Raw genomic sequence first — 243793 nt, 5'->3', positions numbered from 1 at the left:
CCTCAGTGAAAAAGGTGACAGATTCTTATACAAGCATGAGCACAATAAGGGCAATGGTTTGTCCTAAAAGGTAGCTAAAACTTCAGTAAGTTCACTAGTTGGGGCTTTAGAGTTCCATAATTCTTTAGGGTGTGTGTATTTTCCCCTTGATGTTAGTAGTGTGGCAGGTGCACTGAGAAATAGACCTTTTTTAATTCACATACACATTTATTCAAGTATTTATTACACTGCTCCTTTGAGGCAAGTATGGCAATAGGGGTGGGAGCAAGACATGATCCCTCTCCTCAAAGAATTCGTGATTTAAATGAGCGACCGTCTCACATCAAAATGGGCGGAGGAAGATTCTAAAGGCAAAATATTGTCAGAGACTGTGTTCGCGGCGTATCTTCATGTTTTGTCCCAGAGCATTTGAGCTGGCAAGTCTCCGTGAGACTGTACAGAGAAGATGTTAGCTGTGTATGTGTCCCGGGCTCTATGAATCCTGACTGCTGTGCTTATCAACTGATCCCACCTCAGAAATACCTTATAACCATCCATTCCCCCTGTGCCATGACACTGTGTGGTCCAGACACTCATGTCTCATGTTGAGCAGTCCAGTAGTCTCCTAACTAGTTGCCTTGTTTATACTTGAATATCTTCCCTTTATTCCCCCTAAATCCATTCTCTAGCACCCCTGTAATGATCTTTGTAAAACACGAATCTGATAGCCACATTTCTCCCACCAAATGCTTCACATTTTCCCATGTTTGCCAAGATAACATCCAGTCGTGCTCTTGAGCACCGCAGTGATCTGATTGCAGCAGACTTTTCAAATTCCTTCCCATGGCTCCTGCATCTACCACTTTTTGTGGATACTGCCATTGTCACCTGATTTGCTATACCCAGCCCTGTGCTGCTTCATGCCTTAATGCCGCCATGCTTTCATGCACAGTCTCAGACAGCCTGGGCCGCTCTTCCCCTTCCCTGCCTAGGTCAAGCTCCATTTCTCCCCATCTCTGCCTGCACCTCACAATCATCTCTTCCCTGGACAATTGCAATAACTTCCTAAACAAGTCTCCACCTTGCACCCACTCTTGCCCTCTTTCAGTCTGTTCCAGACTGCCAGGATGAAGGCGAAGCACCCTCCATTCCCTCTCTACCCACTTCCTATCACCTTTTAAGATAAAGAACCAAATCTTTACTAGGTCCTGTCTAGGAGACCCCACCAGGCCCGGGTCGTCTCTCTGGCCTGATCTCCCCCATATGCATCTTGCTCCAACCACAGCAAGCTTGTTGCCTGTTCTTTAACGCCCTTGATGTCATGTTTACTCTTGCTATGGGCTCTGCACATGCTGATCCCTCTTCTTAGACAGCTTGCTCACCTTTCCTACCCATTCTACACATCTCAGCTCAAGAATTGCTCTCAGAAGGAAGGCTTCCCTGATCTCTGGCCTAGGTCAAGTTTCTTTATTCTGCTTTTTCATAAAAGAATGTTCCTTTTCTTCATAGCATCTACTTCAGTTTGCAGATGATTGCGATTAATGTCTGTCTCTGTCCCAAAAGCAAGTTTCATGAGAGATGGGCACCATCTGTTTCTGTCCATCATGAATTCCTGGTCTGACACAGTATCCCGTACAAAAAGAAAGGGCACTCAGAAAAATAGTGATCAATCAGTTCTCCAAGGCTCTATTGCTTCATTTGGAAAGCCCTGTCATCATTAGTGCTATCATCACAGGTGGGATTGGTCCCCTGTCTGACTGTATATATCTTCATTCAGTATTTGTTTACTTGTCAGTCCCTTGAAGACCTCAGAATTCAGAAAGAGAAACAATATATTAATCAACCATACATCCACTATGCCTGACACATAGTGAACAATGCATGCATCGGTGAATTTTAATTGAGGTAAAATTCACATTACATTGAATGCACCATTTTAACCATTGTAAAGTATGTAATTCAATGGTATTTATTATATTTACGGTGCTGTGCAATCAACATTACAATCTAGTTCCAGAACATTTTCATCATCCCAAGAAGAAACCCCACCCCCATTAAGCAGTCACTCTGCACTCTCTCCTCTCTCTAGCCCCTGTGAATCATTAATGTGCTCTCTGTCTGTATACATTTTCCCATACTGGACAGTTCATATAAATGAAACATACAATATGTGACCTTTTGTATTGGCTTCTTTCACTTAGTGTAATGATTTCAAGGTTTATCCATGGGATAACATGTATCAGTATTTCATTTTTATGGCTGAATAATACTCCATTGTATAGATACTCCTCATTTTGGTTATCTGTTTAGCTATTGATGGGCATTTGGGTTCCTTCCACCTTTTGGCTACTGTGAAAAGCACTGCTGTACTGCTGTAACTTTCATGAACAAGTTTTTCTTAGCATGCCTGCTTTCAGTTGTTTGGGGTATATAACCGGGACTAGGATTGTTGTTGGGTCATATGATAACTAGGTGCTTCACTAATGAATGAACCACTAAGCTGTTTACACAGAGGTTGAACCACTTTAGATTTCACCAGCAGTGAGCGAGGGTTCCAATTATTTCTCCACATCCTCACAAATACTTGTTATTTTCTGTTCTTTTTTTTTTCCAGTTATTATTATTGTAGCCATTCTAGTCACTGTGAAGTGATAGCTCATTGTTTGGTTTGCATTTCCCTAATGGCTAATGGTGCTGATCAGCTTTTCATGTGCTTGTTGGCCATTTACATATCTTCTTTGCAGGAACATCTATTCAGTTCCTTTGCCCATTTTTTGACTGTTTTTTTGGTTTCATTGTTGTTGAGTTATAAGAGTTCTTTATATAATTCTGGAAACTAGACCCTTATCAGATATATGATTTGCAAACATTTTCTCACATTCTGAGGACTGTCTTTTCAGTTCTTGATAGTGTCCTTTGAAGCACAAAGTTTTACATTTTGATGAAGTTCAACTTACTATGTCTTGCTTTTGTTGCTTGTGCTTTTGGTGTCACATCTAAAAAAACATTGCCAAATCCAAGGTCATAAATATTTAGCCCTATGTTTTCTTTTCATAAGGTTCTTTTGAGTTTTAAAATTCTACAATTTCAAATATTTTGGGCACCTATTAGAGACAAGGAACTGTTGGGATTTCTGGAGAAACTAGACATTGCAGGCACAATAGAATGGACTTTACTTAAAGAAATCATTTTCATGTTAGAATTAGATCTCCAGACTGAAGCTTCAAAAGTGCCAAGATGGAATTTAGTTGTAAATAGACTGAGAGATTTAAAATAGAGGTCCTTTCAGGGTAACTGAAAGGACCTCTAATTAAAATAGTTAAAACAAAATTGCAAAATACATAAAGGCTGATAATATGCTCTCAGGAAAGCTGGGGGGGAATCTGGCAGATGCCAAGCAGTGCTGGACTGAAGAACACAATGTTAGCTGTGTGGAGGAGGAATGTTAACAAATGCTGCATATAGTTGTAAACTGAATATAAGAAAAGCCATCCTAGATAATAAGACAAGAAAAATCTTGGTTTCTAGTTGAACTCTGTGAAATATATGATGAAGACTTTCCCTATATACGGTAAAGGCTCTGAGTAAGGAGTTTGTTGGATACAAAATGAAATTCCTAGAAGAACAAATGAAAACTCTGTACAGAGTAAGTGATCAAGAATGTGTTTGTTGAATGAAAAATAAAATTCCTAAGAAAAAAGTGAATTTAATGTGGCCAATATAAAAATACCTTCATTGAAAAATGAAATTTCCAAATAGATTATTGATCAGGAAGAAGTAAGAAACCACATTTCAGAAAGTAGCCTCTCTGAGAAGAAAGAAAAAGAAAAAGGAAAGAAAAGTAAGGAAGTGGGCAGGCAAGTTAACCTATTTACAAGTCTATAGGCACAATATAGGGAGAAAAACTTTAATGAAAGATAATTATTCACTTCACAGAGATCCAGCCATTTAATACAGGTGGAGGAGAAATTAGCAATCATATGATAATAGTCTAGTACTATTCTTATTTAAATATTTTAATTTATTTTTTATTTTTTATAAAGTATAGTTGATATACAATATTATATTCATTTCAAGTATACAACATAGTGGCTCAACAGTTATATACATTATTAAACCCTCACCCCAACTAGTGTAGTTACTATCTGTCAACATAGGAAGATATTACAGTCACTGGCTATATTCTCTATGCTGCACTTCTATTCCCAGCACCAACTTATATAATGAGTGAGATTTCTGTGCACCTTTATCTCCCTTCCCACCCATACAACCAACCCCTTCCCAATGTTAACCACCAGTCCCTTTCAGTGTCTTTGAATCTACTGCTGTTTTGTTCCTTCTGTTTTGCTTTGTTTTTAAATTCCACATGTAAGTGAAATCTTATGTATTTGTCTTTCTCTGCCTGGCTTATTTCATTGAGCATAATACCCTCTAGGTTTATCCATATTGTCCCAAATGGCAGGATTTTTCCTTTTTATGGCTGAATAATATTCCACTGTGTATATGCACCACATCTTTATCCATTCATCTGTTGATGGACACTGGTTGGTTTCTTATCTTGGCTGCTGTAAATAATGCAGCAATAAACATCAGTGTGCATACATCTTTTTGAATCAAGGATTTTGTTTTCTTTGGGAAAATTCCTAGAAGTGCAATTACTGGGTCATATGGTACTTCCATTTTCAGTATTTTGAGGAACCTCCACACTGCTTTCCATAGCGGCTGCACTAATTTACATTACCACCAACAACGTAAGAGGGTCCCCTTTTCTCCATACCCTCACCAACACCTGTTATTTCTGGTCTTTTGGATAGTGGTCATTTTAACTGGCATGAGGTGAGAAACATACTCTTTTCTTTCTCTTTCTTGCCTTTTTTGTCTTCTCCTTTCCTCTTCTCACTTTTCCTATCTCTTTTTTGTATTCTAAAGAATCTTTTAGCAGCAATAAGAAAGGCCAAGAAGACAAAGATTGTAAGCAAGAATACAGATATGGGAATGACATTGTTCATTATCAATAGAGCTAACAGTAGTATATACACACTACTGTTTTCTGTTTTATTTACTAAAGATAGGGAAGTCAAACAGAAACCCTTAAAATGCTCTATATGATGTTTGTGGTTGTGGTTTCAATACTGTCAAAACTCATTGAACTTTACACGTAAGTATAAATTATACCTTAATAAAGCTGACAAAAAGGAAACAGAAATGTCAGCCATAAGCAGGTTAATTGTAGTTCAGGAAGAAGAGGCTACTGATCTCCAGCTAGAGAGAGATGTTTACAAAACTGGAAGGTCCTCCAAGATGGTTTTCACTGTGGAAAAAGTAGAGAGAAAGAAACCTATTAACAAGCATGTTACAGAATTCAAGTCAATTCTGAAGTCTCTGGTCTCATCCTGGAAACAAAGTCCTATATCTCAGCACAAAAATGAGAGGAACAGCAACAAGCAGAAGTCAAGAGATTTTGAAAACTGTGAGCATGGGATCAAGGTAGTGTAACAGAAATTTGATGTTCTTAGCTTTTTTTAAAAATAATATACAAGTTTTTATTGAAGATTAGTAATAAGAAATGATAGGTAATGCCACCTCACATCCATTATGATAACTACTATTAAAAAATAAAAACCCAGAAAGTAACAAGTGCCCGTGAGGATGTGGAGAAACTGGAATCCTTTTGCACTGCTGGTGGGAATATAAAATTGTATACAAAGAAAAACATACTTTTATGGAAAACAGTATGGTGGTTCCAAAATATTAAAAATAAAATTGTCATATGATCCAACAATTCTGGTTATACACCCAAAAGAATTGAAAGCAGGGACTGGAACAGACATTTGCACACCCATGTTCATAGCAAAATTATTTGCAATAGCCAATAAGTGGAAGCAACCCAAGTGTGCATAATGGATGAATGGATAAACAAAATGTAGTATAGTATATACATACAATGGAATATTATCCAGCTTTGAAGAGGAAGGAAATCCTATCACATCCCACAACATGGATAAAGCCTGAAGACATTATGCCAAGTAAAATAAGCCATGCATAAAAAGACAAATGTATGATTCCACTTATAGGAGTAGTCAAATTCATGAAGACAGAAAGTAAAAGGGTAGTTTGTAGGGTCTGAAGGGGAGGAGGGAGAAGTGGTAAGCAAAATGTTGGGACAGACTTCCATGTTCTCAAAATGGTGTTTGGCTGGGACTGTAGCCTCAGTGTTTCACTGTTTCCTGTGTTCCTCCAACTGTGAACGGAAGCTCCTCATAATCTGAAGATGCCCTAACAGTTGAAGATGGCTTTAGGCATGGCATTCAGGAAAGAAGTAACAAATTAATAGCAACAGGAAGGAAGGAAAAATGTAGGAAATGGCTGAGAAGAAAGTAAAATTCACAAAAGTAAAATTAGAAACCATCTCATGAGTGGGAGAAGCAAATAAGTTCAGAATTTGTCAAAGAGAGGGGTGATGGCGCAGCTGAGCCAGAAAGGAAGACATTCTAGAGAAAGGAGCGAGGGTCTGGTGGCTCCAGCTGATGAACAGAGCTGTGGGCTGATCAACTTTTGATATAAGGATAAAAGAGCACCTTGCTTTCTATAGATAAACAAGTACTTACTGTCTGACTGTCAGTTATGATGTTACACCCAGCAAATTGCAGTTTCTAAGCAGGTATTTCATAAGTGGAAGGCATGGAAATATCCACAGAAATTAAAAAGCAGAAAGTCGCACTGTTCAGTCATATATTTTGGGATTTTTTTTAATAATAAGCATCAGGAAGAACACCAGGGAATAAAATTATTTTTAAAAGAAGCTACGTGAAGTATAATTCACATTGCTCCCCCCACCAAAAAAAATAAACAACAAAAAATAACTGGGCATTAAGTAATTGTATCTGAATAAACTTTCATATGTGGTTTTCAATTAAGTACTTAAAATGATTATTTCTTGAAATGATTATTCAGGGAATATTTTGCAGTTGGGATCATTTATTTTTTATAACCCTTTCTTTCGTGATATGTGGGTTTTTGGTCAGTCCACTTATTCTTAGAATGCTCAAAAAAATGGTGAATGAAGAAAAGGAAAGGAGATTCAAAGACGCCAATGTGGCTGCTGGGCAGTAGTAAACATAACGAGTGAATTAGAAAAAGGTTGAAATGAACTAAAATCATGGCAACTGCTTTTTTCAATAGTATTTGCTATTGCCATTCTCCATTTCCACAGAAGAAGGCAAACCCAAATAGTATAATAAAAATAGCTAATTTTCATCCAACTCAGCATATGATATGCCAGGGCCAGTTCTAAGTGCTTTGCGCATATTAACTCACTTCATCTTCACAACAGCCCCGTAAGGAAGGTATCCTGTAAGAGTTCATTGTTAAGTTTTCAGAAACTTTGTGAGTCTGTTGGTAGCTTGAAATCAGCCATTGCAGGAGAATTTGTTTACACCATGGAAACAGACATATCTACAAACCAGGGCTGTCAGGGGGAGAGCTGGTTGTTAAACACTTTCTAGAACACCATTGTTATTGTCCTTCTTTCACAGATTGGGGAAACAGGGACACCAAAACATTAGGTCAATTTTCCATGATCCTGCAACTAGTAGCTGGTAAAGTTAAGATTATATACGATGCAGCATTACATAAGAGACCAAGCTTCCAACCAACACACTATATGCAAATAATATGACTGAAATGCATTGGCTGTGTTCACAAAGCCTAGAGCTCTAATTTGGACTCCTTTACTATCTACTGTTTAAACTGTCTTGGTCTCAAGACATTTTATAAGAGAGATGTTTACACTAAGAATGGTCCACACTTATCTCTGCTATATCATACGTGAAATAGATAGGGTGAAAACCCAAAATAATCCTTGATTATTGTTTCCCTCCCTCCTTCCTTCCAAACTTTATGCCTTTGCTATTGGAGTAGAATGTATGTAAAACTCTTAGGGTTTGGGCAGCATTTAAGGAGGACTACAGTGAATTACCTCCCTGATGCTCCCACACTGCTTTCCTCATTATCATAGAAAGCGGAACAGCTGTGCTGACAGTGGGTGTCATCGTCATCATTAATAAATATTTATTGAACATGCCCTTTGTGCTGAGCTCTGAGGACACAGAGAGGTAAAAGATATGGTCCTAGACTTGTCCAACAAGTGGCTCAGGGAACAAGTAAAAATTGCTAAAAAGAGAGAGCAACCACAATGATTGGGGCAGCTGAGGAAGCCTTTCTGGGGGAGAAAATAGCACCTAAGATAAAGGAAGGGTCAAAGGAAAGTGGGCATTATAGGCAGGCAGAATGGTGGGAAGGAATGCACTGGGCAATTATCATTTTTGTGTGCAGGATATAAGTTGTGCAGTTTGGCCTAAGAAAATGTTCCATAATAGGAGGTGAGGCTGGAAAGGCCTCTGAGAAGGGCCTCTGAGACTGACCAAGGAGCCTGGATGTCAGGTTTTAAACAATAAGGAATCACTCAACGTTCTTGAACACACACAAGATGTGTAAAGCAATGCTATGAAAAATATTAAAGTTAGCCAGGTGTGTACTACTATGAACTGGGGGACAGTTACTGGAAATAGAGATCACAGTAAAACAATAATCTATTATGAAAGCTTTTTCAACATGGAAAATCCTATGGAATAATTAGAATTGAAGCAAGATACAATTAGAATTGCAGGCTGTGGTTACAATGGTTCAAAAACATATGCTGTGGGAAAAGCTAGGGGAACTATAACTGAATTATCACGGTGATTGAGTTTCATTGGTGGAATTACGGGTGATTTTTTTTTCAATCAAATTTTTGGTAATGTGGTCATAGTTTGTCATTACAAAAATATTCATATGAATAATTTAAAAATTCTTGACAGAAAAAGATGCTTGAAGAGGACACTAATTTTAGATAAAATGATGAATTATGCTTTAGACACAGTAAGATAAAGGAAAACCATTCAAATATGAATGGCTTTGGGATAGCTGGAGATACAGGACTGAAATTTTGGAGGTTGGTCAACTTTTGATACCGTGTTTTGAGCCATAGGAGTGACTGAGAATTTGGAAAGAGAATTCAAAGAAAGAAGACTTTAACCTTGGGGGTTTGCTCAAGAAGGTACAGAAGAGGAAGTGTAAGTTAAGTCCAGAGACAGGATTGAGAAGGAGGAGTTAAGACCTTTTAGGACTTAGAGATCAATGCAAGTTAGTAGTTTATAAAGTAGTTGACCTCTTCTGAGAATTAGATCAGAATGAAGACTGAGAAAAGTTGCTTGTTCTAACTTCTAACTTCTTGGAACTATGAAAAATAATAGTAGATGTATTTATTGTTTTCCTCTAGGTCAGCTCCATGTTATATACATTACATCTATTGTCTTTTATAATTCTCATAGAATGTCTTGTGTTGGGTGCCATTATTACATCATCCCCATTTTGCAGATGAAGAAACTAAGACACAGAGATTTTAAGATGAAAGGAATCTTAGAGATTATTTGGCACAAATACCTCCATTTTATATGTGAAGTTAAAAGGGCTCACAAATCAAGGTCATATGACTTTTCAGGGTAGAACTTCATTTGAAGAAGAGCTTGTGCTGGAAAGAGGTTATGCACCCAAACTCCCTTCAGTGGTGGCCGACCTAGCTCCCAGGGTTGCTGAGCTCTCCCATAATTGGCTAGGGATTTTCAAAGTTGATACTGAAAGGACTTAGTCATATTTTCTCATACTTACTTTCCACATTTTCTTAATATGTAAATTGTACAAATTTTGATGCTCATGTCAAGTAATGTTTGGCTGCTCCAAGTAGCTTTCTTATTTCATTATTAGTAGCATTATATTATGTATTACATATGCAAATGCTTTTAATTAAAGCCTGATAATAAATCCATCAAAAGCAGGAATTTTGCCCTGGAGCAGGGGCAGGGTGGATATTCAGCAGAGAAGAAAAGTTGTGATCATTCAGCAGAACACTGTTCTACGTTGATGTTATACATTGATGATTCGATCCTATGAAAGAAAGTGTTTAGGTTATAAGTTGCCTACCTGATCTTCTCTTTCAGTGTTTGGCCTAATAGAGTCTTTGATGGAGATAGTTTCTAAATAGTCATGATCATGAGACCTGTGTTTTAATAACCAGACCTAAAAAGAGAACACTTAGGTGAGGGCAAAAACTTTTCGAAATATGTGTCCCCTGTTGGTCCAAAGGGCATTTTTCAAGTTATTGTGAATTAGGAGCCATAGTGGGGCATTTGCAACATAAAAGAAATAGAATAGAAAGTATTAGCTTCAGAGGGCATTGCTCTTAGTAAGGGTGAGCACTGTTTGAAGAAGCTGTTTTAGTTACTGTGTCTGTTGGTCCATTCCTCACTTCTTTGCTCAGCTTTGGAAGGCCAGTGTAGGCCAACCTTTGGGAGCACTTCCCACGCTTCTCGGCCAGCTGCAATCAGCCCGTGGAAGGCATTGGCTAGAGTCAGAACTGCTGGAGGACAGGAGGGAAGGCGAAGACATGGTGGTCCCCCCTTCTCCTTCTGCCTCTAGCAACAGCTGTATGTCCAACTGTGAACCATCACGGTCTCAGATTTCACTAGGAGACCCTGATCACAGGCTCTGTGAATTCTGCCTCATCCCTTGGTTCCTTCAGCTTAGGGGTTATAGTGACTTCTTACTCTTGCTACTCTCAGTTCCCTATTTGACCTCTCAGCTCTTCCATCACCTGCGAAACCAATTTCCTTAAGTACATGCCTGTTTTCCTTTTTGGACTCTTGAGTGATACAATTCACTAAGCACCTAAACTAAGCATATGTATATTGGGTCATGATATAAAACATTTTGTACTGAGAGAAGCTGTTGAAACAGTTTGAAAGCCACAGTCTATGAAAATGAATTTGACAGCATGCAGTGGGTGGTGCTGGGCCTGTTTCTTCAGTTGGGCATTGATGGCTATTCCTGAGCTGAAGAACACAAACTTGGAGACTTTGTTTTTCTTTTTTGAAAAGGGAAACTGGTGTGGTACAGGTGTGGGAGTACAAGGCAACTGGGAGACCAAGATTCTAATCCTGGTGGCCTTGGACCATCCATTCAATCATGTGTCCTAGTACCTTGTGCTTACTTTGTGCATGGCACCAGAGGTTCTGAGATTGGTATGCATTTTTAAACCAGAAACTGCTAGAAGAAGTTACAGTGTCACCATTCGGAGTAAGACCTTGATACATACTCTGTGACAGCTCAAAGACCAGTTATATTATCATTCGTAGGCTGTTTAAAAGAATAATCACTTACCTAAATCATTAAATTATGCTTTTACTATTTAATTATTTTCCTCAACTGGTAAGTAGTTATTTAGTATGTTAGCATTAGAAATAATAGCTCAGCATTCTGGTTTTAAGTTCTTAGGAAAAAATAAACATGGTATGGATCATGGGACCTGTGGAATACCAGGTAATGGTGCTTTCATGTCAGTCATTCATGTCAATAAATATCACACCGTAAAGTGAGGTGTCACAAAAAGATAAGTGCCCCTGATAGGTGGCTATATTCTTTAAGTAGTTCAGAAAAATATAAAGTGAACCTTTTTAGGATTCAGACACACCCCCAAACCCTAAGTCTGAAGTATTAAACAAACAAAAAATGTTGTATGATGATGTTCTTCACCTTTTCAGCAAACCCCTGATTTCCCCCCATATTTAAGGAAAATCTATTACCAAAAGGCCCCACATAGTTTTCAAAATAGTAAAATTCCAACAGATATCCCAATGTCTCTGGTAAGATCAGCAATTGAATACGCACAATTCCAGGCCAAATGTGAGCTTTTCCTTTATGACCAACTCTCATTGAACTCAGTGGCTGTTCAGCTGAGTTTATCTGAAGGGGAGATAAAAACTTCCTGCCCAGCATTAAACCTTGCCCCATACAGAATCCAGACATTTGCAACCCTTTACTTAAACTTTATATACTTGTTTTATACACTCATCACTTACAGTAACACCACTGCAAAACAAAATAAAGTCACATTGTTATGGAATGTATTTTATCCTTACCTGTTGGAGAGACTGACTTTTTCACCTTGGCAAAGAAGATTATTTATCTCAATTTCTTTAAAGACCCATCTAATGTAATTCAGTGGTTATTTCTATTTTTAGATTTTCCTGGCTTATTTTCTACTCTTTCCTTGAATTTACATAGAACTTCAGGCATAGAGAATTGAGTGAAATAAGACAACAGCAGATTGCACTATTGTATTTTGAACTCGAAGTTAGAATCTGGTTGACGACATAAGGCAAATCAGGCTGGAAAGCGGTTGTATACGAATAAAAGGCAATGAATGGTAGCTGAAAAGAGAAATCCAGTAAAGCTGAAGGTGGTCTAAAAGTATAATGCTGCAATAAAATAAAATTAAATAGCATATTCTACTAGGGCATTTGGTTGAGGGCCTGGAGGTGAGTGTCACATTCATACAGAAGCATACAATCATTCAGAAAAATACCATTCAAATCAAAGCACAGTGGGTACAACAGCCTGCCAAATAAAAGTTAAAATATTTGAACAATTTATGACAATTAAAAAATTTTAGAGTCTGAATGCATATTCTAATTACTAATATACAACTTCCCAAGGTTGTGTCAAAACTTCAAAAATATGTTGATGACATTTATCTATAATATCTCTTCTTGTCTAGCCAACAATATACAATGGAGTATTATTGAGAAAATCCTTCAGGATGAAATTATCCTCAGAAAGCCTATCTCCAGAGACAAATGAAGCCTTCCTTTGGGCATTTAGCATGTTTTTGAATTATCTAGAGAACTATTGAGTTCTATAGGGTGTTTCTAAGGGTAGGCATGTTTGGACATATAAAATGGGCACCTTTGGCTTTATAAAAGTTGCAGAAAAGACTAATTTCTTATCAGAAAAGTATCCTAGGTCATTAATGCTGCTGAAACCCCTCTATCAGTAATTCTTATCCTCTTTGAGGAAGATCCCATTGAGAATCTGATGAAACGTACAGAATCTTACTGCAGAAAGTGCACACTAACATGATTGTGGAATTTTGAATACAGTCTCAAGGGTTTCTTAAATTCTCCAAAGATCATTTATATCCCACATTCCCCCTGTCCCATAAAGAACCCTGTATCAGTGACAAATTATTGGGCAGTTTTCACATGAGCAACACAGATCTCTCTGAGTCTGGAGTTTTATCAAACTGGGTTAAAAATTCTGACTTCATCATTTAGTCATTTCCAAGTTATTTGATCACATTTCCCTTGCAGTTAAAAGGTGGGGGGTGGGGGGAGGGAGGAAAGTATAAACAGAGCATGATTTATATATATTTATTTGTAATATATATATTCATTATTAATACATTAAGTACATTATAGAACATACACAAAAATAGAATTTATAAAAGAATGAGATGAAGATAGAACATTTTAAAATATCTTATTAAACATGATATGATGCTGTCAATATCTAATATCTCAAGGTAAAATATATGCTTAGGTCAGAATGCATCATTTATGATAGTTAATATAAATGTAAAGTCTTGGATAGTTGTGCATGTTTTTTATTTGTTTCTTGTCAGATCTAATTAGACTGTCATTATTTTCACTGCTCAATATTGTTGGCAAAGAACTCTTAGAAGTTAAGTGGCAGATTTGATTTTGATTTTCTACTGTTTGCATTATTAGATTTATTTCAATCTTTGATTTCTTTGAAGGATCTTTTTAAGCCACTTGTTTTCCAAATAAGAGGTTTGATTGGTTAAAACCAGATAATATAATGAGTGGACACAGTAAACTTCAAGGTCAATACCCTGAAAGTGGAAGAACTAGACGGGGCGCCACTGTCATCCCCTGCCAGGTGCCTCTGAAAGTATTCCTCAGTTATAGTACTTGGGGCCATGTAAAGGTCATAGGGAACATGACTTTATTAACATTTATAAGGCTCTTTTTTTTGGTCATTACAGTTTTTATTAACCATTTAGGGAAAAATGAAATAGAATTTCTAACATTCCTCCTTAACACACTGAATTGCCTCGCTCGCTCCACTCAGGAGATCCCTGCCTTAGGCAGATTACTGCCTCTCAGTTTCTCCATCTGTAAAATGGACATAGCACATATTTCATAGGGTTAAATGGATTAAATGTGGCATATTTAAAGGCTCTACACAAACACTGGCATGGTACTTAAAGGAGAAATAAAAGGGAGTTGCTATTATAATTATTACTACTCTATTACACAATTGCCATGTATGCAGTCATATTACTCCTAGTCTAATTTAAAAACCAAACAAAACTTCTTCTCAATGCTCTTTATATGACTGCAAGAGTTGTAGCTTCTCCTTACTTCTCATCTTCCCCCAATCCTAAATAAAGCAAAACCAAAAACCCAAAACATATCAGCCTTCTTATCTTGGAAAATAACAAAGATTCTGAACACTTAGTATTCGTTTTCATTACCGTGATGATTACTAATAGCAAAGACCTGCTAAATTCTCTCTGTCAGATAGCTTTAATATATTCTCTCTCATCTTTTCATTCAATAACTTTTGTTTTGTTTTTAAAAACAGCATACAATGTGCTAGACATCCAGCTAATTGCTGAGGCTTCAAAGATGAATTGAACTTGCTCTACACCCCCCAGGCACTGCTAACTGGCTAGTGGAGGTTACCAAACAAATAATCGCATCAAAGTGGTAAGTGTGATAATGGAGGTACACTGGTTGCTATGGGAGCAGAGTAGTAAAAGCCGCTTCCTTTGCCTGGGGAGTACAAGAAGGGCCACTAGGAGGATGCTGGACCATAGCTGAGCTTTGCAGAATGTGGACCGGGAACATGCATTTCGGTGAGAGGGAAGAATATCCAGGATGGCTCCTTAGGAACCAGCTGATAGACCAGGTTTCATGGCTCCAGCATTTGGGGGAGGCCAACAAGGCTGGCAGAGATCTGTCCATGCACAGCCTTGGAGGTCATGCCAAAGATCCTGATATTTATCATAGCATGGATGGGTAATAGACAATGGCTTTTAAACTAGAGAGTGATATGATCACAAAGAGAATTGGGGTACTAATTTGGAGGAATGAGTGTGGAGAAACAAAATCTATTGGGACTGTTGACTGGAAAAAAGGGAGAGGGGTGTGTAATAAGTGTACTTGCAGATTCTAAACTCTTCACTAAATTAAACGTAGGCTGACTCACTTTGTCAAAGGTTAGGTTACATTACTGTAGATAAAGTACTCATTCCCTAATGGTAGCATTACTTGCTCGCGTTTGAACAGCTAGGCATCATTTCAGCCAACAGTTCGCCTGCTGGGACTAGAAGCTTCCTAATTTTGTGCAGGGAATTTGTCCTTACGTGCGTGCTGTAACTAGATATCCATTTTCAAGCCCAACATCTACTGTGTACAGAACTTCAACCACAGTTGACTTACCTAACAGGTGAATGTGGCCATCCAGACAGGAAAAAGAGACTTCTATCTCTTGATGCCAAACTAGAAAGAGAAAAGCATGTCAGAGGGCACATTTTGACTCATCAAAGTCCAAAAGGAAAAGCTTTGAATGTGTGTAGCATTATGGGCAGCTCTTGGAGTCCTTTTAGCCTCCAACCATATTTGCTTCTGTGTGATTTTCTGCAAAACAAAAGAAACTTATCATCTTCCTCCTCACGTGAATTGTTAAATATTGCTTTACCTTAGAGATGAAGTTCATGCTATGTGTTCTACAGTCTTTTTTTCATACTCAGTGAATGGTGCTGCCTTTTCATTTCTCCAGAGGATAGGCCTTATTTTATAAAATTCCTACTTGCTGCAGTGTAAGCTACAAACACGATTCTTCAGAGGAAAGATCTGAAGGGAGAAGGTGGTGCTTTCCTGGACCAGTATGAGGGGAAAAGGGGAGGTGGTATCTATATTTAATCTCTACTCCCAGTGATAGATTTTATTTTTCAATTCCCATAGTTGAGAATATAATACATGGACACCAATCTCTCCAAGTGTGGCACCAAAATTTTATATGGGCTGAATAATATACACATATAACCAAGGGAGTGTTTTGTTCTTTACTTCCCCTCTGACAAAATGCCAGAAGCAGCAGCCAGTGTCCTCCTTCAGCATCTGACTAAGATGATTGTTCTCTTAGAAATTTGTTGTGGCAGTTGAAGGTGGACTGTTACAGGGATACAGAACACTTATTCACAGGGGATTAAAGGTGAGGCCATCAATTTCTGACAATTGGCATGTGAGGTTGGCATGCAAGGGAAAGAAATTAGGTCCCCCAAAATTAAAACCTAATATTACCTAATGTAATAAGTAAGCCTTGTCATTAAGTTAAAGCCCTCTTATAGACAACTGGGTTGTCTGGCTATGTTATTAGTGGCAACTTATTAGGCAGTTATACTTTTACTACATTGTTCATTTTGCTTGGGCTTTCTTACTGGGGTTTTTTCCCAGCTGAAAGTTACACTGCAAAGCCTCAGGCAGAGAATAAGTTCTTACCCTAGATTCTTCAGGGTACACTATATCTATTTCTCTTAAATGTATTATGCTTTGTTGTGTTAAGGTTCATTTGAGGCTAGAAAATGATGAAGCTGAAGTTAACAAGCAAGTAACAAGGCCTTAGCAAACTACAGGGTGGGTGATGGAATGGATACTCATTGCCACCTGCAAATGGTGCCCTCTCCAACTACTTCCATCAGCAGTGGACCAGCAATGCAAACAATTCTTGCCAGTTAATGACCACATGTAGTATTTGGTATTCCTTCCATTGTTTCGTGTCTTCAGCTTATCCAATGGATAGTTTTCAGCATCCTAAAACTGCATTTCAGGCCTTGTTGCTCAAAGAGTCAATTTTGCAGCAGTAAAATGGTCTTAAAATAGGATTTAACTCTTGGGGGAAAAAATTCTCAACCAGTCACAGTGCAATTTGAATGACTAATTTAAGCCATTATATTACAAAATAAGGGATAAATCATAGTTTTCATAACACTACCTTATAGGAACAGTTTTAATTTTAAGAGTCAAGCACCTACATTAATCTGAGTCTAAAATAATAGGTCCCTGATCTAAAATCTCCTAACGTTCTTTCACACTTCATAAAACTAAAAATAAAATTATCTCAGCAAACACTGACCTATTCGTCCAGCCGAAGTACTGTATTTCAAGGAAAATCGGAACAAGAGATCCCCAAATTGCAAAGAGCCCGCAGTTTACTATCTGCAGCTTTAACTGGTCTTAAATGTGAGGTGGGAGTGAAGAGACTACGGACTGTGGAGAATAAGAGATTTATTTCCCTCGGTAAATCAAAAGCAGATTCCATGCTTCAGCTGTCCCCTAACCCGCCCGCCCCGCCCCCACGGGATTGCTTTTCTATATTTTGTATGTGTTTTATATGAAGATGACAGGTGAGGGAAGGTTGAAGAGCTTTGTCTGGTCCACAAAGTAAACAGAGGGGTTAGGGCGGGTTTATTTATTTACAAGACGTTCAGCCTCTCAGCTGTTTTTCCCTCATTGGCATTTGGAAGCTTGCCGTCCTTTAGAAAAGAGACAGATTTTGGCAGGAATGTGCTTTGTGCCCGCCTGCCTTTTTTTCTGGGGGAGAATGGGGACAGATTTATAATTACAGCCTTGGGAGGGGGACAGGGAGGGAGGGAGAAAAAGTTTCAGCCGGCACGACAATGCCTGTTTTTTTTTAAGGGTCAGCACTGCCACAAACAGCTTTGGTGCCACTCGGTGCCCTCCCCCGGCTCCTCCCTTTCCCTCTGCAGGATCGCTCTGGCCGGCGGAGGCACAGTTAAATTCCAGCACCTTCCCCATATACCGCACCCCCCCACCCCCCACGCCGCCAAACTACTACGCGCTATTACTACGGCTCCTCTCCCTTTCGCTTCGCCGCCTCCGTTTCCCCAGCCCCCGCGGGGGAGCGCCGCAGAGCCCATGGAAGACTGCCGGGAGAGGGATACCGAGCGCCTAACTCCAGCAGGGCCTGGGGCTTTCTGCGTCCTGCGCAGTTTCTCTGCTCCAGGCACAAACACGGCCCGAGAGCCGGCGCCTTGCAGACACACACGGATCCACGCATACAGTAGAGCTGTCTCGATCCACATTCTTGCACACCGCCCCCTGCTCCCCCCCGAGCTCCCGGAGTCGCCGAGCGGGGCGAGTGACAGGCGCGTCCCGCCAACCCGCGCCCGGGCGGGCAGGGAGGAGCGGCGCGCGGGGCCAACTGCGGCGCGTCTTCCGGCGCCCGTGGAGGCGGCGAGGGTGGGACGCGGGGCGGAGCCCAAGTTTAGGAAGAGGAGGGGATGGCTGTCATCAATGAAGTCATATTCATAATCTAGTCCGCTCTCTCTCTCTTTCTGTACTCTGGCTGACTCACAGAGGGAAGAGATTCAGCCAGCACACTTCTCGCGAGCAAGGTAAATATAACTTACAACTCCTTTCTTCTCTTTCCCCTCCCTCCGGCCTCCCGGCTGCAGCCGCAGCGCAAACCCCTCCAGCACCGCGCCGCCTTCGCCGGGGATTATTCGTTATTATCCTAATTATTATTTATTGGGCATGCACGGAGACCAAAACAAACAGGCGGGCCAACCGCCACAACCAAAAAAACGCCCGCCTCCTCCCCGCGGGCCTCAGGTGGAATGTTCTAACGACAGACAGCTCTGGGGCGGCGGTGGAAGAAACGGGAAAGTTTCAGCCGAACCTTGCTGTTCTAATAATAACAGTAATAATTACTACTTCTAGGAGACAAGGCGGGGAAAACCCCAACAAACCATAGCTTTGACCCCAGGTAGGCAGTCAGCGATGCTTTGCCAACTCAAGGTTGCAACACACACACTCGGTAAGGTTACCTTCCGACCCCCATCCCGCCCCACTCGCTTAAAAACTGCTGAAGGGGGTAAGGAAGGGGAAGGCAGGAGGACAGGGGAGGAGGATGGAAAACGCGACAGTTCGCCCCGAGGAGTCCTCCCCGGAAGAGTCGGAAGGGGAGCGGGAGAGGCGGGCGAGGAGCCCGGGCTAGCGGCTGGGAGCCAACGAACGCTGCTGCCACCCGCTTCCAGGGGACTTGTTTAAAGGGTTCCGGCTGCAGAGACGCGAGCGGTTCGCGGCGGGAGAAGCCGGAACGGGAACGCCGAGGTGGCGGCAGGCACCGCCGCGGGGCCGGTGCGTGCCGGATCGGAGGTGTCACCTCTACTTTGCGCGTTCCCTTAGGCGGGGATGGGGACGCTGACCGGTAGGCAGGCCTTTAGGCAAAGGGGTTGCTGGGGGATGCGCCCAGGGCTCTGCGGACGTCCCTGCCCTTGGTACCTGGCGGCCGCGCGGCTCGGGTGTTGAAGTTCGGTGTGTCCGGCCCGGGCCGCACTGATAGGAGGGAGGGAGGAGGCCCCAAAAAAGGAGGTCGGAGGTGCCCGCCGGGCTCAGTCACCCTGCCCTTCCCCTTCCCCGGGTTTGTTTTCTTTTGCTTTGCGGCTTCCCTTGGCTTGAGTCGCGGGAACCGCAGGCGTGGGTCCCCCGCGATTGTCCGGGTGGTGGGGGCGCTCTGGAGCTCGGGGGAGCCATAGGGGCTGCGGGCCGGGGAGGCCATGATCCGGATAATCCTCTGCCTTACTGTCACAAACAGGACTCGCGCGCACCCGGGCAGCGGCGGTGGCGTTCGCCAGAGAAGGGGAAGGTCTGCGGAGGGGAGGGAGTGGGGGGGTGGCGAGGGCGGGAGGCGGGGAGACCGGGTGGGAGCCTCCTCCCAACGATGACACGCACCCCTTTTTTTCTCGTTCCCTGCTTTCGAGTTTGCTTTATTCCCATCCCACCCTGGTTTGCCCCTTCCTCTGCTCTCCCCCTCCATCCGGCCGTCTTCCCTTCTCCCGCGTGCGTTGCAAAACACGGCCATGCCATCTGCAAAGGTGTCGCGATGCACTTCCCCAAATAACCGGTCCGGCGTGCCAGCCCCTAGGCGCCCTCCTGCTGCGGGCGCACACCTAGCCCGTTGCCCCGCACCAGGCCTCGCAGCCTGGGCCAGGTGCACTGCCCGGGGCCGGACGCAGCAGTGCGGGCTCCAGGGTACACCCGCACCCTGATCCGGGCCCTCGGGCTGGTTTCCGGTACACGCGGGGAAATCGCCTCCTGCCAGTGTCCGCGCGCTCGTCTCTGTCTCCGCCGCCTCGACTGCGTTATTTTATCCGGGTTGCAGTATGCGGCCGATTCTGGTGAGCGCCGGGCTGGCCGGACTGCGGGGGATCGGGGTGAGGGGGTGGAGGGAAGTTGGACGAGGATCAGGCAGGAAAAAAAAAGTTTGGCAGGGCGGCTAAGCAGGGAGGCGGATGGGAGGGGGCGGCGAGCTCCCGCGGCTCGCGTCTCCGCGCCCTCTGGGCCGGCGTGAATGTGTCTGCGCGTGAGTGTGAGTGTGTGTTGTGCGCGCCGGGCCAGCGCGTCGCGAGCAGCGGCGCCGGCAGCCACTGCTGCCCGCGCCCTCCCGGGAGGCTCGGGAGGACCAGGCGAGATTTAGTGGCGGGGGCTGGTGGGGGTGGCGTGTGCGTGTGGCAGTGAGTGTGAGTGTGAGTGTGCGCGCGCGAGCAGCAGAGAATCAGGAAGTCACAGCAGCGAAGCGCACAGACATGTTTGATCGCCGTGACATGACGCGCGCGAGAGAGGAAGCGGCGGCGGCGGGGGCCGGGCCGCGGGCTCCGGCGCGGGCCTAGGGCTCCGGCGGGGACACCCGCTCCCGGCCGCCGACCGCGCCGCCACCGCAGTCTCGGCGAGCCTCGCGCCTCTTTTTGTTCCGCGTCCCCCAGGTAAGGAGCCTGCGCCGCCGCCACCGCCTCCCGCTGAGTGCGGAGCTTTCCAGCCGTTTCCCGGCCGGCCCCCTTCGGTCTCCCTGCTCGCCTTCCCTGCAAAGTCAGGCAGGCGGGGGAAACAGGCTCCCTGCCCGCCGATCGATCGCGTGGAAAACTTTACAGCGGGAAGCGCCGTGTGGGGGAAGGAGAAGGCCTTGTGCTGGCTGCTGTCGCTTGTCAGTTTTCTTCTCCGGGTCCGGAGAGAGGAGACTCTGTGCCCTGGGGCTGTTACACATTCAAACTTAGGGCCTAAACATGCCTCCAACTCTCGCACTATTTACTCCAGCCATAAAATAAATATTCAAAGTCGTCCACCTGGTCTTGTCGGGCATTTGGGTCTTTTGAGAGAAAAAACAAGCTTGGGAATCGAGGGAAGTGGGGGTGTTGTGCAGAATCCATTCCTTTAATGTCTGCATCGGGTGTTACATAATTTTAGTAGCACATGGGTGCAAAACCCTTACTGGGCTTCTTCCCTCCTTTGTTTATGTAACTTTTGGGAGAGTTTTGCAAGGTTGTCCCTTTTTTTTGCTTCCTCCCTAACCTGAAGAAGGGAGGTCGGTGCTTTTGAAACAGTAAAGCCAGTGGGTTAATATTTTAAGGAGAGGTGTCATTGTGCCTTGGTGGTTATGCAGGCTGTATTCCCAAATGTGTGTAATGTTAGAGCTTAAGGTAGACATTAAAGATACAAGTTTGTGCACTGCATGACTGTTTATTTTTATCTATGTGTTACCAACAGCAGAGTTAAATTTTAAACTTCATTTCAAAGGACTCTTTTTTTTTTTTATTTACACCTTGTTGTCTCCTGCTGGTAGCAACAGATTGTATGAACAGAAAAATTGTTCCTTGCAGTGGAACAGAAGATTTCTAACCATTTAAGACTCAGAAACCCCTGAGAGCTGTACTAAAAAGCTATACCCAATGTTATGTGTGTGTGTATGTACTTCAGTACACATTCAAATACTTCAGTAATATTTTCCACCAGTTATTTTGGGGACCACTACCTCAGGCTTGTTTGCCAACACCAGACTTGGTAGGCTTCCAGCCTACTTCCAGCACACTGGGGAAGTGTTAAGAGGTGTGGCAGGTTTGAATCCAAGTTGGTGCATTGTTATGCAAATTGAGACACAATTTTACTGTTAGGAATCTAATTCCCCTTTTATTTTCCTGGACCTTTTTTTTTAAGCTCCCTGACAACTCAAAATTTTTGCTACTGGAAAGAGGGGGTCTCAGGTACAAAAGAGGTTTATTGAAGTGGACAAGAAAAAAAGACCAAACCTGTAGACCCAGTTGCATCTACTTTGTTGGGGGCATTAAAAAGCAGTGCCATATTGGTAAAGAACATTGTAAAATAAAGGAGGAGTTTGGGGAATGAGAACCCTTGAAGAAGCCTTCCATGCAGCCTTTCTCTTCGGAGTGACATCACTTACATCCCAGACTGGGAACTAGCTGCACCGAGGTGTTTCGCAGAACATACTCACTGAAAGAGTGTTCAAAGCAGCCTCAGATCTTTTCTTTTGTTTGTTTTTAAAGTGGTTTTGAGCATTTCTCATAAAGTTTCTTGAAAAGTGCTTTGACCAACACACCTGAGGCATGGAATTGACAAAAAAAAGAAAAAGTTCCTCTGCCTGTATTATACTGTTAATGCCTGAATTTTGTTTAAAATATTTCTGGCAGTGTAACTACAAAATCACACGTTGATAAATAATTGAAAACTTGTTCTCTTTGATTAAGTTTAAGTTAAATCATTTTATAGACCAGTATAAAAGCACATCCCATGCTTTTTTAGGAAATAATTATGATAGCCTTTATGTTACTGTAATGTTTTGACATTTCAGTTTAAAGGCTTATTATATACTGCAATAAGACCATAAAAGAAAAAACTTTCATAAATTATAGAAGTGATGCTGTCTTCCAGTGTTTTTATGGTTCCCCCCCAACCCCCTTAGAAGTCTTCCTTTGTAAACAAGGTCTTTGTCAAACTCTCCTAGGTCAGCAGCTTTCTGATACTCCAGAGAAATAATAAATCATGATTTATGACATCTTGACATGATCCCATGAGCGCAACCTGAATTATCACAAATATAAAGCTATGGAGTGTTTCTCAGCACTGACATACTGAGGGGGTGTAGTTAGGACCAGAAGTTTTGATTCTCACTGGTCAAGGTGATTTTAAGGGAAGTCATGGACGATTTGTTGCTTAATATGAGCAGACTTTGAAAACTTTCTGTAAATGAGTCACATTTCTGTCATATTTCTGGTGAACAGATGAGAAAATTAACCTAATGTGAAAAGCCACGTATGGGAGCTGCTTCTGATTTTTTCCTTGTCATTTGTTTCTGTGAAAGAATTATCTTCTAAATTGCTCCTTTCCTTAAATGTGTTCTGCAGGTTGTTTTTGACCAATTGAGGATGCTGAATTTTCTGTCCTCTTTGGAAGAGTTCACATTACACACCTTTATAATCTCTAGTCCATTAATAAAGTCATGGATCATTCTATAAATAGTTGAGAACAGAAAATACAGATGGTGGTAGTAAGCTATTTGGAAGAGTATTTAGGAAGGCCTGGGCTGTTTGTTTTTTCTACATAGAAAGTCATGATTACATATTTGCCATGGAATAGGAGTCTAAAACTTAGTTTTGCTGGGGTCACTATGAAAGATTGCATATTTATTTACCTAAGATATCTATCACCAAGTTAAATGGGATCTTGCAATACAGGGTTTGGAAAAGCTTATATCTTTATTATTGTTTATTATGATTTTTTTTTCTCATATAAATATAGCACTTTTTCTTGGAAGTGTAGGATAGAGTGAGATTTTAAGTGATACAATTTGTAAAGATACAGTGAAAGATCCTTGAATAATTATACTTTAGCAAAACATACAATGGAGCTGATGAAATTCAGGAGCTAAATAGGTCTTTTGAATTTTGGATGTAAACATTTAATTTTAATTGTGAGTAACTCATTCATTCACTGATTTGGAATGATATTTTGTGGAATACAGGATTTTGACTGAAATATTAATGAAACTAATGCCCATCTGGACTTCTGGATTTATAATTCATTATGTAACTTAAGACTGCTATAAATTGTGATGTTTTATTAGATATTATAAGACTTTCAGAACATTCAAACAGTTATAATCAGGCTATAAGCCTGTATGATTTAAAACTTTTAAAAATATTGTCATAGTCTATTGTACTTTTAGGAACAGCAACTTTATAAGCTGCAACTTATGTGTCAGTTTTATACCAATATATCATCTACCTCCATGCAAGCATTAGTGTTTTAGAAACTTTTTAGAAACCAATATGATTTGAACATGGGCTGACCGATTTGTAAATCAATGAATCCATAGAAATTGAAGTAAATGTGAAGTTTAAAAAAAAATTATTATTGAGTTATAATTACTTACAAATAGAAAGAAAAGAAAAAAAAGAGAAAATCTCTGACCAAAAAGGGTTTGTTGGTTTACAGGTAGTCCAAGGGCAATTCTCTATTAGCTTATGTTTAGATTATGTGTTTCTTGTTTAGAATGATCATACATTATTTACCTACTTGATATTGTGTATTCTGGTTTTTACCATCCCCCTGGGACATAAGTTACTGAACTTGGAAATTAAGTATCTGTGAGGAAAGCCCTCTCCCATCTTTCCCCTGTACTTTTGAACCTAGCATGTAATAGCTTTGTAAATATTTGCAACCCTTTTGTAGTTGGCTGTTGTGCTGTATTCCTGCATACACTAAAATGCTATTAAGCAAAGTCCATAATTCCTAACAAATAAATGATCTGCAATTGAGAATTTGTGTGTTTTGAAGACTGCACCTGAACACGTAGAAAACATGCGAATAGCAAAGGGTAAACTGCAAAGGCCATGTGACACAGGGAGAGATCAGGGTGAGCTCTCTTGGGTCCCTGGAGGAGATAAAGCTTTGAGACAGGTTAAGGTTGCACTCAGAGGGGGGCAGGGATGGGGGTGGGAGTGGTGGGGTGCTGATCTCCCAGTATCAGAAAAAAGCGCTGAGATAGCAGGAACAAACCCGAAGTGCCTGTGAGAAGACTGTGTGCCGGTTTTGACCTGGTTGCCCAGGGCAAGAGGTTCCAGTTGGGGAGAATATTTCAGAAGATAAAGTTGGAGATGGTAGACTTTGATCTCCAGGCTAAAACATGAATATTTTACCCAGTGTCTTTCAGAAGTTTTAAACAAGAGAATTCATGAAGAAAATACATTTTAGATTAATTTGGCAAATTGTGGATTCAAGTCCAGGGTGGGAAATGAAGCCATACAGGAATCCTCATGGTAATATCCATTTTTATATTGTGGATCACACGGTGTCTTCATATGTGATGCTTTATTTGATTCAGATCAAAATTGAGGTTGTAGCTGGCTACTATTATGCCTATTTTGTAGATGAGGAACTTGGAACTTAGAGGCCATGTGACCTGTGTGGGTGATTTCTTTTAAGGGCATAACAACATCATAAATAGCCATTATCCATTTTAATTGCAGTGGGCATGGAGGGTTCCTTGAATTTTTGTTGCTCCTGTGAAATTTGGGGCATGTGGGCATATCAAAGCCAGATCATCCCATACCTGGGTTCACTGAGCGTTTAATGGTCGAGTTTTACTGCTATGTCCAAGTGTGCCATTGCAGCCAGAAGGGTTTTTGAAGTAGGTTTTTCAGACTCTTATATGTTTAGTGTATAAATACCATTATCATAGCAGAAAAGGAAGTGGCTCTCCTGGATTCTTATCAGCATGCCAGAAGAGGTTGCCTTGCAAAGGGGCCTAATGGAATGTAAGGAGGTCCCGTGTCTGCTGTATGTGTAAGTAACAAACAAAGTGTTTAATTTTGGAGGGTCCTGCTTTGAAATTAGCTTTTGTGGTTTTGGTTTGGGTTGGTTTGACTTGGACCAACTGCCTAGCAGTTTGGGTTCAGCTGAACTTTAGAAGTGATAGTTATCCTTGATTACCTTAATAACTACCAGTGGGCATGAGTCCTGGACTAGTGGGGCATTCTGCTGAAATGCTTTTTTTGTTGACGGGCTTTTAGTACTTTGCGTTTTTGCGTTTTTGCGTTAAATACCCTTTTTCAAAGACTTTTTCCTTTGTGGAAGTAGTGTTGTCCTCATTGAGAAGGTCCTTGAGTTTCATCGCAGGTAGAGTCTTCTAAGACGGCAACCTCTGGTACCTACAGAGCAGTGTGTGAAGAGCAGGTTCCCCTTGGGGGTGTGCCGGGGGACCATGGGCAGTAATTAGGCACAGAGTTTGCTATCTTTTGTGTCACACAGAGCTGCCTCAGAGCCTTTGCCGGGCCTGACTCTGGGCAAGGACTGGTCCCAAGGCAGTTTATTTAAAGTGAGGCAGCAGCTCACATCCTGATTTGTTTCCTGGACTAAATGAAGAATTTCCAGAGGCCCAACAAGCAGAGCACAATTTTAATCCAACCACTTTTTAAAGCATATTTGACTTTGAATGGTAAACTGACAGAAATACCTATGAGAAAAGTGTCTTCCACACTCTTTCCAGAGTTTGGGTCCGGTAACATACAATGTTAACTTTAAGCCCCGTGTGGTTTTTATCCATGGTACACATCAGATGGGGTCCCGTTTCAACTTGCACATCTCAGATCAACAAGCACAAGGACATCAGTAGTGTTGAATCACTTATCCAGACAACCTTGGCCTCTAAAAAAGAAACGTCCTGATTTTCCTTGCTGTTCTTATCCACCCTCCCCTCCCCAATGAAGAAGAGTAGGGCTAGTGTTCCTGTTCTGGAGATGTTGCTACTTCTTGTGGAGAAATTATCAATTCCTTTATAGAGAAAGCTACACAGAAAACAAGAAGCCCCTTCAGGTCAGGAGAGAGGTTCTGAATCAGCAAACAGATATAAAAAGAGCTCTTACCTTAACTGTCTCCTGAGCCTTATTGTTCTCCCCTAACAGCCAGAAAACTTTAGAAAGACAGATACTCTTAGGGATGTGAACTGGGTTTAATATCAGACCTTTGGCCTGTACCCACAAAGTCGTTTTATACATCAGAAATGGTGAAAGATTGTTGGAGATCCAAGATTTCTCCACCCTTCCTTACTACATTTGGGGAAGAGCTGTTTAAAAGGTGTTCTCTAATCAAGATGGTTTACTTTCCCAAACTCTTATTGTGACTAGAAAACAGTTTCTAGGAAATACTCATTCGTTCATTCATTCATACTTAAAGGCCACACTAAAATGCCACCTTCTCCAACAAGCCCTCCAGATTCCTTTTCCTTCCTCCACCCTCCAAGCTGCAAGCAGCCTCTCCCACCCCGTGACTGCATTGGACACTTTAGCTATACCCCTTCTTGCTTGGCAGGAGCTTCCTTTTTTTCTTTTTTTTTCTTCTCACTGCTATTTATGGATAAGTCCTGTTTCCCTATCAGACTTGCAGAGCCTTGGGGTAAGCCCTCTGGTCATTTTTATACATCCTACAGGCCTTGTGCCCAGTGGAGATTCAGTACGGTTGGAAGTAGATATGTAAACGGGCTCTCTGGATGTTTGATTAAACATCACTGCCCTTTTAGTTCATGATGTTGTCACCACCTCATATTCTCGCTAGGGCTTCTCTTTACTTCTCTGTCATAAATGAATCTGTTTTCACAGCCAAACCCCAATCCTTCCAACATACCTCTGCCCTTGTTTCCATCTTTGTTTCCCAGTCCTCTGCATGCCACTCCTGTGCATTGTTCCCATCCAGGTGGAAACTTGCCCCGCTGGTGGCCGGCCTCGCACTTGCTGGGTGGGTACAGTTAGTCCTGGGCTGGCAGTGAGGAGAGAAGGTACACTTACAGGTATGACTTTCTGCAAACCTTACGTGGTCTCCTCCCAACTTCCTGCCTGCATATTTTAAATGGGGATATGACAAAATGTACCCTCAATCAGGCCGCTAGAATTACTATGAACTACGCCTGTGAGTGTATTTAAATATCACTCCAGGTGTGGGGGCTTTGGTGTTTCAGCTGACCGCAGTAAGATACCAAGGTATCTGTCGCCGTGGTTGGACTGTGACCTGAAAATTCCACGAAGTGGAAGGACTCTTTTCATATGGTGCTGGGTGTGCAGGGTGTTCAGCAGAGAGGGTGGGGGGAGGAGGGAGGCTGGGGCCGAGGGGGATGTCTGTGGTGGTTGGAGTTGTGGGAAGTTCTGGCAACTTTTGTTTTTAAGAACATACGTTCCCCAGTTATTAAGGCAGGGTCAGGACGAAAAAAGACAGGGTGTACTGCTGAAAAATTCTCTGCCCAAAACACAGTGGCCTGGTCCTTAGGGAGTGCTGGTGAGGTAGAAGGAAGCATTGCAGGGGAGGAGGGGCACTAGCCCTGCCTCTGTGTTTTACCTGCCCCGCATCCCACCCTGACACATTTTCTGAATTGTGTTAGCCACGTAATTGTGAAACAGTTTGTGCTTTTCTATGACATTGTAAAATATTACCCCTTCCTCTCAACACAAGATAAAAAAATAGATTTTGAGTGTCATCTTGTGGAGAGACCTACCATTACTCCCCTATCAAGGACAGATCCTGTTCCCCGTCTCCGCTGTGCCCACCATCACCACTACCAGCACATCTGCATCATATCATTAGCGCTTTAAAGAAGAAAGAATAGGGTGTGGATTACTTGGGAGACCTGTAGGGTTGGTGAGCGAGAGGCTGAGTTGGCCAGTACTGGGCTTAAGCCTTGACCACAGTAACTGTGATAAGCTGTGCCTCATCTTGGCACTTGCACCTCTTTGTGATCTAAACCCCCAAGTTGCTTTATGCCATGGGAAAGTGTGTACTTGAGCTGCACGATAAAGTTGCCACCAGAAATGGAGAGGAAGGAGTAAGTGGCCAGGAGCACTGGCTTATTTTTAAGAGTATTAACCTTAGAAATAAAATAACCAGTTATTTTTTCCCCCAAACTGTGTATATTCGGAAATAGCAGATAATTACAATTTGGGACATGCAAGCTATGGCAAAAACATAGGGAAGTCCAGGGCAACAATGCAGAGGGCTGGTATTTTATGGAGAAGGAGGAAGTGGGGAGGAGTTGTTTTGAAGAAAAGTCTGGTGGAGGAAAGCAAGCATTCAGGGTGATCAACATTTCCAATAGGCTGAGTTGCAAAGATAGCAGATTTCTTCTGGAAGATTGAATGTACCTGGTTTTTCCCTGTTGGGGCCTGTAATTGATGCTTCCTGTTGAATATTCTTTTTCTGGGGTCTTTAATTAACAGCTCTTCCTGTATTGGCAAGGAGTGGTACTAGCTTCCCCTTACAAACTGGGGACTCACATTAGTGAGGTTTCCCCTTATTAATTTGCATAAGAAGCTCCCCCATCCAGTACAGTTGGGTGGTGGTGTCAAGGCACAGACCTGGGGCCCCCCAGCTTCTACCATGGAGGTTCACGGATGAACAGCACCACACGGCAGGATGGGGGACACCTGCGAGGTGCTCAGTGGCAGGCAGACGGATGGATGGAGGGAGCCTTGCTAAGATCCTCCTCCCAAGCCCAGGGGAAGCCAGGAGAACCTGAGGAAGAGCTCTTTGCCCAGGGCTCCAGGGTTGGTCATGGTCTTGCGGTGAAAAGAGGAAAACCCAGGTCTCTGGACTCTGAGTGAGAAGCCAGAGGACCCCATTCCAGCTGTGTGATGATCCCCACCACTCATCAGCTTTGTTCCATGCTCCCCCTTTGTTAAACTGTGCTGTTGCTCTGAGCCCGTTTCTCATTTGTTAACCTGTGCTATTTCATGGACACGCTAAGTCCATGCCTCTGAAGGTTTTCTTATTAAAAACCTTCCGATGTGACATGTTCCTGTATTAACATTCCACTTACATGCCCATACTTTTCCATTTCCCTCCTCACGTATTCTTCCCTTTAAGAAGTTTTTAGTAGTTTACTAAAAAAAAAAAAAAAAAAAACGGTGGCAGGGGGCAGGTAATACAAGGATTCTATGAAATTCCCAGTTGAAAGTGATCATATATGCAGAAAGTAGTATTGTGGGCTAATATATATTAAAATGTAAGACATAGAAAGTAGGACCACCAGGCCAAATAAGTATTTGGAACTTCATTGTTCAAACTTGTGGTATTTTACTGAAATGGCTATTGAAAGCCCATTCCAAGGTAACCCATAACAGGAAGTAAGCAATTTCCTTTTATTCACTAAAAAATAAAGGAGTGTATCAGTGTGCTGATACACATGAAAGAACATTATAATTCGTAGTACCTCTGAATTGACGTCGGCTTCCTAAATTTAAAATGCTGACTGAACATGTGTGTGTGCATGTGAGGGGGTGGAAGAGCAAAAAAATAGTTACTTCCACCTGCTTTGGTAATCACAAAGGATAAATAATAACATTTGGCTCTCTAGTGAATTCAAGGCTATAATTCACCCTTAAAGCTTCCCTGTTGTAGAAGCACTTGAACTGGGTTCTCTGAATCCCATCTTGTATCAGTGAAAACAGTTTGAATGATTCCCTGCTTAAAGTCGCTGCCAAAGTAGCCTTTCATCACGTCCTGTTTTAACCCTAACTCATTGATTAGAATGACCTGAATTCTTGCCTACACTTTAAAGATTTTTTTTATATGAACACAACTCTAGCACTGATTACTCGCTAATTTTATATTTATAAAATACCTGACTGTGATTTGCCCTCGACCTTTGTCTGCAGTTCATTCAGATCCTCTTTGAGCCCTTACTGCATGCTGGTTGGAGGTGTTGGGGATACAGGAGTGAAGAGGAATAAGACCTTGTCCTCATGTCACTCACGTGATAGAGAGTCAGTAAGAGGTGACAGTAGGTAGCTAAGAATGGAATTAATGTAGACATTTTGCATTTCTCCTCTAACTTTTCATTTCACATGGAAAGAGCCCTGCTCTGGGTAAGTGGGCCCCTTGGTCTAATTCTATCCCTACCACTAAGCAGTGGGTAGGCAAACCACTTAGGGTGGCTCATTCTGTGTTTTGTGAGGTTGACAGCAGAAATGTTTTTGTGTGTACAGGTGTGCCCCAAGGTAGCATACAACCATTATTATTACTAGTGGTATTCAGCTATGTTGTTAGCATCATTGTTCTCCAGCAGTATTGGGAGAACAGCTCATTTACAAGTTTCGGCTCCCCTCCAAGGTCATACCCACCCCAAGAGGCAGTTCTCCCAGGGAGCGGCCAAGAAGTGTTGGAGTGTGGGTGATGGACTATTACTTGGCTGAAATTGGAGAACCAGATTTTCCACACCTAGTCTGCGGTGGGCCCCAATCCAGCAGTCATGGGTGACATCTCTCAGGAATCTTGAACCACTCAGAGAGGCTTAGGAGGATTCCCTGGCCTCAACTGTCCAAGGGGTCTCCAATTAATTAGCTGGCAGAAGGACCACATCTTGAACTGTTCCTTCTGATCACTTTTGGTACCATGGAGAGGATGGGAAAAATAATGTGAAGTATGAGTGGCTGCTGATTATGTGAGGCACAGGGATGAGTTTTGACATGGACCGTGGCATGTGTCAGCTGGGGATTGTGTGTGTGCGTATTTGAACCATGTGTGTGACTCCTATAACCTCTGCTCTTCCCATGTTGGGAATCTCTTTGATTCTCAGTTTATGAAGTTGTACTTTCTCCTCCTTTTACCTGTCTGTGAAGTTTCGGATGCCCATTTACTTATGAAAACAGGTCCTGCTTGGATATTTTTTTTAGAGGGTTGATATTTATTTTCTATTTATGTATAATGGCTTTGGGGTGGGGGCGGTTAGTGATTTGTAAGGTGCCCAAGCAGTTAGTAATGCAGAGCATCTGTTGACTTCAGTAATAAATTTCAAGCTTGTTTAGAATTCTGCTTATGTGTTAAATTTGAGTTTCTCCAGTGAGTCTTTTTTGTATCTTAGATGATTTATATCATTCTGGGGGAATCATTTAGAGTGTTTTTTTTCTTCTTTTAAACAAGTGGTCTTCATAAAGACTAGGGCAGATGGATCTGTATCACACTCACTCAAACATCTGGACCAGACAGGGCGGTTCTCTTTGATGTTTGCTACAGAAATGGCACCGTCAAATACTAACAACTGTTTTATTCTGATCTTAACATGGTTGAAACATTCTGCTTTCTCCTTTCCAACCTAGTATCCCTCTCCTGACTGGCAGAGGCAGGCGGAGTAGATGTCCACGCCCACAGACCCTGGCGCGATGCCCCACCCAGGGCCTTCACCAGGGCCCGGACCCTCCCCTGGACCAATTCTTGGACCGAGTCCAGGACCTGGCCCATCCCCAGGTTCCGTCCACAGCATGATGGGGCCGAGTCCTGGGCCTCCGAGTGTTTCTCACCCTCTGCCAACGATGGGGTCTGCCGACTTCCCGCAGGAAGGCCTGCATCAGGTGCACAAGGTAAGGGCTTATCCTCTGCTCAGGCTCATCGTCCCAAGTCACAGGAGGTCATACAACCCTTCTCTTTTCTTGTTATATTGTTACCAAGAGAATCAAGCTAGTTTTTTCTTATCTTGTATATTATTAAAAACTTACGTTCTGAGGCTCTTTTATTGTTACAGATGTTGTACCTGTCGGGAAGATCAGATCATGGCGTTTTTGAAAGTAGTAGGTAGAATACAGAGCTCTGACATTCTGTGATGTCTGTGTTGTAGGCATCTTGGCATGGTGAATAAGTGTATTAGTGAGTACATCTTGATTTTGTGCTGACTAGTATGTTAAGTAACTTATATCACCCACGAATGAACAGATCGAAAATTATTCTTCCCTAAGAATGGTGATATTTATTTAAAAGTCAGATCCCAAAGAGTAAACAGAAAATAAGTCCTTTCTTAAAGGATTTGTTTTTTTTAAAGGCTTCCTGATAATAAAATAGTTTCTAGAGAGTTCCTGAAATGCACTTGGCTATCTCACTGTGAAATGGCTTTATTCTGGTTTGGAAGCAGCCCTGATTTTGCAGAGCTCAGGCCCAGTTGTTTGTTTCTGGAGTCAGGTTATAATGATCTTCTGTTTATGGGACTTGGATTGTTGCTTTGGGGATGATTGTATTGGTATAATTTTGGCATTAATGCCTTCACATGAGATGCAAAGAAGAGAGAACAGTCTTTTGAGAAAGCGAACAAGATCCTTTGTGAAAACTGGCTTTGAAATTTAGAAGTGGCCAAAGAAAATCTAGGAGGCCATTGCATATTATCTGCAGATGGTGCCTGGTGAGACAAGTAGAGGTTTTATGTCACTTTTAGACCACATCCCAGATGGATAGGGTGACAGGGAGGCTAAGTAGGCAAGCTATGGAAGATACTGGCTTAAATCAGAAAAATTATTCCAGGAAAGAGCAAGTCTTTCCTCTGATCATGTGGGAACATAGGTCAGTTTTAAGGTAAGAAGACATCACAGCCTAAAAGAGAAGATGCATTTTTTACAAATTTCGTTACCTGATGGTTTTCAGATCAGGAAAATAATGTATGCTTCCTTTGAAAAGTAAAACCATACCGAGATAGTTGAACAGTTAATCCTGGCTTCAGCTTAGGTAACAGCTTATTGTATGTACTTTTCACACCTCTTCTCCATGTTCATTAAAAATACTGTGTCAGCACAGGTATGCATATATAGGTGTGATTTTTTTTTTTTTTTTTACCAAAATAGAAGCATGTCTCCACTATTAATTCCTCTGAAGCTTCCTCTTTTCATTAAACAGTATATTGTGGGTCTCCTCCAAATTCCCTTAGTTCTTGCCCCCCTTTTTTGTTTATGTAAACATATTTTTAGCTTGTCAGGTATCTAAAGAAATAAAGCTCCTTATTTTCCATAACACATTCTTCAGAAGATATATTTGACATAGTAGACATACTGAAGTCATTAAACTGTCCTGTGTTCATATTAAATTAATTTGGGAGCCATGTTATAGATCTGATCTGTCACTTGTAAACCTTAGTCCAAGGAGGTTAAATAATTTCATAATGGATTGAGGATGTCTCACCTCCCAAACAGAGTTAACATTTAAAGGACACATTTACCTAATGTCTGTTGTTATGTAATTAAGCATTAAAAAGTTTAAATGTATGAGTGAGTGTTGGGTCTGTGACATGTTTTCACACCAGATTGTTTTTATTATATTACCATTAGCCCTTCTGATCCTTTCTGTTTTGTTGTCTTGCATCTTTGATAGTTTTTCTCATGTTCTCTACCCCCATGATGCTCTTTTTTCATTTGGTTTGGTTTGCACTCATTCTGCAATTTCTGCGTTTTTTGCCATCCTTCTGTCCTCAACTCCCATCCCTCAGATAATTCCCTGAGCGAGGACATGGTTAAGTGCTGAGAGTTCGCACCTGCTGACCAGATGCCTTTGCTTTCTTAGATTCTTTTCATAGGGAGCTTTATTTCTTGTCTTTCTCCCCGTTCTCTCTCTGAGCTTCAGCTTTTTGCTTTTCAACATTACTGGAAATAAATAAACAAGTGGCCTAAATACATCTGCTGCGTTGTTTTGATTTCCTCCCTATTATTACTACTTTACAGACTCAGAGCCACTCTTTATACCAAATTCTGCCCATTTTTCTTCTGAACATCTTCTTTATGGCAAATTTTTCCTCTTTTCAAGTGCAGGCTTTTGACTCTGCAGAAATTAACTTTCCTTTCTCTAAAACTGCAAACACTCATACTTTCTTGCCTGAAGTCATTTGGTTTCTATAAACTTCTGGAATATTTCTTTCAGGCTGTTTTGAGAATAGCTATTCCAGTTTGGGGAGGAATAGACTTTTCTTTTTTCAAACACATGCCCCATTGCCCAATTCTGGATTGGATTAACGTCAACTCCATAGCTGTTTATTGTTTGTCTGCCATGTACGAGGCCCAGAGTCCTGTTTCCAGCCCCTGTGTTCTCTGTTGTTTTCCAAACTCTGCCTTTACCCTTTTTCAGTTTTCTTCCGTCTGTGGGGTAGCGTCCTCTGCTTCACCTACCTTGCCTTGCCCATCATTCCCTGCTCTTACCCGCCTGTTCCTTTCTTCCCAACTGCCATGGAACTTTCTGGTTTTGACTTTTAAACTTTCTGTAGTTCCTTCCGCTCTGATGAAGAAGAAAATTACCAAAAAGTAGATCGTCATAGACATTTCAAATAGGCTTCCTTCAGACTTCGGACTCATTTCAATATGCAACAGGTTTCAGGACTTACTGAAAAGGGTGTGTAAGGACAGCTTATATTTGTCTACCTTGAGAACAGGATCTCATTTTTATTGATAGGTTTTGATGTTACAAAAAAAAAACAATTTCAGCTGTCTAAAGCCTTACCTTTTGACTTGTAGTGTTGCTTATCTTGTTGGTATAGTCTTTTTTTTTTGACCCCACCTATAAAATATATGTAGTACATCATAATATATGTAATGTAAATATAAAAATCTGACTAGAGTATGGGTAATAAAATTGTGCCACAATTTTGAAGACTTTAGGGAGAAGTCTTAAAACTCCAGATGGAAAAATACTCTACCTTAAAGAGACGTCTAACTGGTGTCCTTTAAATGTTTCAGCCCATAGATGGTATGCACGACAAGGGGATTGTGGAAGATATCCACTGTGGGTCCATGAAGGGCACCAGCATGCGGCCCCCACACCCTGGAATGGGTCCTCCCCAGAGTCCAATGGACCAGCACAGCCAAGGTTTGTGTCTGCTCTGTGCCTGAATTTGGTTTCCATACCATAGTCTTTGATCCTTCCTATTGGTTATTTTAATTACAATTTCCAGAGAACATGTCTAAGGCAGATTGAAGCCAGCAGTTATTTTTTCCCTGTAGAAATTTCCCCTTACCCTCTCCAACACAACTTTATGATTTATATGGGCAATTTTATTTCCAAAATTCTAGTAATTTTACTAACCGCCATGTGTCCAAGTACTCTGCAAAGTGCTCTATGTACTTTATGCAGAATCTATGTTATGCTCTTATAAGACAAGGTATGTTACCCCAGTTTGATAGATGGGGAATCTAAAGGTCAGAGAATTTTACTTCATTTACCTAAGTTTCCTAAGTTTCCACATCCAATAAGTGACAGGGCCAGGAGAATTCAGATCTGCCTCTCAATGACAGCATAGATATCATGGTAAGGTTCACATTTTATCTGTGTCCCTTGAGTTCCATGCTTATACATGGTCTGTAAGGTGGCTGTATTAGTCACATAGGGCTGCTGTAACAAATTACCACAAACTGGGTGACTTAAAACAATAGACATTTATTCTCTTGCCATTCTGGAGGCGAGAAGTCTGAAATCAAGGTACCAGCAGGGCTATGCTCTCTCCAAAGGCTTCAGTGAAGAATCCTGGGCCTCCTAGCTTCTGGCAGTTGCCAGAAATCCTTGGCACTCCTTGGCCTGTAGATCTGTCACTCCAATCTCTGGCTTGGTCTCCACATGACATTTTTCCTTTGCTCCTGTTTCTATGTCCAGATTTCCCTTTTCTTACAGGAATACCTGTCATTGGATTAGGACCTGCCCTAATCCAGTGTGGCCTTATTTTAACCTGATTACATCTGCAAAGATCCTATTTCTAAATAAGGTCACATTCACAGGTCCTAAGGTTGGAGCTTCAGCCTGTCTTTGTAGAGTACACAGTTCAAACCACAACAGTGGTCAGTCAGTGAATGTGCAGTATATTTCTTTTCTCCTTGGTGTCTTTTTCCCTCACTGTTGAAGGTATATTAAAGAAACCCTCAAGGTCTTTTGAATACAATGTAACCTGTTTCCATTATCATTGTATAGGCACGTCAGCATGCAAGGAGTGTGGGTTAATCTAGCACTAATTAACCCTAGTATGTTGTTATTCCAATTCAAAGTTTATGGTTTATGTGTTGCTGTGCATACTTCATTGTAATTTAATGTACCTGAATTTTTTCCTCTGTCCATGATCAGACAATCCATCCACCTGAGGGAGGGTTTTTGACTGTAAAGGTTTAGAGAAATGTATTCAGTTTTTAAAAAATTTGTAAAGCAAGTCATGGGAGTGTGTCTTCACTAATATTTAAACAGATTTTTTAAAAATCCCGGACTCTGATTTGAATTTTGTTGGCAGGTAGGTGTACATATTGCATATGACTCATAAAATCTTGGACCATGTCAGAATAGCAGCCTGAATCACTGGGACTTGTTGCAATATAGGAAGAAAAAAATTGACCCATTCAGTGTCAATAAGAATGGATTAAGACAACACTTCCAGATTTATCATTTAAATTCTAAAGAGCCAGCTGTTTTCACAGAGCTAATGTAGATCTCCTTTTTAATACCTGGGAGGTGTACATGATTGTATTCAGTGATTCTCAAGGCCAGGTGCTTGTTCTGTCTGCTCCTGGCTTTGCAATACCTCTAGTAGGATTTCTCTGAGTGGAGTTTTACTTCTCACCAATTGATAAAACAAAACCTACCTTTGCAATACCTAGGAAACCTCCAAACAAACTGCTTTATAATGCATAAATTATAACTGAGCATTTTTACTTTTATGTACTGCAAAGTTTTCTCTCATTGCTTGGTTCCTTTCATCATTCTTGGTATCTCCAACAGCTGGTGCAGTGTCTAGTACATAACTGGATAGATACTTAGTAAATTTTATTCAATTAGGTAGAGAAATGAACCTGTACATTCAAAAGTCAACAATTTAAATAGAGCTTAATGTTAATATAGTTTCAGTAAGTTATAATTACTTTGAAATGCAGAGGTTTACATTAAATGAAGTTGGAATTAGCATGTAATGTTTTCCTCTAAAATAGTAAAGTGCATTGTAGGCTGGGGAATGAGTTATTTAAAAGCATATTTTTGAATAAATAATATTGGTATAATGTGGTCTTATTCTGTATAATAATCTAAAAAGGATTTAGACTCTGTAATAGCATGTATCTATAAAAAACCCATTGTAGAAAGCCATATATAAACACACAGGTACAGAGAGGCGTAGTATTGATCGGAAAGCTGCCAGCTTTTTAACTACCTAGCAACCTATTAGGTTATTTTAAGGTATTGGTTGAGAAGCAAAACCATTTCCTTCAATAAATACTGAATTGTGTACCTTCTGGTTCCAATGATAACATCATTTATTTTTAATATATTGGAGAGAACAAGCCTTCAAAGGCAAGTATATAATATTTAACGCTGTGTGTGTGTATATGTGTATATGTGTGTGTGAAGAGAACATTCATATAAAATTGGCACTTACAAATTTAGGATTATTAAAAGGAGAGAGGTGAATGCTTCTTTCTGAGGCAAGGTGAAACTGGGGAGATAATGGCCCTTGAAGACTAGGGAAGTAAAACTGACTGCTTTTGAATAAGAAAATCAAACCAGAGTTCAGTAAGAGCAGATTCTGCATCAACCCTGTCATCCTGCAGACAAATGTATATTCACTCTCAGGCAATTTCCTCACTGTTTTCTCAACTAAAGATAATTACCAAAATACGTTATGTTGTTTCATCATTTAGATTCTTTTCCCCCCCAAAGTTTTATGGAATGCTCGTCATGTAGGAAAAAAAAAATCTCTTTTTAGCTGAAACATTGTCACATTTTTAATGCCATATGGTGATAGAATGATTCTATTAACATCCCTACAAATTTTGAGAAACAATTCTAACCACCCCCAGTTTCTTCTTACCACATTTGAGGTAAAATGTCGCATTGGTTAAATTTGCAAAATGACTTTTATGCCAATTCTTGGTTTCTTTTAGCAAATTTGAGGCAAAAGTGCTTAATGAAATTGTGCCTAATGAAACCGCCTCACCTTTGTAATTTGGCCTTGCCCATAGTTCATAGTTTAAAAGAGCAATTTGATTTAAACTGTGGAGCTTAGGCTGAATTGGCTACTGTTTTGGTCCACTGTATTAGGCATTCTTTGATTCATCGTAGGTGAGTTGTAGTTGACAACCTTAGGAAACAGGGGGGACCAGAAGGAGACACAAGACCCATTTTAATGCCTGGTAGTAGTATCCCTTCTACTATGAAAATGTCAGAAGCTTTGGTTGGAAGTTTTTCCCTCTGTGGTAGATAACAGAGTTGGACAAAAAGATGTCAGCAAGGTATTTTGACAGTGAACATACTACCATTTTGTACCAGCATTACTATGAAGGGGCAAATGTAAGCCTCATTAAGAAGGAGGATTGTTAATGACCAAGTGTATGTTACAGATAATCTCTAAATATTTAGTGTTATAAATAACCACATGCTGGAAATTAAATTTCTCCTAGTCTTGTAGGTGGATTTCAGGGACATTTTCTTGGCTAACTTACGCTGGGATCCTAATAGCTGCATGGTTTTTTGTCTCCCCTTATGGAGTAGGGATTTGGGGCATGAGAGTTGATAGTTCTTCCATTTCTATTCTGGGCAGGATTTCTCGGAGTGGAGTTTTGCTTCTCACCAATTGATAAAACAATACCTACTCTTGTCTTCGGGATCAGACTAAATTTGTTTCCCTTTTCAAATGGCAATTTGAGATAAAAGTAACTGTATCCTTTATTTTCTCTAGTCACGTGAAAGGTGATAGTGAGTCCCCAGCCAGTATGGGTCATGTATTCTTGGGCCTCTTTGATTCCGCAAAGATGCGCGGAGCTGCTTCAGCTAAAAGTTGACAGAGGTTCACACACACAGAAGATGTCTAATAAAAACATATGTGATAACTTTTATGATAACTGTGATGTAAATACATCTCTTAAAGGGAAAAGACCTTTAATATTTTATATTGTGTCTTAGGACACCTTGGACTTGGTTGATTAGCACTTAGCTTGAATTCAGGGCAACCTTTTGGATTGCAGTAAGCCACTTTGTTCTCTCCTTTATCTTGGGTCCTCTTCCAGCAACACTCAGCCACATGCTTTTCTAGGAATTCTTTGGCCAGGCTATACAGTTCATCTCCTGAAGTCAGTTCCTTGAAACTTTCGTGCATTTTAACTTTTCTTCCCAGGAAAAGTATTCCTGAATTTCCCATTTAGATCTCTTACAACCCAAACAGATTACTCTCATTTTTATGTTACATTGTAAGTGGTTCTAGATTTTTTAAACTTTGAGGTTTTTAACTTACATTTATAAAACCAAGTTAATGTTAGGCCATGGAAAGAGCAAATACACTGGAGCCAAACAGGTTCGAATCTTGGAGCTGCCGAGATGCAGTTTTGTGACCTTGGATGACTTGCCTACTCCCTGAGCCTCAGTTTCCTCATGTTAAAAAATGAGGTGACAATACATATCTTCTGTTGTGAGGATTGAAGATGTGTGTGCTCCACTCACACCCATTTAATTCTCTCTACCATCTCTTTGCTTCTGCCAGCCTGAGAAGCCAGCCACATCACCGTCTCAGCTTCAGTCTACACCAGTCTACCTTACCCGCACATGGCAAAGTCACTGGGGTTAATGACCCCTGGGTCATAACCAGTGACATAATCAATGACTGGTGATCCTAAAAGTATAAAATACCCCAGCTTCTTCACTCCTCCCCTGGCATAATATAGAAGCAAGTTCCTTGGCTTATGTTCCAGAACTTCTGCATGAGATTAATCTTCAGTCACCCAGTACAGCAGCAGCTTAATAATACACACCTTATTGGCTGCTTTCTCTTCCTTATATTATCTTTCCATGAACCTTGCCAGTGTTCCTGCACCTTCCCAATAAATCACCTGCACTCCATCCTCCCATCAGGTTCTGTTTCCAGGGAGAACTCAACCAAGATAGTATGTATACTACTTTGTGTAGTGCCTACAACAGTGGAGGCCCTCAGTCATTGTGAACTTTGCATAACATGCATAAGAATAAACCAAGGAAATAGTTGCTGTTCCCAGAAGAGACTCTGCCTTCTCCATTGCAATATAGTAGACACCGTCAGGTTTTGTTCTCTTGGTTGGATCTTCTTTTAATGTATAATATTATCCTCTGGTACCTTTCTTTTAGGTGTACAATAGCCCCTAACCATTTACCCTCTACGATACATATGGCCATTGATCACTTGAAATGTGGCTTGTCCTAACTGAGATGCACTATAACTTAGTATGGAAAAAAAGAATTTAAAGTAATCTCTTTAGTGACCTATATGTTTTGAAGTGATTATTTGGAATGGAGTATGTTGAATTAAATATACTAAAATTTTGTCCTTTTTTTAAATGTGACGACTAGAAAATTTTATGTGTATTTGATATATATGTTTTAAATTATATAATTATGTAATTATTATATATACTTAGAATTCTGTCAGACAGTGCTGTCCTAGAAAATTATCAAAATATTCAGGAATGCCTCTCTTTGAGGGTCTTTACCTGGGGGCAGCCTGTGATCTACTTTTGTATTTTGTTCTAGGTTACATGTCGCCACACCCATCCCCTTTAGGAGCCCCAGAGCACGTCTCCAGCCCTATGTCCGGAGGTGGCCCCACCCCACCCCAGATGCCGCCAAGCCAGCCAGGGCCCCTCATCCCAGGTGATCCGCAGGCCATGAGCCAGCCCAACAGAGGGCCCTCGCCTTTCAGTGCCGTCCAGCTGCATCAGCTGCGAGCTCAGATTTTAGCTTACAAAATGTTGGCCCGGGGCCAGCCCCTCCCCGAAACACTGCAGCTGGCAGTCCAGGGGAAAAGGACGTTGCCTGGCATGCAGCAGCAGCCGCCGCCGCCGCCACAGCCACAGCCACAGCCGCCGCCGCAGCAGCAGGCCCTTGTTAACTACAGCAGACCATCTGGTAGGTTCATATGCAACCAAATGAATAATGTGACGGTCCACCTCAGATAAGAAAGACTGCTAACTGCACAGAACCGCTGGGCTGCTGTAAGCCCAGGGCTGACTTAGCCTTCTGTTGTATCTCCCTGGCTCCTTTGTCTTGCTTCACTTAGTTGACCAAGATTCTGGGTCTCCTCTGCTGTAGAGTCCTAAGAACAGTGCTTCCTAACCTTTGGAGACTCTAGTGCAAGCTGTGGACCTAGTAAAAAAGCATTATCCTCTATGATTTTGCATTCTCTTTCGAGAGGTTTGAGGTTTGTTGGAAGCCCATGCACACACCCAGCTTAAGAACCCTGCCTCTGTTGCATTCCGTCGCCGAAGCGTGCTGCAGGAATTAGCCCTCTTTGAGCCATTTTGCTTGTTCATTTATTTATGTCTACCCCTTTTTGTTGTGAAAAGCATTTGGGGAGGTTTTCAAGATGCATAACTGCAGTAGAATGATTATCAAGTAGAAGAATCTGAAAGGAAGGGAAATAGAAATTGAGGTCAGGGAGGGCAGGAATTGGGGGGCCACAGGCCCCATGGTTGCTGCCTCTGAGTGTCCAGGCTGACTCGAGCAGTGTTTAGGAAGGGAGATGGGGTCAGGTACCTAATTCTCACTGTTCAGAAGGAAGTTGCTGACCAGTTTCTGAGGACACAGGGCTTTTTCCTAACATGAGAGTATAAAGTAGATTTCCCAGGTAGGATTGTTAAAGTTATTGCTATTATTATTGCAAGAGGCACTGCATGATAACAGTTTTGGTAACATTTGTTCATAATAAATAGAGTAACAGAATCCACATGGCCTATTTCTTATATACTCTGGTATCAAATCTGTAGCTGTTACAATTAGGTAATGGGTCAAGATGAGATAGTCCTCTGTGTGGCTTTCTGGTGGTCTGGCATGATACCTATAAAACAATTCAGAGGTGCAACTGGGTGTATAGAATAACCTTTCATTAATGTTATTTTCTCTGGCAAGTTTTTTGTTAACAAATGAATAAGCAGAGAGTTTATGGTTTCTGTTCTAACTAGAGCTTTGAATGCCAGTGTGCTTTTTTGACTTTGACACCATCTCTTGTGAATGGTTCCCTCTCATTTGGGCAAATCCTGACCCACTGATCATTGCAAACAATTAGTCTGGGGTTTGGTAGTCTCCCTAGGTTTTGGGGCAATGGGAGAGTTCAGCCTCTTCTTATTTGTTTAATACTCTACATTTGGACTTGTATGTATTTCTTTTCTGATAGAGGAGACTCTAAGAGTGGCCCTCCCTGAAGGATGAACTCACCCTGTTAATTGTAGATGTAGCCTTAGGAATGGGTTTTTAAAGATCAAGAATATAGTCATGTCATCTCCAGGTCTCTGTGTGACACCAGCATGATCTGGTAGGTGGAGGACCATATGAACCAAACACTAGGGACTGAAAAGGTTATATAAGAAAACTGTGCAGAAAATGGTGATTTGAACACTCAGTGTATTTAGAGGTTTTAAAACTGCAGAACTCCAGCTTTAGGAATGCAGCCAGACAGAAGGAAAAAAAATGTTTGTCTTGGTATGTGTGTAGCTTGTATGTAGTGAGGGCCTACTAGTTTACTGTAGGCACTGGGCTCAGCAAAGAAGTACCAGGCACATGTGATAGATCTGGAGTATTCTAGAATAGGGAGAGTCAGGATTCAGATGCCACAGTGTGACTTGGGACCCATGTCCTTACCTACTTTCCTGCACTGGCTCCTTGATCACAAAACAGTTCATGGTAAGGGAAAGAATCTGTCTCAGAGTCTGTGTACCAAATGCCAGCATTTTCCTCCAGTGTGTAAAAAAAGTAGTTGTCTCAGCTCCTTACTTAGAACCTCATTACTTGTATTCCAAACACAATGTCAGCAAAATTGGTAATCTCGATATCCCCATCTCAGTTCAGTTCATGAGGAGTATGAACAAAAAGAGTCCCCAGCAGAGGTGGAATGGTAGCCATTGGTAGTTTAAGGAGGCAGGAGCAAAACCTGTGTCTCTGAAAAGGTAGTCGTGTGGGACCTTGTCATACAGGCAAACTTTATTGCACGTGGAAAGTTGTCCTGGGGCATCATCTCATCGCAGACCTCCATGAGCCTTGGTATTCTAAAAAATGACCTAGATTCAGCAGGAAGAGATTCCAAAGTATTGTTTAAGAAGACAGGAAGCTGAATGATTCAATTGAAACCCTTTTATTACCCAAAGTCAAAATAATGAGACCAGATAAAGTAGTAAAACTTAAAGGATGAAGTTTCACTTATCTGGACACTTGTAATAAATACTTCACATCCTGATAAACACAATCCTGACTGTGTTTTCTGGCTCATTTCCAGAAGAGAGAGCTGCATTTTTTAACCCAGCTGCAGTGCCTACCTTTTCACACACCAGACCCCAGTCATTAGAGGGAATTCATTGTATTACCCACTGCTCGTGTCTTTTGTATTTCCAGCAGTCAGGCTTCATTAGCAAGGAAAATATTTGGGCAAATAGTGTTTTATGCCAGAGTGGGAAAGGAGGCCAGAGATAAGAGAGGAAAGGAGATGCCTTCAAACAGAGCAGACCCATTCCTATTACTGGGAAGGAGCTTGAATCTGACAGCATCACTAAACTTATCCCCAAATCTCAGATTTCATAGGGAGATGATAACCTTACTTGGCAGGGTTTTTTCTTGATTGGCATTTAGGATAAGAACAAAATTTTCTTAAAGTTAACATTTTATTAATTGCTGTTAACTTTTTGTTTCCATCCCTTTTTTACATACAAAAGTATAATGGCATATAAATGCCTCTACTAATACTTCTACTAATGCCTCTACTAATATAGGAAACAATAAGTTTAAATATATCCACTTTTCTTGAGGTAGCTGTGATTCCATTTTTCTTTTGTCCCATTTACGAGTGTTACTCATGTGTGAAGAGAATCTTTTTGGCTGGGGTGGTGTGTCTCAAACCTACTCCAAAGTTGTGATTCCCCAGAAGTGACATAGACACCACCAGAGAGGTACACCAAACAGATGACTCTTCCGTCCTCGCCTGCTATGGGCTCCACGCAAATCTAAGCCATCATTTTTCTTTTCATTTTGATTCATTTTTCCTTTTAGAGACTAACACACAATTAAAAACAGGAACTGAAAAGGTTTTGGGTAGTTTTGGCGGGGAGGAGGAGGAAAGGACCTTATGGTAGAAAGTAAAAGTTGGATTTTTAATTTTTTTCAGTGCTTGTCCCTTTCCCACTTCTTAAAATTTTGTAAAATGTCTTCATATGCTCCATTTAAATACACTTCATTAAATTTATTTTTCAACCTGTGGAAACCACTTAAACTTTATTTAATGCAGAGAACTGTTTGCATAAGTACCCTTGTGTGCCAGAAGGCACAGTGGGGGCTCTGAATGCACAGAAATTCTGTACATGTGAGACTTAGACATTTTAATACGTTTCCCTGTTCCTTAGGGAATAGGGATGCATCCATCAAAGACTCCCCGTTCCCTTTAGCTGCACTGGGATACCCCTCAGGAGTGTCAGGGCGTACATCTACCTTGACTTTGAAGTTTAAAGGTGAGGATTGAAGGGAAAATAGATGTATTTTGTGCCTCTGACAATTAATCCTAAATTGTTTATGTTGGAAAGGGAGTAGGAGATAAGCTGAAGAATGTAATTTGTCTTTCATTTGAAGATATCAGGGAGACATCTTATCATTTAGCAGACCCCGAGTGTCTGTTGTAGAGATAACTTCTGTTGATAGCAAATCCAGTCAGGCAACTCAACTCAGTAACCACCTGAGGGGCAGGCATAAAGCCTACTGAAGAGGGAGTTACATTCTGGACATGTCAAATTGTGGCAGTCTACGTTCAGTTCCCTAGCCTCTGTAAATAGAAGTTTTTATATAATCTGTTGGAGGGAGGAGAAGGCAGACCCATACAGTAAATAAATCGTGGTGTTTAGTTAGGAGAAGAGTTTGCTTGTAAGTGATTGTGGTAGCAGACAGACAGGGAGCACAAGGCAGGGCTGACTTATCTGGGCCTTTGCGTTGAGTTGCATCAAACTACAGAAACATTTTGAAGTTTACTATAGAAAAGCATGCTGCCGAAGTTGTTTTTGCCACAGGGTTTTTCTGTAAAGTAATTAAATTAGATTCTGTGCCTTCGTGTCCCTGGTGGCAATAAAATGACAAGGACTAAGGGTTGACTGTGGAGCCACATTGTTTCACTGAATTCTCCTTACTGATGTGAAGTGGCTACTGTCATTAGTCCAGGTCTACAGGTGAGGAGAGTGGGGCACAAGGAGTGAAGTAACTTGCTCAGGCTCAGACAACCACTAGTTGAGAGAGCTGAGGTGAGGCTTACTAGTTCTTTTGGGAAAATACAGGGTGCTTTAAAATTCATCCATAGTAAGTTATAGTATTTATTAAGTTGGAGATTTGAATATACAAGTCCATGTTTGGATCTGTCTCTGCTTCTCAATTTTAAGGGTCAGTTAACAAGATAAGAAAGTCTCTGTATTTATTGATTAAAGGAGACCAGCCATATCTGTATGAGATCTAGCTCAGAGTCATAGGCAAAAACAGCTAGATTTGGAACCAGGGATATCAGATATTCTCTGGGCACATTCCTTTGCTTAAATGTGGTTTCAAAAACAGTGACTTGAATATACCTCAAGGAGTCCTCATAGGCTTCTGCATAGGTATTTACAGGCCATAATGCTAAGGAAGAAAGCACTTGGAATAAGTGCAATTCACCTATTGCACCATTATAGCACTGTTATAGGTTTTGTTGATGAATTACTTAATCTTTGAAAGGAGGCAAAACACTTTGAGAATTGAATTTGAAGTAATTATTATGATGCTATCTTACCGGTAAGACCCCAGTTTTTTTAAGGTTGTTTTTTTTTAGGGCTTAAATTATTGAATTCATTATTTAATATGTTTATACCACGTCATCAAATATATTTAATTCTACCAGTTTCTTGAGCTTATTAAGGAGATTTATAGAATCACAGAGAATTCAAATGAAAGTTAAAAATATCTCCTGTCTTTTGACTGGATCATACCTATAGCAATCTAAATGAAAAAAATCTACCCTGTTTTAAAGACCTCTAGGAAAAAATATTCTAAAATGTCCCCCCATAGCTTATTCTAATATTCTAATGCTCAATAACTCACTAAGAAATTGGTTTATAATTCTGAGTAAGAAATATGGATAATAGAAACTCTAAATATAAAATATTATGAAAAACTATGCATTCTGTAAAAGACCTCCCATTCAGAAAAATGTCAGTAAGTACTTAGCTGAAAATAATCCCTTATAATGACAGTTACCTCTACTATGCCCACAGCAAAAAATGAAAAGAAATGCATTTTTCCCCCAAGAATTTTTCATCACCCCCTAGAACCAGGGCTATACATTACCTCAAGAATCCTAATCTTAAAGATAAGCTAGTTATGTCTTTTGGAAAGTTCTGCCTAATTTCAGAAGGAGGGGAAAAAAAGAACAGTGACACCACACACACCACAGACACACACACACACACATGCATGCACGCACGCACACACACATTTCCAAAGTAATTTGAATTCTTCACATTCTCCTGTCACAATGTTTGCTTATAGGCATTCTTGCATTGTCATTTAAACCCTTTTCTCAATGGTGTTTGCTAGAAATTGAATAAATGTTTCCAATTTTTCATAAGTATTGTCTCTGTATGGTTAATTATTAAGTTGCTTTCAAGTACATAGACTATTATTACTTGTTACTATTTAATAATTTTAATTTTTCTTTGAAAATATACAGAAAATAGTTGGAAGAATGCCTATTGGAGGTTTTAATGTCTGCTTATTGAGATTTTTTTTTAAATTTATTAACTCATCTGGTAGCATCACTAATCTTACTCATAATTTTGAAGTAGGTAAAAATTCACCTAGGATGGAGAAATGGAGTACTTTTTATTTCAGGTCCATACCTTGCAATCAATTTAAACTTCTGAAGTTTAATGTGGAAATTTGCTTTAAATTAACTTATTAAGTGTATTTTGATAAGCTTGATGATTGCATATCCCTTTATTCTGGTAACATGAGAAAAATACTCTCTTGAACCTTAATATTTGTGACTTTTTATTACAGGGGCATGAGCAGAATTTTTTCCCCCTATTAGAATTTAGAAATTTCTAAGTCTCTAAAGTTCCCTGATATTAGAAATATTTCTAATAAGAGAACTTAAAAAAAGTATTTAAGGTCTTCAGATGCACTGATTAAGCCTGAAATAGGCTGTAAGGGCTTTTAACGAAAAATGAATAACCTTTCTGTTCACATCGGAGCCCTTATTAGCTTAATAAGTTAATAAGCCGCTGACTGTATCTGCTCTTCCAGCAGCACGGTTATTCCAGATCAGGATGAAGGTCTGTCGAGAGGGGCTTGTTTTGTACTTTGCCAGATGTGATTTTAGGGCCACACCCAAATTACAAGTTAGGGGACTCCCTTTTTTGAACTCTGAATGCACCTGTAATTCTTTTTAAAAACCTACTGTAGACCTCCATTGAGAGCTGGCTGTCCATTCCTTAATTCATTACTGAAGAGTCATTTTTTGTGTCATTTCACACAGTTCATTAATGGATACCATTTCCCTCTGGGGACAGATGCCGGCTTCTTGTCCATTTTCCTCTCTTGCCCCTTCTCGCCTCACCCCACCTGCCCTCCTCATCTTACTGCATTCCCTGCTTGTTTCTTCCCTTGAGACATTCAGTTCCCCGTCACTGGGCCGCGGGGGGCAGTGGGCAGGGCGTCGTGCCGCCAGCTGCCATGTCGTTCTCGTCCCGCAGGACCCGGGCCAGAGCTGAGCGGCCCGAGCCCCCCGCAGAAGCTGCCGGTGCCTGCGCCAAGTGGCCGGCCCTCACCCGCGCCCCCCGCAGCAGCGCCGCCGCCCGCGGCCGCCGTGCCCGGGCCCTCCGTGCAGCCACCCGCCCCGGGGCAGCCGTCACCCATCCTTCAGCTGCAGCAGAAGCAGAGCCGGATCAGCCCCATCCAGAAACCCCAAGGCCTGGACCCCGTGGAGATTCTGCAGGAGCGGGAATATAGGTAATGACCCCACCTCAGAAGGGGTTCAACTTCTGTGTGGCGGCAAGTACTCGAAGCCCGGGGGTGTGCTGTCTCCTAGGGCTGTGGGCATTCTTAGCTCTGGGACAGCTGAAGGGAAACTGCAGAGGCCGGGAACTCGTGCCATGGGGATGGTATCAGAACCATGTGGCAGAGAGCAAGTTTGTCCACCCTGAGGGTGGCAGGGTGGGGGTCCCTGATGGCTCCAGGTTGGTGGGACGGCAATTTCCTCCTCACTGAGGTAGAACACCCGCTGTGGCATGCCAAGCTCTGTATTGGGTTCTAGGGATGCCAAGACCCAACGCCCAGCCGTGAGCTTCTTTGAGTCCCAGAAAACAGTCATTTCACACCAGGATTGTGCAGGGCTTTGCTCTGGTATTAGTTTGTCCTTGAATGATGACTGTGAGCTGCTCGGGTGTTGAGTGTGTGTGCTAGTCTGACCTTCAGGTTAATGACACATCTCATGACACTAAAGCATACTTCAGGAGCTCGGTGTAATAACCTTCTTTGTTTTAATTCATGCATTTGTTAGTCCATGACTTGGTCCAATTTTAGAGGTAAGCGCTATGTAAGTGTCTTCATTTGCAGTCTTTATTTAAACTCTTATTCCAGGATATTAATTTTCACTTGATTTGGCACATTTATCTAAAGCAGGAGTTAGCGAGCCTTTTCTGTAAAGGGCCAGGTAGTGACCCTTACCCTTGTGGGGCCGTGATGTATCTGTCACAGCTACTCAGCTCTGCCCTTGTAGTGTGAGCAGCCGTAGATAATAATAGGCTGGCCATGTTCCAAAAAATTTATTTACAAAAAACAGGCTGTGGGCAGGTTTTGGCCCACAGGCTGGGGTTGGCAGACTCCTAATGTTAATGGTTAACGACAACCAAAAAGAGTCCAGGAAGTGTTGAGTCAAGATAAAAGAAAGCTAAGATAGTTTCTGGAGTTAGCTGTGTTACTGTTGACAAATTACGTTTCTTTTCTGTGACTCAGTTTCCTCATATATTAAAAGAGGGAAGTATAGCCCCTCTTGTAGGGGGAAGATAAAATGATAAAAAGGCTTTGAATACAGATCAGCTCTTACTAGTAGTTCCCAAATATGATTTAAGGAAAATTAGAGTTTAAAAATCACAGAGAATGTTATGTTAGTAAATAATGTGTAGGCTCCCTGTAAAAACACTATCTTAATCTTTATTAAAAACACATAATTTATTATTAGATTACAGTACTACATTATCAGCTTTGAAAACTACTCTGAAAGAAGTTACTAACTTGCTATTAAATGTGTGTAGCTTTTTGGGTGAAAAGTATAACTTCACTGTCATTACTACTACTAATCCTCAATTAAGACCTTTTATGATGCTGTTGCCTGCATTTCTTATATCCCTAGAGAGCTAGATAATCATCATCAATTGATATTTCAATGTTGATAGGCAGATTCTGGTGGATCAATAATTGCTGTGTGGTTTAAAGTCAGATACGAAGTACTCATTTGGGGCAGAAAAACTATATTCAAATATAGTCCTTTATGTTGCTATTGAATAAGAAAAGTCAAAAGTATTTTTTAGAAGACTATAGATGGGATAGATGGGTACTGTTTAGTTATTCCAAAGTTCTCACTTCCTAAATGCTAACATTTTTTTTTTAGACCTTGAAGGTACAAAGCTACCAGTACTTTCTTCATTAGATGATGCCGACTATGCTCATAATACTGGCTTTGTACTTAGAAATACCTTCCTTCCTTATTCAGCCTATGTTGTGTTGTGTGTATATTTTACTAATTCCTAAATTTCATTTGTCATTTTTGCCAGAGTTTTATTGGCAGGGATTTCTTGTAATGAGCTCATTTTAGCACCTTTTTTTGGAAGTGATTATTAATGGATAGTCTCCCAAGTATACAGTATAAAGTAGTACTATTTAGCCTATTCCAGTAGGTGAAAAGCTTTTGTTCTTCTGTGCCAATGAAGAAATAATCTATTAGTATCTTTTAAATATTACACATGACAGAATGTGGTAGAATGGCTGTTTTTCAAATTATTACTTGATAAATCTTTCCTCTTTTGTAAAGCTACATGGCTTTCAAAATGATTGATGTGAGTGACATCCCTGGGTCCAAAAAGCTGGTGGGACTGTTGGCTTGAATTTTCCCATGGCCATCTTGAGAAGAAGCCTAGGTTGGCACCAGCAGTGTTTGTGAAGACATCTTTCCTCTTCTTTACTTATGAAACAATAGCTGGCTTCTGCCCAGATGAAGATACTTTATCCAAGTGCAGAGATTAGCTAAACAGTTCCCTTAAAAAGGGTTAGATTAAGTCCTGTTGGCCCTGGTAAAAGGCAGCTAAGAAACACTTTTCCTTTTGCCCCTCTTTGAGGGGATGGCTCACTAGTCTTTAGCACTGATAACTGGAAGGGTCCAATGTATCTTTAATCTTCTGATTGAGGATTTAAGCAAGGGCTAAATAACAATCTCTTCTGTAATTTTGGAAACTTAGTTTGAGCAAAAATCATCTGTCAGAAATTCTTTAACAGAGATTCATTTCTTTGACCGTTGAGATATCACTTACCTTGTCAGTGAAAATTGTCTGTCAGAATCATAAATTTTTTTTAACCTAAGTCATTTGGCTGTGTTTCCTTGTTCGTCATGAAATCAGAATTTTGACAAATTGACCTTCTTTATTCAGTAATAGCATAAATAAGTTTTTGCATATGAACGCTTCACCTCAGATCTGTACAAGCTTTCCAGTTAGAACATTCTGTTCCCCTTTAACTTGGACTTTTTTGACCATCTTTCTCTTAGAATAGAACTCACTGCTTTTCTCAGTAGCAAGTGTAGCAGAGGGATACACCCCTTGCCTTTGGCCTTTCTGGCACACTTTCATTACAACTATCCGTATGCTTAAGTTAAGCACTTCCATTTAGAGTTTGATGTTTGGGCAGAAATGCCCAGGAATTGTTGTGTTAGCATGTAAACGAATTCTACAAATGTTGGCACGGAAGATGTATTTCACATTCAAGGAAGGTTACCTGAGAAGAGCATCTTTGAGTTTTGTCAGCCCTCGTTGTTATCAGGTTGGCACTTCGCAAGGAAACGGTAGGACATCTACCTTGCCTCAGAGTGCAGGAGGGCTGGAGGTTTCTGCCCTGCCTCATCCGCACTGCAGCCCTGAGAATGCCTCCTCGAGAATCACAAAGGGCTGCTTCCTCAGCAGAGTTACAAAAAGTCAGTCTTCCTCTCTCTTTTTTTAAAAGTGTCACTCAGGTCCTTGAAGGAACAAAATGTACCAGTGTCATTTTCTGTTCAAATAACTCTCCTCTAGGAATCATAAACTTCTCCTCTGGACCTGAACAAATATCTGTTACCTTTAATGGAACTCTTTTTCTTGCCAGAACAGTAACCTCTCTTGATTTACTGTTCAAGCTGTATGAAAAACCTGAGTGACCTAATTCTGCTTCAATTTTCTGTACTCATGAGGACTCAAAATGAGTCTCCTGCAGTTATGCAGTATTACATCTGTTGTTGTTTCGGTAAGTTTAGAATCCTGAATCTCTTTACAGGACTACCTGCTGAATCCCATTGATGGGAAGATGAAATTGTCTGGAGAAGAGCATTATTTAAAATGAAGTTTTCTATTAACAACAAGCAAAAACAACCATTACAAAAAGATAAAATTTGCTACGTTATGGAAGCCCCTCCTGTACCTTTGCTGTGTACCCGCCGTGTGCTGAATCGAGTGCATATAATTTTACTATGGAATCTCCCTTTCCTCTTGCACGTTTACACTTTGTACTTCCTGCCTCCCTTTCATAAAAGAAAGATTCTTTTGTGCTGGGGAATCTGAGATTTACTGAGAAATTACAAGGCCCTTTGGAGAAACAGTTATTTTAGGAAGAACTGGCTCCCCCACCCCCATCCCTGCCCCACCAATTCCTGCTGCCACCCAGGGCTCCATCTTCCTCCTTCCCACCTCCCTGCTTCCCTCCTCAACTCCATCCTCCCAGGTCAATGTGGTTTAATCTCACACCTCAGCTCAGTTGTCCCAAGATTGATTATTTGGTCCCAGCTCCAGGGTCCTGTAGCAGATTAGGAAAAAAGCAGCTGTTCCTCTAATTGAGTTCCTGGCCCTCTTTGTCAGGGAGTAAACCAGAATACCAGCGAATGGTTTTTGAGTTCTGGGGGAGTCAAATGAAAATGGTCTGCAGTGAGTCTAGAACCGAGGAGCAAGATAACCCCATCAGCGGCCCTCATTTCTTAGTGCCATATATAATTTTCCTTTAGCATGTGCCTTAATTCTACAGAAGTAAAATCATTGTAGTTTAATTTCTTTTCCCTTTCAATGATATATTTGAAGAAAATGTGTAATAGATTTTTCTCTTAATACCCCAGCTGTTAAGATGTATCATCTGTGGCTGTACCTGGAGATTTCTGGCTCCATGAATATTTAAGAAATTGAATTGGATAAATGACGTAAATGTTTGTTTCATACAGTGAAAATAAGAAAATACCATGATAATAATCCTGTGACTATCACTAGTACAAGGAATGTGGAAGAAAGTTGGGAGAGTTGAACAATGTGACCAAAAGAGTAAAATAATCAAAGTTTATTTCTGTTGTTTGAATTAACACATTTTTAGTGTGTTGCTTGGGTAAGCCATTTAAAAGTACTGTTTATCTTGGTTTGTGTAGTGGAAATAACAGCATGACTAAGAGTGATAATACTCGTAAAAACACATCATGCTGTTAAATCATTTATTAAGCCAGAATTAATAATATGTATATACCACATAAAATAGTACATATTTTCAGTGAAATCAATAAATAGTGATGCATTCCCCTTACTGTTGTTTTTAAATGTTTGAAAAAGATTGCATTTGATTTCTCTACCCAAGCAAACAACTAAGTTTTTGTGAAAGCACTCAGTTTGATATTTGAGCAGTGTGATGTATTAAGGCATCTTGCAGCCTGTAAGTCACAAAAGGTTTTACTTGTTCATATTAATATACAGTATCATAAAGGTTGACAAACCCATAATATTATTTTTTAATAGAATCTTTAATTATCAGCTTTTATAGTTGAGGTCAGGAAACTGACAGAAAGTGTGTTTTAGTTACGTACAATGACCCTGCAGTGGCTTCCGGGTCAGGTGGAGGAGGGTTCTGGCCTTGCTCTGTCCTTTACTTATTCTGTGACATCGGCATGTTTCTTGTTATCTCCAGACTTAAGTTTTCTAATCAGTGAAATGGAACGATTATAGCATTTACCTTGGGTGTGTGTGAGTTTGAGAGAGTGGTAGAATTAACTAAAATTGTGTAATAAGTGAACCTTAGTGCTGTTGATTTTAACAAGTTACTTTTTGCTAATTTTTCTTTGTTGAAATCTCTTCTAAGACAGTTTGCCCACAAATAGATTTAAATGGCATATAATTATTTGTAAGAATAGGTCCAGGTGACCTCTAAAACCAGTTTATACTTAGTATAAACTAACTAACAACTAGTAAACTATAAGCTAGCAGTACTGGTATCCCAAATGAATAAGGAAAATGTGATGTCTTTGCTTTTTTATGAGAAAGCACCTGCCGATGTATTTTTTATGATGTCTATAACAAGCATCTCCAGCAATCCTTTTCTAGAAACGCCTACCCTTTAAATACTGTTTTCTTTACTATTTACTGCTGCCCCAAACCTGATTTCTTAAAATGCCAGATTTGCCTTTTCTTTTCTCCAGCAGGCACTGCTCGCAGAGGAAGTGGCTGTGGTTGCCAGGGCTCCCTCTGAATGTCTTGGGTTGGCTGATTTCTGTGGTCTCAGCACCTATAACTGCTGTTGTTCACTCAGCCTTAATGGCCATTGTCATCAGCATCTTGACAAGGAGGGCAAATGGCCCTGTTGCCTAGTACAGAACCAGAAACTGGAAAGAAAACTGAGTTGTCTGAGCTCAGCACTCTGGCTGGCTGGGCATTTGGGAGCTGTCGTATTTTCCTGTCTCTCATGTTCTCTGTCTGTTCAGAGCAGGAGATGGCATTTGACTTTTCTCCTTAGATGTATTGTGAGCCTTCTTTTCTGGGTGTGGAGAGGGGTTATGGAGAAGGCCAGTGTTATGCAACGTGTGACACTTGTCTGCCTTAATGCAAAGGTAGCTTTTCTCCTGACACCAGAAAATCTCTTTGGGTGTCAGAAATTGGCTGTCAGTATCTGGAATATGTTTTGCCATGAACTTAAAACGAGGGTGGTTTATCATTAAAGACTAATTGTAATGTATATGTCCACCTCTGCCCTCCCCCATTTCATTATCTCCTTTAGACTTCAGGCTCGCATAGCTCATAGAATACAAGAACTGGAAAATCTGCCTGGCTCTTTGCCACCAGATTTACGAACCAAAGCAACCGTGGAACTGAAAGCACTTCGGTTACTCAATTTCCAACGTCAGGTAATACCTTTTCCCCAGAGAATCTGAGCTGTAGGAAATAAACGTAATTGTAGGAGAGTGTGATCTGTGTGTTTCCTTAAGTCTGTTCAATATTGTTATAAAGATACAAACATAGTAAGTAGTGTATCTTTTAAACCATTTAAAAGTTTTTTAAACCTCATTTTAAACCTCATTTAAAAGTAATGAGGATGAATTGCTTATTATTCTGTTTTTCTCTTCTGTATATCAGAGGCTTTTCTTTTTCCTCCTGTATTCTGGTTTCCAAAGCCAGGGTTACGGCATTTTGTTACCGTGGATGAAAGCTTTAGAACACACAGGATAGCTCCTGTTTGCCTTTATGACTCCAAAGAAACACGAGAAGGTAGTAGGTCAAAGCTTCTTGGTAAACATAAATGTAAAATCCTAGCCACAACTATGAAAATAATTTTAATAAATAGAATAGCCACTCCACTGAATTAATAGTTCATCATTTATAGAAATACATAAAGTTATGTTTTGTAACTATTGGTTATTCATCAAAACCTAAGTTTGGAGCATTTGATCACATCAGACCCCCATATTGACTACCCAGCAAATTGTTATCCATTGTTCTTGCTGTGGTTCTTAGTAGTCACTGACTAATAAAAATTAGTATAATGATCTATTTTATAATTGCTGCATCAGTAGGAGACTAGTAGAATGAGGCAGAGGTAATTTTCACTCTGGTGAGTGTGATCTCCTGGTCTGCACACTGCTTCTTTTAGCCAAAGGGGAAAAGGAACGCTTCCTTACCAGTCAGCTGGGTTGGTTTGCTGGTGGTCTTGGGCATGCAAAATGAATTATTAATAAATGACAGTAGTTTGGAAGTATTGAATTACATGACTTGGTCTGTTGGAGGCTGTGACTAAAATCACAAGGCCACCCACTTGTTATTGTCATGTGAACTTGGGAGTAGTTTACTTTATTGGTTATACTATCATAGGAGGGCAGCAGGGTGCTGCTTGGCCATAGCTTTCTGAGAATAGTTTTCAGCCTAAATTCAGAGAGAAAGAAAGAAAAAGCCTCCAAGTCCATTTACTTCTGTGCTGCAGGTAACTTCAGAAAATGCAGTCATAAAGTGTTTGATAAAATATGTTACATGATTATTAACCAAGCATATTTTCAGGAATAAAGTGATAGATATTCAGATTAGCTTCACAGTGCTGGTCTCTTACTGGTCTCTGATTTTTGCTTGATATTGTTGAAAAATCTGTTATCTATAAAGTTTCCCAATGAAATTAGTTGCAGTTGATGCTGATTTCAGATTCAGAATGATTACTTTAATGTACATTCCCATTCCCCCATGTCCCACCACCATATAACATACAATATGGGTAAGATATTATATTTATGATAACTTAAAAGTTAAGTCCAAGATACAGTATAAAACTGAAATACTTTACAAAGAATATCATTGTTGGGAGTAGAAGGAAGCCAAAACTAAGTATTTCCCATCTTTTATATGAGAGTATGAATTAGCATTGTGTTGAGTACCTGCTACTATTGTATATGCACAAGAAGTAATTCTATTCTTTTTGCAGAGCATTATTAAAGTTAATCTTTAAACACAAAGAGAATGTTAGTATGACACTTAAGAGAAAGTAAAAAAATTGAAAAAGCTTATTAACTAATTAATATCATTAATTTGTTCTGAATTAATTTATTTAAAAGCCAAGACAGTATCTCAGTATCTAATTTCTTTAGTGTTATAGTGCTATTATCGCTTTGTATCTGAATTATTTGGAAAGAAAACTTAAACCAACTTGAAAATATTATATAAATTTGGCATGATTTAGTCCTTCATTTACTGAAGGGCCAACTGTGATTGAAAAACTCATAGCAACCCCATTCTGTCCCCCCAAATGGAAGGAAGAGAAGGGCTGAGTTCAGGAGTCTGGCCTCCATTTGGGGCAGGTCTCTAAGTGCTCCCTTCTTGACAGCTAAGACAGGAGGTAGTGGCCTGCATGCGACGGGACACAACCCTGGAGACGGCTCTGAACTCCAAAGCCTACAAACGGAGCAAGCGCCAGACTCTGAGGGAAGCACGCATGACGGAGAAACTGGAGAAGCAGCAGAAGATTGAGCAGGAGAGGAAGCGCAGGCAGAAGCACCAGGTAGGCAGGCCGGGGTTTGGGGGGGCGCCATTCTGTTGGAGGGATGTCCTGCTAGAACTGGATGGAGTCTGGATGACTGAAAAATGTGCCTTGCTGGTGGGAGGGACATCACAGAACAGAAAGGTTCCTTGGAGCTTACACAGTCTGACCACGGGATGGCCTAAATGGAAACTTAGGCCAAGCCAGCTGAGGGGGGAGACCTGCTAAGGGCTGTAGTGGGATGAGGCGAGGAGCCTGGCTTCTTAATTCCAGCCAGGCACCATCTTCATGATCATGTGGGAAGCTGCTGGCTGGTGGGCACAGGTGGATTTCCTAGGGCAAAATCCTGGGGAGAGGGAACTTGGAAACGGAAAGAAAAGAGCAAACAGTTATTTTTAAAACAAATATAAATATAGTCTCCTGGGCTTTTCAAGGGCCCAGTTCGAGGTTTCACAGGGGCAAATATTTTACAACATTCCTTTCTAGGAGTTTGGAAATATTTTGATGTAGGATTTGATTTTGTGTCATAATCCTATAAATTGTGTTTGTTTTCCTGTGCTTAATTTGGTGCCTAGCTTCATTTTGTTTTGAAAAATGTTGGATTTCAATGTAAATAAGGGTGCACATTTTCCCTGCTTTATTTAAAAAGTGGGTACAAATTATGTATGGCAGTTTTGGCTTCCTATAAACTTAATTCAAGTTATAATCCTAAGGTATTTAAGCTAAAGCAGAAAGAACATCACTTTTATAAATGGTACCCCCTGGAAATTGCTGTCTCCCTCAGGTTTATTTGGGAGTGATTTGCTTTTCATTTATCATCGCTGTTCCACTGGTCTCTCTTGATCTCTGATCTTTCCATTTCATTGTGGCCATACCCCCAAGGCCATGGAGGCTTCTCTTCCACAGGCTGGCACCAAAGCAAACTTTGAGAGGCCATGACCCCACCAGTCCCGTGGCCCACTCCTCAGCTACGGGGACACCAGGGTACCTGTCCCACACTAGATTCTAGTCTTTTGCTGTTGTTAAATACACACTGAGAGTCTTCTGGACTATGCTGAAACCTCACATGACATTGGGAAATGGATTGTAAGTATCGCTTTCTCCCTCCTTTGGATCCTGTAGGAATACCTGAACAGTATTTTACAACATGCAAAAGATTTTAAGGAGTACCATCGGTCTGTGGCCGGGAAGATCCAGAAGCTCTCCAAAGCCGTGGCAACTTGGCACGCTAACACTGAAAGGGAGCAGAAGAAGGAGACAGAGCGGATCGAGAAGGAGAGAATGCGGCGCCTGATGGTAAGGGGCCCGCCTCCAGGAACCTGGGAAGATGCTGCCCTCGCATCCGTCTGCACGGAGTGCATTACATATGCCGTAGGAGCAGGAGAGAGTAAGAACTGCTCATCAAGTATATAAACATGTTCCCTTGAACTTCAGAAGGGATGTAGTGAAAACATCTCTTCCCTAGACAATGCATGCCACAAATCTGGGGCTACAAATGATAAGTATGGTATTTCCATGTCTGGGGTAGCATTGCTGTTTGGATTAGAACTCACATAAAGGCAGGTACTATATTTTGCAGGAATTTTAATAACCAGATCTGGAAGGTCTGGATATGTCAATTCTTTTTGAAATATTACCTCTTTGAGATAGATGACACACGTTGTTTTGAATAAATCTCACTAGGTTGTGTCTTAGAATCCAAGAAGGTCTTTTTGTTTAAGCTTCTGGTGCTTATCTTTATCTTTTTTTTTAATGACAGAGTTTTTTCTCTAACATTATAAGTGATTTTTAAGTTAATTTTGAAATGTTGTTGCTTTTTTTGGTTATAGCCATGTTATTGTCAAAGGCTATTCATGGATCATTACATTTGCATGATCATTTTTTAATGGATATATATAAATACAGAAGGGATTGGTTTATATCATTAGCCTGCATATTTGGTCTTATTGACCACTTATTTTTGGAATTAGACCTCAGAGAACACCATGGATTTTAGGAAAGTGTGTGTGATCTATAACAGTAAGAGACCTACAGATTCTATCTGGGATATATGCTGAAGGACTCGATGAAGATAACAAAATCATTAGCCTCAGTCCACAATGGTATCCCTGGAAAATTCCAAGTGACACTGTCTTCCTTGATGGTATTGTGGCTTGCATTTTGTTTTCATTAATTTTTTTGGATTCCAGAGAGAAAACATTTAAAAGGCTCTGTGTCCAGGTGCTACTAAATCTTAGCATCTTTTCCTACCACCTCCTTCTCTGGGTGGGGAGGAGAACTGTCCAAGATTTCTGACTAGTTAGGGAGACCATTTTATAGTAATTTGAGCAGTAAGTGGTCAAATTTGTCTGATTCATCTGGAGTGAAACTATATTAGAACCTCAGTAACAGATTGGTTTGACACTAATGATTAGGCGTTTGCAAATCATTAATTTTTGCAATTAAATGATGGAATATACAGATAACAGAGAAACTGAAGTTTTTTATCATTCTTTCTTCAAGTGAGATCAACCATAACCAAAAGCAATTAGAGTTATAATAGCATTTGAAGTTCATGCTCATCCATGGGGCAGACAGCAGCCTGAGTGATGGGATTCCTGTCACTCGGGCAGTGCTGGAGTGACATCCCTGGACTGAAGGTCCTAAGCTCTTCTCTGATGTAGTTGCCTCTTGATAATTTTGTGGCATGTTCTATTTATCCAACATCACATGAGAGCAGCATTTTTGAGATGTCCTTTTATTGGGATGTATAAAAAATATTTCTCTTGAAATGGCTCAGAGTTCATCATGGTTTTTATTCCATTTAGGCTCATAAGGTTGCTTAATGGGAGGTGGAGGTGGAAATCACTGTATCTGTTTTATTGCTCAGCAGTATCAGACTACAGGTGGCAAATGACTTGTCTGCCATCACCTTGGCCCATACTTCAGTGCCAGTCTGTGAAAAAAATCCCCCAAATTTGACTTTTCCTATCAAACACCATGTTTGTAATACTTTTAAGTATGAAAGTTCAAGCCCATTGGATTCCTTGCCTTTAGAAGTACTTACTGAAATACTTATGAATGAAAGGATATGTTATGTCTGGAATTTGCCCAAAACAAGCCAGTTTGGAATTAGGAAGGAGGAGTTGGAAGAAGGGTGGCACTGAAACGGGTGTCCCATTTTTGTTCATTTTTGTTGCCTGGTATTGGTTTTATGAGAGACTAGACCGTTCTTGCCCTTTTTGATTGTATCTGCCAGTTTCCAAAATACAAAGTTAAGAATAAACTTCACATAGTGAGTCATCATATTTTAACATTTCTGTGCGCCATGAAAGAAACACAGCGGAGCCAAGAGCCGACTCAGAGCGCCTGATCACACCGCACAGCAGCGTGGCCATGTGGCCTGCGCCTGCCACTGGCCCCGTGCCCTGGGACGCGGCGGGCAAGGCCCTTCCACAGGCGCCTGCCCTGCCTGGCTCGCTGCCATTGCCACAGTCACAGGGGGCACACTGTCGGGGAGGGGACACCCTGCCACTGTTTGTCAGGTCCTGATCACGCCCTTCTCTCCTTCCTAGGCTGAAGACGAAGAGGGCTACCGGAAACTGATTGATCAAAAGAAGGACAGGCGTTTAGCTTACCTTCTGCAGCAGACCGATGAGTACGTGGCCAACCTCACCAGCCTGGTGTGGGAGCACAAGCAGGCCCAGGCGGCCAAAGAGAAGAAGAAGCGGAGGAGGAGGAGGAAGGTGAGCCCCAGCCCAAGGCGTGCTCGCCCTCTCGCGCCAGCTCCCTACTGCACCGGCGGGGGTTCGAGTCACTGGGGCACAGACAGGCCTCACGTCAATGGGCGCGGCGCGAAAGAGCTGGCCAGGCGTGCTAGGCACCACATTGGAGATGAGGGCGTGCTGGCAGGATGCACTGAACCGAAACAGTTGAGCCCGTTTTCCCTTTGTTTCACACGGTATTTAAAAATGAAGTGAACACAGTCAAAAGGAAAAGCCGTGGGCACAGGTAAGCACTTCGGTTTAACGCCAATGTGGCAGGGGGCACCTGAGGTAAACTTGAATGAAAAGAAGCATATTTGGAGTACAGATCGAAAGACACCTGAGGAAGATGTGAGAGAGAGCTTTGGGATACTTGGGGAACCTATTTCAGCCTGTTTATTCCGACTGACAATAATGGCAAAGTTGTTCATTCAGTTCAGCTGTCCTGGTGTCCCACGAAGGTAAGTGCGCAGGTCAGGGTTTTAGGGGATTACAGAAAACAGTACAGAGGCCTATGTAAAATATAGCCTAATTACCACGAGAAATGGACACAGATAAGATTCAAGCGTAATCTGCTCGTGCTGCCCTGTTCACCCCGATCCTCTGAAGCTTAAATGGTTTGGTAATTTAGTTCTCCTTTAATATTTTGTTTTCATGGTAAATTCTGATTGGCCCGGGCACAGACATCAACAGAAGGTCATAAAATTTGTGAAGATTGAGGACTGGTAGCATTTCATCATTTATTCTCTGCACTACATAATTGAGCAAAATGTTTCTCAAAAAGTAATTAATTTCATGGCTCCTGAATTCTCATACCTGTTTCGTAATTAAGGAGGAGGAATAAATGATTGAGAAGGTGCCTTCTTGCACCTGATTTCTTTAGTATAAGTTAGCTTCCCTTATTGTGAAGATGAATGTGGTATGACTCAGGGCTTGGATTTAGACATTTCGTTGGTGAAGAATACCTCATTTTCTTGTCAAGGTAGCATTATAGACTTTGCAAAACCCCAGCTCCCAATTTCTGACTTAAAAATATGTTTTCAGAATTAGTGAAGAGTGCATAGGCAAAGAGATACAATTCTATAATATTCCATAAGTACACCCCACAGAGTGGCAATTTTAGTCTTCTCTAATCCAGAGGTGTATTTTGCAGAGGCTGCCACTAAAAGGTCACCCTGTTAGTGTTTTTAGCACTAAAATTCATATTCCACATTTCTTTATGATTAAAAACTAATGGCCCAAATTTGAGCTTCTGACTTATACTTAATAGATTGCTGCCATAGTATTAGATCATTATGTCACCATAGGCGAAGAAAGATACGTAATTGAGTGATAATGATTATCCCTTTATTTTTGTGTTCAGAGCAGGGACCTGTCACAATATTTTTTTTGGTGCTGACAACTCCACACAATCTATAGTTTGGCTTTCTACTTCCAAACTCTTGCCTTTAAGTTTGCTAGTGGCATTCATTCTTTCTATTTTGTGCATTCTGTGAACAAATATTAACTCAACACTTACTATGAGCTAAGCAGCGTGCTAGATGTTGGGGGAGAGCATGTGCAATGGTGAGGAAAAGCACACGTGCCTTCTCTCTCAGTTTCATCAGAGAGACAGACAGACTGGTGTGCATTAATCAAGTATGTACCGAAATGTATAAACCGTGAAGAATGCTGTGAAGGAAGCCCGGAGTACAGCTGGGGATGGGGCTGCTTTCCTGGCAGACAAGCAATAGCTATCAAGACTCTCCAGGCTGCCGGGTGGGTATGTCGGGGTGCCTCCTGTTGATCATCTCAGATGACTGAATGTGCAGGGGCATTACTTTATTATCGGCCCTCTACCTCCTCCCTAGTGTGCTCTGAGGATGCCTAGCATTTGAACACTCCTGGCACTCAGTGGAACTAAGGAGGACAGGCTGTCTGTCCTTCCTGGGCTGTCTTGCTGGGAGAAATGGGATAATGAAGGAAAAGAAGGAACTCGGCCCCTTCCTAGTCCTTCCTGAAAACCGTGTCTTTCAGGAGCTTTGAGACTTTAGTTTAGAATGACTCACGCAATTCCAGATGCACCTTTATTCAAGTGCAAAGAAAATGGATGCTTTCAAAAGCTGATTATTTGACAGTTTGGATTATCTATGGTTCTTCTTCCCTCCATTAGAGTGAATGATTGAGAGCGTCTTCTTCCAGCTCCTCTGTCAGAGGAAAACTGTGTCCAGAAACTTAAAAATTTTGTGCTGCCCCTTTCAGCATTTTCCCACAGAATTGAGTATTATGCTGTACCTATCTGCAGCTTTTTTTTTTAATTTAGTAAGGCATCAATAAGCCTTTGTTTTGGAAAACCTAACAGCACTGAACTGGTAGCAACACTTGTAGGATGGTTAAGATACAGACATCTCTAAGAACTGTGCTGTTAAAGATGAGTAATTTAATTGGAATTTAATTTTAATGTAATTGGAAAAGGACTACTTTTTACTTTGGTGTTAAACTAGTGTATAATTTTTAAAAAATTTCTCCAGTGCAGCAGAGCAGGCTTTTTTGTGCTCACCTGTTAGTGTTAGTAGAGTGGGCTCCTTAACCTGTCATGCCCTTGTTTGGTTTCCTCTTCTCACCATTAGAGTCTCTTCTGTGACATGTACATTTATAAATCCTTCTGGAATGTCTCAAATGCAGCCCGATCTTCCATTACTGCCCTTGAAATGGAAGAAAAAGAAGTTAACTATACTGCTTAAGTATTAGGAGGGACACTGAGCTACTTAATTGTGTGAAGCCAGATTCTGCCATGTGAAATGCTGAGTGCATGATTATGTAGATTATGCATGACCTTGAGGTTTCCATTCTCTGCCATGATTGTCTCTAATATCTACTATGTGACTACAGATTAAGAAAAGGGTATGGGGCTCCATAAAGCCACCACAGTGTGTACAAATAGTATTGGACATGCTAAGTTAGGACATTGGACCACTGTTTGAATCATGTTAGGAAGAAGTCTTGAATTCATCACTGCATAAGGAAACATATCATGCTTTACTGTTGTATGGGAGTTCCTTAAAGGGGCTGTCACCTAGTTCTTTAGTCTCTTGATCTGTAGGGTGATAGGAACAGTACCTACACCATAGATTTGTTGTGAGGATTACATGAGTTTATCTAAAGCATTTTGAATGCTCCCTGGACATAGTAAGTGCTCAGTTAAGTATTACTTTACTTTTATCAAGCAATTCTGTGGTATAAATGTAGAATCATGATTGTTGAAGCATGGTGATAGTGGCTTTTTTTTTTTTTAAATAAAATCATTTTTTCCCTTTGTGTATTCTCTGTGGTATTGAGAAAATAAATGGCCAGTGCTTCCTTCTAGTTGTGAATCGATTGGATTATAGTAGGTAAGGTATCTTTGGGACAGTGCCCATGTCTTTGGCTACTGAGGCATGTGGGAATTGGTGAGAAGGTTTGTCATTTTGCGGGAGGTCTGTGCTTACCCCTCCCTCCCCGGGTCCTGCAAAGAGAATCCTCTTATTCTGTGGCCTCTAACTTGGAGTGGTTCCCAGTGCCAATAAAGTATTTCTTGCAGGGCTTTAGAGTGCATTTCTCCTTGAGCCGTGGTAGGAGCCCATGTCAGCCTCCTTCCCCCTCTCCCCAGCCTACTGCTTGGAAGTTGAGTCATTTCAGGAGTTCAGCTTCCCAAGCTGTTGACTTCAGATCAAAATTAAGTATTTATTTCTTCTTCTCAATCTTTCAGTGGTGTCTATAGCAGCACAACTATGCCCTTGTTATTTATTTGTGACATTTCTTGGAAACCCATGAGGTTAAAGGGAACATACTCAGAGCCCAGGGAGGAACATTGTGCTGAATACCCTTTACATCGTGGTGTTTGATTTTCTTTCTGAAAAATCTCCTCTTCCTTTCCTCAAACACTGTCACTGTCATAAGTGAATCTCAGGACTTTTAGAGGGGAATCTTTCTGGCATAGTATAACGATCAATATACTGACAGGAAATGTGTTTTTATCCTTTTTAGATCATCAAAAAATCAGGAAAACCTATTGGTACAGTTTTCAGTGAAAAGAATATCAAATGCAAAAGTAGTAATGTTGTTGAGACACATGTTTAAATTCAAGTCATTCTCATTCTTTTATTTATTAATGCTGTCTCCAGAGGTGATTATCCTCGACAAGGAGGTTTTCATAGGTGAAAGAAAGGCTCTTGGGTATTCTGGGCATTTGAGTGTAGTGACTGTTGTAATGGTATATGAACACAATGCCACCATGATTTATTTGATTAGTCCAGTGTCTAAATGGGTGAAACCAGAAGTTTGGATCAAAGTCCTGCTTAACTGGATTGACCAGTCACTTGAGTCAAAATGTTGGAATTAGTTTTCTCTGCAAGGCACAACCAAAGTAATGTGCATTGCCTGTTCATTTGATATTCTTAGGTATTTTTTATTGCCTGCCCACCTATCTTAATACTCAGAAGTCCACTTAAAGGACAGTAAAAGCAGCCCAAGTAGTTTCTGAAAGCTTAGGTTACTGTCGAGGCAGAATGAGCCTTTAAAATGCCATCACATTTGAATGTTGCTTCAGCATATTATAACACCTGCTGGGTGATAAAATGCATTTGCTTTATAATATAGATTGTAAAATTTTTGGTGTAAAACTGTTTCTTTACAAAATGAGGCTGTTTGTGGTCTGTGTTGTGGTAATCTAAATAAAATGCTCCATTGAAATCTCTTTTCTTGAGTTCAGCTTACACGGGATTTTCCTGTTTAGAGCTCCCCTCCCTCCTCACGCCTGTCGTTGTTTTCTTTACATAGCTTCTGCAAGGAAGATGGGTAACCGTGCACATAGCTTTGTTTGTGATCATTCCTAAATGGAAGGTGTGAATTGCCATTGGCCTTGGAAATTGGGAAGCCAGATTGTCCTTAGTTATGAGTAATCTGTTTCATATCCCCGTCCACGACTAGGTTAATCACCCTCCTCCTTCCTTCCCCGCTGAGCATAATTAGTTCCCAATTTTTTGCAGGTAGGAAGAAGCCAGTACCAAGTTCCTTTAGTTCTAGTCAGTGGAGGGACTGCAGTGTTCTTTGTTTTGTTCTTGTTTTTGTTTTATTCAATGGAAGTAAGCTCAGGCGTCAGCTGTTAGTATTGACAGGATGTGTTTGCCACCACATGATACAGATAACCGTATGTTGGTGGGAGACAGTGGCAGCTGCCACATTAGCACCAGGTCATTTCAGCAGGTGCTCAGAGTCTGTCCGAGATTAGCTCAAACAGTAGCACCGACCGTAATCTGTTTGGAGTTTACCTTGAACCAAAGAGTCTCAGGTTTTGGGGTGGTGGGGGAATAAAGCAGCAGTTTGATGTGAGAGTGTGGATATTATGAAGGCACACCAACCAGTCATCACCAAACTGACCGAACTCAAAGCATGATGGGAGAAGTTGACATCTCTTGCCAGAGAGTAGACTGCCACCTGGCTGCCACCTCATATAATAACGGTAGAATCGTGTGTAAGTACAGGGTGTGCAAGAGAAGGCTCATAGAGTGCCGGCTAAGTGAGGGCTCGTGTATGTGTCCTGAACTATTTTATGACTTGCAAACATATTAGCACCCAGTTACAGCAATAGAGTCCATTGAGTGTACACTAAGTAGAAATCATTGTTCTTGGTGCTCTCGTTCATTTATTCATCAAGTATTTGTTTGGTACCTTATAAGTGCCAGGACCCTGTATAGGTGTGGGGGGAGGACATGAGTGAACAAAACAGAGACCCCTGACCTCATCATCTTATGAAGCAGTTTTCAGACGGTGCTATGGCCAGTCTTACAGGGATGTAAGAGATAAGCGCTCGGATGATCATTCTTTTAATAGTGGGGATTGATGCTCACAGCACTTAGTACGTGTACATTGGATTGTACATACTGAAACAGGGTTCCATGCCTACAGCAGCCCTGGGAGGTAGGGGCTGTTCCTGTCCCTGTTTTACAGAAGACGGAATCAAGACACAGAAATTTGTCCAAAATCACACAGCTAAAGCCTCTTGCACTGAGTGATGGAGCTGGGATTCAAATGCAGGTCATCTTACTGCAGAACCACGTTTCTTAAATCTAATATTACACTACTGTCAAATTGATGCAGAATGGAATTTTTGAAATTAGTTTAGGGGGTTTTAAGTAATGCAAGGGCCTGATGATTGAGGCCGTTTTTAGATAATGCTCTAGCTAGTCTATAGCATATTCGTAGAAGAGCAGTATCCTTTAGAACAGCTTTAATTCTATTATTTGTAGTCCTTCAAGCTTCTTAATGTACTTTTCATTGAAATGGTGATCCAGTTCCCCTAGCTAGATATTGGAAATTGGTTTATTCATTGTCTCATTTGATTTCCTTTGTTGGCCACATTTGTAGCTTATTTCTGATTTGTATGAAAAGAATGGTGGGATTAATTGACTTTCTACCATTAATTAAAAACAGTCGCCTGAGTATAGTGCCTGAGAATTTCAAAAGTGGAGCCCTCAGTGGTGAGCAGCAGGATGGTCTCGCTTGTGACCTTCCCTGCCATTGTTCTGTCTTTCCCCAGCTAGACATAGGGCCCAGCGCTTTTTCATTCTGATAATTCTTTCGGAGCTTGTAAACATTTTCGCTTTGGGGTGGCATAAATAGAAAATCACATTCTTGGGAAATCATACCCAAAGGGAGCATTTCATTTCCTACTATTTGGTAGAAGCACTACATTTTCTATTTTTCTGTGCCTGTGCTTTGGCATACCTGCATACATGTATTCTGGGGTGGTTTTTTTTCTTTTTTTTGGTAAGAAAGTTTTTAAAGAACTGAACATTTCAAACACTTACCAAACTACTTTTCTTCAGTATAGACACAAAAGTGGATTTTTAAACATTAAACATTTTCTATAAAAGCTGTTTTGTGAAGAGACGGTTATTTTCATGGAAAGCAAAAAAGGTATTATACAATCAATGCCTTAAGTAAACAAAGTGGAGTTAATATTGATTCTGTATCATTATATATTTTTTTAATTTACTAAAGGGCCCAGGGGAGGAAAGTTCATTTTCCTAAGTGTCTTGATAAAGGAAATGACTAAAGGTTATTATGTTGTTGTTTTTTTCCTCATTGTATCACCTATAGATAGAGTAGCTTTCCAGCGATGATGTTCAAATAAGGATTCTGTAAAGATGATGTTAAAGATTTCACTTGTCAAAGAGGTTGTTATAAATGTAAGAAATTTTAGACTATTTTGTGTTTATTGCAGATGAGACTCTCTCGGGTATGTACAAAATGTGACATAATCTTAGCTTTTCATTTAGGCTGCCTTTGAAGCACCTAGAGGTTAATGGACTAAGATACTGGAATATTTAAGAAATGGAAGATGATAGAATTTTTCATGAGATCACAGTATCTCCATATACCCACTGTGGAAATGCTATATATTATGAAAGCCAATTAGGTAGAATGAAAAATGTTCAGAGAACTCAATAGAATTTTGTATGATTTTATATTTTTATGACCCCAGAGCAATTCGGAGTTTTTTCTTGATAGACATTTCTAGAATTGCTGAGAGGATAGGAAAGTTGAGCCCATAATATCAGGATTTGTCTTCATAGCATCAAACATGAGAAGAGCATTTCAGATTCTGACCTCTGTCTTGATATTGCCCTGTCTGAAGCTATTTGGGTCCCAGAAGAGACAATCCACAAATCTCCACAGTGTGCCAGTCTTGAATCATACCTGGCTTTCAATTATAGTCTGTGAGTTACCAATAAAATACATGCTTTGTCTCCAGTTGTGAAGAGAAATGCAAATAAAGGCTTTAATATTTGAGATTTGTTAGGAGATGATGATGTGAAGTGATGAGATGCTGTTTCGCACCCAGTTATCATGATGTCCCTCTTGTGCCCATCATTTTGGTTCACATGTAATTCGATATTGTTTTGCAGAAGGCTGAAGAGAATGCAGAGGGAGGAGAGCTGGCCCTGGGACCAGATGGAGAGGTGAGGGGCCTTCACCCGTTTCCATTGCATTCTGTTGGCCAAATCCCTGCCATACCTTGCAGCTCCATTTTCTGTGTGTACAAATTTTATTTTTACTCAGCAATCCATTTTTAAGTAAAAATAGTACATTAGCATTGTAAAAAATTAGAATAATGTAGTCAATTGGTATTTTGTAGAATTTTCTGTGAACATATAAGCATATGTTTATGAATTCATAGTGTAAAAAATCTTCAGTGATTCTATAATTACATTTTCCCAGTAAATGATACAGAAGCATAAAATATGACCCAGTTTCCTTAGTTTATTATTGATTTTAAATTATAAAACTCCGTAAGCCAAATATTACATATTTGGTTAACTTACTTCTGGACATTGTTCTACAGGCTTACAGTATAGCTTCTATTTGTAGATGTGTCAACATATTCTTAAGTTTTATTTCCTAATATTTCTAATATTCTCCTGAATCATGAGAATACAATTATTTATTGGATTTTTCTTCCTAAAGTTCTCTTCCCATGACTCACATGAGGAGACCTTCCCCCAGAACAGGATGGGGAGGGGGTTTATTTCAGACTGCCCTCTCCTGTCACAGATTCTGATAAACCTGCTTGGAGGATTGGGACAGGTGGAGGGTTGCCTCTTCCCATTCTAGGTCACTGTGCATGGGAGACGTATGGTGTATGTGAACAGCCTAGATGCAGAAAAATGGTTGAAACCACTATTCTATTCAGAAACATCTTGAACAATAAATGTTGCTTAACCACTGTAATCCATCACAAGGAAAGAAAAGATCGGAATAAACGTCTAATGTGTAAGACACTCTCAGTGGGCCATTATGGGGGAAGAATACTATATATTAGAGCACTTAGAAACAATTCTAATTTGTAAAAGCCCCCAGCCTTACCTCCATGTGCTGCACTCGGGTCTGTAATTAACAAGCACACAGGGAGAGATTTAATTTGTTAGTGTGATAGCACTCTTACCTCTTATTATCTCTTGGGAGAATTAGCTGCTGATCTTGGACTTGTGACATACACGTTTTTTTCCCCCTTTAATCTTAACACATGTGTGGTCGGTTTACTGAAGTTGGCAAAGTGGACATCTTGCTCAGTGTATTTTAAAATATTGTTCTTATTACACTCTGCTGTGCTCATTCAGTGCTTCTGCCAAAGTTCTAATTCCAGCTACAGTGATTGCCAGTTTTCTTTGAAGCATGACATGAGCAATAAAACAAGCTATATTATAATAGTTTAAGATAATGGGATATGTTTTTTTTCTAAGGGAGATGATAGCAAATGGTGGATTTCCTCCTTTATCATGTGGGTGTATAGATGACCTTTCACTGTAATGAGGAGCGTCGTCTTGGCATGCAAAGTAATGGGGTTCACAACCACTGCTTTGGCACACGTTAAAAGAAAAAAAAAGACAGTCTGGAGTAGGCCTTTTCTTTTTAAAAGGTTATTTTTGTGGATAATCACTAATATGTTGTTTCTTAGTCAGACAGTTCTTTGTTGAAGGAGAGGGGGGAAGAATGATTTTGGGAGGTGAGTCATTTCCTATAAGATAAAGAAAATAACCTACAATATACTGTTTTCCTATCAATTTTATTTGACTCCAATTAAGAGCAATATAGGAAAAAAATTCTTTGCAATTAGTGAATTGTCTAAACATTGAATTTCGTTACTTTTAACAAGTTAGATAACTTGGACTACTAGCAAATCAAGTATTTCCAAACAAACAGCTTGCCTGGGGGTCTGCTGCTGGACGTGTAGCTACCCTGTAATCAGTAGCATTCATTTGCATAGGATTACTCCATTTTTAGGCCTTTTAAAACAATTTGTTCTCTGAAGTAGGTTAAACATGGCCTCTGCTATTTCAGTTATTCTCTTAATTTTCTGAGCAAGCCACTTTTCATTAAGAGTCTAATAATGAACTTCTGTCCACTTCTGGTCAGTTCACTAAGTTTCAAATGAGCTGAGCCTGTTGCTTTATCACACTGACAGGTACCAATGGTTGGACTAGATACCTAGTGGTTTGGTTTTGCCGAAGCCAAACTGGCCACGAGTGAGATGATATAAGTCACAATACCTTTTCCTTTCCCCATTCTCTCTGAAACCATGACTTTTCAATAGTTGTCAGGGAGGTGTGGGAGGGGGTAATATTACTGCGTTTTGAGGAGTATCAGTTGCAAATGACAGAAATTAGCTCTGCCTGATTTAAGTAAGAAGGATACCAGGCAATTCATCAGCTCTTCAGGATGACTGGAGACCCTGACAGCAGGCCACACCCTCTGTTATATTGTACAATTGGTCAGCAAGGCTCTGCTGACAACAGGGAGCAGGCAGGTATTGGCACATCCAGTGCCACCATGCCAGCATGTGGTCTCCCTCCTGCCTGCCTGTTGGTTCCTGCTTCCTTGGACTTCAAGCTCCAAATTCAGAGCCTTGGTGAATGTCCAGCTGTTGGAGTTAAAGGCTTGTACCAGCGCCTTAGCTGCAAGAGAGGCTGGTGTTTTCTTTCTTTAGTAGGAGGTGGCTTCCCACTTCCATAAATAAAAAGATGCTGGGTAGCAAAAGGCTAAGAAACATGCAGTGTGGAATGGGGAGAACATCTTAATACCAAGCATTGATGTGTTTGTTTCCTCCTTTCTAGCCAATAGATGAGAGCAGTCAGATGAGTGACCTGCCAGTCAAAGTGACTCACACAGAAACTGGCAAGGTCCTTTTCGGACCAGAAGCACCCAAAGCGAGTCAGCTGGATGCCTGGCTGGAAATGAATCCCGGGTATGGCCTGAAATTCAAATTATTGGTGTTCTTTGGCTTTTTAGGTTTTTGTGGTCCTTGTAAAGTCTTGGAACTAAAACAACACGACCTTTGCTAAAATGGTTAAAGTTAATACCTGCATCTGTCATTAGCACATACAATATGCTGGTTAAGTCATGTGTGTATATATTGTTTTATAATTTAAAGGACTAACTAAGACCCCTCTTGTTCTCCGCTCTTTTCCTGTAGTTATGAAGTTGCCCCTAGATCTGACAGTGAAGAGAGTGATTCTGATTATGAGGAGGAGGTATGTGTGTATCTCTGTTTGGAGTTTATTCATTGGGAAGCACCTGTGTCCTTCTAGACCTCATCCTCTGGTGTTGGCCATCAGGCAACGACAGGGCAGAGAGTTTGCCAAAGCTTTGACGTGCATGCCGTGTGGTAGTGACCTCTGGGGGAGGCTCTTGGCCAATGGGGAACCTTGGTGGAGTCTAAATTTATTTGGAACCAAGCAAAGAGAAGCTGTATTAAATTGGAGATGGTGGAAAGATCTTTTGGGGAGACTTGAAGATGGATTACTTTGGGCAGGGCCATGCTGAGTCTCCAAGTGGTTCACACTTAGGGTTGGCAGCCCACAACTTTCTTAAGTCCTGTAAGGCCGTAGAGTTTGAAGTTGTTTAAATCTGGAAACTTAGATGCAAAGGGGCAACATGGGCTTGGTTTAATGAGTTTATTACTGATCCTCTTGGTTTCTCTTTAAATGTGATTCTTTTTGAATTCTTTAATATACTTGTTACCCAAACAGAAGCACATTTCTCAGGCTCTTGGAAGGAATAATCCGTATATCCAGAATGTAAAACAGTGATCTTGGATACATTTAATGGAAATTAAGACATAATAAAGGTATTTTTTTAGATCAACTATGAAATGCTTAATAATTACAAATGGAAGGATTAAAAGATTTTTACCTCTTTTATTGGAGCCTTGTTACTGTGTGGTCACTAAATATGTTTACCAGTGTAGAGGGATCTTGGTTCAAAGAGTGCTGTGGCACAGATGCCATAAACCTGGTAAAGCAGCCTTACCAATAATCACCCACCAGGATTTTAAGACAATTGTTATTTTCCTCTCTTTTGTGGATCTGTGTTTTCTAAAATTAATCTAACATGAACACTTAAGACTTTTGCAAGGAGGAAATATAATAAAAGTTATGTTTTTAAGAAAGCATGCCATTAAAAAGCAACTACTTTTGGGAGCATGTGATTTATTTTTTCACAAGGTACTTTTTCTGAGATATTTGAAGCTTACAAAATAAATTTAATAAATGTTTCTCATTTCCTTGGATGAATGGGCCCATAAATGATCCTTTGGAAGAATCTTCCCATTGAGTAAGAGAGCCAGGGAGGGACAAAGATGAGACAAAGTAGGCTGCTTAAAGCCGCGGATGCCAGCCTGAGACTGACACACGTGGATAGCGCTAGGTAGCCTGGGACAGAGTGAACTCTGACCTAGGGTTCCTGAGGCCCTGGTGCGGTGAGTCACATTCCTTCCCAGTGCTTCATCCCATGAAGGAGCTGTGCGGATTTCCTTAGCTTACCCCTGGCAGCTCAATGATCTGTTATCATAGGTTTGAGTTTTAGCATTAATACCATGTCAGTTTGTATTTTTTCACACAGAAGCTATGGGAAAGCATTCTTCTTTTTAAATCTACTTTTAAAGGAAATTCTACTGAATTACCTGAAAAGATTTAGCCTTTAACGTCAGTGGTCAGCAGTAGACATAATTGATATTTAGCGAAGCTTTCAAACAGGCCAACAGAATGTAGTACACAGTGCAGAGGTAGGAGGTAATGAATCTTTGCCACGTTATTGACAGTTTTCATCTAAATATTCTGAAATGTGTGATGTAAAGTAGCCACAGAAAGCAGTGTGAGAAAAAAAAAGTGACAAGCCGCAGTCCCTCTACTGTGAATGCATGGGGGACCATCAAAGTCCCACTGGCATTATCAGAGAGAGCATTTTTATGAGAAGGATAATCCTAAGATCTTTAAAGTCTGTCTTTGGAGAGAAGGATATCGAGTGTTGCTAAGTTAAGTGAGAGCAGAGAAGGTCTACAGGACTCTGAGAACCAAGCAGTAATATATATACATCCTTCTGGCATGACTTTTGCATATTTATTCTTGGTAGCAAGGGTTCCAGGGGATCTTCAGAGGGTTCCTTTTGTCCTGTCACTCAGTGATTTAAAAAGAAATGGAATGGTGGGTTGCCTGGTGTAGGAAGGTATTCCAAACCTACTTCTTCCCTTACTTGAATGTATTCCCTTTGTGAAGGTGAATACTATTTCTCTCTTTCCTGAAAATGCCACTACATGGAGATCCCTTTGCTAAGTGGGCTCTGCCCTGTATCTTTGTTCCTGCCATAGGATGAGGAAGAAGAGTCCAGTCGGCAAGAAACTGAAGAGAAAATACTTCTGGATCCAAACAGCGAAGAAGTTTCTGAGAAGGATGCTAAGCAGATCATTGAGTGTGTATCTACAGACGTTTCTTTTTTGCCAATGTATTTCATGAGGATTATAATTCATCAATTAGCTTTCAGAAAATTTTGTTTAAGGAAGGAAGCTGACTTCATACCCACCCTCCACTTGAAACTGCGGCTGTCGAAGGTCACCCCTTAGCTCCCTGCCCCCAGACTGCTCACCTCCCCTCTGTCCACCTGAGTCCCCACCTCCATCTCGGGCTCCCTCCTGGGCTCTCTCCTGTTGTTTGCACTACTGTTCAGGGTTGAACTGACCAAATGTGCTCTCTCCCTGGCTGCTTTGCCACCTTTTCTACACCGTTAGTGACACCCATACCACCCAGACACTCAAATGAGAAAGGCCGTTTGCTCCTCTGCCCTCGTTGCCATAAGCAGTCAGCCACCAGCTTCCCAAACCCCCGGACACTCTCGGAACGTTTCCTCCTTTCCTATTCTGAGTGCCCAGCTCCCTTCTGCAACCCATCTGTCCTGTCCTTGGACAGCTTTTTGCTTGTATAGATATAATATTAAAGGAAAATTGTTGGGAAATTATAATCAAAATAGGACATTTTAAAGTGATGAGATTAAAAAAAAATAAACCAGAAGTAGACCTTCTAATATTTTCTCCTTTTATTTTAGGGCTGTACACCCCATTTTAGGGAACTTTGTTTTATCAATCTGCCCCTCCTCCTTCACTGAAGGTTTAAGAGCCCTTCAGTGGCTGTAGAACAAAACACTAGCTCATTAACAAGGCATAGGAAATGCAAGTCTGCTATCTCTTTAGTGTCATGTTTGGCCCTCTCCCACCTGCCCTCCACACCTTTAGCAATGTTCTTGAATATGATCTGTCTTTGCATCCTAAGCACCCAGGACAGGTTCACTGGCCACATGTTAGTCTGCAGGCACACAGGTGCATGCTCATAGCATTCATTGGAGGTCAAGCAGACCTGTGTCCAGATCCCAACTCTACTACCTTTTATGTGACCCTAGAAAATTAACCTACCTCTCTGAGCCTGAAGTTCTCCACATACATACAGTGGGGATGATACAATGTCTACCTTGCTTGTTTTTTGTGAGGATTACAGATAAGTGTATCTTAACTGTAAGGCATGAAGTAGGTGATAAATAATCCATAATTATTGCAGCTCTTTTGAGCACTCCATGCACCGAATGATCTGTGTGTGATTCTCTACTTTCTCTGTCTCAGGACAGCTAAGCAAGACGTGGATGATGAATATAGCATGCAGTACAGTGCCAGAGGCTCCCAGTCCTACTACACAGTGGCTCATGCCATCTCTGAGAGGGTGGAGAAGCAGTCTGCTCTTCTTATTAATGGGACCCTGAAGCATTATCAGGTATTTGGCATGGTTTGTGTTTTCTTGGCAAAACCACAATCTTTTACTTAATTTTGATTGGAGTATGTCTTGTGTATGCTGACTGTTAAAGGGGTTTGATGATGGTTGACACAAGATGTTGGGCTCACATTGCTTATGACATGGTGATTCTCTCCCTTGTGCCTATAATGCTTGCTGTAGGGCACTTTGATTTTGCCCCTCTGTACCAGGGCATACCCATTTTCTCTTCCATTGTGCTCAAAGAAATACTGGCTTTTATTTTGTGGATCTCTTCAAAATGGAAAACCTTGCCACATTCTGTGAGTATAGGGAACATCTGAGCCTCATCTGGAAGTGAAGCAAGTATTTCTTTAAAAATTTAAGTAGAATCTGTAGTTTAATGCTGTTGATCCAGCCACCTAGGAATTGCTATCCACTGAATTTATGGGGTTTTCTTTTTAAGGCACAATAAAGAGGTGACCATCATGCTTTGATGAAAACTAAGCTGTAAACATAATAGATGCTTCATTTGACTTGTCTGGAATGAAATCAGCTCCTCTAATACTGGCTACCACTTTATGTTCCCCAAAGTATGTTCCATTTGTGCCATGAGATATACCTCAAAAAGAAAAAGAATAATAGGTTCTGAGTTAAATAAATATGGGAAATGCCATAAGCTGTAAAACAGATTACCATATAATTTACTATTCCAAGTTTGGATGCTTATGAGAATGAAAGGGGCCCTTGTTGTTGATGATAGGCATAATCCTGAACTGTTCTGAGCCAACCAGACATGGGTACCCTGGCAATGACCCCTCTTGGTGGTCCATGATGTGCTGCAGCCACATTCATGACTGCAAAAATGAATGTATAATCTGTAGTTGCATATCAGCATCCTGCAGTGAAATGACTAACTTAATTAATATTTCCCAAATTTCTTTGACCACTCATTTTTGTTTTCTTATATCACCTATTAACATCCTGTAAACTTAGCATCTTTTGGAATGTACTTTAGGAAGCATGTGCGTTATGCCAACAGTTCTCAAACTTTCTGGACTCAGCTCACCTAAACTCTTAAAAGCTTGGCACCATATCTGTGGCCGTGCATGGATGGGGGTGAGGGCTCCAGTGACTGCTAGTATGGTACCGCCTTGGCTAGTGTTTGTTACAATGCCTGCAGCTTAGACCCACAACTGCTTTTGCATCATCAGTGCAAATACCAAACAGTATGGGAGGCAGGTAATGCCTTAGTGTTAGTCTGAAAATCGTTTTGACCTGGTGGATCTCCCTAAAAGGTCCTCCTCAGGAGCCTTTGGAGCACACTTAGAACTACTGTTCTAGCTATAGTCAGGTCACATTTTCTCCAAAGATCATGCTACTTCCGTATTTTAAATTGTTCTCATCTTCTGTGACCTGCCTGCCCTACATGTTGACTTGGGATTTGTGCCAATAAACTCTTGTATGTCTGTCTATAGAAGGTGCATTCTTTCTTTGGGTTGCTCTAAAGTGGCTTTTAATGCCACATTGCTTTCCTCCTGCAAGCCACCATCTATTTAAGCGCTCTTCATCCCTAGCTGTTCAAACCCATCTTCCCCTACTTCCTTCCGCATGTGGATTACATGTCGCTCTTCCTCTGCTGGGCTGCTGTGAATTTCCTGAGCATGCCTTGCTCTGTCCCCCTCGGGGCTTTTGTTTCATGAAGTCCTTCATGAAGTCCTTCTTCCTGGACTCTGACCACCCATGTCTGCCTGATAACATCCTTTCCATTTCTCATAAACCGGTTTAGACTGTGGCTCAAAGCCTTCCTGGATCACTCTGTCCATGCATCAGCTTCTATCATCTTATTCCTTGACATGTTTTTCTGCCATTAATAGTTATTTAGCCTTGACGTAGCTGAGGCCTTCCCGCTGCTTCTTATGGAGCCACATAAGCTTGATTCAATACCCAACCCCTCCAGCTCCAAGGTCTAGGAAGGTCCAAATCACTTCCCATGATTTTTGTGAATTTCTAGTCTCCTCTGCTGCCAGTTTCTGCTTCTGTTTTATCTGGAATTAACACAGATGCAAAATTCAGCCCCTTTGCCAATTCTCATTAAAAAAAAATCCAACGCTGCTGAGTGTCCACTTATTGCTGGCATTTGTTGACTTCCCTAAAGGACTGGTGGTCTCGGGGTTATGTCCCCAGCAGGCAGCTCCTCCTGCCCGCCACTGGTTTCTAGTTGCTTCCCCTCTTGCCCTCTCCGTCTTTTGCCCATTCCCTCAGAGGCTCTTCCTGTTTCTTTGATCTCTGGATGTTACTGTCACTCTGCAGAAACCTGTACAATGCTTTTTTGGAGTCTTGTGGTACAAAGTTCCCCAAGTGGCTTATGAAAATTTTTCTTCCAACCGTGGCAGTGCTCTCCCTAAGAAAACCTCAGCTCAGTACAATTTTATATGTATGACATTGGCACTCGCAACCTCTTCTTGGTGCACATTTATATGTGGATGGCTTATTGTCTTCCCTTTGACTGCAAGCTGCTCAAGGGAGGCATGCATCTTCCACACTTAGGAATCCATCTGCTGTAGCTCCTTCCATGCTCCTTTACACAGAATAATAAATATTTAAAGTAAATGAATCACTCAGTTTGTTCTTACATAAAATGAATTAAAATTAGCATTTCCCTAAGTAAAACTTCATTAGCAAGCTAAACAGACTTAGCAAATAAATATAATTGATCCTACCTATATGTTATAGATATAATTGATACTGCTATCTAAACCAGCATCTGTCATGTGGTGGTGAAGGATTGGTGGTAGTTAGAGGGAAGTGGAACAATTTTGTATTTTCATGCAACCTTTCTTGTGCTTGACATGGGAAATCCAAAGCTGCATCTCTGGTGCAATGCTTTTATACTTGGAAAACGTGAACATGTTTCCTGGCAGAGGGCCTCCCGTGCGCGGCCCTTGGGGAACGCCCACAGTGCAGAGTTTCCATGCGATGCCTGGACGCGCTCTCTCTGCCAGGAAATGTACTCCTGTGGGCCCAGCAGCGGATCCCTGGCTCCCTGGTCACCCCCGATTCCTCACTGAGGGGACCCCACCCTGAGGGAGAGGTTTTTCATTCCCAGGAAGGCTGTTTGTAATGATCCGTGATCTGCGTGCCAAACCCGCCTTCTGGTTTGTTTGCCTTTAATCCTCACATTGGCTTTTTGTTCTTGGAGTGGTTGGAATGGAGTTTAGTTGGAGTTTTCTTCATTTGTAATAATTCTAGAATGTCATATACTGTGAAATGCTAAGTAGGGATGAGCAGCAAAGCTGCTTAGACTCCCAGCAGTATGCTCCAGCCCGTCATCGCTAAATCTGATTAACACTCAGCACCCGCCAAGCAGCAGGGATGATTACAGGCTCATATTTTAAATTCTTTTTGTGTTGGTGCTTCCCCCACTTTCCTACTGTGGGAGATCCAACATATAGCACTAAGGAGTTCGGAAGTCGCAGCCTCACTTGAGCTGTATTAGTATTAATTACCTGTGCAGATCGTGGGTAATTGAAGCAATTACTCTTCATTTCAGCTCCAGGGCTTGGAATGGATGGTTTCCCTGTATAATAACAATTTGAACGGAATCTTAGCTGATGAAATGGGGCTAGGAAAGACCATACAGACCATCGCACTCATCACTTACCTGATGGAGCACAAAAGACTCAATGGCCCCTATCTCATCATTGTTCCCCTTTCGTAAGTAAAGCCATTTGTTCCCCTGTTATCTTTCTGTATGTTGTGGATTGCCCTCTTAGTAACTTGTCCTTGTTTTTCATTTGTGGGAGAATGTTAGCATATAGTGGAATTGCCAGAAGCCTGTAATCTGGATTTAGATTTTCCTCTCCCACCACCCCTCAACCCTACCCCCAGCCTCTGATTGGCTATGGTGAGCGAGGGAAGCCGGGATTTGATCAGATGTGAACCTTGCTGTCTGGGCAGCCTGCACGCACACACAGTGGGCTTATTTGTCATCATGCCTTAAACTGGCCTAGGAAGCAGAAAGGTTTTGGTATTTTTTGGTAAAGATGCCTTTGATCTTTTTCTTTCTTCCATTTCTAAAAGTTTGTATTCATATATTCAAAAACTATATATCCTTAAGTCTTCCTTTATTGTATCTTTTAAAGCAGAATCCAGATCACAGTCTTAACTATGGGTATGCATCAAACTGCCCTCAGTATGTGCAATTTAACTTCACTGATTTTGATCCTTTGTAAGAACAGGTCTCTGCTATTCTCCATTAAATTCCCAGTGCCTCACCCACTGTGAGGTTCCTTGTGTGTCTTCTGTGGACATTTCTGAGGAGGAATACCTGTTCAAAACCATCCTCCTTGGTATATAGTGTCTTAGCTGTGGATGTTAGGTTGCAGTTTTATTTACTGAGATCTTTTGATAGATCTCAGTGCTAATGGAACCTTAGACCTTGAGGAAAAAATACGGATTCTGTTTTAGGATTGTCCTTCAAATTTTGTTTAAAGGAGAATTATGTGTAGACCTTTGTAATCTGTATCTGAATCCATAGTATTTAAATACCCTTTGCATGTTATCTGCACTTTGAATGTATATATATTTTGCTTTTTATCTATGTTTTATGTGTTCTGTCTCATATATTAGGTGATGTTTTCAGAAATTTTTTTAAAAGGCATTCAGTATTTCTTCCCCTGCTCCTGCTTGACAGATTTATTTAATATTTTCATGTGCTTTTGTAATTTCTTTTTCCTGACTCAACTTTTCTGTGAACTAAATGGCTGTTTCTAAAGAGTCCCCAAATCACTCTGGCATTTGCTGTTTCCAGTATTAAAATTAAGTGGTTTTGCCCTCTATGTGTACACATTCTTTACTTTCTTCTTACAAGATTCCTTATGAACCCACAAACTTATCTTGTTTTGCAGCAGCTTATTTCTAACTGTCCTCTTATTTCCACGCCTTTAATATAAGTATGTAGCTCAGATATTTTATATTCTCTAGCCCCTTTCAAGATGAGGCCTGAAAATGAATAAGAACCTATTTTTAACCACTGATTTATAAACAAATGTCTTTTTTCCTGTATGTTTTCTTTTTTTATTCTATAGGACTCTATCTAACTGGACATATGAGTTTGACAAATGGGCTCCTTCTGTGGTGAAAATCTCTTACAAGGTTTGGAATGCTGTATTTATATATAAATGTGGAAAAGCAAAAAATAGACCCCACTTTGTTCACCCCATATGCACATCTGTGAACTGTATTTGGTTGTAAAGTTTTGTCATGTACATCATGTACTAAACAGTGAGAGTTAATCATCCCAAGAAGATGACTGTAATAAACCATAATTACTTTCAGATAGTGAAATGCAGAAGAAAATTGTTAATTATCATATTGCACAGTTTCTGATGAGAATAATACAAACGACATATACCGCACATTCTGCATGCTGCTGCCTGACTCTCTGTCGGCTGCTGCCGTGCCCAGGGTTCCTACAAAGTTGGGCAATTACCTGGGCACGGGCTGCCTGCTGTACACTCCTGCACAAGTGGAGCCTTTCAGCAGAGCAGTGGGTTCTCTGCTGCCTCAAGGTCACCATCATTTCCTTTTCTCCCTTTCCCCTCCTTTAGTTTTCAGTGGGGGAGCCTCTCCGTAGGGTTTGAAAAATGTCCAGATGTGTGTAATTTTGCCATATACTTCATGGATAATAGATCCGTATATGATAATGCATCTGTGTGCAATCCTCAGTCACCTGTCTGGGCTCCATTAAGCCAGGAATAATGAGAAATAACACATACCTATTTCCACTGGGTAATATATGTGTGTGTGTGTGTGTGTGTGTGTGTGTGTGTGTGTGTGTGTGTGTGTGTGTGTATATATATATATTTTTTTTTTTCCTTTCTGTTCAGGGCACTCCTGCCATGCGTCGCTCTCTTGTCCCCCAGCTACGGAGTGGCAAATTCAATGTTCTCCTGACTACTTATGAGTACATTATAAAAGATAAGCACATTCTTGCAAAGGTATGTTTAAAAGAAATTCTTTTATCTCTAATTATGGACCATCAACTGGAGTGCAACATATTCCCCAAATTACACTCACTCGTATAATTTGATCATGAGATGGCTTCTCTGTCTCTCTCTCTCTTTTTTTTTTTTCAAGGAGTCAGATATATCTTGGTCATGGGTTTTAATTTCAGGCATGCTTTTTGTAATAGTTGTTGAATGTCAAATGATTCTGGGACTCTCACCTATCCTCTCATGGTTAATGAGTTCACATCTCTTAAAAAATTCTCCAGGGATCCTTCTGCAACTCTTTCTCCCCAACAGCCCTGAACGTGTCTGTGGAAAAAATAATTGTTTTTGTTGCCCTGGGTTATTGTCAGCAGCGTTACTTCATCCCTCTTGTGCCTTTATCTCTTTAAAGATGAGTAGGCACCTCTCCATATGGCCTTCTCCATATGCACATTTATCTGAGCTGTGGCTTTTGTGCCATGCCTATTTTGGGTTTTTTCTGGTAAAATAAAGGACTGTTATTGTTCAGATTACTCTGGGCCATTCTGCGACTGTTTAGAGCTGAGAAAGAGTTGTACCTGTGACCTATATGTCTCCTAATTTGTATGCCCAAAGTTGTCCTTTAGCCATAAAGTTGAAAGTTTTTTCCTATTTATATCATCTTTCCTCCAAATATATTCCTATAGAATGATGGGAGCCATTTTCCTTCATGGGGCAAATAGGAAACTTTTTTTTCCCTCTGCTAATTTCTTTTAACCCTGTGGTGTTTTAAAAGCACTATACTCTGAAACTAAGATATGGCCAAAAGCAAACAGAATCCCTATTTCTGGGATCTGTTGTATGCCTGCATTAGACCTTTGCTCTGGGAATGGAGAGCTCCCTTCATGGCATCAGAGGAAGTAGCATAAAGGAACTGCAGTCCCCAGGGAGGTTTAATTATTGAGATGGCACTGGCGACAGTGCTGTGCTCCTGGTCCTCATGAGCAGAGATGGATTTGGCAGTGTCACACAGGACGTGTTTCCAATACTACTGTGGGAATGTGTTTGTTCATTCGAGATCTTTTAGAAGAATTCATATTGTGTCTCCTGCATATATATTTGGAAACTCATTGGCAATGCTTGGTATAACGAGATACATTGCTTTTATTTGTTACTGGAGAAATGAAGCTATTGGATGGGGATCACATTTTTCCAAGTGGAAGACCTAATTAGTAGTGTAACTGTCAACAACAAAATCAAATCAAAGGCCTCTGATTCCGTTTATTGTTTTATAAGCTAGAGTAGGCAGGAAAGTAGATTTAGAACACTTATTTAAATATGGTTTTTATTGGCTGCCCTCTTTTCATGCTATTGATTAGTTTGGGACAGTTGATCCTGTAACTTTAATTATTTGTAAAGACTTTTCTTAGAGGTGGTATAGAAGAAAAACCCAAAACAACTCTGATAGTTAAAGAAACTAAACAGTAAAAGATACTTGAACATCCCAGTCTGGCTGATGACTTGTTACCTTTTCCCCCTGACTTTACTGGTACTTATCATGAGGAAGGCAAGGACTATACAGAAGACTGTGCTAGTCTCCCCCATCTTTCTAGGAGCTTTGCAGCAGTATTCAGGGACATCTGAGCACCAGATGCTTTTCTTGGCCATTGCTACTGTTTTTGTAGGGAATGAATAGGCTTTGTGGAACATTCCTCATTGTTCTGACTTAAAGAAACTAAGAACAATGACCTTGAAGAGGGCTGAAGGTAAGAGGGAGGATGGGGACTGTGTATAAGCTTAGGAAGGAAGACCATGTCATAGGCCACTCTTTGCTTTTGAAGTGATAGTCATGCTGGGGGAGTATGCTGTATTTAATTCTGAAGTTTTGGCCAAAATAGAGGAATGCTATTTTAGCGCTGCCTTGTCTACCAGTGAATATATCCTTTCCTTTTCACTCTTAAAACAGGAGTTCTAGACCTGGCAGGTTAAGGTATATATGCGAACTGAGAGGCCAGGATGTCAGATCTTCTAGTTTTTTGTTTTTCTTTTCAGAAAAGCTGGGTGTCTAGATTTTTATGTGCAATATTCTAACTTTTAAATGTTAACAACTAGTTGAAATAAAAAAAAAAAAATACCGAGCTGAGTCAAGCCATAGAGGTAGTAGAAGTCAGCCAATGTAGTGGTGAAGAAGGTATGAAGCCAGAGCGGCTCAGTGGTAGGTACCTGCTGATGCCATCTGGGAAAATCATTCATTAACTTCTGCTTCAAGTGGAGAGCTCTGGTCTCCACTTACCATGAGCGGAGGTAGCACGGCCACTCAGTGTGGGATAGCTGCCGTGAGGTAGCATGAGTAGGAGGAGTATTGGGTGGGAGACACGGGAGCTAGTCCTGGCCCAACCATTTCATTCTGGGCCCAGGTTTTCTTGTTTGTGAAAGAGTGGTTTGAAATCTTTTGGCCCATAAGAAGCATTTTTGTGTTAGCATTCCATTACTTCATGGTGTAGTACATGCTTTTTTAGGTATGAAAAATAGACTGTTTGTTGAGAGTCTTTTATCCTAAGGAGAGCTACACCATATCATGCAACAAGTATGGACTCTTTGGTTTCCCATAGCAGCCTGTGCCTGTTGGAAGGCATATTTGTCCCTGGCTCACCGCACATTGGTCTTTCCTCTTGTGTTACAGATTCGGTGGAAATACATGATAGTGGATGAAGGCCACCGAATGAAGAATCACCACTGCAAGCTGACTCAGGTCCTGAACACTCACTATGTGGCCCCCAGAAGGATCCTCTTGACCGGGACCCCACTGCAGAATAAGCTTCCAGAACTCTGGGCCTTGCTCAACTTCCTCCTACCCACAATTTTTAAGAGCTGCAGCACCTTTGAGCAGTGGTTTAATGCTCCATTTGCCATGACTGGAGAAAGGGTACTGGTCTAACATTTGTCTTTTCCACCTCATGACAATGAAATGAAATTAAAGAACCCAGAGCTGAGAACATTAAAGCCACAGAAAACCCATGGGGTGGTTGACAATGGCGCTTACTTTATGAAGCTCATAAGTGGGTAGATAGGTTCTTATGCCAGGGTGAGTTTCCAGTGGCAAGAAAATGGATCTAATGACTGAGTCTAGGATCTATGATCTGGGTAGATCTAGGTTCTAGGCCATCTTAAACCTTTGTCTTTGGCAACATGTTAACCAGCCCATCAGAGAATATTCCTGATGGGTGGAATATTTAACTGCTATGGGAGGATGAATGTAGACTTGAATTTCCCTTTAAACTGGTTCCCATAAAGTTTGTTGTAAAACTGAACTAGTTTACACTGATTTTCTGTACACAATTTTTTAGACTTAAGCGTGAGCTTCATTTTGTATGCACATAAATACTCCTTAAATCCCACAGTAGCTATTTTCAAATTTCTTACTAGTCATTCCACTATCTATCTTAGAGCTCATTTATGAAGAAAGACATGAGCCATTGCAAGAAAAGAAGCAGGTACCTGTCCTTTGATTAGTGGTGTCCTAACTCTAGGAATGAAAAGCGACTTAGAATGCTTTAGGGATATTTATGTTGGAACTATTTGGCCCTTTAATTTTGAGGGACGTTATAGGTACATTTGCCTTTCATCAGTAATTAATTGGCTTACCCATTTATAGAAAGTACTGTCAGCCAACTGTGCTCCCTGGAGGGTGATAGAGGGGGGTGAAAGAGAAAGCAGAGGATTTAGGAATATGACTAAACTTCAACAAGATCAGGGGAGAAATATGGAAGAGTAAGGCAGAAACCTTCCAATGTAAACTGGATCTCGTCTTGTTCTTTTCACGTCCAAGCCTCGTTCCCTTGGTTGTTCCTGTACCCGAGACAACCAAAGTAAAGAGCATAACGTAATGCTTCAACTTTAAGAAAAACACATTACTACTGCCTCTTCCTATCTCTGTTATTTTAGTCAGCCTTTTTTTGCAGCCATAGCCCATAAACTTGTGAACTTTGGGACTTTAATATCTCCCATATTTAACACTACTGATCCAAAATTGGTGGCTCTAGGCCCTTTTCCACAGGCTCAAGAGTTAAGACAAAGACACCCATTTAGAGGCTGTTTTATTACCATCTGGTAGGCAGGCAGGATGAGAATTTCAAGGTGTACATTATGTGTATAAACCTGGCCTTAGTGCAGATAAAATATCAAACATAACATTGCAATGCATAAACGTACCATAAAGTGTTATTACATGAAACACCCTTTTAAAAAAATGAATCATACTCACCTACAGTTTCTTGTAGGTGGACTTAAATGAAGAGGAAACTATATTGATCATCAGGCGTCTACACAAGGTGTTGAGACCATTTTTACTGAGGAGATTGAAGAAAGAAGTTGAATCCCAGCTTCCAGAAAAAGTATGTTGCAAATTCACGTTGTGGTTTCTTCACCTGTAGATATATTTGAAGTGCCTGCACCTGAAATCGTGTTTCCAAAACTACAGGCTTGTATTTTAGTGACAGGTATCTCGCAAACATTTTAAAGTACTTTTTTTGTTGATAGGAAGAAGCCAGAGGATTGAATGTAGAAAGAAACAGGAAATTTTAGCATTTTCAGCTTGGTTTCCAAAAACTTTGGAGGTAGATTTTATAAAATTTCCCTATTCATTGAGTATCATTACATTGTAACTTTAACTTATATTAAATTAACATTACATTAATTAACATGATATTTTTAACTTCAGATTTTTTTTTAAGTTAGTCACCTTGTTGATCCACTCTTGCAGGTACTACAGAGTTATTCTGCTTGTGACCTAAAAAAGGATATGAATTTGGGACTTGTACCATTATCAAAGAGTCTAGTGAACACTTGCCAGCTTTCCTGAAAATTTCTTTAATATATGATGCTTGTGATGGCACCATTCTGATAGAAAAATATCAAGTTCCTGCAAATTATAGACAGATAATCTAATTATTCTTAGACTTAGTTTTTGTCCTGCACCATTAAAAATTAAGTCCCTGTGAACATTTTAAGTGAATATCTTTCAGATTGCTGCCTTGAGTTACTTCCTAGTATATTGTTATTGGGACCCTGCAAGTTACAGAGATGGACTGTCACAAAGGTTTTAATTTGTCCCATTCTTCCTTTTGTTTCCTTAGGAGAAGTATAAAATGAAAGGTAGTTAACAGAAGTTCTTCATTTATTCATCCATAAAAACTTCTCAATCTGTTTTACTTATTTCTATAAGTAATAAGACTGGCTAATACAGATAGATTTTAAAAGCACATTACAAGTTGAAAGCATGCTGTCTTTTCAGAAAGTCCATTGTATAAATACCTAAACTTCTGCAGCATAAGGACTATGAGATGATTGGTTATATCACAAAGGAATTCTTTGCTTTACTGTAATATGTATTTCACTGTTCTTTCCATAAGAGAGTTTCCTGAGTACTAATAAACTTTAAAAAATGAAGATTTGGTTTTCAAGAGCATAATCTCTTGTACTCTTATACCCAGAGTAATATATTAATGTGGTATGTTATATACCCTGTATGTGATATACTATCTGTGGATAAGCTACCTTTTCCTGGGGCAGCTTGGTGGAGTGGGAATCGTGGGCTCTGTCCCACATAGTAGCCAGAGGTCCCTGCTGCATTCTGTGTCTTGCTAACTGTGTGAATTCAGTCAGTTACCCTGGTGGGTCTCAGTGTTCTCATCAGTGAGCTGGGAAATAAACGATACCTGCTTCGTAGATTATTGAGGGGACTAAATCGATGTTAGTACTCACAATACTGTGTCTGATGCATGCTAAGCACTCAGCTAGTGACAGCTTGCTTCTGCATAGTCCTTATTTTATCCTTGTGTTGCTGTTTCTCCTATGAGTTCTAGTTCTTCTTTCCTGTTCACATCAAGTTCCTTCTCTTCTCTCAGCCCTATGCTTTTTGTGGCCCTCGTCCATCTCTGTCCCCATCAACCTTTCAAGGTAATGGGGAAACTAATCACTTTGCATGTGTAGGTAGCTGGCGGGAATGTGGTTGGGCCAGGATTCATTCTCTACTTTCCGTATGCCTTGTTGGGACTTTTCACCTGGGGAAAATTGGCCATTTAAGTGCCATCGTGGGGGTAGGGAGTTTTCTTGTGCCACCGTCTGCTGACAGCCACAAATGATGTGTATGTCTTTCTCAGCCTACATAAAGAATCTAGAAAGGAATTATAGCTGATGGCAGGAAAAGGCTCAGTATTCCATAGCAATAATTCTCAAACGTGTTTGTGAAAAAGAATCACTTAGGTGTGTTTTTTTAATTTCATTTTTTAGATGACATATATAAAATCCACTTTTTCTGAGTTTTGACAAATTCATAGCTATGTTAACCACAGTCAAAATCAGAACAATTCTATTTCCTTGTCCTTCCCCCTACCAAGTTTCCTGGTGCTCCCACTTTTTAGTCAAACACTATCTCTGTCTAGCCTCTTGCAACCACTGATCCATTCTCCATCCCTATAGCTTTGCCTTTTCCACAGTGTCATGTGAATGGACTCAGACAATATGGCTCACCAGACCTTTTGCACCTTGTTTCTTTCACTCAGAGTAACGTATTTGGATTCATCCACGTTGTTGCATGTATGAATAGTTGGTTCATGTTTATTGATGGACAATATTTTTTATATGGATGCACCCTAGCTTGCTTATCCATTTAGATGAGGGACATCGTCAAAAAATTTTTTGATGATTATGGACAAATTTGCTATTAACCTTGTGTACAGGTTTTCATGTGAACATAGGTTTTCATTGCACTTGAGTAAATATCTGGAAGTAGGATTGCTTGGTCATAGGGTGAATGTATGCCTAACTTCGTAAGAAGTTTCCAAATTATTTTCCAAACCTCCCGAATAATTTTATAGTCTCCCTACCAATGTCTGAGCACTCCCTCTCTCCACATTCTCATCAGTACTTATTGAGGATTGTCAGTTTTTAACATTTTTAGCCATTTCAATAAGTGTGTACTAGTGTCTCATAACTTCAGTTTGTATTTCTCTAATGTGTAATGATGTTGGACATCTTTTCATACACTTATTTGGCATTCATATTTCTTCTTTGATAAAGTGGCACTCAAGACTTTTGTCTGTTTTTTTTTATCGGGTCGTTTCTTATGGTTGAGTTTTAAGATAGAAAAACTATTAAAAATGCAAAATACCAGCCCTGAGCCCTAGGAGTTCAGGATAGCTGGAGTGACCTCAGGAATCTATATTCCTCACATGAAACTAGAGCAGGCATATAAGGGCCAAGGTTTGATAAGTACCACTGTACTTCATAGAAAAATTAGTTTCAATGAATGAGTAGATAACAAAAATTAGTTTTAATCAATTAGATAATAATTTAAGGAGGCTAATGAAACACCTAATGAGTGAGGGAATGTACCATCCCCCCAGACCCTCCTCCCCACCAAGCTTCTGGCATAAAGCCCATTACTGATTTGCAGAAAACCATGATAATTCATAGTAAAAGGATTATATGAAACCTAATCTAAACAAAAATTGATTTTTTGATTTAACTCCCATTTGAGTTGTCTGTGTTGACTCTCCCCTTTGTTAATTCATATAATCAAGAATGAGCTATATTTGCAATTGCTTGTATATATATAAAACAATGTCTGAATATGCTAAAATATGTATACAATGTCTGAGGTTAACTCAAGGTCGACTTACAGAAAATAAATCCTGATTTTGATACAATCTGTATAAAACAACGGAAACTTTGTATGTTCATTCATAAAAACTTGGAATACTTGATATAATAATCATTACTTCCTCTCTAGTGACAGAACCTGGCGCCTTCCAAAATTTAGTCTTATTATTTATAAATCTCAATTCATAAAGTGGTGATAGATCACACACATAGTCACACAGTTGTCTAGATTCATTATACCAATAATACATCCTTTTGGAGGAGAAATTAGAATAGTGATGGATAGTGCTCAGGCAGAAACTATGAATAAAGCTCTGTTACTTCTACTGGGTTATATGGGGAGGAGACTGGGCCAATATAATCACCTGCTTTGGGTCCTTGTAGGGACCAGTTTGATCACTTACTAATATAAGAATTCTTAGGAGATAATTATCATGTACTTGAGGTTGGCACCTCAGTTTGACATGTAATTGAACAAAAATGGCCCCAGTGGTGCTCACAAGCCTGTTGGAGGGGATCATCCCTATCAAAGAGTCACAGACTTCACTTGGTACAGCACCAGCCCATTCTGAGGGACTTTGACCTTCATGCTCTCATCAGGTGCCCTCCCATCTCTCAGGTATGAACTCAGACCCAGCAGAGTTTCAGGTTATTATGGAACCTTCTCCCACACCATCACTATTGCTCTGTGTGTCTACTTCAGAATTGTTAAGTCTGTCCTATTCTTAACACATGGCTCTGATTGTCTGCCCTGTACACTGTACTGCACTCCAGCCAGGGCAGAAGGTGCAGGAGCTACCCCAGAAACACAGGCATAGTGTGTGAGGTCAGCAGACTTGGTATGGAAACAAGGCCTACTTGCCCTGAACAATGGCACAACAATGAAAGGCAACCTTACCCGACCCACTGGGGTGAATGATCCGGGTGTTCATGCATTTGGGGCAGGGATTTCCGGAGTGTATGCTCAGGTGTGTGTACGTCTGGGGATGGGGGGGCTTACTAGTAACCCATTGGGTGCAGAAAGATTTTAGTAGTTCCATGTATATTAATTTGTCTCTTGAAAATAATTATACCTTATTGATATTTAATGTACAAATTGAGACTGGTACCCATGTGGCATATGCACATCAGAAAGTCAGTCATGTGCCCCGGTTAGAGCAGGAAGGGTGTTTGGGGGAGTGTGAGTGGGCGTGCCTCCACCCGGGGCCTGTGACAGTCGCTCACCCTCACTGCCTGGTACATGTACCCCCGCCTAGTGTGAGCCATGTGGGTTTCCCTCCACCCAGGTGAAAGGACTTGGGTTGATCTGATTGTAACTAAATGAACATCCCCAGTCCTCAGAATGGACAAAGGGCTTAAAAAGATTCTACAAAGGATTGTAGGTTGAAAATAACAGGAATAATAAAAGCTTAGGTAAATAATAAAAGCAGCCTCTCTCTTTGTCCTCTTCCTAATGTGAGTTTTTAATCAGACGTATCATAGGGTAATCAGGCTGGAACTGGCCAAAAAAATTTGGTGTCTTGAAATTGGCCCCTTGAAATATGGATATAAGTCAGTTGCCTTTAACATTGACCCATATCCTAGAAGTAACTTGTATGTTGAGATGTTAATATTAGCACATACATACAATTCATAAGTAAATATGTGGGCATGTATTGGGAAGAGGTGCTCCTTGATAAGGCGATACCATCAAAGGCTTAATAATCACTTTGAGGGAAATGGGCTTTGGCATAAGGGGTACTGGGGAATATGTTAAAAGGAGCCCTTAAGGCAGAGTAGGATTTAGAAAGAAGGCACTGGGACTAGGGACCCCATCCCCTCATCCCAACCTGGGGAAAAGGATAAAATCAAACAAGATACCTTGAAGTTTGAGAAGGTGTGGGGAGCAAACGTAACATGAAGATTATGATGGTGGTTTTGATCATACGTATCAGACCAGCCTCAGGAATCCCCTAACGGTGTGAGGGCAGAGGGTCTGGGGAGACTTCTCCCTCCCAGAGCACTGGTTGGGTCATCAGAACAGGCCTCCCTGCTCACTCGACTGTGGTGGGATGTTCGGCGTCCCTGTATGCGCAGTGTCATCATGCATGCGTCGTGCTTGCCGGACTCCCTCATCTCCAGCGCTGAGCAGTAGCTGACTAGGAAGGAAGCAGGGTAAGGGTTCTGCCCCTAGTTCTGCATTTCCCCAGTGCACGTAAAAGCAAGCATCAGCCAGGCTCTTGCATCAGGGAGGCCCAGGTGAAGGTGAACACCAAGGCAGAACTGGGAAGCCTTGGTTCTGCAACTGCCTGCAGTCATCCTTGGCATGGGGCTGGAAGAGTGGACTATGTCCAGTCTTAACAGCACCATTAATTACTATATCATTTTGAGCCTGTCTGTTAACCTTTCTGCTATTCGGGTTCCTTAGCTGTAGAAAATGCAGACACTAACTGTAACCCTTTCCTACAGCACTTCTGTGGTGAAATGAGAGGAGGCACTGGAAGCACTTTGTACAGGGCCTGGACCACAGAAAAAGCCCTGTAACATTAGCCCTCAGTGTCGTTTGTATCTTTATACTTGTTACAGTTTGTCATTGTTTAACGTTTTTCTTCACTGTGATCAAATGTCATTGAGAATTAACAGCCTTTGAAAAAATCAAAGTACTTTAGAAATACGACATGATCTGGTATCAAAAACAGAGCCACTATTAAGTGCATCCTATTTATTAAATTTGGACATTTATTTTCCTTCTTGGCCAAAAATGTCATTAAAAACTAAAACAAGTTTATGGTAGGTCACTTGCTTTTCTTAACTTCACTGCAGCGGAATCGGCCTTCCTCAAATATGATTTGGTACATCAAAGCGAGTGGCAAATGACTATTACTTGCAGTCCCATGTGGCCTGACAGGCTCCTTCTAAAGCAACAAATGAATGAATATTCAACTTCTTTTCATCTGTGACCTCCTTGCCCTGGCCCTCAGAGCTGAAAATAACCTGATCATTTTTAATCAGTTTATTAAACATTAGGCAGCTTGCTGATTTACTTTTAATCACATTCTGTGGATTTCTAGGCATTTATCTGATGTTTATTATGAAAATTGCACATTTGTATTCTGGGGATTTTTTTTAATAAAGAAAAACAATAATAGGAAATAATCAAGGCAGACTCTATGCATTAGAAGCATGCTAAAGTATCGCAGGTGTATGGGCACAGGAATTCTCTTTAACTGTTTTAAATTGGGTTTTTGCAATATTCCAACTGGAAACACATACAAGGCTTAGCCTTTTTTAGATGGTCATAAAGTTGCATCCAGTTGTGGATTAATTCCTCTTCTACCCTCACTAATTAGTATCCTCTTATCACTGAACTGCAGAAATTAATGGCAGTCAACCTAAGGCTGTTATAAGTCTCACTTTAGGACTAGTATTGGTAGCTACATATGACCATTTAAAAATTGCCTTACAAAGCAAATCATAGGCTACTGGTTAGTCTATGCTTTTCCTAAAACTGTTCTGTTGATATGAAAGGAGGCTATTATTGGAAAGTAGAAGAAATACTAAAAAAATACTCCATAGTGAACATCTCTGAATTTGGGCAGTTTTCAAGCCACTCTCTAACATATGTGGAACAAGTCAAGAATTTTTGGAAAACATGACCCTGGCCTCACTTATATATAACCTTTTGAAGGTCCCTCTATACTGGTACTTATGACCACAGTCTCCATTACTATCCTGGTACACACCCCACTCCATGAATCCAAGAAGGGGTAACAAGTACCTTCATGGTTCCAGGAGTGCTACCCGCAGCCATGTCTCAGACATCTTCTTACAACAGTCACCTTCTCTCTCCTGCTCTTACCTACTTACTGTTCTTTTCTCCCCAGGTTGAATATGTGATCAAGTGTGACATGTCTGCTCTGCAGAAGATTCTGTATCGCCATATGCAAGCCAAAGGGATCCTCCTCACAGATGGTTCTGAGAAAGATAAGAAGGTACGTTGCAGAAGATGGTGAGTCTCAGCCTGCTGGCCTGTATCACTGCATGACTTTGACACTGAGTATTCATTTGCAGAAAGCAACCCCACTAATGATTTGTTAAAGCAAATTACAGGGTCTTGTTGGTTATTGTAGCTACCAAAGGAAATCTTTTACCCTCTTACCTGCAAACTGCATTGGGGCAGGAAGAAAGAAGCATGTTCCTATCTCCAAAACAGCTCTGCTCATGTCAGTTCTGCCTAAATGTAGGATGCCATTTCATAAGGTTTCAAAATCCAGTTTCACTCCTCAGGTATCTGCTCCATGCTTCTAGCTTCCCAGAATCCTAGGGAATAGACAGTCATGTCACAAAGCCATCAACTTGACATAATTCCCTTCTACAGGATAAATTAGTCACAAGAAAGATTTTATATCTAACATACTATGTAGTAACAGGAGCTTAGGACCACAAGAGGAATAGGTTATTGAGAAGACCTATATCCCTTCCTATAGAAGCCAACTTTTTAAAAGTTGGAAATACTCGATCAATCATAATTTGTTCTATTTTTACCCTCTCCACTTGTCCTTAGGGGAAAGGAGGTGCTAAAACACTTATGAACACTATCATGCAGTTGAGAAAAATCTGCAATCATCCATATATGTTCCAACACATTGAGGTAAGTCTGCATTCTCTGTTTTGATCCTGATCCTGGTTGTGCTTTACTTACCAATGCTACTTAATGGAAAAAAAAATAAACAGGGTTAAAATGTGTGTGGAAGTTGAAACAACATGCTCTGGTAGCTTAATGAACAGAATTAACAAACATGAATTTTCTGGTTATGGATTCTCATTGGCACCAAACACTTGAGCATCTGGAATTTTACAAGCAAGAGTTTAAAGGAGTGAGAAAATTTTGTAAGCTCTGGCTCATTATGTGGGTTTGGGTAAGTATCATGAATCGCCTTGTTATGGTAGGAGTTCTAAAATTGAAGATAATGATAAATACACCCAGCTTCCTTAGAAAGATGCAGTGAAAAATATTAAGATAATGTATTTATATCTGCTGAAGAGAAAGATGTTCTTGAAATATTTTCTTTGTTGAAAACTGTGATTTTAGTCTGTATTGGATTTGTATTTTTCTTTTCTGGCTTCTGTCACAACCATGTAAGTCCAGGCTTTTATTCCAATGCCGTGGTCTCTAGAAAGCTATTTTTAGGGGCGAGGACATGTTCTGCCCTCTTCAGCACAGGTGAATAGTTTCCTGGACTGACAGAGTTTCACCATGGTAGGAGCAATTGACTTGGCGCAGGAAGAAAAAGGAGCCACGATTGTCTCCATTTTTCAATGTTGCTGCAGATGCAGATGGTCCTGGTGGCAATTACTTGCCAGCCTCATGCCCGCTTTCCATGGCACATGAGCAGGAGGCACAGGGGGAGGTCATTGCAGGGCTCCAGTGTCTGCACTAGTTTATTACAAAATAAATAAATAGAAGGTTCTGGGAACTCAAACTTAAGTAATCACAGTATAAAAATGGAGTTGAAATACTTTGAATATCCTCGACCTTAACGGTTCTTTTTTTCTCCCTTGGTTTCTGGCAGTCACACTTGCTTGATAAGAGTGTTTATTACAGACCCTCTGCCTGTCCTGGAGTCCTGTCCCAACTGCACTGGGCACTTAGATGACCCCTGACCACTGCTGTTGCCTGCACGTCTTGGGCAGAGCATCTGTAGACTAAGAGGCCTATAGGTTTAAGTAAAATGATAGTGGCAATAGCAGTGCAAAGAAAGAAGCAGATCTCACCAAGCCACAGTCATGTAGTGGAAGGAGAACATGGTGTGCACTGAGTCTGGGTCCCAGGCCCCTTGTTAACTGACCTGGTGGGAATCACTCAGCATCTCCAAGCTTTGTGTGCTTGACGTGTCATCACATGGTATTAGCTTATAGGACTGGCAGGAAGATAAACTTAAAAAATAAGAAGCATCTTGGAAGCTGATAACATGTTAAATGGATGTAAGGTATCAATGAATTAGTGGTGGGGGGTGTGTTGAGTTGGGGGGAGCCAAAAAAATATGTCTAAGAATGAAAATGATGGGGGTCATGTCAGGTTAACCTCATGTCCCATTTTTCCTAAAAACAATTTTAAGATGTGCATTCTGTTATATTGAGGGAATGGAGGGGCTTGAAGCTATGAAAACTTAGTGTCAGTCTTACTTCATTGTGGTCATTGTACAAAAATTAGCCATTGAAACATTCTAGGCCATGTCAGCCAGGGTGACAGAGGACGGCTTCTGTCTGGAGCACCTGGGAAGGGCGTAGGGGGAAGGCGACTGTCAGAGGAGCTAAGTCTTAAGTAACATGCTCTCCTTTGCCTGCCTATTTACATTTTAAGTAGCAGTCAGTAGAAAGACAGACCCTGATTTGCATTTTCTTTAACATAAAGAAATTTCCAGGAGCATATTCCTAGAAATGGGACACCCACAGTCATTGGCAGATGCATCACCCTTATGGATCAGAGGTGATGTGTGCATTTTGCCTTTGCCTTTATTTGGTTTTACACAACCTTTGTTCATGAGCATACCAGAAGCCCTGTCTCTTGGTGGGGGCTCACTGCTGCCCCAGAGGACCTCCAACCCAGAGAAGTGAAAACAGGATTTTTTAAAAATGATACTGATACCTAATCCTATCACTGTCCACTGACCCTGTTCTTTGGTTTAGCAATGGGGATGGAACCTAGAAATCTAGTCAGGAATGGCCGCCTGCGGAGAGGAGAGCTGTGGTTCTTGGGGTCGGAGTAGGGTTTTGGCCGCTGTCTGTTGGTGTTTATTTTGCTGGCAGTGCAGCGTCCTGAGGGGCAGGAGCCTACCCTGAATGATGAGCATATCAGAGAGGAGAGCTCAGTGGGAAAGATCTGGTTCCTTTGGAGGAAAACTTTCGGCTCAGGGAGGGAAAGGAAGCTGGTAGCTGTGGTGAAGGTGTGACATGCTCTCCTTCCCCACAGCTGGTCTCCCTTTCCTTCAAGTGGAAAGGGAGACATCACATGGGGAGCAGTCAGGTATTTCTTCCATGGAATCAGTGAGGAGGGAATTATGGGTGTACTTTAAAAGTGGAAGCCTAACCCCCGGGGGAGTGGTCTCCATTTAGGGCCTTACTTGTAATAGCAGTGCAAAGAAAGAAGCAGGGCAAAGAAAAGCACAGTATGGAAGGGCGGTTACAATTGCACTAAACTTTTAAACAATATAATGTATAATCCCCATTACTTTTACTGTTAAATATTTCTCCAGTGTATTTGTGTGTACATATTAATCCTGATTTGGTTATACTAAGCTCTTCTTCTAATCGAGACTCTAAGCTCCTTGGGAGTAAATAGTTTGGTTGTTTCTGGATCCTTAGTATCTACCTAGGCTCAGTAGATGCCTAAACACTATTTGATGATGGAACTAATCCTTCTCAGCATGAGAGTCTAAAGACTTGCAGAAACTCACAGGATACATACCTGGCAGAACAGAACTCTGAATTCAAAGACACTGAGTTTCTGGATTATCTATAACAAGTATTATTTACTATTTTGTTTAACTATACTCTAGAAATAGGATACTCTCCCTAAGAGTGTAATTATTAAGGTAATCATTACATATCTTTTTTTTTAATCATTTTCTTCTTCTCTCTCTCTTTTAAAGGAATCCTTTGCTGAACACCTAGGCTATTCAAATGGGGTCATCAATGGGTAAATCTTAAAAATTTTTTTTCTTTCAAACAATAGTTTGTTGTTCTTAACCTAATTTTCATCCTATAGTGTTTCCTATCATACAAATATATGCCTCTAGACTCCTCCACCTTCGCTTCTCCTCAGCGGAGGTTATAGAAGTTGTTAACCAAAATGATATCAGCATTCTCTTTTACTTTACTGGCATAAATTACTACATGCCTTAAGCAAGTGTCTATTCAAAGGACATAGATCTCATTTAATAGACTTTAGAGTGTCCTAGTGTTCTAAAAATGTTGAAGCTTCACAGGGTTGTTACTTATAACCAGTAGTGCAGCTTGGGCTCAGAGAATTTATCATATGAAATTTCAAGTTGATATTTAACATGAACGTCTGTGAGAGGAAATGTCTCATCTGCTATAAATATGTATGACTTTACAGTAATTTATTAGAATATGGTCTGTATTAGAAACATTTTTCACTAACAGTGGACATTGAGGAGAATTGTGCCTTACAACAACAAAAAAAGAGCTTTGCATTAACAGAAAGTCTCTGTTCTGATTGTTTCGCACCAGGGAAAATTTATTATTAGGGTATAGGGGTTATTCTTGGATCCTGCTGTCATGGAATTCAAAGACATGGAGTTTTTGTTTTATCTTTCAAAACTATTTCCTTACTTACTATTTCGTTTAACTCTACTCTAGAAGTAGGCTAAGAACCGGGTTGGAATCCATCCAAAACTAGTGCCGCAAGCTCTGCTCACCCGCCTTTCCTGTGGACCTTATGGTTACTTCTGGTTCCGTCCAGTTGGCCACAATTTCATAGTGAAAGCTTGGTGACGGCGAGTGTTTGGAGGACAGGTCTCAGAGTGGGGGATGGATGTTGGGAAGACACATAATTGAAAATGCGTCTGTTAGAGATAATGCATAAAATCAGCTACCAAATGATACAGTTCAGTGTTATAGACTGCTTGTATCCTGGGGTGTTTTCCCAACAATATCAGTCCTACAGTGAAGTTTTGATAATATAACACATCCCTGTTGATAAAAGAGAAAAGTGGCTTTTTGTGGAGAAAAATAGGTCCTGACAGCAGTAGACACCACCATCATATTGTTGACCTGAATTCCTCTGTGAGCCGGAATTTCTTGCCTCCTCCCCAGTCCATTCTCACACAGTGTACATGATGGTATTTTAAAAAGATATGTCATATCTTATCACTTGGCTGTTTAAAACCCAACAATGGCTTCTATGGCACTTAAAACTAAAAAGTGCAGTGTGGCTAATGGAGTCCTCCAGGACCTGTCCCCACTCAACCCGCTACCTCTCTGCCGCCATCTCCTCGTAGTCCCTGCTCACTTAAGTTTAGTCCACAAACACTGTTTTTTTGATTCCTCAGACTCCCCAGGCTCTTGTACACCTCAAGGCCTTTGTACATACTCTCTCCACTTCCTGGCATCGCCTCTTCACTCCCAAGGCCCCGTTCCTCACCTGGCTACCTTTTGCTCATTATTTCAGGTTTTTCACTAAGCCATTGTTTCTTTGTGAGGTCAGTTACCCCAACACAGTGACTGGCAAATTTCTTACTGTAAAAGGCCAGATCTCAAATACTTTCACCTTTTTGGACCAAAAAGTCTCTCTTTGGTACCTACTCACCTTTGCCGTTAAAGCGTGAAAGCAGCCACGGGCAAAACAGAAATGAGTGAGCCTGGCTCTACTCCAGTAAAACTTTATTCACAAAACCAGGCTGCAGGCCAGGGCTGATGTGTGCCAAAATCTGCTCTAAAGAAGATATCACATGTTGCTATGACCTCTCTCACAGCAACTTGCTGTTTTTCTTTTTAGTACTTAAAATTTGTCATTACCCATTTGAAGGCAAAGATTCCTTTGCCCAGCACTCTTCACATGCCTAGCACTGTGCTTGGTACAGAGAGGTGCTTAGTAAGTATTAGAATGAATCCTAATGCTTAGCCTAAATTAGTAGTTTTATATACTTACTAGTAGGATTTAGGGAAATAGAACATATGTGCACGTGTGTGTGTGCGTATGAGAGAGAGAGGAAAAGAGGGGGGGGCAAGAAAGAGAGTGAAAGTGTTAGGGACGTGAAGGGGTTTCCTTTTCTTTCTAGTATCTGTTGTCATACCTCACATGTGTAATGCACTCTTTATAGGGTTTGTGTAATTTTCCATTAAATACTCTCATTGCTTTGGAGTGAATATTCATTTATTCATTCCACAGTTATTTGCTGAATGTTCACTGTGCAAGGCACTGTATGAAAAGTGAAGCTCTCCCGGGTCCTTCAAGAAGACAGCAGTAATACGGTCTTCTTGTTTTGCATTTTTGGGTTCAGGGCTGAGCTGTATCGGGCCTCGGGAAAGTTTGAGCTACTTGATCGTATTCTGCCAAAATTGAGAGCGACTAATCACCGCGTGCTGCTTTTCTGCCAGATGACGTCTCTCATGACCATCATGGAGGATTACTTTGCTTTTCGGAACTTCCTTTACCTGCGCCTCGATGGTGAGTGCCCCAGGCCTTGGGCTGGGGAGCCGTGGTGCTGAGAGTGCAGGAGGACGGGCACTTCCAGCCATTGGCAGCTGAGAAGGAGGGATCAGACTGTTAGAGAAGGGTGGGGGGCAGCTTTCCTAGATAGCAATTTTTGTACCCAGCTATTTATCCCACATACAACACATGTGAACTTAGAGGCATTTCTAAGTACCACAATTAAATAAACTAAAATTTTGAAACTGTCCTTGCTATTAGGGTTGCTTATTACCTATGCACTAAATAGAATATTTTGGTAAGTCTTTAGCTTTTTCTGTTAAGATGTATTTAAGGGTATAAAGGCTATGTCTCCTTTCTTAAGTATCACTGTAATTGCTTATTTAAAATTATATTTTATCATTGAAGTGTGTCTCATTTTCTAAATAGAAAATGTCTACAGATTAACAGGTCTACAAGTTAAGAGGTTTCCTAGATTTTGCAAAATCTGTGTAATATAATTGCCTGATTTTAAGAGTGATTAAAATTCAAATACCGTGTCATAAAATTATCTATAAGAAAATATGAATGGAAGCAAATATGAACTTAGAGATGCTACCTAAATTATTGTATGGTTTGGTCACCAGCCCTAAAACTGTAGAGGTTAAAGATATCAAAATTTTTATACTGTGGCAGGGAATAACATGTCATAGAGTGGTGAGTAGGAACAAGAGCTGATTCACAGCCAGAATGGTGTTGAATCCAGGGATACAAAAGACCACATACGGTATTACAAATACCAATGTTTATCTAATGCAACATCCAAATTATTTTTAGATGGAAATTTTAAAGTTTATGTTCCATTAAAAGGTTTTATTTTGTTTTCCAGCCAATATTTTGTCTGCCTTTTGCCATTAATTAGCTGTCACTGGATCTGTGCCTCCCTCAGACTTGCTGTAGCTTCTCTTACTTGAGTTTTTAAGTGAATTCTCCTTATGGGCAACTCTTAGGGTATTCTTAATTTTTAAGTTAATTATGCCTTGTGACAGACTTGATTTCTTTGAAAAATCTTTTTCTCTCCCCATTCTTTCTGTCCCAAAGTCCCTGAAAATGGATGAATAGTTAAGTAAATGTTCGCTTTGAATTCATGACACCATTAGATCATCCAGTCTGTCTCTCTGGGCAGATCTGTTCTGTGACTTGTCTCTTGACCTGATTCTTCCCTCACCCTCTCTGGGAGGGGGAGTTCAGAGCTGCATCCCTGCTCCTCATCAGCGCCCCTCATGTGAAGGGCAAGCCCCCTTTCACTCCTGCTCAGGCGAGGGGCCACCCAGCTCTTTTTTCCCCAGGACTTACAGCCCCAGGCAGGTGTCCTACATAACTGTTGTTTACTATTCTGTGGCATTTCATTTTGAATCTCATGCCTCTGAGGACTGCGGCCTTAAAATATTCTAGTCTATGAAGCTGGCAAGAAGAGGCTTCCTTGAAACAAATCTCTAATGTTTTCTCGCCAGCTTGAGAGAGTATCTTTAATAATTTGTTGGTTGCTATCTTTATCGTTAACGTTTATGGAATGCCTAACTACATGGGGGATACTAGGCTAAGCACTTTATGTGCATTTTAGCTCAATTTTCTCCATGGACAAGCTCCTGTTATCCTTTTTACCAATGTACAAATATGATCTCTATTTAAGAGAGGAGAACACAGATTTAGAGAGATGATTTAATTTACCAAAGTTTATGCAAGAAGCAAATGGTGAAACCAGGTTCTAACTTAGTCTTCTGATTTCACATTAGTTTAGAATCAGTTTTAGCAGATAAAATGCAATACATCCTATCTCTGGAAATTGCAGGCTACTTTCCTAGTGACAGCATTTTAAGATAGATTTTGAACTTAATTCAGTATTTTTAATGGATTAATTGAAAATGACCAAGCACAAGATACAAGATGAATGAGCCACTTGCTGTTCTTGCCATCAAAGCTCTTACAATATGGTTGTAGGAGATAAGTTAGCAAGTTCATTCCGTAAAGTGTTAGGGATGGAATTGAGAAGGCTGCATAGACTTCTACCCACAAGAAACAGTAGCCGTTTATTTTGGGGTTCCATAGAATTGATGGGCAGGTAATCAGTGTACACTTGGATAAGTTAGTACACACAGTTCCAACCGTACCACGCTCTGGCCCCTTAACTCAATTGTTACAGTGACTCCAGATTTTCATTGCTGAATTTGATGTCTCAGATACTTGACCACAGGGAAAAAAACCACTGATGACAGCTAAGCAAATTTTTTTTGGCAAATATGATGGTTGCATAAATTGGATTTAGCTACTATTCCATGATAGTCTTTGTTTTCACTGCAGATGATTTTTGAGTGAGAGCAAGTAGAGAAGTTACATCCCAGAGGACAAAATTTTCCAAAAGCAGCTGAAACTAAGTTAAAATTAGTAAGCATGAAAGCCTGGCAGTGTATTCCTTTCTGGCAAATTCTGCAGTTTTCAACACAATTGCCCTTTCTGTTAATTGTGATCTTGGTAATGTTCTACATCAAAGTCTCAAAGAACATGGAAATGATACTCTCCTACTGAGCATGTTAAATCCTGTGCCATCTGCAAAGAGCATTTATTTGCCTGTGGGTTAAACCCTGACATGGTAGTTTGGACCTTCCTGAGCAATACCCCAAAGATTGCTGAATGATCAGCAAAGATCTTGACTTGGGGAACCTTTGATTAATGGAAATGGTAATTCAGCAAATTTTGAACTTTGTAATAAGAAATGCCATAGCTTTGCACAAAAAGTGATTTTATCATTTTTTCCCCTGGCTTTAAAAATTTGTCATGTCCCCAGCTACTTATGCAGCTTAAATCCACACCAAATATATGATCGGTCTGTTTGCTTAAGGTGTCTGGCATAGGGCCTGAAAATTACATTGATTAAATAATTTTGAGATGCCCTTTTTTTCGTTTCTTTATGTTGCCTTTAGGGTTTTATCATGCCAAGCAGGCATATCCACTGATTAGTTTAATTTATATCTTAATGCATGTAATCATCAGCTGATTATTTTTCAGTGGATCAAAACTGAACTTTTACCCTCAGAGTATATAGATGGACAGTTTTTGTACCCTGCTGTCAGAAAACAGATTTAATTATCTCTGGGAACTGCTTCTTTCCCCATTTGAGAAGATTCTTTTTTCCTATGGCTTTTCATTCAGTTTAAGGCAGAGGGTAAATATGTGAACCATGACTCCATGTAAGTAATGTCTTAGAAATTATTGCAACTGGAAAGATAACAAAGGGAAAAGGTTTCATGACAGAACAGAACATGTCTTCTGTTAGCATCCTGAATGAATGGCTCACCATGATCTCAAAAGGCCAATTCTGAAAGTAACAGAAGAAAGAGCCCCCACATGTTTGAAACCTCACTCCACAAAGCACCTTTGGTATCCCTTCCCAAAAAATCCTTACAGTTCCTTGTTGTAGTATTTAACCAGGTCGCTAAACTTGAGATCTAATTTAGAAAGTAAGATGAGCTCTAAAGAACGTTGCTTCATTAAATGAGGACCCCCAAAGCCCCTTGTTCCTAATCCCCATTTGCTGAATGCAGAGAATTTTTTTTTCCCTCTCCTGAGGAGGGTACTTACTTACTATTTTTGTTAACATGAAAAACAGATCCCCTCCCCCATGTTTAGGATTTTGACCCTCATAGTAATTGGTTCCATTAGCTGTAGTCACTTAAATATTTTAATCCTCTGAAGTAGATTTCTGGTATATTTTCATCCTTAAGAAAAAGAAACACCATGTAGAAATAATATTGGTATAGCAGTTAGGGACTATCACATAACGTGCATATGTATTTTCCACCTGCCTAAGGCCTTTTTCAAAATTCTGTAGCTACACTTTTCTGGTGAAATATGTTCAGATGGAATGTAGTAGGATTTTTCCCTTCCACAATGCAGTTCATGAAATGGCTGGGTGAATATATTGCAATTATGTATCTGTATGTGATCAAGTGGCTGATTTAGGAAACCATTATAGGTGCTTTCATACCCAAAAAGCAAGCACCATACTCTGGGATTTGGTGCTTTCCGCTTATTCAGATTTTGGAGTCTCTTCAGGCTCTCTTGGGTGTACCATCACCACAGTATCTCATGCCACTGTTTCATTTTTAGTTTAGCATCCTTTGAACCAAACAGAGCTGAATATGAGTGTGAGAAGCAGACTATGAGATTCCACATATATTTTAATATTTCAGCTCCAAGTCTTGCTAACAAGGATAAAAATAACTCACATTTTATGTTTTTACCAGCCAGATCATGCTCAGCTGCACTCCAAATAATAGTAAAATGCAGTAGAAATCAATTTCCTTTTTGTTTCCATTCTCTTGGCGTAAAGTCCTCACTCTAATGCCTGTCAGCAAAGTTGCTTTAAGCCATTAAAATAATCTTTACAGGTGCCTGCATGTGCAAGTGTGTAGGTGGATTTTTAAATTGTTTGGTGTTTTAAAGCACAGTAATAAATCCAGAAGTTTCCATTAAGTTTTAGGTTAGTGTAAGAACATTGTAGAATTTGTAAAGTTGCAAAAGTGCCTCATTGGAAATGTTTAAACTCTTTAAGCATTTGGAATGATGGGTAGTAGACAAAAGCGTTCCTTCATGATTTGAGAAAAGTCTCTTTCTCTCTGTTTAATTGCCAAATGTTCAAAGTTCCTTTCGAAAGTATAAAAACCTCTGGGGGATAACCTCACCAGTGCAAAGAATCTGTTTCTCAAGGAAGCAGGCCTTTTCATCTGGCTCTGCACCATTTTCAGACAGGAGTTAATTGGCAAATTTATTTTTCTTATCCCCTCAGGCACCACCAAGTCTGAAGATCGTGCTGCTCTGCTGAAGAAATTCAACGAACCTGGGTCCCAGTATTTCATTTTCCTGCTGAGCACAAGAGCTGGAGGCCTGGGCTTAAATCTTCAGGCGGCTGATACTGTGGTCATCTTTGACAGCGACTGGAATCCTCACCAGGTCTGCTCCGTCTTAGGGCCCCCTCTGGAGAGGACCTAAAATGATAGGAGTTTCATCCTTCACAGTTATGGGGCAGAGCAAATGTCTAAATGAGGAGTCCATTTCTTCACAGGGTAGTAGCCACCAGCACATTGTTATGGCTATTTTCTTATCTCCCTGAACACATAGATACCAAGATGTCTTACACTTGCCTTTGATATGCCCTGCAGAGCTCGAGCTTGTGGTACAAAAACTCAGTTTCTGCTTAGTTTTAATCCCCTCTCCTGAAGCTGCCACTCAGTAAGGTATATGAGATGAAGGATAAATCGAAAATGTTCTAAAATAAAGAACAACTAACATGTATTGGACCCTTACTCTCTGCCAGCTTTTTTTATGTGCTTTGCTTCTCTCAGTTTTCACAGCAGCCTTGTGAGGTTGTTAATAGTTCTGTTTGCATCTTTATAGTCAAGGAAAATGAGTACCAGGAAGTGTTAGGTAACTTCCCCAAGGTCAAACAATTGGTATATGGTAGTCAGTCTTTTATTCTGTGTGTTTTGTTTAAAATCATCATAAAAAAATATTCTGTGGAGCATCTACTACCAGATTCTTTGAGCCAGGTAAGGTTAGAGTTATCCCTTTAAAGGAATAATACATCAATGATTCAGAAACACAGTAGAACAAGGTGCCTGTGGCAGTGGTTCTCTAAATGACCTGGAGGTGGGCCACCAACCTGTGGGGTCCTGGGCGGAGTGATCTGATCAGGGTTTGGTTTGCACTGGAGCAAGTGTGAATTCACATAGTAAAAAGGAAAGCTGCAGCTCTCGCGGAGGACTGTGAATTCTCCACCAGCTTAACTGGGGCTCCTCCTGCATCTTGGTTCCCTCAGCTGTAAGTACATGGAGTAATACTTTCTCACTGGGTTATTGTGAAGATTGGATGGGAAAGGTGCCTTACAATTAAGATGGAGCTTTTAAAAAATCATACAAGCCTGCTTCCCATGCCACCCTGCCCCCAATTTTGTAGGCGCCTTCCAGACTTCTCTATATGTTGGAAAGCCCCCAGGAGATGCCGACATAGCTTCTCTCACGTGGCCAGGGAGCATGAAAGAAAATGCACCAATGGTTCCAAACCTTTGGGGGGCCTCCCTTGGACGCATATGCCCACCGGTCAGTCTCACTAGGTGATTACTTTAAAGTAAGTCACTATCGGGGAAATTTCCTGACCTTGAGGAGGGTTTTGGGAGCCTCCAGCACAGAGTATGTTAGTTCCAAGTCGTCAAGGAACACATCTGCTGACTCAGTTGTCCATCTTCACTGGCATAGGGCGAATTCTAAGACCCACAGGAAATCACTGTCTCTGGAAATGGTAATTGACCTTGGGAAAGGATCCTGGGACATCTATGCCTGCCTCCTTCCCTCTGTTCCCATCACCACACCCACAAACTTCTATGACCAGTAGCTAGAGAAGGAACTCCAGGAACAAGGAAATTGCATGCCCATTGGACAATTCACTTGTAACTGGATGTGAACTAAAACTCAGGCAACAAAACACAGGACTCAAAACTTTCTCTGGCCTAATTTACCACAGATCACTCACCCTGAACCCTATATTCCTGCAGGTGCTCATGTCTGCCACAGTGTGGTCACTTTCACCTGATTCAGTGGGCTGCACTGACCAGATTTTTCATCTCTGGTCATTAGTTCAGGCAAACTTTTTTTTTTTTGTCATTTTCAGAAATCAGTGATCTCAGGGTGATAGAGATGAGTACTGATTTTTCATTCACAAGGTAAGAGAACTAATGTTTATTGAGCAGCAACACTGCCAGATACTATGGGGTGCTTTGCATAATTTGTTTCAGGTAGTCCTCAAAAAAGAGTTTACGTGTAAGGAAGCCAGTTGGTATTAACTTGCCCAGGGGCACAGCCAGGAATCAAACCCATGTGTGTCTGGGTTTGGGTTTGCATCCTGGCTTTGAGCTTTTTCTACCTGGTTTCTCTGCCACGTAGTATCTAGTAGTATTGTTGCTTAATAAAAGTTAGTTCTCTTACTTTTTGAATGAAAAAATTAGTACTCACCTGTATTGCTTTAAGGTCACTGATTTGTGAAAATGTAAAAATAGTTTACCTAAACTAATGGTCATGCTCAGGGAAAGATTGAGGCTTTGAGGTCACTCACTTGGAGGGCCTAGATAGAAGCATAGGTAGAACGTACGAGTGTGGAATTAGCAGTCGAGCTCCTCCGGATTACCAGAACTCCGTTTTCCAAACGGTAGGTCAGAATCACAGGCCGGGGCTTGTACCTCTGACCTGCTCACCCGGAGCTGCATCGCTGCAGCCGATGGCCCACCACAGTCTCCTTGGGTGCCTTCTGAGGTGGCTCTCTCCTCCTCAGGTGTGATCACACTTAAGCGGTGTGATGACGCTTCAGGCCACTAAGGTCGCAGAAATACTGAATAATCCATGCAAACAAGCATTACAGCCCTTATTATTTATGTATTTTTTTTGTCACGGTATTCTGCCACTACTACCCCCAGTTTTGCTCTGGAACTCAGAGGCTTACATTCTGTGACCTTATTCAGCCTACATATAGTAATTTTTGCTATTTTCCAAGTAGATGGTGGTCTTGAACACTCACAAATTCAAGAACGCGTTATCCCATTCATAGATGATCCATGCCCTCTGCTTCCTCACCTTCATCGTCTGCTGTCACCTGTGTCTTAGTATTTTTGTGGCTTATAAGCATCTTCCAGGACAGGGGTCAACAAATGAAGACACATGGGTTGAGTCTGGCCTACCAGCTGTTTTTGTAAGATGTGCAAGCGAAGAATGGCTTTCACATTTTTAAGTATAAAATGAGTAATGATAAAAAGGATATGAACCTTTTGGCAAGAAAAGTTGCTCAACGTTTGCTCTTAGTGCCCTAGAATATGCACTCTTGGGCCCATTATGGAAGCAGCTGTGGACCCCCATTTTAGGAGATTAGACATTGCTGTCTTGGCAGCTGCCATTCTGGTAAAGATGTATTGAAAGAGAAGATTGAACGAAGAACTTAAAAATGAAGTTTTTAAGGGATTTCCCACTGAAGTTTGGATTTTAATTATCCACCTCACTTTCTCCTCTTTGGAAAATAATATAATTTGGATTGGTCCCAGCTGTGTTCATGATTCAGTCTCCAATATCTATATTACTCAAATATTTTCTGACGAAAAGTCTTTGCCTAATAGCCATTTAGCTATACAGGTTCCTGCAGCAAAGATGGATTTCCTGGGCAGACTTTGGCCTGTTATCTCCTTGTACTATATGGGTGACCAGGAAACTCCTCTGGTTAAGAGGATGGACTTACAGCTGTGGAGCATCATGTTTTGCTCTATGCAAAACAGGGTGCAGGATACAGGGCACAGATATTTACCCCCAAAATGTATTTGGGTCTCATGGGGGACACACAGAAACAGCTAAATAGCATTGGCCTGCAGACCATCACCAGGACTAGAAAGAATAAAAGGTGACATACTGGAAAGTTTTTTTTGTGTAGCCTTAAAATTAAGTAACTCTGTTCCATAGGTTTATGAAGGCTTTTTTTTTTGAGAGGGCATCTCTCATATTTATTGATCAAATGGTTGTTAACAACAATAAAATTCTGTATAGGGGACTCAATGCACAATCATTAATCAACCCCAAGCCCAACTCTCAACAGTCTCCAATCTTCTGAAGCATAACGAACAAGTTCTTACATGGTGAACAAATTCTTATATAGTGAATAAATTCTTACATGGTGAACAGTGCAAGGGTAGTCATCACAGAAACTTTTGGTTTTGATCACACATCATGAACTATAAACAATCAGGTCAAATATGAATATTCGTTTGATTTTTATACTTGATTTATATGTGAATCCCACATTTCTCCCTTATTATTATTATTATTATTATTATTATTTTTAAATAAAATACTGAAGTGGTAGGCAGATGCAAGATAAAGGTAGAAAACATAGTTTAGTGCTATAAGAGGGCAAATGTAGATGATCAGGTGTGTGCCTATCGACTAAGTATTAATCCAAGCTAGACAAGGGCAACAAAACATCCACGGATGCAGAAGATTTCTCTCAAAACAGGGGGGGTGAGGTTCTGAGCCTCACCTCTGTTGATCCCCAATTTCTCACCTGATGGCTCCCCTGCGACTGTGCCTGTCTTAGGTTATTCCTCCCTTGAGGAATCTTACCCGTCTCTGGCTAACCAGTCATCTTCTGGGTGAAGGCTTTTTTTTTTAAAGATTTCATTAAAACCTTTTTTCTTACAAGAGTAGAAAAGCAGAAGAAAAATTGCTAAGCCACTTGAAAATACAATGACAAAAATTTAGTAACAACTTTCATCTTACTACCTGGAAATACAGACTCTATTGGTATGTGCATCCTCGCTGCCGTTTTCTTGGTATAGGTAAAGGTGCGCATAGAAGACCATAATGTACAAACTCATATGTAACTTGCAGTCTTCTATAACTTCTATAACTTCTAATAGCTTTGTCATTAAATCTTGCACATTATAATTTTTATGGTGCAATGTTGGTACATACATGCAGTAGAAGGCTAATTTGCTTAACCAGTCTGTTATTGTTGAATGTTTACTTAATTCTGCTTGCTAAGAAAACATTATAAATAATACATAATGCCAAGAGGTACATCCATTTTGTAAATCTTTGTGCATATCCATGATTATTTCCTTAGGATAAACTAGAAATGAAATTTCTGAGTCAGGGGCCATACCCAAATTCTAATATTTGTTAACCATTGTGCCAAAATTCTGTCCCCCATAATCTACTACTTCACTAGCAATCCTTTTCATTCCCAAACAAAAGGCAGGGTGTCTGATGAAATTAGACACTAGGAAATTTGCTGCCTGAGCAATCACTGTATGTACGATGTGTGTGTATAATTAATTGAGTGATATTTTAAAAGTTGTCTTTAACACTTCACACCAGTGGGAAGGTGTTTCTTGCAACTAAAGGTTAGTTGTAGGTAATATCAAAGTCATAATTCTGACATCAGATTTACTGGGATTTTTTGTTGCCATTGTTCTATCTCTTAGTTAGGGACAAACTCTGATGGTGTGCCTAGGGACAGATAAAATCATCTTGAGACCTGGATTTCGAAACCTGAGATGTATTTCAGTTGTCTTGGCTAATTTTAACCCAGCTTCCCTCAACTAGTAATGACCTTGAATTTTTTTCCCAAAGAAGGTAGCTTGTGTATTTTTTCAAGTGTAAGCAAAATCTTACATTTAGTAAAAGCGAGTTAGCTCACCCTCCCATGTTTTCCTTCTGGGTATGTGATTGGCTCGCGAGGCTAATTTGGACACATGGGCCCTCATGGCATCTTGTTCCCACACACAGGATCTGCAGGCCCAAGACCGCGCTCACCGCATCGGCCAGCAGAACGAGGTCCGGGTACTGAGACTCTGCACCGTGAACAGCGTGGAGGAAAAGATCCTGGCAGCTGCAAAGTACAAGCTGAACGTGGATCAGAAGGTGATCCAGGCAGGCATGTTTGATCAGAAGTCTTCAAGCCATGAGCGGAGAGCATTCCTGCAGGCCATATTGGAGCATGAAGAGGAAAATGAGGTATTATAGAGAGCCAAGTTTATGAAATCAAACAGTGACCTCTTGTCTCAGAAGGTTTGAGAATTACCTCTTTGTTCTTAAAATAATTTCCTGGGCTGGTGTTAATTAAAATGAATAAATCAGCTGCTATCCCAAGCATAGAAAGCCTCTGAAAGTTATCCAAACGAGTTATCTCAAAAGCAGTTGCTAGAGGGACTTCAAGGCTTGGCCAGTGGATGCCTCCCTCATTTCTTGTTTCTTCCAAGGAGGTGCAAGCAGTCTGCTTCATTGGGTTTTAAGTGCTGCCTTCTGTAGGGGAGATGCAGAACTGCCGAGAAGCCACTTGGCAGGGACAAAAGCAGCTAGATGAGTGAGATGGGACAAACTTGGACGGGTCCCTCCTTGCCTTTTCTCTGCCATCCTCCAGAGCACTGTCTCTTTTGCCCTTGGATCAGGGATCACACTTCTGTACATTCATAGGACAAGCCTTCACAGCTATCTTTACCTCATGTAATTGTACTTGTACTTGAAAAGTGTGACCTTCACCTCCTCTTCAAATTTGTAAGAGCTGACCAAATTCCAAAAAAATTACTGGTCAAAAAAACTCTCTCTTTCCTTGCCAAGATTGTTCAAAGAATGCATTAATTGTGTTTCTTTTAGGGGATCTTTCGGTACTTGCTTGTACTTTTTTAGATTACCAATCTTAGCAATTCTGTACTGAATTTTCAATCCAAAATGGGTTTGAAATAGATTAAAAGACATAGTTCTTATGTAGTCTAGAAAACTGTACAAAATATCAGGACCTTATCATAAAATTGGCTTGGGATGGACAGATTTGGTTTGGTGTACCTGTATTTCTAAATTAAAGGGTAGGTTTACCTTACATATTCATATGGGATATGATTTTCATTTTATATATGAAGTATAGTTTGATTTTGAATTAAGATACGTTTTGAAATCTATAAGCTATAAACCAAATTTTTAAAAAGTCTCATGTGCTTATGTTTTCTGAAATGAATCTAACTGCGTAATAGATCTTGATATTTAAATCAATACTGAAATGAATGTTTTTGCAAGTTGAAGACCACTTTTCTCTTATGCCTACTAACTTGTTAGTCTTATATATTTGATTAGTTATCTATTATATCTCATTAAAATGAATGAAAAATATATATGCACATACATTCACACATATTTCTAAAATTTTGATCTCAAATAATTCCCCACTTCTGATTCTTGAAATTGAATAGACTTTATACTTGAAATGGAATATCTGAAAAAAATTTAGATTCAGATTATCATGTGGTCTTTTATTATTTATTCACTTTAAAATTTCAAAACATTTCAAAACAATAAAGTAATACAGTGAGTCTTACATACTGTCACAAAATAGAAGAGGGCAGAGCTGATACTCAGCCAGTAGTTTCTACAACATTTTTACTTAGTTGTTTTGTTGTAGGCCTGGTGAAAATAGCACCCGATCTGGTTCAGACGGGAGATAACTTTCCAACTTTATCAGGCCACAGGGAGATGTTGAACTCTGCCAGCCCTGGGGGCTGCCAGGGGAAGCTTGGGGTGGAGTTCCACGCCAACTGCTTCTAGTTGTGAGCAGCCTTGCTGGGGCTTCACACGTTAACCGTTTTCTGAGTGATCTGTGTCCTGATTTGAAGATGTTTGGGGACACTGATCTTTTCATCTGGCACATTGGGAAGTCCAAGACCCCCATTGTACAGGTGATAAAGGAGTAACAGGGTTCTAGGTATGGAGCTGACAAAACAGGGCATCAGTTCAAGGGATACGTTAACCATGCCCTTTGAACTGTGGAATCTCAGCCGAATCCTAGCTAGTCTGTGTCTTTGTCAGATGAAATGTCATATTGAGACAAATTGACTTTAATCAATCTAGGGATTAACTGGAATGGAAGGCTTTTCACAAGTAGTTATTATCTTGAATCATCAGGTGTTTTTCATTAAAATGCATTCATTTCTAACAGTACATAAGATGTTATCTTGGGAACTGACATACGTGGCCACCTTATTTGCACTGCTTGTACACTGATGCTCTTTCTGGAACACATGTTATTTTGAATGTGTGATTTGGAAAATTGGGTGTTTGAAGTCCTGGGTTTTCCTCTTACTTCCTTCTGCTGATACACTGAAATCCCCCATTTGATTTTTAATATGCTCACTTAGCATATGATGAAAATAATTTTGAAAGGTAAGTATGTACCCAACTTTTTAAATCATTTTTTTAAAGTATGGAATTCATAGCCTAACATTTCTAAAACTGTTGCTTTCTAAGGAATTTGCAGAGATAATGTGCCTCAGTCTAACAATATTTAAAATGAAATTTTTAGCCCTTATGGAATTGCTCTCTCTACTTCATTTAAATTATTTTGGTTAAGCATAGTTTTATGGGAGTTTTGTTATTCATCCCTTTTGAGTTGTCACATTCACAGCTCTAACCATCAGCCTAATAATGTCTATTGAAAGGCATTGATTAAACATCTTTTTTCTCATCCATAATGAATGATGAAACGTATCTTAAAGGCTATATATCAGACATGTGTATGTGATTTTTTTGGTCTTGCTCTGTGCCTAGTCACAAAGTTTCACATAGCTCATGTTTTTTGTAAGCCTTTGAAAATAAGCATTTCTATTTGGGATAAAGTTAATAGAATTTAAAGAATTAATGTAAGGCACCTCTTTATGTGGATTCCCTTATTTAAATCTTACAACTTCTCTGTAAAGTATATGTCACACCCATTTTACAGATGATGTCATTGAGGCGAGGTGGGGAGACACTGAGTAACTTGTTTTAAAAATAACAGAACCAAGATACACACCCAACAGAACCACCTTTCCTCCCTCAACAGGTTTTCTCAGAAGATGGTTTGAATAGCTTGCAGAATAGTAATGGCAAGTACTAAACCTAGTGCCTCTTTAATGTTTGGCTTGAGAAATGGGATCCCTATGGTCTGGAGGACAGACTGACTGTACTTGTCTGTAATTTACCCCGGTTGTCCCAAGCTTTCTACTAAAGCCTGTTAAATCACTCTGTTCTTAACCCCAGGAAGAAGATGAGGTACCGGACGATGAGACTCTGAACCAAATGATTGCTCGACGAGAAGAAGAATTTGATCTTTTTATGGTAATATACCAGAAAATCATGGAAACAAATGCTTTATTTCTCTGCTCCTTTTTCTACTAATGCAAGATGTCTGGAGCCTGCATGCGCTGGCAGAATTTCATCTGTGAAGCCTGTGTCTTTCCTTCAGTTCAGAGACTGCAAACTGGCTGGATTTAGCCTGCGGACATATTTTGTTTGGCCCACTCAATGTTTTTTAAAATTTCGAATTTGTTGCCAACATAAAAAGAATTCTGATTTCTGGCTTCTCGTGAAAAATGAGAGTGGGCATTACCAGGCCCACATGTCTATAAGGAAACAGTTGGCTAGGGCTGAGTAGCAGCTGTACCCTCTGGACAGGCCACACGGTCTACAGCTTACCACAGACCTCCCCTTAACCCTCTTCCCAGCTCATTTCTCATCCCAGGCCAGCGTCATTCAGGAAACCTGCCCAGCTCCTGTAGGCAGAGTTTACAACTACTCCCTAGCTGTCTTCTTACTGGATCTAAACAAATATGTTCCCTGTGGGGTTGAACGGACAGCAACTAAAACAATACAGTCATGCTTCTTGTTGAAGAGAGCCTGCTATTTTAAGAAGCAAATAGAGGGCTTCCAGATGGCCAACGGAGTATAGCCTTCATTTAAAGATCAAAACTAGTTGGATTTCACTGATACAAGTGTATCTAAAAGAACCTTGACATTCGAGGATTTCACATCTGTAGTTTCAACCTTGACGTCCCATGATTCAGTCATCTGTAATTTTTGTGAAACCCTAATTTGATTTATGTGTCCAGCCTGTCTTAGGTCAGTACATATAGGAGCAAGTCCCTGGGCTAGTGAGGGAGGCTCTCAGAAGTGATATTTTAGCACATTCATTTATCTCTGTATCCCAAATGCTCAGAACAGTTTTTGGCACATAGTTGTTGTTTATTAAATATTTATTGAATGAATGGTGGCATTTGCAAGATTTCAGGCCTTGTGAAGATGCCAGCATGGACCAGGGTATATAAAGTTATGAGGCTCCCTCAGTACTTTTAATTCAGTTTGATGATTCTCACATTTGACCTGACTGTGGGATGAGTGAATAAATGTAGACTGTAATAACTCTGGTGGTGGAATGCTGCAGAACTCCAAAACAAGAGGTGCCAAATTTGAAGGTCTCAGGCAAGGAATTTGCATTGGTGAAGCAAGTGGGCAGCGGGGTGGGTGGCTGGTGGTAGCCTGGAGCTGTGTTGGAAAGGGAGTCAGAGCTGCAAGCCCCCTTTAACCAAAAATTCCAAATTTTCAAGAGAAGTTAGAAATTGCGTTTTTTACATGCAATCTCTGGGTTTCAAAATGTTGGCAACTAAATTTAATTTTTTATTATGATGTAGCACTGCAGGCCAAACAAAACACTATGAGCCAGATATAACCCATAAGGTTTGCAATCTCTCCCTTTTTTGCCTTAGACAATCCGAGACGGAGCTCCAGCCATGTGAAGGCTTATGTTAATTTTGTGATTTTGTGATTTTGTCTATGGAACTAGTGTGTCCACACATAATGATGCAGGATAAAAGGCATTTAATTCTTCCTCAGGAAACTTTTAGGTAGCCATGGGAATAACACCTAACCTGGGATGTGCATTTCTTTCCTTCTCCTAAATGAGCTACTTTACCCAGCCAGGTAAGGCCCTTTTCGAGAGAAATGACAGACACGGCCATTTAGCAACATTGTCAACACAGGATGTTCTTAAAACCTAAATTTCTTAACTCATCCTGGCTACCACCTCTCTAGGTTATACTCTATTTATTCAGGGGGGTTAGAGACACACATAGGAAGCAGACATCTCCTCTCTCCTTGAGGAACTTATTAAAATGTAGATGACTGGGGACACCAACTCAAGAGGTCCTCAGCTTCCCTGGCAGATCACTGATTGGCGGTAATTCAGTACTGCTACAGCCTAAGATACTCTTGAGACCCGGAAAGGATAAGCTGCCTGCCGTTATAAAAATTAGATAAGGCCCAGAGATGGAGATTTCCATCAGCAACCCTGAAATCAGGCAAAAAGAGTACTTCTCTTTTCTTTTAGGTTGGGTATTTATAAGAATCGAAAGCCTCAGAAAAAAATGTTGAATGTCTGGCCAAGGCACAGCCTTCTTTTAATTTGGGAATATTTTGTCCCGCAAAGAACAGGCTTGGAAGAGGTGGAGCTGGTTAAGGAGCACTTTTTTGTAGGTATTTTGATTTTATGAATGTTCTGCTTACTTCTTGAAAGTTGACTTCTTGTTTTTGGATTATACAGATTTTTGGTTTGGTTTTTTAAAACCTGACCTGGCTAATTCACTCTTCATTAACACCTCCACCAGGGGGCAGGAAATCAAATTTGAGTCCTTGCCAGATACTCAAGAATGGAATGTGAGCTAGATTTAGATTTCAAATATTTAAAACACTTTATCCATTATTATAAAAAAAAAAGCTATGTAAAATTAGTACACACTTATTATTTGATTTTATATCACAGACACTATAGGTAAATAACACATAAAGCAGGTAGCCTCTTTAAAGTAAAACCTTTCTGTTAAATGTTTCTGTTACTTTCTCCTTCAAACTGTGACTTCAGAAAAAAGTTCTCTCTCATACTGATAACCTAAGGATTTTACCTAAAAAGATCTTGACAGGTCAAAATGTGTCTGAAACATTTTACTAGCATACAAACATTAAGCTTTTGGCTGTTGTGTTTCCTCTAAAGGTGAGAAGTACTTTAAAAAATAGCTGTATTTATTAGCATAAGGTTTGTTTTTGCATCTAAGACAAAACATATTCATGTAGTAACTGAATAATAAATTAGACTTAACTTGAATATCACCTTGAGGATTTTGTTCTAGTATTTTGCAAGTAGAAACCTCTGGGAAGAGATACAATCATCAGAACTTTAGTATTCAAAATTGCATGCACCCTTCCTTAAAGAGAAAAAAAGTACAATTTCTTTTCTTTTATAACAGAAGAGGTTTATTTTCCCAATTGTGGAAAAATGCAGGGGATAAATCATTCTTCAGGGCTTGGTGTAGGTACTGGTAGTGGTCTAGCCAAAAAATGAAGTGGCAATAATTTTTCATCTCAGTATGTAGTGCATCAACAAAACACTTTTTTCTTACTAGTTACCTAATAACTATTAGGACATTACCTCCAAAAGCTCCTCTTCAGATTATATGTTAATAAGGCATCCTGTGTGAGCTAATTATGAAGGTGGGGTGGACTCTATGTCTGATCCCAGAGCATTAGAAGGCAGGATTAAGAACAGCCTTTCCAGCTAACTATACAGCACACAACAGAGCTCGATGGCCACTGTTACCTACCAAGGGACCCCACCATGCTCCAAGCCTACCCCATCTGGGAAATACAATGATTTCCAAAAATGTTTAAGCATAGTTTAAGGGACTTTGGACTTTAATTTTTAAATAGAGTCTATAGGTCATCTTTGGATTCGAATAGAAATTTTTACATTTTGTTACAGTTTTAGCTGTAAGGAGAAAACTTACATTAAATCTGTATTTCAATATGGTAGAACTGAAGGAAAAAAAGAGAAAAGTAAATCATTTAATGGTTAATGGTCTATTTGATTGCAGAAATGGTAAATCTATCTAGTGATATATATATATATATATATATGCATATAGCAATTCAGTGGAGGTTTATCCACTTTTTCTAGCTATCAGATTGTTTAGTTATAGGTCATAGCCAAGTGTGTGGTGTTTAATTTATTCACAAGTACACGGGATTTTAAAAAAAGAAAGCTGGAGGTGGGGAAATAGGCACTTTGAAGGCTGTGAAAGGATGTGAAGGCCATTTATTTCACTTACAACTTGATCAGTTGAGATTACCTCTGTGGTCTGTCTCTTAATATTTTCATGAGATAGGAGCTGTTTCAAATCTGAAGAGTTGAGGGCCATTCCTGTCTTGGAATCCAGTGCATGCATAGCCAGCTTGCAAGCAGAGTGTCTGCATGCCCACATGTGTGCAGCCCACCAAGAGTGGCTACTCTGCAGTGACACTGGTGTCACTGATTTTTTTTCTTTTTCCTGGGTGTTTAAAAGCATGAGCCCTATTGAGTAAAAATAAATTTTCCTGATGAACTTTCTCTATTATATACTTGAAGAATACTTTTATACCAGGGCAGCATGGACTGTATCACCAGGGCTTACATTTTTGCAGTACATCCCCAATTTGAATGCTCTCACTATTACTTAAGGTAAAGCTTTGCACACAGACTAAGAAAAGGGATTTTTAAAGAGCGTTTTTTAAAAGGATAAATAAATTTCAAAGATGGTTCCAAAAGACAGGAAGGGATTTTATCTTACTGAGCCTCTGCCCAGATACTGTACTTTAGGGCTGAGCTAGAACAAGTCAGCCAGGATCAGAGGCTCATGGGAGAAGCAGAAAGGGTCCTCTGGCCCTGGGAGCTGCCTTGTGGAGGTATTATGTGCTGTAAAGTCTATACTGTCCAGAATGCCCTTCCTGTTGATGAAACTTTTGTTAAAACCTCCAGCGCATGGACATGGACCGGCGGAGGGAGGACGCCCGGAACCCGAAGCGCAAGCCTCGCTTAATGGAGGAAGACGAACTGCCCTCCTGGATTATTAAGGATGATGCCGAAGTAGAGAGGCTTACGTGTGAAGAAGAGGAGGAGAAAATATTTGGCAGGGGGTCTCGCCAGCGCCGGGACGTGGACTACAGCGACGCCCTCACAGAGAAGCAGTGGCTGAGGGTAGGTGTGGCGTTCTGAACCGGTCTTGCTTGGGGAAGTGCCTGCGCTGGCTCGGAGAAATGGGGGCAATGCTGGGATTCTTTGGCAGGGGCAGGTTGCCCGTAAGAGGGGAGAGGCTCTTGTGGACTCACTGTACATTTCCTGGCAGTGTGCCTTGGATCTTGAATTTTTTGCTAGAGCAGAATTGGCCATTGGAAGCACAGAGTTATTAGAGCTATGAGACCCACTAATGTTTTATGACCAATTAATTGCCTGGTCATGCCTCACTCTCTTGGAGATAGAATCAAAACATGGAAGGGAGCCTTAGAGATCTTTTTAATTGTCTGCCCATATTTCATGATCTTTAATCAGAGTTTGACTTTTCTAAGACCTGCAGAGAAGATAGTTCAGGGACAGTGGCATTTCCTAGCAGCATTGTCTTTCCTAGACCTAAAGAACATTAGAGCTGGAAGCTGTCCTTGTACTCCCCTTGGTTTTACAGACAAAGCAACTGTGGCCCAGAGAGGTTAGGTGACTGCAGGATCACACAGCTGGCTAGAAATAATCTGTGAGTGCTGACGCATTTGTGTGCTCAGTTTCTGCTTGATCTGATCTGTCTGTTGCAAACACAGACTGGGGCCTGGGACACAGGTCATTGAAGTTTGGAAATGTTATTCTGCAGGTTGGGGCTCCCCCCCTTGGAAAATGTTGATTTATCATTTTGACTGGGGAATGAAATCTCACAGCTCTCCCAGGGGTGCACAGAAATATCAAAACATGTCTACAGGCAACATGTATGAATGCCAAGGCCAATGTGACTCTTTCTTTTGAAGCCCTCCTTTTGGTTATTGGGAGTAGACTTAGTGCCTAGCAAGAGCAATTTGGGCCAGGCATGCCAAACAGGGCCAGTAAATGTGTGCTGAAAATAGTAAGTGCAGTTGGGTGAAAACCACACAAAATAGAAACTGTTGTTGTGAGTTGTTCATTTTATCAAAAGGGAATGCAATTCCCAATGTTGGTAAAAGATGGATTTTAGAACATAGGTCTTAAGTACATGGCTGGGTAGAAAGGCTGTAGGAAGTATTCTGAGACTAGATATCAAAGACAGACAGGTCTTGGCACCATTTGAGATGTGATTTACTCAGGAGTTGTATGATGACAGAGATGTGACCTGAATTTTGAAAAGATTGAAAAAGGAAGAGACTAAGAAAGCATTGTTCATATTTGGGGTTGAATAATGGTGTATAAAATGTAACTTTTGTGTGATTGTTTTACTGTGATATCCACATATTCCAGTGGCCTCAGAATACAGTTTTGTGGATTTCTTTTGTCTCACTATTATGAGGTTGTAGCTGTATAATTAAGATTCATTGTGTAATGTGAAGTTTTATGTTTGTTTGACAGCCATTTCTGTGCTCAGGAAAATTCTATTCCCTTTCTCTATTTAAGTAATAAATCAAGTACCTTGAGTGCAAGTACAGGAGATGAAACAACAATCTCGCCCAACACCTTGAAGTCTACCTTTTTATATATAGTCTCCAGATATGACAAGCCAAATAACGTTGGTTGTTGGGCAGGAATGTAGCTGAGCTTACCACTTTTTTATCATCATTAGAAATGTTTTTAAGAAAATAACATTATGAACCTTAGGAAGTTTTCAAGTTCAGAATATCTCCTTTTTTCTCTTTTTCATTTAGGTAATATCACCAGCGATGAGCACAGTGCCTAGCACGAAGTAGAGACTTGATGAATGTTTGTGAAATGAAATTGTAATAACCTTGTAAAAGAAAAGAGGGAAGTTACTAATTTACTAGTAATGTTAGAACAACATTTCTCTTTCTAGTGTATCTAGTAGATTTCCTTTTATCTGTAACCTTCACTTCTAAACATGGAAACTAGTGTTTTTCAAAACTCCTGTGGTGCCTTGCAAGATACCAAGTCACCCAAGAAGAACAAAACTGTTAGCAGTACAGCTTTATTTATCTTTTTGAAATCCAATCTTTTGAAAGATTGGATTTTGAAATGTCCCTTTTGGTATGAGCTGATAATTTGCTGTTGACCAGGGCTTGCTATTAATGCAGAATGCCCCGAGACCCAAGTATTTAAAAGAGATGCTTACTGCCTTTTGTTTTCTTGTTCATCAGCAGCAATTGTGTGGATCAGCCTATTAAGCCGTTTCGATAATAAAACTACATTCACGGGGCTCTCATGAGCCTGGGTGTGAAGAGATGTTCTCTACTGGCTTATGACTGAGCCCTTTGAAAGAACCTAGCCGGCGCAGCCTTGAGAGGGAATAGGGCAAGGACCGTCATGTCAGAAGTGCTGTGACAGGGTTGCGATCATTCTCCTGACAGTGTTGTACAAAGCCTGCTTGGCAGAGGCATCGAAGACATGTAGAATCCCAGAGTCGGAAGGCAAATGAACGGAGCAGCTCCCCACCCCACGTTTAAATCACATTCTCTGCAGTACCTATGCCAAGAGCCTGCCTGTTCCTAAAGGAGACACTCCGCCTTTTTGTCTGTGTGCCACTGTAGTTCATTGTCAGCTCTGATGGCTAGTTCTTCCTGCCTTTGATTGGAATCTCTTCCCTTGTAGCTGTTCCTCATTGGCCTTGATTCTATTCTCTGGGGTGAACCAAACAGTATTTTCTCTGTCTTTAGCATCACGTCCCACTCAATAGAATGTCTGAGGATTCATGTCCAGTCTGGAATAAACTCGCCTACCCTCTTCCTTTGGAACTTTGCTCATCCTTCAAGGATGATTCTGACTCCATGCATGGCTCCTGGGATGCCCTCGCACACACACACACAGTGACCGCACTTACTGTGTGCACCATACGTCATGGCTCATCCTTCCGACACAGCTCCTGTCCAGTTTCCTGGCATTCTTGGTACTTGCTGACATGCCTGTGCTCCTGACTAGTTGACACACCGGACCCTGTTAGAACTTAGGACTTTGTGTGCAAATGCTAAGTGTCCATTGATTGCCAAGTTGAAATAGCCCTGGATTAATGTGTAGGAATCACCTAACATAATGTTCACTGCTGCAGCAGATGGACCTAAACGTTCCCTACTCGTGGGCCTATCCAAAATAAAGAAGTAGAATTTTCTTCCTCACATGAAAAGTCCAAGGCGAGTGTTTCTGGTTGGTGGGGTCAGCTGTTCTCCATCCAGGGGTTCAGGCTTAGTCTCCATCCAGGGTGCCAGCTTAGTTATCTTCATCCCAGTGAGCTGGAAGTGGGGAGAGCAGCATGGTGTGGTGGGTGTGGAGTTCTAATGTTCTAAATGGTCCCAGATCACTTCCACTCACATTCCATTGGCTGGGACACTAGCTACACAGGAGACTAGGAAATGTCATCTGGCTGTGAGCCCAGGGAAATAGGCTTTGGTGACAAGCTGGCAGTCTCTGTCTCAGATCACTTAGCTTAAATGTAAGTGGTATGGCCACTTTCTTTGAAAATTTATTATGGTTTCGTCAAAAAGAGGTATTATTTTTTAATTATTATACTGAAACCCCCCCCACAGTGTATGCCATAGACAATCTAGTTGGTTGGAGATTTTTTTTAATTTTTCTGTATTTGTCATGTTGTTATAAATGAGGAGGAGCACAATTTCAAACACAGCTCGGTTTAAGTGGTTTAGGAATCCCCATTTTCATTAAAGAAACTTGAATTTCTTGGGTGTTAACAAGTCTCAAGTTAACTTTATCTTTTTGAAGTAGGGAGTTAACATTCTTGTCCCCTGTGGTCTGTTTTTCTTTTCTTCTGGTCTGTTTTTCTCTTTTCTTTTCTTCTTCTTCTGCCTGCCCTATCTTCTTTCCTTCCTTCCTATCCAGGCATCTGGGTAAAGGCAGCAGCTGGTGTTCATCAGGGCACAGTGGGCAGGTGTGCTGGTTCCCTCACTATCCCTGGGTCCCTGCTGGACTCAGTGCAGGGCTACTGGTCTGTGCTGGCCCTGGAGGAGTTGATGTGCATCTAGACCCATCTCATTCTTTTGGAGGTTTTGATGACATGTGCTGTTGAAATTCTGGGGTCCTGGCCAGTCTCCAGTTAGCAGCTTTCCTTCACCCTGAAGTCATGTGAAGACCCCCGGCTTCTCATCTTATAGTGTTCATGTCTCATAGTTTCATAGTAAATCTACCTTTGGGTATTTTTAGGGCCTTATTCTTCTTGTTCCCTGTACCTTCCTACCTAACATACCAGGTTTGAACCCTGAAGGGTGAGTATTCTGTTTCAACCCTAATTAGGTACGTATGCTACAATACAATTCTGGCACTAACTACCCAGAGTTAGCACAAACCCCACAAGTTAAAGGGCTCAGTCCCCAACAGGACTATACTTACTCCAGATGCCAGCCACATTTTGGGGTCCTCTGGCCACCCATACTTCCTTACTGACTGGCTTAATTCGGGGTTCTCATGATCCCTTCTGGTTTGCTGTAATGACTCACAGAACTCAGAAAAGCACTGCTTGTGATTCCACTTTTGTTACGAAGGATGCAAACCAGGAAAACCAGCTAAACAAAGAGATGCACAGGGTGAGGCGGGGGAGGGGACGGAATTTCTGTCCTCACCTCGTGGAATCAGGTTTGGTCAGCCTCCTGGCACATTGGTGTGTTCACCAACCAGGAAGCGCCACTGAGCTGCAGTGTCTAGAGTTTTTATTGAGGCCTTGTTACATAGGCATAATTATTAAATCATTGGCCATTTGACTGAACTCACTCTAGCCCCCCACCACTCCCGGTAGGTCAGACTGGCTCAATGGCCCAGCCCTCTAATCAGGCAGTTGGTGTTTCTGGGGACAGGCCCCCACCCTAACACTATCTAGGGAACCGTAAGTCACCTCATTAGCGTAACAAATTGCTCTCAGGCAATTCCAAGGGTTTTAGAAACTCTATGCCAGGAATGGAGGCAGAATAGACAGACCAGACAAATTCTTTATTATATAATAGGTAGCAGTTTTCTTAGGCTTGACCTCTTACCTCTCTTCCTCTTTACTCCCTTTCTCTCCAGGGAGGAAGGCTCGTTACCCTGCCTTCCTGTCATATATAGCAACTTGCCGTTCACACGTGGTCTGGCCATAGCACCAGCCACTGCGGTTTCTAGTGCAGCTCCGAGGAAGCCCATCTATCAGGCTTAGCTCTTGATTGCAAAGAGCCTTTGGAATTGAGGAAACTCCTCTCCATCAACAAAGCCTGATTTAAATGGCTGTCTCATGGTGGACTCACAAATCCTATTTTAGAAGTCAATGATGTCATTTGTCTTTTTTGCCTTTGTATAACACCTTTATCCTAATCTTTCAGGGTGGCTCACCTCAACAGGGAATGGTCCCTTTATCAACTGGAAGAGAATACTAATGTGGTTTAAAAACTATGTTATCTGTTACCATTTTTTAGCTTTCGCATGGTGTACCCAAGGTGGTGCTGTTTCATGTATGTGGGGGAGGAGGGGATGTGCACTCATCCATGGACACAATAATTGGCTAACATCGGTAATTTATTGGAAAAATATCTTTGTTTCTTTTATGCATGAGAGCAGGAATTCTATCAACCTAAATTGGCAGAAATCTGATGAGCCCAAGTGAGCCAGGATTTTTCTGTTTAACTTCAGCCATGGGTTCACTCTCTGTGGTGTTTCTAGCATTGTAATCATTATTGAGGCAGGGACTCCATAAAATCGGGGTGACTGCGAAGCTGAAAAGTGGGCTGAGGGTGAATTCTGGAATGCCTGGTTTTTCTATTATCCCTGTTCCTTAGTTGTTCTGCCAGTTTCAGAATCCTTCCCTTCCTCAAAACATTTAGTGACATCCCAGAATTTATTCAATTGCTGAGTGAGTGATTTGTGCCCTACAGCACTTGAAGATAATTGGAATGCAATCTAAATTATGTGCTCTGTATAATATTTAATTGCCAGCCTGATGGAGGGAACAAACTTTGGAGAAGATGCTTTTGTTACACAATGGATCTGATGTCTCAAAACTGTAATTTGGAAAGGTCCTTCTTGCTTGCTAGTGTCTCCCTCTGTGATCCCTATGCATGGATGTGAGGCTGCCTCTTTGGGTCCACTGTATTAGCTCCTGGTGATGAAGGAAGGTACCTCTATGTTTTTGCAATGCCCTATACACTTGGCTCTGGACCATGTTACATAAATTGATGGTGATAAGACTCACTTCATCAGATCTTTAAATCTGGCAATAGATACAGTAGCTTTAGAAGCTATAGGGTTTCAAAACAGACCTCAAGGAATGGCAGCACAGAATACCCTCATTTTCCTGACCAGCCTGTTACCAGTTAGGAGCTCAAGCTCCCACAGACTCTGTGCCTAAATGGCGACCTCATAATCTTATCTACTGACCACTGAAAAGCATTTGGGGGGATTTTGCCTTCTCACAGCTCAAAGTAGAGAAAATAGAGTGAGAGACTCAAAATGTAATAGGAGGGATAGTCAAGTTAAGTAAAATGTGACACCTCTGGAGGGCACTAACCTGTGTCTTAAAAGGCTGCCTGTAACCCCAGGGTGCAGAAACAAGCTAAGACTCCTTAGTAGGCTTTCCGTCACAAGCAACCTATGCTGAACGCTGCCCAGGAAACCTGCAGAGAGATCATGGAGAGTTAGTCACAAAGAACTGGGAAAAGTACCAAGAAAGTTGAAAGAAATTGGGATTTCAAACAAAATAGTTGAGATTCTGTTGAAATAAATAATAAATAACAAAATCGCCCTCACCTATGCAGAGAGGATTTTGGTCTCTGGAAACCAGGATGACGTCTCCGCTGGCTGTGCTGCGTGGAATATGATTCAGCCTAGAATCAGAGACAGGGGCTGGAATCTCCTGCCTGTAATCACAGCTTGAGAGTGTCGGTGATTCTGTGAGGCATATTTTTCTCCTAAAATAATCTTGTTTTATACAGCAAGGTGTTTTGGGGGTATGGGGGAGTCCATCAAAAGCCTAAGTGCCATAATACCTTTACTGTTTTGCTGCTGCTTATTGTTTTTTCACCTTAATTAACCTTTCCTGACTTTTTGTTATGACATAAAAATTTATCTTTGTTTTTCCTTTCATCAGATGGCATTTTTAGCTTGTAAAATTGGGTCATCAGATATACTGGGGCAAAACTTCTAGCAAGCTGCATTTCCGTTTTTATACACAAGGGAGAGCTAAGGCCCTAGAAAATAGTTTGGGTTTTGCCAAATTGCAGGTCTTCAGTACTTTAGGAAGGAAGTCCTGAAGTAATTAATGGTGGTAAGACTTGTAAATCATGTCTGGGGAAATAATTTGACAGTAGTAGAACAATTGTGATAACTTTCTACAATTTTTATTTTATTCTTAAATTGTTAACTAATATTGTTTTCACAGCAATTGGACCTTAATGTCCCTTTTGTCAAAATTCAGTAGGGTAGTCCAGTAGAAGGAATAGTCCTCAGAGTGCCAACTAAAATAAATACTAAAGGTTGAGAAGCAGAGAGACTTGTTTCACTCGATTTTTAAAACTGTGATGCCTAGAATTTCCGGTCTCAAGTGTGATCCTCTGAATCAGGATTCAGCCCTGAAATCTAACTCAGGCATTGAAAGTAACCATGGAAAATTGCATCTGGCTTGCGGATATGAGCAAGCCCAAGTAAGTTCACATTATATTCACATGGTGCAAATGCCTGCAGAGAAATGAATGGTTTTAGAACTATGCCTGTTTTTTTTAATCGAAGTTTGGTTTTTCTCCTGTACTTTTTTGCTCTTACTTATTTAAGCAATAAAGCTACATGAAGAAAACCCTTTTTAAACATTTTACTTTGGTCAAATTAAATGTATACGTATTTAAGGTGTCCATGAAATGTTTTGATATAAGTGTGCACTGTGACCCTGAGTACCTAGTGTAACCTCTCATAGCCCCGTTGTAAAATGTGGGAAATAATAGCATATTCTTCATGCAGTTTTCTAAGATTTAAATATGTGTAGCATAGAACCTGGCATATAAGATGGATTCCAAAAAAATCAGTTATTAAGAAAAATGTATTAAATTATTTCAGCAAAAAACTTAGGTGTTAAGAAAAGAAGAAAAAAAATTTCTGTGTGTCTTGAACACAAGGTTTGGGGTGACAGGAGAAAAGTAATGGGGGGGTGGATAAAGAGGCTCCATACCCATTCATTAATGACTTAAGGAGGATGGTATGTTCAGTTGCTGAATATGTCATGAGACATGCCCACAGGCTTATGCACCTCAAGCCTGCCAACTCAGGCATTGAAAGTAACCACAGAAAATTGCATCTGGCTTGCGGAACTCACAGTTGCAACTATATGTTCACTGGTTTTCTACTTAATCCTTCAAGCCTGCAAGAAGAGCATTGTTGCTAGCAGTCAGGAACCTGGCATGTGGGTGCTGTCCCTGTTGCCAGCTAAGTATGTGGTCTTGGACAGGTCTCACGGCCCTCCTGGGTTGGAGGAGTTGCATTATCTTTGATTTGTAGAGTCCCTTCCACCTATCTAAAGACAACTTCCAAAATCACATGAAGCTGCTTTTATTTTTCTTTTTTAATGTGGTCAGAATAGTGATCATTCCCTGCTTTCTTGTTAAGGTTCCAGTCATGGAGACCATTTAAGAGCAAATTCAATGCAATGCCCACTTACACAATGTTGGGAAAATTGAACTGCACACTGTGCTGGGACTGGGGGCGGCAGTGTTAATTGTTGAGCTTCTGTTCCTTTCCATGGCGGCTGGCCCGCCTTATTAGTGCAATTAAGAGCCAGATTTGAGAGATGCTATTAGAGATAATAGTGCACACTTAGCCACCTTAAAGAGCTTGTCAAGAGCAGGTCTCCAAGTGTACACAGATGGGAATTAATAGAGATTAAAATAGATTGTGAGATGCTCTAACTTGTAGGGTTTTTAACTGTTCAGGAAATCAGCGGAGTTTAAAACAGCATGTATCCTATTCCATGTTTGAGTTCTGGTATCATACCTCCAGGGACGTTATTTATGATTTTTCCTTCCCCCATCCTCAGACTCCAAGGCACGGGAGGACAGATGCTCCTTTGGCTGAAAAGTGTGGCCTCCAACCCAGGACAGTTAGGGGGTTTGCCTCCTGGCTGCTGCTGGGACACCCGAGCTTCTCTGACAGCCACACCTGTGTTCCTGGGCTTCCTACCGACCCTGCTTGGCCCCCAATGGAGGGGAAATACAACACAGCACATTTCCCTCCACCTTTGACCAAAGAAAAGAGATTCGGGGATTTGGGTGCCACAATAATGAGCCAAAGCATGTGACATTTGCGGGTTCCTGGTGTTCGGATAGCTTTTCCTCTTTGATTATAATAACAGGTCCAGTGGCTCCCCAGAGAGATTAGATACTACCTTCCAAAGTAAATACCAACTGCGATCACCACCTGCCCACTACCCCCACCACCCCTTCCACCTGCCCCATTGTGGAAACCTCCAGTGGCCTCCCGTGGCTAGTGGACTAAAGCCCGGCACTTTAACATGGTCTGGCTCAGTCTGACCCCTGAATCTCAGCCTCTCTCCTTGCTCCCTGGGTGGATGCCACACTGGGCTGTCTTTCTGGTCCTTTGTATTTCCAGGAAGGCTCCTTCCCAGATCATCACTTGAATCCCTCTTTGCCTTAATGGTCTCTTTCCAGAGAACCCTCCTGACCACTCCCACCAAAATAGCCAAGGCCTGCCAGTAACTGTCAGGTAACTTAGGCCCGTTTCTAGCATGACCTGTGTCACCGTCTGACCGCCACCCTATTGTTACTTCACTGATGTTAAGCTCCAAGAAGGACAGTGCCCTTACCTGCTTTGCCTACTGCCAAATGCCCACACTGGAGCTCCTCACACATAGTAGGTGCTCAATAAATACTTGTGCATCTGTGAGTGTACCAGCCAAAAGGGAGGGCTCCATGAGGAGGCTGGCTTGCAGCCTGTAGTCCGTGTCCTTTTGGCCGAGTTGGTAGAATCCTCTGTTGTTTTGACTAATGTGGGTCGAGATAGAAATTATTGGCATTCTTTCCCATTGGTTTCCAGTGTGTCTTCATGTAAAGATTTCTTACTAAAAAAAATTCTAAAGGCCTGGGGTTTTGACATAAGTGCTCTTGAGGTTTTCAAGAACTTGAAGGCTCTGTTCTAATTTCAGAACACACCGATGAAGATGACTTAAATATGCATGAAAAAAATACAGCCATTGCTTCAACTCAGCTATTTCTTGAAAAGTCTCATAGATCTTAGAACCAGCTGTTGTCTAGCTTGAACCCTCTTCTTTTTCAGCAAAAACTGGGATACGTCTAATCTAATGCAAAAGTAAGAGACAAAAAGAAAGTACTAAATTGATTGAGTTTTCATTTCTAGTTTTGTACAAGAAAGTCTCCAGTAGAGAATATTGATTTTTAAGTGTAAGGCCATTTTCCTTTGAGATGGCTTCCTTCCTTATTTTCTCTTAAAGGATGTTGAATTGTCAGAATCGTAAATTATTGATAACGCCATGAAGCTTTGCTCTAGACACAGCTTAATTCTTGTTCTGCCACTCCAACTGAAATACCGTATTTAAGGTCACTGCGCTCATAGTCCATTGTAGAAATCATATTCCTAATGCATGATGCCTTTTTTTAAAATATCTTTCCCTTCAACCTTGTAGAGCATTTTCCAAAGATTATTTAAAATGATATCCTCAAAATTCCAGCCTTATTGAGACTGCCAGTGGTCCTATTATATTCCACTTCCTCTGATAACTTTGTGGAAGGAGCAGGGACCCAGGTGTCAGGATATCAGGGCTTGGTTCCAGATCTGACACTGTTTTGCTGTATGACGTCTTGTATGAGTCCCTCACCTACCCGGGCCTCAGTTTCCTTGTCTAATAAACATGGGATTCCTGAAGCAAGGGACCTGTTGGTTGTTTGGAGCTTGTAGAGCATTGAGCTAAATCGTGTGTGCCCATAGCATGTGGCAGACTGACTCCAACATGGTAGAGCCAGTGAAGGGAGCACCTACCTGCCACCAGGGGTCCACTCTCCCTACACGTAGTGAAGGCTTCAGCAGTTCTATCTAGACCAAGACCAAGAATTTTCTACCACTTTTGATGACATTTTTTTTTTTTATCCCTTGTACACTTCTGGGCAGAGTACATAACAGCTGCTAAATGCATCCATTTTGTTCACTGAAGCATATCACCTCCTCCAAATTATCAAGACCAAGTCCATTTGCATTCACTTTAATTTAAAAAAAATCAATACACTAAATGTCTTAGGATATTAATTAGAAGACATGAGAAGGATATTGTGACATCCGAGAGACCAAAGTGTCGACATTCCAGGGCTATCCCTAATACAAACGTTTGTTCTGCCAGAGAATCACTAAACCCAGTTCAGGGGTTTTGTTAGCCACCATTTTGTCTTGTTCACAGATCTGATGATTGACTGTTTTACTAGTTGTATCTTCCTGCGTTTTTATAATCAGCACTCAAAACACCTGGAGCTTTGGGGTTCTTTCTCAGTTTAAAGTTTACTTGGAGGCATTTTCCCTGTCATAAAAGCATACTGAGAAGTACAGAAGGGGAGGGGAGGAAAGTGGAATCACCTGTCATTTCATTGACGATCACGTAGCCAGGTTGGGGAAGGAGCCAAGTAAAATCACAGACGGGGGTTATTTTGGTGCCATTACGTTCAGAATTATTTTTGACCCATTACGAGGCTCAGCTCTTCTGTAGCAGCTTCAGTGCATCCCGGCCCATGATGCCCATAAAGCCCCAGCCCGGTGTTAATGGCGTTTGCATATCCTTCCATTTGGTCTCTGGAACACCCCATTTCACAGGACGCCCAGTGCAAAGGACTGTTTTAGGGCCATTAGTGGATTAGGCAGGCACATGCCTTCCCACAGTGGATTCACGATATTTGCTGCTTTTCCGTAAACAGGGCTTTGATGTCTCCACTTCAGGTTTCAAAGGCTGGCCCCACCCCTTCTGTTAAAGATTGAGATATGATTGACATATAACACTGTTCCTTTTAGCTGCCAGGTCTGAATTCTTAGTCCAAATTCATTCCCATAGAATTTTTCAATACTTCTGTTCCTATACTATCCCCTCCCTTCTCTTTACCAGACAGTGCTTGGCTGGGTGCTATAGACAGACATCATGTTTTAATCGCCTTATAGACTTGGAATAGGTATAATTTCTCCCATTTTACAGGTGAGGAACTAACAGCTCGCAGACATGGAGCAGGTGTTTGGATTTAGCATTTAGTAACCTGGTGGGTATATTCATGTAATGTATGTTGAATGCTGAGGTCATTGCCTTTTAGATTTTGAAAATGCACATCAACGCAAATCTGCAGGACTCTGAGGGTCTGTAAAAGACAAAGCACGTCCCACTTTACAGCCCCTTTGCCCACTGAGACGACCCCTCCTGGCCACCTCTTGGAAAGGGTTAGGAGCTCAGGTCAGATCAGCAGCAGGTGAGTCTCTTGATGACCCCGGAAGAACATGCTGCTGGAGCACCTAAAGCCAGCCCCCTTGAGGGAACGTGGGACAAGCCTCACTCAGAGCTAGCTCCACCACTCCTCCAGAGGGGCTCCTGGGTGGACTTCCTTCTGCCCAGCAGGACGCGGGGCCCTCAGGACTCAGGTCAGCTCCCTCTCCTCCTTTGCTTTGCTCCCAGGGAGGCCCGTGCCCTCCCGATCACCTGGTGCAGTGGTGTTGCTCACATTGCTCTGCCTTCCAGCTGGGTAAGGGGTGTTGATCTTCCTGGCTCCTCCCGGTTGCATGGTCTCTTTTGCCAGTGGGGTTGAATATCTTATTTAAGCCATTTAACTCTGTAAGCTAGAGCAAGCCAGAAGATTGCATAATTACCAGTTAAAATAAAGGCAGTTTAAAGAGGTAGGCTGGAGCAGGACAAACGAAAAACAACAACTCTTCATTTTGCCCCATTTATCTGGCTTACTTTAATTCACTGAGTAGTCAGTAGCCCTCCCTTGAACAGTAATCATTTAAGCCAGGCCTTAGAATGGGCTACCTTGGGAAGCCTTGTCATTGTGAGAAAGCAGAAGCACAAAAAAATGAAGATTTAATTTTATTTCAGCAAGATTTTTGGGTCTTATTGGTAAGCAAGGCATCGATTTAAATGCCTTTACATTTTAAGATGACTTTTTTTTATTTCAGAAGAGATTTCAGGCTGACAGGAGATTCAGACATGTTTCAAGACAAAAAACCCATACGAAGTATAATTAAATAAACAGTGATGACTAAAAGTACCTGTAATATATACTGAAAATGCAGGGGAATCGTGTGGTATTGTGAAAGAAGTGGCATTTTAGCCTTTGCTTTATAAAAATGAGCATGATTTGCCTTGCAAAGGGGGATCAGGAGAAGCAGAATTCAAGGCTAAGGGAACCACATAGAGGCATGGGAATGTATGACATATAAGTCCTGTTACCTGTGTGTTGGGGACATGAGTTTTTATAGGGAAAGGGGTAGAGGAGAAAAACTGGGGTGGAGACACACCCTGGGAGGCTATGCATGATCAAAGAACCTGAGCTTTATTCTATTCTACAGGAGGAATGGAGAGTCTGAAATGGGAGAGAAGGTAACCATTTGCATTGTAAAGGATGAATTAAAAGGGTGCAAGAGAGAGGGCAAGAAAAACTGTAAGGGAAGCCATAAAGGTTTTGAGGCTGGATGCTGGGGTGGGGTGGGGTGCCCTTAGATAATAAAGATCCAGAAGAAACATTGGTCCTGTTGGAAGAAAAGTGATGGGTTTGATTTGGAACATTTGGTAGGACATTGAAAATCCAGATTGGTATCTCCAAAAGTCCATGCTAGGGAGAGAATTTTTAAAGCCACATGCATTAAAGTCATGTAGAAGCAGGGGACAGTTTGGATCTCCATAGAAGATTTCACATCCAGAATGGGGGCTTAGACTCCTCCCAAGTACCTCCCACCAAGAGCTAGGGGCTGCTTACAGGCACTCACCACACTGAGGACTGACTGTGTGTCCAGGCTGATCCACAAAAGGAAGTCCCCAGGGAGCCCCACAGCCAGCCCTCAGGAGACATGGAAGGGTGGTTCTGAAGTTCTCCAGCAGCAAGTCCTCAAAGGGTCATTAAGAGATCTCACCTGTCGCTGATCAAGTCAAACTTACTAGTGATGTCTGCAGTGGATTCTCAAGGGGCAGTGGGTTGCCTTTGAGTGCGTATTTACTACTGATGAGAATGAAAAAAGAAGGGGCCAAAGAAAAACTTGGGGAATCTGCATTTAAGGGGAGAAAAATGTGGCAAGAAAAGGTAGACTAACCTGACTGTAGCATTATAGGGTGGAGAGATTTTTAAACAAGAAGCAATGGAGAAAGTAAATAAAACAGGTGGTAGTTAAGACTAGTAGATAATGAAAATTTGGAAGGTTTGAGCAACTTCTGAAAAATCTTAATGTTCTGGTTGCAAAGGCATTTTACTTTGTGAATTCCTGTCAATCAGGAAGTAGATTGACCAATTCAGGTAACTCTAGAGGTAGACAGTAAAGGTGAGGTGAGAAATGGGTTGATCACTAAAGGGTGATGTAGGGAAGAAACAGAAAGTTTGAAGCTCAAGTCTATAATTTTGTACTTGAAGATTAACATAGAAATATCTAAACAGACACACCTGAATTCACGACTGGTGTTGAGTAGATAGGTAGTTACATACCTAAGACAATTTCCCAGGGAACCCTAACAGTTGAATTTGTATTCACTGGTATTTATAATACCTAACTTTTCCTCCCCCAGTACTCTGCTAGATACTGTAGGGGAATTGAGAAAAATAAAGCATTGTCTCTGTAAGAAAAATAAAAACTGGTCTGTTACAGCTGGGGAAGACTCTAAGCAGAGAAATGAGAGTTGATCATTGAATCATGCCACACCATGCACAGGTACAAGGGATTGGGAAGGACACTCCAGGTGAGGAGAGTGAGAAATTGCAAGGGTGGGAATAAATATGGCATTGCTGTGGTGAGGTACTGGATTTGTGTCCCTGTTACTCATGAAATGTTCACATGTGGTAAACAGGGTAAGTCACACTGGTTAAGATCAGATCGTGGGGATCTCTGGGTTCCAGGCAGGGAGACTTGGAATTACTATACTGAGGATAATTTAAGAACTTGAGTAGGGCAGTAATCTGATGAAGGAAGTATGTAAGATCTGACCACTGGGGTGTAACTACTTAGAAGAAAAATTCACAATCAAGCTAGAAATTCTGATTGCAGGGGAGAGAAGGCTGGGTGATGAAAAAGAATGAGCAAGGTAGTATGACTTCCCTTGAGCCTCTCATTCCAAAAAGAAAGAACAGCAGAAGCCTTCTTAACCCAAACCATCAGAACAAGTAGTGGGTCAGTAGATGACAGTATCAGTTGCGAAGATACCACTTTTAAGTAGATGAAATTGTTAAAGAAAAATAAAATGTATGTCTGTTTGAAGTTGCCTCTCTGAGTCTGCTGACCAAAAACCTATAGTGTTTTTTGCATAACTAATACCCATTATGTGTCATTTAGGATTTCCAGTTTTGGTGTTTTCAGAGAATTTTTTAATTTCAGCTTCACTGAGATATAACTAACAAAATTATAAGATACTGTAAGGGTACATTGTGGTGATTTGATACATGTATACACTGTGAAAGGGTTCTCCCTGTCTAGTTGGTAACACGCCCATCATGTGAGAGCCCTGACACTAACAAAGCCCGCTCACTGCACACTCCCCGCCCAATTCTAGGAGTGTGTAGCCCATGCTGAATCCAAGTGTGTTTTCTTTTTAAGCAACTCACCTTTTATGGGGTCTTTCCTCGCACTCATTGTTTGTAAAAGTAAAAACTCTATTTCTTTTCACAATTATATTTCATTTTATGTAGTATCCTACAGAATTATGTCATTCCAATAACAAGCGTAGCCAGCATCAAGATCTTTGAGAACACAACCAACTGTTAATATGTGAGCCAGGTGGAGGGAGCAGACGGTCCGTGCTGTAAGCAGTCAAGTGGAGCCATTTAACTTCCTTCAGATTTAGTGACTGTCAGATGTGCCCCCTCAAATCTTCTCTAGGTGCTGTGTTTCTGGAACATATTTTATGGGATGTTTTTCTGTGTCTGAGCACCACTGCTAGATAGAGCCAGTCTCTGTATTTGTTTCTTGCAAATCACTGGCCACCTCTCAGATGACCCCGTCTCTTGGTGCTGTCTCCTCTGCCACCCGTCTCTGCCCATGTTCATGTCTGTCATGGATTCCCAGCAAAACTGCCAGTACCAGCAAGCTGTGGGGGCCATGCAAGGCCAGAAGTGTGCTAAGTGGGTTGATTAGTAAAACCTAGTCCTATTTACCTCTGTTTTTATTTCTTTGTGCTTTAAAATTCGAGACTTGTTTTAAATTTTATGCATAGCAGAATATGTTTGCAACATACATACAGCTTTTAGCTAACCAGGGCTCAAAATTTTGTTTTTAATTTTTAGCTTCCTTAAGTCAGGACAGTCATCCCCAACAAATAACCTTGTGTATGCTTAGAACCACCATAATTTGGGCACATCTAAATCGGAAATTATATGTTTCCAGATTGGCTTTTCAACTTTAACTGGAGCCAGACCCTCCTCTACTGACACTGTGATGGTATACATGTGTGTGTATGTATGCACGTATCTGTGTATAGCTTTTGTGATTATACATGTGGAATTACAGGTCCCGTACTCTCTCCTTCACACAGTACCCTCTTCACATAGCACCTGTTGGCCTCTGTTTATTCATGGTTCCTACACCTCACATCCTGGCCCAGTACTACCTCATGGCCTTCATCCAGGTGCAATCCCCAAACTAGCTAGGCACATTGCTTCCCTTAGATTATAGGATGGCATGAAAATAGAGGCTTATTCAAAAGGATGTTTTATATACACATATGTCGTCCTTGCTTTGCATCATTCCAGTGGGTACACATTTCTATTGCTGTGTCGTACTTAAACATCTGTCCCCGAGTCACAAATTTCAGTTACCCATATGAATTGGTTTGCTTGGGCTGCCATAACAAAATACCATAGACTGGGTGGCTTAAACAACAAATTAATTTTCTCAAGTTCTGGAGGCTGGAAGTCTAAGATAAAGTTGTGGACAGGGTTGGTTTCTTCTGCAGCTTCCCTCCTTGGCTTGTAGATTGTCATCCTCTCCCTGTGCCTTCACATGGTCTTCCTTCTGTGTGTCTGTGTCCTAATCTGTTCTTAGAAGGACAGCAGATACTGGATGTGTGTAGGTTTACCCTAATGACCACTTTTTTTTTTTTTTTTTTTTACCTTTATTAGCTGTATAAAGGCTCTTTCTCCAAAGACAGCCATATTCAGAAGTACTGGGAGTTAGGACTTCAACATACGAATTTGGGAGAGGACACATCACAGCATGCTCACTGTCATTGTATAAAGTACAGACTTTACTGCTGGCTTTTTAGTCTGCAAAACACAGTGTAAATAACAGATGTGCATTATGATCAGTGACCCCACACATCACTTCTTTGCAAGTGTCTTGGTGACAGGCCACTGTGTGTGTGTGTGTGTGTTACTCCCCGCATAGATAGCAAAGCTATAGTTGTGGTGCCTCCTTGTCTCTCCCAGTGATGAGCCCGCATGACATTCTACAAAGGTAGATAATTAGGAGATGCAGTTGGCTGGCCAAGGTGAAAGTGAAGCAAAGAAACAAAAAAGTAAAAATGCAGGAAATGAAATTGGATATGATGAAATTTGAAAATGGCTATGTCCAAATGCAGCTAGGATGAGTCCTGCACGAAACTTAGTACAAACCATATTGAAAGTCTGAGGAATATAAAAGATAAACTGAAGTCTCTCATCATATTGTAGTTTAAATTGCACTAGGAACATAAAACACTATGGTCAAATTTGAGCTTTCACTTCAGATTAAAGACTATAATAATAATAGTAACAAAGAGCGATTGATTTGACGAGTGTGGATCAAAAGAGCAGATGTATAAAAGTGCTGAGCACCTGGCAACATAGTAAGCGACGTGGGTTAGCTGCTGTGGCAGTCATAGCAGGAGTGACTATGGCGGCATGTATCTTAAGACTTCCTGAAGCTGAGGCTCTTTCCTCTATCAATGGCCTCAGATTACTATGCTTTTGATTTCTTGTGTTATTCTACTAATGTGTTCTCCTCCCTTGTAATCTGTTAGTGGCCTTCTTTGCATCTGCCTCCAGGAAAACAAGTGCCCTATTCTGAGCCACCCTCTCATCTGAACTTGATGCTTTTAACCACACCGGATTTATAGGCCAGAGAATTTATTCTGTCGTAGCAGCATGTATGGCTGGATGAAGGCTCAGCTCCTCGTGGCAGGCCTGTCACAGGGAAGCCCAGAGGAGAACCATTGATTTGGCTCAATAGCCTCCAGCTTGCCACTTGAGGGCATCTTCTGATGAGATTATACGCAGTCACTGTACCACATCTCCCTACCTCAAAGACATTAAACCATTCTTTGTAAGCACTGAAATCATACCATTATCTGTTACCTTCTTTTGGCATTTCTTCATTTTTTAAAAATACATCAAGAACCTTGAAGTACAGCGGTGACTGTGGCCTCCCTGGGAAGCCCTGCTCTAGAGTCTAGTGGGTGAAGTTTCTCACTGTTAGAAGTCAATAGTCACCGGAAAAATGGTCTCAGGATAAGAAAGCAGAGTTGTGTTCTTTTAAATTCTCCTTGTTTCTGTAGCCTCTTGCAGGCTCACAGGGGAGCTGGAGCATGCTTGTGCCTGCCTTGTAAGAACAAAGGTTTATGTCTATAATGTGGTAAAGTCTATGGGGCCAGGTGTTTCTGGGCTGCCAATCTAAAAGTCATGCTCTGAGAAAAGAGAAGGTTTTAAAAAAAAGTACAATTCTAAAAAAGAAATTTGGCAGTATATACAAGATTTTCCTTTAAAAGAAATGTTTATCCCTCATCACAAGAGACAACAGGAGCAACTTTATTATAATCATGGCATGAGGCTGGAAATAAAGCTGCTGCTCATCATTCCACTGAGATTTGCAATGCGGAAGTTCTTAAGTCTCCACTGAGGGAAGGTGAAACCAGATAAGCCATGTACTCCACCAAGACCTCTGCCTTGTAAAGAAAAAAGAAGAAATAATGCAACCATGAAGGGTACCTTCAGGGCATGACAGTAATTATTGTTAGAGTGGCAGAGAATAGGGAATTTGTTTCCAGCTCTTGTATATTCAGAAAATATTTATTGAGCATCTACTCCATCCTCAGTATAGTTCTAGACTTTGAGGTTACAGCACTGAATAGAGCAAACAAAATATATCTCATAGACCTATATTCTAGTGGGAGTAATTAACAATGAACAAAATGACAGACATGTATCAGGAGATAGTAAGTTCTATTAATAAAAAGCAGATAAGGGGAAGAATGTAAGAGAATAGATCCTCAGTGGGGGAGGGAAGTGTGCCCATAGAGATAAGGAGATCTCTGATAAATGAAGATTTGCATTATTTCCAAAAACTAAAGTATGCTTTGTTTTCTTTTAAGAAACATTTTTTTTGTAAAAGCTCAGCAGTTGAGACCCTACCTTTACTTCTGTAATTCTCATCTCCCATTCTATTTTTCCACTGAAATCTGCCAGCACACAGCACCAAGGTTCCCAGAGAATGAGACTTCCTTCCTAACCCCTTTATCTGAATTTTCCTACTGGGCCAGCAATTCCCAACCTGTAACATGACAAGCATAAGAGCACAGCTCTTTTTGACTGTGAACATCTTTCAGGACATTATGAAATTTCTTATATTTAATTTATCAACACATTGGACACACTTTAAAGCATACCTTGAAACTTAAAACCAGTAGCAATGCATAAATAGTCCTGCAATCAAGTCAGATCAATAGAAAAGAATTTAGGCTCTTTGTTTTCCCACCCATAAGGATAACTTTTAAGGTACAGGACTTGGCATTAAGTATTTTGAGTATAGAGCTATACAATACCCCAGTCTAATAATGACTCAATACCCTGTTTGTATAAGTGAGAATTTGGGGGTCTAGAAAAGTTTAATAATAACTGCTCATATTAATAGAGACCTATGTGTTTGGGAGTGTGCCCAGTGCTTTTTTTTCTGTGTATTAGTCAAGGTTCTCCGGAGAAGTACAGCCAATAGGGAGTTCATGTATAAATGTAGAGTGTTGTATCTGAAAGACCCTATCAGAAACTGCACCAAGGCTAGAAACCAGACTGCTGCTCAGTTTCAAAGTGACTCAGATGTTCCAGGCAAGAATGACATAGATGTTCCATTCTTCGGGATGATTTCTCATCATTACGCTTTTTTTTTTTTTTTTTAAGTTAACAAAAGCAGTGTTCACAGGTCCACAGTCCTAAGCACCAGCATTAGACGAGGTGCTGGGTAGACAAAGCTGATAAAACATTTTGGAATTATACTGGGGAAGAAAGGCATGGTTACCAGGTAACCACAGGGCAGAGCGGTAGACAAGTCAGCCTGGGGAACCCCAAGAGGTCACAGCAGAGATGGTGTGAATTGAAATGGGTGAATCCACAGGAGGAGTGGTCCGCTGTGTGAGGAAACAAAGATTTATGGCCAAACAACTATAAGGTAGTTGATAAGTAATAAAATGAAGAACGAAGTGCTTGGAGCTCAACTCATTCTTCCTGAGAGGTCAAGGAAGACAGACTCTTTCCATATATATTAAGCTCTTTGAGGCCCCCAGGCCACTCCATATTCTGTCTCTTCTGAGAAGTCCTTTCCACCTGCATCCCAGGCACTGCTCTCTTGTGTCTCTGGAGCCTGATGACCATGACTTACCATTACACAACTCAACTGAAATGTGTCCTCTGGAAAGCCTTATTCTTTTTAAAAATAATGATAGCAAAATAATAAAAATGAAAAGTCATGCTCTGAACAGAGTATTGTACTTAATACTGCCCAGAAGGTACCCTGTGGGCTCTGGGTTGATTTTGTGGCTGAAATGTTTATGCACTTCATACACTTTTTTTCCTCTTCCCACATGCCCCTGCAAATTGCTTTGACCAGAAATAGGGTATTGATTTGCCTTGTCTCCATTGTATAAGCTTCCTTAGCTAGTTTTCCTGTGCTATTTAGGGAAAGAGAGAGCCTTGGTTCATTTTTGCAAAAGTGATCTAAAGTTGTTGAGCAAGAAACTGAAAAGCTCATGGTACCAGAAATTGACTTCAATTGGGGTACCATTCTCTTGCCCCTAATGGCCAGCACTATACATTTCAGTCCCCAGCTCCAGGAAAGCTGAGGGTACAGCTGCCATCTCAGTTGCCTGACCAATGAGTTAAATAAGAAATGAGGGTTTGTGGAATTAATGTCATAAGTTAATTGCACCACTGTTGGGGGGGGGAACCCTTAAAAAATAGCCATTAGCCTTCCAATCACCCTCTCCCTTTTCTTGAATATTTGAGGCATTTGTTTAAAAAAACTGTTGAGTTTGTGAATAGGTGCGTCCTTTAGACAGGTATTTCCTTACATCATGGACAATTCCTTGATAACATTTGGAAGACTAAAGGTTTTGAAAAAAAGGGCTTCTCGTCATTGGCCAGGGCAGGACTGAACGTGCCACCTGTTCAAACACTGTAAGGTTTGAGTTGGGAAGGAAAGCTAGCAAAATTTCAATAGTATTGTGTACTGTGTGTCAGGGTGGTAGGAATGTGCATGAACTTGCAGTTGTTGGGGTGTTATCTTAATATTAGGGGATTGGATATTTTTCCCACAAGGGACTTTTTTTATTGTGGTAAAATACATGCAAAAATTCAGTCTTTTAACTATGCTACAAGTTCAGCACGTTGTCCAGCCATCACCAATCTCCACTCCAAAACTTATCATCCCAACTGGAATTCTGTACTCCTTATACAGTCATTCCCCATTCCTCCCTCCATTCGACCCCTGGTCCTTTAAGCAGAATCATACAATATTTGTCCTTCAGTGTGTGCCTTATTTTACCTTAGGGAACTTGATTTTATGTATACTTTCTGAAGAGTTTGCTCTTGCAGATGATGATAATCTTAAACTTGTAATTGTCCAAAGCCCCGAACCTGCAGTTATGTGTCCAAAAGTTTATTAAACCAAATGACTAAAATGAAGTGGCATTTTGAGCAGATCTCCACCTTCAACTTGTTGCTCTTAGCTATCTCTATATTTAGAAATTTTCTCCCTCACGAAACCTTAAGTTTTCTTAACTCCCCCCCCCCTTTTTTTTTGTTGGTGCGGTTGCTGCACTGGTGGTTTTGGGGGTCATGACCCGTATTACTGGCTTCCGAGGTCTCAGCAGGGCTGGAGGGAGGTTTAGCCCCTCAAATACCAGAATCAAGTTTAGCTGTTGTGTGAGTGGTGTTCTGGAGGCACCAGTACTGCCCTGTAACACTTGTCTAAACCCCGTTCTCAGTGCTTAGCCCTCAACTTGGTACCCCCACCCCTGCCCACCCCCGGGCATCCTCCGGACCTCCTCCGGAATCCAGTTGAAGTTCCTAAGGGAGGAGGATCCCCCAGAGAGAGAGAGAAACCTTGTCAGCGCGCAGAAATGTGCCATTGAAGTTCCAGAGTTAAATATTAGAATACTGGATTTCCCGTTTCATACTCAAGAACTCCCCCATGCGTGGCCTGGATGTCCCTAGCCATTGCTCCTGACCATTTTCCTAGTATGGTCTGTACCGCCGTCGTGGCTATGCCCCAGTGCTTGGCGGACTTGGAGATGCTGAGGTGGAAAGGCAGCCACAGTGAAACAATGCGCCGGAGGTGGCTTGTGGCTTTTGTTTGCTGTTTGTTTGCCCGCTGGGTGGTCGCGGTCCCGGTTGCCGTGCGGTGGTGTGCGGTCGTGCAGGGTAGCACCCCGTTACACCGCGCGTGGAGGAGAGCACGGAGAATGCCGGCTGCCTGGACTGTCCAGCGTCACCAAGAGCCGGTGTGTCCGGATGACAGGGAGGGGCACGACTGGACCCACGTGTGGCCGATTCCCGCGTCTGCCATGTGCTCTGCAAGCTGCAAAGTGTTTCTCTAAAACAGCTTAGCCTGCACGACAGTCTCCTGCGTTTTATCAGAAACCTGCACACAGCCTGCTTAGGAACTAATCGAAGAAGGAGCCACTCTGTATCTCGTTCTTGCACATCCTGTGTCATGAATTCTTTAAAAAAAAAAAAAAATGAAAGAAAGAAAGAAAGAAAGAAAAAGAGGGGTTGGGGGGAAGGTTGCCATCCAGTGGAGGAAGGAGTAATTCCCGGCTTCATTCAGGAAAAACGCAGCCTGAAATATACTTAACTCTTTTAACTTGGCTGGGGATTTTTATCACCAAAAGGGTTTTTTTAGTGACATCCGGAGCCAAATGGGAGCAGTGTGCCTTTAAGGAAAGAAGTGCCTCCCCAAACTTCGCTGTAGTTGTGTCTCACCGTTTGGGTAGGAAAGGAAAGTGTTAATTTCTTATTTGTACACTTTTTTTCCCTGACTTCCTTCCTATTCACTTCATTAAGTCTAGAGGCAGTTCAGCATGGGAGCCGTCTGTATGTTGAATTAGGGCTCGCACTCTTGCGCAACACGTCACCAGTCGGAAACTGGGGGTTTGCTTCTGTGATTTATTTCATTATTGTGCTGGTAAAAGGTTTGGAAGGGAATTCTTTCTGGGGTAGTACTTTAGCATTGTGTAGCAAGTTTTTTTTTTTTTAGTGTGGTCCCCCCCAACCCCCCCCCCCACCTTTAGCACTGAGTTGAGCCAGTTTTAAAAAATACATTTTTAAAAATAAAAGAACAGTTTTAAATTTCCTTGAATAATTTTACTTATATGCAGGAGTAATCTTACTCTACTCTTTAAGTGCGAAAAGCACTGGCAAGTATTTGGTGAATTGATTTCCATTAGAAAAAGACCCTTCGAAATCCCTGAGCAGAAAGCCCTGCATATGGATGGATTTGGGGTCTTTGGGGAGGAGGAAAGATGTTTTGTAGATTCTGCATTCCTGCATAAAACCTTAATTTAAGGGGACTTATGGTCAGTACTTTGTGTGTTTCCTTGTAATTCCAAAACCTAAATTTAGTAAGAATCTGCACGTATTAGCAATTGTAATAAAAATTGTTTCACTAGTTCTTTCTGCAATTTGTTTTTGCTTCTTAGCTACTTACAGATTTAGAGATTTAAAAGTCCAAATATCACAAACTTATGCTTTGTTCCTTTTTTTCAAAATTCAGGGGAGGGGGTGAGAGTATAAGTACCCTTTTCACAACTTTCCCCCTCTTCATTTATCCCACTGTAAAGAAAAACAATGAAAAATTTTACAGCATGAAACTGAAAGTGAAGTGTCACAGTTGTTCGTGATTTTCTTTAAAGAAAAGAATAACATATTGTATTGAAATATTTGAACTTGAGAACATGCACATTGCTTTTACTGACATGCATTTAATGAAAAAAATTCTTTTATTAAGAAAAATCCTAGGTTGCATGGTTTTGGAGCAATCCATTTTTTTTTTTTAAAGCACTAAAATGATGTTTAAAATGCCCCCCAAAGCATCCTTTGTTTTAATTTTTAAAAGTAATTTTGAATATTAATTTGTTTTCTTATCAGCTTAATTGTTAAAATGCGAGTAAGAATCAGAAACCAGCTGAACTAAAATCTCTTATTCTGCCGCCTGGAATAATAAGGGGAAAAAATATGATAAGTAGTTGTCAATATTAAAACAGGCTGAAGGAGGAAGGCTTCAGGCCTTGTAGTAGGTAGAATGAAACAGCAGATTTGAGTATCCACAATCCTTTCAGTATTAAATTTTCAGTAAAATAAAATTACTTGTATATGAAAACATAGCCTTTCCCCAGCTCTCTTTTTTTTCCTGATCAGCTGATGAAGAGACTAGCAGCTCGCTGCTTTGCTGGCTTGTTAATTTTATCCCCACTAACTGTGATTTCCGATAGCCGGCCTGCTGATAGTGGTAAGGTAAATATCTTTTTTCGTTGCCGTCTTGAAGATTCAGTAGAACTACATCCCAGGCATGTGTAGGTGTGTGACACATCAAAAGCCGGTGTTCTCCGTATTTCTGTGTGCAACTGGGTGCTTGAGGAGAGCAATACCATTAACTGTTGACAGCCTTGCATGCTGTATTTATTATTAGCATGTTCAGTCTCCAAGATTTGCGGGACAATTTCCTTTTCTTAATCTTCGTTTAGCTGCAGTGTGTTTAGCTGTATAGTGGGTGTCCTGCTTTTAGGCAAATGAATATTAATGAAATAATGTGAAGCTTTTTTTTTTCTTTTTCTTTTTCTTTTTTCCTTATAACTCATCAGATCTTGCCTCCTTCATAGTGGTTATCTGAACACTGTAGGATCGTGATGGAAATTGTCTTTTGATTATTAAGGCCTAGGCTCAGACTGTCCCTTAGGATTGTATCTGTGTGCATGTTGCTTCTATGGGTTTGCACATTGGAAGATGCATAGAAAACATTTTTTTTTTAATCCCACTGGCATTTTTAACATGCAGGTTGTTTTGTGTTCTGTACCAGGTTTTCTTCACAAAACCTTTCTTTTTCAGGAGGCATTGTGCACAAGTGAAAGAAATTATGTCTGAGCTGTAATCATTCTTTATATTGATTGTTATACTCACATGATCATAAATATTAACCATGTTTGGTGCTGTGGAGAAATGAAGGTAATTGCCTTATGATTAGAGCTCTTTCAGCTACGAGCAAGAATTGATTAGCATTTGCATACTGGAAGCAATATTGAGAGGCTGGAGGAACAAATAAACATCAGTTATTTTGTGTGAGAAAGCAATCTTGAAATATAATTTAAAGGTTTTTAAAATTTTTTATTTTTTATGGTCAAATTTTCTTTTATCTATTGTTTTTTTTTTTCTATGCAGTTTTTTTTTTCCCTTTATTTTTCTTAAGTTTTGAGATCTACAGGGGCGGGGAGAAAAAAGTTTAAACTTCTGGGTCTGTCACATGGATCTTTTAGCCATTTATGAACAGGTTTCTTTTATATCTGGTTGTTTTTATAGCTATTTTATTATCTCTCTGCATTAGTGCTGCTGGCTCTGGTTTAAAGCAAGCGTTTGCAGGTAACTGGAAAAAAGTGTTTGTTGTTTGTGAGTGTGTGTGTTCTTTATCAGATGATTTAAGTTCATTTACCCAGGAATGTGGCTTTTTGTACTTCCTGTTTCCTTGTTTACTAGTTGCTACGTTAGAACAAAATCTGGATGGCATTTAGATTTATGTTGTGAATCATAAGTAAATTGCTGTAAAACCTCAAAGAAGAAAAGGTCAGAGCTTAGATGATTGTAAGGGTGTATTCCTAAGGAAGTTTTTTTTCTTCCCCCACCCCCTTTTGTTTGTTTTACCTTTTCCCCCTTACAGGAATGAGACAGTTAAGGTATCTTTCTTACATTGCACTAAAAATATATTTGGATTCAGTTATCTTCAAACTCAAACACTTCCATATATAGATCTCATATTTGTCATTTCTTCTTACTATTAGGGTTTCGGGCCTTCAGCATACTTTGCTTATGAAGAGACTTGGGTTAAGATGTATTTATCCAATATGGTGGTCTTCCTATTTTCTTCTTACTCCACTGGTTACTGTTAACTTTTTTTGTTGTGTTCCATTTTATTCTAATTCAAAAAAATTTTTCTTTCTTCTCTTTGGTTTTTCTTGTGTCTTGAATTGTTCTCCTTCATTCCCTACTAACAGGCCATTGAGGACGGCAATTTGGAAGAAATGGAAGAGGAAGTACGGCTTAAGAAGCGAAAAAGACGAAGAAATGTGGATAAGGACCCTGCAAAAGAAGATGTGGAAAAGGCTAAGAAGAGAAGAGGCCGCCCTCCAGCTGAGAAGCTATCACCAAATCCCCCAAAACTGACCAAGCAGATGAATGCTATCATCGACACTGTGATCAACTACAAAGACAGGTGAGTGGCCCTTCCCTTCACCTTGGTCATCTGCCCCCAGACTTTGGGGATAAATGATGCTCCCCAAAGAGCAAGACTACACGCTGGGGATTTCAGTTTCTTTTCTACTTTGTGTTATATGGCTTTCTCTGCAAAGGTTATCAGAAACCTTGTGCCCTGTTCAAAAGGTCTGCTATTGCTATTTTGTATGATGTTGCTATTTTGTGTGATGTTCTACCAATGTTAAAATATACTTGGAAATAGGAGTTTACAGAATTAAAAAAAAATCTAAAATAGACAAAGATTCTTATGGATCTCTGATATACCATCATTTATGTGGAAGGTTTGGGATGATAGAGTGAAATTACACTTTTGGGTTGAGTTATGAGAGAAATGAAAGTCCTAGCATATTTAAGGTCAGTACTTCACATTAAGACTGTTTAAATCCAAACAGATGCTTCATCAAAAATGCTGCTAATCCCTTCCTTCCAGCACACTTGAATTTCTGAGCACTTGTTTGAGTCATCTTCTTGCTAGTAGCACTACATAGACAGCCTGGTATTTCAGCACATTTACTTCTTTTTCACGGACCTTCTGAATGTCAGGTTTGAGAACTCTACTGGACACTATCCCCAGACCTTGTGTCAGTCAGCCCCATACAGTAGATAAACTAGTTAGGCCACATTTTGGTTAGTTGTTTTGGTTTCTACTTCATAATCATGTGATACGGTCTTAAAGGAAGATGACATCTCCTTCCAGTTGCAAAATTGATAGGAAGCAAAACATTTTATTTCTCTAAATTTCATAGTGGTGTTATGAAACCAGCTTATAGTTACCAGGTTTTTTTTTGTCTGTTTTTTACACTAACCAGGGTTGCTCTGTGTACCTGGAAATGTTTCACACCAGTAACTAAGTTGTGATTTTAGTTTTTCACTGACTTCAGGGCATGCTTTATATCCAGAAGAAAAGTCCATTGTAAAGATGGAATAAGTAGAAAAGGAAGAAACTTTCCACCTTGTCGTTCTTTAGTGTTGAGTTTTTATTATCTGTAAGGAGTTTTCAGAGATGATGAAAGTTGTATAGGAGGAGATGTGTGTGAAACTCCCCAAATTTCTTTCCCCTCTTTACCTAGCAGGTCTCTTAAGTTCTCTGCTTACTATTTTTACTATTTTCCTTTTTAAAAAAAAAAATAGTGCATCTCCTTTCAGAATTCTGAAGTGGCTGCAAAGGGCAGGCATGTTACCTGAGTCTGGATAAGCTGTTTCCTGACGCGGGGGACTGACGGTGATCCAGGAAGGAAAATTTGGCCACAAGTCTGTTCTTTGATCAGACTGAGCACGTGAACTTTCTTGTCAACCAAGAATCAGTGACTCTCTCTGTCACGTCTCTGTTCACCCCCAGCCCTGCTGGTGGATATGCCGCAGGCAAGGAGAGTTTCCAGGAAGCCGGCTTGGACAATTGCACCTTATTTTATCAGCCCTTGGTGTAAAGAAAAATAAGTAGAGGCTATCACTCTGAGTTTACCTCCAACTTTTTCTCCTTTGTCTTAGGGGAGTAAAGTGTCTGTTTCTTTGGCCAGATGTGTCTTGATGTTTGACAGGTCTTTTGTTCATTACCTGCTGAGTGAGTCTGGGGCCACAGTAATACTGAGAAGAGCCAGGAAAGTCCTTGGAGGGCTAGAAGCGAGGCCTTTTATTACAGGTGATGGCTGTGTCCTCCTTTAATGGTGTAAAAGAGGTTGCCAGCCAGTGGACCATATATGGCCAACAGATTGTTTTAGTTCATGTTTCACGTTGTTCAAAAAAAAAGGGCAAACTTATGAAACTGGAGAGATGTCTTATCAAACTTTAAGGTTTTCCCTCCTTTTGTTGAAAAACTAAAAAATTTGACCACCTTCTCCCCAGTTTTTCCTAAGGTAACAATTGCTAGAAGTGAAAAAGTAGCTGTCCCTGTGTGGGACTTGATGCTCTAGCGTGCCACAGTCCCCATCACCTACTATCGTCCCTCCAGTATGGAGTGTCAGTTGCTATTTTTCATCTGCTTTTCACCCCTGGCCTACTTATTTATATTACATGCTGGATGCATGGCCTTTGGAGTTTGTGACTTCCTGGTATACACAGCTGTGGGCTGATCACTTTCCTAGAAACCATTGCAAAATACAGAGTAGTATAAGGTGATATCCCTTAAACCTCAGCTAAGCATAGCACAGTAGTTTAAAGCACAAGCTCTTATGTTGGTTTAACTACCAACATTTGAATCCTAACTCCAGCATTTACTACCTGGTCACTTTACTTCCCTGGGCCTCAGTTTCCTCATCCACAAAATGGAAGGATTACTATCCTTGCCTCTAGAGTCATTAGGAGAGATGGATGAGCTAATACAAGTTCTTCAGTTTAATTATTAATAATCATCCTTTCCAACTACTTGCAGCTCATTGGGCAGTTGAATGGTGCTATGAGCACTGTAAAGTAAGTGTCCTTGCTGATACTGTTTCCATCTTTTTGTTTCCAAAACCAGATAGCACAATTTCACTGGGACTGATTATTGAACACATCTTTAGTTTTGTACTACAGGGAAAAGATACTTAAATATTTCAGCATGCAAACATTTGGGTAATTTTCCCCCATTTCTCTCATTTTATTTATATATTCAATGTCTCCTTGAAAAGTACCCTCTGAGACCTGATCTGTTAGCTCCCACATTTAGGGACAGTTTGGGGAGTATGTACCAAGTTTCCCACCACTGCATGTTTCATGTATACTTCATGTCAGTAATCCTCTGGAAAAAGCACTTAATCTATTTATATTTTTTGTTTCTCTTACCAAACTTGGTACTCAAGTAGGAGGCACTCAAATTAGGAGGGCCTTAATTAGATACATTGTCATTTTTTTGGTTGGTTTTAGAAAATGCTGCTAGGAAGTGTACCTCTCCATGTGGTGAGATTTTTGTACCATTAAAGTCAGCTACTAATATAGTAACTCAACCTACCTGTGAAAGAAATACCACCTGTACTAACCTCCCTCCCATTACCTCAGTCAAGTGTTAGGGCTCTGACAGTCATACAGATTAGCAGTGTATTAAATAAGAGCTGCCATCTATATTTAACTGATACAGAAGAATTAATTAGCTCTCATGAGGCAGTTTTTTCAAAGTCCTTACATGATTCTGGGACAGATGTATCTTTATTTTTTATAAAGAACTAGGATAATTTAAGTCTCTATTTATTGCCTTTATTTTCAGTGCCAGGCCTCATTTTTCTGTTCTGTTTGTTTTAAAGGAGGGTGCTTTTTAAGATGTGACCCCAAAGAGCCAGTAATTTTGTGTGATACATCATCTTTATAAATGTGATCCAACCTTTTTGGTGTAATTTTACAGTCCTTGCTATTAGAGGTAGTACTGGTCAGCTGCTACTCATCCTCACTGTTTTATTTCCCCACATAGAAAACTTACTATCAAATAGTGTTAGATGGCTTTGTTTTGACTTGTTAAGTATGCTTTGTTTTCTGCTTATACAGAAAGCTCTTTAAAATGATATTCTCAGTTTATGTAATTTAATGGAGACTTTCCCTTTCTCGGAAAAGGGATTCATTCCTAATTTAATTTGTACCCTTTAAATTACCCTGGGGGTGAGATCCAGAATAAGATGGTGTAGAAGAGTAGAGTCTGGTCGAGCTACCCCAAGGCCAGGGACTCGGCTTCTGGTCACTTGGATAAAGGAGAGAGAGATTCCTAAAGGAATTCTTGATGCTGGAAGGGGCTTAACTCCACCTGGTCCAACTTCCGGCAACCCAAATGTATCCGCTGCAGCCCCTCTGACACCCTGTCCCCAGCTCCCTGTGAACATTCCCAAGTGTGAGCTCACTGTAGGAGGCGGTTCACGACACTGAAGGACAGCTCTAAACACAACAGTTATTTCTTATATTAAAAATAGACTCATCCCCCTGATTTCTAGCCATTCCACTTGGACCATCAGAAAGTAAATCTGTTCTCATCCCAAGAAATGTCCATAAAAATATTTGTAAGCATATCCCACCTCCAGGTTCAAGTGCCTCCCTTTGCTGGGAATCTGAGGGATTCCCAGGCTGCGCTCCATCCTGTTCCCTTAGGAACATTCTACTTTCTTAGTGTCCCATTGGAGCATGGCCCCTGCAACACCAACAGTGGTATTCCGAAGGCTACTTGCAGGGTGGTTAGCTTCCTTTTTCTGGACACTCAGGAATGTGTTAACTTTTTCTAGCAACTTTGACACAGCATTAACTCACATTGAATGTGTGACTTGTGGAAAAACTCTCACTCCCCAAAGCGTGCAGACTACTCTCTTCTCACTCTACTGCTGCCAAGGTTAGCTTTCAACTAAGAGTTTGATTTTTTGAATCTGTATCTACTGATTTGACTCTTTCCCCTAGACAGTTCTGTTTAATTGATTATTATCCCATGATTCTAGTCTGCTGATATAGCCAGATTTTTATGCCTTTTTAAAAATTTGTTTACTTGTCTAAGTTTTTTTTTTTTGTCATCCAGAGATTTGCTATAAGCTATTGCCAAGAAACATCTAAAGGGCAAAGGGCAGGTCCCTATAATGTGCCCCTGAAAATCACTACAGGTTGATGTGAATTTATGAACCAGTAATCCTCCAAGTTGACTGGCCATCTGTGAACTCACATGACCGTGCTATCATGTCACCCACATTTATCTATCCTTTCTCAAGGTTATCAAGAAAGGCTAAACCCAAGATACACCACGTTTGTGGTCTCTCCAATCTATCAACCTAGAAACCCTGCTGAAAGAATGAAACGAGGTTAGCCTTGCCATGGCTTTTTCGAAGAGCTCCCTACTGGTACTTAATGATGTTATTTATCTTCTCTAAATAGCCCCATGGCATCTGACTAATTCCTTCTCAAGTTTTCTGAGGGTCTGCATCAAGCATACCAGGCTTGAGTGTCTTTTCTCATCTTGAAATTGGGACAGTTGCTTATCTCTAGTCTTCTGATTCCATTTCTAGTCTCTGTGATTTCTTAAACATTGTTAGCAAAAGCAGTCTCCACACTTTGACAATGTAGTTTGCAACTGGACCCTTGAACTCATTTGAAGTGTCTTGATGTGCTCTTTCTATTGACTCTCCTATCAGCAGCTGTTGTTCAACATTTATTATGCTCTGCTTTTCAAATCTGAGCATTGTTCTGCTTCCTGAAGAATCTGGAAGCAGAATAAGTTTATTGTCACCTTCTCCCTAACATTTGCTTAAGATTGTGGCAGGAGCATCACACAAGGACGGCTCTTCTGGCTACAGAGGGTTTGGACTTGAGGTTCCACTCTGCGGACCGGTCTGCCTGGTGGGCATAGCCCTGGCATGCAGTGGGGTGACAGGGGTAGTGGCTGCAGACCTCCTGCCCTGACACCCTGCAGGCTTTGCTCTCTTTCCGGAATAAGGCATGTCATCTTCTTGCCCCAAATTTTAATAAGCCCTGACCATATTGGTAGGAACGGTGGAAAGCCTCAGCTTGTTCTGAATTTTAGCTCCCCTGATGCAGAAAGCCACTCATTCAGCCTGGAAGGGTTTTTCCTCCCCTTTTCCAGGCTGGTACTGATGAAAAGGGCCGGAGGGTAAAAAGCTCACAGGATTTGTCCCCCCTCACCCCCACCGCAGCTCATGAAGTGGTACAGGAGACAGCTCTCCTACATGACATTACTGAATAGGCTGCGGCCTGGAGAACCCAGGGCAGGAGGGGTCACAGGAGCCTGTTCTGTGAGGGCACAGGGATGTTATTGTGTTCATGGTCATTTTTAAGAAAAATTCCATCATTATATGTATATATTGACATATATATAATGACGTTTACCTGGGAAGAGAGCCATCATTTCATTCCACTGTATTCTAGCAACTTTCCAGGGATTTGGTATACTACAAACCTAGGGACTCTGTGCACTTAATTCCTGTACACACTGAAAAGTCATTTGTAGCATTTCCCTCATTTTGAGTAAGACTGAGCTACTGTTTGAAGGTCCACATTTTGTCAACCCCATTCTCCAGAAGGGAAGGCCTTTTATTAAAGCACGCTGGCTGGTTCCAAGGTTTTCTCTCCAACGTGCTTTGCCTGAAATACAGTTAAGCATTTACTTACTCAGTGTTGAATGCCTTCCCACATTGTTCATCATCCTGAGACTTTGATCCAAGGTACATTATTCACACCAGTGTTCATGCTGCCTTTCCAAAACAGAGTTGCAGTAACATACATTTTTAAACCAAATCCATGTCATTACTTAGTATTCTTTTTTGTTGTTTCTACTTTTTTTTTTCCCCAAGCTGATCCAATTTCTGACCTGTATAGGTCTGCCCCCATGTACCCCTTATCAAAATCATTTGGAGTCTGCTGGAATCTCTTCTCTTCAGTCTCACATCGCCTGTGAATTGTAATCTCCAGTAGTCTCAGATCGTAGAACCATGCCTACATTTCTCTGAATTATTTACAGTATATTCTGTAAAATGTCTAAGATGGCACATGTCACTCCCAGGCTTCTCTTCCTTCACGCACACAGACCCTCAGATGGCACAGTCTGTCTCTGGTTTCTGTGTTGCCTTGGTTAACCTGATCATCAGCCCGAGGTCCCTGAACTACAGTGGTGAAAGTATTCCCAGTTCTGTGCTGCATTCCTGACACACCCTCAAATACGTGCTCTCCACACCCTCCCAAGCATCTCTCCCAGGTGCCTGCCTTCTGTCGCCTCACTGTCCCCAGCCTGGCCTGGGACAGCTGTGGCTGCCTGAGGTCCTGCCTGTCATCTCCTCATCCCCTGCCTTCTTTCTGGGGCGTGTATCTGATCACATCATATTACCTAAAAACTTGCAAGAGCTTCCTGTCGCCTGCTCAATGACGATGAAACTTCCTACCACGGAAAAAACAGTCTTCCACAATCCAGCCCTCACAACCTTCCCAACTCAGTCTTCCAACATGTCCGTCTCTGCTGCCCCTTATTTCAGGCCTTCCAGCTCATTCTCTCTGTTTCAGATACAGCGTACACTCCTCCCCTCCACTTCTCGATTTCAGAGTTTTAAGTGGCCACACGTAGGCTGTGATTCCATAGCGTGCTGTCTTCACCTCCAGAAAAACCTGGAAGGGATGGAGGGTTTCCCTAGGATGCGTCACCACTGGCAGCTGCTTCTCTGCCACCACGCAGAGGGACCTCCATGTAGCAGTTCCAAAATCCTCAACTGAAGAGGCTTCCCTGAAGGCCTGAAGAAGGGTCAAAGATCTCAGGCAATGGTTTATTGTCATTTCCAATGGAAGGTCATTAACTCAGTGATATATTCAAAAAGGATAGAGTTCTGGGCAGTGGAACCAGCTGCCGAGGTGGTGGTCAGAAACCAAGTTTGGCTGTTGTTGGAGTGTCCTCCATCTGCTGGCTGCCACAACAAAGTACAGTATCCTATTTAATTTTCACTGCAACTTTCTGAGGTAAGTATTGTCCCCATTTTACAAATGAGGAGCTAGCTAGACTCAGGCTACTTTGCTAAGATCACACACCCACCTAGCAAATGCTGCCATCTGATGCTTCTGGAACCATGGAATCTGCGTCCTAACACTCACATGGAATATGTGGGGACGGAAATTGGACCAGAGGACTAGGCATTTACGTGTTTGAGAGAAGCCAGAGACGTCCCGGAGAGGTTAGGAAATCTTTTTTTTTTTTTCCATTTCTAGAGAACTGTATATTTTTTCAGAATGAGGTTCTAAACATAACCCGCTGTGATTTTCCCAGCAATCCCTGAGGTGGGTGAGGCAGGTAGGTGAGGAGTCTGAGGCTTGGAGAGTAAAATGAATCATCAAGGCCACCCAACCTAGGAGGTAGAGCCGGGCGGGGATGAGAACCCAGGTCTTCTGACTCTAGTGTTCTTTCTACTCTACCACAGGTGTAACGTGGAGAAGGTGCCCAGTAATTCTCAGTTGGAAATAGAAGGAAACAGGTCAGGATCTGTCTTGTATTCCTGTGTCTCTAAATACAGATTTCCCTTGGTTCACCAAACAGACCGATTCCTTAAGAATTGGAAGCACGTTTCTCCAGTCGCCTCCAAATCATCCCTACTTGGAGTGGGACACGGAGGCACAGATACGCTAAAACACCTGTCCTGGCTTTTGAAGTTGTTTGTGTTGTGTTCCAGTTTGGGTGTGTCAGTCCTGTAAACCCACGCGTCACAAAGGCGCTGGGAGCCTCCAGCAGGTCTGCCCTCCCCTGTGTGCAGCACCTCGGCAATGGGTGTCTGTGGCTTCCCACTTCCCTCGAGCACAGCTTCCCTCTCACCTCTCCTGGCTCTTAACCTTGTGTTGTCTTGGTCATAAAGCTTAATGGAAAGCGCCTGTGGCATCTGTGCCTCCCGCAGTAGATGAAGACGCATGCATTTGCACACTGTGTCTGATATTCCACAGTCGGTCACATTGTGCAAAGGGTCTGCTGCTGGCTTGGGTTCGGGGTGTGACTTCTGGGCCTCCCTGTCCCGTAACGGTCCTGAGTGTCCTAGGCCAGTCCGATTAACCTTTGTGTGTCTTTGCCTCCATTGGATGGAAAGCAGAAATGCTTTTCTCATAGAGGATTTGTGGGCATGATGTTAGTTGAGAGAAAGAGAGGGATGTGTATGATTTCCCAGGGTTAGGAGTTGTTACTAATATATTGCAAATTTCTTTCCCCCTTTCAGTCAGCCTTTACTCCTAAAAAGCATGGATACAGCATCTAACCATCCATATTCCACTTTTGTCAGTTGGCCCAATAACATCCTTTATGGGGTTTTTTCCCCACTAGTGTAGGATCCAGCCCAGTGCCAGGAAGAAAAAGAGTTGAAGCTGTATCCTGTATTTCAGAATGAATACTGGTCACCAGCTGTGACAGTCTCCCTTTATAGGGAGATGAAAAGTGGGAGTGATTTGTACCAGCCATATCTGCATAGATGAAACTATTGGGCAGTATTCCCAATTTTTTGTTTTCCCTTACTGGTGTTCAATAAACAGTTATCAATCCTGGAAGCTTGACATGCAAACCATAGTGTATACAAAGATGTCAAGAATTTTGTTCTGTTTTTGCCATTATGAGAAAGAACTCAGTCTGGATTCAAATTTCTAAATTGAAACAATAAATATATGACTTTATTAATTTGGGCAGTTTAAATAATGAACCAACATGGGTAAATGCTTCTACCCCCATGACATAGAAAGGAGTCTTATAGTCTAAATGGCATGAAGTAGGCTACATGTCCAGCCCAGAGAACAAAGACAGATATAAGCTCCTTATTCCCTCTTCCAGGAAAATGATCATGTGACCACGAAAAGTAGTCTTAAAGGGTGTTGCAAGCCTCCATTGGCTTGCCTAGAACTTTTGAAGAGATGATATGACCGTAGGTAGTTGGGACCTAGGTGAATCCATTTTTACAGAAGACAGATGTAATCCAGAGCCATAGCAAAGGGCTTGACATTTGCTTCCTAAGGGCCCCGGAGTCTGACCTGTCCCTTACTGTCATGTACGCTTCCTTTGCCTGAGTTTATGACTTCTTGTTGAGAGGCTGCATTGTGACCGGTTTTAAAAAACCCTTATAAAAATACTTTCTGCATGTGTTCAGGGGCACTAAGATTTGAAATACAAATAAAAACAAAACGTAATGCCTTAAAGCATAGCTAGAAAGAGCTATCTATATAAAGGAATCATGCATACATGGCATGAATGAAGTGCGTGTACAGGGTGGGCAGGGAGGAATGGGGCAGGAGTGAGGGAAGGCTCCACAGCTTGTGGGCCAGGGTCAGGGGGGATGCCCCAAGTAGACCGTGGCAGGGCAGGGTAGGGGGCCGTGGATCAGGCAAAGGTACTCAGTCTTCGTACAGGCAGCCCTGGAGGTACGGAAAAACCAGTCCCCCTGTAGAGACCACGTGTATCTTGGTGTGACTGGGTCATCGGGGACAAGGAAAAGGGGCATAGCACGTGGCAGCAGATATTAAGAGAATGACCACTCAAAGGTGTGACTGACAAGACTTAGGGGGCAGACAAGGAGAACTTACAGATAACTCTTGGATCTTGATCCTGAGTGGTAAGTGTCTTTGGTAGCATTTAAAGAAATGCAGTGAAAGAAAAGGTGGCATATATGGAGGAGTGGGGGGGTTAGGGGTGTGCATGCATGTAGCTACCCAGCTCCATGTACTCCGTCCCAGGAATTTAAATTCTCTCTGCAGCTATTAACAGCCCTTGACGTTGTGATTTTGTTGCCAGTATTGACTATCCCTTCAGAATCAGCCAAGAGGCTCTTTCAGACAAAATTTATTTTTAGCAGTGTTGGCAGCAGACATTCCGTATTTCTTTAAATGAGGGAGGGAGGCTGTGACTGTGGATCTCGGGCCAAACACCTCTGCATTTAATAGTTCTCATTAGGTTATAGAGATAGAGCTGTGAAGTAGTGGTGTGACCAAGTCGATGCACTTTTAGAGCATCGTAAGTTCTAGATGGGGAACCTTTCTTCATTTATTCTCTGTACGGCATACTTTGGGCTCAGCATCAGAGCTGACAGTGGATCCTGTGCGGCTGCAGCCTGGTGCAGTCAGAGCCTCATACATTGTCTGGAATGGTGCTTCCCAAAGTGTGGTCCTCAAACTCTAATCCTAAGTTTCTTGGAGAATTTCCACTGCAGCTAGAGGCTCTGGGAAGTCTGGACCCCCTCTAGAGACCACGTGTATTTCAGTGTGACAGGGTCATCGGGGACAAGGAAAGGGGGCATAGCACATGGCAGCAGACAGGAAGACAAGAGAATGACATGTTATGTGTGTGTGTGTGTCTATATATATACATATAGACACACACAAAGACATATATACATGTTATTGTATATTCATGAGAAAAAATGTGCCATCTTCCTTGGAATCCACTTCATATGTCTTCCTTAAGAATTTACTCAAACGGCAATCATAGGAGAAAGCACTCCCGTGACTGCTGTGATCCACCACTTTAACAAAGTGACGTCTGGGACTTGTGGCTCAGGTCGGGGAAAACATTTGATTTTGTTTGCAAAATCTTTGTGCTTTTGAGTTTTGTCACAGTTTAGCCAAAAACTTTGAGATACAAGGACAGATCAAACGGGAAAATATTCAGTGGAAGAGAGGGTTGGTGTTTGCTTTTGAAAGGAAAGCATTCTGAGTCATGTCCAGATCAGCAAGATAAGATGCCAAGGAAGCGGGTGGCCTGTTAGCTTACACATTTAGGCAGACAGACAGGTAGGGTTCTGGGCCCATACCTGCTATTACAAAATCTCAAGGGAGAAAAAGAGGAGAAGCAACTAGATTCCTGAGTCAGTATTTCTAAAAGTCAGGTGATAGATGATAAATCTTCCCACACTTCTCCTAAGAATGCTTGTCTAAATAGAAAGCAAATAATACTCTCTGAAGCCCATGTCTTGATGAATGCCTCTGATTTGTAGTAAGAAATTCAACAGGAGAATTCTGAAGAAAAGTGGAAACTTCTCATTCTACCTTCTGGTGGTCAATATATTAACAATGTTAATGGAATTATTGTTTTATTATTCTACTTATTTGGCTTTACATGATAGAGTTAAAACGTGCCAACTGGTGAAATGTGCTTTTTTAGTGATTATAAATAAAGGTTGGTCATATGCCCCTTAGACACCACTTCTCTGAGAAAAGTCAGATTAGATTTTGACAGCATGTTTTCAAAGATGACAACCCACAGAAGTGTTTGAGGCCTACTTTATTTATGGATGATAATATGGCTCCAAATTACATTAGATAGTAAATTTTCATTTTGTTGAATAAGAGTACATCATTATTAATGCTTACTTATGCTCTGGCATATATCCTTCTGACCCTTAGTTTATGTGTTTAAAAAACATTGTTGAAGTTGTACTGCACTTAAAATCTGATATCCTTTGCTGTTTTTCACTAGTGTAACAAGCACCTTCCCATTCTTTGAGGAATTCTTTATGTATTTTTGAAATACATAATTTTACATTCTCTAGCATTATATTATTTGTCCTTTCCCAACTGTTAAACATATTGGCTGCTTTTAAATTATTTTTTTTTTTTGAAATAATTCTGTGATGAACATCTTATATATATATATATATACACACACACACACATATGTATATAAAATATATAAATACATATATAACTATAATATATAGATATAAAATTACAGTACATAATTATATATAGAATATATATTCTATATATAATTTTAATCTCCATATTTTAACCTAGAGTAAATTATCAAAAGTAAAACCGAGCATCGACGTGTGATTATATTTAAGACTCTTAATAAACCTTGGTGCTTTTCTTACTGAGCTGAGTGAACCTTTAATAGTCTCTCTATATCCAGGCGTTTGTATTAACATGATATAAACTTATTTTTGCTGATAACAAAAGCTTTTTGATAAAAGATTTTTGTTGTTTTTATGGGTAACTCAGGCACATTAGATATCTACAGTCCTTAATGCAACCCTTGGGGCTGTGTTTAACAGCTACCAATCTCCTGTACCACAAGCAAGTCTACTCCGGTCCCATTCTGTTTTGCTGTTACCTCATGTATGTTTCAGGAGGCTCGGAGGTCACATTCCCAAGCTGGTTAGGAATTCTTACCTGTCAGGCCTCAATAAGGCTTGGATGGGAGATCTCAGGAGTGAAGAACACAGTGTAGTGGCTTGTGACGCCTTTTGCAGAGCTGACTCAGGTTTCTGGGGGCTCCCCGAATAAGCGGGGTGCTACTGTGGTCTAAGTGCATTTTTAATGGTATTTATTAAAATTCCCCTGGCAGTCTGACCCTGAAAAGCAGCAGCATGCTTTCTTCTACTGCCCTCCAATGTTGACCCAAGTTTTTGTTTTCTTGCCCCCAAATTCCTTGAGTTTGATTCCTTTAGGACTGTAATGACTTTTCTATAAAACCCTTCCTTCCCGCTCCAAGTGGGTATTCTAAATCATGACATCATCTTCTTATGGGGAAAGATAGGTTTTGTTTAGCTACTAGATGTAAAAATGTGGCTATTTTATTTTAGTTCAAGTGTCTTTTTCAGAGGTGCCCTGTAGAAATGCTGTTCCACGGATCGGCCTGGGCAGGTGAAAAGGAAAACCCTAAAGTAGCTAAATCTAAACGAAATTCTCACCCAGTGTCCTGTCTCCTGGCTTCCCCTCGGTGGGAAGGCATAATCGCCAGCATTTTAAAGGAGTATGTTGTCTTAGCTAGTATTTGAGTCTGTGCTCGTTCAGCTATGCCTAAAATGTCATCAAAGGTAAAGCTGATATTGATGTAGTGTTTATAAAATATTCAGCTACCATTGTAGAATTTTAGTAGTAAGATGTGAAATTATTGCCATTTGGTTTGTGGAGGTAATGGGAGAAAAACTGGTTCCCAGATGAAGTGTTGCACAGTAAATCTCAATAGTGTGCGTGTGCACATACAAGCTATACATGCAGGGTTTGCAAACCAACATCTACACAGCAGCATACAGGGCCTTTCCATCTCACCCTGATGCCATGGCCATGGATCCCTGTGCTCATTCACCTCTGTGCAGGGGGAAGGTGCTCACCCACCAGCACCTTGAACTCAAAGTGCAGTGCGCCCCTTACCACTTGTGTTTTAGGTACTCCTCAACCCAAACTGTGCAAAATATAGACCTGAAATCGCAGACTATCAGTGGAATCCTTTTTTTGGAGTAGGGTTGCAGGAGTCCATTTTGCCATGGGAAGCAGCACGCTCCTAGCTAACAACTTATACTCAGGCCTTTGGTTGTGTAAAATGACACAATGGAAAATACCTTGGGGATAGGATAAGCATTTCAACAGAAACAGGACACCTTCAGCAAACCATTGTACAATTAGTCCATTGTTCTGTACTTAAAAAAAAAAAAAAAACTTTCCAGAACTGAAAAAAAAAAAAATTGAGAAGGTATATTAAAAAAAGCCTTTGCCCAGCTTAAGTCAGAAAGAAATGCCAAGAATAACTCGGTAGGGCTATTTCACTTCCTTTTTTTTTAATCTGCGTGTTTTTAAACTTTAACATTAGGAAAAAATCAGTTCCTGTAGCAGTCCATTATCAAGTGGTCCTACTAGTACCTCAGTACATGCTGCAGGTCCACCTGGCATACCCTGCCCTAGCCAGCCATCACACCATTGCTTCTGCTAGGGACGGGAAGGGCTGTGACTGCTTGTTCCTGCCCTCTGTGAAGAGAGAAAGCACAGTAAACAAAGAGGGCTTAAGTTCAGAGTAGCCTGGTACCAAAAGTTGGTTTAATATTGAGCATTTCTTCCATTTTTATGGAGAGTGGATTCTTGATACTGGATGGATAGTGAAGTATTAGGAGAAGGGAAAAGATAGAGAACCTTCCAGCCATGGCGTAAGAGGTCGGTCTGAGGACTTGGAATCAGTCATAAATGGGGGATTGGCCCTGATACTTGGGGTGTACAGGAAAGAGACTATGCCGACCAGCAGAGTCGGGGCAACTGTTACAAAGCTGGGTTTGCAGAGAATGGGCCTGGGAGGGCTGAGGCACATCTAAATGGTGATGGGACCAGCAGAGCCACAGTAGGTTTCCCTTAGCCAGCTTCCAGGTCCTCCTTCTGCCCATGTCTGTGTTCTTAGGAGGAGGGAAAGGAGGAAGGTGGGATAGGAATGTTAAGTCAAGTGAGCCCTTATTTTTGAAACAGATGAATTTTTCTCACTTCATCATTTTGGCCCTGAGTCCCAGAACATTTCAGCTCTCTCCTTTATGAACACGTAACTCTTCTCTCCTATAGGGCGTAGGATTTGTACAGCCAGACTGAGGACACACATCAGTCTAAGACCGTTTTAGCCATTTTGCCCATTAGAAAGAACTTTATCACATTTTTGGTACAAACCACTGATTTCTCATTTCACCAGTAACATAGCTGAAATTAAGGGTGTGTCCATCACAGGTGTACAAAGCAAAGATGTCCTTGTAATCCGTCAATAGAAAAATGACACCATCTGTTGGCAATGTAGAAAATGACACCGTGAAGATGTCATTGAGGGCCAGGTACTAAATCCAAGATTACAAAGAAGTCTTTTTGATTGTTGCTAGGTTATGAAGAATGCTAATTAAAAATAAGCCACTGATAGAAATAGAAAACTAATATCTATTAATTGCCTTCTGGATTATTTCTTTTCACACAGTGAAATGTGAATATAAATTTCACAATGTTAGAAAAAGAATAGGCCAGAAACTGTGGCCTTATGTTAAAGGAGATGGTAAATAGTGTTTGTCATATAGTATGTGGTATAATTTACGGAGGTACAGATGCATTTCTCAGCCTAGAAGGGGGTAGGGGTGGGTATGAGAACACCTTGGTTCTTGCCACATGATCTGAAAATTCAATTCCCTGTTAAACTGCAATCTTCTTAAACCTCTTGTGTTCACCCCTATTTTAGTATTCATGAGGCCCATATATGCATTAAAAAATAAAGCAAAACAGGGACCTAGTGTAACAGGAAAAATTCGCCCATCCCTTTGACAGAGGATTTTCGGTTAATTTATGCAGGCCCCTTTGCACTTCAGCATTTTTCCCTGCTGGTTGCTAGGCAACGATTTGAGTTACTGCGCATGCCTTTTTTATGATAACTGTCATTATGAGTATTTTTTAATTATACAACTGGGACCATGGATTAAAACAGCACATTGTCACTCATTCTTTGCCACTGCTCATAGCATTCTCAAACACTCCCAGAATCACCTTCCAAGATTTACATAGCAGTGATTTATATTGTTGTTTTTTTCTTAATATTTCTGGCTCCACAAAGGAAGTAGAAATGGCATCATAAGGAAAGTGAGATTTCTATGAGAAGTGACTATACCATACATACCTCACAAGCTACTATGGATCTGGATAGGCCAAGCCAGATATTAGCATTTTGAACCTAGAATCATGAATATCTTTGTTCCTCTAACTATGTCTGCTTCTAATATTAAGTGATGTTAAAAGCTTATATTGCTTTATAGCCTCTTTCTCAAGTTTAGAAAATGCTAAGCATTCTCTTTCAAATAATGAAATCTGCTTTCAAATAAAGCTACCATGAATTTGAGGGAGGGTGGAGCACTAATCCCAGAACCGTGGGGCATCACGCTTGCTAAATATGTTCTTTTCTGCCCAAATGACTCCATACACACAGAAGTGCAGTTAGGTGGGATGAAGGGGTTCCACTGGCAAATAATAACAAAGGTATGTGTGGATCACAGTGTGTGAAATACTCTAAAAGGAGTAAGACCGGAAAGAAAGAGGGTCCTACCAAAGCTTCTTATTTGAGCTGCCAGAGGGTATTCTAACATACTATTTTCTAAATACACAGTGAATTTGAAGATGAAGTATGGAAGTAAACTTGTGCATTTGTTTTTTCCTAACTCAATTATTATTCATTTAAAAATGGAATATTTAATTGAATAGAGTATCTTAAATATTTCTACCAAAACAAAGAAAGATATTCACTCTGAAAGAGTAACCCACAGTGGACTCCCCATATCATCTGTGCAACAGAAGTGGGGACCTAATAACATTTTAATGTGATTTTGAAACTAACACAAGGGGCGTTAATCTCTAATATACTTGGCGGGATTTTCCTTGATTTAAAGAACCCCCATGCAGTTTGCTTTTTTGACATTTTCTGAAAGAAGTAAAATAAATGCTTTCCTCAGTAACATATGATCTGTTATGTTTTTGTTTCGCCCACCCTACAGTTCAGGGCGACAGCTCAGTGAAGTCTTCATTCAGTTACCTTCAAGGAAAGAATTACCAGAATACTATGAATTAATTAGGAAGCCGGTGGATTTCAAAAAAATTAAGGTAGATATTTTGTTTACAAACTTTATTTTTTGAGTACATAAAGAAGTGTAAATTCACTGAAATGATTATGATTATTGTCGGGACTTGGCGGTGGCATCCTATGTGACCACCACCGACCCCCATCCTGGCTTGTCTCCAGAATTATGGGGATATCCGTATGCCTTTACATGTATGTAGTTTAATCATTGTGTTGCGAACTCCACTTCTGTTATATTGCATTTTATTTCAGAAGCTTCAGACTCCTCACCTGACCCGTCACTCTTCCTGTTCCCCTTACAAGAAGGAACCCTGGTGGGAGGGGTCTCTGTGAATGGTGCCCCTAGGGTTGCGCTGTCCCACATCCCCCGCAGGCTGTTTTCTGTAGAGACAAAGGGAGAATCAGGCTCTGTTAACCAAGTAGTGATTTTTGTGTTTTCTCTTCCTCCTCTTTCCTCTGTTTTATCCAAAATTTCCATTAGGAAAGAATTCGTAATCACAAATACCGGAGCCTGGGAGACCTGGAGAAAGATGTCATGCTTCTCTGTCACAATGCTCAGACGTTTAACTTGGAAGGATCCCAGGTTTGTCTTCAGTTACTTGAAAAGCATTTAAATATGCTTATGTTAAATAATATATTTCATTTTCTACCATTTGAACCATTGCTACTATGCAGCAGAAGAGAAAACTTAAAAGCCTATATTCCGTGCACCCTATGTAAATAAATTGAGGCTTTGGCAATTTCAAATTAATGCCAGCAGCTTTGTGCTATCGCTGTGCTAGCCCCTTGCTCACACATCCCTTCCCTTAAAGGTTTGGCTTCTAATTGGAGGAGGAATTCATAAATCACTTAACGTAATGCTTAAAAGCTAGAGGTACAGTCTTTGCTTTTATAGAGATTACATCTTGTTTATGCCTACCTTCCTTCCAATTGTAACCTTACATCATAAGTTGAAACTACTATAATTTAAAACATAGAAAAACTAACCAGTGCCTGTAATTGCTCACAAAAAATTGTTCTCATCAGGCCTTTACTGCCCTTTTCCATAGTTACCAAGTCTAAGGGTATATAAGTTAGTGACACTGAATTTATTAAAATAGGGTGAGAGCAGTTTCACTCTTAAGTACACCTCAATAGCCCTCATCTTTTATAGAAGCTCTCTTTTTCCTATCTGTATTTCTGGCCTAATGCTGTCATACCATGAAGAAGAACGAATAAGGGGAGGACTCAGTGTGTCTGCCAGCCAGGGTGTGCCACCATTCAGTTTCTTAAGCCTCTTTCCCGATCTTGCTTTCCTACCTTCATGTCAGTTCCAGTCACGGAATGAGAGAGCATGGGGAAAATGTGCCTCAGAATGTGCATTGAAGAGACTGTGCATTTCCAGGTCAACAGCAGTTGACAGCAGTATTCTGAGCAGAACAGTAGGTCTTGAAAGCAAGCCTTCTGTCTTCAAGACACTCTTTAAGAAGGTTAAAATGGAAACCAGCACACAGACAATAAATACAAGAGTCAACAGGAAGTGTTTTGTGAATGACATTGAGCATCTCTGGGTAGGGTTTTAGGTTCTTCAAGCCACTGTGGCAGCACTGTGATGTGCATCTGCTCCTTTTCCAGTCCCGCCACCTCCTTGTCTGCCCACACTCGCTGTCTCCCAGCTGAAATGGGGCGACAGATGGCCTCTTGGCTGGCTTCCCTCCCAGTCTATCCTAGATACTAGTTTATCTCTCTCCAGCTACCTTCTTATCCTGTCCATCTATTACCCACCCCAAGTACTATTATATTCTGGAATGAATTTACTCTCCATAGGCTGCTTTCTAAAGCCATATGCTACCCTAACTCTTTACTCTCTTTTTCTGCTGTTCCTCAACCTAAATAAACAGTTCCTGGTCCAGCCAGACTGGTCTCATAAACACTTGCACATGTAAAGAAATAATAGACTGTGTACCCTTCACAGCCTCACAAAATAGTAGCGTCTTGCATAACAATAGTCCAGTATCGTATCTAGGAAACGGACATTGGGCCAATCCCAGATGGGTCTTTTTTATTCTTGCCTCCCCACCTTTTTCACATATGCTTTCCCTTCCTAAACACCCCGCTGCTCCTTTCTCACCCCTGACAGAACCGCCTCACCTTTAAGATCCAGCTGAGCTCTGATTTCTGGGGTATTCGACCCCAGTGGCCCCAACTAGGCGTGCACTACCTGCCTCTGTCCTCCTGTTGTGCCATATTGATTGGTTCTCACCACTAGTTCCCCAGGCACTTTCCTGAGTGTGTGGTTCCTCCTTGCCATAAAGGAATATGTACTTAGAGCAAGGTCTGGTTTTCTCTGTGTTTTTTATTTAATTGCTATCAAACATATAAAATTTATTTTCTGCATCATTTTTAAATGTACGTGCAGTAGTGTTAAGTATATCTCGTTGTGCAACAGATCTCCAGAACTCTTTCATCTTGTACAACTGAAACTATCCCAATTCCCCTGGCAACCACTGTTCTGTTTTCCACCTGTATGAATTTGACTCCTTGGATACCTCTTACAAGGGAATCCTGCAGGATTTGTCTTCATGTGACTAGCTTATTATCTCACTTAGCATAATGTCCTTAAGGTTCATCCACGTTGTAGCATGTGACAGGATTCCCTTCCTTTTTAAGCCTGAATAATGTTCCACTGTATGTATCTACCACATTTTATCAATCCACGCATCTGTGGACACTGGTCTACCTCCGCCTCCTGGCTATTGTGAATAATGCTGCTATAAACATATGTGTACAAATATCTCTTTAAGACTCTGCTTTAAATTCTTTTGGGTCTGTACCCAGAAGTGGGATTCCTGAATCATATGGTACTTCTGCTTTTTGTTGTTATTTTCTTTCATTTTTGTTTTGAAATTTTCTTCGTACCCATGTACATACAATAAAATGCACCTATCTTTGTGTACAGTTTGATGAATTGTGATATATGTATACTCTCATGTAACCCTCACCCAGATCTTAAATATCATTCTCACTAAATTTTCCCCATCATCTCTTTCACCCATACTCCATCCCCCACCCCCTATCGCAACCTCCAGTCTGTTCTCTTGTATTTATGAGTCTGTTTCAGTTTTGTTTGTTCATTTGTTTTTTAGAAGCAAACATCTAAGTGTAATGGTAATTGTCTTTCTCTGACTTATTTCACTTAGCATGATACCTCCCACATTCACCCATATTGTCACTAATAGCAACAGTTCATTCTTTTATGAATTATATTCCATTGTGTATATGTACCACATCTTCTTTATCCATTCATCTATTGATGGACACTTAGGTTGCTTCCATATCTTGCCTACTGTAAATAGCACCGCAGTAAACATAGAGGTGCATAAATATTTTTGAATTAGTGATTTTCTTTCCTTCAGCTAAATTCCCAGAAGTGGAATTGCTCAGTCTAACAGTATTTCTATTTTTAGTTTTTGAGAAACCTCCATATTGCTTTCCATGAATTGGTTGTACCAATTTGCAATCCCACGAGCAGTGTTCAAGGGTTTCCTTTCCTCTACATCCTTGCCAACATTTATTATTTCTTGTGTTTTGGATAGTAGCTATTCTGACTGGTGTGAGGTGGTATCTCATTGTAGTTTTGATTTTCATTTCCCTGAAGATTAGCAATGTGGAGCATCTTTTCACATGTCTGTTGGTCATCTGTATGTCTTTGCAAAACTGTTTATTTAGGTTCTCTGCCCATTTTTTAATCAGATTATCTGTGTTTTTTTGGTGTTGTGTTGTATGAGTTCTTTATTTTGGATATTAACTCCTTATTAGATATATCATTTGCAAATATATCCTCCCATACAGTAGGTTATATTTTTCTTTTGCTGATGGTTTCCTTTACTGTACAGAAGCTTTTAGTCTGATATATCCCCACTTATTTATATTTGCTCATTTCCCTTGCCTGGGGAGACATATCCAGAAAAAAATTACTAATGCTAATATTCAAGAGTTTACTGCCTATGTTTTCTTCTAGGAATTTTATGGTTTCATGTCTTATATTTAGGTCTTTAATCCATTTTGAGTTTACTGATACTTTTGTATATGAAGTTAGACAGTAGTTCTTATGCATGTAGCTGTCCAGTTTTTGGCAATAAATGCCATTTATTGAAGAGACTGTCTTTTCCCCCCTCCTTTGTCATATATTAATTGACCATGTCTGTGGGGGTGTATGTCTGGGTTCTCTATTCTGTTCCATTGTCTTATGTATGTTCTTGTTGCCAGTACCATACTGTTTTGATTACTATTGCTTTGAAAAGTATAGTTTGAAGTCACGGAGTGTGATAACCCCAGCTTTGGTCTTTTTCAAGATTGCTTTGGCTATTGTGACTTTTTTGTGAGCCATAACAATTTTAGGATTATTTGCTCTACGTCAGTGAAAAATGCCATTGGTATTTTGACAGGAACTGCATTGCATTGAATTAATTTTTGGAAAAAAATAACCATTTTTGAGCTTCATATATCTCAGCAGCCATACAGGGCTATGCTCAGTATGGGTATACACTAAAAAAATTGATGAGAATAGTATTGGCTGGCACTGAAACTCAGTCATGAAGAACAGCCTCATTTTGTTAGGGGAATTACATTTTAAAGAAGGTTACTTTATTACAGTATTTAATTGAACAATTCAAGTAAGAAGTGGAGTTTTTTAAAGACTATTTTTGTCGTCAAAAATGAGAGGGTATCTTAGAGAAGTCCACTTTTCTCTTCCAAGCATGGATGTGTGCATGTGCATACACTCACACCTGAAATCATGTCAACTGCATATGGGCTTTTTCCTGTAAGAACATGTGTGTCTCTATATGAATTTGGGTTTTTCCCACAGGCCTATAGGCCTAAAAACTAACATTGATGTTTCTGCTAAAATTCCTGTAGAATAAAGCTGGTGTGTTGCATAAGGAAGAGCCTGATGAGATTGTGAATCTCGGGCCCGCAGCTCGCACTTCCTAACAGTTGCCACTGTGACCCTTTAGATTTATGAAGACTCCATCGTCTTGCAGTCAGTGTTCAAGAGTGCTCGGCAGAAGATTGCTAAAGAGGAAGAGAGTGAGGATGAAAGCAACGAAGAGGAGGAAGAGGAAGAGGAGGAGGAGTCGGAGTCGGAGGGTAAGCCCGCGCATGCGGTTCTTCCACCTCCTTGACCCTTGCCGCCTGTGTAGATGTTACCGCAGTTGCTTAACAGGACAGATGTTAGTGTCAGGCACATCTGAGGTCCAGTCCTTGGTCTCCTGTGTCCTTTCTGGGCAATGTTGGGCAGTGTCCTTAACCCTTTACGAGCTGAGCTGCCTCCTCTGTGAAACTGGGGTACCAAAAATACATCCCAGGAGTGCAGAGCTTAGTATATGGCCAGGCTCATGACAAATGCTTACTGGATGTTCCCTTTGAAGATGAGTGTAATAGACATTTTCTTCCAATACTGCTGTTAATATCACCTGTGTGTTACTTAGCACAGTGGTTGTCTAACCTGGAAGGTTTGACAGAGCGTGGATTGCTGGGCTCCATACACAGAGTTTCTGATTCAGTAGCCCGCAGTGGGGCCTGAATGTCTAAGTTCTTGGGCTACTGATGCCGCTGGGCCCAGGACCACACTTTGAGAATCACTGCTTTAGAAAATAATCATCAAGCTTAGTTGGAACTGTGGTCCATGTTATCCATCATGGGTCAGATACTGATCCTATCTTTTTTTTAAATTTTGATAATTTGTTCATCATGGAATTTTTTGTATGGATTTCAAGTTTTTTAAATATTGCATTAGCATATTACTTACCTCGGGGACTGAGTTTTGGTGCCCTCTTATATTTTGCACCCAAGGCGAAATACATGCATGCCTTGTCCTATCCTAGTCTCAGCCCTGGTCGATAACCGTAACATTGAAAGGTTAAGACTGCCATCAAAAGTCTAAAATTTCTTTGTATGTTTTCACCCCATCTCCTTCTCAAAGTAATTAGCCTCGGTAGTTTATAGTCTCTATAAAACAGTACAGATATACTTTTAAAAATTTTATTGGATTTTCTTCTAATTACAGACAACATGAAAAATGGCTTTTAAGAGCAGAAAATTTGTAAAATCCCATCATTCAGTATATTTTTAACATTTTGAGAAGTTGCCTTCCAATTTAGTTCTATGCATAAATATTTTGTTTATAAAAGTATGGTACATTGTCACTGCAACATAGCAATGAGTGTTTTTATACAGTAATATATATTAATGTTCATTAATAATTTTACCAAAATGTATTAATTTCACTCTAAATAATGCTGTCCTGAAGAGTATTACCTATAAATCATTGCAAACATTTGTAAATCACCTGATGCATACATGTGGTCACACAGAATGGAGCTCATACTTTTTCAGCAATGTACATAGGTCTGTTTCTCCACACCAACACCTGCTCAGTTTTGTTCTTTTTGGTGCTTTTTGCCTTTATTTATTTCTTTATAATCTTTTTCAATTTCATATGGTTATCCCCTAGTTCCAGTATTCTAGAATTTGATAACTAAGTCTACACAATCTATCTTGAGACTTGGTGTATTAACTAGTGTTGCAAAAACAAATTATCACAAATTCTGAGACTTAATGCAACACAAATTTACAGTTTCACAGTCCTATAGGTCACAAGTGTGCTCTGGATCTCTCAGGGCCAAAATCAAGGGGTTTGCACCCTTCTTTGCTGCTTGGGAGCTCTAGGGAGAATCCATTTCTTTGTGTATCTGTTTCACATTGCAACCTGTGACCCTCTCTTCTGCCTCCTCTTCTTCCACTTTGTTTTTAAGGTATAATTGACATGATTAATACTTGTATATATGATAACATGATCAGCTTAAGGAGTCAACATCCATCACCACACAATTTTGTTTTCTTTTGATGAGCACTTTTAACATCTGTTCTCTTAGCAACTTTCAAATATGCAATACAGTATTGTTAACTATAGTTACCATGCTGTACCTTGAAAATAAAGACTTGCTTATTTTATAAATGGAAGGTTGTACCTTTTGACCCTCTTTACCCATTTGGCCCAGCCCTCACCTCTGGCAATCATCAATCTGTTCTCTATACCTAGGAGATCTTTTGTTTGGTTTTTATTTTTCAGAGTCTATATATATATGAGGTCATATTATATTTGCCTTTCTCTGACTTATTTCACTTAGCACAGTGCCCTCAAGGTCCATCCATGCTGTCACAAAGGGTAACATTTCCTTCATTTTTTTGTGGCTGAATAATACTCCATTTACATTTTTATGGGATAGTTGTTGGCACCAGGGCTGCAGTACTCATGGTGAATTTAATTTAGATTGTGTGTAACAGCTGGGTATGTATACTTGCCCCTACATGATTTCTCCTTGGATGTTATCTAGAAAGAATGATGAAAAGCTAACAAGAGTGTGTTATTTGAGAGCCAGTATAGAAATCAACTGGATGTAAACACTGTGGAGATATATATTACATTTTCTTGATTCATGCATCCATCAATGGACCCTTGTTTCCATGTCTTCGCTATCATAAATAATGCTGCATTGAATATAGGGGTGTGTAGTTCTGGGAGAAAGGGGGTTCCCTGCCTAGGGCAAGTTCCCTGTGATCATATCCAGTGAGACTAAAGGAAAATAAGGGTGAGAGGTTGGGGAAAGGTTATTATTTCTCATGGTTCAGTCTCTCTCCTGACCTACTCTGCCTGCCGTGCTCTCTCTCTCCCAGCATGCCCCCAAGTCCTCCCTCCAGCCAGGGTGCGCTTTCTCCCCTCTCATTTGGCTTCGCTAGCAATCTCTTCCTCCAGCTGTGGGGCACGCTCTGCTCCCCCCTGCCCCTTCCTGCAGGAGGAGCTCTGTGAGCTGTCCCTGGTGACTGGTGAGCACCTGACCAATTACCTACCAGGAACGGAGGGGATGAGAGGATGGCTGCTACTCTCCACCCCTTACCCCAGACTGGCAATCCCATGACAGTCCTGCGGCTCTGCAGTAAACATCACATTGATGTGCAAACAGGCCATTATATCATTATCAAGTCCAGGGGAGAAATTCTGGTTGAAAACTTCCATTTACCCCACATGGTGCATGTATCTTTTTAAATTAGTGTTTTCACTAATTTTCTTTGGATAAATACTCAGAGGTGTAATTGCTGGATCATATGGTAGTTCTATTTTTAATTGTTGGGGTTTCCCCAATACTGTTTTCTGTATTGGCTATATCAACTTATCAGCAACAGTGTAGGAGGGTTCTCTTTTCTCCATATCCTCACCGACACTTATCTTTTTGATAATAGCTCTTCCGCCTGATACGAGGTGATATCACTGTGGCTTTGATTTGCTTCTCCCTGATGATCGGTGATGCTGAGCACCTTTTCATGTGTCTGTTGGCCGTCTATCTTCACTAGAAAAATGTCTGTTCAGATCCTTACTGAAGGACATTTTTTAATAAAATTATTTGCTTTTATTTTTCTATTGAGTTTTATAAGTTCTTTTAGATATTAACCCTTTATCAGATATAATTTGCAAATATTCTCCCATTCAGTAGGCTGCCTTTTCATTCTGTGATGTTGCCTTTGCTGTGCAGAAGCTTTTTAGTTTAATGTAGTCCCACTTGTTTATTTTTGCCTTTGTTGCCTTTGCACTTGGTACACAATCCAAAAAATCATCTCCAAGACCTGCATCAAAGAGATGTCCTTTTTCTTTCTTCTAGGAGTTTTCTGGTTTCAGGTCTTTTTTGTGTGAGGTATAAGAGGGTGATCCAGTTTCATTCTTTTGCAGGTGGCTGTTCAGTTTTCCTGACACTATTTATTGAGGAAATTCCCCTTTCTGTGTTGTGGATTCTTAGATCCTTTGTCATAAATTAATTGACCATGTATGTGAGTGTTTAATTCTGCACTGTCTGTTCTGTACAACTGACCTATGTGTTTTTAGGCCAACTCCATAGTGTTTTGATTACCATAGCTTTGTACTGTAGTTCAGAGTCAGGGTGCATTGTGCCTCCAGTTTTGTTCTTTTTTGAGATTTCTTTGGCTGTTTTGTCTATTCTATTGCATGGAACCATGTAAAATGTGTTATAAAATAGGATTTATAAATATAGGGTTATTGTATTTCAGTGAAAAAAATGCCATTGGAATTTTGTTAGGGATTACATTAAATTTTTAGATTGTTTTGAGTGATCTAGACATTTTAACAATGTTAATTCTTTGAATCTCTGAGCATGTAATATCTTTCCATTTCTTTGTGTTGTCTCCAATTTCTTTCATTAATGTGTTACAGTTTTCAGTGTATATTTCACCTCCTTTGTTAAATTTACTCCTAGGTATTTTATTGTTTTTTATGCAGTTGTAAAAAGGATTATTTTCTTAATTTCTTTTCTGATAGTTCATTATTTGTGTATAGAAATGCAACACATTCTTGTGTATTGATTTTATGTCCTGCAACTTTACCTAATTTGTAATTCTTAGGGGGAGTCCTCAGGGTTTTCTATATATAATATAAAATACCATGTCATCTTCAAATAGTGACAGTTTTACTTCTTCCTTTCCAATTTGGTTGCCTTTTATTTGTTTATTTTGCCTGATTACTGTGACTAGGACTTCTGACACAATATTGAATAAAAGTGGTGGGAGTGGGCATTCCTATTTTATGACTGATCTTAGGGGGAAAGCTTTCAGCTTCTCACGGTTGAATACCATGTTTACTGTGACCCTGTCATATATGAACTTCATTAAGTTCCCCCTATACACACTTTGTTGAATGTTCTTACCATAAATGGATGTTGAAATTTGTCAAATGCTCTCCTGCATTTATTATGAGCATATGATTTTTTATTCTTCATTTTGTTAATGTGGTGTATCACATTGGTTTGCACATGTTGAACTGTACTTGCATCTGTGGACTAAATCCCACTCTATCGTGTTGTATGATCCTTGTAATGTATTTTTGAATTTGGTTTGCTAATATTTTGTTGAAGATTTTTGCATCTATCTTCACCAGGGGTATTGGTCTGTAATTTTCTTAGCAGTATCCTTGTCTGGTTTTAGTATTGGGGTGATGCTGGCCTGATAAAATGAGTTGGGAAGTGTTCCCTCCTCTTTAATTTTTTGGAAAAGTTAGAAGAAGATAGGTATTAAGTCTTCTTTGAATGCCTTATATACTTCACCAGTGATGCTGTCTCATCCTAAGCACTCTGTGGGTTGGGAATTTTAGATTACTGATTCGGGGTCCTTACTAGTAATTGGTCTATTGAGATTTTCTTCTTCATGACACTTACAGCAGTTTACCCATTTCTTCTAGGTTGTCCAATTTGTTGGTATAGAATTGCTCACATAATCTACTCTGATTCTTTGTATTTCTTTGGTATCCATATTGCTCCTCTTTCATTTCTGATTTTCAGTCCTCTTTTTTCTTAGTTTAGCTAACAGTTCATCACTTTCATTAATCATTTCAAAGAACTAGCTCTACGTTTCATTGATCTTTTCTGTTGTCTTTTTAGTCTCTATTTCTGATCTGAAGTTATTTCCTTCTTTTTACTAATTTTAGGTTTGCTTGTTCTTTCTCTAGTTTCTTTAGGTGTAAAGTTAGATTGTTTGAGATATATTTGTTTCTTGATGTAGGCATTTATTGCTATGAACTTTCCTTTTAGAACTGCTTTTGCTGCCTCCATAAATTCTGATGTATTCTGTTTCCATTTTTAGTTGTCTCAAGTTGATTTCTCTTTGATTTCTTCATTGACCCATTGGTTGTTCCAGTAGCATACTGTTTAGTCTCTACACATGTGGATTTTCAAATTGTTTTCTAGTGTCACACCTGTGTAGCTGGAAAACATGCTCAGTGTTTCAGATTTATTAAGACCTGTTGTGATGCCCTCACCTGATCTATCCTGGCGAATGCTTCTTGTGTATTTGAGAGGAATATGTGTTCTGCAGCTATTGGATGGAATGCTGTGAATATATATTTATTAAGTCCATCTGGTCTTATGTGTCATTTAAGGCTAATGTTTCTTTATTGATTTTCTGTCTGGATAATCTATCCATTGATGAAGTGGGTTATTAAAGTCCCCTATTATTGTATTGTATTGTATTGTATTGTGTATATATATATATTTAGGTGCTCCCATTATGGATGTATAAATATTTATAATTGTTATATCCTCCTGTTGGACTCACCCCTTTCTTTAGGGATATGCTTAGATTTCTTTCTCTTGATTTGAGGTTTTACCACTTAAATTTGAGCATATTCTAAAGCTCTACATTTTTACTCTCTCCCCGTGTTTTGTGTTTCTACAACTATACATCTCATGTATCCCTTACATAATTATTGTAGTTCTAGTTATTTTTACAACTTTTAAGTGATCAACAGAACTACCTCTTCTATACAGAACTACCTTTACCAGTGCAATGTTGTACTTTCATCGTTTTCTGTTGGTATGGTTTTACTAATTAGAACCCTTTCTTTTCAGCTTGAAGAAGCCTCTTGGACATTTCTCTTAAGGATAGTTTGGTGATGAATGCCTTTAGCTTTTGCCTGTCTGGAAAACTCTCTCCTTCAGTTGTGAATTTAACTCTGCCAGGCAGCATATTCTTGATTGGAAGTTTTTCTCTTCCCACAACTTTGTATTGCACCACTCTCTTCTGGCCTACAAAGTCTCTGCTGGCTATTCTACTAATAGTCTCATGCAGGTTCCCTTGTACGTAACTCTTTTTTTTCTCCTGCTGCATCTAAGATTCTCTTCTTGTACTTAACTTTTCATTTTAATCATGATGTATCTTGGTGTGGGCCCCTTTGGATCCCTCTTATTTGCAGCTCTGGGCTTCTTGGATCTGGATGTCTGTATTCTTCCCCAGGTCAAGGAAGTTTTTACCCATTAATACTTCAGATAAGCTTTTTGATCTTTTTCCCCTCTCTTCACTTTCTGGGACACAGCCCTGAGAATCTATTGGTCTGCTTCAAGTTGTACCTTAGCTATCTCTTCATTTTGCTGCTCTGTCTGGGTGAGTTTCCACTGCTCTCTCTCCCAGCTTGCTGGTGAACCCCTCTGTTGTGTTTTTAAGTTCAGTCTTCAGCTCTGTGATTTCTATTTGGTACCTTCTCATAGTTTCCATCTCTGGTGAAGTTCTCGCTTTGTTTATTCATTCTTCTCCTGCGTCTGGTAAGTTCTTAATGAACATTGTTTTGAACTCTTCATCAGGTAAGTCACATATCTGTGTTTCATTAAGCATCATTTCTGAGGTTTTTTTCTTGTTCTTTTATTTGGAACATCTTCCTCTGTTTCTTCATTTTCCTGATTCTCAGTGTTAGTTTGTATGTGTGAGATAAAAGACTACGTCTCCCAGTCTTGAGCAAGTGGCCTGGCGTGGCACATAAGCTTTATCACTCAGCCATGCCCTTGGTGGTCTCTCACTTTTTAGGGGTTGTCTAGGCAGCCTATTTTATTTTAGTGGCTTCTAGTAATTGAGGACATGCCAGTCAGTGTCCTAAAGGGGAGGGACTCAGAAGCCTTTATGGTATACAAATATTTAGTCTTGTAAGACCTCAATCATAAACCCCACTGGCCACCGGTACCAGGTGATCTAGGTTGGCAGTCACAAAAACCAAGGCACCAAATGTGTAAAAGCTCCCTTCCAGGAGATACTGGTGCTCAGGAGCAGAGCTGAGAGAGCATGAAGATAGAACTCACCCTCCCAGTTGCTGCAAAGGCTTGTAGTCAGCCATTTTAGACGTGTGTTTAATTAGAAGCCTGCCCATCGGGCCACATCTGTGAGGAGAAGCTAATAGCCTCTTTCACCAAAAGACTTGACTGGTTGAGCGGTTACCTTCCTGTGCCCTGTGGGGGGGGGGGGTAGCTGCAAAACACAGGGGGCACCAGATAAGGTTACAAGCTCCTTTCCATGAGATATTGGTGAGCTGGAGGGAGGCAGCATGAAAGTGTAGATACGGTGCCTGCCAGCCTCCCTCCTGGAGAATGACCCAGCAGGCCCTGAGATGTGTGTTGAATTGCATGCCTGCCCCTCAGTGGCTGACACTTTAAGGTAAGCACATAGTCTCTTTTCCGTGAAGCCTGGATGCCTCTCGATCAGTTGCCTCTGTCCTGGGGCAAGTGAGTCTGAATCCTGAAGCCCTTTAAGAGCCATTTCTCATTTTGCCCCAGCCTTTCCCGTCTTGTGGACTTGAGCCCCACTGACATAGAGGCTTTGGGGGTTCTCACAGGTGAAGTTCTTCAGAGGTGGGGTGTCTGCTGCAGGCTTTAAGCCCTTCCCTCCTCAGGAAGAAGCTCCAGTTTTGACCCTGCTGATTGCAGGTGACCGACCACACAGGGGTGGGATTTACAGGGAGATTGTGTCTTAGTGTCTCCTACCTGCTTCTACATAGTTTTCTTCTCATTTGCCTGGTGTGTAAGTCACTCAGCTAGCTTTTAGTTGTTAGTTTTTCAGAAGAGATTGTCCCAGATGTAGAAGAGGTGAGTTCACAATCTCCTTTCATTGCCATCTTGAATTGGAACCTCCTCCTCTCCCACTTTTAGGAACTCAGGGCCTAGCTGGTTCATCCAAGGTAATATTCCCATCTCAAGGTCAGCTGATTAGTAATCATTATCTCTTTTGCCATCGAGTGTACCATTTCCACAGGCACTGGAGTTAGGACATGAACAACAAGGGGCCGTTATTCTGCCTGCCACCCTTGGAAATGAGGACCTTTCATTGGTTCATACAGTGGTATCACAAAGCCTTAGGATGCTGTTTGTAGGGCTTGCCTGGTGTTCAGTTTATTAATCTAGCTCTCCATGGCGGCCTGTCAGGCTTTTGGGAGGTATATGGACACATACACACAAATCCTGATAGCTTCAGATTGTCTCACAGTCTAAGGTGTATTTACATTATGTCCCTGAGGATAGACTTTCTTACCTTTAGTCTTCTGCTCTTTCATACTTTGTGTGGATTTCCTGTAGTACCCCCACGTCAGGAAGAGCTATACCTGTGTGATTATGTTTTACTTTTTCTTTCCAAATTATTTAGAGGCCTGCACACCTTCATGCATTTATAGTAATAGGTAGACCTTTTCATCCTAGTCTTTTTATTTTTTTGTACTAAATTACTATACCCAAAGCAACAGGTGCTCACCTTATTACAGCCTATTAAGAAGTAGACATTTGCATATGATAGATAGGATTGACTGGGAATTCTATTTTGTGTACTAGGATTTGCCAGACTTTGCTCCATTTGGGATGGGGGAGGGGCATGTTCTGTAGCATGTGGTGCTGTTTGTTAAACACAGAACTTTTTTCAAAATTGGAGCCAATCCTCATACCCTGCTGCTGCTTTATCAACTAAGTTTATGTAATTGTTGAAGTGACAATCTTCACTAGGAGTACAGTTCCAGACGGCTCTGCTCTCATCTTTTTTGTTAGCCTATATTTCCATGGAAGTACAGTTCTATGGAAGATTTCGCTATTGTAAATGTTTTGTAAATTTCTCAATCAAAGAAGTCTGAAAAATTCTCATCTCTAAGGTCCTTTCTGGAGCTATGATTTCCTTCATGATAGTATCTATGTATTTCTAGGTGCATTGAAGCCACCAAACATGATATTCTAGCAAAACTGGTTTGAATGAAGACCCACTTCATCATCAAATCCTAAAAATGGTATTTTGTGGACACCTAGCCCACCGTGATGCCATGGAACAGATTTTCTTTGTACCTTGGGCATACACACCTACCTCTATGTAGCACTTTGAACTTTACTGAGGATTTTTATTCGGAGCTTCAGAAAAGTGAAAGTGAAAATGGGTACCATCTTTCTGAAGGCTAATTTGGCAGAACACTGAGAAATTTACCATATGGATATATCCACTACACCTCCCCCAGATGCTGCCATAGTACATCAACAGATATGTTGTCAGCAGCTTTGTTTGTGCAGCCATACAACGGGGATGTTGGGGTTTGGGTCCAGGCCACCATATAAAGCAAATATCGCAATAGTCAGTCAAATGAATTTTTTGGTTTATGTTTCTATACTGTAGTCTATTAAGTGTCCAGTAGCATTATTGTTGGAAAAAATCCTGTCACCTAAGCTTTCAGCAAGTTGTAATCTTTTTGATGGTGGAGGTCCTCGCCTTGATGTTGAGGCTGCTGACTGATCAGGGTCGTGACTGCTGAAAGCCGGGGTGGCTGTGGCGATTCATTACAGTAAGACAACAGTGAAGCTACTCATCTTTTCACAAACTGTTCCTCTGTAGCATGCAGTGCTGTTTGTTAAACACAGTAGAACTTTTTTCAGAACTGGAGTCAATCCTCGTACCCTGTTGCTGCTGCTTTATCAACTAAGTTTATGTAACTGTTGAAGTGACAACCTTCACTAGGAGTAGATTCCATCTCAAGAAACCACTTTTTTTGCTCATCCATAAGAAGCAATTCCTCATCCATTAAAGTTTTGTCATGAGATGGCAGCAGTTCAGTCACATCTTCAGGCTCAACTGCTAATTCTAATTCTCTTGCTGTTTGCACCCCATCTGCAGTTACTTCCTCCACTGAAGGAAAGTCACCAGCTGCATTAACCCCTAATAAGAGAGGCAGGCTGTCCTTTGAAGCCAGGCATTGACTTCTCTCCAGCCATGAAAGTCCTAGACAGTCTCTTCTTCCATTAGAAGGCTATTTCACCTGTGTTGAAAATGTGTTTAATGTAATTATCTTTGCTAGATCTTCTGGATAGCTTGCTCCACCTTCTATACTAGCACTTGCTGCTTCACCTTGAACTTTTATGGCATAGAGACAGCACCTTAAAACTTCAGCTTTCATAGAATTGAAGAGAGGTAGGGCCTTGCTGTGGGCTGGGCTTTGGCTTCCAGGAATGTTGTGACTGGTCTGATTTTCTATGCAGACCACTGAAACTTGATCCATATTGGCAGCGAGGCTGTCTCACTTTCTTATGCTCTGTGTGTTCGTTGGAGTAGCGCTTTCAATTTCCTTTGAGAACTTTTCCTTCATATTCACAAATCTGCTAAGTCTTGGGCACCAAAGCCTAGCTTTCAGCCTGTCTCAGTTTTGGACGTGCCTTCCTCAGTCAGCTTAATCATTTCTAGCCTTTGATTGAAAGTGAGAGACGAGGGTACTTCTGGGTCCTTGAAACAGTCTGGGTACACACATCATTGATCAATTAAGTTTACCAATTATACGGGCATGACTCATGGCACCCCAAAACAATTACAGTGGTAACATCAAAGACCACTAATCACAGATCAGCCTAACAGGGGTTAATAGTAGTGAAATGTGTGAAAGATGAGAATTACCATAATGTAACACAGGGACATAAAGTAAGCAAACACTTTTGGACAAATGATGCTTATAGACTTTGATTAATGCAGAGTTCCATAAGCCTGCACTTTGTTTTTTTTGTTTTTTTTTTAAAGCAGTATCTGCAAAGTGAAATAAAGTGAGACACAATAAAATAAGGTATACCAGTCCTGGCAAAAAAAGCTGGGAACTTATGCACCCATCATTAAGGTACTGCTTAATTGTAGTGTACCTGTAAGATGGAAATTTTTCAGATGTCAAGAAGAATTAGGCAGATACATCTTAGCTGATACATAGAAATATACTACATCTGTGAGAAAAAAGGCAAGGTGTGGAATGTATATATACTTGAGCCCTTTATAGTCTCTCTCTCTCTGTAAGATTATATAGAGAGAATTGTCTACACAGTAAAATTACCAGCTTTTTAAATGCTTTACACTTATCTGTACTTTTTAACATATTAGATAAATGCCTACATCCCTCCTCAAAGTAGGAAAGGCAGTCTTCATTATCCCGTTTAAGATGATCCCTGCCCTGTAATCGGGGGCAGAAATGCACCCAGCCCTGCTGGCCTCTGTGGGGGCTCACTCCCTGACTGATTAGGGTGACTGTAATTTATTGTCCAGACCAAACATACGCTGTGAGTAAAAGGAGGATGGACAGGACGTCAGAGAACAGGCATCAATTGAGCATGTTCTGGGCAGAATGGGACAACTGGTTTGTCACCTGCACTATACCTATCTTCTTCTACCTGTGCAGAGATTTCCTTATCATTCCTCACTGCTGTTTTGTTTTGTTGTAGCAAAATCCGTTAAGGTGAAAATCAAGCTCAATAAAAAAGACGAGAAAGGCCGGGACAAAGGAAAAGGCAAGAAAAGGCCGAATCGAGGAAAAGCCAAACCTGTAGTGAGTGATTTCGACAGCGATGAAGAGCAGGATGAAAACGTAAGTGGAACCAGCTTTGGCTGAAGCCAGGAAGCCCTCTGCACCTGTTTGCCTCCCGTGTTCCCATGCCTCTTCTAACGTCTTCACTTTATTACCTTGATAGGAAGAGGTAAAGATTTGGTGAGATTTACATTATTCAGGGATGTCAGCTGAGCTGCATGATTAATAACAAAGAATTTGGGGCTTTGTTTATTGCCTTTCTAATAGTCTTCAAAAAGGAGAAACTCAAATCAAGTTCCCTTTTCCCCTTTCATATCCTCCTACCACTTACTTACAAATAGAGTTTTGTCCACAGCCAGTGAATATTTTTATCCATAACACCCAGCAGAGTGCCCCAAAGACGGCAATGTAAAATGATTAGATGGAAAAATGGGAAGTGTTAGGATGGAAGAGTTTTTGGGTTGAGTTGCTATTTCAGGGGCCGTACCAAAAACCCAGATAAATTTTTCAGAAGCATTTTGGAAGCCAGGCCCTGAAATAATACTTCCCCATACAGTGCCATATTTAATGCCTTTCATGAAATAGATGTCACTCTCAGCATATCACGGAACTCAGTGCTTACGTTATGTATGTTTTGCTTCAGGCTATGCAAGGAAATAGCCGAGGCTTAATTCAGCCCCAGATAGCACAAATGGCATATGTGATCCCTGACTGTGGAGGTGGTGGCAGGACCTTCTAACACCTTACCTTTTGTACCTTCCATTTCATCCACTTTCCAAATGACCTCAGGCTTTTTTCTTTCTGAGAAGATAAAATTTCCATTTTAGTATGTATGCTAGTTTGATTTTTCCTTCAACACATTGCCATGTAGGTCTGATGAAAAGTGTTAGAATTGTTATCCCCCTCCACCCAACCTTAACCTTTGGCACATGCTTTTCAAATACTTTATAAAATACTGTGTCTTCTTTAAAAGACTTAGCAGTGAGTAGACATCAAATGCATGGTATACTTTTTCTCCCATGAATTTTCTAAAATATAGTGCTAGAAATAGAAATTATTTACCCTGAACTTTTCATGCCAAAGTGACAGAGAGCAAAACACTACTACAGAAAGTGAAGATTGCTTTGGGGCTTCCCAGTAGGAGTGCCCCCCTACATACAGCTCAAAGGCTATGGGTGCCTCTCTAGTGCATCCTTCTTCCTAGAGCATGTAGAGACTTGGAGGGTTAACCATTTCCTGGATGTCATTTCCTTTCTGTTTCGCATCTGGATGGCTTATTAGGTCTTCTTTGTCTTACCTGTACTCTGTTTCCATTTTATCTTATTTTTACCTTTAGGAACAGTCAGAAGCAAGTGGGACTGATGATGAGTGATTGATACAGACCTTTTCTCCTTGGTGGAGCTGAATTCCTTCCTCCCTTCTCTCTACCCAGTGAGTTCATTTGTCATATAGGCACTGGGTCGTTTCTATATCATCATCATTTATAAACTAGCGTTAGGGTAGTGCGAGACAAACATATGATATCATGGTGTAAAAAAACACACACAAATATTTGTAACATATTGTGACTAAATGGGCCTCAAAGATTCAAACAAAGCTTTTGATGGAAAATACGTGGGTGGATAGTATATTTCTATGGGTGGGTCTAATTTGGTAACAGTTTAATTGTGCCTGGTTTTATCACCTGTGCAGATGAGATTTTTGTCCTTTTGTAGCACTGATAACCAGGAGAAGCCATTAAAAGCCACTGGTTATTTTATTTTTCATCAGGCAATTTTCAAGGTTTTTATTTGTTCGGTATTGTTTTTTTTTTACACTGTGGTACATATAAGCAACTTTAATAGGTGATAATGTACAGTAGTTAGACTTCACCTGCATAGACATTTTTTCCATTTTCTGCTCTGAAAAAAATGCTTTTTGAATTGTATAAGATTTATGTCTACTGTAAACATTGCTTAATTTTTTTTGCTCTTGATTTTAAAAAACAAGTTTTCTTGAAAATGCTATTGAATATTGCAATCTATATAGTGTATTGGATGGCTTTTTTTGTCAACCTGATCTCCTATGTTACCAATGTGTATCGTCTCCTCCTCCCTAAAGTGTACTTAATCTTTGCTTTCTTTGCACAATGTCTTTGGTTGCAAGTCATAAGCCTGAGGCAAATAAAATTCCAGTAATTTCCAAGAATGTGGTGTTGGTGCTTTTCCTAATAAACAGATAATTTAGCTCAACAAATATTGACTCTTGTTTTTGAGTTCTAGGGGATTGAAACCCCTGCTGCCTGAGTAAGTCTCCAGCAGTGGGCTGGGCAATCTCTTACTACAGAATGCTTGGTAGGGGATGGGGGTGGGCAAGAAATGAGCCAGGCTCCTGGAATAAACCAGGTGTGTTGCAAGGGAGGGTGTATTGCTTCCATGACTTTAAACATACCAGGAGAGATGCTGCCATGGACCAAGCCCCACTGAGCACCTGCTCAACCTTTTCCAGTGTTTTAAATTCTGTTTACTAGCCAGAAAATCTATATGGTACTATAGATTTATAGTATTCTATTCTATAGTATGTGATCTGTATTATCTTGATTTTGAAAGATTGCACAAGTGCTCTATTGAAAGATGCATATACTCTCATAACAAGACTCAAAAATGGTTACTATTTTGTTACCAACAGCCCCCCAACTAAACCATTTGAAAGTAAGAACCACTGTGACACTTCATACCTAACTACTTCAGCACAAATCTCCTAAGAATAAGACCATCTCCTGGCTAACCGCAGTCTTACTTTCTCACCGAAGGGAATTAACGGTACTTCCCTAGTATCTCATACATAATTCCTAATCACATCGCCCCAGCTGTCCCCAAATCGTCTTACATTGGTTTGTTTTTAAAAGTTTTCAAAAAAGTCTAGCCAAAGCTTGGCATATTCTTTGTTATGGACTTGATGGGGCCTAAATGGAAGCGTTTCCCCTCATCTCTGTTGGGTTGGTGAAAACTTCATATCTTCTAATTGTCTGAGAACTCCAGCATTCTTGCTTTCATAATACAAGAAATTGTCATTCATACTTTGAATGTTGAGGGAAGTGTGACCTGCACAAACTGCAGTCTTCCTGAGAAACTTCGTCGTTCCATTCCAAGTGCTGACTGGGAGTTTCCCTTCGGTTTGTAGACTTCGCTGGCCATGACAGAACTGAGAACTCGTGTAAAAGACTCACTGCGTTCGTTTTTCTCATTGAGATGATCTGGTATCAGTTCAAAGAGAACAGTCCTATTTCACTGCTTATTTATTTCCATTTCTGTGTTCTATACCTTCTGTACTCCTTGGAATCTCTTCTGGGCCCCAGAGGCATTGCTGTTTTAATGCCATCCGAGCCAATGTCCCTGTGGTGCAGGGGTTCTATCATGGGTCAGTGTTCTCTGATTCTCACTCTGCCGTCTCTGCTGTGTCGGTCTCCCTGGCTGGAGGCTGTGGTAGCCGTGAGCGGAGGCGGGGAAGGTGGCCCTCCCGCAGTGCTGAGTGAGCATGCATTGGCAGGAGGGGCTGTCCTACCCACCTGCATCCGCCTGGTCATGGTGGCCCTTTTGGTCAGCTTGAGTAGCTGAGCCCCTCAGGTAGGCTTTTACTGCAGGGTCCGCCCTTTACTGGGAACGAGGGGAGCAAGCTAAGGGTGTCAGGCAAGGTACTGGATCCTTTAATGGTATTAATTACAAGAACTCTATGAAGAAGGCATAGTTCTTATTCCCTTTTTACAAATAAGGATAATGCAAAGAGCCTGAATAGCTATGGCCAGTGCACCAAAGCGGAGTTTGGAAGTGAGATTGTTTGGCTCCAAAGCCCACGTTCCACACAGCTTCCCCACCTCCCCAATGAGCCTGGAACGGATCTTGCTGATGTGCCCCAGGCAGCATTTGCCCGGCCCTTCCCACACACCTGGGCTACAAACTCTAATGTTGGCATAGTCGCTGGTTTCCGTGGCTGAAAGGGGCCCTTCCTCTGAGAGCCAGTTTCTCGGCGGGGCTCCTCTGCCACCCTCTCTCTTCCCTCTCAGTGACAGGCCACTCTGTGAGGACACGGACCTTGTCCCTTAAACCCCAGCTGCATGTGGACCCTAACTGCGACTGAGACCCAGCTGCTGAGGTAACGCTACTGCCCTCCAGGTGCTTTCAAGTTGAAAAGTCACTACTGAATCCATCAGATTCTTCATTTCATTCCCGGGCAACACCATGAAGCCATGTTGACCCTGTCCTTGACTTAGATTCTCTGCAGCAGGCACACACATCCACCACGCAACTGTCACTCTGGGGAAATCAACCTCAGTAGGCAGGACTAAAAAGGCTGACCACTGTCTCTCTGCCACAGCTCTTCTGTCCCACAGGTTACTAGGAAGCAGTCTTCATTAGTGTTTGACTCAGACCTCATTCAGACTGATAAGGTCTAATTCTTAGGGGAAATAATTTTGATCTACTTAGCAGAAGTATAAAGACATTGTCCTATGAATAAATGTTCCCATGAGAATTCTATATTAGCAGTCTTACTATACAGAGATCTTGGAGGAATGGCCAAGTCTCTTGTTATTCTTAAAATTTACTAAATAAGAGCTGCTGCATCAAACTGGATAAGGTACAATATCTGTCCTTATTTGTATATGCTGTCATATAGTATATGAAGCTCAGAGTTTCAATCCCTGTTGTACTTGGGGAGAGGTAATCAAAAATGATGGGGTGGAGAGATAGAAATGTAACTGATAGGTCTAGAATTGTTAGATCTATGTCCAGATGATCTGTATTCATCATTGGTGTGTGTGGTTTAGAACACTGACCTTCAGGGGGATGGAAGCGACATGTTCTAAATAACTGAGCCCTTTATGCAAGAAGGTGTCTGTATTCAGCATCACTTTCGGTAAGGATTTTCCCAAGGGATTTTTCCAAGTTGAATAAAGCAAGACAACTAAGTCCAGAATATGGGAAACCAGTTTCTTGTTCATAAACACTGGGTTTTGTCATGTGCAAAAAAGGAGGCCTCTAAGTAAACCCAAAAGCTGCTACAAAGCAAGGCTCACTGTGAGATTGTAAACCTAAAAGAGAATGGACTCAGAGTCCTTTAAGGGAACTATGTGTATTTTTGAAATTCTCTTGTAGAAACTTTAATTAAATTCCTCTTCTAGGATTATAACATGGACATGTGTACACCATAACCAATGAAATAATACAAAGGAAATTAATTTAGAACTCGTCCCCCACCAGGCATTTGGCTTTAAGAACCTGATGTGGTTACTTCTGCCTCTCTCTTCCTGTTCACACAAACACAAACAATCACAAATATTGGCAAATGCCAGCTCCAGCTGTCTCCAGCATGACCCCGTTAGTAAGGTGAGGCTGAATGTCTTGCTTACGGTAAGGGAGACCACCTTGATGGAGCTTTGGTGGCTCCAGAAGAAAGTTCAAGGTTGGACTGTACCGCAGTTTGACTGAAGGTGTGTCTGTCAAGGTGGGAATCTGGTTAGGCATAGGCAAAGATCACAAGATAATAGTTTAGGATTAGTGGAATTCGTAAGGCAAGAATTTTGAGGGGAGAATCAAAGAGCCTTAGGGCATGACTGTCAGTTGTATTGCTTTCTGCTGAATAGTAACTTTCAGCAAGCTCATGAGTCTCCCGAAATACTGCGGTGCGCTAAGGAAGGCCATGGGTGAGTGAAGCCGTGTTAATGTAGACAGTGGGCTGTGCAAGGGTAAATGTGCAGGGTTTTTTTTTTAATTACCATACTACTCTCTGCAACTTACTTTCCTCTAAGTCAACACAGATTAAATTCATTTAAACCCTTTTTCACTATTAAAAGAATTTTTTTCCATTATAAAATGAATATATGTACATTGTTGAATATGTGGAGAGTAAGAAAAGCACAAGGAAAATATCGCTTATTACCACCCAGACAAAAGGAAGTTGGAACTCAACACTACCATTCACACAAGAAAACAGCTGAAAAAACTGAAAATCAACAACTCTCTTTAGATCCATTAGAACTGAGGTCATAGGGCAAACAACTGCCTCCAAACAGAAGAGACAGACAAGCAGATGCATAAAATCACAACCTGGGAGCAGCACGCCAAGAGAACATTCATGGTAACCAACAACAGGCCAGGGAAAATGAATCTATAATTAATGAATGGCAGGAGGCTCAGCATGGACAAGTTCGAGAGTTAAAAACACAAGATGATCCATCCTAGCAGGTCCTGTATATGCTTGCGTGAGTTTTACCTCCAGGAGCCCTCTGGTTCTTTCAACAAAGGAGAAAAATCCTCTCATGTTTGGAGCAAAGGAAGGGGAAAAGTAGCCATTTTTAAATATACCCAGAGTATTCTGTTCTTAAGGAGGCCTGCCCTCAACAGAAACTAGTTTACCAGAGCCTATCCAGCCTAGAAGAAGGGAAATATCCAACTCCAATACCCACTAGCCTTCCTGTCTCTTCTAATGAGGAAAAAAAATCTGACAAGCACTTGTGAAAGTCAGAGCCCCAGGGGCACAAGCTCACTAAAGACCGAGACCTAATCAAGGACAATAGAGCAGGCCCCTCTCCCCACACCTCACCACCACATCAGCAGGCTCCTGTGCAAGAACAGGAAAGAACTATGCATCTCCAGTGATATTGTTAGAGCCTCCGGGGAAACCCAAAGACAACAAAGGAGACAAAAACACCAGAGGAAAGTTTAGCCCTTGATATCTAAAGCATACGGCACACAGTGAACACAGTGTAACCCCAAGCCAGACAAAAATTAAACCTCACACAAAGACCTGTCTACCCAGTAGATTACTTAAAACCTCACACAAAGGCCTATTTTACCAAGTACCTCATTTTTTACCTAGTCCATATAATCCACTTGCAACAAAAAATTAGAAGGTACACTAAAGGACAACTCATTTTGGAGAGACAGAAGATGCATGAGAACTAAACAGCAAAGATGTTGGAATTATCAGTTGGGAATTTAAAACAACTTTGATTAATATGCTAAGGGCTCTAATGGAAAACATGGGCAACATGCAAGAACAGATGGATAAAGTAAGAGATGAAAATTCAAAGAATGGAAGTGGTAGAAATCAAAAACACAGTAACAGAATGAAAATCACCCTTTGATGGGCTCATCACTGCACCAGGCCCAGCCAAGGAAAAATCATTGAGCTTGAAGAAATGTCAGTAGAAACTTCCCAATCTGAAATTCAAAGAAGAAAAAGAAAGGATTCAGGGAAGATGGCAGGTTAGGAGGATCCTGCCATCACCTCCTACGCGCACACCGAGGCAGCAGCTACATGTGGAACAACTCTGAAAACAACTGGAAGCCTGGCAGAGCAGATCTCCCACCAATGGTGAGTCAGAGAAGGCCACCTTGAGAAGGGTGAGAGGGGAGAGCTGCGGCCAGAACCCAAACCCTTCCCCAGCCCCAGCCCACAGGCAAGAGTGAAGTATGGAGGAGCAAAGGCATGAAGCCCCACAGTCCACACACCCAGCCCCGGGGACCTGCGCTAGGAAGACGAGCTCCTATAACATCCAGCTTTGAAAAATCATTGGGGCTTAACTATAGGAGGCCAAGTCTCCACTATGGAGGACTGACATGCTGTGTCAGTCAATCTTTGAGAACGAGCACAGAAGCAGAAGTTTGAAAAATGCCTGGGTTATACATGAAGGAAGTTCATTGACTAACTTTGGGACCTGTGCCAGAGGGGTGAGGATGGACAGGAGCTTTCTCCAGTGTACTGGGGGTTGAAGTACCATTTTTCATGCCCTCCCTCAGCCTAGCTGGCTGGACATGTGTGGAACCAGTTCTGACACTCTATCTACTGTGCCAGCACCACTTGCTCTGCCCTGGCATTCCTCTGCAGACTTCACTGACCCAACCCACCTGCTCTGGTAAACACCCCTAAAAAGGGACTCCCACATAACCACACCCAGTACATAGAGCCAGCTGTGTCTCCTGTCCAAGGTAGGGGAGAAGATCCCCACCAGCACACCCACTGTAAATACAGGTGGGTCTCAAGGCAGCTGCCCCAAGAATAAGCCCTCCCCACCAGTGCACCCACAATAGTCTGGCTAGCCATTTCAAAGGCAGGCAGAAGGCTGGCACTGCCCACCAGTGTACCTGCAGGGGCAGCAGCCCAGCCTTTCAGCCAGAGGCATGGAAATTAACCTTGCAAACCAGCATGCCCATAGTAGTTGCTCTAGTCATTGCTGACACCCAGTGGATGGCTGGCCTCACCCACCAGCCTGCCTGCAGCAGTCAGGGCTCAGCCACTCAGGAGGGTGCATGCCCCCCACACAGGGGACACCCCTAATCAGGGGTTATAGTGCACCACAAGATGCCTACTACATAAGATCACTGCTTTCAAGACCAGGACACATAGCCGACCTACCTAATACATAGAAACACACACAGAGAACCAGACTAAAGGAGGCAAAGGAATATGCTCCAAATGAAAGAACAAAATGCCAGAAAAATAACTAAATGAAATGGAGATAAGCAATCTACCCGATAAAGAGTTTAAGTAATAGTCATAAAGATACTCCATGGACTAGAGACAAGTGTATAAACTTTACCAAAGAGGTACAAATTTCCAATTATAAAATAAATAAGTCACAGTATGAAAGTACAGCATAGGGAATACAGCCAGTAATATTGTAATAACTTTATGTGGTGACAGATTATAACCACACTTATCATGGTGAGCATTTAGTAATGCATATCACTGTCAAATCACTATGTTGTATATCTGAAACTAATATATGTCAACTATACTTCAATAAAAAATAAAAAAAGAGACAAACAATACCCAAGAACTATTGGACAATTACAAAAGGAATAACATGCATAATTGAAACACCAGGAGGAAAAGAAAGAGAAAAAGGAACAAAATACCTCAAGCAATTCTGAAAATTTGCTGAAACTAAAAATAGATCTCAAAGTGCAGATCCAGGAGGGTTAGAGGATAAATATCCAAGCAGGATAAATATACAAAAAATCTACACTTAGGCATATCATATTCAAACTGCAGAAAAAGACACTGAAAAAAATCTCAAAAAAATCCAAAAACTAGGGGGCAGGAAGGGGGGTATACAATCAAATTGTAAAGAATAGAGGAGCAACAATAGGAATTATGTTACTTTTCAGAAACCATGCAAGAGTGGAAATACTGAAAATGTTAAAAGAATTACCTACCTAGAATCTATACCCATCTAAATTATCCTTCAGAAGTGGAGAGGAAATAAATACTTTCTCAGACAAGCAAAAATTGAGGGAGTAGACCTACCTTGCAAAAGATGTTAAAAGAAACTCTTTAAAGGAAAAAATGACATAGGTCAGAAACTTCGGTTTATATAAAGGAAGGAAAAGCATTGGAGAAGGAATAAAAAGGTAAAATAAAACTCATTTCTCTTACTCTTAATTGAACAGGTAAAGAGTTTGTTCAGTATAATGATAGCAACAATGTATTCCATGATTACTGAATTATTCCATGAATTATTGGATTGAATGACAACAGTGTTATTAAGAGATGGGAGGGGATTGGGAATACTTTGTTATAAAGTACTTGCACTCCCCATATAGTGGTATTGTGTTATGTGAACGTGGACCTGCATTAGCTGTAAATCTATTTGGCAAACTCTGGGGCAATCACTAAAAAAAAGTAAAAAAAAAGTGATACGCCAAGATAAGAAAAATATGGATTTAAAATAATTAAAACCTGAGCAGGTAGAAAAAGAGTAGAAGACAAAAAAGAAAAGAACAAGGGCAGCAAATAGAAACAGTAACAAGGATGGTAGTTGTTGATCCAGTTATATCAATAACCACTTTAAATCTAGATGGTTGAAATATACCAATTAAAAGACAGATATTGTGAATGGGCCTAAAAACAAGACCTAACTCAACGTTGTCTCCAAGAAATCCATTTTAAATGTAGAGAGACATAAAGATTAAAAGTAAAGGGATGGAGAAAGATACTGTGCTAACACTAATCAAAAGGAAGATGGAGTAGCCACAATAATAACAGACAAAGCAGACTTCAGAGCAAGCAAAATTATCAGGGATAAAGAGGATCATTACACAATAGTAAAATGTCAATTTTCCAGAGAGAATCACTCTTAAAATCTTAATTGACTTCCTTTCTATGTCCTCCTGTTGATATACTTTCCCCCCATTTATAATGATACAGTTTCCATACAATAAAATATGCCTGTTTTCAAAATAGAGTTTTGGCAATTATATTCAGTTGTATAGATACCTCCACAATCAAGATCTAGAGCATTTTCATTCTCCTACAAACTTTTCTCACACCTCTTTGCAATCAATTTTTTTCCCTGATTCCCTCAGGCAACCACTGAACTGCTTTCTGTCATTAGTGTTGCCTTTTTAAGAACCTCAAATAAATGAAATTATACACTATAGTCTTCTGTGTTTGTTCTCTTTCAATTACCATTATATTTTTGAGATTCATGTTGCATGTGTATTTTGTGCCTTTTTATTGCTGAGTAGTATTCCATAATATGACTATGCCACAATTTGTTTATCCATTCACTACTTGATGAACATTTGGGTTGTTTCCAATTCTTGACTAGTATAAATAAGACTGCTATAAATATTGATGTACAAATCTTTCTGTAGATGTGTTTTCAATTTCTTAGGTGAATACTGTGGAAAGAGATTGTTGGGTTATATGGTAAGGATTTAACTTTCCAAGGTAATAGCAATGGGATATCCATATGTGGGAGGCAAAAAAAGAACCTTACTTCATACCATACACAAAAATTAAGTCAAAATGAATCAAAATGGATCTTGAACTGAAAAACTAAAATATTGTATTTCTAAAAGAAGACATAGGAGAAAATCTTTGTGATCCTGGGTTACACAAAAATTTCTTAAAACAGTACACAAAAAGCATGAAAAATAGCAGAAGAGATTGATAAAATGGACTTCTTCAAAATTAAAAACCTTTTTCCTTTGAAAAACACAGTTAAGAAAAATGACAAGGCAAGCCACAGAGTAGGAGGAAATATTTGCAAGCAGGTATCTGAAAAAAAGCTTGTTCCCAGAACTCATATAAAGATACCTTACAATTCAACAAAAAGACAAACTATCCAGCAAAAAAAAAACAAAAAAAAATGGGCAAAAGATTTGAACAGACACTTGACAAAAGAAGATATATGAACGGCCAATAAACACATGAAAAGATGCTCAATATCCCTCATCACCAAAAAAAGCAAAATAAAACTGCAATAAAACACCACTAGAATAGCTAAAATTAAAAAGATTGACAACGGGATGTATTTACAAGGATATGGAGCAATAGAAACTTAGGCTTTGCTGGTGGAAATGAAAATGGTATAACCACTTTGAAACTCATCTTTTATATAGTTGTATGATGTTCCAATACGTATGTGTGTCATAATTTAGATAACATTTTCTCTTCTAACAGATATTTCAGTTGATACCAGCTGGGTAGGGGGTTGCCATTATAAATAATTCTAGAAAATCATTAAGCCCACTCTATAATTTTTGTCTCTATTTTTTAAAACAAATTAGAAGAGGTAGCTTAAAACACTGCTCTAAACATTTCTCTTCCCATTACATTGGATTTTAATAAAAAACAAAAACCGAGTTGATTGTTTTTCTTTCTCAGTCATGTTTATGCATGATTAAACCTTCCAGGAACTTATTTTTGTAACACTTCCATGTTCTTTTTAAAAGGCCATGCAAGATTACTTTACCTTGGCTTTTTTCCCTCAAGCCCTTCATTTTTTTTAAAGGAGATTCTGAGTTCAGAGGAGAAAGCAAAGCACCCATATTTGTGCCATCACTGAACTTTGTAAATCATTCAGCGCTACTCCAGATCTTCCGAGCATCCCAAGTCCGGGCCCTCAGGGCTCTAAGGCCCAATTCTTTGCCAGCCCCCTGAGCAGGTAGGAATCTCAGCGCAACATCATTCTCTACCCCTGGGCTCCTCAAGAAAATTTTCTCAGGCTGGTAGATCTTGGGCAAACTGGCTCATGAAGGTGAGATAGTAGCTATAAATTACCTCTCTGTGGAGAGCTTATGAGTTTATTATTTGCTGAGGTTTAATAAAAATACCACAATTTCTCTCTTTTTAAGTAGGTTTGACATGTGGAGTACTTGGAGCATGTGTGACCTGAAGGGTAAAATCCATAAGGAAGGGACAGCCTGAAAGTGTTCATTCACATTTAAACAATTACAGAGAATTCATATTCATTCCAGTACTTTTTTAGGCTGGTTGATTAGAGAAATGGCAGAATTACATTTAAGAGCTTTCAGGATTACACAGATTCAAGCATGAGCTCTATATTTCAGTAACTACTGCTTCCAGGCAAGAAGCAACCTAATAGGACGTCATGAGGCACAGTGCGGTTTGTCTTATTGTTAAGAAAGGACTGTAATAGATTTGCAGGGCATGAAGTACTTGAGGTGTCTAATTCTGAGCACACTTTCCTTCAGTTTGAATTATAGTCCATATGCCTTTCAGAATTTCTATGGACTCTCTAGGAGCATTTCTTGAGAATCCAAGCCCTTAATAAACAAATAGGGAGAATTTCCCTACAGTCAAATACCAATTTTCATTATTTTCAAAGTCTATTCCCAGTCTTCAGCCTGTAACTCTCCTTTAATGATCTTCCTTTACAAAACATATTGAAGGTATCCCCTGCCAGGTCCCATGGCTCAGTGCTGGGGAAAACACCACGGCGGGTAAACTCCAGTACCTGTTTTCCTCTCCCCTACACCCAGGAGCACTCCCTCTTACTCTGCCACCCGCCACTCCCTCCTCCACAGCCAGCCATCCTACTGAAAGGGGACCACCCAGCAGAACATTCCTGCAGTGGTGTCTCATCACACTCGGGCCAGATTCCTTGGCTGGCCTAAGAGGCTGTGAGCAAGTGCGAATGAACACACTGTTTCACTGTTTATTTCCAAACCAGCAAGCAAGCAGTACAAAGGATGTACACCAGATAAAGAAACAAGTAAATGAACACACCAGATCAGGATACCAGCACGTGAACACACAGTCTTCGGCCTCCCTCCATGGCTCACAGAGGTGGATCCAAAGTTCCACGGTCAGTGCAGCCTCTATGGAGTGAGGGGCCCCCGGAGCAGCACAGCTCCAGTCCCCAGAGCTCCTCCAGGATGAGATAAAAACTAAAGAACATCCCAGGGGCATACAAGCAAATACAGATTTGTCATATTTTATCAGTTCTAAAACTTACATATCTTTGCATCTTTGAAAGATGTAAATGTCTTCCAACCTAGGATACCATCATTTTGATTGGCAGCAATTTTTCTTTCTTAGTGATAAATAAAATAAGAATGCATTCACACTGATGGTATCTTAAAATCAACAAAATATTGTGCATTTTCTTTCCCTTAACACACATTGCATGTAGCAAAGTTATATATACTCCTCTGCATCTTTTTGACTTAATTTATCTTGGACAGCATATCAGTGCATACATAGCTGCCTCATTCTTTCTAACCATTGCATGTATTCTGTGAAGTTGATATCATAACTTATCTAAGTAATTCCATATTGGTGGGACATTCTGGTTGTTTCTATCTAGGTCATGTTTATTTATTGTTGCCAAAAATGATTAATGCTATGAGCAGGGGGATAGCCAAGTGCTTTTGAGGGAGCTGGAAGGTTTTGTGGAAGATATGAAATTACATTTGAGATAGGAGACAGGTCAAATTACTCTTGGAATTTTCATCCAAAGAGGCCATGAGAAATCCACTCACTACCTCCCATTGGTAGAGTGTGTTTAGTTAGAACATATAGATTTCAAGTAACTCACAAGCAATGTGTGCCCTGGAGCTTCTTTTACTTGTTCAAAGCCCACTTGGTCATCATGGAAGATTAATGCCCACCCCACTATCCTCAAAGGGCATTGGAAATAGTCATTACTCACTTCCTTCTTCAGGCTGACATACTGCACACAGAAATAGATGTGTAGGAGGCGATATGGAAGGTCTTTAACTGTTTAGTGAGGATGGTTTGGATGAGACTGAGAAACGTGCAGCAGGGCTCGGAGAGAAGTGACAGCGTGAATGCTGGAGAGCCGGGCCAGAGTGGGAGAGATGAACAACAGGAGGAAAGGGAAACCAAAGCAGCCCCAGGCATCAGAAACTGCATCCATCTTATTCTCCTTTATTCAGTCTTGGAAATGCCATGATTTTAAAGTAGTACTGAAACACCAGAATGCCAGTTCAGAGTAGGGGCTGGCTGATTCTTTAACTTGCTCCTTCTTCCCCGCTCTGGTCTCCCTTGCACAGTGATAATTACAGTATGGCTTACCATGTGCCCCGCTCTCACAGACAGAAAGCTATAAATACAATACAGGCTCATTTAAATCTTTGCAGCAACAGTATGAAGTGGACACTACTATTCCTACTTGAGAGGTGAGAAAACAGAGGCTCAGAGTGGTGGCCAGCCCAGGGTCAGTCACCTAGTAAGTAGTGAAGGTGGGATCCAGTCTCTAGGCAGACCAGCTCCAGAGTCCTTGCCCTTAATCAGCACTCCTGCTAGAACTCCAACCTGCCTCTCAGGGGCCTCTTTTCTGCACTGGACTGTACACTCCTTAGAGGGCACAGATTATATTATCCGTCTTTGGGTGAGCCCTCCTTCTTGACCCAGCTAAGTAATACACACTGAATAAATATATTAATGTATTTAAATCTATACACACATAATGTCAAGGCCAGCCAGCATTTTCCCACTGGATCACTCACTCTGTCTGGTGTCTGTGTATATACCCTCCACTACATGAGCACCTCTCGAGTGGTGTTTGTCGAAAACACCAATCCAATCATACTCCTCAACAGCCTAGACCACTGCAAGATTTCCTAGGGACAGTGTATATTTCTTTAGCATTGCTGACAAAGTCCTAACGGGCTAGTCTCCGCTTAACTGCTTCAGCCTAGCACTTCTTGTTCCATAAATGATATTCTAAGACTAGCACTAAGCAATGCAAACACTGCACATGCATAATTTTGAATTTTCTAGTAGCTACTTTTTATGTGAAAAGAAACAGAAGTTAATTTTAATTATATATTTTATTTAACCTAATATATTCCAAGATGATATTTCAATATATAATCAATGTAAAAATCAATGTTTTTTTAATACAAACTCTTTGAAAACCAGCATGTATTTTACACATGGAGCATGTCTCAGTGTGGACTAGCCACACTGAGAGTGCTCGTTGACCATCTGTGGCCACCTCATTGGACAGTATAGCTCAAAACCTCTGGTTCTCAAAATTTAGCTGCATCAGAATTACCTGGAGGGTTTGTTAAATCATAGATCACTGGCTCTGCCCCAGAGTTATTTTTACTAAGTCTGAGCAGGCCTGAGAATTTGCACTTCTGACCAGTTGACTGGTGAGCCTGGCACTGGTCTCTGGACCACACTTTGAGAGCCATTATTCTGAATCCGAGGTTATAAACTGCTAGTCACAGGTTGGATCCAGTGGGCTGATCACTCACTGTACTTGGACTTAACAGTGTTTCAAATATTTTTAAAGTAATTACCGACATTTAAAAATAGCTAGATTTCTCATAAATATCTAGATTCCAAGCTTCTGTTGAATATTTTATACATGTAATTATATAAGGCTGTATTTCTACCCAGCAATAAGCAGCAGAAGCCAAAACACAAGTGCCCTCTCTTCAAAGGGCATGATGGCCACTTCACTCTCACAACACCCCCACCCTGCTGTGACTGAGTCAGCACCCACAGACCTATATCTTGACTTCTCCCGGCACCTAAATACACAAAGCTGTCTTTTGGTTCCAATACTTCAGACATGTGGTCTTCTCTGTCTGAAGACATTCTTACCTATACCATAGTAGTAACCTGGCTAAGTCCCACTTGCCCGTCAGACCCCAGCTGAATGCCACTGTCTCCAGAAAGCCTGCTCTGCTCTGCCCGCAAACGAGTGCAAGTGCCTCTTCTGCATGCTTTCAGGCAAAGCTGTCTTACGTTACTGTCATTTCCCACTAGCTTTCCTATCTTGCCCATCAAAATTCTACGAGTATTCTGAAGGAAAGAAACCACTTCTTTCCCATTTATTGCTGTGCCCACAGGGCCTAGTTCAATATCAGACAGGCACATGGCTGGTACATAATAAATTTCTTGACCAAATGACTAAATGAAGACGTAAGACTAGAAAGGTCTTTTCAATAATATAACCCAACTTTTGACTTTCTCCTAGGCTGCTGCTTTATGAATCTTAGCTTTACTCCTAATTCTCAAGGCAACAACGACAAAACAGAAAATTATAAATTTCAGTTAAATTTCTCTTAAAACTGCAATGCAAAAAGAAAAATAAATTTAAACTCCTAAATTATTTAAAATATCCTAGTAGTGTGAGCTTTATTTCACTTGGCTCAATTTACAAAAAGACAGAAATCATGAAATTAAGCACAGTTATTATTACATTGTCAACTTACAGCCTCCTACTCAATTTTCTGCATATCATCTGCACTGTAGCATCACTTTACTGATTTAAAACAAACTGAAAATTTTTCCCTCAGACTGAGAGAGTCAATATTATTTTAGAGATTCTTGGGGTTTGGCACTATAAGTTTACAGGAGAGAGAAGAGAGAGAGAGAGATTGGTATTCCATATTCAAACCAGCCAGTGTACTAAGCACTTAGGGAATCACAAAGATATAAAAGGCAGTAATTTCATTCTTAAGGAACTCATCATCTAGTAGAGAAAGTAAGTAATGGACACAAGTAAATGTAGCAGAAGATGGGAATAGTCAACCGTCCTATGACAGGTGAAGAAAGTCATCTGACAATTCAGAATGAAAAAAGGTGTTGCAGCTCAGGGTGAGTTCTGGAAATCTTGCCTGGTGTAGGTAGCCTGATTTGGCCTGATCTTGCAATAAGATTTAACAGATCTGTGTCCTGCACAAATTACATTTTTTCTCAAGTACTTTCAAACATACATTTCAATCTCTTTTTCAAAATGCACAACATATAAGAAAGTAGGTTAGGTAAGAGAAAAAAGTGTGAAGACGCTGAGAAGGATTTTAGAGTCGGCTTGGTTAGGAGCTGGTTTGCGACCTTCAGAAGCTTCTTAATCTCTCTGGCCTTGAGTTTTCTCATCTGTAAGCTGAGCTGGTAATAAATGATCTCTAAAGTCCGTTCTGGCACTAGCATTCAATGAGTGTCTATATTCTAATTTTTTATGCTGATTAGACTTGGGTGCTTAAATGCAATTAGTTTTGCTATGTGCTTCACAATAAATTCAGACTTAGCAATTCTTCATTATGCCCAGAGGCAGTCATGTCTTACTGCTTAGGAGACAAATGAATTGTCAACTTTATATGAAGAAAATGATTAGAGATTATGTGTCTGGAGGGGAAAAGTAACTCACATTCAAAAGTGAAATAATAACTTCAGAAAGTCTTAAAAAGACTATTGAAAATGTATTTTGGAGTCAGATAATTAAAGAAGGAAGACTGCATGACGAGGTTCCCACAAGCAGTGGAAACAGGCAATACACATCCTTACATAAGTGGTATTTCATTAGTCCTGACCAGGTAAATGGGGAAAATGAAGGAAGAACACATTGATATATTTGTCTGATTTATGAAATCCTTAGAATTGGCATTCAGTCTATTGTAAGACAAGCCATTGCTTAAAAAAAAAAAAAGCCCTTGCTAATGAGCATAACCAGACTTTTCATCCTGCCTTGTTTACTGAACACCTGTTTGTCGCTAGTGAGGATATTTGTTTTGAAGCAATGCTCAAACAAATGAAATTGAACAGCCCAGGAACAGGCAGATGGAAACTTAATTGGAAATCCCCTACATAACTTTCCTCACCAGTGATATTTCACTTACCCAGGCTATATGCCAGGTAGTACTGTGACACTTGATGGACGAAGATGGAGTTACTCCAGACATATCAAGATGACTGCAAGAAGCAAGCCTGTGCACACAAGAAACCTCAAAGTATATTTTTTAAGAGTCGGTTGCTTGGCTGAAATTTGAGAACACAGGAAAGATTCCCAAATAGTGGGATGCCTAAAGTAGCATCTGAAGTTCCATGGTCTTTCCTTTGGGGCTGCGGTAAAAATACAGTCTTCACTCTGATCCATTGAATGAAAACATGTCAAAAGCGAGAGGAAGTGTACAGCTCAAGGAACACCCAGGGTCTTGGCTTCTTGCTCATCTAAGCTCAGACTCCAGCTCAGCTGCCTGACACAGTGTTTGGGAGTTAGAGCAGCCATGGCCAAGAGGACAGAGGCCCAGCGGCAAACATGGCCTGGGAATTTGGAGAAACAGGGCCAAGGTCCTGAAGGGCTTGAGTTATCTGGAGCTGATCTTAGGTTGATTTTGCCCACACAGGAAGTAAAGCAAGCTAAGGTGGAAGACGGGAGGCAGGGGATCCAGAGGTCAGCCAAGGTCAGAGAACCAGTGAATGACTGGAGGTGGATTCAAACCCATTGCCCCACCTTCCTACTTAGTTCACCAGATAAAGATGGGCAGGGATTTTATTTTACTTGGAAGGGAGAATGGCATGGGGAGAGATGGAGCCACACGAATCTGGATTGAACCCCAGTGAACTGTGTGAGCTAATGAGGTAATGCATGTAAAGTGCCTGGCAGGTACACGACACCCAACAAAAGAATGTTCATTTTCTTCTTTCTTACCACCACCCTCAAACTGTCTAATGGCAAACCTTACTGATAAATGTCTTCCATTTTCACTATAAGTTTCAAGAATAATCTTTCCTGACAATATGCAAGAATAAGTGAGGTATTATTTTTTTAAGCTTTTCACCCACTTTTAATAAGTAAATAAAGACAATACTTGCTAACTTTACGGTGGCTGGCTAATACAAAGCTCAGGGCCAAGTGCTGTTCTAGAAACAATCATCAATATGAGTCTACAAGGCAAAGACTATTATGATTTCTATTTTACACATGAGGATTGCAGGCACGGAGGGTTAAGCAGCTTGTCCAAGGTCACTCAGTAAGTGGCAGAGCCAGGATTCAAGCTGACAGGATGGTGCCAGAGCCCTGCCCTGTTCTTAGTCCCTCGAAGGGCTGCCTCCCAGCAGGCACATGTTACTCATTAAGTTCATAAAATGTAGATCTAAGACATTACTAATCAGGCTAGAATCAACAGAAACACAACACCTAAGCTTATTATCAATTTAGTGACAAATTCAAATTTATCCTGGGGAAGACTGTTTCAGAATGATAACAAATCTTCAACGATACAATAAATTAATTGGCCTGTGGCAGTCAGTGCCTTCACCTATTCCTCAGACATGTATATTTCCAGAATTGAGCCTCAAAAGAAGCCACAATTCAGTGTATCACTTTATACCACATATCATGCATTCAACAAAGTTATTAAGCTTGTAATATGAGCAGAGTATTGTGTAAGGAATGCTAGCAAACATAGGGAATGTAAATAAAAGGAACTATGACTCCCAAAATACTGAGAAATCTGTGAAAATTATTATAGCCAATGTGATTAATGAAATAAAATTAAATATCATTAACTCACTATTATTTTTGGTTCAGTTCAGCACAGCAAATGTTTATCAATGAAGAAATAGAAGGGAAGTTTATTCTACTTAAGAAAACAACCTTGAAGCGGCCTCAGAGCCCTTAGAGGTATCATTCAATCATAACAATAGGTATTCTGGTTACTAATGGATTTTCAATATTAATACCACAATTGTTATGTTTTTGGGTGTCTTTTCAGCCTGTCCTCTTTAGTGCAGAGGTGAGCCTGTGTAGTCAACCCTCTGGCCACTGCTAACTGTATCAATGCATAGGCTCAGCAGAGACAATCAAATTCTTCTTCCCTTGGGAAGTCAAAATAAAGACAGAAGACCACAGATAGGTATTATAGGAGTTGGGCCAATGTCAGAACCAAAAAATGAGAAAACAGAGATTCTAAAGTAGGGAAAAGGAGCAGATGCCCAAACAGTTTCAGAGTCTAGAGAAAACCCAGAATTCTGACCTCGTAGTTTCAGTCCCAGTGTGACCTGTTTGTGGAAACAAAGACCTCAGAGTCACAATTTAAAAAATAATACTTGGTTAATTATAGGGGCTGCATTGCCCAAAGATGGCAGAAAACTATTCTCACATCATGCAGACAGCAGGAGGAAGGCCTTTGAGATGCTCAGGTTGCAGAGAGAACTTCTGTTATCCTGCCTAGAGGGGGAAGGCAAGCCTTGAGCTCCTATTTTAAATGGGCCACTCAGAAAAGATTGCAATGTTTGTTATTCAAATATTATAGATCTATCATTGTGTGCAGAATTTCAGTTGCTTTCTCTACTGATATCAAGTACAAACTTATTATGGAAGGGTGAATCCCTTTATCTGGCTCTCCTTGGCTCCTGGTCATTGTATGTTCAATGAGATAATCTTGAAGACTTTCATTACTTTCATTGCAGCCTTGGGTTGCATTCTCCCAGAAAAGGACCTGAAATTGAGGGCCCAAAGTCTGGGCGGTGATCTTAAGAAGCACTGGCAGGGGAGAGGGAAATTGAAACAAGGAAGGGAAGGAAGCCAATGCCATGTGTGTCAATGAGAAGGTCACTGCTGTGGGCCAAGCAGGGTGCAGTCCCACTGGAGCCTCTAGGAAACTATGTAGACTGTGCGACCAGAGTTGTCCTACCAGGACACTAACGAGCAGAAGTATTTACCACCAACTCCTGCCTGCAATTCTCTGAGGCTCCTGTGCAGGCATGGTCAACTTCCCAACATTCTGTCCAGTCCACATGGGCCCCAATGCCCTTGCAGCCAGAGAAAACCTTTAGGTGGACTTAAAGTAGGAAGCTGTCAACATGTAAGGATGAGTGAGTTCTAAGGAATGTGCAAGGGGTACCAAGATGATCTACTATGTCACCCATATCCCTTTACTTAAGCTAGAGTAAGTTCCCCCTCTGGGTAACCAAGAAGTCTGTTATTAGAATATTCCACTAGAAAAGCCTTTGGTTGCAGAATTTAATTCACAGTGTTTCTTTAAAGAAATAAATGTTCACTTCAAAAAACATATCTTTCATTCATTCTAACTGGCCTCCCCTCTCTGAAGCCCCCACTGTCTGAATTAGTGTCATTTTATTGCATAACTAAAAATTGTTTCTACGTTGTTAAAATTTCAATAGAAAGTTACAGGAAGGGAACTGAACTGGACTTATATCTTACTGGCCTGACAATTTCCTTCACTAGCAAAGTCTCCTTTCATTAATTATTTATCGGCTGGTAGCAGTAGTATGCCATGAATTAGGAAAGCTGCACAGGCCATCTATGTCCCATACTAAGAATTAATCATAAGACGAAACCAGGCAGAGATGACTAGACATGTGATATGCAAAATCTCTTAATGTTTACTGCAAAAAGATAACAAGAAAGATGGAAGTCGATGAGAAAAAGAAGTTCATTTTCCTGTACTGAAAAATGGAACTGATTCAAACAGCCCAGCCTCAAACGTCGATAACTTATAGACCTACCTCAGTAATAGTCTTGCTACTTGAATGAGAATCATCACTTAACACTGCCATGTATTATTAAAGAAGCATGTTAACTCAACTATTGTATCAGAGGATGGATTTTATAAGTTACAGAATCATGACAATAACTCAAGACCAGACAGGGGAAGGTTAGGAATTACCAAGGTGTGGCCTATTATTTGGAACTGAGGGCCCAATAATGTGCTTGTTGACTGACTGAAAGAATGAATGACACATGCTGGACTTCCAGTCTAGGGAATTTCAGTTGTAGCAAAAATAACAATGCTACAAAAATGACTCTTCTATAATATCTTTAGGAAATGAATTATGTTACACTATTTTAAGTTACTTACCTAGAACCTTCAAGAACCTGGGGATTGAAAAGGACCTCAGAGTACAATGATTACAGTGGTAAAGTATTATTCCCTCAATTTTTGTTTTCCTGAGAACGTCTATTTCTCCTTCACTTTTGAAGGATAATTTTACAAGATGCAGAATTCTAGGTTGGGGGGGTGGGGGGGGTGTTTCCTCTTAACATTTTCAGTATTTTACTCTACTTCTTTGCATGGTTTCTGAGGAGAAGTCCAATGTAATTCTTATCCTTACACCTCCAAAGGTAAGGTTTTTCTTCCCCAACCACGCTTCTTTCAAGATTTTTTCTTTACCTTAGATTTTTTTTTTTCCATTTAACTATAAAATGCTTGGGTGCAGGGTTTTTTGTGTTTTGTTTTTCACATTTATTCCACTTGGGGTTCTCCAAGTCTTCTGCACCAGTGGTTTGGTGTCTGACATTAATTTGGTAAATTTTTAGTCATTATTGCTTCAAATATTACTTCTGTTCCTTTTTCTCTTATTCTCTGGTATTCCCATTACATATACGTTAACGTCTTTTGTAATTCTAACATTTTGTGGATATTCTGTTCTTGTTTTTTGTTTTCAGTCTCTTTTTAATGTTTACTTTTAGAAGTTTCTAGTCTCACACTCCATGATTCTTTCTTTAGCTATGTCCAGTTATTAATAAGCCCATCAAAGGCACTCTTCATTTTTGTTTTAGTTTTTTTTTTAATATCTGCCATTTATTTGGATCTTTTTCTTAGAATTTCCATCTCCTTACATTGTCCATCTGTCCTTGCATGCTGTCTATTTTATCTATTGGGGTCCTTAGCATATTAATCATAGCTGTTTTAAATTCCTGGTCTGATAATTCCAACATTCCTGGTATATGTGAATCTATTTCTGATGCATGCTTTCAAATTGTTTTGTTCGTTTTGTTTTGTTTTTTGCCTAAGTATTCCTTGCTTGAGAATGGACATGATATGCTAGGTAAAAGGAACTGCTATAAATAGTCCTTTAGTAATGTGGTGATACGACACAGGGTGAGGGAAAGCGGTTGACAGTGCCATGATGAACTTAGTCTTTTCGTGAGCTTCTGCCTCCAGACTCCACAGGTGCTTCTCAGTCCCAGGCCTCCAGTGCGACAGGGTGGCGACAGGGGGGTGGAGATGGGTATTTCCCTTCCCCCAGGTAAGTTAAGTTCTGATAACACCCCAGCAGGTCAGGATCTGGTTAAACAGTCTCTCTTTAGGGCAGGCCTTGCTACGAAGAACAGAAAGCTACGCCATATTTAAAAATAGTTCCTTTTCCCCTCCTTTCTCTGATTCTCACTGTGAGAATCTCCTTAAGCTCCTAGAGGTTAATCTCACAGACATGTGGGGACCAGCCTATGACTGGGTCCCCTTGGATTTTTTAACTCTCAGACTTGTCTTCACTGACAGATGTTTCAAACATAGTTCAGGTTTCCCTACACCAGTACCTGGTTTCCATGGAGTTTTTGCCAATAGGTTTCTGTTCCTCTGAGTTTCATTCTCTGTACTTGCCTATCTGTCTCTTCAGTTTGAGGGGGGCAGAAATTTTCCCTATGACCACACTTTTCTTTCAGATCTAAGAAAAGCTGTTGATTTTTTTCAGCTTGTTCGGATTTTTACCTGTTGGGATGCAGTAGTGACATCCAAGCTCTTAACATTCTGTACCAGAAACCAGAAGTCTCCTTCCATTACTTTTTATTCCTCTATCTGTAGAACTCAGAGATCTGGGTGCAGGGAGGGAGGCACCCCTGTGGGAGGGAGGTGAGCTGGCCTCTGCACCATGGTAGCCTGCCAGGCTTTACACAGAGGGAATCCTGTGGCAAGGACCCTAGACCTAGCGCGTCCTGTGTCCAGGTTGAAGTTTTCCTTTCCCCTTGTGAGTCTTTCAGTTATTCCCTAGCCTTCAGTAGACTTTTCTAAACATTACAGTCCAGTACTTCCCGTGCTTTGGAGAATTACAGAATGTGCTAAGGAGCACTGAAACAGAGGTTTGGGGAAAGGACACTGCATATGGCCAAGTAACTGAGCACTGCTTGATCTCAGGCAGGGGATGCCGTTCCTGCCCACCATAGTGGGTAGGGCAGTCCTTGAACTTGCATAAGTTGAGCCTGCAACCACAGTCCTGGAAGAAGCCACAGGCTTGGGCAATAGGCAACCAGCACGGTGTATGGTACTGGGGTGCATTAGCACAAAGTCACCAAAATGCTTTGGGTAAGGAATCTGGCGGGGAACTGGACCTAAAGGTCACATGGAATGAGGCTTCAGACTCAAGCATTTAGGCATGACGGGAAGATGTGTGATCACCAAAGACTGGAGAATTTAGGCATGTGTGTCCACTCTCCTCAGCCAGCCTCTTGCTCCCAGTTCTCACAACAGCCATTCTCACACTCCCTGCAGGCTGGTGGCTCCCGCACCCCTGGCTCCTTCTGCTCAGACCAGCTCTCCAAGACAATGAGATCTCCTAGTGAGAGCCAGGAAAAATTCTCAGCCAGCTTCTCTTCCTCATCCTGAGAATTCCATCAGCCACACCTTGTTTGCTTCTACTTTGATGCAGAAGTGGGAGCTAAGAGTACCAAACCAGAAAGAAATAAAAGTCAGAGGTGTGGTCTCATTCTGCAGCTTTGTATTCCAATTTAATATGGGCTTTAGTCTTTGACAAAAACCCTATTAACCTATATATCAAACACTCCAGGTGAAAGCAATGTCATTTTTCCCAAAAGAGCTCTTTTGGATGAAGTGATGAACTGCTAAGTACATTCAAGAGCTACCTTCCCAGCTCCAGAGCAGCATGTGGGATAGAGCAGCAAGGGCCAGGAGCCCCCAGGGGTTTCATTGGCATGCCATGCACATTCAGCATGTGCCAGCTCTATGCCAGCACTGTCACCAGTCACGAGAAATCATCCTCAACAGCTGTCTCCCTTACCTCTCATTTATGTTCCATTACTAAGTCCTAATGATGTTACTACTGTATACCTCCTGAATCTCTTCACTTGAATTTGCTTTAACTTCTTATCTACAACCAACACCTTAGTCTTCTATATTAGCTTCCTAATGGTTCTCCACCATTCACACTTGTCCTATGATCCATCCTCCTAACAGAAACCAAAAAGATCATTTTTCAACACAAATCTGATCATGGCATTTCAGTGGCTGACCACAGTTCTTAAGACTAACATCAAAATTCTTAACACAGATAACAGCACCTTGCATGATCTGGCCTCACCCATTTCTCCAGCCTCTGTTCATCTAACATTGCTCATGCTCTCTACATTCCTGTCTGACCCACATTATTTCAGTTCCTAATTTATACCATGTGCCCTTCTGCCACAGGGCACTTGCATGTGCTGTTGCTCCCCCTATTTGGAATGCTATCTCTCCTCTCTTCACAAAGAACCTCCTGTTCATCTTTAAGCTCTCAGTTCAAAACTCACATCATCAGAAAGCTTTCCCTGATTCCCCTGACAAGGTGAGACCCCACTGCTGACCTATGACCTATGCTCATCATACTATATACCTTTTTTGTAGCATTTCACATGGTATTGTAAATTAAAATAATTTATTAAAAATAAATCTTTATTAACATCAAAATAATACATAAGTACACGTTGGATAAAACTTTTGGGGAAATGTAACACAAATAGAAAAACCATACTTGATATTTCAGCTTCATGATTTTTCACACAATAAAACACCCAGGTGTGTTCACGTTGAGAAACAGATTATTCCCAGCATTATTCCCAGTGACTATACCTCCTCCCAAGGGTAATGACCACTATTTTGTTTTCGAACACCTAAGTGTAGTTTTGTTTTTAAAAATTCCTACAATTCATATAAAGCATGAGGACCCCAGTTCCCTTCCCACAATGTTTGGTACATGTGCATTTTTTGATACATGTGCATACATGTAAATAACATATGCATTGATGTATTTTTACATTTATCTGTGTGATAGTTCTCATTGTTTGTCTCTGCCTCAAAACTGCCATCTCCACAAGGATTACACCACTGGCAATATCTGCTCCATTCTTCATTTACTCTCCAGCACCTGGTGCAGGCCTGGCACATGGTGCACACTCCATAAATGTGGCAAATGAATGAATGCCTATGCCGGGCACTGGGGCTACAGGAATGAACAGGACAAACAAGTTCACTGCCCCCACTCTCTTCTGGTTTATAGAGTGTAACAATCAGAAATTTGCCGTAAACCCTCCCAGAAGTGATGTTCTAAGGACAGATGTCTCTGTCCTTCCTCCCAGAGATGGCCTGTACCTCAGAGAGCTCTTCCCTCTGGCTGACAGAGCTGCCAGGACTCACACAGGGCCTCTCTTTAACTTCCCTGTGCTTCCACCATCCGTTAGTGGGCTCAGCCCCCACTCCCACTCCCCTGTTGGGGTGCTCCTGGCTGCGATCTTCCTTCCCCTTCACCATGCAAAGCTCCACACATCCCTTGGAATTGGCTAGTAAGACACTGTAGGGCAAAGGTCTGCATGCTTGGGAGTCAGAAGACATGGACTCAGCTCTTCCCGCTTTTACTTTCCGCTGGTCCTGGGCAAATCACACCTGGGCCTGACTCTCCACATCTGTAGAATGATGGAGCTGAATGGACAAATGCCCTAGAGCTCCTTTTAGTTCTAATAGTCCATGACTTTTATGATGGAAGCTACCTATGCCTGAGAATACACCACTCATTTCCCTACAGATGGCCCGTGGTCCCAGAGACTATTTCACTCCCCCAAGGGAGGCTTAAAGCCCTGTTTGGTTTCTTTGTTATAGAGGTCACTCTCACCGCAGCCCCTCACTTTGATAAGATACACTGCAAATAACTAGAGCAGAAGGTAGCCAAACAGTTCTTTATGCAGGTTCACATGGGGGTCAATAATATCCTTGTGAAAATGCCAGCAAGTTTGGGAATTTTCTTTTAAAAACCTCTTTCTTTAGAAAATTGTCTTTGGAAACACCATGGCCTGATATTCAGGGGGGGACCGATTATAAAGCCTGGGTTTTTTGCCAAAGTCTAATAATTAAAGACTAAGAGAAAAGCCACAATAAGAGCCTTACATTCTTACCTGACTTTACTGGGCTGGACCGTGGTCCATGGGAACCAGCCTGCTGCTTGGAGATTAGGCTGGCCCGTCCGCATTCACGGGGGATCAACAGACCATGGGGACCCCAGACTTCATATTCAAACTGCTTGACACCTGGCAACCTGACCCTCTTCCTCCCCTGCCTCCTGAGTCACTCCAGCGTGTCTGGGGCTGCTCCAGTTCTCAGGATGAGGAACGACTCCCTAGGACGAGGTGTGGCTTATTCTTGACTCTTCACCCCCTGAAATGCCAAGGACCCTCCAGGCTTTGGAGACTAGAAACATGGGTCTTAAATAGTTCTGTGGGCCATTTCGAAGCTCGTATCTAAGTCATCACCTAATTTCACTTAAACAGAAGCATTTAAATTAGGTATTATTGGCCCCATTTTACAGATGAGGAAATTTAGATTCACCTACCCAATGTGGGACTAGGGCAGAGCAGAATTAGGTTTCAACTAATGTCCTAGGACTCTGAGCCTCAGGATGTCAGTTATGCCAGGGAGCGCTTTTAGGGGCTTCAGCCCTTCCTTGCCCTGACCCCTTATTACGAGCAAATCCCTATTACCAGAGTCCCTAAGTTCTCTATATGTGTTCCTGCTCCCCCACACAAGCACTAACCACCCTAACTTTGCCGTCTCCTCCTTACTGCTGTCTCTGGTAAAGTCTGGTTAAAGCCCTAGGTACAGGGTCGGGCCTAAAAAGCACATGGTTTTAAAGTCTGTCGTTTGCATTAGCTGAGTAACTGGCCAGCCTTACTCTGTCCCTTGGGGGCCCCGTATCTGCCACTGAACAGGAATGAGTTGATTTGGTACCTCTGGGGGGCACCAGATCATCAGGCTCTTGTGGGCTTTGCCCCAGGCAGGAAACTTGCTGCAGAAGCAGTTCCTCTGACCTTTCTGCAAAACAAAGAGATGGAGTGGGAAACACCTGGCTTTGAGCGAAGGCAAGATAATGCAAAAGCTCTCTGGCTGGTTCAGGGGGAAAGAATTCAAGGAAGAAGGGAGAAGTGGTTATTTCTTTCCACATTATTTTTTTCCAGAGCCTAGCGCCAAGCCCGATACATAGTAAGGAGTATGGAAGAAACCAGTAAGTCAATGTGTAAATGCATGAAAGAATCTCATGAGGAGAAGCCCCTTAAAAGACATCATTTATTGGCTCTGACATTTATTAACATGCTCCGGCATCTTTTATCCTCAAACATACATTAGAAATAAATCCTTCCCCCAAACTGCAATAATGTGACTTACTCCTCTTAACCGTCAAATGTTTGGAGAAGAATGGTTTACAATCACCACCTGTACTTCCTCCTCATCGAGCTCTTACTCTTGAATCGCATGAAGTATGACTCACTCCATTAGAACAACACTGGATCTTACTCTTTCATTCCTAGCACCTAGCACACATCTGATGATGTGGAGGGTCCCCGTTTTGAGGAGAGTCCCTACATTCTCAAGTGTGTTCCTCCCACCCCACACAGCACCAACACCCTACCTTTGCTTTCTCCTCTGCACTACTGCCTCCAGTAAAGGCAGTTTAAAGCCCGAGGTACAGGGTAGACCTAGAAAAGCACATTCTGTTTCACATGAAGCCTGCTCTTGCTCTCTCCCATGCTTCCACCTGAATTAACTTATTTGGACTTGATATTGGCAACTGTTCCAAGATCAAGGTAAGGGAAGACAGATACTAGCCGATGAGGTAGCCTGGATGAAAAACATCTGCCCAGACAGGAACCAGGTAGTCCGTTTAAGTTTTCTCTATTTAATGCATTTGAATTGAAAAGTATGGAAAGAACCAGATGAGCACAAACAGAAGTTGGAAGGTTCTGAGAGACAGTGGGGATCATGAACAAGCTAAAGTTTTGAATAAGCCAATGACATGGGAAATGAGAAACGTAAGTGGAAGCTCTAAATGGAGATAGAGGAAAGTAAAGAAGCATAATTAATAAACGAAGAATTGAGAAATCATGGTAAGAGAACTAGCTAGTGAAAGAACAGCCAAGTTCCACGTATGCTGGAATGCTAGTGAAGATGTGTAAACTCCTAAGCCACCAAGATCTTAGTGCAAATAGACTTGGATCTGGAATGGACTGTTGCCCATCACAGCTTTAGGGGACTCGGCCATAGGATGGGCCTGTGGATTACCAGGGAGATTCAAGCTCCCCTCTGGGTCAATTTTTCAAAGGGAAATACTTTCAACCGAACCTTCTGGGGAGATTGTTACTTGCACACACACAGACCAAACCCAAGTGGATTATGCAGAAGTTGATGATGATTTAATCCTTCTACAGCTGTCGAAAAGAAAAACTAACACCCTGGAGTACTCAAACTATTGTAACTGGTCCTCCAACAACTCTCCATAGGACATAACGTAAGACGAATTTCCCATTTTTATAGGAACATGGGAAAGTGACTTACCCATATTCAAAAGACCCAGTGACAGTAAGTGTCATGAGTCCTCAGCCCAATGTTCTCTTCACTAAACTCTGTAAACTTTATTGATCTCAATGATATCTGCCATTTCCCTGCCCAGTTCTTCCCTTTTCCATCATTTATGTGGGAAAGCTCAAAGTTTCAAAAATGGGCTCAATTACCATAGGTATCAAGGAAATGACACTAAGAAGAACTGGAAGGTCTGCTAGGGACTCACAGTAACCAAAGTGTTATTTTGAGCCACTAGGGTATAATGAAGATGGTGGTACCTGCAGGTATTAAAACAATTTACCTCAAGGAAACAAGCATTTAGTGACTGTTGTATTGGCATATTCCATGGTTTATGAACCTTAATACCAAACAAAGCAGATTTTAAGGGCATGGCTGCCCTGCTAGACCACCTCCACCTTGCTTAGATCACCAAATTTGAAAAACCACATATGCTTTACATTACTGTACCTTCTCTAGTTGGGGTAGAAGGTGCTCATCTTAGTGAATCAAATCCAGAGCAACAGTCAATCGTTTCTTAAGTAACTGTTCTTTCCAGAGAATTCTATTTTCTCTTGTAAGACCTGGTAAGGAGAAGGTAGCATAACCTATAGAAGGGAGAGATTTGAGATTCCACTCAAAGGAGAAACATTCTGATTAAAATAAAATCCAAAATCTTATTACAAGTGGAAAATGCCTTTAGCTAAACGACTGAGATTAAGGGCTGAAGCATGGGTACGTTGTTATGTACAGATTCACTGCCAGCCTGTTCTGGGCTTATCTGGAGGATGAGATGACCTCCAAAGTTTAGGAAGACCCAAATCCCTCAATATCAGACCAAATCCAAAGCAGGTTTTCCAAGAGCAGTAGTTTCTTCCCTTCCCACACCCTTGAGACAATGGGTGTCCCCATAGCTGTATCTGGAGACACCAGGGTGCACCTACCAGGAGAGGATATAATAATTTCCACTAACCTCTAACCTCTAAAATACACTAGGAATAAACACATAATCCAAATACATACAGCATGCTGGTCATATAACTAGAGTTTCAAGTTTCCTACTTTTGTCTTCTAAGCAGGTTGCCACTTTTGAAACCCACTTTTGTAGATACCCAGGAAATCCTGATAAAAACACATTAAAATAATCCATATCCTATCTATTTAGAATATAGCCAAAAGAATCTTTGGAGATCACTGATTTTAGTCCCCATTTTACTGGTGAGGACCCTAACCTAGAACATATTTAGTTCACCAACCTGAGACAGCTCCAAAAGGAGATCGATCATTTGTCTTACCTCCAATTTGCTCACCTGTACTGGTACCTTGTAGGTATACTTAGCTGTGGTTAAGGGAACAATCTATGCTCAATTGCCAGGGTTTTGAAGGTCCTCCCTGCTGCTTACTAATTATGTAACCCTTGTACGAGATTGGGAGAATAAAATGAATTCATATATGTTGAGTGCTTAAAGCAGGTCTGGGATATAGCGAGTGCTCAGAGGATGCTAGTTAACATAACACAACTGGCCTCTAGAAGTATGAGGTGATACCTACCAAAGTTTGAGCACAGTACCTGGCACATTGTGCTAAATATATTCTTAAGAGTTTTACAGCAAGGGTGGGAGAATAGCTTTGTTGAGTCCAGACTGACCGTTCATTGATTAGGGAGGAAACAGTACTGAAGATTTTCATTTCAAAGTGAAAATATTTTGGTATTTAGAAGTAGTTTTGTAGTTTACACAATCTTGGACATAGAATGATTAACAAGAAAAGCCTTGAACTATTGCTTCCTTTCTAGAGTATGTTTAAGGGAATTCCACAGCAGTATCTGTCCACCTCACTTCCTCGTGCTGGTGAAGTCCGGACCAGAACTGGCACCTTGGCGGTGTTGGTTAAGAATTATAACACAAGAAGAATTGGAAGATTCCCAGTGGAGTCCACATTTTGACCTTGAGCACTCAAAGAATATCATCATGTTTAGTAAACTTCCTATAACTCTCAAGCCAGAGTGAGGGGACACATTGGCAAACCTGCCATCATAAAATACTGAGTTAATCTTCCCTGAGTGCTGTTTAAGTAGTACCTAGTCTAACTGGGGTCTAACTGACAGTTCAGCTCAATGTCACGGAGCTCACAGTAAAGCGAAGCAGGCCAGAGGCACCTTCCTGATGACGCTCCTGTTTGCACAGGCTTCATGGGACACAGGCCACTCACAACTGATCCATAGTGGAAAGTGAGTTACCAGTCTCAGTGGAAAGAAAGCTCTTTCCCAAAATTCCAATAACCTGTTCTCACTGGCCTGGCTTGAGTTATGTGCCCATGCCGAAGCCATGCATCTATAGCCAGGTTGGTATTACTCAGTTTGGCCAAACTGGGTAAGGCACTCACCTTGACATCTGGGAGCGTGGGGTTAGTCCAACCCAAAGCACATGAACGAGGAGGAGATGAGAAGGGGTACTGAGATGAAAATCTGGGGACTCTGATCAAAACAAATGGCTATGAATGTTGGGCAGGTAAACCAAGTTATCCACTCCACCTGGCTCTACTACTACTCACTCTCTAAGGGCCTTGGTAAATCACCTGAGCTCTACAGCAGGGCAGCATAGACTCATGACAGAAATACAAGAATGACAGACCCAAATTCTTAACCCGGCCCCCCTCACTGGAGATACTGACCAAGTTAGACGTGTCACTTCAGCAGTCACTCAATTCCAGAACTCCCTGGGGACAACTTCTGTCTTCCTGGTCCATATCAGAACTCACTCACCTCTCTGCCAAGGCAGCCCAAGGACACAGAGCTTTCACAGGGTAGCAGCAGAGCTTTCAAGTTAAGGACACAGACCTGGATTCAGGACTGTATTCATTCTTCCCCCCATTATAAGACTGTGTGACCTCGGGATGATTACTTAATTTCTCTGTTCCTTACTAATAAATTGGATGTGTAGGATCTACCTTGTGGGGTTGTTGTGAGGATTAAAATAATAAGGTTATCCCTAGGTAAAGGATTTACCATGGGGAATTTACCATGCTGGGACATGCAAACCCAGTAACTGCCAGCTGTGAGACCCTTCAAGTTCAGGTCCCGGATGTCCCTGCACACACCATAGCTGAGGTCCACTTACCAAGCTATATTCACATCAATGTCCAGATATAAACTCTTCTAAGTCTGGATGACCTATTCCTCCACCCTCTAGTTTTGTTTTTTTTTCCCACAGGGTATGTGGGTAAAAGGTGTTTGGGGTCAAATATATTTAGAAAATGCTGGACAAAGGAACTTTTCTTTACTGTGGGTCTTCTTAGAATCTTTACCATAGTCATTTGCATCAAGAATCTCCAAGTGGAACATTTTATATTCATTGGTTCCCAAACCTACTGCACCATGGAACCCTTTATTTAAAGGAACTCTTATTAACCCATATCAACATATTTTGAGACTCTGCAGAACGCAGGCTGGACAATGCTGTTCTGGAGCTAAAAACTCTACCCAAAGGCTCCATACTCTGATGGGCAGGTATGTTCAGAGATGTTACAGAGTTAGTGTGAATCAATGCTGTGAATGTCAGGAAAACATCTGTGTTGTGATTATTAATGGTATAGTTTCCATACATTCCACTCTGAGAAAGAGGAGCAAGGTTATATTTTGGCAACAATTTAGATCACTTTCAACCGGAAGAAGTTAATTAAAAACTGAGGTGTTACTATTCCAGACTCTGCTGTGGTTTGCAACAAGGAGGAAAAGTTGGGGAAGTGGTGTGAATGTCCTCATTCTCAGTGAGAAGGGAGGGGAGAAAACCAGCTCTGAGAATGTGGAAGGAAGCTAGTGGGAGCAGGTAACACCGTGCATAGCAGTAGGAAGGGGGTGGCGGTACCTCAAAGGGGCGTCAGTAGCAGCTATCCTGTATTGCTGATCCCTGTTGGTGGATACTTATAACATCACCAGGAGATTTTTAATCTCTTATAAAATAAAAAGTGTTCTAGGTCAATAGCCAACCTGAAATGCATTAAAAATTATACCAAATTTATAGAAGTATAAAAATGCGATACTGATGATTAAATTGGGAGACAATGTGGCTGCCCTTTCTAGAAGAGCACCTAATGCACTTGTATCTCTGAAAAATGAAACATGAAGGACACATGGGACATCACTCTAACCTGATGAGCCTCTGAGCTCAGTGAAACTGCTTCGTCAGTGTACTTTCCCTGGGATTGTGTGTAATTTGCTGAACTCTTTCAAGAGCATAAAATCAGTTAGATTAAAACAATTGTGGCACTGCCACAGGATTCTTGCTCATACTGTACGGGTCGGCCTGTCACACCCAATTAAGGCAGGCTGAACACTAAGGAGGCCTGGAGAGTAGCAAGCAGGCTGCTCGTGTTGAACTACTCATCATTAAAAAATGACATACTGGCCTTACTGTCAGTAGCAAGGCCATGAGCACCCTCCTCACCACCCACCTGTCCACATTTCTCAAGGCTCCAACTCGAACCAGTTGGCCTGTGTCATTTCTCCATTAGTGCTGGGCTTGAAAACCTCTGCCACAGATGGACTCAGATGGACTTAAGATTGGGAGAAAGGCCCCTTATATTACTGAAATGTACTGCTTGCATTTTGAGTGTGTAGGACACGGGATGGGGTTTTTTGATTGCAAGGAGTGGAAGGTGTCTTTAAGGCAATGGACATGCCTCCTGGGAGTCCTTGCTAAGGGACCCTCCTGCTACAAACTCCACTCACCCCGGGGCTGAGGTGACGTGTGTGGCTCTTTATTAAGCCACTCTGTCAGCTGCCTGCTTCCCTGTGTCTGGCTTTCTTTTCTCAGTCTCCCAGCTGCACTCTACAGGCTGTAAATGCTGAGCCCAGCTGGGCACCAACTGGCTTTTGCTGCTGTGACAGTAGGGCTGCCGGTAACTGGATCACTGCGGCAGATTGTCCTAAGCAGCTGGGAAATGCTCAGCTTTCTTGGCCTAATGTGCTCGGATAGTAGGTTGGGCCTAATGGCTTCTCATTTCACTGCTGGACATCACTCAATAGGAGTCCTAAAGGCTGCTGCCACAAGGCTTCTGAGAAGCAAAGGGAGGAGTGAAGGCAGGAGAGCAAGGAAATATTGGGGCATCCGAAAGAACGGTGTCAGCTTGGCACCTCCGGATCATGGCAGGATTCGCTTGAGACGGACCAGAAAGACGTCAGGACAAGGACATCTCAGATGAGGGCTTAAGATGATTCCTCTGTGAAAGAATGACTTTGGCATTAAGGGGACACCAGGTCTGTGATCCCTTTGCCTGAAAAACCTGTCGTTCAGCCTGCTTTCCTCCAGCAGCGTGTGACTGGGGGCAGAGATGGGGGGACTCAGGGGCCCACCTCGGGCCCCGGTTTGCCTGCCTGCCAGGGGCTTAGGCTTTAGTAAAGGACAGAGCGCTTGTCAACACGCTGCTGGTGGACAAATGCAGAGCCCAGCTGTGGTAAAACTGAGACGCTGAGGCAGCCCTGATTATGTATCGTAGCACCTAGAGTAAATCAGTGATTCACAAACCAAGAAGATGGTTCTAAATGGCCATCCCTAAACTGCAATGATATGCAACTCAGTGGGCCCAAATATTTCTTACTGGGTGGCCCTCTGATGGCTTGCCCACCTCTTCTCTTTTTTGGTACAGAAGCCACATGTGGTGAAAGAAACCAGTAAGATTTGTCGGCAGGAAGGCTGTGTGAGCAAAGTGAGGGCAGAATTACCTCTCATTTGTCCTTGGGCGCCAGAGGTTACAGTCAGCGCCTGGGACATAAGTGACTAATAAATGCTCACTGAATGACACTGGATCATGGCTACCTTTCGTTTGGGTGGCACCTTACTACTTTTACAAAACAGCTTTACCTGTGCATACTTACTGGAAGCCTGTGTAGTAGAGTGGGTATTTTTTAATTCTTTAGAAGGGAGAAGAAAGCATGGCACAGATGGGCTAAGTGACTTGCTGGCCATGACAGCGTGCATGTCAGGGTGGCACAAACCGGTGCCCAGGTAGGGTGAGAGGGGGGCACTTAAGGATATGGAAGAGAAAAATGAGACTGCCCGGGCCCTTCATGGGCCCCTTCTCTTACTTTTAATTCTTTAAACTTGTGTTTATTTGGAGCATCTGAAGAAATATGAAGGTTTCTTCAGTTGTAGAGTTAAAAATACATAATGGTAAAGACCACTGTAGGTTACAGATGAATAAATGCCCCCCGCCCAGGTTAAAGTTCATGCTAAGACTTTTATTAAGCTGGTCAGCAACAGCAAAGTGATCAGACGCCATCAGGAAAAAAAAGTATCCATTTCTGTTAATGATGAAAATAGAAATAATCACTGTGTATCAGGAATTATTTACTATAGAAGCAGTTTCTTTTGCTAGAAAAAATAAAGATTCCCACTTCTCAATACTTGCAGTAGGGGGTCATCCCATCTGCTAGCACCCTGCTCAGTTAGCACTGTCCCTTAATTATTTCTGAAAACTATTAACAATGTAACCAAGTGCATCAGTGGCTACAATGCTTAATTTTGTACTTCCACTCTCACCCTTACAGTGGTATTTTTGCTTTCACACAGTAAATTAACATTTCTGAATTGCAAATGGTATCAAGTCATATTTTTGTCATTATAAACAATTCTCCAAAAGTGGATTCTTATTCTCTGGATCACGCATTCTCAACAGAGCTGATATTGCTGCCACCGGGGCAAAAATTTAGTCTTGGGGGTGGGAGAGGTGACAAAAGTCTTACCCTTTTTATCAATAAAGCACAGATATACATACATGTATACAGAATATCTGTGGAATTAAAATGCCCTGGAAGGGAGGGCAATTAGGAAAACAAATCTATTTTTAAAAGGCTCCTTCTGTGGAGGGAAATAATGAAAAGAAAAAGGTTGAGAAACACTGTTCTAGATCCTTGCTTCTCAAGCCCAGCTGAGCCCTGGAGTCTCCCTGGGAGTCTGAGAGATCCTGACACCTAGGCACCCAGGGCCTCTAGTGTGACTGGTCTGGGATGGGACCTGAAGGGCAGGCAGGCTAGAGAACCGCCACTCTAGCCTGCAGGTGACAGAAGTCCTGCCACTTTCTACCCCAAACTATGGCAGATGTGACTAAACCATCCCAGCATTCTTCCCCACAGACCGACATGTGACTGAGGGATTTTGTCCATCAGTTACTGCAGTAACTGGAGTTGACATATAAAATGAAACCCTTTTGCCATCTTTGTTGAGATGATCACCTGGGCTAGAATAGATTCCACAACCATAGTCTAGTGTTTTAGCACCCAGAGCTTCTTACTGTCATTGTGTCTTATAATCCCTCATTATCTTCTTATTGATTAAGGAGAAGGAGAGAACCAAAACTGGTATTGAGTGAGGAGAGAGGATTGAATACCTAAGTAGAATTGTGTAAAGGAACGTTTGGTTGTCCCTGGGTAGGGCTGGCCACCAGCCTATTTTTATTATAAAGTAAAATAAGCAAATTTCCTCTTTTGGATATGGAAAGACACATCTACCAGGTCAAGGAATAATCCCAACAGGTGTCACTTCATCGCAGGCCTCTCCCGGACCTTAGTTGTTCAGCCTCATGCTAGCATCTGTGGTTAACACGGTTACACTGAGTAGGCATAAAGTGAATAGTAATTAACCCAGAGCAGGAATCAATACCAGGTTTTCAAAGTTAGATCATCTAGTGGAAAGTCAAATGAAATCATTTCAAAAAGGAGAGTTCGAGTAGCTTCTCAAATTTAAAAAATGATGTCTTTTGAGGCAAATATAAACAAACACATTCCATAAGAAAATTGAACACCAGAAAATCGACAGTTTTCTTTGAATTTGAAAGTTGAATAGAAACATAAAACCTGATATAATCTGAGGAATTTGAACTATTCATATACATACATCTATACATGCGTGCATGTGCATGCATGTGTATATGAAACTAATCAGTTTTTGGAAACAAAATGGCCAATGAAGAGCTGGAAAGGTGCCTACCTCATCAGTCATCAGAGATTTACAATAAAAATAAAGCTATTAGATGGGCAGAAGTTTAAAATAGTTGAAAATACCAAGTTTGGTGAGGATATGGTATAATAGGGTCTCTCATCTAGCGCTGGTGGGAATGCAAACGTGGTTCAATGACTTTGGAAAACACAATGCAATGACCTGGCAATTCCACTCCTCGGGATTTCCTCTAGAGAAAGTGCCCACGCACTGTTGGGAGACAAACAAGGATGCTCCTAGCAGCACTGTTGTAATAGTCCCAGAGGAAAGCATGCAAATGGTCATCAGGATAGACTGGTATGCTCACAAAGGTACTGCATGCAGCAGTAACACTGATAAACTATTCCTGCGCATAATGCCAGGATGACTCTCACTGGTGTACTGGTGACCAAAGAAAAAAAGACTCCTTTCACATAAATTTCAAAAACAGACATTAACTAATACTGTATTGGGATGCATATTTAAGTAATAAAACTATTGAGCAAAGCAAGGACATGATTATCAAGAATAAAGGTTAGGGAAGTGGTTAAAGGAGAGCATGGTGGTTGTCATCATTAAGGAGGGACACCCAGTAGGAGAGGTGAGGCCTTCCAGGCATGCTGGAAATATTGTTTCCTGACTGAGGTGGTAATAGTTGGGGTGGTAAAAATACACTTTATAATTATTTGTGATACAGTTTTATGTACCTTTCTGGATGTATGTTATATGTCATAAGAAAAAATAATTGGTTTCTAAAAGTGCTGTTTTCTATATGATTTGTGTATCAATGACTTAAGTTAAGCAATTAAAAAACAGGTTTTTGAAGGGGAAGAAGAGCAGCCTCAGAATGGCGAAGAGCTGAACAGGACTTGGAAAATACCAGCCACACAACAGCTCTTGGGGTCATGCCCTGAGGGACCCTTTCTATAGGGTGTACTTAGAAGATACCTTGTCCAGTTTCCTATGTCCTGGGTCTTCCCCTGAATATTCCAGTTCCAGAAAGAAAGAACTGGCCTGTGTGCCTCAGCGGTTATGTGACCTGCCCTACTAGAGCCCCCCCGGAAGTTAGAAACACAGAGAGGACCGAGACTGTGCAGCTGAAACCACCTATGTCCACCACAAGCTGGACACTGTCAAAGCCACCAGCCAGAAAACACCAAGATCCAAGAAGGTGTGCAGATAAGAATCACACGCAAAGACAAGGTTGATTAATTTCTTTGAGAATAATCAAACTGTTCCTGAAGAGTTCATTCCACCAAAGGAAAGCAGTGAATTTGCTTCATTCTGTTGGACATTGGACTCCAGGATGGGAGAACAAAACTGACGGGAAAACAGCAGAGAGCACACAGAGGGAGATTCTCCCCACTGACAGCTCACCCCATCCCTTCTGTCTGAGAAATGTGTGACCCAAAATGGCCACTCAGAACACCTGACTCAACCACCCTTCGTGCTTTCCTGTCCAGTGAACCCTGTGGTGGTCAGAGTAACTAGGAAGAGGTCAGAGTTGGTTAAGAAACACCAAGGATCAGTGCTCTATTTGCTGGAACCTGCGGCAGAGGATTCACCTGTCACTTACCGGTCTTCAAGTCCTAACAGAGTGGTGTGAGGCTTGTAAATTGGGGACAGGTGAGGGGAGGGTGGGGGCAAACATTACCAGCACGAATCCTGACCACCGTGCTACTCTGTGTCAAAGTAAGACTTTTTTTAAAAAATAAAAATGTACATGTTCACATATCCTCCCTACAGCCCTACCTGAACACTGAAAGGCTCCTAGCTAAGTGGTGAGAGATTATGTGCATTTCTGAAGTAGAATGACTTGCCTTAGCTTTAGAGACCAGTTTGGAAACTGCATCATAACAACATTCAACTTTATCAGGAGTAACTTTATTCATAAGTCTGGATTCCTAAGAAAGGGTGTGGGTGCCTGTATCGTTATTTCATTCAGCAGCCACATTAATCACAAAACACTCAAACACATATTTGGTCTGCAGTTAGTACCTATTCCTCTGGAGTCTAGAGTCCTTTATAAACATTAGCTCATTAGCATTAATAGAAAAGCCTCTTATCACACCCCCTCCCGTTAGCACCCGGAGCACTCTAAAAACCAACGATCTGCCTTGCCCGTGCAAAGCCTTTTATCGATGGCTTCGGTGGGTGGAGCCGCCCTCATCCTTCTCTTTATTTCAGAGCCATACAGCCCGGCTGGGTTTGGCTCCTCTTGGCCGTCAGTCCTCCTGCCACATAAATGCCAGTGTTTCGTTGCTTCCTTTCTGAAAGCCGGGGCTTGGCTCAGCAGGCGTTAAACCGGAGGAATACCTAGGCCCCCCAGTGAGGATCTGAGGTTCCGGGAGCCCCTCACAGGGTGACCTCCTCCTGTAGAGGCTATTTTTCCTGAGGGCTTCTGTTGGGGGCCCTGAACAGGACGCTCCAAGTTGGGCCCCAGTGTTTGGCAGGCACTTGGCTGACAAGCCCCTCGATTGTTGTAGGAGACCCCAGGTCGCTTCGGGGCGGAGCGCGCCTTTCACTGATCGTGGGGGCTGGGACCTGCATTCTGACGAGAGGGGAAACGTGCTGGGGAGAAGGTTGGCCTTGATGTGTGCCCCAGTGGACAAAAGCTGCTAGTGTCAGCTTGATTTGCAAGATCAACATTCATGAGTTCTACCGCTTAGAAAGGGGGATTATCTGCAAACCCGGGACTGAATGGAAGCCATAAATAAGTGATTTCACACTAGCAAGCAGGAAGAATATTCCCCCTCCTAAATTATTCCAAGCAGCATGTTCGGCCCCTCCCAGGTTCCCACCGCTGGTGAGCCCTCGGGGGCGGTGCGCTCAAGTGGTGTGCCTCTCGGAGCCTGGAGACGAGTTTATGAAGGGGGGCAGGGTGCAGAGCTCCCAAGCAGCGACCGCTTCGCGTCCTATGATCCACTCCAGGTTTTGTTTGGTGCTGCTCCTGCGGCCCATTCCAGCCCGGCGTATACCAGGCAAGGTTTTCCCCTTCACCCACGGACAGCCGCGGCTCCTCTAGGTTCCCGGGCAGAACTCAATACAGATGCACAGTTAAAAACGTGCTCCTCTGTGCATCCCGCATCAAAGGCGTTGGGAGGGTCTTTCATCAGCTGCCTGAACAGCGACACGCTCCCAGCTACCCTCATTTGTAGCTGGGTTTACTCTGAAATGCAAATGTGCCCCCTGATGCAGAAAGAAAGGCTAGAAGGTGTTTTTTTCCACTGTTAGCAGCGGATTCTCATTTGCCTCACCCTCATCCATCCTTTGTGTACGCCCGGCTGTGTTAACCCTGTGAGGGGCCCCACGCTGGTGCTTTCCTTTCTCCCTTGTGGTTCTCATTGGTTTGCAGCCTGACTGACTTCTTGAGTCCATCAGTACAACGTCCACGCCAGTTCCTGGAGGTAGTTCTGTCGTAGGACAGATGTTGGATGCCACCGAAGCTTTGAGATGAAGGGGTAGTGGTGCGAAGGCAAAGGCTGGGTGTACTCCCACGGCCGCCTGGATGCCGAGCAGCCCCCGTGGCTGCGGTCTTTGTCCAGCCTCCCAGAACCTCTGCGTAGCGCGCCTGACACTCCACCCCACCCCCACCCAGTAGCGTTGCTGGGATGTTGAATGCCACGAGTTACCCAGCAGGCAACTGAGCGAAAGGTTTAGAAATGACTCCATTTTAAAAACCTCCGCCCCGCCCCGCCCTGCCAACCCATTCCCCTTTCCTTTGAAGCCCCCCTCACTGTTAGGGCAGGATATAAACCTTTCAAAGAGAGAGAGAGTGTCTGTCTGTCTTGGCAGCTTGGGACAGTATAAAGATCGAGCTTTGCAGTAATTTGTTAGGTAGCAATATGTAATACACTGCACCAGTTGACAAACTGGAATGTGGACAGTAGGTTATGTAAAAGTAGTGTATCTGCAGAAAGGACAGTCTCTTCAATGAACGGTGCTGGGAAAACTGGACAGCCACATGTATAAGAATAAAACTGGACCACTGTCTTATGCCATACACAAAACAAACTCAAAATGGATGAGAGATTTGAATGGAAGACCTGGAACCATAAAACTCCTAGAAGAAAACACTACTTGGTATTGGTTTTGGTGATTTTTTGGACTCAACACCAAAAGCAAAGGCAATAAAAGCAGAAATAAACACGTACAGCTACATCAAACTAACATGTAGATGACCAGCAGGTACATGAAAAGGTGCTTAATGCCACTAATCGTCAGGGAAATGCAAATTAAAAACACAGTGAGATACCACCTCATACCCATTAGAATGGCTATTATCAAAAAGACAAGAAATATTGTCAAGGATGTGGAGAAAAGGGAAAGAGGAACACTGTTCACTCTTGGTGGGAATGTCAATTGATGCAGCCACTGTGGAGAACAGTATAGAGGTTCTTACAAAAATTAAAAATAGAAATACCATGTGATCCAGCAGTTCCACTTTTGGGTTTATCTGAAGGAAATTGAAGAGATACCTGCACCATTAGAGATTGCTGCAGCATTATTACAATAGCCAATACATGGAAACAACCTAAGTGTCCATTGATGGATGAATCAATTTAAGAAATGTCATACACACACATACAATAGAATATTATTTGGCTATATTAAAGAAGGAAATTCTGCTATTTGTGACAACATGGATGGACCTCGAGGGTATCATGCTAAGTGAAATAAGTCAGAGAGAGAAAGACAGTGTATGATCTCACTTATATGTAGAATATATAAAAGGCAAACTCACAGAAACTGAACAGACTGGTGGTTGCCAGAGGTGGAGGAAATGGGTGAAGGTGGTCAAAAGATACAAACTTCAGATATAAAAAAATAAATTAAGCCCTGGGGATATAATGTATAACATGGTAACTACAGTTAATACAGATTTGAAAATGGCAGATCTTAAAAATTCTTATCACAAGAAAAAAATTTTTTTGTAACTTTGTGGGGATGCATCTTCACGTAATATGGTGATTATTTAAAAATATATATATCAAATCATTATCTTGTATGCCTAAAATGATTACAATGCTATATGTCAATTATAGCTCAATGAAAAATGGTATGACATCTCTTTCTACTGTAAATCAGCTGTGTGATGTTGGATAAGTGACTTTATCTTTCTAATCTTGTATCATCTTCTAAAAAATGTGGAAAATAAACATAATATCCTCACAGAGCAATTATTACAAGCAAATGAAAAATACAAGGAAAGCACAAACATTTAAGATCCTCTGTAAGTGCTCTAATATGATGATTGTGGTAGATTGCATGTGGCCTCAGTTCTACCCTTCCCTCATCCCTGTACCTTTCACTGGGGGCAGAGTATATTTTCTTGCCTCTGGACTGGGCCTGGCCACATGACTTGCCTTTGCCAATAGGAAGTCAGAACATGTAACACAATAGATGTTTGGAAATTATAGTTGATCCTTGAACTGCACGGTCCACTTATACATGGACTTTTTTCAATAAATATACCAGAAATTTTTTTGGCAATTTGCAACAACTTGAAAAAACATTTTATTTCCTCTAGTTTATTTTAAGAATATGTATATAATACATATAACATACAAAATAGGTGTTAGTCGACTGTTTATGTTATCAGTAAAGCTTCCAGTCAAGAGAAGGCAATTAGTAGTTAAGTTTTTGGGGAGTCAAAGTTATACAAGGATTTTTGACTGCAAGAGAGTTCGGCACTCCTAATTTGTTCAAGGGCCAACTGTGCACGTCCAAGTAGGTTTGTCCTTTTGCTTCTCTGCCATAGCTTTGGCCAGGCTAGCAAAGAAGAACCATCCCAGCTGAGCCTAGCTTACATCAACTGATTCCCAGCCAACTGCTCACTAGTGAACTAAATAAAGCTGCATGCCACTGTGCATTCATGGTGACTGTCGTATGGCATAAACCAACTGGTACAGTCATGATTTCCCTGGAAGTCACTGGAAAAATAAACGAAAGTTTCAACAAGAGTAAACAAAATAAGATCTTGTCTTTCTTTCAGAAGTGAATGAAAGTGGCTGAAAATTTTTTAATTGACATTTTATACAATACTTTTTATTACAAATTCCATATAGCCAATTGATTCTCACAGAATGCTTCTGTTGAGTTTTGCCAAGTCTTATATCTACAGCCAACCTATGGTGGTGATTTGATCACAATTTGGCAAAATCAAGCTATAAATAAGTGTTTGATTACTATCTGATTTAGCAAAGAAGTTGCTTATGTCATTGACAAACAAGGGGAATTCTGACCTGAGTGTCCCTTGTTCTTTTCTTTTACAATTAAGACCAAAATGAAACAACAAATATTTTTGTTGGAAATTTGCTTGTTCATCAATGAAGGTAGTGAATTCTTTGCTCAATCTGATGACAGCTTTTGAAACCCGGAAGAATATGTCCTCCCTCAGTTTTTGGTGCTATTTACAATGCACAGATACACATATGATACACTTTTAAGTTTATTCAGCTTGTGTTTGTGTGTAATGCTCCCACATGGACCATTTCAAGCTATCTACATGATGTCACTGAACATAAAGCTTGGAAGAGAGGTGCACCATTATATTGTATTTCCACCATATACATACAATAGACATAAATAACTTCAAGGACACATAAATAAAGTATTATGTCAATGTTAAATTTACTGAAGTTGTTAACTATATTCTGGTATGTAAGGCAGTATATTCTAATAAATATACACTGTACACAGATACATGAGCTAAAGGGCCATGACATTTACAAAAAAAGTATATATCTATCTATCATCTATCCATCTATAAATGAGATGAGAGAGAGAAAGAGAGAGTGAGGATGAAGACAATGAAGAAATAAGAGTGTATAAGCACAAGTGATAAAGCAAATGGGGCAAAATGTTAATAAGTGTATCTGAGTAAAGTAGTTATAGGATATATACAGATGTTCTCTGTATTATTGTAACTTTTCTGTATGTTTGAAGTTATTTCTAAATAATAATTTTAAAATCAGATTACTCTAACAAATCTTTAGCAAAATACGTACAAATGATTCCATGACTTTAAGTTAACAATGTAAAGGACATATAACATTCCATTTTTTTTCTTACTTCAGATACATTTTATAGGGTTTTTTCTTTTATTCCCCATGACGCTGTAAGAGAGTCAAAGCTCTACACAGACTCCTGTTTCTGGACAGAATCCCCTGTTTTGTCCATCCCTTTTCTTAAGACGTCTGTTTCATAATTTCCCTCCTAGCAGCCAGTTTTCTTAGCAACTTTATGAGTTATTCTTCCCCAGTTTCACTTTCCTTTTTCCTAACAGCTTTATTGAGACATAATTCACATATTATAAAATTCACCCTTTTATAATGAATGATTCAATGATTTCTAGTATAGTCGTAAGTTCTGCAACCATCACTATTATCTAATTTTGGAATAATTTTGTCATTCCCAAAAGCAACCTCATCTGTACCTATTAAGCAGTCAGCCCCCACTCCCTGCTTCCTTCAGCCCCTTGAGGCCACTGGTTTGTTTTCTGTCTCTATGGATTTGCCTATTCTGTGTATTTTATGGAATTGGATCATACAATATGTCACTTTTTGTGCATATCTTCTTTCATTTATTATAATGTTATCAGGATTCATCCCTGTTATAGCATGTATCAGTAATTAATTTCCTTTTATTATTAAATAATATTCCATTGTATGGATATAACAGTTTATTTATCCAGTCTGTTGACGGACATTTGAGTTTTTTTTCCACTTCTTGGCTATGATAAATAATACTCCTATGAACATTTGTGTACAATTTTTTGCCTGGACATAAGTTTCCAATTTGGGGGTTTGTATACCTAGAATTCGAATTTCTGGGTCATATGGCAACTCTGTGTTCAACATTTGAAGTTTCTTTCTAGGTTTTAATATGCTTTCAAACTATGTTATCTTTTCCAGCAGTGCCTTGACCCATCTTACAGCACTGCAGTCCTATGCATATGTTTTTGCCTGAATTTCTCTTTATGGCCTTATGATAGGCATACTTCCTCATGAATTAAAGTGGTTTATGAGCAAAGACCCCAAAGGCACAAGCTAAGGATTTCCTCATCAGTGGATCCCACTAAAGGCCATCTTTGTCTCCCCTCCCAGTGAAGGGCTATTTAGACCCTATGTAAACCAGTCTGCCACCTACCATTTCCTGCCTAAGATCACATTTTAAATATTTCAAGTGCATCCCTTGTCTTTCCCACAAATCCATGAGCAACTGGAAAGCAGAGGTCATGCATTCTCATTCTTTCCCACCTTTCACCATGTTTAAGCCTAGAATGTAAGCTAATTAAATGCTAAACGCTAAGCAGAGCCTATATATTTCTTTTATGTCCTTCCCAGCATTTAGTTGTGTGTTGGATATACAGAAGGTGTTTATTTAATGCTAAATAGATTTTAGTTTCCTAAGACATTGCTCTAAAATTAGTTGTAATTTGGGACTTCTTAGCACGACTCCCACTTGACAAATATTGTTATGGCAACCAGCATGTTCATTTCTCCACAGTGCCTGGAAGGATTTCCATTTCTCTACAAAGATGCTGCAAGCACATTCAGTACCAGTCTTCTAGTGTGTTTTGGGGGAAAAAAGAGAATCGGGCAAGGCATTTCTCTTTTCTCCTGTTTCGTAGCAACTTCTCTGAACCAAATCTGCCTCCTTTTCTCAACTTTTCCTCCTGGTACCACTTCTCATCAATACTCTCACCACACTGGTGGGAAATTAAGGAAGAGAGAACAAAAATATTCCGTAATTGTGGTATTCTGCAGACTTTGGACTCAGCTCTAAAACATGTCTGAATGGGCTCTCATATAATCCTTTCCCACCCTTTCCAAACCAAAGCATCCTGTCTTTAAATAAAGAAATAGGAAGAGTGCAAAAAAACTTATCTGAATAGTTCTTTGTTCTACAGAGTAGTTGGGGAATGGTGTATTCTGGTTAATGATTATTCTGATTGGTCAAGACTTCCTATACACCCACTACCTGGATTGCCATTTTTTAAGGAACTAGAGTACACTGACACACTCAGCTCTGCAGTTGCCCTGACATAATTTAATCCACTTTTGAGGATTCAAAATGCTTTTTAGAATTTCTGTGACATGTAATTATTCTCCTACATATGTACAAGAATGCAAGAGACCAGAGCATTGTGGAGAGTGGAATTCAAGATCATGGAAGGATCGCCATATTCAAATATGAGGAGGCCCTTAGCACTCCTTGCTCACCACGAGGTAGCAGACAATGCCAGTGACTGAATGAAATCAGAAAGACATGGAACAGCCCTTGTAATTACCATTTGTAAAAGGCACACCTTTCTTCAGAGCTACTTTCAGAGCTACCCAGTTCTACTTTTAATAATAGTTTGTCTTTTTTTTTTTTAACATGAGAACATGAACTTCTTGAAACTAAATACAGTGAAAAAGGTACAAGAAAGTTTTCCCTGGATCTTATAACTTACATTTACAGAGTTACTCTCCACACTTGTCTTTGCTCAGATCCTTTTATTTGAATCACTCAGATCTTCTCTCTTGAATTGGGTGGCATCATGTCAAGCTTCCACAGCACATTCCTTAGTCTAAAGAAGGATGTTATCAGAAAAATTTGTTTTAAGGATTCTTCCCCAGTGGGGATGATTAGACAGAACTTGTCTACCTTGGTGTTCCCTCAAGAAATCTGGAGCATAAAGATCATTAAGAAGTTGAACTTTGTCTTCATTCACCTAGAAATGAATCTTTTGCTCATCTAAACTGTTTACATGTCAGTAATTTTTTCTGTCTTTTTAAAGAGACTATGAGGATGTATCTTGGTGTCATGATTGGAGTAGAATTCTCCATTCATGAAAACTTTTTTTTTTTTAAGAAACAATCATCTGCCATTCAGGAAATCAGATGGACATATTCTCAAACCAATTTGGAATTGGAATATTTGGACTAACTTTACAAGCCTATATGCATGGCTCACTCCCTTGCTTCACTCAGATGTCTGCTGAAACATCACCTCCTCTAGGAGCCTTCCCTTGACGGCTTTACTAAACCAGTTATCTTCATCACACTATTTTCTTATCCTGCTTGATTATTCTTTCTACCACTTACTACCAATTTCTGCACATTTGCATGTGTTGATTTGTTCTCTTTACCCCACACCCAATGGAAGCTCCATGAAAGCAGACACTTACTTCACTGCTTGTTGCTAAGACCTGGAATCTAGCACATAGTAGGCACTCAATAAATATTTGTTGACTGCATGAGTTATTTAACCTTCATTAATAATGCAAAGATAACTTTAATTTTAGAACTTGCTAGTTGACCTTAGAGGTGGCAAACCTTTTGTTGAACACTACAGTGTTTAGTATAAAAACAATGCTACTGGAAGTAGGAAGGGTATGGGGAGAAAGCTAAGTCCTCAAGGAACTAAAATCTAGTACAGGACAAATGATAGGCATACTTGATCAACAGCAAAGCCAGAAACATTTTCTAGGTGTCATAAGCTCTAAGAATTCAAAGCAATTTTTCTTAAGAATTGGGGTGGCCAGAGGTGGCTTGCTGGAGGCAGGTTTGAATTACATCTCAAAGGAAGGTAGGAAAGCTAACTTCAAAGTTTTGGAAGGGTCCATATGGGACTGCCCTCCCTTCTGACACCAGCTACAAATTCAGGAGGTTCCCAGGACCACCTTCAGTTTTGGTAAGTCACTAGAGGGGCTCACAGAACTCACTGAAAGCCATTATATACTCACAGTTAGGGTTGGTTTATTACAGGGAAAGAACACAGATTACAGTGAGTGAAGGTAAGAAACACACAGGGGCAATGTCTAGGCAAAGTTGTGTCTAGGAAAAGTACCGAATGCAGAACTTCTCCTTATTCTCTCCCCATGGGGCAAGGAAAGCGTTATTTCCCTAGCATTGCTGTGTGAGATTATATGCACCAAGCATTACCAACCAGCAAGCTCACACAAGCCCTAGTGTCCAGGAAACCTGGGGGTTCCATCACATAGGCAGAGCTGACTGCCTGCTTGGCCAATCTCAGTTTCCAGTCCTTCAGGGGGTTTAGCTGACAATACACTGACCCAAAGGCCCCACTGTCGCCACATTGTTGGTGTGTCTCAAAATCTCAACCCTAATTCACATTGTTACTCTCTGGAAGACCCAAGACCTCCAAACAAAGCCACTCCTACTAGGCATGACACCCCAAGGGCTTAACGATCATGCCCCAATCCCAATAAGCCCTCTCTTTAGGCTAAGTCCTTTACTACACAGATGGAGAGAATTTAGATGAGCCTAAGGTAACAACAACAGTTGTTACCCAGTAATGGATGATCAACTAACCTATGACCATATTTTTCCTGAAAGAGTAGGAATGTGTTAGTTTTTCCAATAATACTTATAAAAATACCAGCTTTGGAGAAATAGAGGTGGATATTCAGGTGAGTATATATGGGGAGTCAGTTTGTTCATCATGAATAATGCAGATTGTTTACATTTTCTAAAAAATGTCTTCAAGTCTCCTAACATTGTCCATGAGATTTAGTCAGTGTGACTATTCCGCTGATGGAACAGTTTCCATAACTGCATGTGATTTTGCTGATTTCCCAAATAAGTCAGGTGCTAAACCAGAAATGAATCCTGTGGCTGTTCACTGTGTAACAAACCACTCCAACATTTAATGGCTTAAAAGAACCAGCTGTCTTATTTGCTGGCGATTCTGTAGGTCAGTCATTTGGACTGGGTTCAGGCTGGAGCTTCTGCTGCTTGGGCTCGGAGTCCCTCATGCGCCTGCAGCCATGTGTGGTTGACAGGGCTGGGGAGTCTGAAATGCACTCACAACCAGGTGGTTGGCCAGCCGCTGGTTAGGGTGCCTCCGCTCTCTCCTTGTGCCCTCTCCAGCAGAGCAGCTCAGACTGGTTCACTTACAGGCAACATCCCTGAGGGCAAGAGCACAAGCCACAGGCCTCTTGAGGCCAAAACAAAGAAGACTCCGAACTTCCTTTCCAAGACACTCTACTGGATAAAGCAACCCTCCAGACCAGCCCAGGTTGAAGAAGAAGGGCAAGACTCTGCCTCTCGATAGGAGCAGCTGCAAAGACCGTGTGGCCATTTAAAATATAGCACAAACCCTCACCACAATTTTTTTTTTCAGTCTGTCACATAGCTTTATAAATTGACGGCCATCCCCCAACTTCCCTAGAGAAAGAAGAGTTTTATGCTGCATAAGTAAGAAACAACACTGGTTTAACTTTTCCAGCTTGTCATGTACAAGCATTTTCAAAAGCATTATTTGAATGACTGGACAGTGTGAAGCAATACTTTATGAGTTGTCAATAACTGGTAGAAGATTCTGTGTATGTGTGTGTGTGTGTGTGTGTTTTACTAAGTTAGGCAAAGTCCCTTTATAATGGAGAAACTTGCATCTTTTAGATAGCTTAGACAATAATTTTCCCAGCCTGCTCATGATGAACACATCCTATTTCGGAGCCCGGCTAATGGGTGTACCCTGGAATGCAGAACACTCTGGGGGAGAATGTTTCCCCAGAGAACAGGCTCTGAATGTAATCCCCTGCCTTCTGGGAGAGGCTTCCGGAAACAACTTGAGCCACTCTATAAAGGAAAATGTTTAATCGATATTGTAGCTGGGCTGCCAGACTGGTTTAATTTCAAAGGATTGAGCATTGATTTGAGGATGAAAACACAGGTGGGCTCTGGAGGCAGGTGGGCAATGAGTTAGGTTGGGTAGTGAGCTCTGTTGTGGGCTTTTACTAAAGCTTTGTGCACTGCATTTTTCCCAACGCCCTTGGGCTTGAATTGCCAGGGAAGTTAAAATGAGTCACTCAGAGAACAGAACTAAAATCTCAAATAGTGCAGGTCGTCCTTGGTGATCTTTATCAATGCAGACCTGAGTCTTATAAGAAAACACTTTATTCCCCCTGTGGTTATTAAAATTCCATTTCTCCAAGATATACTTCCCTACTCTGCCGCCCCTGGGAAATCAGCTCTATTTGCCTTCATGGTCAGTGGTCAGCTGTAGTGCTGTGTTTTCCTGATTTCTACTTATTCAGATTTCTCTTTCCTGCTGCCCTGCATGAAAGCAGGACTCCGTTTTGGAGCAGGCTGCCCTGGCGCAGAGGAAAGGATTAGGAACAGAACGGACTCAGCCTGCTCCTATCAGCAGTGAAACATTTTCAAGAAATTGACCTTGGAGTTCCTGCCAGTTGGAAACCACAGCGACCCCTGCTTGCCTTTGGGAAATCATTTCTCCTTACAGCATCCCTGTCAATCAGCTCACACGTCTTCCAGCTATGATCCTTAGGATACGGCAGCCAAAATCTGCCATTATACAGGTGTGGCTTGGTGTTTGGAGACCCAGGGAGACATTAGCCTCTCATGCTCCAGCCCAGAATGCCTAGGCAAATAATAATAGCTAGTATTTATATGGCACTTCTAAGGCATTTTACACTACAGTATTAGCTCATTGAATGTTTGCAACAATCCCATAAATGAGGTAATTTTATCCTTATTTAACACATGAGGAAACAAGGTACATGGAGATCAAGAAACTTGCATGGCATCAAGAATACAGTTGATGGTTCTATGACATCTTTGTTGACAGACAATAACTATACTAGCTGGGGTGAGCATTTAATCATGTGCATAACTGTCGAATCACTAGGTTGTATACTTGAAACCAATATGTATACTTGAAACCCCAGAATGTCTCTTATATTCTAACATCTCTGAACTGTATCTCAACTATAGTACAATAAAAAATTTTGTATTTTTTAAAAAAGAAACTTGCATGGGATCACTGAGGCAGGCTTCCCAGCCCAGGCAGCTTGCCCCAGAATCCATCCAAGAACAGTGCACTGGTTGGCCCCTCATTCAGACGGCAGCAGCTTTCTAGCTGGAGGGGAGACTGCGGCCCTTTGCCAGCAAGCTTTCCCCCTTAGAGTACATCACTCCTTGCCATCTCATTGTCTTGGCTTAATAAGACACTTGTAGCTGCCTGAGTCTAACCAGAAAAACAGAAAACACTTCAAATATTTATAAACAAGGGAATTTACTACAGGTCACTCATTGCTCAGGCAATAGAGATGCTGAGAGCCACATAGGGGATGGCAAGGAACCCCAAACTAGCAACAGCAGGCTGGAAAGCCAGAGGAATGAGGTCATGTTCCAGGAGCCCAGGAGCCGACATACTGAACAAAACCTGGACCCACAGCAACACTGGGTGGAGGCAGCTCGAGCCGCAGGAAGTCACAGCTCCTGACCCTGGTCTGCTTAAGTCTCTCTGGTTCCCAGTTCATTCTCCATGCCACTGCCAGCCTGCTGTTTGGGAACTCAGATCTAATCCTGTCATGCCCTAATTTACAAACTTTTGGTGGTTCTCCTGCCCTCTGTTCCCCAGAATGTCTCTTATATTCTAACGTCTCTGAACTGTATGCTGACTTCCAAGGATACAGTAGTTTTTACACTCTTTTTGTCTGTGCACTCAGCCTTGAGGCTGTGCCAGTCAGGTTCCCAGCTGGGAAGAGGCTGCACACTCAAATAGATGTACAAAGGGGAGATTGTACAGCAGGGGGGAGGAAAGGGAAGAGAACCTCAGAGACAAATGCAGGAAGGTCAGTAAGCCACAGTGGAAATGTGCTACCCGCATGCTCGTCTCTTCTAAGGGAGTGTGTTTACTGGGATACAAAAATAGAAGGGCTTACAAAGGCCACCTTAATAGGAGCAGTGACCTCTGGTTTAACTTTAGACTGTGCAACAACTAGCTTAAAGCTACTTCTCAGGAATGAAACTAGGGGAATAAAATATCCTGACCTCACCCTTGTCCTCCAACCTCCTGAAGGCACTAGCCAACGAGTGCTCACAACTTAAAGCCAAAGGGCATGATGCAGGTCAACTGGTCTCCTTACCCCAGCAGAGAGCAGAGGGGAGAATGGTGGGATCTGGAGGGGCTCACAGAAGATATCCAGCACACATACCCTCTCCTGACATTTCTGCTGCAAATTTCTACCATTCATTCTTAAAGACAAGCCCACCTGTACTTCTCACTTATGCCCCCAGATCTCCCAGGCTGGGATGCTTACTGTGGCCCCCAGTGTCTCTTCATCCCTGGTGTCTGCATTGTGGATGGTGCATCCCCAGGGCATAATAGTCTCCCTCTCAGATAATCAATCCCTTGAGCACATGCATCATCTCTATTTACAACATCTGCACCTAGTGCTAGATATATTTTGCACTGAAAAAAATCTGTGGTGGAAGAAATGAAGGAATGCACTGGCTAAGCTCATGCCTGTTCTGCACAGATGACACTTTCAATTAGCTCTGAGACACCATCTTGCATGCAGAAATGTTGCCTCTTTCTACAGGCATTTATGTTATTAATTAAAAAATATTTAAGAGTCATCTGATTAAAATCTTTCTTGTATAAAAACAGCCAGACTTGCTTAACCATGAACATTATCCACCACAACTGTATTTGCAAAAGGCAGGCTCCAGTAAAAACTCCAATTTATACCCTTTATCATCCTAAGGACAAGACAGAAGACAATATTTTTAGTATTGTAGAAGATCGTAACATCTCTTCTGGGAGTCTCAGTAACTGGGGTATACAGATGAGGTTAATACGATTCTAAAAGTCAAGAATATTTGTAAACAGCTGTGCATTCAGTTCTGGTGAATTCAGCACTAGCTCACTGATTTTTCATTTGACTAAAAAATTAAAAAAAAATTAAAAACCAGCAAGCCAGCAATGTAGGAGCAAGAGGATTTGTGGTCATACAGCATACGAAAAATCATTTCTGAAAAAGGGTACTGGGGTCAAGAGAGAAACTGGGTTTTCCTAGTGGCTACAGATCAAATAAAAGCTCTGTTCTCTCCTTTTCAACAGGCTGATTAGGACCAATTGCTAATGAGGCAAAATTACGAGTGTAATCCTGATGTGAGGCAAGTGGCTTTATGTTCATAGATTTTAAATGTCTAAGCTTGAAAGGGTCTTAGAGGTCATCTAATTCAATTCCTCCATTTTATAAATTGGAAAAAACCAGCAAAACAACAATAACAAAAGCCAGAAGGTTAAGTGACTAGCTCCTTGTCATAATTATGTCTGTGGCCTGCTTTTGACCTCTGATCATCACACACCCGTTCTTTCTGGAGAAAAAAAAAATTAAAGCCCTTTCTCTAACAGCGGGCACCCCATGTTTGGCCACTGAGGAGGAACAGCAGCTCACCACCCTGGGGGAAGATTTTCAGGACCTGCGTACAACAGGAAAGCCGGCTGAGGCAGTCCTGGCCATGGCAATTTCCTTTTGACTCTCTTCAGTCTTGCTTCTTCAGTATGGCTGCTAATAAAGTGGCTCATAGACCCAGCACGTTGTCTTCCTTTAATGCTTAGAGAGCACAATTATGAATAACAACAAAGAAACATGTGAGGCCACTGCTGTTTGCTCTGAGAATGCACTGGACTGAGAGATGTTCTGCTCTCAGTGAGTCTCTCCCCTTCTAGACGTGCAGACGAGCCCCCGGGAGCCTGCTGGTGGAAACAAAGACCCGCAAATCAAACCTTAATTTTGTTTGAGCTATGAGGTGACATAACTAGCTATGTGTCACTTATTTTATCCATACTTATTTTCTCAAGGTGATTTTAATGAGGGAGAGGGTGGGGAGGGGAGAGATTTGTACAGTGGATCAGAACGGGTGATAAGAACTGGGTATTTTACTGTCCCAGTTCTGTCAGCTCTGTAATTGTGGGAATTTATTGAAGTCATTTGTGTTGCAGATTCCCTAGGTATAAACTGGGGCAGGCTGGACTAGGTGATGTTATAGCCTCAGTCAATTTCAAAACATTCCATCTTCTTTAAGAAAAGACTAGCAGCAGTACTAAGCCTGTGAGCTGTAGGAGGAAGAGAGACTTCCGCCTACTTCGCATTTTCATGGAGTGCACTGCTACTATTCTTTAGGCCTTCTTTACCTCTTTCGATCCAGCACTGTATACATAGCTTCACTTGTTTTTGTTATTTTACTGTTATTCATGTTCCCACTAGAGTGGTGACCTAGCCAACAGTGGAGGTATACCAGGTGACAAAGAAAACTATGGGGGACCAGCAAAAAGAATGGAACCTGGGCTCTGCAGACACCACGTCTGCAACACACGCTTCAAAAATAAATGTCACACACCATCTTCTGAGCTGCTCTGTCTTCTACATCATCTTGCACACCATGCATTTTTTAGCAATTAAAATTATTTAGTCTTTTCTGTGAAATATCTATGTTTCTTTATCTGTTATCACAGAAGGCCTGAAGTACTTCTGGCAAATAGAACTAGTTATCTTTTCCTCCATAACAATTTGTTTCTACTCATACCACAGAGACTTCGGGTCTTTGGGTAAAGAAGCATTTGCTATGTTAAGCCATTGAGATTTTGGAGTTTGTTACTACAGCATATGCAAGATATTCAATTGACAATTAGAGCTAGAAGCCAGGTGTATAAAGAGAACAACTTCTTCTCTTTGGAATTTAAGTCTGGCTCAGTATGCCAGCAAGACCCAAGTCCACCAATCCTACCCCTCCAGTCTCCATTCCCACCCACCATGTTATGTTAGGTGTTTCTTACAATAACCTAACTGTTCTCCCTATCTCCAATCTTCCCCCACCTCTAAGTCATTCATTACCCCACCACTGGAATTAATCTTTATACAGCATTACTTGTAACATAAAACACAAGCTTATTAGGCATTTACACTCATCTAAGGAGGAGTCCAGGAACCAGGCCAGCAAACAGGCTGAACAGGATGGTGTCCCCGGTCCCCCAGCACGCGTCACCAAGCTCCCTGCGGCTGCTGTGGGCCAGCCCACTTGATGGTGAAGTGACTTCTCTTGTCAGCCACTGCAAATAACAACTTCCTTAATTCAGAAATAGGGAGCTCAAATTCCAATGAAGTCGATCAGGACTATCTTATGCTCTAAATTGATTAAATATTAAAAAAATATTTTTAAGTCCCTGTCTTTTATGAGTATTTGTCTACCTGATACAAATTATATTTGCACATGATATTTACACTTTCTAAGAAAGGTGTTTTTTAATATTGATTTTTAGTTTTTAACCCACTGGTCAAGAGCTTTTATGCATTTGCATAAGATCAGTCAGTATGCAGATGGGGAGGGCAACAAGCAGGGTTTTTATTAAAGATGTATATGTGTACTTATGTACATAGATATGAATGTGTATACACATGTATATGTATGTAATATATAATAGATGTATATTATATTACACATTTATATATATTATATATACAACATATAATATGTATAAACATTTTAAATAAACTTTGAATATATATAAATTTTTCCTTAGTTATTGCTTAAAATGAAGGTCAAGTTTTACGCCATCTTATCTCACCTCATGAGGAATCAGCTTGCTGGGTGTGGCGTGTTGCTCCTCTAGGTATAACCTACCGTCCTACCACAGAGCTCATCCTACACAGGACAGTATTTCTTGAGTATTTGTTTAACAGACTAGAATGACTCACTGTGCTTCTCCTCATCCTGCACACGTGTGTGATGTGCCTCTGTTCATGCCCCTGGCCTGTAACCACGGGCTGTCATCAAGATGTACAGCTCTGCCTTTTTGTTCCCTGGGGCTTCTGATGCCTTTGCTCAAAATGGCTGCAGGCCAGCTCAGCCAGTCCACTATTGTCTCTCTTCAGCTGTCTGCAGCCACAGCCGCTTATCATGCTGCTTAGTGTTCTACTTCAGTGCATCCTTGGACTACCCATTCACCCCTTTGGCTTGGCGGTAACTGGCTGTATTTTATCAATTAAATGTGCAGGGCTTTCTCAGCTCTTTACCCCCTCCAAGTCATCCTGCATGGAGAGAAAAGGATGAATCAGCGATGACAACACAGTTTAAGGCAGTAGCTGACTGCCACAGAACAAAAGGACATGCTACACTTTAGGAAGGGCTTTCTTACCTAGGGACTTTGCCCTTGGGGACAGGAGGTATCTTGTTTCTCAGTCAGGGACAGATATTTTTGTTGAACTAGAGGTGCTCTGTTCAGCCTCTGATGATATGAAATTAGTGCATCTCAAGATTTGGGGCAGGCTCTGGGGCCTGCCACCTTAGAGGAAAGCATTCATGAAGGGATAGTATGGTCTGGGAATCCAAACAATGTCACTGACCTAGTTAGTGCCAATATCCCAGCAGCATTCTGGGATCCACTGAGCTGAGGCTCTTTGATTCCTAACCTTTGGGCAGGGGAGAAAAGATTTTCTAGAAGGCCTTGATGCGTGCTGTGGTGGTGGTAGTAAGTTCAGGATCAAATTGCCACTTCATCTTCAAAGACTCCTGAGGCCTCACAGCACTGAAGGAGACAAGGGGAGGGAGTGTTATTTTAATAGTCATTTGATCGAGGGCTTCAGTAACTTTAAGCGCTTTGCGCCAAGTGGATAGTGGACCTGTCTTCTCTGTGGAGACCCTCAAAACTATACTGTTGGAGAAACTCCGACCCAGTTTATAGAAACTGTCCTAAGACTCAATGGAGAAGTTTCCCCGTCAGCTACGGCCCTCTCTGTAGAGACCCTGGTGAGCGTTCATCCAAAGGCCTGTCACCGTGCTGAAGATGCATGCTCATGCATCAGGTGCCCTCATGTCTTCCTTCCAGGTGCCCTCAAGGTGGCGCTATATCCATTGAAACTCCATGTTTTTCTTTGACTTTTGAGCAACTTAAAGTAGGCTACAGAAGTCTTGGAAATGGTCCTGACATCGTACCTAAGATCCCCTGTCATTCTGAGGAGGTATGTCAGGGCCTTCCCTGGAAGACAATTTTATTGACGTAATCGTCTTCTGATAAGTTGCCCACATTTTTTACAAACGTCTCCCAACGCTTTTGTAATTCTTGATATTGTGCCAGGAAGAAAACATCACATGACTTTTGACTTTAACAGCTCTCTTTGATCACCCACTAATCTCCTTGCTCATCATCTCTGTGTAGATCAAAAACCAAGAAACAGCAAAGACTGACTCCCAGGCACCAGGAGGTCCTGGCAGAGTTTGGAAGAGATTTGCAGGATGTCCTTTTCCCCCTTTGTCTAATTCTATTACTTTAGAATAGTAACTTTACTTCTTTAGCCAGCTTCCAGTCCACTTTCTCTTCTGAAATATAAAAGGGTCCAGTTACCAGGTCCCTGAGTATCCTTCCAGTTCTGACCATGCTTAGCATCCTCCCCATGCTTTACATATCAGTTGTCACAGTTTGCAGTATGTGCAGTGTACTTGAGGCAAATAACGAAAGTTAAGATTGCTCTCAGGATTCTTTCATTTAAAAAGCATATTTACACATGTTATTTCATTTGCTCTTCCCCATAATCATGTCAACTAGCTTGGGTAGGATTACTGTCTTTCTCACTATAGATGGAAAAACTGAGGCTCAGAGAAGCTAAGTGGTTGGTCTGTGATCTGTCTCTGAAGCACAAAAAGGACTGGAATCCAGCTGTCTGACTACCAAACCCAGGGCCTTTCTTCTCTACCCAGCAGCCTACTTGATTGTTTTGTACTGAACCAAAACTTGGTTGTGACAGGCCTGGGAAATTAAAAGGCTGCTAAAATTTTGCATATCACAAAGTCACTGCACAGTCTGTAAATCATTCCCATATTACATATTCCACACCAGCTCTTTTTTGTTTTGTTAGGAGCAAGAGAGGAAGAAGGTGGTAAGAAAGCTAAAGCTCTCATCGTATTCGCTCCCTTTTAGGAATCCCCTGCAGACTCTAAGGCTTTCCCTTTAAAAACAAAATCATTGACAAGGCAGAAGCAGTTTGTCATCCTAAAGTCTTTGGAAGAATTGCTTGGAAAATGAACTCTGACAGCTCTGGAGACACGGTCCTGAAACAGGCTGCTGCCCTGTTCTCCCCATCTACCTCGCATTCTTCCAGAACAAAGCCTCAACAGTTGGAGAAAAGGGAGGCATAAGCCAATATAAATAACTATGACCTAAATCCAGGCCTCAGAGGTTACTTCAGGTTTCTCAGCATTTTGCCACTTAGGAAAGGATAGCTAGGAAAGAGGACAGAAAGGTGGTTATACCATGATTCCGATTAGAGGTGAGCCCCAAGCGGGTGAGCCCCAAGAGGGTGAGCATGCAGAGAACTGCCCTGGGTCACATGCTCTTGTAATGGGGAAAAGGGGGGTTCTCAGGCACACTTGTTAAATGGGAAAAGTCTAAAATGTCACCAGTCTTGAAGTGGGCTGAGTGCAAGGTTAGACTAGACTGTGAAGCCTGGCCCAGAGGAACACTGCTCTGGGAAAAAGACCTGGGTGCTGGGCATGGCTGTGACAGTGAACTTCTTTCTCTGGTGTTCCTTTTCTCCCTCATCTGCAAAAGGAGGGTTTTCAAGTAGCATTAAGCTGACACTATATGGTGTGAACTGCATGCCTCCCACCGTGCCAGATGTTGATACAGAGCTGGACAAGAGGAAATTAATGCATATGTTGGTTTTAAAACTTTGGCCCTGCACTTTGATTCTACATGTATTTTAAAGCCCATCATCATTATTGTTTTATACAGTCTTTCTGAATATAAAATTATTCACATATCTTTTCTCCTGTGTGAGCTCTACCTTCCTGAAGAAACCTCTCTTCCCTCTTTTTTCCTTTGCCCCCTTTTGTAAGTGCAGTTCAGTAAAGGAGGAAATCTTCCCAGTGTTTGTTTGACTGGAAAACTCTATTTTACTTTCCTTTTTTAAGGCTATTTTCACAGGTTATAGATTCCAGAGTGGCAGGATTTCTCTCTCCAAACTTTAAAGAAATCATTATTTTTGTCTTTTAGCTTCTATTGTTTCTTTTGGGAAGTCTTTGTCCATCTAATTTTTGCTTTTATGAAAGTAATGTGTCTTTGCATCTGAGAGCTTTTAAAATTTTCCTTTGCCCTTAGAGTTTGGTGGTCTCATTATACATCTAGTTTTTCTGGGGGTTTTTTTTGGCCTGCTTGTATTTAGTTTACAGAACTTGAAGTTGCGGCTTGATTTCTCTCAAGAGTTTTGGAAAACATCAGACATTTTCTCTTCCGATGTTGCTTTTTCCCATTCTCTCTCCTCCTCCTGGGATTTCAAGTATGTTAGACCTTTTCCCATTGTCTCACACTCTTTTCTATATCCTACATTCTTTTTTCTGTGATGTAGTTTTGATATTTTCTAGGGACTTAACTTTCAGTTAACTAACCTTCAGCTGTAACAGTAATCTGTTACAAATCCACTTACTGGTAACTTAATGTCACCTGTAGAATTCTCATTCAATCCTTTTAAAAAACAGATTCCAGTTCTTGGTCAATTTGCCATCTTGTTTCCTATTTTCCTGAACACAGGCCAATGTCTGGTAATTCTAATTACCTGATTCACCTATGGATCTCTTTCTCTTTTTGGTTTTCATTTTTTTGTCCTTTTGTTTTCCTGTATTTGTATTTTTTCTGTATTTTTCTGTATTTTTTTATTGCTTGTTAGACACACTGTGTAGGAAAAACACTGAAGAGGTTCTACACAACCTTATCTTCTTCTAGAGGGAATACACACTGCCTTCTGCAGGCAGCTCCATTCGGGGCAGTCCAACTCAACCCAATTAGGGACTAAGAAAGCCTCAGTTGACTTCCAGTTCTTTCCCCCAGCTCCCAGGTGTAAGCCTTTGGCATTCTCAGATGAAATCCTGGGGTAATTTCACATGCCTATCCTGAATTTGAACTTTTTTCTCTTCAGGATTAATAGACTGTTAAAACAAACAAAAAAATGCCACTTTGATTTTTAGATGATATTAACTTGGCTTTTAAGCCTTTCATCAAATCATCAAGTACCGTAAGGGGGAAAAGAACCTCCAAGCATCGGGCTCACTCTTTGCTTATCCCTTCTTTCAGAGATTAGGGCTACTAGGTGCCCCAAACTCATATTTTTTTTTTTTTTGCCTTGTTCCCAGAAGATTTTCAAAAGCTCGGGTGGCTTCCTACCTTGGAGATGTTGCTCTTTGCCTGGCTTTTCAGCATCTCAAACCATGCCAAAAATTCAGCCATTATACCCCGAGGGAAATGCACAGTGCAGAGTGCTGGAGTCACATCAGTGACGCCCCTTCTTCCTGAGATCTTGGCCCCTCAAATTTTGATTTTCTTAGTCACTCTCTGATGCCTGAAATAGATGAATTTTTAAAAAATACAGCCTTTCTTGAATCATTGGTCTGTCACAAGTTACTTCATAGTAGGAAAAGAAATTAAAAGCTTCCTAGAAGCTTCCAACATAAGGAAAGGATCAGGACTGCAAGAGAAAAAAAATGAGTATTTCAGTACATTTTTCTGAAAAAGAAAAACAGACTGGATTTTAAGATCATGAAACAGAATCATAAGGGAAGTGTATAAGCATATAAATAAATCCTTTTCATTCAGTCATTTCTTCTAAGAAATCTTTATCACAATCTTGCGATGTGTCATCCACTGAGATAGGTTGCTCCTGATGAAACAAGAAATTTCTAGGAGCTTCTAGGACATGAGGAATATGGAGACAAGCAGGAATTACAATAAATTTGACTAAATATATAAGATAAGGATCTGTTTGGTTGGAGCAATGGATCTAGGTAGAGAACAACACAAAGAATGAGAGCTAAGGTTGATAACATGCGACAGCACAGAAGGAGATAAAGATGAAAGAAAGGTGGTAGGAGCCCATGCCCGGGGGAGAGGCTGGGTTTGCTTGGCTGGTAGTTGAGTTTCATCGCGTGCTGAGCTGGGGAGGGTCACAGTACCAGTCCGGGCTAGGCCGGCTCTCCCAGCTGCGGAATATTCAGGTGGATTGGAAACCAAACTAGAAAATCATAGGAATGGAGACCTTTGGATTATCAGAGCACAGAAAAGGCACATTCAGTATCAGAACTTCCCCTGACTAGACTGGCATCAGTCTAAGGCTTCGAATAACCATATTCAGTTTTCAAGTGAGGCTAAAAGATCCAGAAGCAATCAGGCCTCTGTTTCCACTTAGCTACCAACTGCTCCCTACCAGTCCTCCCTGCGCTCCTTTCTCTTCTACTCTCTTTCCCAGTCCTTTCTCTTTTCTGACTGTCCTCTCTTGTTCTTCCCTCTTTCCTCCATAGTCCTCCTTCATTTTCAATTTTGTCTTGCTTTCTAGCTTTCATTAGCAGTGGCATCATGTGAACGGTTTGGAATCCGCTAAGAAAACAAATTCTGGAGAACCTCATGGCCTTCCTGGATCTTTACAAACCAACACAGTTCTTTCAGTTGCAGCCCTCAGGATCTGTCTGCCTTTTGCACTCACTGTGGTGTCTGGCTAAAAGAACACTTCTGTGGGGCATGTTTCTCCTGGTTTCCTTATTTTGTATCCCTGAAGAGGCACCAAAGATGGGAGAACCAACACCATGCACCGCGACTGGAGCTGGGTTCTGGGAACGCACCCTCCTGGGTCTGCGTCAGCAGCTCAGCCAGTTTTGCTGGAGAAAGAATGCCAGGGTCACTCTCTGTGCATTAACCTCAGCACTCACTCTCTCCATCTCTCATCAGCTGTTTCTTTACCATCGAAAGCACACACAGTTCAGATAATTAGACCCTTTGTGAGGCATTTCACATTTTCATGAATCAATCAGCAGTGAATTATTTTTGAATATGTGCATGCAACATACTCCAACTTTCTTGATCATATCTTGCAGATGGACAGGGGTGGATTTATCATGAAGTACATGAGGCTGCAGCTAGCCTCTGACTTATGGGGGGCCCCTTCCAAGGTCCCATGGGGAGCCCTGGCAGTTTTGTATTTGTAGTTTTATATTATTTTTCTTAATGATAATCTCTTCCATCTTCAACATACAATTTTAGAAGCTTGAGATCCCACAATAATGGAATCTACCCCCTGAAATAAAATATTTTTATCTGGAAATTTCTAAAACAAGAAGTAGCAAGACTTTTTCTTTTATCAGGCTAAGTCTATGGCCATTTGCTTCAGATACAGTCTGCCTATAGCCCTCAGTTCAGATGTATAACTATGGGTTTCTAGGCAGTTTGTTCCCCATCCGCAGGTTACGGTTATTTTTGAGGATTTGTCTCTCGGGTATGGTCATGAGAATGTGCCTTTCAGAATTCCAACTATGGGGAGCTTCATCGATCAAGGGGTCAGAAGCTGAGCTCTGAAACCTGCTGCCCCATCTGCCAGAGCCATGTTTCCCAGGGGATGCACCCAGCTGGGAACCGAGTGCTGCAGGAATGCCCGGGCTGAGCGAGTCCCAGGAGATGCAGGCCTCTGGCGACAGCTGACTATGGTACAAAGGCCCCAGACAGTATCGCTGAACCTTCCTCAGACTGCACGGCAGCTGAAGATGCTTCTATCCCACTTTCCTTCTCTTTCTCCTTCACTTAACAATCCAATAGCTTTCCCCGCTCTCCCGGGTTCTTCCCTTTTTCTGTCACACAGGCATTTCTCTTAAAATCCTTGTACTTTGAATTCTGTTTCAGTATCTGCTTCAGAGGAAGCAAACTAGCACTGAATTAATAGGGAAAAATAGGACTGGATATTGGAACCATTAATTAAAATCCCACTGACTTTTCAGGGATCTCAGGAAATTCTGAAAATAAGAAGTCTTTGCCATGCATACCTTCCTGTCTTTTACTCTCACCCATGCTTGAGATTTCCATTTCTTCTCTATCTAAATCTGGTTTATTGCTTTAAACCCAGCTCCATCCTGCCTCTTCCATTAAACCTTCTTAGTTCCCCCTTCTCTGAATTCTTATGGTCTGGTTCTATATCATGGTAATTTCCTATCAATTGGTGGTGATCAACCAATCCATCTTTGGACCCCAAAAGGCCTAGCTCAGGCTAACCACCCCTATGTGCCCTTCTCCTGCAAGGATTGGAGTCCAATGTTTCCTAAATTATGTTTCAAAGGCAGAAAGAGATAATATGCATTTTAGGAGAGAAAGCTTGTGTAGTCAAATAAACTTGAAGGAAATACCCATTGTGTACTATACTATGACACTTTCTCAGACACTTAAATGTATACCAGTACACTGAAGGCTTTAAGAAAAGCAATGGGGATGTCTTCAATTAACTCTACTCCCCACACCTGTTTGACTATGAAAACGTTTTCCCATGAAACAATGTGCTTCTACTAAATAGCCAAAAGATTTACTTCACTTTTTGCAACACAAGTTGAGAAATATAGTTGAAGAGATCTCTTTCAGGAAGGCATTTGTATCAAGCCACCCTCTGAACATATTTAATGGGGAAAGGAAGGGAGCAAACCATTTAGTAACACTGGCACGTGGAGGACCCTCTGCACCTCTGCCAGGAGATCAAAAGAAAAAGGAGTCAGGAAAAGAGTAAGAAAGAGTGTGCAAAGCAGAACTGGGAGAAGTAAGTCCAAGGGTGAGGTGAGCTGATTCTTACTGTTTCAAGTTTCAAGGGATATCCAACAGATCCTTTTTCCTCCTGCTCAGGAAGCAGAGAGTCATCACTTGTAGGGAATACCCTCCAAAGAAAAGCCAAGAGCTTCCGATGAGCTGCCTTTCCCTACAGGCTCTCTGAGCATTGGTCTATGCTGTGACCCCAAAGACAGTTTGCTTTCCAGTAGATTGTAAAGTACAGTCAGGAAAAAGTCTTCCTATTCCTTACTTTTCCTCAGCACTTAGCATTCTCTCACTCATTTATTCTCCCCTTCATTCATCCAATAAATATTTATTATGTCTCTGCTATGTGCCAGGCACTGTTCTTGATGCTGGAATGCAGCAATGAATGGAAGCCAATAAGAATCCTGCCCTCAGGGAACCATTACAACTCACTTATAATTTATGACTCATTTACCATTATATCTGGGTAAACAGATAATAAAGTAGATAAATAAACTGAAACATAACAATATTAATAGCAAGTGCTATGAAGAAAATAAAGGATTAGAGGGTGTACTAGGCAGAGGGGATACCCAATAAATACTGATTGATTAGTATGGACTTTTGATAGCTTGAATGACCCTGCTGCCTTCAAAGAGAAAGAAAGAAGAATGTGCTCACTCGGCTAACATTGGTGTGGTCACTTTCTAGAACGTGAGAAAGCCTCAGAGTGGGCAATACTTCCATGCCCTAGGTAATCCTGTTCTTGCTATTCATCGGCAGGCAAAGATTTAAATGTTTGCATCTGTAGCTGTCAAAGCTACATATTCAGCACACCTCCTCTTGGTACGAGCATCCTGAAACTGCTGGTACCTTTCCCACCTCCTCCTACGTGTTACTTCCTTATAATTACTGCACTGATTTCAGATGAACATGTTGAAGTCCAAAATGTCTGTGAAAAAAACTGGCCAATGGTCATTTCTGAATACCCAGATGAACTGTCAAATGAATAATAATGCAAAAATGCTTCCTGAAAGAATAATAAATAAAAGCTCATTGTTGTGTCATAAATCCTCTTCAGTAAAACACCACCAAGGAACTGGGTCTGGGTTTATCACATTTCTCTCCAATAATTCAGGCCATTTTATTTAACTTCTGTGTTTTTTTTCCAGAGCTGGTGTATGGACCTACCCTATTGTTCCTCATGAAATATTAATGTACAGGAGCATATGGGAAGAGATGCCAGCTACATGGCTGCTGATAGGAGCCACCACTGACTAGAATAAATGATGATTTCAGAAAGTGGCAGCCAAAGGGAAGCATGCACTGTGGGCAGAGACAATTACTTTATTATCTTTTAGCCAAAAGAAAGGTCTCTATTATTTATTTTGAGCCTAAAGACCTGGACTTAAAGGTATCTATTGTGTCCATAGCAAGGTGGCTCTACTCATGTCAGGGAAGGACACTGGCTGCGATCCCTTCTCTTTACCACACTCTGGCTGGGTTTAGAACTCTCTGGAAGGCTCCACACGGGCCCTTAGGCTTGGGGCAGACCTTCAGCTATATTGTGAACCAGAGGTCATTGTTACACCTGAGGAACTGGTAAGACGTGTCAGATAATTAGGCAATAACTCCTATTCTATAAATTCTACTTTGCCTATATGTGTAGAATTCATACA

General features: G+C 41.1%; 1 protein-coding gene across 8 annotated transcripts; it reads left to right on the top strand.

Moving 5' to 3' along the window:
* The first annotated feature begins 18220 nt into the window (after positions 1-18220).
* On the top strand, positions 18221-180592 carry SMARCA2 (SWI/SNF related BAF chromatin remodeling complex subunit ATPase 2). Of its 8 annotated transcripts, none has more exons than XM_073228598.1 (34): positions 18221-18358; positions 31892-32152; positions 35273-35402; positions 41055-41429; positions 48266-48521; positions 54831-54957; positions 56916-57089; positions 58191-58364; positions 60623-60793; positions 68740-68793; positions 71446-71576; positions 71805-71862; positions 73977-74077; positions 75276-75423; positions 78953-79116; positions 80490-80556; positions 81291-81401; positions 84055-84297; positions 85652-85765; positions 92897-93004; positions 93577-93663; positions 96665-96711; positions 99038-99204; positions 104012-104175; positions 109539-109766; positions 112818-112895; positions 117397-117615; positions 144245-144462; positions 152351-152404; positions 161165-161270; positions 161729-161830; positions 166245-166377; positions 178323-178465; positions 179742-180592. In XM_073228598.1, the coding sequence occupies exons 2-34, from the start codon at positions 31928-31930 to the stop codon at positions 179775-179777; spliced, it is 4713 nt and encodes a 1570-aa protein (XP_073084699.1). In that variant the 5' UTR covers positions 18221-18358; positions 31892-31927; the 3' UTR covers positions 179778-180592. The 8 variants fall into 8 exon arrangements, with proteins under 8 accessions (XP_073084699.1, XP_073084703.1, XP_073084704.1 ...); XM_073228602.1 differs by lacking the exon at positions 18221-18358 and adding an exon at positions 18590-18780; XM_073228603.1 differs by lacking the exon at positions 18221-18358 and adding an exon at positions 19081-19103.
* The last annotated feature ends 63201 nt before the right edge of the window (positions 180593-243793 follow it).

This window comes from Manis javanica, chromosome 2 (assembly GCF_040802235.1).
Source record: "Manis javanica isolate MJ-LG chromosome 2, MJ_LKY, whole genome shotgun sequence".
NCBI lineage: Eukaryota > Metazoa > Chordata > Mammalia > Pholidota > Manidae > Manis > Manis javanica.
This window is presented reverse-complemented; position numbering and strand designations above follow the sequence as displayed.

Coding starts and splice junctions, on each gene's coding strand:
- SMARCA2 (XM_073228598.1), top strand. CDS start 31,928: ATGTCCACGCCCACAGACCCTGGCGCGATGCCCCACCCAGGGCCTTCA. Junction 48,522..54,830: donor CTGCAGGAGCGGGAATATAG/GTAATGACCCCA, acceptor TATCTCCTTTAG/ACTTCAGGCTCGCATAGCTC. Junction 161,831..166,244: donor TTAACTTGGAAGGATCCCAG/GTTTGTCTTCAG, acceptor GTGACCCTTTAG/ATTTATGAAGACTCCATCGT.